This window comes from Bacillus rossius, chromosome 1 (assembly GCF_032445375.1).
Source record: "Bacillus rossius redtenbacheri isolate Brsri chromosome 1, Brsri_v3, whole genome shotgun sequence".
Taxonomy (NCBI): Eukaryota; Metazoa; Arthropoda; class Insecta; order Phasmatodea; family Bacillidae; genus Bacillus; species Bacillus rossius.
The window spans coordinates 186,478,896-186,767,253 of record NC_086330.1 but is presented as its reverse complement, the minus strand read 5'-3'; the positions used below and the strand labels follow the sequence as shown (position 1 = coordinate 186,767,253).

The 288,358-nt window shown below is 37.0% G+C and overlaps 1 protein-coding gene across 4 annotated transcripts; it reads left to right on the top strand.

Annotated features, from left to right (window-relative positions):
- The first annotated feature begins 78,664 nt into the window (after nt 1-78,664).
- Nucleotides 78,665-282,773, top strand: LOC134527148 (copine-8-like). 4 transcript variants are annotated; one of them, XM_063359538.1, is made up of 10 exons: nt 78,665-78,897; nt 89,733-89,821; nt 112,431-112,572; nt 150,339-150,464; nt 150,552-150,721; nt 153,688-153,976; nt 194,835-194,964; nt 220,398-220,628; nt 229,139-229,317; nt 273,213-282,773. In XM_063359538.1, the coding sequence occupies exons 2-10, from the start codon at nt 89,754-89,756 to the stop codon at nt 273,504-273,506; spliced, it is 1,629 nt and encodes a 542-aa protein (XP_063215608.1). In that variant the 5' UTR covers nt 78,665-78,897; nt 89,733-89,753; the 3' UTR covers nt 273,507-282,773. The 4 variants fall into 4 exon arrangements, with proteins under 4 accessions (XP_063215608.1, XP_063215609.1, XP_063215611.1 ...); XM_063359539.1 differs by having other exon boundaries at nt 78,680-78,897; nt 150,552-150,706; XM_063359541.1 differs by lacking the exon at nt 273,213-282,773 and adding an exon at nt 244,905-245,626 and having other exon boundaries at nt 78,680-78,897.
- Nucleotides 282,774-288,358: the final 5,585 nt, after the last annotated feature.

Sequence of the window (288,358 nt, the reverse complement as noted above, 5' to 3'; positions counted from 1 at the left end):
GTTTTCGTCGACTTGGGCCGAACGAAGAAATCAGTTACTCTCGGCCAACCAGTGACAATGCTATTTTTTTTTTCTGTTCTGTAGCTAGTAGCTGCAGAGGCGTGTTATGAAGATCTTGGACTTCACCTAATCCTATGGACATTTCAGGTTCCTTTCCTGATGTTTATCCTTTGTTTCCCTGACTTGTATAGTCCATTCCTTTGTTTTTCTTGGAGGCCAAGCTCCCATTTTACTTTAGCTGTGTTTGTTTCATTTTATTGACATATTTATGATCATCTTTGTTGTTGTTGTTGGAGAATAACATGCCCCTGGACTCATCCTTGGTTAGTTATGCTGTTTATGGAACTGATAAAGAGTAAATGTAGGGTGGATCTTTTTGTGTTAATCAGTCACTTTATAAAATGTGAACATTGTTTGCTAATTATTCAATAGGGTCACTTCACAGCTTTACTTAATGGAATAATTAACTTTTTTTTTTTGTTATCAACCTTGTATTAACATAATGTTTTGATATGACGTTAAGAATAACCCCCCCCCCTAATTAACTTGTTTAAATAGGCTTGACAGTGTCGTGTATGTTCTTTGGTGAGATTTTGATACTGGTGTTGAAATTTTTGTTCAGTTTCACTGGGGAGACATCCCCGATGACATGCTGCGAGGAAGGCAGGCTGAGGGCAGAACTGCTCTGAAGGCTGGATCCTGGGTGTGAGCTGCAGATCACACTTCAAGGTCTCTTCTCTCCAGCTTCAACTAGGGCTGATCTGTCCACGGTTCATGCCTCTCCTAGTTGTATGTCGTACGAGTAGTTTTACGATGTGCCAGCCACCATCGATTCTTACAGGAAAGAATTGTTTCCTGGGCTATTTTGTATTTTGTATTGGTTTAACTTTTTCAGTTTAGACTTTGAATGTAATTGTTGTGGTAAAACCTAACCTTCGTGCGCTGTCTTGGTCGAGTAGGCATTTAACTTATCAATTTTTGCCCCTTGGTCTTATTCATTGTTAGGAATTTTTATGGCTTGTGGGGCACAAGCCCTTGTAGACCGGGGTAATGTCACGGTCTGAAAATTTCATTACTTTTTTTTCTTAAATTTTATTGTAATTTTGTTTCTCGTCAGGTTTACGTGTTGGTGTACGTGCACGTTTCCAGGCTCGGCCGGTTGATTTCGACACGCGGGTATGGGAATATAGGTTGCTGCGACATTAGTTCACAGGCACCGCGGGCTTTTGCGAGGCTGCGTGGTTAGCTAATTCTCGCGGGTTGCTGGCCAGGGCCCGCTGAGAGGTTGCAACACGCCGTTCCAGAAAAACCTGCTACGCTACGCTAGTCTCTTGTTTGTCGCGCGAGGCTTTTGAGTACGCGTTTCGAGGACTCTGTCCTGATTAGTGATGCCATCTTGCGTCCGAGTTTGGAAACGTAGACGGAAAAATAACAATCGAGCAGCGCAAGAGGGAGAGGGGGAAACTCGTGCGCGCCTGCGCGGAAGGAATAGCTGACTTCACTTGTTTTTCATTTTTTTTTCCTTGTGGGAAGGGAGGGGACCGCGAGTTGCCTTGTGGATAAGTTTTCCGGTGTTCGTGTGTTTTTTTTTTTGTTTTTCCGGCATGGCCTAGTTTTGTAGTTAAAACCTCCTTCCAGGGAGGGGCCGAGGCTTTTTGCCTGGGGACCTCTCTGGAAGCCGAGTCCACGTCGGTTTGAAACAACTTTGCTTCGCCTCAAGTCAGAAGGGTAAGTGGTTGGCCATGGCTCGTTCGCCACAATCATTTCTTGGACGATCTTCGTCTTAATCTTTTAAGTAATAATGTAGTATTCCACCTCTATTATTTATTATTAGGTTTTGGGAAAAATCGACGTCTGGTTATAAGCATGCAGGTAGTGGTAACTGGGAAGTATACTATCCTTCCGCGTAGCTGTGACGACGAGAGAACCGCCATGTTGTAGAGATAATTGTTTGCCGGCTGACGTCACTTTAATGTGTATTTAATGTATTTATTTATTCGTTAATCCCATCCCATTGTAAAATGCTTTATTATTAATTTGTTAATCAAATATTTGGTTGATTATTATTATTTTTTTTATTATCCTAGTGAATAAAATCTGTGCTTGAATGAACTAATCATGTTTCTTTTCAGTACATAAATTATACCCTACACTTCCTGTATAGGGAGAAGACTTGATCTCGAGTACCATGCTTACCAACAGCTACCACCCCCCAAATGTTATAGGTTATTTATTGTTATGTGTATAGGTGTACGCGGGACGTCTGACGGAGCCCCGTCACAAGATATTTCTAAAATAATAATAAAAAATCTATAAAAAAAATTTAAAAAAAAATTAATTAAAAAATATATATATATATTTTTAGTTCTTATTTTAGTTTTCTCTTAAGCACTGCACGTCCATCCCTGATTTGGGTGTTTGCATATTTCTTAACGAAATGCCTAGTTTGTAAGTCATTTATCTTTTTTCTGTTTTAGTTTCTTAGTTTTTTTAGGTGCTGACTGGCGGCGGAGTGAGTGGTCAGTGCAACCACTCACCACCAGGGGCGCTTGCGTCCCTGGTCACTAAATCCAGTCCTGGATAAAAAGCAAAGCGGACTACTAGTCCAAGTGCCCAACCCCCGCATGGTAGACTCTTTTCTACTCTGTCCAACACTTCATCCAGACCATCCTCTGTCTCCTGTAAACTCCTACACGTAATGCATGCCAATTTGCATCCCGCATGAATGTGCCCAGGGTTTTCCCTGTGTCTATGCAGGTTTTACCTGGGCCCAACCTATCTCTAGTTATAGTCTAGATTTAAGAGTGAGGGGAGTTAGTCATGGCGCCAATCGCTGCCATGGCTGGCCAATCCCCTCCTAGCACATGATGCATGCGACCCTCTCCTTGCATGGCTAATCCCAGCATGACTAGGCGTATAGGCTTCGGCCTGAGACGCACCTAGGTCCCTCCCTAACCCGGACCCCTCCAAAATACACTTAGTTTTAGTTAGGTTAGGAAAAAAAAAAAAAATAGGGACCTCGTCGTCAATCCATGGGCACTTTCGACTTTTTCATCCATAATCCTGCACAGTGGTTTGCTAGTTGACTAGTATCGCCTGCGAAGCATATTACCGACATGGATAGACATGTATATTTATATTTTTCTCGGTATTGGCTAATTCTAATGTAAAAATTATTTTTTGTTAGGTAATTCTTATGATAGTTCCTTAAAATATTTAAATATGTAATAAACATCTCGGAGATATTCCGATTCTATCCCACGGCCATTAGATTACTAACTCAGTACTTTGATAACTTGGCTACTGGGTTGAACATATCTAAGTATAATCTAAGTATATTTTGTAAGAGTATCTATACTAGAAATAACTTCAAACCTTGGATCTGGATAGGAAAACATTCGGCCTTTACAGCATGGCCATCATGGCCATTGAAACATTTACCAGACCGAGAATTAAAATAGGTATACAAAAAATAACACACATATTAGGGCCTGTAGTTTTTTGTAATTTGAAGCATTTCCTGCGACAGGGCGTTGTCACCATCTTTATTTTTTGTTAATACTTGTTACTAAGAGTACAAGTTAACACACAATATCTGCTAGAGAGTATTGCCACCTTCTTGTTTTCAGGAATCGATGCAAAAAGTGATAGTGGTATATAGTTCATACACTATATACTAGATTGCACTGCCATCATATTAGATTAACATTTACCTGCTAGAAAGCCAAGTGGTATATAATTCATACACTATTTACTAGATTGCACTGCCATCATATTAGATTAACATTTACCTGCTAGAAAGCCAATCACCAGACCATTGTAGCGGTCGGGTCCGCTACCTCCATACATCGCGCGTCTGCGCGGGCGTCGGCGCACCACCCCCCCCCCCCCCCTCTTCATTCTCCCTCGTCGGAAATGTTATTCCTCTATTCTTCGTCTTTCCGCGAGTGCGATACCAAGTGTACTTTATCAGGGATGGACCAATAGGATCTGCTGGAACTGAAATTTGTTTTGGGTGGATGCAGGATAAAACATTTATTCATTTCCTGGAACACTTTAAGAACCATCCAAAGCTGCTCCTTCACATAAATCATACTTGTGCTTGATAGATTATAAGTAATGTGAAAGACTTGAATAATAATAAAAAATATTTGTGTTCTTCAACTGTGCCATTACGAGTCGTAAAATGTTATTAGATGATGAATAAACATGTTCATTTATTACGTTTTGTATTATTTGCATGGTTTTTTAATTGACCCCAGGCCCTGATTCAACCGACCCTGACATGGGGACAGTTGAAACAAATTACATTTTTTTTAAATTTATTTTTTACAAATAAAATACAATGCAGTGATCTCAAATAACATTGTTCATTATTAGACACATGTGGTATTTTATTTAATATATTTCCGTCATTGCTCGCTTAACTAATCCCGATGCAATGGACGATAAACGCTAAAATGTGTCAACCGTACCCAGTCAACCCTATGCTTATATCACGGAAAAATATTTTAAATATCTAATAATATTATTTAAGGTAATAATTGAAGCTGTGTCTCAAATGGAAGTAAAATATGGTGAGAGTATCTAATCAGTAACAGTATTTCAAGATTAAAAATTAGGGTAGGTGGTATCAACTATGCCACCTCAGTAATTTCCGTGAAACATTTTATGCCTGGCTCAATGATATGTATGGTAGAGGGGTATAAAGGTAAGTAGTGAAGTGAATAAAACCAAATTACATATACATATTAAGGTCACTTATTGTAGAATTATTGCATAACTAGGTTAAGAATGCACAAAGTAAGCTTAACAAGACATTCTATCAGAACATTCTATCGGGCGATGCTGTAGCGAGTTGGGCAGTGACTCGAGTGGCGTAGGGTCACGTTTTTATTCGGGTAGCAGCAGGTGGTCGGTGGTTAGTGTGGCTAAAGGTAGTGCCCTGTCGGCGGTATCATGCACGCTCAGCAGATTGAAGACCGGGTAGTGGTGTGAGAAGTAGGGCACTTAGGTCGTTCACGCGGTGTTTATGCCACAGGCGATTGTAACATTTGTGGCCGAACTCATATTTCATAAAAAAATTTATTAAGTATTCTGTGGCAAATTCCCATTCCCTAGAGCACATATCCAAATTGCTCCAGTTGAGGTGAAACAATCGGACAGTTGGGCCTAACCTGGTTACCCAGGGTGGCCATTGATGGGCTGGAGGTCTCGTCTATCTCTATTAGGGCTGCAGGTGACTCGTCTGGTTCATTTCTGGGCCGCAACAATCCGCTTGGTCCAGCAACACTAAGGTAAGGGTATGGCTATTGCATTTGCCTCAATTTGACGAGCTATCGTTGTCTTCAGGACTGTTCAGTCGAAGTGGCTGGCGATGATCAGGGTCCTCGGCCTCCTCTCTTCTCTTTTTAGCCACTTCCCACTGTTATGGCACATAATGGTACTTCTAGGAGGCGCCATAGCTGAAGTAATCTGAAATTTTCAATAAAATTAAATTTAAGTCCACTCTAACTATTAATGGGCACATATTATTAATTATATTTATATTTGACTTACTTAGATGGCTAATAATTCAAACTAGCGCTACCACTTTCTTCTTGATCTGTGCATGTACTGACGAGTAATAAGCAAACAAAAGCCTTGTAAACGTCAATTTTTAGCCCAAACTGCGATGTGTGTCATGCGGCACTGGCGTCATCTAGTTGCATGAATCAGAGGCCGTGAGCAATGGCTACTTCGCTCTACTCAGCGATATATAAATGAATAGCGCTTAGCACATGGTCACAGAGCTACAGTTATCACCGAGTCGACTTTTTTTTTGTTTAGTGCTGTTTTAGCAAACCAAACTTAAAGATGTTTTACTTCAAAATTTGACTGGCACCAGATCAAGATAGCAGCCCCATCCAGTAAGAAGAGTTTGTGGTCTGTGCGGCGAAAGTAGCAAATTGGAGAAGATACACTAATTTTTTTTTGTATTAAATTCAAAACCAAGGCAATATATTCTAACTATTTTTGTAAACATTTCACTATGGCTAGAATTTTGTTAAATTTTTGCTAGATTCACGGTCCGGACTCGCTAGCACTATAAATTATGTTCATGTTTTCTTCATTAATGATTGCTAAGATGTTTAGATACTAATTTGTTGATCTATGGTTAATCTGCCTTGATCTTTTCTGGTAAAATCTTTTAAAAGAAAGGTTATGCACTACATAAAAGAATATTAAACTAAAACCAGGAAGCCTATAGATCACATGACTTATTTTGTTGTTTTTATTTAATTGAGTACCTATATATATCTACAGATCCACTAACTCTCAAATGGATTGTGTGTAGGGAGTTTCTAAATTGTTTTGTTCCCCGCCTCGTGCCACCTCTGGTGATGTTCGAATTTTATGTCAATTTTGTAGCTTGTTGCTCAGCTGTTTCCTAGTACTTTTAAGAGGTGTTATAACACAAAAAAAAATCAAGGACACGAGGAGCGTTACAACACAATTCAAACAATTGCTATACAGAAAGATTCCCAGAAAACCCTAACCCACTCTCTATGAACACACTGCTTCCCTATTGGTATACTAGTCGATTCACAGGTCAAAAAGTAAGTACTCGAGAAGGTTTTCAATTTGGCGAAATAATACTAGCATGCATCCGATTATAGCATTTTTTATTATAGCTCATGTAAAAATAAAAAATAAATAAAAAATGATGGCGACCATAACGAAATTTGCAACGGTGACGTCATCATCCAATATGGCGGAAAACACAATGCCGGAATGTTCGAGAAAACAAAATGACGTCATACAAAATGGCGGATCCAAGATGGCGGATCCAAAATGGCCGTCGGGGTCAAGGTCAAAGGTCAAGGTCACAACCATCCAAGATGGCCACCATGACGACACAATCCAATATGGCGGACCGACAACCACAATCCACCACCTGACGCCTGATCTATACTACTCATGTCAGTTAGTTGCAAACTTTTGAAATGAGGCAAAGTGTAGTGTGTGGGTGGCTCTATATAGCAGATAGTTTCACTGCTCACTTTGGGGTATCAAATTATGTGATAATAAAAATATTTGTATCATAGGTACGTTGTTGGACACCTAGTACATGATGTACCGTTTTACCACAGTTTAAGTTACAGCGATGCTCAGGGGTGACAAATAAATTTATATTACATTGATTTAAGGCTAGAAAACTGTTTTGGCTTACAAACATACACTCTAATGATGTAACATGTACAGGAATCAAAATCATAAAATAGTGGTTTGTCATGGTAATAAAAAAATTATGTAAACAAATGCCCAAAATTTAAATAGCAATATTTATGTCCACGTTGGCTGATGTGTCAGATACTTATAGGGTTAGTTAACATGCATTACTCTTGTACACATACACTGAGTTACAAATCTCACAAAATATTATATTAGACTAAATAAAATATACCTTAGTAAGACTGTACAAGCATTAGCTTGTTAATCAATGGGAAAATTATGTAGTGCCCATTTAATACCAAAAGTTCTGTGTATAGTTAACACAATTCTCACTGACTTGAGAAATTATAGTGTTTTCATAAACATAAATGTCTATTTTGATAGATGTGTATGTCCAACCTATCTAATGTACTTTGCCAGATAGGTACTGAATGTGCATTCCTGAACACTGAATAGACACATCTGGCCACAGATTGGACATACTTTGCCACCAACTTGATGTGTCAGCTTGACCAAATGACTAAATGTGACTGTGGTGTCTGGACAACTTATCTGATGTTCCTAGACAATCAACTGGATGTTGCTGGCCATATCGATGTGCCTGACCACTAATTGTACATACCTGGTTAATCGACTGTCATTTAGAACTGCCCTGAAAAAAATACGTTAAGGTATGCAAAGGACTCGTTTCGCCTACTAAGAAGGCTATATAAATCGAGAAACGCTAGTAATTTCGGGACGACAGAATTGTATCCCCTTGGAAAGGGTACCTTTCAGACTTTTGGTGGCTGTAGTGTAGCTGGGTAGAAACTGGAAAGGTACCCTTTCCGATTTCTTAAAATGTTTCGTTTTTAATGCAAATATGCACTGGAAAGGTATCCCCTCTGAAAGGGTACCTTTCAGGATTTTCTGTACAATGACACAGCAGAAAATAAACTAGAAAGGTAACCTTTCCGATTTCTTAAAATGTTTTAGTTTTAATGCAAAAATGTACAGGAAAGGTATCCCCTCGGAAAGGGTACCTTTCAGGATTTTCTGTACAATGAATCAGCAGAAAAAAACTGGAAAGGTACCCTTTCCGATTTCTTAAAATGCATATTATTTTCTGTTTTAAAATCGTGAAAGTTATCCCCTCTAACCTAACCTAACCTAAACTAACCTAAACTAACCTAAACTAACCTAAACTAAACTAACCTAAACTAAACTAACCTAACCTAAACTATAATAACCTAACCTAACCTAACCGTTCCGAGCACAAACATGTCGCAAACTGGAAAGGTTACCTTTCCAAGGGGATAACTTTCCGGATTTTAAAGCAGAAAATAATATGCATCTTAAGAAATCGGAAAGGGTACCTTTTCAGTTTATTTTCTGTTGTGTCATTGTACAGAAAATCCTGAAAGTTACCTTTTCCGAGGGGATACATTTCCAGTACATATTTGCATTAAAACTAAAACATTTTAAGAAATCGGAAGGGTACCTTTCCAGTTTATTTTCTGCTGTGTCATTGTACAGAAAATCCTGAAAGGTAGGCCTACCCTTTCATAGGGGATACCTTTCCAGTGCATATTTGCATTAAAACCGAAACATTTTAAGAAATCGGAAAGGGTACCTTTCCAGTTCCTACCCAGCTACACTACCGCCACCATAAGTCTGAAAGGTACTCTTTCCAAGGGGATACAATTCAGCCCCCCCCCCCCCCCCCCGTAATTTCCTTGTTTGTACTTGTAGAACTCATGTTTATATGGTTTATTTATATTTTTTTCTTCTTTTTCCTTGAACCTGTTACTTCATTGCTCAACTAAAAAAAGGAAATTTAAAGTGGAAAAAAATTTTTTTTTAAATAAAATATGGTGAAAAATCCTAAAAACTGCTTCAATTCCATCCAGCAGCTGTTAGTAAGCAGCCGATGCCATATTGGCCATCATCTTGTAAATTCTGAACAACTTAGTAGTTCGAAAAAATAATAACTTTGCATCGATCAAGGATTGAATCAAGGACAGGAATAAATCGAATCAATCAGTAAATTAATTGCTGATTTTTTTTGAGGATTTTAGATGGGTTTCGAATTTCTAGGTTAATAATTACAAATTTCCAAGATGGCAGCAAATATATGGCATAAGCTGCTTACTGGCAGCTGGTGGATGAGGAATTGAAGCAGCTTTTTCGGATTTTTAGGATTTTTTACCATGTTTTAATAAAAACGCTTAAATTTTTCACTTCAATTTTCATTTTTTTTTAAATAAAGAACTTGAATTGATCGAAACAATTCTACAATAATGAGCGATTTTTTAAAATAAATTTGGTAATTTTAAACATTTTTATAGGGCAATGATTAAAGAATTTCAATATGATAGCTCAGACAACCGACAAGGAGGCGGATTTCATTATGGTGAAGACCTATAGGCGTGGATGCGAGGAGGGAAGGCCATAGCATGGCTGGGACTGCGGTAAGGTGTTTGGGAGCATGGTTAATTACTGGAAATACGATTAACGGTATTATTGCATTTAATAATGCCAAAATAATACTGACGTGTTACGTGTTAAAGAGTAAAAGACAGTAAGTATGATTGCAATTATGTTTACAAGTTTCACTTCAATAATGACATAAATGGTTAGACCATTTTAATAATGACATTAATAATTGACAAACAAAATTTACGTGGACGAGACATCTCACAAGTCCAAGAAAAATTCAAGCGACACCTGCTTAACAGTGCGTGGTCCCTAATCGGACCATCAAAAGGGACATTATATCCACATAAGACAAACGCCTCAAATACGGAAAAGTTACATCAGACTTCAAGGGCAAACAAAATACGCGAACAACATAATGCGCGCTAGGAAGTTACATGCAATTACAAAAATACTTAAATAACATTACGTACTTTACGTACGTCGACGCCTCAGGCGAGAACAATTACAACAAATTAAGTTCATTAAGTTAAATCAGTTAAGCCAAACATAATTTTCTAGGTGGCGCCGAAAGGGAATTTAAACAAGACAACCTTTTAAGTTAAGTTACATTAGGGCAAGGGCCCCCGCCTCACTCGCAAACAAGAAAGACACTTACAATATTTCCCCCGAGGTCGCTCTCGCACGTCGTTACAATATAAGGATTAACAGACTACATGCCAAAACAGACAATGTAGCCACTCAAGCTACTGGACAAGACCAGTCGAGACGAGTGAATCAGGCTAACAAGAACGAATTACACTCTAACAGCAGCTTTTATTAAATCGGCGCGGCACAGCGCGCATGCGCCACCCCAGGAGGGAAGGCGAGGAGAAATCAAACACACAATAGGAGGGAAAATGAAGGGGGGGGGGGGGGGGGTGGTGCGCTGACGCCCGCGCAGACGCGCGATGTATGGAGGTAGCGGACCCGACCGCTACAACTCCCCTGCCCTTGAACAACCGTGCCCGCCAACATCGCAATAATGAGGTTAAAAAGTCCAATTCCAAACGATTTCAAACAATTTGCACAATACTTGAAGTGTCCACGAAATGGTTTAACTGCAATTTCAAACCAATAAATTTCAAACATGTAAACCAACGTCCAAAAATACATGTGATTACATACGCCAAATACATAGGCCAAGTTTTCTTGAATGAGTACAAAGGTCAGTTACATAGACCAGGAGGCATCTTCAGCGCTGAAGACTAGTCTTGAAGTTGGCTTTTTGAATTTTTTTGAACTGGCAGCACTATGCATCAAAACAGTATTGTCTCCCAAAAATCTATTAATAACGTACGGACCATGTACGGGGGAATTAATTTAGAATTAATATTATCAGCCAAACTAGGCAACAAAAAATACTTAACCAACACAAGATCTCCAATTACAAAACCATGAGGTCTCCGGGAAGCGTTATACACATTAGCCACGGCTTGACGAGCCTTCGTGAGATTACACTCAACACTATCAAGCACGGCCTCCAGTGACTCATCATCAGAGGTGGATTCCAGTGGCGGCAGTCCCCACAGTTTAAGGAGGGGGTGAGTCAACTCTCTACCTAGGAAAGGGATCAAAGGAGGGAATCGAGTGGCCGAATTCACTGCAGAGTTAAGCCCTACATTAATGAAATCCAGATCACTATCCCATAGCGACTGATCATCCCTGTAGAAAGCTGTAAGGATACCTTTAAGCACTTTATTAACGCGCTCAGATTGATTTCCCTGGGGACAGTAAGGACTGCCGTAAATGGGCTTAATGGCCCACTGAAAACACATGTCTTTAAACTGTACTGAACGGAAATAACGTGTGTTATCACAAGTTATCATGGCAGGCGCACCAAAAAATTTCCACACCTGCTCTTGTAAGGCTCTAACAATACTAACGGCTTTCATATTTTTTAAGGGAATGAGCAACACAAATTTAGAAAAAATATCCAAAATGACCAAAATACAATTATTACCCTTTTTTGATCGTGTGAGGGGACCGAAAATGTCAATGTGAAGCACATGCCAAAGGGCGACAGGAGCATCAGCGCAATACAAGCCGACTTTGGCACACTGCGGGGGCTTCGAGACTTGACAATCTGGACATGATCGCACGTGTTTTTGAACATCAGCTCGCAATTCAGGCCAGGCTAAATGCGCGCTAATTCGACGAAAAGTTTTGTCGATGCCTAAGTGCGCACCGAACAAGGAGTCGTGAAAGTATTTCAACACCATAGGGCGAAGGGAGGCGCGAACAACAGCCTTATTTTGCCTACCGGATTTCCCGGTATAATACTACACCCAATTTTTTCTGTATTTTTATGATATCAAAGAAAACTTGTGGTGGTTTTCTCCGTGTGCTTCCGATTATTCTTGTCAATATTATGGTGGTTTTCTCCGTGTGCTTCCAATTATTATTGTTAATATTATGGTGGTTTTCTCCGTGTGCTCCTGATTATTCTTGACAATAATATGGTGGTTTTCTCCATGAGCTTCCGATTATTCTTGACAATATTATGGTGGTTTTCTCCGTGTGCTCCCGATTATTCTTGTTAATATTTTGATGGTTAATCCGTGTGATTGCGATCATTCCTGCGGTTTCGGTTAAAGTTCAAGGTCACACTCATCCATTATGACCACCGTGACGTCGCAATACAAGATGGTGGACTGTGAGAAATCTGAGAAGCACTATCAGGAAGGACGAACTTCCTTCTCCTTGGAGACTATCGTAGCTATCCTTCTTATACGATCGATAGTGAGCATCCCGCATCCTGCATAAAAGAAATAAATATTATTTACCTGCAAGCAATACGTTACGTCATCTGATGTTGAAAAGCGGAACTAGTTGCAGCAAGTACCTTTGCATAAGATAAATTAACTCTCGCTGACGAAATATTTAAAAAATTGTATTTAAGTAATGGTTATTAATTTAAAACTCTTAGTTTGCATCTGGCATTAGTCTCGGTAACTAATATGAATTCCGATTTAGGATCTGACGCTGTATCGAAAGAATATAGGTGTGAGTTTTGCAGCAAAGAGTTTATCTTGAGAAAGAATAAAAGACAACACGAGAAGAATGACTGTGTTGAAAATCCACTACGCAATATGATACGATTTGTTCGATGTAGCAAGTCGTTTACGCGGAGAGAGAGCTTAAAAAGACATGGCATAACTTGTAACGTCAAGCCTGCGTACAAGCTAGAGGACAACGATGAATCTACTAGACTAAGGAAGAGTGATCTACATTACGACAATAATTTTCCTGGCTCTTCCGATCTCGACAAAAACTTAAATTGAAGGAGGTTGATTATTTACGGAAGAATGAAGACAGTGGAAGAATCCTTAACGTGAAAAGTGAGAATATATTCCAGCCGAATTCAAGTAGATCTTTCCTACTTTGTAGAAATGATGGACTCCTAAAAAGGAAGCATGAAGACGATGAAGACACTTCAACATCATCAACATCGAATACTTACGGTAAATTGGGTGAAGACGATTCCTTCTACGGTGATTGTTACAGTGACTCTGAGGCTGTTGACAAAGACATAGACTATGATGAAGCACCTAAAGCTGACAAGATCGAAGAATGTTGTGGTGTCCTGAGACCGAAACGATTGAAACGACGTGATATATTAAATAAATCTGATCAAGCTTGTGATGATCACCGTCTCAAAAATGAAAGTTACCCTGAGGTTGGTGGTAAAACGGAAGACACCAGAGATCATAATATTTATTATAAACCTGCAAGGAAGATGGTGGTAGAAGAGATTGATTACACATCATGGAAAGATCCAAACATATTGGTTGACCGGCTAAGACTTCTACATGGTTCGCTTTGTGCAGGAAACTATTCGTGCATCAAAGAAATATCCTTCATACTCAAGGAACTGAGGAAAACTGGCTACATACAATAATGGCTTGTTTTACTTGCTTTTGTATAACGTAAAGAAATAAAATAAATAATTAAAATTATAAACTTTAATGTTTTTATTTCTTGTATTCTGATTTCTAATTAAGACTTAGATCTCGCAACTTGTGCTTCCTTTTTGCCTTTTTTGTTGATGGAGCTTCCATATGTGCTTCCTTATTCGATGGTACTTCCAAAATGTGCTTCCTTATTCGATGGTGGTGCTGCCTTTTCGTTGTCGGTGCTTCCAAATGTGCTGCCTTTTCGTTGTCGGTGCTTCCAAATCTGCTGTCTTTTCGTTGTCGGTGCTTCCAAATGTGCTGCCTTTTCGATAATGGTGCTTCCAAATGTGCTGCCTTTTCGTTGTCGGTGCTTCCAAATGTGCTGCCTTTTCGTTGTCGGTGCTTCCAAATGTGCTGCCTTTTCGTAGTCGGTGCTTCCAAATGTGCTGTCTTTTTTGTTGATGGAGCTTCCAAATGTGCTTCCTTATTCAATGGTGCTTCCAAAATGTGCTTCCTTATTCGATGGTTGTGCTGCCTTTTTGTTGTCGGTGCTTCCAAATTTTCTACCTTTTCGTTGTCGGTGCTCCCAAATGTGCTGTCTTTTCGTTGTCGGTGCTTCCAAATGTGCTGCCTTTTCGTAGTCGGTGCTTCCAAATGTGCTGCCTTTTCGTAGTCGGTGCTTCCAACTGTGCTGCCTTTTCGTTGTCGGTGCTGCCAAATGTGCTGCCTTTTCGTTGTCGGTGCTTCCGAATGTGCTGCCTTTTCGTTGACGGTGCTTCCAAATGTGCTGCCTTTTCGTAGTCGGTGCTTCCGAATGTGCTGCCTTTTCGTAGTCGGTGCTTCCGAATGTGCTGTATTTTCGTAGTCGGTGCTTCCGAATGTGCTGCCTTTTCGATGGCGGTGCTATCTTTTCGTTGTCGGTGCTTCCTATTGTTTTTCCTTTTTTGATGGTGTTTACAAATGTGCTTCCTTTTTTGTTGATGGTGCTTCTATTTTTTTAATGTTGTTTTGACTCTATTATTTTAGTAAATTGTTCTTGATTTGACTAGCGTATTATTCAAACCGGTTAATGTATATAAACGAGTCCTAGACAGCAGGACGCTCAGTTTGTTACTGACGTCGACAATGTACGGATCACCTAGTTTGTTTCTTCTGGTGCATAAGTCGTGTAATTGCCTGTTCTTGAGACTTCGATGGCATCTTTACCGACTTTAACGTCGAACTCGATGGAGGATGTACCATCGACTACGGGAACCATGACGTCAGCGCCGACGATGTTGGAGCAGATACCATTGGCAACGCCTCTGACAACACTGGAGGAGACTTCGATATGTGCTGTTCCACCATCAGCTGAAGTTTCATCAGCATTGAATACTTCAATTAATGAAGAGCATACTTCGCATCAGTGCAAATACTGTGGTGCATCATTTACTATCACCTCAAATGCTCGCAGACATGAAAGAAGCGGTTGTTCTAATAATGTTCAAAGAATACAATTTCAGTGCAATAAGTGCAATAAACTAATTTCACGTCTCGATAGCTTACATCGTCATTATAAAAAATGTTCCGAGAGGTATAATGAACATGGTTATTGATTTGACTCATGTGTTGTACCGGCTAATGAGACTATATAAGTGATATGAACTTCAGTCCGTCTCTGGCTGCGGTGATGATCGGTTCGGATAGACATTTAAAGTCATGTAAAAGGCTTAGTCCGTACAATAAGAAGACTGTTTGAATCGAGGAATCCAAAAGGCTATAGTAATTTGTCACTGTTTTTTTGTACTTGTAGTACTGTATTGAATTTATGTAATAAATTTTTTTAAAAAACTTTTTTTTTATTTTCTCGAAACTGTCACTTTTTTAGTATTTTTTTAAATTAAAGTTGTTTTGTATCGGCCAGGGATCGAACCAAGGACCTTAGTCGATCCAATCAATCATTATATGGATTACAAATTTATTTAATGAATTTTGAACTTTTCCCCGAATCTCTAGCATTACAATTACGAATTTCCAATATGGTGGCCTTGATGTCTGATAGGATGATGGTAGTAGATGATTTAAAGTCTCTTTACGAATGTTGAACATGGTTTATTGAAATTATTATTTTTTACATAAAATTAAACATTATTGCATCGATCGGGTATCGAACCGAGGACAGGAATCGATCGAATAAATATGTAACTTAATAAGTGATTTATTTAATGAATTTTGGATTTTTTCCCGAATTCCTAGCTAAATTATTACGGATTTTCAAGATGGCGGCCAAATTTCAAGATGGCGGGTGTCACAGTAATAAATGATTACTGCACTCTAGCAGATAAGAATTAAACTAACATGGCGTCAGCGCACTCTCGCCGACGATACAATGATGATGGCTTCCATCATCGAAGACAAGATGGCGGACATGGCGTCATACTAGATGACGTTATATATACTTTAAAAAAAAAGTGGTGGGAGCCAGTCTGCCTGCAGCCACCATGAGGGAAGGATCAGTCGCCATTTTTTAATTTTTTTTTGCCCTCGTCGGGTTCGAACCGAGAATTCGAACTCCGTGTCGTTAATGTTTGTTTTTTTTTAATATTTTTTATTAAATTTATATTATTTGAATTTTTTATAAATTTTAAATTTTTTTCCCATTTATATCGGATAATAAATAAAGATTTTAAAGATGGCGACCGTAACAAAATTTTCAACGGTGACGTCATAATCCAAGATGGCGGTCATGGTATCCTTATTCCTAGAAATGGCTTATAAGCGGCTAACTGTTAGGAGTTTTAAGCCAGTTTTAGGAATTTTCAGCCGCTGGGATTTTTAAGGACTAAAAACGGGAATTTTTCCCTCGAAACGGGAAATTTTTCCCTCGAAAACGGGAATTTTCAATTTATCAAATTTTTTGAAAAATTTTTTGGTGGAATTGTTTTCCACAAAAATTAAAATATTGGCGATTTTTGAAGAATTTTGGGCAATTTTTGCCCAATTTTGGCAAATTTTGAGGATCAAATTTAAGGTCAAGGTCAAAGGTCAAGGTCATCCAAGATGGCCGCCGTGACGTCACAATCCAAGATGGCGGACACCGGCTCCGGCTCCACATCCTGCATCCTGGCGCAGAAAATACTTTCCTATACTACTATTAGCTTTTTCGCCTTCGTTCCTCTTCCGCGATGATGGAGCACAGTCTTCGTTATCTTTATTCATCTTAGGTGTACAGATCTTGCAATGTCTATCCCAGTAATATCTTCTACCAAAGTATTTCTGACACTGACTGTAATAAAATGTTTTTTGACACGGACCCAAATTACATTCGCTTTTCTCATGTTTTAGCATTCTTTCTCAAGGTAACACCTTGCTACAGTATCTACAGTGATGTCGGTTTGATACAGCTACATGCAACGAATCAGGGTACATGTTAGCTTTGATACACCTTCAGACATCGTACCAGGGTACATTTTAGCTTCTACGACTAATGGCAGATGCAAACTAAGAGTTTTAAATTAATAACCATTACTTAAATAGAATTTTTTTAATATTTCGTCAGCGAGAGTTAAGTTATCTCATGCAAAGGTACTTTTTGTAAGTAGTTCTGCTTTTCATCAACAGATGTCGCTACGTGTCGCTTGCAGGTAAATAATATTTATTTCTTTTATGCGGGATGCGGGATGATCACTAACGATCACAAAAGAAGGACGGCTTTGCTGGACTCCAAGGAGAAGGAAGTTTGTTCTACCAATTATTTTTTTTGTCAGAGCTTATTATTTGACTGAGTAATGTTTTTTTTTTTTAAATTCCACCTGATAAAAATATTGCAAGTACTGATTTAGTAGCAGAAATTCACTAATTAAATGTAACCTTGAATAAAATGTCATGACTCATTAAGAGTAAATTCCATCATGGAGAGATCGGTTTCTCAGAAATAACCAGAAGCACTTGGAGAAACCACAGGAATGATCACAAGCACACGGAGAAAAAAACCCATCATAATATTGTAGAGAATATTCAAGAGCAAACGTATTTTCAAGAATAATCGGGAGCACACGGAGGAAATCACCACACGTTTTCTTTGATATAAAATTACAAAAAAAAATAAAAAAAATACAAAAAATTTTAAAACAGATTCTGCTAGCTTGTGAACTCTCTCATTGTTGAGCAAAGATAGAGTTCTATCCTGGTGGGTAATAATAAAGCTAGCATGATGGTAAGACAAGTACACACAAGATGGTGTCCTCCAGCAGACGAAAACAAGATGGTGGCAATGTCCTCTTGAAGGTGGTAGCTCCTGGTAGCATGTACTGAACATAAAATGTCGGATCCATGATGTACGTCAAGGTCAAAGTCAAATTTCAAGGTCAAGGTCAAAGTTCAAGGTCAAGGTCAAAGTTCAAGGTCAAGGTCAAAGTTCAAGGTCAATGTCAAAGTTCAAGGTCAAGGTCAAAGTTCAAGGGTAAGGACAAAGTTCAAGGTCAATAACAAAGATCAATGCCAACAGATAAGTTTAAAGGTATGGTGAACAAAAAATTATACTAACATGTCGTCAGCACACTCTAGCAGACGAAAACAAGATGATGGTCTCCAGCGGACGAAGACAAGATGGCGAACATGATGTCATACCAGCTGACGATATATACCTTGGTATTGGTGGTAGGTCAGTTTATAGGTGGCTTCTGTGGAGGAAGGATCTGTTATTTTATTATTTTGCCCTCACCAGTTTCTAACCAAGGACAGGAATCGATATAATCAATCAGAATTCTAATAAAATAATTTTTTGATGAATTTTGAACTTTTTTTTATTAAAATAGGATTATAAAAAAAGATTTTCAAGATGGTGGCTGTAACGAAAAGTGCAATGGTGTTTTTAAAGATTTTTATTATTTAATTCGGTTGATTAATTTTTTTAATGATTTTTAAATTTTTTCCCGATTTTTTAACACAAAAATTACGGATTTTCAAGATGGCGGACATGACATCATACTACCTGATGATATATAAGCATGGTAAAAAGTGGTGGGGGTCAGTCTGCCTGCAGCCACAGTGAGGGAATGAGCCTGTCACCATTTTTAATTTTTTTTTGTACTCGTCGGGTTCGAACCGAGGACTCCGAGCTCCTTATCGTAAATGTATGTTTTTTAAATTTTTTTATTAAAATTTTATTAATTGAATATTTTTATAATTTTTTTTATTAAAATCTGTTAATAAGAAAGTTAAAGATGGCGTGCATAACGATAATTGCAACCGTGATGTCATAATTCAAAATGGCGGAAAACACAATGCCGGAATGTTCGAGAAAACAAAATTACATCATCCAAGATGGCGGATCCAATATGGCGGATCCAATATGGCCGCCGGGGTCAAGGTCAATGGTCAAGGTCATTCAAGTTGGCCGCCTTTATCTACTTGTCCTGTTTCGCTGTGTCCCGTTATGCTCATCCAAGATGGCCGCCGTGATGTCACAATCCAAGATGGTGGCTCAGCACCAGGCACCACAGCCAGAAGCCAATTTCTGGACCCCCCAATATACACTAATAAGATATTATTGCATTTAATATTGCCAAAATAATACTGATGTGTTACGTGTAAAATTTAAAGACAGTAAGTATGATTGCAAATATGTTTACAAGTTTCACTTCAATAATGAAATAAATGGCTAGACCTTTTAATAGTGACAATAATAATTGACAAACAAAATTTACGTGGACGAGACATCTCTCAAGGCCAAGAAAAATGCAAGCGACACCTGCTTAACAGTGCGTGGTTCCTAATCGGACCATTAAAAGGGATGTTATATGAACATAAGAGAAACGCCTCAAATACGGAAAAGTTACATCATACTTCAAAGGCAAACAAAATACGCGAACAACAACATAATGCGCGCTAGGAAGATACATGCTATTACAAAATTACTTAAATAACATTACATACTTTACGTACGTTTTACGTACGTCGACGCCTCAGGCGAGAACAATTACAACAAATTAAGTTCATTAAGTTAAATCAGTTAAGCCAAACATAATTTTCTAGGTGGCGCCGATAGGGAATTTAAACAAGACAACCTTTTAATTTAAGTTACATTAGGGCAAGGGCCCCCGCCTCACTCGCAAACAAGAAAGACACTTACATTATTTCCCCCGAGGTCGCTCTCGCACGTCGTTACAATATAAGGATTAACAGACTACATGCCAAAACAGACAATGTAGCCACTCAAGCTACTGGACAAGACCAGTCGAGACGAGTGAATCAGGCTAACAAGAATTTAGTGCGGGGGTTAAGAGCAAAGAATCAGCTGAACCCTGCACTTTTTGATAAAAGCAAGCCACTTCGTACAATTCATAAATACACCCCCCTGAAAGTTTTCAGAAGCGGTGCCCTTCGGTACCCCTCCTGGGGGGGCCAGCACCCCCCTTAATATGTGCGAAAATCAAGTTTTTTTTCATTTATCTCAAAAACGGTGGCTCCAACGACAAAAACAGTTATATATAAACTGAAAGATATTTAAATTTTCTACAAACTTGTTCCCTTTTATTTTTTGAGTAGGACTTACTGTTTAAGAGATACGAAGACTTTTGTATAATAATCTTGTGCCAGTTATAACTGTATATCAACCACTTTATGCTATTGCCAAGCAAATACAATTTCCGAAACCAGAAACACGTGGGGAAACACATTTTGTTATTATGCTCGGAGGACTTCACATAGAACTTGCTGCGCTCAGGGCAGTCGGCCATTGGCTTGAGGACAGTGGTTGGGTAAATGTTCTTGTACAAGCTGAAATCACGACTCAAGGTAAAGCAGATGCAATGATAAAAGCAACACATATCACACGCCCATCAAGTTACTCTTTGTGCTCTGTATTCCTCGAAAAGGAAGGTATATAATGTTTACAGGGAAACATGTGATGAAGAAAGTCAGCTAGTTTTTAAAGATTGGGATGAAGAAAGGTGCAAGCTATATCCTCAACACAAATTCTGGAGCTTAGTAATGCATCTGGAGAGAATAATATTACAGTTTGTTCGTGCCATACGTCAAGCTGACTTTGACAAGTACACATTGAAGGTATGATTAGACTGTTGCCCTGGTTTTTTGCTTTAGACCACACACATTATGATCGATGGCTTTCACTTCATGTTAGAGACATGGTTAACTTGGAACATGATCATCCTGAAATCGCAAAAAAAAATTTAAATCTGGTGCATTTGTGGCAACAAAATGCAAAAGGAAATTCTCAAACATTGCCTTAGATCATGCTCATGAACAAGTTAATGCTGTATTGAAAGGCGATTGTGGCATAACTGGCCTAACAGAAAATTCTAAATCTTTTAACAAGTGGGTTTTGGCTAGTCCTGAGCTGTATTTTATAGTTCAGACATTTGGAACATGTTCAGCTGATCCTGATAATGTAGTAGTCAAACATCACCAAGACACCAATTCGGCTCAGAGTCGTTTTAAGAAAGATGTAAAATGTTTGGAAGCTGTGGTAGATAACCTTGGCAACCCATTTCTGGAAGACAGCCCCAAACTTTATAATTTATTTACAAGGGAGGTTGCAGATAGTACAGTTGCGAATTTTGTCCAGATTATTGGAAAAGAGGGAAAACAGTTATATGAGCGGTTTGTGAAGGAAAGGCTGGAAGAAGCAACTTTGGGTATAATGGAACCCATAAAACTAAATATATTTCCTACATTCAGTAAAACTAAAAACTCTACCAAGAAAGTTGGAGATGGCAAATTCGCTGGCCTGAAAAACGACTGCTCCCTTTTTGGTAGAGTATACATAGCCTGTCAAACACAATACGGTGATCTTGATGAATTCTTTAAGCATGAGAATCAGTGCTGTCCACCTTCACTGTCGGTTAGTGGTGAAATACGTGTATGTCAATCTAAATCAGATTTAATACAGTGCATACTATCAAGTTCGGAAGAGGTTACAGTTTCAACATTACCTCCAGTGAATGCAATACTTTTGGATGCAGCTGCAATTGTTCACATGCTTCAACCTAAAGGTGCACAAACATTTCAAGACTATGTGGATGATGTATACCTTCCATATATTTTTTCACTGCCAGCCAAAAGGCTGGATATAATTTGGGATTTGTATACCAAAGATAGCCTCAAGAATTTTGTACATACAAAACGAGGCAGTGGAAGAAGAATACGAGTCATGAGTTCTACCAAAATTATTCATAGTTCGCAAAGTTTTCTTAGAGATAGTGAGAATAAAACAGAGCCTTTTAAATATCTTGGAAAACACACCATCCAAGCATGTAAAACTACTGACAAAGAAGTGTATTCTACACTGCACTCAAATGTGATTACTTCTGTACAATGTGAAGATATGGACAGTCTATGCCCCTGTGCACATGAGGAGGCCGATGTCAGACTCATAGTTCATGCTGCAGATGCTGCAGCACGAGGTTGTTCCAAAATTGTGATACGAACCGTCAACACTGACGTACTTGTACTTGCTGTGTGCTTTGTGAGTCAGATTCAAAACTTGGAAGAACTGTGGGTTTCCATTGGAACGGGAAAACATCAACGTAATGTAGCAGCTCATAAAATCTCATCAGCCTTGGGCCCCGAGAGGTCAGCTGCATTACCCATATTCCATGCGTTTACTGGCTGTGACACAGTGTCGCAGTTCAGCGGAAAGGGAAATAAAACGGCATGGGAAGCCTGAAAAGCGTTTCTTGAGGCTATATCGGGATTTTTGTCCATGGCAAGAATTGAAGTTAGTGAGGCAATGCCTATAATTCAGAAATTCTTCGTAGTAATGTACGACAGAAGTAGTCAGTTGGATAGTGTCAATGAATGTAGAAAGAGTCTTTTTACCAAGAAAGGCAGGCAAATGGAAGCGATTCCTCCTACATTGGATGCCCTTTACCTACAGGCCAAGCGTGCTGCCTACCAAGGAGGTTGTGTTTGGAGTAACGCAGCAAATCCACGGCCTGAGGTGAGAATAAAATGTATTTCCCTTTATTTAAACTTTCATTTATTTTTTCGGTGTGATGTTTTGAAACTTGTTCTAAAACCTAGAATATGTGTTGACATATATCCCAAGTCCTGCAGAATATGGCTGGAGGAAAGATGTTAATGAATGGCAGCCAGTCTGAATGACTCTTCCACAAGCTTCAGAGTCTATGTCTTCATTAGTGCGTTGTGGATGCAAGTTAAGGGTGTTCATCACACTGCAAGTGTTGAAAAGTACAACTCAAGTGCACTGATTTGTCCAATTGTGGTGGCAAATGCAGTTCCGACTGCAAATGATTTTCATGTGCGTAATTACTTACTTATTTGTAGTAGTAATGCATGTTTTGGGTGGCAGGAATTTGTGTTTTATTGTTACAATGTCTTAAAGAAATGTTAAAATTTAACCAATATTTGATTTAATAGGTAATGGAAAGAGTACTAATTACAGTAATAGGCCTACATACCTGGGAACAAACTTTGCATTATATTTGCCATGTTTTAAAATACATTTTAGTTCGAATGAATATAAACATAGTTTTATTGATAAGTGATTAATTTTGTATATAAATATCGATTTGAAATTAGTTTTTTTTTTAATTTAAAACACTTTAATTACCTTTTTAACTTACTGTTATGTGAAACATCAAGCAACTACATATTGTAACTGTATGTATTTCTGTTGTTCTTCTCATCATAGTTTCCAAAACAAATAAACAAAATATGTTGTTGCAACTTTTGTAGCATTAAAATATACAATTCATTTACAAATTTATGTTTATCAAGGTATTCATAATTATAACATCTAGTCAACACGCAAAACATAGAAGTATCCGAGACATTTCAAATTGTTCTGGATTATCCATTCCAGGAGTTGGCGCAATGCGCGACTTGTCATTTCTGTAGTATAACTTTATTTTTAAGTCTCGATTACTAATTATTGTAATTAATATATGTTCCATTAAATATACAAATGATTTTGTTCTCTGTAGGTATTTAAGTTTTTATAAAAACTATTGGCCAATAATGTAGTTGAGTTTGGTTTTCTTACTTCATCAATATATTCTAAATGTTAATTATTATTTATCTACCAAACGGTATGTTCTTCTTAAAAAATAGTAAGGAACATTATTGTAGGAAATTTAAATATCTTTCATTTTGTAAATGGCTATATTTGTCGCCGGAACCGCCGTTATTCAAATAAACGAGAAAAACTTAATTTTGGCACATTATAAGGGGGGTACCGGCCCCCTATGAGGGGTACCGAGGAGCACCACTTCTAAAAATGTTGAGAAGTGTTCAATTATAAAGTATACGAAGTGGCTTGCTTTTATCAAAAAGTGCAAGGTTCATACCCTTAACCCCGCACTAAATAGTTGTGACGGCATCATCAGAATTATATATATATATATATATATATATATATATATATATATATATATATATATTGCAATCACCCGGGGTCTTGAGCTCGATACCCAGGGTGATCCTAGTAGTTGCTGGTGTCTCTGTTGAGGTGTTAATTCTCTGGGAGGGCACCAGGCTAGTCTTAAAGCGTCTTGCCATTGCTGTGGTGGGTCGTTGGCCCCAGCGTGCACTACTAAGCTCCTAGGCTATTGATTAGGGTATAGTGGCTGAACACAATAACCACACGCACGTAATTACCTGACGGTTGTTACTTTAATGGATGGGAAACACGGGGAATGGCATGTCCTAGTTGATGACCCGTTGTCGACTGACCGTTGACTGCGGCCGGCCGAGAAGGGGGGGCAGCGTCAACCTGCATAGGCTAGGCTAGGGGTGCGGTCTCGCAGCGGGGTCCGGTACTGGCGGGGTGGAGACCGGGCTTCACTGTCACAGGCGGTACGACGTCAAACGCCCCCCCCCCCCTGGAAAAGCCTGGTCTTTCCCTGCGATCGGTACCCCGCAGAATGGTTGCACCCCTAGCATTGGCAGCAGGTCCAAGCTGGAGGCGCTCGAAGTGGCAGCAGCTGGTAGGGCCCGTGCTCTACTCACAGGTCATCCCGCTGTGTGCACCCAGGGGCTGCATCAGCAAACCAGGCATCTCGGATTGTTCCCAGGGGGTAGTCTGCGATGTATCCCGGTGGCTGTCTGACCCGTTGAGGCCGTCCGGTCAGGTTGTCATTTTGGCAGAGGTCAGTTTGGGTGGCCGATGTGATCTCTTCACTTTCTGGAATGGTCTGCAATGGTTGTAGTCGGTACGGCTGTCTCTCCCTTTCGAGGAATCCCAGGCGATGCCAGACCACTCTAGTTCTGGTTGGTTCGGTCCTCCTCTGGTTCTGTTACAGGTAGGTTAGCTCGTGGTCACTGCTCCTATCTGGTGCAGTGTCTGCGCCTGTGAACAGCCTTGTTCACTTTTGTCGATGCATTTGTCACTGTGGGGTCATTGGCTCATCGAGGCCACTATCATCCAGGTAACACGGGTGCTGGGTTGGCCGGCGGGGCGGTTTGTTAGCCTCGTCAATCGGCTCGCTCACATGGACAGTGAAGTGGGCATCCTCCAGGGATGCCAGGTGGTCCCAGGTGCCCCGGGTCAATAACACAGGTGCGTCGGGGTCAGTCTCGTACGGTTTGGTCACGACTGGTGTTGTACTTGGTATCTCATCTGCATCATATGTCGTTTAATCCGCCGAGACATTAGTGATAGTTACTTGTGGTAATCGTTTGCGTCTGGGCTGCCGTTGGCATGAGGCTTGCCCACCGTTATGGTCCTCATCCCCCTCACCCTCTGGGGTGGTCGGATTGTCCATTTCTCCCCTGGGTGCTGGGTGTTTTGGTGGAGTCAGTGTTACAGGTGATTCTGGGAGCCTGTCTCCCGGGATTTTGGCAATGCGCAGGTCATCACAATGAAACTTCTTCTCCTGCTGTCCACCTAGGTGCATGAGGTATGTGGTCTGGCCCAAGCATCTCTGTACCGTGTAGGAGCCTCCCCAGTGGGGGCCAATCCTGCACAGTATTTACGTGGTGTGGCCGACAGGGGATGGACACACACAAACACTTGGTCTCCTGCTTGTACGGTGGGTGGCGTGTGGTTCGTCAGTGTTATTTCCATCGCGTAGACTTTTTGCAGTTGGCGTGCTTCTTTGTGTGTGGCTTTGCTGCGGTGATCTCACTCTTCCGGTCCTTCTGTTGAGTGTGTGGTACTCCATGCATGGCCCATTCGCCGGGCAGGGGTAGATTTTTGTCCCTGAACCATCTCGGCGGGTGTTCTACCAGTTTCTGCATTCACCTGACGGCATGTGCAGAACAAGGCATCTGAAATGTGCCTGTCACACTGCGCATGGTCCGAGCTGAGGCGTATGCGGATCTGCACCTTCAGCTACTGGTTGCGGCATTCGGTGGGGTTCGCTTGTGGGTGGTATGCGGGTGTGGTTTGGTGTTGTATTTGGTGGTCGTCGCACCAGGTCCACCACTGTATGCCCAAGAACTGGCTGCCATTGTCGGAGAAGGCCGATTGCGGGTAGCTCCAGCGCGGCAAGAACTCGTGTGCCAGGATCTTGGTGATGGTGGTGGCTTGCACATTTCGACAGGGATAGGCCTCCGTCCACCGGGTGAACCGATCAGTTACTACAAAACATTAACCTGTTCCCCTCAGTGTTCGTGGATATGGGCCCATCACATCCAGCACTATTGTCTGGAAGGCTGTGGTGGGTTCCCGTGTCTGCTGCTGCTCATCCCCATCTCGCCACCGTGCCTTCCGTGATTGACAGACTTGACATTTGTGCACATACTCGCGTACATCGCTGGTGACACCGGGCCAGTGGTAATATTGGAAAACAGCCTGCTTCGTCTGGTCAGTGCCGGGATGGCCGGCTAGGTCGTGGTCATGGTAGAACCGTAGTACAGCTTCCCAGGCTTCATGTGGTACATACATCTTCCAGTCCACTTGGTGTCCAGGTGTACGGCACCACACGGTCCCGTCTCGTACACACCAGTTGTCATGTTCTCCTATCGTCGCCTGTTGGCGCGGTCGATCGGCCTCTGGTGACATCCCTTGGGCTTCCAAAACTCAGTGGTGGACATCGGCTGATGTACTCGGTGGTATGTCGTCTTACTGGGCATCGGCTGTAATCAGCATGCATGTTGCATCTGGTTGGGCTTGCCTGTTTTGGTGGCTGGGTGTCAGCATATCCTCCCAGTCTTCATGGTCGCCTAGCTCGCTGTTCTCGTCTGGCTCGCGAGACAGAAGGTCGGACAGCTGGTTGTCTGTTCCGGAGACGTGTTCGACTTCAAAGTGAAAATATTGCAGGAACAATGCCCACCAGATCAGCTTGCCCTTCCTCCCCTGCATGGTGTGCAGCCAGGTCAGGCACATGTTGTCAGTGCGGAGCATGAATGGTTTTCCTTCCAAGTGAGGGCGGTACTTCTTCATGGCCCACACGACAGCCAGGCACTCCTGCTTGTTATTGTGGTAACGACACTCTGCAGAGCCGAACTTCGCACTCGCATAGTCGATGACTTTTCGGTCTCCATTCTGGTTCAGATGGAACAGCACAGCTCTCACCCCTAGGGCACTGGCATCAGTTTGCTGGTACAGGTGGCACTCTGGGTCCACCTGTGCCAATGTGTGGCAGTTCATGAATGCGGCCTTGATGTGGTCAAAGGCATTTTGTGCGATCGCATCCCACCTGCAGTGCAACTGTGGTGATAAAAGGTCTGTGAGTGGAACAATGATATTTGAAAATTTCGGTATATAGCTCCTTAACCAGTTACGAGTCCCACAAAACGTTGTAGCTGTTTGCGGGTCCTTGGCACCTTAGTCTCCGCGATTTTCCGCTGGTGGACTGGTTGTGGGCTGTTGCCTGCCGCATCCACCAGGTGCCCTAAGAACTCGACTTCGAGCGCCCCGACATGACACTTGGATGGGGCTGCTGTTAGGTGATGTGTCGCGAGCCGCTCTAGGACGAGGGCAAGGTGGTGGATGTCATCCTTCCATGTCTCGGAAAACATGATGACATCATCGAGGTAGGCTATGGAAATCTGTCCCACATTCCCCTCTAGCACCCACAACATCATCTCCTGGAAGTTGGCTGGTGCGCACTTTAAGCCGAATGGCATGGCCCTGAATTCGAAGTGCCGCCCATCTGGTGTTGTAAAAGCAGTTTTACCTCGGTCCCCGGGACTTATGGGCACCTGCCAATAGCCATCTTTGAGGTCAAGCATGCTGAACACTGCCTGCGATAGCGGCCTCGACACTGATCTGGGGTGGAGATGAGCTAATGGTGATGGCATTCAGGGGCCGGGAGTTCACACATAAACGTAGCGAGCAGTCCTTCGGAGCCAACACCACACATGAATTATAATGGCTATTGGAGGACTCGATGACACCATCATAGATGAATAGGTTCATCATGCATGGTTGGAATCCGATGCTCCGCCACTGTGGTGCGCTGCAGGGGGTCGGCGAGTACAAACACATCCTGCCTCTCTTGCAGCACCTTTTCCAAAGCTGCCTGATGCTGCGGGGGTACATCGTGACGCAGTTGCGCCAGTGTAAGTGGTTCGCCAGGTGGTTCGGATGCGAGGCCAATGGTATACACCATGTATCGCTCCTGGGTTCCCACGTGGACTCGTGCAGCCTTCAACTCCACCACAGCATCATGCTCTGCTAGCCAGGGCTGTCCTAATACGAGGTCCTCATGCAGGTCCTCCACTACAAGGGCAAGAACTATGGTCGAAATTTCCCGAAGGCTGACCTGGATTTCGGCTTGGCCTACTGTCATCCCTGGTCATGTAGTGGTCGCGAGGTGCAGCTAGGCACGGTGGTGTTGGAATGCTCCCAGGGGTACCAGGCTTGGGGCGACAAACATGTGGCTCACACCTGTGTCGACCAGTGCCGCTGTTGGCTGGCCATTCACCTCCACCGGGATGCGCAGCAGGTGGTCGCGTTGCCGGAACAGTTGGCCCAGGGTCAGTGAGGTACCTGGCATCATACCGATGGGTGGTGGTGCACGTGGCATCGAGGGCATTGGTACTGTGGCCAGTGATGCCGTTGGTAAGGATGGTGTCAGTGGCACTGCTGGTGGTGTGGCTGGTGGTGCCTAGAGTGAGGTTGCAGCAGGTGGTGCCATGGCTGAGGTCATGGCAGGTGGTGCCTTAAAGGAAGTTGCAGCAGGTGGTGTCGAGAAGGCTGTGGCAGGTGATGCCGAGAAGGCCATGGCAGGTGGTGCCAAGAAGGAAGTTGCGGAAGGTGGTGTCGAGAAGGTTGTGGCAGATGTTGCCAGTCTCGCTGGGGGTGGGCCCCTCAGTCCCGCACCACCGGTGGTCCATTTCCCGACTGCGGCACTGTCTGCTGCTGGCGTGGTGGTGGGGGAAGTGGGCATTCACTGTACCAGTCATATGCCCCAGTGGCACAACCCCGTTGGCACTGAGGTGGCCGCTCATGGTTGCGTGGCGACTGGTTGTCCTGGTGGCCTGGCTGCATGGTGCTCTGGCGTGACACCAGTGCATCCTCGATGGCCTGCTGCCGCCTGGGTGATGGTTGCGGCTCACTCAGCCTGGCTTGGTGGTTGGTCATTAGGGCAGGCGGTGCAGTTGGTGGTAGCCCCGCTTCGTTCTTCCCTTGCCACACAGGATTCCATTGCATTTATCATGTGGGCTTTACTGTTTCCTGCTTGATAGGGAATTTTAAGGTGTCAGGTGCGCATCGGCATGTGTTGTGCCACAGTAGTGTCCCTGTTAATAGGTCCATGCTCTTAGGTAGGTAGCAGTTTGCACAGACTGTGGTTGAAATGTGTGGTAACAATATACCGGTGAGCAATTGTGTTTGTTAACGTCACTGGTAGGTGTCAGTTGATGTTGTGTAGCTGATATAATTTAGAAGGATTAGATCGCGTAAAATTTTTACCACTATAAAAGAATTTCACACATAATGTCCAGTGATGTTTGATGTAGTCGGGGTGAGGACTCGTGCGCCCGCACAGGAGGGAGAGGTGGCGAGGTAGGTTGCTGCCCGGACGACCGCACAAAGAGTAGAGCAATAGCTCCAGCTGGTGGGAGAAGCATGTTGGGCCGTAAAGGAGTTCTCGGTGTGGGAAGCGGGGGAGGGGTGTGGGATGTTGCCCGGACGGTCGCACAAAGAGAAGAGCGTTAGATCCGGCAGGTGAATGGGGGAGGTCGGTCTCGCTCCATTGGAATGACCATAAGTGAAAGGGAGGGGACCCTTTGTCTGCTGTCCTGGTCGTGCCTGCCTGTCTAACCCCAATTCCTTCATGCGCACAAGATGGCCATTTCACATGCACTGGTTTCCTTGGTGCTGGCGGATCGCGGAAAAACACTGAAATTATTAATTTTTATCACACGCATGGGCGCCAAATGCTATCACCCGGGGTCTTGAGCAAGATAACCGGGGTGAGCCTAGTAGTTGCTGGTGTCTCTGTTGAGGTGTTAGTTCTCCGGGAGGGCACCAGGCTAGTCTTGAAGCATCTAGCCATTGCTGTGGTGGGTCGTCGGCCCCAGCTTGCACTACTAAGCTCCTAGGCTCTTGATTAGGGTATAGTGGCTGAACACCATAAACACACGCATGTAATTACCTGACGGTTGTTATTTGAATGGATGGGAAACGCGGGGAATGGCATGTCCATCCTAGTTGATGACCCGTTGTCGACTGACCGTTGACCGCGGCCGACCGAGGAGGGGGGCAGCGTCAGCCTGCATAGGCTAGGCTAGGGGTTGTACCGCCTGAGACAGTGAAGCCCGGTCTCCACCTTGCCAGTACCTGACCCCGCTGTGAGACCGCACCCCAAGCCTGGTAAATTAATAGGTACCTATTATTTCATTTCCTTTTTTTAATTTCAACATAAAAAAATACATAATTACTGTTATTATTACTAGTAACATCCGATCTTCAAAGTGCAGTCGGATGCATACCAGCAATTTATGTAAAGGGTTCTGGGTTCGAATCCCAACTAATAAGTGAGTGTTAAATTTGTACTGCTTGAAGATTCTCTTCGACGTACAGCGAATAACGAAACGGATACCCAGTAAAATTTGTCTCTGGTTTTTGATGAAAACTGTTTCTACAAAATAAATAAATAAATAATGCCAGCACGTTTAAATTTTTTGCTACTGCCAACGCTATTATCAGAAGAGTCTAGCGGCAGCAATGTTACCTTCCTGCAACTGGCAACTGGCTCGTTCCGGGGCCGGCTGCCGCATCGCTCAGGCTCGTTCCGGGGGCCGGCGGCACGATGATATATGTGATCTGAAACTTCTAAGGGCCGATATTATGACCTCCGGCTAAATCCTCAGGTTAGCTAGCCTCCAGGTAAGGCTAGCCTCCGGTTAACGAAAGAGGGGTGTATTATGACCCATACTTAGCCTGCGGTTGGCTAACCGGAACCTGACGAAGCGTGTGGTGTAATAATGGTTGTGTTGGTAATGAAATAAAACAGAATTTGGTAACTTTTGTTGCAAGACAGTTATTTTTTCTGGTAGAATGTTTGTCAGCTGTTTGTTTGTATTGTGATTCGGAATGTTTACAGCTGCAGTAAAGAAATATGCCGCGAACTTTATCTTGCAACAGATATAATTAAATCAACCAAAAATTACTTTGACGTCTAACCTGCTTTGTATTAAACCATAAAATTACAATTTACGATTCAAAACCGTGTGTTTTCAACTTTACTCTTGTATTGAAACACATGATTTTGTTAGGTTATATATTAAACCAAAACTAACGAAGTAATTCTATACCAACAAATAAATAGGGATGACAATTTTTGCTAGAGAACACTTATTTCTTTCATAAATTTATTTCATAATCAAATAATATAGACCCCGTTTCGGGAAAATACTTGTCGATTTTCATTTCACTGGTGTAGGTATCATTTTTGTACTAATAGTTTCGTATCACATATCCAAATTAATCCGATCCTGATGGAATTAGTTTGTGGTATAGGATGCTTGCTGTTTTAATTTAGTAGGTCGAGAGATCCTAGATATATTAACTGGGGAAATAATTATGATTGTAAAATGTATACGAAAGAAATATATTTTTACAAGAGCTGACATAATTTGTTTGCATCGTGATATGTTAGGTATTTTGTGTTATGTACAGGATTTTTCAACATTCTAAATTAAAACAGCAAGTATAATGTAAAACAAGACCAACATATAAAGGGTCATGCCGATAGGATCAAGGGATAAACTTGGATACGGTAAACAGAATAATTCCAGTGCTGTTTTCGTTTTGCACTTGCGTGGCAGGTAGATAATAAGTACCTAATGGTTTGTAAGATAGGGAAGGGATAATTGGGTAACATTTATTTTTACATTCAATTGTATTCATTGAATTAGAACCACGTCTGAAGTCGCATGAAGTGCATTTCATTCCCGGCATATGTCCACTGTATTACGAATAAAAATATACAGATACAACTACCACGAAAACACGCATTTTATAGGTAATAATAACCCTCGTTTTGCAATTTTAAAATTCACTTATTTACACATATTCTTAAGCAGGAACATTTAAGTTTATATACATAGCATACGTTTATGTGCTTTGTGATCAATTAAAGTCAAATAATAATACACGACTCGACGAGAATAGAAAAGCGTGACTACACTTTCATGCCATGTAATTTTTAATAAAACTTTGACGAATACGGCGAAGCATTTTACATTTAGTAATAAATTATTCCATCGCATCCTGCAAATACTCAATAGAATTCCTCAAATAGTCATCATCACTATCAATAACTAACCTCGCCTGATACATCGCCATTTTATTTTCTGTTGCTTAGCCTCCGGTTAAGCAGCTAGCGGCCGGTTCATCCACCCGCTAGGTTAGCCGGAACTTTAACTGGAAGGTAGACGTTAACAGGGAGTCATAAAACCGAAATAAGAGCTAGCCTGCGGTTAAATTTTAGCCGAAACTTTAGCCGGAGGTCATAAAACCGGCCCCAAATGTCAAATATGGCCTCGTGGCTGAGCGCTCAGCGGCACTATCATCTAATCGTAAGATTGAAGGTTCGAATCCCGGCTGGTGTGAGTTTTTTTTGTACTTGTAAAAATAAATACGAGCACGTATAATTTCAAAAGTAATAAATATATTTGAATAATGAATGCAAATAAAAGTAAATTTATTAATTAAATTGTAATTTTCAGGTAAGGACATGATAACTAATGGTCAATTAGGTTAGGTTAGCTACATTATAAATACTTTAAAACTTTGTGGACGGTTGATTTGGTTAGGATAGTTACATTAAAAATACTTGGAAATCATGTAAACGGTTTCCTAACGCTGGATAGCTACATAATAAAAAGTTATTTGCTAAGCAACCATTAAATGATTTTACAGTATTTTTAAGGTAGCTATACACCTAATATAACCAACCATCCACTAAACAGTCTATGTGGCATTTTTATACTGGAGAGAAAAAACGCGCGCGTAAAAATAAAAAACATCCAGGGGGTAGGCGCTCCCGATCGGCCAACTTCGGAGAGGATCGGCATTTGCAGCTAGTTGCAGGAAGGTAGCATTGCTGCCGCTAGACTCTTGTCTATTATCCAGTAGTAGTAGTAGCTTTGGTGCTGTCGGTCAAAAGAGCTCGGTAAAGTTCTATATTGTATATACCAACACCAACACCGGAAACAAGATGGCGCAGGGTGATGGGCAGAGAAAAATACTACCGCAACCAAAAACATCACAGCAAAATGATAAAAAAACAATAAAAAAACAATGGCAAATCATTTAATAAACACGTAGTATTATTACTAAAACCCGCAACCATTTTTTATTAAAATAATTAAGAGATAATGGTCAACCTAAATAAAAAATTTTGCAAATGAAATCTTATAAATATATTAATTCATGGGAATAAAATTACCTAAGGATTGTCCGAACATAACACATGATTCCAATGTTAGCTAAAGGTATCCTTTACAATTTGTACCATCCACAATTTTAAGCTGGGCCGTGAGATCTTCTGTATATACTTTTACCAACAAAAAAGTGCGCCGAATGACTGAACTAACCTGCGCGAAATGTGCTCGAATTAAAGATTTTTTTCCTTAATTCTGAATCTAAAAAAAAAAGTATCAAATAAGCATATGAAAGTGAAGGTTCTACCCAGAAATAAACCAGAAAATATTTAAGTTTGAAAAATAAGTACTTAAAAAACTCTAGCTAAACATGGACCATTGCATTCCAAATTTTTATTATAAATTTTAATTCATAGGGATCAAACTAAGGATTGTCCGAACATAACACATGATTATATGTAAGCTAAAGGTATCCTTTACAATTTGTACAATCCACAATTTTAAGCTGGGCCGTGAGATATTCTGTATATACTTTTACCAACAAAAAAGTGCGCCGAATGACTGAAGTAGCCTGCGCGAAATGTGCTCGAATTAAATATTTTTTTTTCTTCATTCTCAACCGAGAAAGAAATGTTTTACAATACGTTTACCAATTTGAAAGTTCTACTCAACAATAAACAAGATAATATTTTAGTTTTAAGAATAACTACTTAAAAAAAAACACTTTTTGAACATGGACCACTGCAGCGAGATTTTTATTATAAATTTTAATTCATAGGGATCAAACTAAGGATTGTCCGAACATAACACATGATTCCAATGTTAGCTAAAGGTATCCTTTACAATTTGTACCATCCACAATTTTAAGCTGGGCCGTGAGATCTTCTGTATATACTTTTACCAACAAAAAAGTGCGCCGAATGACTGAACTAACCTGCGCGAAATGTGCTCGAATTAAAGATTTTTTTCCTTAATTCTCAATCTAAAAAAAAAAAGTATCAAATAAGCATATGAAAGTGAAGGTTCTACCCAGCAATAAACCAGAAAATATTTAAGTTTGAAAAATAAGTACTTAAAAAACTCTAGCTAAACATGGACCATTGCATTCCAAATTTTTATGATAAATTTTAATTCATAGGGATCAAACTAAGGATTGTCCGAACATAACACATGATTCCAATGTAAGCTAAATGTATCCTTTACAATTTGTACAATCCACAATTTTAAGCTGGGCCGTGAGATATTCTGTATATACTTTTACCAACAAAAAAGTGCGCCGAATGACTGAAGTAGCCTGCGCGAAATGTGTTCCAAAAAAATATTTTTTTTTCTTCATTCTCAACCGAGAAAGAAATGTTTTACAATACGTTTACCAATTTGAAAGTTCTACCCAACAATAAACAAGATAATATTTTAGTTTTAAGAATAACTACTTAAAAAAAAACACTTTTTGAACATGGACCACTGCAGCGAGATTTTTATTATAAATTTTAATTCATAGGGATCAAACTAAGGATTGTCCGAACATAACACATGATTCCAATGTTAGCTAAAGGTATCCTTTACAATTTGTACCATCCACAATTTTAAGCTGGGCCGTGAGATCTTCTGTATATACTTTTACCAACAAAAAAGTGCGCCGAATGACTGAAGTAGCCTGCGCGAAATGTGTTCCAAAAAAAATATTTTTTTTTTTCTTCATTCTCAACCGAGAAAGAAATGTTTTACAATACGTTTACCAATTTGAAAGTTCTACTCAACAATAAACAAGATAATATTTTAGTTTTAAGAATAACTACTTAAAAAAAAACACTTTTTGAACATGGACCACTGCAGCGAGATTTTTATTATAAATTTTAATTCATAGGGATCAAACTAAGGATTGTCCGAACATAACACATAATTCCAATGTTAGCTAAAGGTATCCTTTACAATTTGTACCATCCACAATTTTAAGCTGGGCCGTGAGATCTTCTGTATATACTTTTACCAACAAAAAAGTGCGCCGAATGTAGAAGTAGCCTGCGCGAAATGTGCTCGAATTAAATATTTTTTTCCTTCATTTTCAATCTAAAAAAAAAAAATTTCAAATAAGCATACGAAAGTGAAGGTTCTACTCAGCAATAAACCAGAAAATATTTATGTTTGAAAAATAAGTTCTTAAAAAAACACTAGCTAAACATGGACCACGACAGCCAAATATTTATGATAAATTTTAATTCATAGGGATCAAACTAAGGATTGTCCGAACATAACACATGATTCCAATGTTAGCTAAATGTATCCTTTACAATTTGTACCATCCACAATTTTAAGCTGGGCCGTGAGATATTCTGTATATACTTTTACCAACAAAAAAGTGCGCCGAATGACTGAAGTAGCCTGTGCGAAATGTGTTCCAAAAAAATATTTTTTTTTTCTTCATTCTCAACCGAGAAAGAAATGTTTTACAATACGTTTACCAATTTGAAAGTTCTACTCAACAATAAACAAGATAATATTTTAGTTTTAAGAATAACTACTTTAAAAAAAACACTTTTTGAACATGGACCACTGCAGCGAGATTTTTATTATAAATTTTAATTCATAGGGATCAAACTAAGGATTGTCCGAACATAACACATGATTCCAATGTTAGCTAAAGGTATCCTTTACAATTTGTACCATCCACAATTTTAAGATGGGCCGTGAGATCTTCTGTATATACTTTTACCAACAAAAAAGTACGCCGAATGACTGAAGTAGACTGCGCGAAATGTGCTCGAATTAAAGATTTTTTTCCTTCATTCTCAATCTAAAAAAAAAAAAAAAATATTTCAATCAAGCATACGAAAGTGAAGGTTCTACTCAGCAATAAACCAGAAAATATTTAAGTTTGAAAAATAAGTACTTAAAAAAACTCTAGCTAAACATCGACCATTGCATTCCAAATTTTTATGATAAATTTTAATTCATAGGGATTAAACTAAGGATTGTCCGAACATAACAAAATATGGCAATGTAAGCTAAAGGTATCCTTTACAATTTGTACCATCCACAATTTTAAGCTGGGCCGTGAGATCTTCTGTATATACTTTTACCAACAAAAAAGTGTGCCGAATGACTGAAGTAGCCTGCGCGAAATGTGTTCCAAAAAAATATTTTTTTTTCTTCATTCTTTACCGAGAAAGAAATGTTTTACAATACGTTTACCAATTTGAAAGTTCTACTCAACAATAAACAAGATAATATTTTAGTTTTAAGAATAACTACTTAAAAAAAACACTTTTTGAACTTGGACCACTGCAGCGAGATTTTTATTATAAATTTTAATTCATAGGGATCAAACTAAGGATTATCCGAACATAACACATGATTCCAATGTTAGCTAAAGGTATCCTTTACAATTTGTACTATCCACAATTTTAAGCTGGGCCGTGAGATCTTCTGTATATACTTTTACCAACAAAAAAGTGCGCCGAATGACTGAAGTAGACTGCGCGAAATGTGCTCGAATTAAAGATTTTTTTCCTTCATTCTCAATCTAAAAAAAAAAAAATATTTCAATTAAGCATACGAAAGTGAAGGTTCTACTCAGCAATAAACCAGAAAATATTTAAGTTTGAAAAATAAGTACTTAAATAAACTCTAGCTAAACATCGACCATTGCATTCCAAATTTTTATGATAAATTTTAATTCATAGGGATCAAACTAAGGATTGTCCGAACATAACAAAATATTCCAATGTAAGCTAAAGGTATCCTTTACAATTTGTACAATCCACAATTTTAAGCTGGGCCGTGAGATCTTCTGTATATACTTTTACCAACAAAAAAGTGTGCCGAATGATTGAAGTAGCCTGCGCGAAATGTGTTCCAAAAAATATTTTTTTTTCTTCATTCTTAACCGAGAAAGAAATGTTTTACAATACGTTTACCAATTTGAAAGTTCTACTCAACAATAAACAAGATAATATTTTAGTTTTAAGAATAACTACTTAAAAAAAAACACTTTTTGAACATGGACCACTGCAGCGAGATTTTTATTATAAATTTTAATTCATAGGGATCAAACTATGGATTGTCCGAATATAACACATGATTCCAATGTTAGCTAAAGGTATCCTTTACAATTTGTACCATCCACAATTTTAAGCTGGGCCGTGAGATCTTCTGTATATACTTTTACCAACAAAAAAGTGCGCCGAATGACTGAAGTAGCCTGCGCGAAATGTGTTCGAAAAAAATATTTTTTTTCTTCATTTTCAACCGAGAAAGAAATGTTTTACAATACGTTAACCAATTTGAAAGTTCTACTCAACAATAAACAAGATAATATTTTAGTTTTAAAAATAAGTACTTAAAAAAACTCTAGCTAAACATGGACCTTTGCATTCCAAATTGTTATGATAAATTTTAATTCATAGGGATCAAACTAAGGATTGTCCGAACATAACACAATATTCCAATGTAAGCTAAAGGTATCCTTTACAATTTGTACCATCCACAATTTTAAGCTGGGCCGTGAGATCTTCTGTATATACTTTTACCAACAAAAAAGTGCGCCGAATGACTGAAGTAGCCAGCGCGAAATGTGTTCCAAAAAAATATTTTTTTTTCTTCATTCTCAACCGAGAAAGAAATGTTTTACAATACGTTTACCAATTTGAAAGTTCTACTCAACAATAAACAAGATAATATTTTAGTTTTAAGAATAACTACTTAAAAAAAAAAATACACTTTTTGAACATGGACCACTGCAGCGAGATTTTTATTATAAATTTTAATTCATAGGGATGAAACTAAGGATTGTCCGAACATAACACATAATTCCAATGTTAGCTAAAGGTATCCTTTACAATTTTTATTATCCACAATTTTAATCTGGGCCGTGAGATCTTCTGTATATACTTTTACCAACAAAAAAGTGCGCCGAATGTAGAAGTAGCCTGCGCGAAATGTGCTCGAATTAAATATTTTTTTTCTTCATTTTCAACCGAGAAAGAAATGTTTTACAATACGTTTACCAATTTGAAAGTTCTACTCAACAATAAACAAGATAATTTTTTAGTTTTAAAAATAAGTTCTTAAAAAAACACTAGCTAAACATGGACCACGACAGCCAAATATTTATGATAAATTTTAATTCATAGGGATCAAACTAAGGATTGTCCGAACATAACACATGATTCCAATGTTAGCTAAAGGTATTCTTTACAATTTATGCCATCCACAAATATTAGCTAGGCCGTGAGATCTTTTGTATATACTTTTACCAACAAAAAAGTGCGCCGAATGACTGAAGTAGCCTGCGCGAAATTGGCTTGAATAAAATAATTTTTTTCTTCATTCTCAATCGAGAAAGAAATGTTTTACAATAAGTATACAATATTGAAGGTTCTACTCAGCAATTAACCAGAAACTATTTAAGTTTGAAAAATAAGTACTTAAAAAAACGCTAACCAAACATGGACCACTGCAGCCAGATTTTTATTATACATTTTAATTCACAGGGATCAAACTAAGGATTGGCCACACATAACTTCTTATTCCAGCATTAGCCCAATGTTTTCTTTACAATTTGTACCATCCACATTTTTAATCTGGGCCGTGAGATCTTCTGAATAAATACCTACAGCTGTTCTTTAGTATATTTCGTCACATTATAAGCAACGACATTTGTAAGACACAAAGTGTAATATTGAAAATCATTATAGTGTTGGACTTATATGTAACTATTTTTAGGAAACAACCGAAGTCATTAATGCAAGTTAATGATTCTAAATAAATAATTGCTTTCATAATAAGTCTCTTTTTAAGCGAGTGGTTTTGAGAGTAAACTATTGTGCACAACCACTGAAAATAAACTGTAAAATAAACAGTGAATTTAACCAATTATTGTGCTATTAAATATTTTTTTTATAACTTACGTCTTCTTTCAGACCTGTAAGATGTAAACTACGGTCACATCATTACCATGGACAGTTACTTGTCGTCGGAGTGATTCACTCAGTTTCTAGTGTGAGGCTAAGTTACATTGCACGAGCGTCGGTGGGTCTGGCTACGTGAGGCTTGGTTTCATGTGACACCTAACGGCCGTGTTATAGCGACTGAGAAGACTGAGCGAGTATTGGAGATTGGAACCAGGTCTGCCAACTATCCACCTGCCTAGTGAGTCCCTACTCGCCTGAGGACCAAGGCGAGTACCACAACTTAAAGCGTCGTTTGCTGATCAGCAGTGGGTACCCTACACCCGGAGTCCAGGGAGAGGTTTGGAATTGGTACCGGGTCACCAGCGAGTAGCAGAGCCGCGAGCGAGTCGCAGTCCAGGCCGCTGGTTGTGGCTGATCCTGGGGTTGCGCCCAGGACCCAGATGAGGAGAGAGGACCAGGCACAAGCTCAGGCATTCCTGGACGAGATGAACAATCGCCTGGAGATGCGGCCATATCGCTGAGCCGCGAACCGAGAGGCAGTAGTACTGAGACGTGCAAAATACCCATTGCCCGCCCGAGTACCTATATTGGCGTCGACTGACTGGTCTCTTCGTGAACTAGCGAACTTAAAAAGGACTGAGGCTGCCTGTATTATTAGGACTGTTAGTGTTCAGAGGGCAGCCTGTCGTAATAATATATTAGTTATAAATGTAATTTTCATGTGGTTTATGTATTTTAATACTAGCTACACATTAGGTTTAATTAATAGCTCATCAAGGATGATTGCTCTTTAAGACCTGTTGTGTTTATCTTATGGCCAAGTTATGAGAGAGATTTGTCGTGGACTGGGAGCAGTGTATGGTTTTTGCCTACTCGTGCCTGAACTGAGTTTATTTTGTTACCAGAGTAGTGGCCAACGAGTCACCAGCAAACACGAGAGAAAGGGAATGCAGGCCATGTTGGAAATTATGTTTAAATTGTTTGTATTGTCATGGTTGAAATAATAACTAGCTCGAGTCCATTCTGTTGTGAGTGGCCGAAGCGCTGGCATATGCTGCACTGCGTGTGGCACCGGACGCCTGTAGTCGTCCACTCTTATGAGCCGCCTGCGAGCTCGCGTAGGGTGCGGATGCGCTCAGGATCGCAGGCCTGAGGCGCCCTCGCTCTTCTGCCTGGTCCCGCGGTTTGCCAGAAACCACAATTTATAGACAGACAGTCGTAGGGCTGTGAATTCCTCCTGGAGGAAGTCGGTCGGGGTTTGTGCAGCACGAATCCCTCTGAAGGGGGCCCGAGTGTTGGGCGCCTTGACCGCGTGGTGATACTCGGCGATGGAGCCGTGACGGCCGCGGTTTTGGCACGTGTGCTTCTTTGAGCGCATATAATCCCCGTGGGTACTGGTGCCCCTCGTCACTAGGGAGGGAGGGGGGCTGTCGGTCGTAGAGACCTCCCGACCGTGGTAACCGGCTGCTTGCTCGTGCTCAGCCCTGAAGGGGCCTGGCAGTCCGTCATAGTAGTCGCGTCACTCATTGTTCGTGCGACGGTCGCCTATTCACTCAGGGCCACCACTGACCTTCCCCCGGGGCTAGTTAACTGCTAGTTAGACTAGGCTACAGGAAAGCTATATCCCTGGAAACAAAAGTTTGTGAAAACTTTGCCCAAAGATGAATTTTTGCACAGTGGTAGAGTCAACTATGCTAAATATATACCGAATGTTTACCGCTGTAGTCATTTAGAGTATCACCGAAAACGTGCAGTTACGTCCTAGATGACAGCGACTCACAACAGTCCATTAAAATGTTTCTTATTTACGCAGTTTTTAACATAGCCTCTCCATAAATGCATCAAAATAATCTAGAAGCACTATTTCACACATTTATGTTAAAACATGTGCCAAATATTAGTATAAAAGGTATGATAGAAATCGATAAAGTAATAAAAAAAGTGTTTTTTTCTTTATCTCAGTCAATGACATAAAAATATGAATCACATTAAAATAAAGGGTCCGATGTAATAATTACCTTGAAAAATGTTCGTGCATATTTCGTAAGCTAAAATGTGACATATATCTGAAGAGGCTTGAGTAATTGATTAAATCGCTAGAACGATCCGAGTGTAGCAGTGTTGAGTACCTACGTATTGCGACAGTGCTACAGCTGCAAAGGCTGGGGTGACTTTCGCTCCCATGAAATCGAGGTTTTGTAACCTATGAAATATTCACCCCAAACTGAGATTTGGTACCGTTGTAATATCATCTTTTTCTAGTTACATGTTAAATTAACCTCCGCAAACCTTGTGCTTTACACCAAAAACGTAAAGTGAAACTTTGAATAATAGCTTCTTGAGTGCTCCACAATATTGCATTCCGTAAACGTTATTACTGTAGTGAACCAAACAAAATTTATCTAAATATATTATTCAACGTGATATAATTGAAAAATGTTTCATATTATGAAATATAATTATCAAATGAATGAAAATACAGATAACATAAACCTGAATGGACCGACTTAAAAGACGTTAGAAAAGATTGTTGCATGATTCTTAAGCATTAAAATGGTATATTGCTCTGACTCAATTGATCTGACCAGTGAAAGGTTCCGAGCGACGTAGTGTGTATTGTACTGCGGGAACCTAAAGTTGCTCGGGTTGGGGCAAATTTCGGTCTTAGGAAACTAAGGTTTTTAATGTAAGAAAATATATATATATAAAAGCTGTCTTTTTCAACAGTGGTAGAATCAACATTTTTTTGTAACATATCAAAAGTTTTCTGCTGCAAACCTTGTGCATCACACAGAAAACGTGCAGTTATGTCGTGCTTAGATGTTGCGAAGGCCCTGCGTCGCATTAAAAGTGATGCGGTTTGTAATGACAAAATATACATTAAAATGCTGGATATAATGTCACCATTTGTTGTATCTGTTATGGAGCACATTTTTAATGCAACACTTACTACAGGTCAATATCCGACTATATGTAAGTACTCGTTTATAAAACCAATTCCAAAAATTAAATCTCCAGAAGAATCCAAAGACTTCCACCCTATAAGCATCCTACCTGCTGTTTCCAAAGCTCTTGAACACCTGGTGCATCAGCAAACATGTACATACCTATGAAAAGGAAATCTTTTAGATACTTTCCAGTCAGGTTTCAGACCTGGTCACAGTACCACTACTGCCCTAATTAATGCTATGGATAATATACGTCGTGTTATTGATAAGCGGGTACTAACGATTTTAACGCTGCTTGACCTCAGTAAAGCTTTTGATTCGGCAGACCATGCCCTATTACTAAGTAAAATTTCAGTTCTCTACAACTTCTCTCATAGAGTTTGGCTTGGTTCGAATCCCATCTTAACGTTCGTTGCCGATGTGTCGTCCTTGATAGTGAATTGTCCTGCTGGCTCCTTGTAAAAGCGGGAGTTCCTCAGGGTTCGATTCTTGGTCCACTTTTATTTGCAATTTTTATTAATGACTTACCTAAATGCCTCATTACTTGCCAATATCACATGTACACAGATGATGTTAAGATGTTCAGATTTATCTTCATACCAAAGCAACTGATATTAATCAGTCGATTAGTTTTGTATATTATGATATTGCTTCTATTTTGAGATGGGTAAGTGCCAATAAACTCATGTTGAATATTGACAAAACACAGGCCATAATAATCGACTCTGCTCTCATGATATCCAAAGTAACTTCTTTTAAATGTAATAACTTGACGCTTGGAGGAATACATATTCAGTTCTCTAAGGTTGTGAGAAACCTGGGAGTTATGATAAATTCAACTTTAACCTGGAAGGATCAGGTAATGCAAATTAGCAAGAAAATCGAGATCTCCGTGCATTGCTTATGATGCTTATAAATTTTTTCTCCCCCCCCCCCCCCTCCCAGCATTAAAGCCATCCTTATTCAATTCTTAATTATGTCGCACTTTGATTACTGCGATGTTTTGTTTCCTGATTTGACTGATAAATTAGCAAAACGACTTCAGAATCTCCAGAACTCCTGTGTAAGATTAATTTTTGACGTGAAAACGTCTAATAAATCGATGAACGCCGGTTGCACGCACGAAAAAGTGTCCCGTAACGCACATTGTCCCACTACTATGTGTCCCGTTACGCTCATTGTACGCTTGCGCCGCATCTCTCTTCCACTCGATTGAAACAACCATCGATTTGACTTTTCAATCATGTTTTCGTCGTTTGAATTATTATTATTATGTAATTTAACGATCGTCCACCGATTTTCAGCACAATCGGTACGGTTATTTAAAAGTAATATTGAATTTTCAAATACGTTTTTGTACGAATAATGGTGTTTTACAGTTACAGATAATAATTCAAATCACACCCGGGATCTTTTGCACAAGGTTTAAAAAATATTGTAACACATTATAAATAAGTTTGGTGTATTTGGGATGCGTATTTGTTATAAAATCGTATTATAAAAAAGAAATTAAATTATTCCCCTACGGTGCTGTCATCTACGGTGACGGACGCGAACAGAACGAATCGCGCTATCTATCCTCTTTTGTACGAACAATGGTGTTTTACAGTTAAACATAATAATTCAAACTAAACCCGGGATATTTTGCACAATGTTTTAAAAAATATTGTGATACATTATAAATACGTTTGGTGTATTTGGGATGCGTATTTGTTATAAAATCGTATTATAAAAACGAAATAATATTATTCCCCTACGGTGCTGTCATCTACGGTGACGGACGCGAACCGAACTAATCGTGCTATCTGCCCGCTTCCGCGGTAACCAGGCACTCGTTAATACATATTTTCCTTTGTTTATCGCGAGGAGCGTTATTATTAATGAATTATAAATAAAATTTCATGCCCGGGGCCACAATTGCATATCATTTTGAGCAATGGAAGACATAAAAACGTAAAATATTCTCGACGAATTTTAATTTCGGCCCCAGCGCTCCACGAGCGTCTGGGTTGGAGATTAAAGCCGAAATTCTTTCTTAAACTTACTAATACTTATTTTATTAACTGCTAGGGCATTTTTATTAAATTTTACCTTTAATTTCATGACGAACAAACTTCGTCGTTAAATGTGTAATTGCGAAAAAGCGTAAAACATTCTAGACGATCTTGAAGTTAAATAGCAAACATCTATAAAAGTTATAGTTAAAATAATCTATTCGGTAAAGTAATAAACATATTTGAATTAATGATGAGTGAAAATAAAAGTAAATTTATCAATTAAATTGTAGATTTCATTTCACTCCTTCTTTGTATCCATACCAAAAAGTGATAATTCAATAAAAATTATTCAATTTTATTCATAAAAGTATGCAATAATTTCATCAATGTTTTTTTATGACGTTGTCACGTTAAACTATCGTCCGTAAACCGACTTTACTAACAACCAATTTTTTTAACCTAAAATCACGAGACCATATAACTCAGTACTATAAGAAGTTGAAATAGTTTAGACTCACACAGGGGCGTAATATGCACATGCTGATTCTTGCTTAAAATACACTGCGGCTGGGATACCCTCAATATCTGTCGGCCAATTTAAATTATCTCCACAGCTACCATAACCGTGAGACACGATCCCGTACATTCAACCAAATGTTTATCAGGATCTTAAATTTTTGTCGTTCAATTCTCTAAAGTTTGTTTTCGATCTGTATCAAGCCTTCATTATAAACATCAAAATCTTGACCTTGTTGTTGGGCTATGTGTCTGATATCTTGACACAAATCGTCTTTAAAAGTGTCCCATAAGTTGAGAGGTTCCGAGGGGAAACAAAATAAAAATATCACCACAAACAATTCTCTCAGCTTTAACGGACATTGAGAAATCGAAGCTTCTCTCAAAGTTATTTCCCATTGGTTATCATTTTCCAGCAAACATCTATCTTGGCAAGCGGCTTTGTAAGTTTCTTTTACAATTCCATCAACTGTTTTTAAGTCCTTAAACGATGTTGGGCTGAGATAAAAACATTCTGACTGGGAAGGATGAATGCTGTACACTCTTCCCAATGCCGCATCTTTTTTTTTATGCCGGGGTGTCCAACTACGTCTTGGCCACGTTTCCTTCTAGAAAATTTATTGTTAGCCCATGTATAGTAATGAGGGACTTCGTGATAGAGTAGTGTTTTAGCAAATCCGTCATTACTGCACAGGTCAAAAAACGCAGTGAGTGTCGTTTTTGGTGGATTTTACACTATATTTTGCATGTTTTCAATGCGGCAGTCCTTTTTTTTTTTTTTTGCCACTCTACAGTAAGCATATAACATTTGACCGGCCCAAAAATCGCGTCTTTTGTGATTATTTTTATGAGGTTTTTTTTTTTTTTTTTCATTTTTAAGTGAAACACTTGAGCGATGATGTCATGCCGTTCGAAAGATCGCTGACCGGGAAAAAGTTCATAATTGCGCACATATATGTCATAGCATCTTGCGTCTTTTCGTGGAGATACCTCGGAGACCCAGTAAATGATGACGGTAAGATGACATGCTGACCTATATTGGCGGCATTTACGCTTGCGTCTTGGTTCAAAGCATCCCTCAAATGAATATGGTCATCTGCTCTAAGCTTTTGTTGGTTTCGGCAAATAAAATTTAACCTTTCTGAAATCATCTTCGCCATCATATCCACACAATACTGATTAAACAAATCTTTGTAATAATGCAGTGTGCTAAAACAGTTGGTCCTAATCATTAAACGATAGGCATAATATTGAATACATGACACCGTCTTATTTTGTAAGGCATTCTGCTGAGGAATAGTCACATAATATATGTCGTCTCCTGATTCAAATATTAGTGGATATTGTAACGGATCGTAAGCGCGGTCCAATTCCGACACTCGTTTCAGTTGTCCGTCTCTACCATGCAGTACAATATCCCTGGGTCCTTTATCTTCGTCGACCAATAGAACGGCCACTTCATTTATGGAAGGAGCGTTATATCTGCCCTGGTATTCTGCCAGAGGTGTGCGATCAGAGTGAATGATTAATTTTGAACTTTCAGGGTTGTTAAATTCGATACTATGTTTATAACTTCGTATGTACATGTTATGGCTATTTAATACGGTCTGCAGTTCGTTAATCAAATCTATTTTTAGCATAGGGGCCATGTTTTATCGCAATGATAGTTGGTCAGCTTCTGAAATAAAATATATTTGCAGAAATTGAGGGCTTTGTCCTGCTGGTGGTAAGAGGCTACCTATAAGATGATAGACTTGCCCTTCTACCTTAAAGGTGGGCATAAAATTTCCCTCTCTAATTTCTTTCGCCCCAAACGAAGTCATCTGAAAAAGGCTATTGTATCTACGTGCATTATTTAAAAAAATGCGCGGAATATGTGTGATTATTAGTCAAAAGGCTTTTTATTGGTTCTGGTGGCTCTTTAATATTAGAAAGAATAACTTTCCCAGACGCGCAGCATATACCGCTCGCTTAATCATTCCATTTTTTAGCAAAACATTTAGGACAAACCTTATTCATTGCTCCGATTTGGATGCTGTTCTGAGAGCATAATCAATATGTGGATCGTAACTGAATGCTGATATATTAGTATGAGCTAAAATTATATTACGCATTCTAGTTGTTAACGATTGTTGTCTTTCTCACTGTGCAATAAGTCGCTGCGAGTGTTCGGCACTCGATTGTCGTTCGTATAGTTGGAACGATCTGGCATTTTGTGCTGTAAGACGAAGCGAACGTTCGGTGCTAGATTCCCTCGCGCGTGCTTGTGACATTCTGTCACTATTTTGAGCAAGGCGTTGCGAACTTTCGGCGCTAGATTCCCTTGTACGTGCTTGTGACATTCTGTCACTATTTTGTAGTGATGGGTCGTTCGTTAACGATTCGTTCAAAAAGAACGAATCTTTGAGAGAACGAAATCTTGCGATTCGTTCGCGATGTAAAGAACCGGCTCTTTGAGAGCCGGTACCTTGAAAGATTCGGAAGAACGAAAACGCGGAGAGAACGAGAGAACGAGAGAACGAGATGAGAGAACCGGTCACGCGCCCGGTCTGATTCGTTCGTAAAATGATTCATGACGTCAGGAGTCTGAAGAATTAGTAATCACAGCGTGCGCATGTTCACAAGAGCAAACGATAACTGATGAAATAAAATAGGGTAACATGAAAAGTATCTATACCTGAAAATGTCAACTGTTAAGTAGTGGTTTAAAATTGCTTTTTCACATTCACATACACAAATTTGGAAATAAAAAACAAAAAAAACCGTATGAATTAAAAAATAACAGGGAAAGTAACTACAAATGTTCACACTTACCATTTTTGGGTTAATTAATGTACTTCATTTGTTTCTCTTCATACTGAATTGCAGTAGTATTAAATTTTTGTCTTTTTTCTCTAAATGTGTTGGTCTACATGTAAACACTTTACTGTCACTAGAGTGTAAATAGCATATATATTAATATTTGTAACTTAAAAAGTAATAAAATATAAATAATCTTGTTTCATATACGCAACTGTGATTCACTGGCTACGGAAAGCAATGTTCAAATTCAAATACAAAAACACGTACGTAATACTCTAAAGGATGAACGAGTTACGACACCTGATAAAAGAGCCAGATCCCATACACAGAAAAGAACGAATTGACCGAGATGAACGAATCGTTCTGAACGAATCATCTCACGGTACTGATCCAAAAGAACCGATTCGGTCAAAAGATCCGTTCTGCCCATCACTACTATTTTGAACAAGGCGTAGCGAACGTTTGGCGCTAGATTCTGTGGCCCGCGATTGCGAAGCATACGCTCTCTGATTTGCGAGACGATCTGAATTTTCAGAAGATGATTCTCCAATACGTCTTATTTTTGCTAATCTCGTTTGGGAGCAACTTTTAGATAGTTAAGACTTTTTTTCCTAGGCATTACGTTGAATTTTTTTAATCAGATAAAATAAGAATATAACTTTTGATAAATACTTACTATTGAAAAAGTGAGAGAATACTATATAAAATAAACAATAAAGCGTGAATAAACTATTTATAATTAGTTCTGAGAAAAACTTTTTAACTTGGAAAAAAATTTGCAATTAAAATAGTCAAAAAGTGTTGAATGTCGGTTACGTCCGCTGCGTAGCGAGCCGACCGCGCGACTGAGCCGCGCGGCTACCTATTTCATAGATGTGCCCGCCCCTCTCCCGCACCCCTGCGGTGCCTGGCTAGCCGCGCCTTTTCTGTATCTGTGACTTTTTAAATTCGTAATATATTTTGAATGGAATACACGATTTGAATAATTCAAAAAGGAATCTACAGGTATTGAAACAATTTTGAATACAAAATAATTTATTTGGATAAGGAATAATAAATAGGTATTAATAACATGCACAGTGCGACAGCGTTTATTTTTTCTATTTCTATGATTTATTAATTTCGCAACATCTATTGATTGGAATAGCCGATTTTAACAATTAAAAAAGTAATTTACAGGAATTGAAACAGTCTTGAAAACAATATGATTTATTTGGATAAGGAATTTAACAGAAGAATGAATAACATGGTCTAATTTTGGTCGGCATTTATATCAACTTTTAAAATGTAATAAGTGGTTATTGTGTCATAACTATAATAGTTGGACATATAGTATCGCAAAGTTTTTTGTGGTTATTGATATGTTCTTTAATATTGTATAGGACATACTTTTGTTCTATCATCAATAGTTTCCGCAGCGCATTCGATATAAGATGTTTTATGGCATTTTTTTTACACATTGGATTACGTTACTAAAGTTTTAGTAAAGATTCCTTCCTTATCTTTTCTAGCAATAAATATAGCCTATGTTACTCAGGGTGATTGTAGCTTTCTAATAGTGAAAAAATTTTAGAAATCGGCACAGTAGTTTTTGAGTTTATTCATTACAAACCTACACACACAAAAAAATACAAATCTTTCCTGTTTATAATATTAGTGTAGATATGTAATGATGATGTAGAGAAATGTAAATGTTTAGGCGTATTCCCTTAACTTTGCCATCAACAAAGTCGATAAATAAAATAAATAAATAGCAGCTCCTTGCAGTGCTCCACAAACATGAATCCTACAAACTTGTTTTTGTTGTATCATTTAAGTTAACAAATAAAAAAATTTCACAACACATTTTCTACATGTGATAGTATAGAAGTAAAATATATATATATATATATACTATGAAAAATAAGCAAGATGAAACAACACAAATTTCGAAATAATGTTTTTACCGAATTTCTGGAATAAAATAAAAATTATATAAACTACAGAAACTTAAAAGACCATAGGTAAAAGTCTTTTAAATTTAGTTTCTGCATATTGATTAATCTTTTTAATTGTATATATTTAGGAGTCTACAGTAATCGATTTGATAGCTAGAGCATTCGGAGTGTCGCAATGTGTACTGCTCTGGGATCCATGGCAAGTCGTTTGGGTAGGAGCATTTTAATCACAGGTAACAAAGATATAAATAATCAGGTAAAATTCGCTAGTAAAAAGCTTTAATTAACTAATGTAAGTACATAGATGCAAAAGTTTAGTTTATTTTATAATATTACCTCAGAATAAAAATATTTACTTATAAGAAATACAAACCTTAATTGGCGCTCTGAAAACTATTGTATTTGTTTCTAATAGAACAAGTAGCCTGGATAAAATATAAATAGAATACTTTTTAAAGTGATAGAATAAGTCAAGAAATATAATATACTTATTTGTTGATTAGTATTGGTATTAATAATAATTTAGGTAGCTAATTTTTCTAAATCAGTTTTTTTGTCTTCACAGTGGTTATTTTTTTCTTAAAAATTTACATGCTAAAAACATGATCTCATATGATATCCTGCCTCATCTGCACTGTGACGTCATATGTCCGGTCCCTAGAGTTATGACTTTAAAGCTCATTAGTGATTCCACTTTCCCATTCCAAATTACAAGTAAAATCTCAAATCGTTATTTATGAGAAGGAAAGCCTACCCAATTTGTTTTAGGTAGTTATAAACATAGTTTTTAAACTTGGTATTTTTGGGTTTTCCTGTTGACAAGTTCCAAAAAATAATTTTATTGTAATTTTATGGAGCCATTTCACAGGGGAAAAGCGATAAAATTATTTTCTTATTTGCGTTAATTTAACTCAAATGTGTTAAATCAAATAAACGTAACATATCTGCAGCAATCCCTAAACAAAATCTTCGGAACTTTGAAACTTGGCCATCAAGGTCGCGTGCAACGCTCGTCGCGCCGGCTTGCTGCGACCGGAGCACCGCCGCAGGACGGCACACACGCCGACACTTAGGCTATTCTAGCGATTCAACTAATTGCGCTAGACTCTTTATAGTTAAATCGCCTTAAAGCTTAATGAATAAGCAATAACTTTTATACAGATGATTTTGACGTTGTTCCCTTGTTCTGTATGTAAATCATAATTTTATTTAAATGACTGGTTTAAAAAATCATTAACGTTCTCTATTTTGTTTTATCTTTAGTATTCAACATAGAAGTATTTGTTCACGTGGGTGTTTCGAATAGCGTTTCTAGATTATTGTGATGCCTATATGGAGAGTACGTTAAAAACTGTGTAAATGGAAAGCATGTTGATGGACTGCTGTAAGTCGCTGTCATCTAGGAATTAACTGCACGTTTTTGGTGATACACACTAGGTCTACAGCGGTCAACTTTCGGTATGTTATTAAGCACAAGCTGAAGTACCCGGCGTTACCCGGGCTAAAGCACCCTTGGGAGTTGAATTTATGAAAACTTCATTCTCACATGATTGTGTAATATAAGGATCATAATTTCCGAGTTTCAAGTCTGTGGGATATATACTTGATAAACATAAATTTTAAATCTATTAACACAACCGTAATATGATATAGTAATTTATGAAACTTTCAACACTCACACATTTTCTCGTGGGAGACGTGATACATAGGTTTCCAACGTGGGAATGGCTACCTTGCCCCCAGAGCGACACACTGCGATGCTACCAAATACCTACGGGTAATTTTTTTTATCCCACGAACCTTTTTATAGCTCAAACATTTTTTTATTTCTCTCTGGACCCAATTATGAAGTCCACGCAGACGAAGTCGCGGGCAGAAGCTGGTATCTTAATAATTTTAAAATTATTATTATTTTTTAGTTTGTTTTGTTGTTAAAGCGTGTTTTTTTAGTTTTTTTAATTATAATTTAGTTCTGTAACTAAAGATATAAAATAAAAAACTGGAAAGGATACCTAACAAAAATATTTAAACAAAACAAACTTTTCCTTAAAGGTTAAAAAAAGAATGAAAATAATTATGAAGAAATATGAAAAGTGAAAAAGTAGAATAAGAAGTAAAATATCTAATCTTAAAAATAATAAAAGACAAACTATCGCTTATCATCAGGATAAAACAAAAAAAAAACTAATTTTACCGGTTAAACATACACTATCCGTAGAATAAGGTACCTTTATATTGTCCTTTATCGATATAAAAATAAAAAATTATAGATGTCGATAGGATGCTGTTTTTAGAGTATCTTTTTCAAATTTTTTTATCTAATTAAAATATTACAATCTAACGCTTCTAATTTTTAGTTATACTAAAAAATTTGAACATAAATTATATTTTAAATAACTGAAACACGCTTTAACAGCAAACCAAACTGAAAACTCGTAACTATTTTTAAATGATTAAGATATTGTAAATAAGTGTGAGGTACTTTTTACTTTAATTTACACTAACTCTATTTTTACAAGTAGTTACCAATGAAATATGCACAACAATTTATATCAAGCACAATTTATATAATATCGCTAAGCGGACGAGTCTCGTCAAGAAGTAGCCTATAGGAAGTTGCCAGATCTATGGCGGCCATAGAGAAATGACACAAACCCACCGATAAATCAACCAGACGGCTAGTTTTGTTTTCTGTTATAGTGTTTATATATATATAATATACGCATTTATAATATTAGTTAGAGCAAATTATAAAACGGTAAATAAAAAAACTAACAGGGCCATATACTGTTGTGTTGGTGTACTAAGATGTGATGGTCTTGCAACTGAATGTAAACAATCGAAAACGTCTCTGAGCGTTATTAAAAATCAACTTATATTAAAAAAAATTAAGAGAACCGATTTTGATGTAATGAAGTTTATGTTTTGCCCCAGATTACCCTCAAGTTAACTTTGAAAACCACATTGATGATAAAATACAAAATGGGTAATGACAATTGTAAAGTACAAAATGGGTAGTTACAATTGAACCACACCTGTCGACGACAAACGGTCAATAAATAGCTTTAAGTATTCTTACTCTCTACCTAGTTCCTTATAAAGCGATAATTCAAAACAGTGCCATCTACTGGTGTATTGGTGTACTACGATGCAGAGCTTTAATTTTTCTTACTCTCTACTCAGTTCCTTGCAATAGAAAAACGTAATGGCTTCACGGCTATTGCTCGGCGGACATAGAGGAATGACACTAACAGTTTGTATATCTATGACACACATGACATAAAATTAAGATATATTTTTTTCACCCACTTCAAAATTATTTTGTGAGACAAAAGATAGCCTGTGTCCTTCCTTGCCAAATTTCATTACGATCCGTTAAGCCGTTTAGCCTGGAAAAGGTAACAAACAAACAGGCAGAGTTACTTTTGCATTTATATTATTAGTAAGGATAGTTGACTCTACCACTCTACGAAAATTCAGCTTTGGAAAATTTTTCGACAGGTTCGTGTCTCGTCTGGTCTTCGTTTCCTGGACTACTAGCTCACCGGGTGTTGCCGAGCTCGTCTGACGTCACTAATGTACCGTTATTTGCGCGTGGCACATCTCATGGAAGGAACGAACATAGTCTAAAAGACTACCGCTGTGCCCAAGGGGCAAGGCCATTCAAAAACAAGTCTTCCACCCTGCGCGCCGGGTAAGCTGTCCCCTATAGTACCACTACAGTCCCTTCTGGGTAGGTTTTTTTTTTTTTTTTTTTTTTTTTTCCCCATCCTCAGACTGCCCTTCAAGAGAGATAGAGAGCCAACACCTGCACGGGAAACAAAGGTTTCAACTTGTGGAAAATTTGTCAATGCTGAATTTTTGCACAGTTATAGAGTCAACTGTGCTAAATAACCAATTTACTTCTGCAGATCTTGTACGTATCACCAAAAACATGCAGTTAGGTCCTACATGACAGCGACTTACAGCAGTCCGTCAAAATGCTTTCCATAAATGCATTTTTTAACGTACGTAGATTCTCCATAAATGCATCGCAGTAATCTAGAAACGGTATTACACACATTATTATTATTCAAAAATGCCCATAAAAATTGGAGACGAAGGTCTGATAATGTAGCCGGTAGGTGGATAGTGTAACTCTTCAACTTTTATTTTATTTCTTGGAACATGATTTTAATATTTGGCATTCCGCGTGTTTAAATGCATAAAAAATCAATGCATTTGTTATTCCAATTTTTGTGAGTAACACCAAGCTACATACGAGTTAATTACATATTAGGTTAGAAGAAAATTAGTAAAATCATTAGTAGTTGGAAATGGGGGGTTCAAGCACAGGCGCAGGAGCCAGGAGCCCGCCATCTTGGATGACGTCATCGGCGGCCATCTTGGATGACGTCATCGGCGGCCATTTGGATGACGTCATCATGACCTTTGACCTTGACCTTGTCAATCTATGCTAATCTATGCTAATCTATGCCAATCTATGCCAATCCGTATGCTAATCTATGCTAATCCATGCCAATCTATGCTAATCTATGCTAATCCATGCTAATCTGTATGCCAATCCATGCTAATCCATCCGCCATTTTGTATTTCTAGAAATTTCCACCAACTTCGAATCATGACGTCACCGTTGCACTTTGTGTCACGGGCGCCATCTTGGATTTGAATTTTTTTTTTCGAACTTTGAAATTCGATGTAAACATCAACCGCCATCTTGTTTTCGTCTGCTGGTGGCCGCCATCTTGTTTCGTCTGCTGCAGGCCGCCATCTTGTTTCCGTCTGCTGGAGGCAGCCATCTTGCGACGTCATATAGTTCTGTTGGTCGCCACCAGATAGCAGCAGGGATTATTTTATTTTTTTTCTTTAACTAAAATAATTTCAGTGCCGAGGCTGGGATTCGATCCATGGGACGTGAAAACGTCCGGGATGTCGTGGTTACGAGGCGGACACCTTGACCACTAGACCACGAGACCAATTGGGATATGGTGGAATAAATAATCTATATATGCCACGTACTGACGTCAAGTTTTATGATAAAAGGGGGGAGGGTGTCTTTGCCTTCCCAAATGCATGAAATTCAAATTATTATTATACCATCGCCATCTTTAATTCCAGCACAGACTACCAGATGGCGCCAAATTCAAAAATTAGTTGCCAGAGGCGCCGCCATCTTGGTTCTCAAGTTGGCTGGTAGATGTCGCTAGTATCGCGCGCCAAATTCAAAAATTAGTTGCCAGAGGCGCCGCCATCTTGGTTCTCAAGTTGGCTGGTAGATGTCGCTAGTATCGCGCGCCAAATTCAAAAATTAGTTGCCAGAGGCGCCGCCATCTTGGTTCTCAAGTTGGCTGGTAGATGGCGCCACCGTCGCCATATTTTAGTTCATACAATCGATACCAGATGACGCCACCATCGCCATTTTTAGTTCCTAGTGTTGCTACCAGAGTGTGCCACCATCGCCATCTTTAATTCTTAAAGTTACCGCCGGAGCGCGCCACCATCGCCATCTTTAATTCATAAAGTCGCTACCGGATGGCACCACTGTCGGCCATCTTTAATTCAAGGTATTGTCGCCGGATGGTGCCAAGTTTGAATTTAAAAACCTACAAGTGTTATGCAATGTGTAACCAGTCGAGATAAGTTTGGAACCTGTAGCCATATTATTATTATTATTATTTATTAATGTATGTTTATTAAATATGATAGAGTATTTATAAAATATTGGTGTTGTGTAGAGTCTCTCTCTCTTCTTCTCGTAGTGGCAGACAGTTGTAGCAATTGTAGTCAGTTTGGAACCACTATACTACATCTCGACACTACTTAGAAATTATGCCTCCACTATTTTACCCGGACTTGGCACCGGGCAAGCATGGAACCAGAGGAGTAATGCAAGGGAATGGCTTTTCATTTGTTTGTAACAAACAAACCATCCATCCGATTACATTATCCCAAGTGCCATGCCTGGCTGTGTTACCCCCCCACGAAGCTGAAAAATGAAAACAATTCCCATAAGAACACAAGGGGAGGGTAAATATGTGCAAACATTGAGGGAAAAATAACCATCGCTGAAACATACTTCCCAGCATTAATTACAACAACAAAAGATGACAGCAAAGAGGACGGGGAAGAGAAGGCCTAAATAAAAAATGTATAAATACATGTGATAAGCCTCCATTACCCAACGTAGCCATGGGGTAGCGTATGTATACCATCATCCTGGATAACTCTTTTGTTATCTGTCCAAGTAAGTGCTAGTTTGTTGGTGCACTCGGAATAGATATCATGGTGGTAGGAGCGTATAGATCGCACTTTTACACGCAATGTAGACTCCTGGTGTAGTGTACGCAGGTAGTCCTCAAAAGTGATTCGGTTTTTAATCACAGACCTTTGCACACCTTTGGCCTTCTTGGTTACAATGTCACTGCACTTTAGGGCGTACAGCTTAGCCCTCAAGCCGATAAATTCTGTCATGGGTCGGCCACAGCACTCATCTTTGAATTTCCCGATTACTTTAGAATTGGTCGCAGAGTGCAGGACATGGTTGGTAGGGTAACCACTCATGTCAAAGTGGTCTAACAGTGCATGGTCAGACTGCAAATCAGAGTAGAAATCATGAGTATCAATCTGATAAATAAAGCTGTCTGTATCCATGTAGGCTAGCTCAAGCCTATCATTATACCTGGGTTTCATCACATCATAATGGAAGTGGTACATCAAAGTCTTGGAGAGGTCAAGAACGGCAAATCCAACATATATTGGCTTGTCGAACATTATTTTCTCGTGCTGAAGGTGCACCAGTGCCAGACTCTGATCATAGACTGTGTAGTCCTTGAAGGTGGGGCGAGCCACAAGCTTGCGGAGGCGCTCTTCACAGCACACCAGCTCCATTGCTTGCCTCTTACGTTTCGCCTCCATCAATTTCCCAAAAGTAGCATTATTAGCTAGTTTGAAAAAGTCTTTCTCAAAGTCGTTCTGTGCGGCTTGTCGTTTTCCAGTGTTCAATGCTATGTATGGCTGCAACCATGCTGACTGACGAAAATGTAGGACTCTATGGATATGAGTTAGGCGGAGACCGTGGGAAATTGCTTGTTTGAGGTTAATGTAATGGATAACGTAGTGGGATTTGTTGGAGAGAGTGGTGAGAAGTTTAGATTGGGTAGAATTGGGAGGACACTCATTCCTAGGAAGGAAGGGTAGATCCCGGTGGGACGGATGTAATTCTACTGGATACTCGACGTCACACTCCACAATGTAGCCAATATCACTATCATCAGGTATGCTGGTAAAATCAATGTTCGTATCATTGCTCCACTGAAAGTCACTGTGTGGTAGAGGGCAAGACATGGCCCAACCGTACAAATTGTTGGCATCTAGGTATGCAAGAGACGATGAAGGTTTGGTGGGGTTGTGTGTCTCAGGTGCATAGGCATTGTTTGCCACGCAGTGCCTTTTCATGCACTGTGCCACCCCACCTCGGATGCCTGACTCAACAAATAAATGCATGTCATAATCTGTGAGCAGGTCCAACCGAACTTGGGTAGTCTTGAGCATGGCATCAAAAGTAAATCCTGGTGCACTGACGTAATGCGCACAATCTAGACCATACGTGTCAAGACAAAGGCTGCGGAAGCTCTCGAAAACATCACATAAGATCAAAACATCTGACTTTAGGTATACATCGCTATACTCCCCCAATGTCGAGCAATGAAAGGCATCCCAGACGGTGTGTGCATGAACATAATCCTCATCGCTAATGGTAGAGTCGGTGAGAATGTTAAAGAAAGCCTCCTTGGGCGGTAGCTGTTGTTCGTCCAGACGTTCCCAGGAATCAATGTGATCATATGGGAATACTCCCTTCCGCATGACGAGCGACACACAGGTGGGATCGAAAAACTTCATGGTGCTGACAAACTGTGCTGGTGGTAGGTTATGTGCTAGTGTAGACAGGGAGCATGCCATGAATCTAAGTGTGTCAATGAACTGGACTGAGAACCTATCACCAAGCTTTTTCGAGAATGTTATCATTTTCTCTTCACTGTGTGGTATGATGAAGATCTCCTTAGTGTCATACCCAAGCTGCTTGACAATAAAGTGCTGGTCGTAGCCGAGATTATGGAAGAAGACTACTAGCTTCTTTGGTCTACGACGCAACATGTTACAGCCATTACAGGAAGGTCCAATGTAATTTCCTGTAAAATGATCATGATCCTTCACCCTATAGTTTGATGCAGTGAAGGGTTTGTGGCAGTAGCAGCATTGTGCTGCATGGTTGAAGGTAATGTACTGGGCCCGTGTCAGAGGTGTCATTGGGATGGAGGTAGCATATATATCCTTCACTTTGTTCCCAATTTCAACTATATCCTCCATGAACCTACTCGCAGCATCCACACCTCGGTATATAATCGGTTCCTGTGGCAGGTTTGCTGTAAGGTGTGTGGGTATACGAGCATTGTCCACCTTGATGTATATACCATAGCTATATGGCTCATGCTTCTGGTACTTCTCTGTGTATGCTATATTGGGGTCATGCTGACATGAGTCCACCTTGGTTAGCATGGCCTCGAAGTCTGCATACACAACTATAGGCAGTTTACCCATGTGGTGGAAGTTGGTGAATTCCAACCTGGGTGGGTTTCCATCCTTGTCGGGAAGTGGCATTTCAACACGCACAGGTGCATGAGGAACACAGTACCTCCTATGTTGTTCCAGGCACTGTTGTCCCGTCATTCCAGTCACTCGGAGTCGATCATCAAATGATTTGAAGCATCTCTTACATATATATATTCTTTCATTGTGATTGGTTACCTGAGACCGTATCAGCCGTGAAAAGTCCGTAATGAGGCAGTAGTGCTTGTGATCGACATCAGATATTAGCAGAAGATCGAAATGCTGCTGCTTCTCTTCATCAACAACCCGAATTGGGACCACCTTATTCTCTTCACCGAGAGTATAGACATTAACTGACACGGTTGGGTTGTGTCGCTCAAAGACATTAATCTGTTTGACTGGTGTAGGGAAATCAAGTTCGTCAAAGTTAAATTGTGTCTCCAGGTTCAGGTATCGTTGGTCAACTCGACACACATTAAATCCCCCAACAAACTTGGAGATAATGGCCCACTTGAAACATTCTTGATCTTCGTTCTGGGGATTAAGTACAGCATGTTTGATAGCAATCGATGGTGGCAGAGGCAGATAGGAAGATGCACGCAGTGGGTCGAGCTTGCTGACACGAAGTTGTATGCACTTCACTGACGTCAGCGACCAGCCAGAACCTTTGCTCATGTACTCGTCCTCCTCCTTACAGATGTTCAAAATACTATTTCGAACAGCTATAGCAACATCATCTACATTGTATAGAGGGATGTTGGGGGTCTTGAAGGCACGCAGGTCTGCACTGTCGTCGAATGGTGCTGGTTTTGCATAATTGCACTCGAGCCACATATTAAATTTTACGGGCCCAGTTGCCTCTACAATCTCAGTTAGCTGCGCAACTATTCTATCCTCCATCGTCTCAAGATATGTACAGATATCCAATGAACGGTCGAAATTGTTCCCGGCTACGAAGGTGCGCAAACTACCACTGAATGCACGAGCCACTTCAACGAAATCATTATTATTATTAATATCTTCTGGCTCAATGGTTGATGTGGCCTGGGATGTTGAGGTATTAGGCAACACCATGGGTTGAACTGCTCTAGAAGTAGAGGCTTGCTGCTCATCACTCACAAGCATTGTGCACCGAGTCGGGAGAGCTGGAGTCGTCGCCGCAGACCCACGACATACCAAGCGGTGTGCTGCTAAATTGTCGCGCCGGGCAAAAACATTTCCGCACTTATCACAAAGAGCATTAACTGCTCGAGCCTGGTTTCCAGTACAGGAATCCTCATGCCTACGAGCATCGAAGGTCCTCGTAAACTGCCTGTAGCAGTACCGACAATGCTTGCTGCGAGATGTATGTGTGCCGGTACAGATCTTCAAATGGCACTGTAGGTTACCCCAACGAGCGAATGTAGTGCCGCATTTCTCGCAGAGGTGCGTTTCTAGGTTAGGTGCGTCTGCACACTGTCGTTCATGACGTAAGGCATTTTTCCAGGCCGTAAATAACTTCTTGCAAAAGCGACAACTAGGACCCATCGCGCCTACCCCTGAACTAACTGAAATATCAGCAGACGTGGATGATGATGATGATGATGATGATGATGCTATATATCTTGCTATCAGCTCCGGATCCTGCAGAGAAGCCTCGATGCGGTTCGACGGAGAAGTAGATACCTACCAACGAAATACTAGTTAAAATACTATTTCGAAGAATAACCAGCAGTCACTTGCATAAAAACAGATGAAAGTGTATAAGCAGGACCACCAACTTGTTAAAAAAATTTTTATGTATTACTGAGAACTTGACAAAAAAAAATGTGTCAACAGTTTGAAGCTGTAATATTTCCTGTGTAAACATAAGCAGGTCACACTAGCTTTATAATAATTAATTGTACTGGTAGGAAATGTGTGTACTAGCCGACGAGACTCTAACAGACCGTCTACCGCTACGTGATACAGTGCTAGGTATCGTGCGTGAAAAAACTTTATTCATTAAGAATATATTTGTAATGAAATACGCAGCAAATGTAAATAACGAGTTAACAAAAATATAAATAATATTTATGATTTAATAAGGTATGAGACTCAGTAATATCGTGCGCGATGTAAGGAAATGGACTCGCAGTGCATATATAATTTCACGTAGCTCTGCGCTGGGTCAGAGCACTAATGGAAACCTTTCAGAAGGTATGTTGAAGCTCCCCCCCTCCCCCCACCAACACCTCTCTTACACCACTCTCTTCAGACAGGCGGCGCGCGCTTCATGACAGTCTGAGTCGTGTCCCGACATGTCTCGAGCACCCGATGCTGTCAGGGGAGCATTTACGTATAATGAAAGGAAGTAGCTCTGCTGTTTTATTGCTGGAATACTAGACATACTTACACTGATATTTAAAATAAAAACATAATCTATATAAATTAATGTATTGCTACTCATAGCATAGTGTGCTGCCAACTATGCGTCCTTTTTCTGTATGTGGCCAGACACTTTAGGATATATGATTTCAGCATAAGTACAACAAGAAAAATATTACTTCCTAATGTGGTCCCTACATTGTTCCCAGGGTATCGTAAATGGTTTCATGGCTACAACTGCATGTGACACTACATAAAATAACAATCACAAGTGTAATACTTTTTACAAGTATGTGTAGGCTTCTGACTGTGGCGGACTGAAGGCTCGTGCCTGCAGTAGGACGTTAACACAGACTACGTATTCATCAGTTGAGACGTGATAAAATTACAGGTTACATCAGCTGAGGCGAGGTCAAAGACTTGTCCGTACCCTATAGCATAGGACCGATGCCTGAGAGCAGCGGTATATATGTAAGCCGCTAGGATATTACAGTACATTATGTAGACGTCAACTACCACTCAAGTCAAAAATGTGTTTAATAAATACGAAAATAACTATTCTATGGTCAAAAATGTGTTTAATAAATACGAAAATAACTATTCTATGTGAAAATACACTAGTATGAAAAATCCATATTACTTATGCTAGAGAATAAAACTGTGTAAGGACATGCACAATAAATTATAAAACTAATAATGAGCCTACTAGTGTTACATTGGAAATAATTATTTAAAATAAATACATCTTAATTTGTGGCTTGTCAGAATAAATAAAGTCATCGGTCCCCCCGAGCATGTCTGGCATTTGGTTCAGTCAGGGAAAGAGGACTGAGCATGGTTGCTTACGAGATTATGGCTCGCAGACAATAATGCATGCGATACTAGAATTGCACTTGGACGTAACGTATACAGTAAATGTGACTATGAAAGATTTCAATATATAGACATAGTGAACAACTTTTTTTTGTAATAACATAAAACTGGACGAGATGGGTATCGAACCGCGCACTACAGACTATGGAGCGCCATGTCTACCAGATAGGAGCACAACACTGTAGCTACGAGTTGCAGAGGGGATCAATGTAAACAGTTTACAACTAACCTACAGACGTGTTAGGAATAAAGCATAAGCGTGCACGATTTGTGTTGGATTTCCCCAGTGTGCTTCTACTTATTCTTGAGACGGTAATTCTCCGTAAAGTTTTTTAGATATTAGCCACCACGACACTCTTGATTTGATGTGTGTTGGTATATATCGTAACAAAACTAGTAGATACATGGTTTTTGCAAAAAGAGGAAATTAACTCTCGCTAATGAATTATTTTAGGAAATATGTTTCAATTTTAAAATATCTGAATGCACCTGAATATATAAGCTAATATAGAATGCAGATCGATGCCTATAGTGTTATCGAAAGGTTGTAGATTTTTAGAGCCGAATAATCTGACTCATCGTAATGATTGCTAGACATTCAAAATGTTTTTAATTTTGAGTTAAATTTAAAATCTAGATGCTTGTTGACGCCACGGTACAGACGTTAACAATATAGATTATTTTTAACTACTGCTTTTGCTTCTTGTAAAATAAATAAGTAGTTGCAAACGAATTTAGTTATTACTATAAGCCGTTAATCTTCAGCCGCGAATAGTGTTACTTCACAACTAATGAAATGCACGAATGACAATACTTTAATATTAATGTGACATGGATCTGAACAATGCACTGTTATACTAATATTTCTTTTATAAACGGGGAGCGGGCATCTTACCTCAGCGGTGAACTGAAGACGTGGACTAGTGGACTGGTAGAACTCGATCATGAAGGCACGATACAAATGGTTGGAGTTGCGCTCGCTCGAGTATATAAAGGATTTCTGTGTGTGACGTCAGTGAGGTCATGGACGAGTCACTAGGGTGGGTTCACACCTGAACGTTCATTTGATGTGTTAGCTTTTAAAAAAAATCGAGTAAATTTATACTGGTTTCCAACACAGGTTCTAAAGATGATGACTGTTTATAAATATATATTTTTAAAAACATTAATTTTTTTTATATGTTTAGTGGTTTGATTTTTAGTATTAATGCATACCAGTAGTTTCATACATTATAAACTAATGGTATGCATTATTGAACTTCCTTTAGACATGCGTATTACAAAATTAATTTCGGATTTGTTGGGTCTGTTCATTACGAAGGACCTCGCATGAAACCACCTTAAGACTGACCCGTCTCCCACAGGCAGTCAACAAAATTCCTTACCCCGGAAATACTTTTTCCGTCCGGTCGCTGGCCTGGCATGCTGCTCCGAACCGTTGACCTCAACCTGCGTTTCAAAGCATGCACTATTTGCTTTAGGGATTTTTACACGAATAAATATTAATTTGAAGTTATACACTTTGGGGGTTTACTTAAATTAAAGTCGAGAAATACATTCATTATTTTTATTACAAGAAAGTCGACATATACTCGTGCAACCACAGATTGCAAATAATAATAATATATTTTTAAAAACAAGCCATTTATAAAACTTTTAAAATTAAATTTCTCGAGTTACAAACATTGTAATTTTAAAACAAAAAATATTCCACTTCATAAGTAAACTGCGTATGGCTCAGAGCATACTGGTGGTACGTGGTTCATTGTATACAGTTGGCGCATGAGTCTTATTTAATATTTTAATAATTAGTTTCACGATTATGACGGAAACAATGTCATACAGTTGTACCAACTTTATTGTTGTGCAACACTTTCGTTTTTTTTTTTTTTTTCAAAAATGGTTCTCTTGCATGTATTTCATAGATGTCACGTGGTACTAACTACCGGGTTCGTACAGAGGCTTAAAACTATGTAGGTTACATTGCAGGTAGTTGCATGAAGCCCACCATACTTGATTACTTTCTTCCTCAATGGTGTGGTGAATAAGCCCGTCACACTGTTCCGTCCAACTGATAACCGCGCCGGTGCTACGCCGCAACTCACACTTCATTGACGCTTGTCCTGGACGCACACGTAACGTTTCGGTTGCTGATGCAGCCTTAAGTATGTCTAAGCTTGTGGGAAATTTACTGTCAGGTCGTATATGATATATAACACAGTTGACCTTACTACATGCTTGATTGCGTACATATAGGTTGTCCTCGTCACAGTTCGACACCCAGTGATGACCAAAGTTGCAGACCTCCAGCTGGAACTGACCATCAGCTGTCACGAAGAACACACGACGGAATCCAGACGTTACCTCTGCATACTCAGCAGATGGATCAAAAGACATTTTGACCACAGTACACGGGTACTGGATGAGATCTATGATTCAACTAGCTTCTTCAGGATCGTTGTCCTCAAATTTATATCACAGTACAAAATTTCAATATGGCCGCTGGACATGTTATTAATTTGTCAACATTTAATTTTCAAAATATTATTTAACTGTAAAAATTAAATGCAATCATTAAATTAAAGATTTGTCTGTTATCAAAGAAACATGTACAGTATACTTAATGCTCTAAGATGTAGATGTTATATAGAATAAAATAATGTTTAGTTGGATGAAGAATATTTATAAATTGTATTTTATGATTTAATAAAATTTAAACAGTTGATATTAAGAGGTGTATCTTAATTTTTGTAACTTAGTTCTGTATCGGGTGCAGATGGAGAATGAGTGTTTAATTGAGTGTTGATTTTGAATATGAATGTCGAATTAAGTGTCGATTTTTGAAAAATGAGTGGAGAGTATTTATTTCCATACATTACAACATTTAAAGTATGATTATCGCACAGGAATTGTCTCATGTCATTTATGAAGTTGGGTAGTCTAAATATATTTGGTTATTCAATTGTTCTAGCTCCTGTAGCATACGCCTGTTTTGTCTGCTGCGGGAGTGACGTCTGTGCTTGGGAAGAGGCTTTCACAGCAGCGCGTGTTCGGGCAGGAGGAAACACGCAGAGCCACTTAGGGGTGTTTGTGTCGTCAACCATAGGCTGCGCCGGGTTTTTGGAATGTGTTGTGCAGGTTATTTCGATCGAGTTCTGGGGCCTCACAGCATCGCTCCGCTAACGTGGTAGTCTGCTTCTAACCACGCTCTCATCATCATGGCTTCATCCAGCGACAGTGAAATGGATGATAGTAGGGAGCGATCCCGCAGCCCTCTGCATCGAAGGACACTTTCTTCCCTGGACAGAGAGGCTGAAAATGATGCCGCTCGAACTGCCATTCTGCTACTCAGCAGTGGTAGTGATGATGATGATGATTATGATGTTGATGATGACAATGATGATCAAGATGATGATGATGGCGATGATGGCGATGATGACGAAGATTTTGATGATGGTGATGACGAAGATTTTGATGATGATGAAGGTGATTATGTAGACATGGATAATTATACGGAAGATGAGTGGGATGCTTATTTACAAAATTTGTTTGCGGAGATAGACGATGAACGGATGACGAGAGATTTTGAAGTGGAGGAGTAATTTATTATTATCTTCCTTCCAACCTCTTTGCTGTCATCTTTTGTTGTTGTAATTAATGCTGGGAAGTATGTTTCAGCGATGGTTATTTTTCCTTCAATGTTTGCACATATTTACCCTCCCCTTGTGTTCTTATGGGAATTGTTTTCATTTTTCAGCTTCGTGGGGGGGTAACACAGCCAGGCATGGCACTTGGGATAATGTAATCGGATGGATGGTTTGTTTGTTACAAACAAATGAAAAGCCATTCCCTTGCATTACTCCTCTGGTTCCATGCTTGCCCGGTGCCAAGTCCGGGTAAAATAGTGGAGGCATAATTTCTAAGTAGTGTCGAGATGTAGTATAGTGGTTCCAAACTGACTACAATTGCTACAACTGTCTGCCACTACGAGAAGAAGAGAGAGAGACTCTACACAACACCAATATTTTATAAATACTCTATCATATTTAATAAACATACATTAATAAATAATAATAATAATATGGCTACAGGTTCCAAACTTATCTCGACTGGTTACACATTGCATAACACTTGTAGGTTTTTAAATTCAAACTTGGCACCATCCGGCGACAATACCTTGAATTAAAGATGGCCGACAGTGGTGCCATCCGGTAGCGACTTTATGAATTAAAGATGGCGATGGTGGCGCGCTCCGGCGGTAACTTTAAGAATTAAAGATGGCGATGGTGGCACACTCTGGTAGCAACACTAGGAACTAAAGATGGCGATGGTGGCGTCATCTGGTATCGATTGTATGAACTAAAATATGGCGACGGTGGCGCCATCTACCAGCCAACTTGAGAACCAAGATGGCGGCGCCTCTGGCAACTAATTTTTGAATTTGGCGCGCGATACTAGCGACATCTACCAGCCAACTTGAGAACCAAGATGGCGGCGCCTCTGGCAACTAATTTTTGAATTTGGCGCCATCTGATAGTCTGTGCTGGAATTAAAGATGGCGATGGTATAATAATAATTTGAATTTCATGCATTTGGGAAGGCACAGACACCCTCCCCCCTTTTATCATAAAACTTGACGTCAGTACGTGACATATATAGATTATTTATTCCACCATATCCCAATTGGTCTCGTGGTCTAGTGGTCAAGGTGTCCGCCTCGTAACCACGACATCCCGGACGTTTTCACGTCCCATGGATCGAATCCCAGCCTCGGCACTGAAATTATTTTAGTTAAAGAAAAAAAATAAAATAATCCCTGCTGCTATCTGGTGGCGACCAACAGAACTATATGACGTCGAAAGATGGCTGCCTCCAGCAGACGGAAACAAGATGGCGGCCTGCAGCAGACGTAACAAGATGGCGGCCACCAGCAGACGAAAACAAGATGGCGGCCACCAGCAGACGAAAACAAGATGGCGGTTGATGTTTACATCGAATTTCAAAGTTCGAAAAAAAAAATTCAAATCCAAGATGGCGCCCGTGACACAAAGTGCAACGGTGACGTCATGATTCGAAGTTGGTGGAAATTTCTAGAAATACAAAATGGCGGATGGATTAGCATGGATTGGCATACAGATTAGCATGGATTAGCATAGATTAGCATAGATTGGCATGGATTAGCATAGATTAGCATACGGATTGGCATAGATTGGCATAGATTAGCATAGATTAGCATAGATTGACAAGGTCAAGGTCAAAGGTCATGATGACGTCATCCAAGATGGCCGCCGATGACGTCATCCAAGATGGCCGCCGATGACGTCATCCAAGATGGCGGGCTCCTGGCTCCTGCGCCTGTGCTTGAACCCCCCATTTCCAACTACTATCATTCTTAAATGCGCAGAGAATAAATAGATTTTTTAAAAGGTTTGTAAATAAGATTTTTACCTCCGACACAAATATAGGAGTGTTAGAAGTTTGAAGCATGTCTGAGTTGGCATAAGGCATGATTTGAGGACTTGCGCGTGATTTCTCACTGGGCTTCCGAGGACCAGATGTGGATCCGAGGACCTGACCCAGGTCCTCGGATTGAAAAAAACCTTATTTTCTCGTATATCCTGTCCTTTAATGCCTTCCTGCAAATTTTCAACGAAATCTGGCCGAGTCCTCGGTTACACCGTAGAGCGACAAATTCATAGTTCAGCGTTTTACCGGTAGGAAGTACTGTAGTCGAAATTATTAATACACCGAGTGTCCGTTTATACGATAGTAGACACAATTCGAGGACCTGGTTACACACTTCTCTGAACACACAGTTTGCCTACAGCCGCTGTAACCGAGGACGTAAATATTTCTGCATACCTTCAGCTTCTAAAACACTTTAGTATTAATCCTGCAAACCTACGACCTTGAATTTTTTAACTGTAAGCGAGGACTTGTTTGTTTAATGTGTTACCATGATATTAATACATCCATATGAACTGCGGAAATGGAATGTCCGATTATTTTTGTCTTCTTATAGGAATATAATAACGAGTATTAAAGCCCACAGAACATATTTGCTGTGCGTTAAATAAGCTCTTCTTTGTGATTTTTTTTCCTTCAAATTGTTTCTAATTACTTATATTTTGGTGTGACAATTTCCAATTTTTCGACTGTTCCTGAGATTAAATTCGTAAAATCGATGTTACGTAAAATTCGGGGTTCGCTAATCGGGGTTCTAGTGCAATTAGAACTGCGCAAACCTGCGAAACCTTTGCCGCACGCCACAAGCTGTTACAAGTGTATTTTTTGACCAATAATCTGCTTGTATTTGTGTTCCAGATAGTGTGAGAGAATGCTTATGTGAACTGGACAATTTGCATGATGCATCAGTCAGAAAATGTGTTGAAACAAACAACTCTGACCCAGTATTTTTCAAAAAAAGTAAACGTTACTTTTTTTTATAGTGTTTTTTTATTATTGTGCTTATTTAATTAAATTCAGTTTACATAGTTTAGTTTACTATTCTTTTTATATATACATTTATATATTTCCGGCTGTGTGTATGTGAATAAACTCCTCCTAAATGGCTGGACAGATTTCGATGAAATTTTTTGCGTGTGTTTAAGTGGGTCTCTGGATGTTTTGGATTCACAATTGGACCCGGTAGGTAACGCTGTGATCGAGTTCCAGAAAGAAAACTCTTTATTTTCGGATTTTTTATACTTATTTTTTTTTATTTTTTGCATATGAGAACCAAAATTTCACATCTCCACCACCACCCAATATTTCTTAACTACAAAATATGATAATATAAAGAATAATTGATCGTAAAAACTTCTGTAAAGTATTATACATAGTTTTCTTTCTGTCACTTGCGTCGTAGCTTGGCGTTGTTTAGACATTTCAATTTCTGTTCTCTTTGTTTCCATGTTCCATGTATCACAATTGCGTGCATATTGAGTGTATTATTCATGGACAAAACACATTAAAATTACATTTTAAATCATACATGAAGTGTACTTTAAAGCGGAACCTTAAACATTTGCACAATGTATGTTTTTAAGTGAATATCTTACATGATATTCCAAGAATTTAAATTTTATACAATTGTGCATTTAATGACAATCAATCAAACATGCAACCTTTTATTTTCAGTGCTTAATTGTGTCGATGATTCTATAAAATTTACGGAGTGTTAAACAGCGCATTGAAAATAAACATTTGAGTTAGCTCAACAAATTATAACATCCAAAAAAATTCAAATATAAGAACCTTATATTTATATGTTGTGTGTTTATTAAGCAACTGATCTGAGCCTCTTCACCGCCTTGCGTTCGAATATGTGCCGGAAATAGGCTATTCGTCACATGCCCTAATTGTCATCGACAATATAGAAAAATAATGTCAACACTGTAATGCATTTAAATACAAAGGTGAATCGGCCAGTCGTTGCTGCGCATCACCATTCGCCACCAGAACCATCGATAACTTTATTGGCTGGAGCCACATCTCAATGAAAATTGTTTTCGCGTAAAATTCGTTAATTCAATTCTTGCTTCCAAATGACATCATTTAGAGCAACATAAATCGTTCAGAATGAGGATGGTCGTAATTTTGAATCGACATTTAAGATTAAGGACTAAGTGTATCAAAAAATTGGTTATTTGTTCTCAATGCCTGATGGCCATCCAAAGGTTTCGCAAATCTACTTCAGGGCGATGAGGAGGAACAAATAAACACACGATGTCAATACAACCACATCGAGCAGATGGACGAGCGAGAAATAGTGGCGAATTTGGAAATGTTGCGTGTTCAAGGGTTGGCAACCATCAGGTTTGTTCGTTCCTCAGAGATATACTAAAAATATTGTTCATCAAATCGCATTAAGATACAAAAAACTTTATTCCTGTTAATATTATGACTTTAACACAAATTTAAATTTTTTTGGTCATTAACAAAAAAAATAAATGCCATAAAATTTATTTGAGTTTTTCTATCTTGCTATTATTTAAGACAGATTTAAGTTTGTTCTCAACTAGGGGCGTAGCCAGGGGTGTGGGGTTAAGGGGTTATAACCCCCCCCCCTTAGCCCCAATTATTTTTTTCTTAACTGAAAGCAGGTTAGCTAAAAGCCTGGGTGTCTTACTGCTATCACCGGCCACTGCACTGGAGGGGAAGAGTAAGCGAGCCCTACCGATTCTCCTTCCCTTCCCATACCCCTGGCACAGGCAGAAGCTATAAGGTTGTGACGCCGTGACGGGTCCCAAGTGTTCAAATATCTTACACCTACTGTATTTAACCAGCGTGGTAATTATAAGCAGGTGTTGACTGGGCTTCTAAAAGTGTAAGGATCGCTGTGTGTGTATAGAATTGAGACGACGACATGGTGTCATGTAACTCTTCAAGCTAAAGCTAATTGTTTCCAGGAATAGATCAGTTCTGCCGAAACCCAATCCTTTTGACGTGACGTCTAATAAATCGATGAACGCCGGCTGCACGCACGAAAGTGTCCCGTTACACTGTGTCCCGTTACGCTCATTGTACGCTTGCGCCGCATCTATCTCTCTTCCACTCGATTGGAACAACCATCGATTTGACTTTTTCGAGGCACATTTAACTTGAAACACTCTCATTCGTTTCTTACTTTTCCTATCATCGTCCTATCATTAACAGAATAACACAGATTGGAAGAAGTTAAATAGCAAATATGTATAAAAATAGTTAAAATAATCTCTTCGTTAAAGTAATAAACATATTTGAATTAATGAGTGCAAATAAAAGTACATTTATCAATTAAATTGTAGATTTAATTTCACTCCTTCTTTGTATCCATACAAAATAGTGATAATTCAATAAAAATGATTCAATTTTATTCATAAAAGTATGCAATCATTTCATCAATGTTTTGTTATGACGTTGTCACGTTAATTTATCGTCCGTAAACCGACATTACAGACAACCAATTTTTTTATTCACTTTTTTTTTGTACTGTCGAGCTTCGAGCATGATTTATGATTTTAAGTAGACGTAAACAAGACACTTGGATTGATAAAAAATATCTTTAATTAATTTCTTACTTCATCACTAAAAAATTTTTTATAAAAAAATTAATAATATTTTTACTATTTCAATATTTTATGTTAAGTACCGAAAACTGCTAAAATAGCACTATTTTACACCTTAAAATCCACATTTTTTCCGGGGGTGGGTGGACCCCCGGACTCCCTCGTTTTAATAGGGGGGGGGGGACCATGCTTCTCAACCCCCCCCCCCCCCCCCAAACACAAATCCTGGCTACGCCACTGTACTCAACACATTTATGTTTATAGTATACACGTAATTGATAGGTCAAGTTGCGATATCTGTACGCGTGGTGGTGTCAAGTATTACATTTGTGTTTACATTTTTTTCCACTAAAATACTACAAAACGATTTGTTTGTGTGTGTGTGCGCGTGTTTGTGTGTGTGTATATATATATATATATACACACACACACACACACACACTACTATTGCTTTGAGGCGCAGGTTGGTTACGGGAACAGAAGGATGGTTCAGGAAGAAGAGTTGGACAGAGTAGAAAAGCTCTTCTAAGCAAAGGTGAGGAGCTTGGACTCTTTGGTCCGCATTTATTTTGGATGGCACTGATTTTTAGGGGGCGGTTTGCGCCGTTTCCCGCCATGCTGCCAGCCAGCACACATACTTAAACTAGAAATATCAGTAAGAATTGTAAATGTGTAGGAGATTATTCTTGGGCGCTTCGCCAGTTAGGGTCTCGGGACCCCAAAAAGGGAAAAAAATCAGACTATAATTAGAGCCCCGCTGGGCCAAAGCACGACAGTATTTTTAGATGGCTGCGTCGGTGTTGGGCATTGTATGAGTCACTTAAAACTACGATTATACTTAATTAAACTTAATAGTATGAACTGCCAGCATACAACTGCAAGGACTGTGTTTTTGCGCTCCGCGTGCACGCGCGCGACTAGGCGGCTGGTGGGCAAGGAACGATTTCGGTCGCTTGTGTTTTTGTCACTCTACCATTCGGGTAATAAAACATGCGGGGAAGGTCGCAACAGTGTTGTTGGAAGGTTTGTCAGCAGGGGGCGGGGAAAGGACAAGCAAACCCGCTACTTCCGGGCAGCTGTCAAGGCAACTGACGGGCGGGTTAGATTTATTGCTCTAGGAGCAAAGAGGCTCTTGCCATAAAATCACTGTAAATTAAGAACGGCCAGTTAACAATTTTGAGCACCATAAACTTACTTCCCAAATCTTTCTCCCATTTACAAAAGAACAGCTTTTCTGCTGCTTTTGTCCTTGTAGCAGCCTGACGTGACGCCATGTCAAAAGCAGGCCAGTTTGTAAAGAAATGTTTAAACGAAAAGGTTTATTTTTACCAATAGGCCATATCTGAAAAATTGCCGATCATTACGATAACCGATAACGGGCCATCATTAGTTAGTATTTGGTGGAAATTCTATCAGAGAGGTCCTTACCAAAGTAAAGTCTTTGATGGCGATGTATTTTATTTTGTTTGTCGACTTTGTTGGTGGCGAATTTTCGGCGATGCGTCTTTTCTTACACATTAAACAACACTTAACCACATAGATGGCTACCAATAATAGCTCGTATCCATTAGGGTTCGAATCTTGTCAAACTGTTATTTTCTTTATTAATTAATGATTTATATTAATTCCAATACTACAATCAAGCTGATGTACATGTATATTTTAATACTTAATCAATTCATATTGATTACTCAATTAGTAATGTTAAAGTCTTGCTTCCATTTCTAAACGAACAAATGAAAAAAAAAACTTATGCTGTAAACAGAGAAACCCTAGGCTATATGAATTGGTTCCGCTTATATGATAAACAAAGGCTATCGCTTGAATGAGTTAAAATTAATTTATCTACAGCGTTGAGAAAAACATTAAGTTCTGATAAAAACAGTCTTCACCTGGAAGGAGCAGATATTGCAAATTAGCATAATTACAGTTCTCCCTTTATGGAAATGCAGCCCGGATCACCTTATTGTGTGTCGACAATATAAATTACCTACACAGTTATCATAGTAATTTCACACGAGCCACGAGTAACTCTATGCTAGCAATCCCCGTGTATTCTTCCAAACATATTGCAGCGACGAGAATCAGGCTCTGGTCCAGACTTCAATGCATTCGGAAAACTTAGCTATTCGCCTTAAATATATATTGTATGTATTTGTTCCCGGAAATCATATCACAAGTGCCGTCCGAACATGAAACGAAGTATGCAAAAAATGTATTATTATTTTGTGGGCTGCTTACAACGTGAATCTGTGTATGAATGTGCGTGTGATAACTAACTCTTATTAGCTTATTTAGGCAACGAGTGATTTCATACCCTTTGTTACATTTCAGTAGGTGTATGCATAACTATGATTTATTTTTTGATACATGTAAATTTGCTTCTTTAGTTAGATTTGTACATTGTCATCCATTCCATTTAAGACCGTATCCAAATTCAAGTGGGTAGTGGTGTAATTGTGTCCTCGCGTACAAAATTTGCCCATATGGAGTACTTGAATGATACGGAAGGGATTAATTTTAAGCCTCTACACTACTAGCCAGCTACAAAGGAAATAAATTTCTATATTTTCAAAACTTAATTTTTTATGTTAGCACATATATGTGTAAAGATGGTAAAATGGTACACTCAATTGCAAACACATGAATGTATAAGAAAATTCTAAGTTTCTACAATCATTTCAAAAATTACATTTTAGGCCATGCATAAAATAGTTTTCACTCAATAATATATATGATAAATTAATCATTAAGAACTTTATGGTTGTTGAAAAAAGAAGCTGCTAGTGATTAAACGTATTTTATATTGCCTTAAATCTACAGTCAGATATCGTCGTCTAGGAGCGTATGACTGCGACACATGAAATATCAATATAAATTGAGACCGTGTCAGTCATTCGGCGTACATTATTGTTGGTAAAAGTATATATAGAAGATCTCACGGCCTAGCTAAAAATTAAGGATGGTACAAATTGTAAAGATAGCCTTGGGATAGCGATAGAATAAAGAGTTATGTGTGGAAAATACTTCGTTTGATCCATACAAATTAAAATTTAAAATAAAAATTTCGCTGCAGAGGTCCTTGTTAAGATAGTGTTTATTTTTTGTACTTATATTTGAAAACCAAATATTTTCTGGTTAAATGCTGAGTATAACCTTCACTTTTGTATGCTTATTGAAAAACAATTTTTTTCTCGATTGAGAATGAATAAAAAATTATTCAATTGAAGCACTTTTCGCGTCAGCTACTTCAGTCATTTGGCGCACTTTTTTGTTGGTAAAAGTATATACAGAAGATCTCACGGCCCAGCTTAAAATTGTGGATGGTACAAAATGGAAAGAAAGCCTTGCGCTAACGCTGTAATAATAAGTAATGTGTGGACAATCCTTAGTTTGATCCCTATGAAATAAAATATATAATAAAAATCTGACTGCTGTGGTTGATGTTTACTTAGTTTTTTTATAAAGTACTTATTTTTCAAACTTAAATAATCTTTAGTTTTTTGCTGAGTAGAACATTCACTTTTGTATGCTTAATGAAAATAAACTGTTTACTTGACTGACAATAAAGAAAAAAAAATTAAATTCAAGCATATTTTGTGCAGGCTACTTCAGTCATTCGGCGCACTTTTTTGTTGGTAAAAGTATATACAGAAGATCTCACGGCCCAGCTTAAAATTGTGGATGAAACAAATTGTAAAGGATACCATTAACTAACATTGGAATCATGTGTTATGTTCGGACAATCCTTAGTTTGATCCCTATGAATTAAAATTTATAATAAAAATCTCGCTGCAATGGTCCATGTTCAATAAGTGTTTTTTTAAGTACTTATTTTTAAAACTAAAATTTTATCTTGTTTATTGTTGAGTAGAACTTTCAAATTTGTATACGTATTGTAAAACATTTCTTTCTCGGTTGAGAATGAAGAAAATAATTATTTTATTCAAACACTATTCGCGCAGGCTACTTCAGTCATTCGGCACACTTTTTTGTTGGTAAAAGTATATACAGAAGATCTCACGGCCCAGCTTAAAATTGTGGATGTTACAAATTGTAAAGGATACCTTTAGATTTCATTGGAATAATGTGTTATGTTCGGAAAATCCTTAGTTTGATCCCTATGAATTAAAATTATTAATAAAAATCTCGCTGCAATGGTCCATGTTCAATAAGTGTTTTTTTTTTAAGTACTTATTTTTAAAACTAAAATATTATCTTGTGTATTGTTGAGTAGAACTTTCAAATTTGTATACGTATTGTAAAAAATTGCTTTCTCGGTTGAGAATGAAGTAAAAAAATTATTTTATTCAAACACTATTCGCGCAGGCTACTTCAGTCATTCGGCACACTTTTTTGTTGGTAAAATTATATACAGAATATCTCACGGCCCAGCTTAAAATTGTGGATGGTACAAATTGTAAAGGATACATTTAGCTAACATTGGAATATTGTGTTATGTTCGGACAATCCTTAGTTTGATCCCTATGAATTAAAATTTATCATAAAAATTTGGAATGCAATGGTCGAGGTTTAGCTAGAGTTTTTTTAAGTACTTAATTTACAAACTTAAATATTTTCTGGTTTGTTGCTGAGTAGAACCTTCACTTTCGTATGCTTATTAAAAAAATATTTTTTTAGATTGAGAATGAATGGAAAAAATATTTAATCCGAGCACATTTCGCGCAGTCTACTTCAGTCATTCGGCGCACTTTTTTGTTGGTAAAAGTATATACAGAATATCTCACGGCCCAGCGTAAAATTGTGTTTGGTACAAATTGTAAATAATAGCTTTAGCTAACATTGGAATCATGTGTTATGTTCGGACAATCCTTAGTTTCATCCCTATGAATTAAAATTTATCATAAATATTTGGCTGTCGTGGTCCATGTTCAGCTAGTGTTTTTTTAAGAACTTATTTTTCAAACAATAATATTTTCCGGTTTATTGCTGAGTAGAACTTTCAATTTCGTATACTTATTGTAAAACATTTCTTTCTCTATTGAGAATGAAGAAAAAAATTATTTTATTCAAACCCATTTCGCGCAGGTTACTTCAGTTTTTCGGCACACTTTTTTGTTGGTAAAAGTATATACAGAAGATCTCACGGCCCAGCTTAAAATTGTGGATGGTAAAAATTGTAAAGAATACCTTTAGCTAACATTGGAATCATGTGTTATGTTCGGACAATCCTTAGTTTCATCCCTATGAATTAAAATTTATCATAAATATTTGGCTGTCGTGGTCCATGTTCAGCTAGTGTTTTTTTAAGAACTTATTTTTCAAACATAAATATTTTCTGGTTTATTGCTGAGTAGAACCTATACTTTCGTATGCTTATTTGAAATATTTTTTTTTATATTGAGAATGAAGGAAAAAAATATTTAATTCGAGCACATTTCGCGCAGGCTACTTCTGTCATTCGGCGCACTTTTTTGTTGGTAAAAGTATATACAGAAGATCTCACGGCCCAGCTTAAAATTGTGGATTGTACAAATTGTAAAGGATACCTTTAGCTAACATTGGAATCATGTGTTATGTTCGGACAATCCTTAGTTTGATCCCTATGAATTAAAATTTATAATAAAAATCTCGCTGCAGTGGTCCATGTTCAAAAAGTGTTTTTTTTAAGTACTTATTTTTAAAACTGAAATATTATCTTGTTTATTGTTGAGTATAACTTTCAAATTGGTAAACGTATTGTAAAACATTTCTTTCTCGGTTGAGAATGAAGAAAAAAAAATATTTTTTTGGAACACATTTCGCGCAGGCTACTTGTCATTCGGCACACTTTTTTGTTGGTAAAAGTATATACAGAATATCTCACGGCCCAGCTTAAAATTGTGGATGGTAAAAATTTTAAAGGATACCTTTAGCTAACATTGGAATCATGTGTTATGTTCGGACAATCCTTAGTTTGATCCCTATGAATTAAAATTTTAATAAAAAACTCGCTGCAATGGTCCATGTTCAATAAGTGTTTTTTTTAAGTACATACTTATTTTTAAAACTAAAATATTATCCTGTTTATTGTTGAGTAGAACTTTTAAATTTTTATACGTATTGTAAAACATTTCTTTCTCGGTTGAGAATGAAGAAAAAAATTATTTTATTCAAACACAATTCGCGCAGGCTACTTCAGTCATTCGGCACACTTTTTTGTTGGTAAAAGTATATACAGAAGATCTCACGGCCTAGCTTAAAATTGTGGATGGTACAAATTGTAAAGGATACATTTAGCTAACATTGGAATAATGTGTTATGTTCGGACAATCCTTAGTTTGATCCCTATGAATTAAAATTTATCATAAAAATTTGGAATGCAATGGTCGTTGTTTAGCTAGAGTTTTTTTAAGTACTTATTTTTCAAACTTAAATATTTTCTGGTTTATTACTGAGTAGAACCTTCACTTTCGTATGCTTAATTGAAATATTTTTTTTTTAGATTGAGAATGAAGAAAAAAAATCTTTAATTCGAGCACATTTCGCGCAGTCTACTTCAGTCATTCGGCGCACTTTTTTGTTGGTAAAAGTATATACAGAAGATCTCACGGCCCAGCTTAAAATTGTGGATGGTACAAATTGTAAAGGATACCTTTAGCTTTCATTGGAATAATGTGTTATGTTCGGACAATCCTTAGTTTTATCCCTATGAATTAAAATTTTAATAAAAAACTCGCTGCAATGGTCCATGTTCAATAAGTGTTTTTTTTTTAAGTACTTATTTTTAAAACTAAAATATTATCTTGTTTATTGTTGTGTAGAACTTTTAAATTGTTATACGTATTGTAAAACATTTCTTTCTCGGTTGAGAATGAAGAAAAAAATTATTTTATTCAAACACAATTCGCGCAGGCTACTTCAGTCATTCGGCACACTTTTTTGTTGGTAAAAGTATATACAGAATATCTCACGGCCCAGCTTAAAACTGTGGATGGTACAAATTGTAAAGGATACATTTAGCTAACATTGGAATAATGTGTTATGTTCGGACAATCCTTAGTTTGATCCCTATGAATTAAAATTTATCATAAAAATTTGGAATGCAATGGTCGATGTTTAGCTAGAGTTTTTTTAAGTACTTATTTTTCAAACTTAAATATTTTCTGGTTTATTGCTGAGTAGAACCTTCAATTTCGTATGCTTAATTGAAATATTTTTTTTTTAGATTGAGAATGAAGGAAAAAAATCTTTAATTAGAGCACATTTCGCGCAGTCTACTTCAGTCATTCGGCGCACTTTTTTGTTGGTAAAAGTATATACAGAAGATCTCACGGCCCAGCTTAAAATTGTGGATGGTACAAATTGTAAAGGATACCTTTAGCTTTCATTGGAATAATGTGTTATGTTCGGACAATCCTTAGTTTGATCCCTATGAATTAAAATTTTTCATAAAAATTTGGAATGCAATGGTCGATGTTTAGCTAGAGTTTTTTTAAGTACTTATTTTTCAAACTTAAATATTTTCTGGTTTATTGCTGAGTAGAACCTTCAATTTCGTATGCTTAATTGAAATATTTTTTTTTTAGATTGAGAATGAAGGAAAAAAATCTTTAATTAGAGCACATTTCGCGCAGTCTACTTCAGTCATTCGGCGCACTTTTTTGTTGGTAAAAGTATATACAGAAGATCTCACGGCCCAGCTTAAAATTGTGGATGGTACAAATTGTAAAGGATACCTTTAGCTTTCATTGGAATAATGTGTTATGTTCGGACAATCCTTAGTTTGATCCCTATGAATTAAAATTTTTAATAAAAATCTCGCTGCAATGGTCCATGTTCAATAAGTGTTTTTTTTAAGTACTTATTTTTAAAACTTAAATTTTTCTTGTTTATTGCTGAGTAGAACTTCACTTTTAAATGCTTATTGTAAAACATTTTTTTTCTTGATTGAGAATGAAGATAAAATTATTCAATTCAAGCATTTTTTGCGTCAGCTACTTCAGTCATTCGGCGCACTTTTTTGTTGGTTAAAGTATATACATAAGATCTTACGGCCTAGCTAAAAAATTATGGATTGTACTTATTGTAAATAAAACAATTAGTTAACGCTGGAATTATTTTTTAATTTCGGAAAATCCTCTTTTTTATCCCTATGAAATAATAAATACTTATTGTTTTTGTGAGGTTAATATTTAGTATATTTTTCAAGTTCGTTTATTTAAAACAAAATTATTTTCCGGTTAAACAATTTTTTGAACTTTTTTTTTTTACATATTTAAGTTATTTTTATTCATTTCTGATTTTTTTAATTAAAAAAAGTGTGTCTATTATCTTGGGTTGATGTTTTTAATTAGAGGTTTTTAGTGTAAAACCATCATGGAATCCTACAGTATGTATTTTGTTGGTGTTTGTCATATACATATGGAACTTGACCAAGTTGGTCAAAAGAGGGTGGTGACTTATTACCTGTAGAATGAATTTGTCAAGTTTGTTTTGTTTACATTATTTATTGGACCAAGTGCGAAGTTGAAAATAAGTTGTTTGTAAATAACGCCTAATAACTTTGATAATTACTAGTGTGCACATGGTTTGACAGTTCGTTGCTATGTGGTTCAGTAATTAGAATTAAGTTGGACTGATCATTTTATGAGTTTTTGAGTAAGTAATATATTTAATATTTGCCGGGTCATGCCCACTTTAACGCCTAGTATTGTGTAAAGGATATTTTATAGTGAAATAAATGTTAACATTGAATTGTATTTATTATTTATAACCTTTGGGTAATTTTTAAATTGAAGGTTGATGTTTTTTTATTTAGGTAATTTCTTGTAGACTTGTTCGAAGTATTCGCACACGAACGAACCCAATTCAGATATGACCAATATTATTTAAAATAAATTCTTGCTTGTCTCGTATGTATATTAAAATACCACACCGATTCAAATATTATAAAACAACTTGGTAAATGTTGAATACAATATACTTTACCACAAAATGTTTATAAATAATTCTAAAATGGGTAAATATGTATTGTACGGATTAGCACCAAAAAAAATCGTACAAATATAAAATAACTTTCATTATATGCTATCTTACGTCCTCTTTTCAGAACCGCCTGCGGAGATAAAAAATTCCAATTACTTTTGGAGATATCGAATTTTGAAAAGAGGACGTAAAAGAGCATATAATGAAAGTTATTTCATATTTGTACGATTTTTTTTGGCGCTAATCCGTACAATACATATATACCGTAAAAGGAATTTTATTACTTCCTAACATGATTTCAAATGATTCTGTTAAAGTGCATTGCATTTTAAATTGTGGTTTCCCCATAGTAAGAAATAAAAATATATGTTATTTTAGATTAGCTTTATGTGGAGAATGGTATTTTCAGGTAAATGGTTAGTGTAAAATTATTGCAAATATTACCTATACTAATGTGCATATAGTGACATAAATTAGTGTTGTGCTTTAATAGGCTAGCTGAGTGGTTTTCACTAAAGATTGCTGAAATTCTGTTGCAGCAGCTTTATTGTTTCTTTGATACTAGCTGCTACTTGATCCTGTGGTTTTCCAGATATCCTTAAAAATATAGCGTAGCTGAGTCTGTTTTGAAAAAGACAGGGACATTAATGTTAGTACGTTACGGCAGGGGCCAAGACTGCTTTCTACCTTGATTTGATTTCCATTTCAACCAAACCAATTGTTTACATTTTTTAAAAGTATTTTAAATGTAGCTAACCTAACCAACTGTTAACACAATTTTACAGTATTTTTTATATATTTAACCTAAGTAACCATTCTCATGAATCTGTGCTAGTTTTAACATACCTTACCTAACTTAACGTAACAATTTGTTAAAATGGTTAAGTACTGGTTAACTACTTGAAGGATCACAAAGCACTGTGGGTGAATGATTGGAAAACATGTTGGTTAGTAAATGTGAAAGCATTTTAGAATTTATATTATTTTATTTTTATAGAAAAAAAGGCTCTTCTCTAGTATAACCTCAGTAAGCTATATTAATTTCATCTCCTAACATAATGCATCATTTACTTAAATGGTAAACTACTGATAAATACTTGAAGTAGGCCTAATAAGTTTTTCAGATATTTAGAGATATTTTTATTGCTTGAAGCCCCATTTTCTGTTACAACAGAAATATGTGATGCAAATTGAATTTGATGATGATTTAAATAATTTTCCATTATTACTGATATTCATTCAATCACTAACACTTTAAACATTTTAAAATACATGATTACATTTTCTGCATTCATAAACAAAATCCAATCTTGCCCACAATTGATCATTGTGACCAACCTTCACGAGACTGAAGATACATTTAAAGAACCAGTTGTTCTAGTGCCACATTGAAATCCACACATCCAAAAGACATGAGTATTAAGAGTCGTGTCCATCAGATTCTGAATTAAAAGCTTTATATCCTTAGATAGAAATGAAGTTAGTAGAAGTGATATGAAAAATAAACGTTTAAGCTGAAAATATAATTTTTCAGTAATAAAAAAAAAATGTTGTGATTCCACAATACTGTTCAGGAAAATAAATAACAGTAGGTAAAATAGTGGTTTCCATCTTTTAAATGAGCCAATTACTTAGTACGTACAAAAGTTACCCTGCAATGTTTTTCAGCACTTGCTTGGAAAATTATTGTAAATAAAAGTGATTGATGGTAGAAATTTAATCAAAAATTTTAGGAAAAAATAGTTATCGAATTTTTAAATATTCACTTAATTATTATGATTTTTTAAAAAAATTATTAAATTTTGTAATATCTCGCACACTGCCTAGGTGGTTTTAGGACAGAGAAATAGACTAGAAATGAAATATTATTTCTTAGTTACTGGGTGCTTAAAGGGCACTAAACTAACAGTTATTCACTAATAGCATGCTAGGAGGGTGGTGTCTGAGGGCCACTCACACACTTCTGGATTCTTACAGTGTGTTCAGGGGCACCAGAGCATTTGTTTCTCGTTGTCACGCACTGTTTCATTTACTATTTTCATATAGAACTGTTTAGTTAGACTGTAGTGAATTTAAGTGGCACAGACTTTGAAATTATATTATGTTAATCTATGAATAAGTTATATTTGTAGTAATAGACTAAATATACTGAAAAATTATACAACATGCAGCTTAGTGTATAAAATGCTTTGATATGATTTGTAATATTGTAATATAACCTGTAATCAAGGATTGAGTACAGCAAGCTAAGTTTTTGAGACACTATACATAGTTTTTGTAACTATACTAAAGAAAAGGCCAGAATGGTAATAGAATTAAACTACTACAGTTACCTAGCCTATATAATATTGTCCAGGTACAAAGTTTTTTGATTATTTATAGATTTATTGGTTGCTATTTGTCTTAAACAGGTGGTTTGGCCTCATGTGTTTTTTACATATGGTTTGCTATGCATATCTTATATACTGGTTAAGTATTTGGCAATTATGTTGGAGAGGGGTGCATCTGAATGAAAGCAAATAAAATAATGCTCTTTTTATTTCATGAAATATTTTTTTAATTACAGTATTCTGTGAAACAAGTTTACCATTTGAATGTTTGGTTAGGTTAGGTTGGGGATATTAAAAATACTATCAAACATGGGAATGGTTCTGGTTAGGTTAGGTCAGCTACATTAATGACTTATCAATATCACATATTCATTATGTATTAAATACATTTTATTAATTTAGCTGACATAACCCAATAAACTTTTCTAATTTTGAAAGTAGGTATCAGCAATAGACAGGAGAATCTGAACTCTGAAATATAAATTAATAAAATCAAACATTTACCAAAGTTACAAAATATAAAAAAACAATAAATAACTCAACTTTGCACTGACTGTCAACTGCTCACAACATGCAAAAATTTTGTTTCAAGTAGATACGTATTCAACATGGTGGAAATCATGATTCAATGAAAATGCTATTGAAAAGTAATTCTTTTGGAGAATTATGAAGTATTTTATATTTTCTTTGAAAGATTTGTGCAATGGGAGGGCATGACTTGATGTAAGCTTTTGGAGATATGCCATTGCTAAGCACATGTATGTCTGTAGAAGAAAACTACAAAAAACCAAAAGAAAAAACACAAATTAAGCAAAAATTGCTGTTGTCAACAGGATATATACCTACATCACATAATATTCCATAACAGGAATATAGTCAACAAACAAAGAAAAACAATGAAAAATGGACTAAGAATGAAAAAACCCCAAAAATATTCAGCACAACAGTTGAAACGAGACAAAAACACAACAAAACGAAAAGACGAAACAAACACAATAGTTTTCCATAACAGAAACAAGCCAGCACAACAGTTGAAACGAGACAAATACACAATAATACGAAAAGACGAAACAAACACAATAGTTTTCCAAAACGGAAACAAGCGACGTTTCGGGACGTCCTCAGGCAGAGACGCACATGGTATGTAAACACAGGTGCGACTGAGTAGGGGCTGCCGCCGATCCATCATATTGCCATCTGGGGCAGTTAGTGTGTGCGAGACCAGAAACCGAAGTTTCTATAACTCGCTTAGTGCATTGTAAATCAGGTGCACCCCATACTTTTGTAGAATCACTTAGATCAACGGGCGGGGCGCGTGTCTTGTTGGATAAGTTTGGCACACGGGCCTGTGTGTGCGCTGGTAGGTTGTGTAATGCTAGAAAAGTTACGTGTACCTAATTCGGCGGGGGAGAGGAGCTCCCCACCAGCTAGATCGGCTAACTGGCGTGATGTAGTGTCGTGTTGGTGTGCAATAGAGGCTTGTCGGTGTGCTGTAATTTCAAGTGACCTAGTTAAATTCGGGTGTGGCGTGTAGTGTAAAGCTGTGCAAGCCGCTCCTACGAACCCCTGGGAACACAGAAACATGCTAGGGTAGTTAGCCCATTATTGCATGTAACAACAGGTAGTTCAGGCCGTCACTTCACACAGGCATATCATCGTGTGGTCGTGTTGGTGATACGGTAAAAGAAATTACATAGATTAGTAAACCACTGGCCGCCTGAAGGACCGAACTATTGCGTTCCAATATAGTTCGGTCAAAGTTAGGCTAAACCAGTATTGCTGTAGCTAGCCCCCAGGCTGTTGTCTTCTAAACCTGAAAAATAGAAAGTGAAATTAATAAATGAAGGTCGTCCTATTCTATTATTGTTCTAGCAGAGAGATGCCCTCGTCCAGTTTTTTTTTTAAATTTATTTTTATTATTATTATTAATTTTTTAATTATTTTTATTTTTATTTTTTTAAATCTAGACTTAAAGCTACTGAACATGCCCCCAGAGCCCTGCCCTGACAGGCATGCATGCCTCTCGGCCCGAATCCCCAGCGAGGGCTGGGGCAGCTCCCTCTACCAGTTCACCTGCATGATTCTGCCTTGACAAGGTGCTACGACGTGTATGTGGATTGTCGCGCGTGTTGTAGTGGTGTGACTAAAATGTTACGTACCCCGGGGAAGGGAAAATAAATATTTATTAGGTGATTATAGATTTACGGAACTAGCTTTGTTAATTCAAAATCCCATGCCTTCCTAAACGCGGCCGGCACTGGAGGTGAAGCCTGCCAGGCGGGTCCCGCCCTTCAGGCATAGGGAGTCAGCCCTAACAACACTGGCAGTGAACCCTACGTGGGTCATAACCTACACCTGCATGCTTTGGACCATTTTGAATTAGCTAGGAGAGAGATTTGCAGAGAAGTTAAGAGAATTAATTGGCTATTATTAAGTGGTTAGGTAGGAGTGTATTTTATTATTATGATTCAAAATCCCATGCCTTTCCGAAACGCTGCCGGCACTGGAGGTGAAACCTACCAGGTGGGTCGCGCCCTTCAGGCATAGGGAGTCAGCCCTAAACAACACAGGCAGTGAACCCGAGGGGGCTGTACATACATCTGCGTGCCTCGGACCATTTTGAATCGAAAGAGGTGCAGTTAGTTATGCTGAAGTTATTGTAACTTGTATTTATTTGTTGCTTTTATTATTATATATATAAATTATAATTATTTCACAATTCAAAATCCCATGCCTTCTGAAACACGGCCGGCACTGGAGGTGAGGCCTACCAGGCGGGTCGCGCCCTTCAGGCATAGGGAGTCAGCCCTAACAACACAGGCAGTGAACCCGAGGGGATTGTACATATACCTGCGTGCTTCGGACCATTTTGAATTGTATAGGCCGTGTAAACTTTAAACTTTAAACTGTAGGCTCCGCGCGGTGTGAACACAACCGGAGCTGGAGTGCGACTGCCTTGGGGTCGGGCGGAAAAACAGTTTTGTTTGGAAGCCCTCAGCGCCCCGACCAATCAGAGAGCTTCTGGGCCTGTGATTGGCCGGGGCCCCGCAGGCCCCCGCACGAGGTGTTCGGAGAGCTATTATATGTAATTTTAAAGTTATTGAAGACCTTTTAAAAACTGAATCCATGTCGCTTTCGTTTTTAATATTTATCGTTTTAATTTAAACGAGGTTTTTTATGTTTACGTTGCTCGGACGGGTCGTAAATCGCTATTGAATTTATCAGTGCGTTTTCGTGCTGTGGTAAATCTAGATACATTTTATTATTATTCTTTGATATTATTTCGCGGATGTACGGAATTTTAAGTGCGTTGTGAATAGTTTCGTTACTCGTAAATCTATTGAAATCTAAAATGGCCCTTAGGAAATTATTCTGTTTAACTTGTAGCCGATTTATATGGTGATTTGCAGCATAGCCCCAGACTTCGCATCCATATAGCAACTGCGGGCGTACAATTTGAGTGTAAAGTTGGAGTTTTTTCCTGCGTGGTAAATTAGGTGCTTTTAACATTGGGTACAGGCTTCTTAAGGATCCTGTTGCAATGTTTGTTGCTCGAGCGATCTGTTTTCCCCATAGTAGTGTTCTGTCTAGTGTGAGTCCTAGATATTTTGCCTGTGTAACATTAGGAATGGGTTGATGAAAAATTTCTAGCTCCCTGTCTGGTCTGCCTCTACGTTTTGATATTACAAGCGTGGTTGATTTTGCTGCATTTATTTTAATTCGCCACCGAGTGTAGAATTGCTCAAGTGCTGTCAGCTGTCGTTGGATGCAAACCATGGCATATTTTAAGTTTCAGGATTGTTTAATTATGGCTGTATCGTCCGCATACATCTGTACGTAGGCGTTTTCGTGCGGTATGTCGGCTGTGTAAATATTATAGAAGTAAGGAGAGAGAGGGGAGCCCTGCGGCACCCCAGCTGTAAGTTCGCGAGTAGTCGATTTAGCCCCGTCCAGAGCAACATAAAAATTACGACGCCATAAATAGTGGGCCACCATATGTGTAGGGGAAATTAAAGTTGATGAATTTTTGAATAAGGCCCGGAATCCAGACTTTGTCGAAAGCTTTTTCTGCGTCGAGCATTGTCATCACAGTGTAAGCTTTAGATGTGTTATTAAATCCGTCGGTAGCAGCTTCTACGATTTTTATTAAGGGGTGGATTGTTGAATGACCTTTCCTGAAACCAAACTGAATGTCTGGAATCACGTTGTGTTCCTCTGCGTGTGCTTGAAGGCGCGAGAGTAATGCTTTTTCAATAATTTTACTCATGCTGTTTAAAAGGCTTATGGGTCGCCTGTTTTCTGGAATGGCCGGGTTTTTCCCTGGTTTAGGTATTGTGATTATTTTTGCTAGTTTCCAGGAGTCGGGGTAAGTTTTATGTGTTAGTATAGCGTTGAATATCGCCAGTAAATATTTAAGTGCCTCTAGAGGGAGTTTTTTAAGTGTTTCGTAGTTTATTGCGTCCGTGCCGCCTGATTTGTTGTTCGGACTGGCTTTAATTAGCTTTAAAAGTTCCCTTAATGTTATTGATTCAGGGACAGATTGCGTGCCTGTTTGTAGAAAGTTATTTACCGCCTGTGTTGTTGTTAAAGTGAAATTTCTGTCATTTACGTCTGTGTTCGGGGAGAATTGTTTTTCTAGAAGGTCTGCGACTGCGTTGGCCTTGTCTTCTGCGATGTATTTAGCCCCGGTGGCTGTTATAATAGCGGGAGTTGAAATAAATTTTTTGTTACCGCGGAGCCTGCGAGATAGTTTCCACATTTCCTGCGGTTTTGTGGCTACTTCGTTTATTAAGTTTCCGAATTGATTTATTTTTTCCTGTTTTAATTTGCGCTGTACGAGATTATTCAGTCTGTTGTATTCGTTTCTGGCTTCTGGTGTGCGGAGTCTTTGTGCTCTGTTTCTGGCTTGCCGCCTAAGAGAAATGTAATAATCCAGATCGGGGTAGTGTGTTCGAGTGAACTGCCTATTTGTTTCAAAGCGAGAGTGTTTTTTAATGGAATTTAGACTGTGTCCGTGAAAAGTTTTACGTGTGGATTTATTTCCTCAGGTGAATTTATTTCGGGGGACTGATTTAGGGTGTCTATAAGTTCTTCCTTAAACCCGTCCCAATCTGTGATTTTTAGGTTATTATTAAAGAGTTGTATATTGGATGTAGCATTAAAAGTTATTTGTGTTAGCACCGGTAAGTGATCGGAGTTTAGTTCATCTAATGTTTCTCTATTTAGCTGAGCGTTTGGTATGTTTGTTAGGGCTATGTCTAAAATTTCTGGAGTGCCGCCACTTACTGGATAGCATGTCGGGGAGTCAGGCGCAAGAATGATGTAGTTTCCCGCTGCCGCGTGGCCGTGTAGAATGTTCCCGTTGGCGTTTGTTTGTGTGCAGCCCCAGTCAGTGTGTTTGCTGTTTAAGTCCCCTGCTATAAAAAATTGATCCTAGACTTCCATTAATTTATTGAGGTCCTGTGGTGTGAGTGGGTCTTGTGGCGTCTTGTATACCGCAGACATGCAAACATGTGAATGCTGGTGGCCTCAATGTGTTGTAATCCATTTATTGTTATTGGGTGGTGGTGAATTCCGTGTTTTATTAGTATGGCTGTACCGCCGCCGCGGAGTGCGGGGCGGTCTGTTCTGTATATTGTGTAACCGCATATGTAAGCTCGCATGTGTGGTTTTAGAAAAGTTTCAGAGATGAAAGCGACATCGATTCCGTATACAAAAAGTAACTGTTCCAGTTCATAGATTTTATTTTGGAGGCCATGTGCATTAAATATTAGAACCTGTAAAGACTTCCCCGGGTTCTGTGCCATTTTAAGGTGTAGCGAGATTCATGAGTGCAGATAATAATATAAACTGTTTTTCTTGTAGAGATGTCGCAGCTCGGATTTTGTCGAAGTGTGGTTTCAGTTGTGCTTTGAGCTGTGTAAAGTTGCAGAGTTTAAGGATTTCCGCCAGCTCGAACATGTCACTAAAGGTGTTACCTTCAATTCTGTTTTGTGCTGGGGTGTGTGTGTTTGGTGCGGGCCCAGCAAGTGTTTCCGAGAAAGTCTTCCTGGTGTGCGCGAGCTCGGTTGTTGTCTGCGGGCGCAGCTGTGGCTTGTTTGTTGTTTGTGCGCCAGGTTGCTCGTGCGCGGGGCGGGAGGGGGGGAAATCCGCCTAGCTGAGAGTGGGTGCCACCTGTCTGGGTGTCTGCGGTGCGCTGGCTTGTCTCTGTTCCCTGCTTGCCACGAGTTTCAGGAACACGGGGCATTGCTTCCATGCTGCGGTGTGGCCCTGAGTGTTGCAGTTAAAGCAGAACTTGTCTGCATGGTCGTCCCTCTTGCAATCCCCCCTCGTGTGTTTTTCCCCGCACCTAACGCATTTTGGTGGGTTATTGCAGCGGGCCTGTGTGTGGTCGAATTCACCACAGCGTTTGCATTGTGCGATGTCTTGAGGGCGGGATTTATATTTCTGTACCACTACAGTGGTATAGTACAGAGTTTTGAGTGACGTGATGTTCTCCGCGGGGGCCGCGAGTGTCACGCAGAAAGTTCCGGATCGGATTCGTTTCGGTGTTCCTGTGGCATCGGGCCGGCTGATTTCGAAGTTTCGCACATCAATTACTGTAAACCCCTTATCTGTTAATTCTTGTTTGATATCGGCTTCCTCTACTGCTGGGTACAAACCCTTAATCACCACTTTGGTGTTTCGCTCCTCCGGATGTGCGAAAGTGTGATGGTGAATGTTGCTGTCCTTTAGGAAATTTAGGGCTTTTGCGTACCCTTCCCTGTTCTCAAAACTGTGCCGGATCTCCCGCCTGCGCGTGATTGTGCTTTTGAACGGGACTCTGTGCAGGTTCAAAAACATCGCGATTTCTTTTAATTTGTGAGTTTCTCTGACCATGATAGGCAAGCATTTGTACCTATTCGGTGTTGCGGAGTGTTGTGGAGTCGTTTGCGATGGTGTTGTGTTTTCCGGCTGTGGGTTTGCCAGGGGGGCGTACCTGTTTGCCGTACTGACCGTGGCTGTGAGTGAACTGTCTGCGCTTTTGTCGTAGTGCACGCTTTCGTTGTTGTTCAGCGTGACCTTTCTGCTCCCCCTCCCCCTGTCGAGTGAGCTGCATCGCAGAGCTCGCTTCCCTCCGACCTGCCTGAAGTCGTGTTCGTCGTCGTCCGCTCGGTCGCGTTTGAGTTTCGCACTCTGCGCCTCGATTGGTGTGTGTGTCTGGTTTCCCTTACCCTGTGCGTCCGCCATTTCCCTGTCGCGAATTCGCGGGCTATCCGACCCGCCGGTCGCCTAAAAACCTAAGGGCAGTGGTGGCTGACAAACACTGATCTGAACAGCGAAGCTAGGCCTTAGAGAGGCTGTCCTCTCTGCACCACTGCCTGGTGCGAAGAGCGCTGAGTAGGGGCTGGAAAAATGAGGGTATTTATCAGAGAATGTACTACATCTTGCTCAGCCAATGGCAGATTAGCTGTCTCCCCATTGGCTGTGCACCATGGAGTTAAAGCGGATTGGTTATGGTAGGTTGAGTATTGGCTATTCAACTGTTCTGTCTATCAACTTTTGGCTATTCGTTTCAACTGTTGTGCTGAATTTTTTTGGGGTTCAATTCATCATTTGTGGTTTTTTTTTTGTTCTCTTAGTCCATTTTTCTTTGTTTTTCTTTGTTTGTTGATCATATACATGTTATGGAATATTATGTGATGTATATATCCTGTTGACAACAGTAATTTTTGCTTAATTTTTTTTTTTTTTTTGTCTTTTGGTTTTTTGTAGTTTTCTTCTACAGACATACATGTGCTTAGCAATGGCGTATGTCCAAAAGCTTACATCAAGTCGAAGTATTTTATGTTATTTCTCTTAAGGGCTTTTGTATTTTACTGGTTTAAATTCTTACCTCACTAATAACCTCATTTCTAGTACCTAATACTATCTCATACTGATCTGCACTGTTTTGGTCTAGAGGAGTGATGAACAACTTTACTCTTTTTAGGACAAGATATCATTCTTAAAATTAATCTGAGGGTGAAGTCCTGCTGTTGAAACAATAAATTTTATCTTTTAAGGTTTTTTTTGCTTTTAAATCATAACATACTAAGTACAGTGCAAAATGGCATTCTCATCTTATTTTATGAATGCTGTGATGTGCAGAATGTAAGATAATTCTTTTTCTGAAAAGTCGTGTATCTTCTGTCCTAGGTTGCGGAGACGGTTCCTACGATGGCACAGTTTGTTCCCGGCTCAGCTTCAGAGCCAACGTCAGAAGTCGAGATTACGATATCTTGCAGGTGTGTATACGCTTGAAAGTGCCAGATAAATGCCCCGTGTAAAATTAATGCCGATCATTAGTTTCTTTAGACTAGTACTTATAGGGACGTCATGAATGGTATTCACTTTACACTATTTATCTGGAACTTCAGCCATACTGAACATTTCTAGAACTTTTGTACTGGAACTGTTACCCTTACTCTGTGAACAGCTTCTGCGGCATGCCTGGCAGATACACACTCACTGTTTTCAGTGTTAGTACAGGAATGGAAAACCTTTAAAATGGGAAAGTCAGGGAAATGAAAATGGTTGGAGAATACCTGGAAAAGTCAGAGTGTTAAATATTATAAATTTTATAATTTAATTGTTTATACAATGTAAAGCAAACATGGTGTCAAACCATACTAATCAACTCACATTTTCTTTTGAACAATTGTTGTAACCCGTAACCTATATATATAATACTCTGGAAATTATTATGAATATAATTTTTAGCATTCTGTCCTTCGGTGAAAAAAAATACTGTAGCCTGACCAAAATTATAAAATATTCCTGAATTTTTGACGTGATGTCTTATAAATCGATGAACGCCGGCTGCACGCACAAAAAATTGTCACGTTCCGCCTGAGCCGAGTGTGCAAGAACCGGCCAACCACCATGCGAGAAAATCTTCTACAATATCAAACAGGTTAAGGCGGGCTTTTTAACTAATTGTTCGTGATTATATTTAAACAAATTATTTATATTAAATTTGCAAAAACTGTAAAACATATTTGAAAATTATAAAGTATGCAATTTTTCATCAGTGTTTTCTTATGACATCATGTAAAATTATCGTCCGTAAACCGACTTTACAGACAACCCCCTTTTTTCCTTGTGATAACAGAAGTGATAATAGCTAAAGAAAAAGTGTAATTATTACTGAGACATGCAGGGGAATTTTGTTTCTAGTGTTTGATCTTAAGAAAAGAAATATCATGCTAATATTTTTTATTTTGGTAGTCATATATTTTAAAATTAAATTAAATCTTAGCCCTCTACTGCATATTGTGACACATATGGCACAAAGTATTTTATCTTTTTCTCCACAAACAAAATTACTCCAGGACAGCAGCTGGATGGGGTTCCATATGCGGCACAAGCTACAGAAACCATTTCCGGCAACCCCTGCCATCTTTGGAGAAAAATGTGAACTACATCGATGTTTGAAGTGGCTATGCCATAGTAGGCCACGTTTGGCAGTTTTGTCTATGGATATTTGCTCATTGCAAATGTTTTATGTTGAATTTTTGATATGTAAAAATGTTTTTGATTGAATTACGGTATTAGCGATCAATATTCAAGGTAAGTTTGCTTGTAACAAGTTTCATGTTTAGCCAATTACATTAAATGGCTGTGTGACATTTATGGCACATTATACGTTTACTGCTGTAGCAAGTGTGTACCACTTATGGCACACCATGAAAAAAAAAATGTTTAAATTTTGTTTTTTGTCCTCTAAAAGTGTATTCGCACAAGCAAGGTGTTCTGTCTAGTGATGGGGCATGGAAATTTTCCCACCAGGTGGGAAAATATAGGGAATTTGCTCAAATTATATTTTCCCACCCAAAAACTGGGTATTTATTTTTCTTTTGTTTTAATATATGATTATTATATGTTATATTATATATTTATTATTTACCATTTGGTTGCAGTAATTATTACTTAAGAACAATAGTTTCTGTTGGCAGTTTTGAACTAATAACTTCAAACATTTTCAATGTGACTGTTGGTTAGCATGCTAGAACTGTAAATAAACCATAACCTCAAAACTGTGTGCTATTGTGATGACTGTTGTTACTTTGTGGTGAAAGTGTTTATGAAAGCCAGTTGAAATAAATGTGTTAAAAATGGGAAGAAATAAAAGTAGTGTTTGGAAAGTGTACAACGAAAGAGGTGATAAAACTGTAGACTGCCAGTAAGTATTGTGGAAAACATAAATTTGCAAATGTCACAAAAATGTCTGAGCATATTGTCAAATGCTATAAATGCCCAGTGGACTTAAAAAACAGTGTTTTAAGAGTTGGGAAGATAACATCTCCAGTCATAAATGTCACAAACAATTTAGAGACTACTTCTGTGCCTTCATCCATGCAATCAAACTCAGATGTAGGCCTAATTACTGCAACATTGCCAGCAACATCACATCTACACCTACCTGCCGTCAGTAGTAATAGTACAATACCTGTTTGGAATGCTTAAGCTAAACAAAAACAACAGGCAATGGGAATGTTTTTGGACCGCATGACTAATGAAGAGAATGCACACTTGAATACGATGCTTGCAAAAGCTATATATGTTAGTGGGGTAACCCTTTCATTAGTTGAACATCCCTTGTGGATAGATTTTTCAAAGCAGTGAAACCAGCTTATAAACTTCCCACACGAAAGTCTCTGGCCACAACACATTTAGATGAACAGTATGTTGAAATGCAGACACTACTATCTGCAGAATTACAAAATGCGAAAAATCTAAATCTGCAATGTGATGGGTGGAGCAACATTCGTAATGAAGGCATCATAAATTTGGTTTTGACTAAACCAGAACCAGTATTTGTTTATTTATCTGCACAAAAGAAAACAGACACACAAGTGAATATCTTGAAAAAGAAATTTCTTCTGTTATCGAAAAGTATGGGCCCGAAAAATTCCTTGTTGTACATAATAGGAGACAATACTGCAAATATGCAAAAAGCTTTCACATTAGTTAAACAAAAGTTTGATCACATAATTCCTTTAGGATGTTTGGCCCATACCCTGCATTTGTTATGTAATAATATTCTGAAATGTAAGTCTGCCGGAACATTTATGGCAACTGTTGTTGACATAGTCAAAAAAATAAAAAATACACAGGTTTTAAATGCTTTATTGGATAAAATTAAATCAGAAAGGAATTGTAATGTAAGTTTGAAGTTGCTGTGTAAAACTCGCTGGGGGAGTTACCTTCAGTGCCTTCAAAGTCTTCTCGACTGTAAAGTTAGTCTTCTGATCTTTTCAGTTCACGGAGAAGCAACAGCAACTCTTACAAAGGAAATGAAAACACGACTTCTTGATGAAGCTGTATTTTGGGTCAGGGTCGAAAAAATGAGAAATATTTTAAAACCAATAGTTTCATGGATTACTATACTAGAATCCAATGACTGTAACATTCACAAGGTTTACAAAGCATTCAGTGAAATTGAAAACAAGCTAGTTGACTTACTTCCACAATCCCCTTTATCAGCTTCAGAAGAGTCAAGTATTTTAGTGAAGTTAAAATCGAGGAAGGCTAACAGTATACGAACCATACATTATGCTGCTACCCTTTTGGATCCATCAACTCAAGGTCACTTTCTGACAAAAGAAGAGCAGGTAGATGGCATGGAATTCATCCACTCTCTTTGCATTAACATGAAAGCTGACGTGGTGAATGTTATGAAAGACTTAGCTAATTATCGGTCCAAGGAGGACTTGTGGGTTAAGAAATTCATATGGATAAGTGTGGAAACAATGAATCCAGTAACATGGTGGCGGGGATTATGTGGAACCACAGCGTTATCAGAAGTGGTTGTTCGAATTTGAACAGCTCCAGTAACATCTGCAGCCACCGAGAGATCCTTCAGTACATTCTCATGGATTCATAGCAAGAAAAGGAATCGCCTCACAACTTCTAGGGCAGGTAAAATTACCTACTTGTCCCACAACTGGAAGCTAATGCAAAAGCAGAACTCATCCCAGGGACAGCAAGATAACCAGAGGAAATATTCCAAAGATGTAAGCTTATCTGAAGTCCCAGCATGCTCTTCCTCTATACAAGTAGTAGATGCAGAGAATCGAAGGTACTGTCAGTTTTATTTATTAAATTAATTTATTTTGTGACATGCCCATTAGACTGATTTTTTAAATTTTTTTATTTTATTAGCTTCAAGCGAAAGTTAAGCAGTAGCAGTTCAAATGATGCAGACGAAACTGACTCCGAAGCATGTGAAGAAGTTACCTACGTTGAGTCAGATAACGAAACTTCTGAAGATGAATAAATTGCTTCGAACTATTATAGTGCACCATAATTTGACATTTTTGCAAGTTGCATAGAAATTACTACCTATATTATAATTTTTCATCTCTGTAGTAGGTAGTTTTAGTAATTAGATATAGATATTGGTCGAGATCGTAAATTCCAGAGTATTCCTTGTCTTTAATCATTTAATACTGTATTAAGGCCTATCAAGTGAAAATTAATTAAATATGCATAGTATTATGTGAAACACTTGAAGGGCCACGGGGAAGAACGATCAATGTCCATTTTTTTGCCAAAATGAGTTACCAGTGAAAACCGGTAGCTTAAAAGTGACAGAAAACATCTGTGAAATCATCTGGGCCAGAAAGATCATAGTCCCTTAGTTATAGCAATAATAAGATAGGGGCTAACGGGCAAGAATGATCACAGTCCTTGCGCCGACGGGCAAGGAGGATCAAGGTCCATTCTGCCTCCCCACTCCAGTCCAGTCCACTCCAGCACCATTCCTGCAGCTGTGTTTTGTTTACTGTTTTGTTAATGCTTTAATAACAACATTTGCATACATAACCTCATTTCTTCAACCTAACCTTTTGATATTGTGTATGGTGTTAATGTAGGCCTACTACAGTTAATTATGTCGAGTGATTTTAGTGGCACAGACAGTGAAGAAGGGACTTGTGTCCATAGTGATGTGAAGAAAAGGAAGAGCACTGGTAGATAGAAGGACATGATGAAGAAACTGCGAGCTTCAACTAATGAAATAGGAGAAGATTGCAAGTGCTTTCGCCACAAATGTTTTGAGGTTATTTCGCCTGAGGAACGGCACCAAATTATATCTAACTTTAATGCACTGGGTGATTACAATAAGCAGAATCAGTATTTGAGTGGATTGATCAGTGTTATTCCTGATCAGCGGCGTCGCAATAGAAAGGATGATGCAGAGGCAAGTAATCATATTTCTTCTTATTGTTATCGTGTACGTGCTCGGATCAATGGTAATGATACATTGCAAGACATTACTGTTTGTCACAAAGCCTTCATAGCCTTACACGGTATCACAAACCGCCGTGTACAAACTATTAAGAAACATTTGACTGAATTTGGTAATTCTAAGACAGATGGTTGAGGTAAACACCAAAACAGACCAAATCAATTAAGTGAGGAAACTAGATCTAAAGTGTTAAATTTCATTAAATCTCTGAAAGGAAGAAAATCTCACTATTCATTAAAAGACACTTCAAAGGTTTATTTACCTGCAGAGCTAAATAGGTAAAGCCAAACTACACAGAATGTTCAATGAGTTAAATAAAGAGCACACTATTGGTTTAACAACTTTCTGTGAAATTTTTGATTCCAATTTCAATATCAGTTTCGGATACCCAAGAAAAGATACGTGCAGCACCTGTGACTTATTAAAATCAGAAATATCCGTACTAGAAGGAAAAATGCTTAATCCTACTGACGAGGAAACTAGAGCATCTTTAGAAAAGGAGTTGCTGATTAAAGAAAAGGAGAAGAAAGTACACTTGGAAAGAAGTGAAAAGTTTTATTCAGTAAAGAATCCAGAAAAAAGTGAAGAACTTGAGGCATTTACTGTTGATTTCCAAAAAAATCTGCCAACCCCCAATATAACAACATCTGATGTGTACTACCGTCGGCAACTGAATTTTATTTCTTTCAATATTCATGTTCTGTCAGACTCAACCTCATTATTTTACACATACACAGGGCTAGATTTTAAGGAATATTTTAACCTGCCCAACGGACAGGTGTAATCGAAAATTTGCCTGTCCGCCATCCAATTTGCCTGTCCGCTGTTTTACCCAAATAAAAAAAATTTCAAAGTCGCTGAAAAAGTGAGAAAAAAGGATTTTTGCTATATTTTGCACCTATTTTTATCACACACTTAACATCCTTATTTAATCATCATTTTCAGATGAGTCACTGCACGAATTACTTGGCTGATTCTGTCTTGAACATCTTCGATAAGGAGGCTGAAAGGGTCGACGTTTTCTCTGAACATTACTCTGCTGCATTAGTGCATGCGAATAACCTCGGCGTCACAAGTTGCACCTGTCCACCGGACAGTTGCCTTTTTTATTTTGCCTGCCCGGACGAGATTTTACCTGTCCCGGGCAGGCGGACAGATGCTAAAATCGAGCCCTGCACATACATATAATGAAAGTGTCGCTCGAAAAGGGGCGGATGACGTATGCTCAATGCTAAAACACTTCTTTGAAAACATTTTGAGTTCAAAAGTAAAGCACATCGTTATGTTCTGCGATTCATGTGCGGGGCAGAACAAAAACTTCACAGTTATACGTTTTCTGCACTACACAGTTTATACACTTAAACAATTTGAAACCGTTAAAGTGATTTTCCCTATAAGAGGCCACTCTTATATGGAGGGGGACAAGGACATGAGCCTTATAAATCCCAAATCGTACACTGAAACACCTGATGACTGGAGGGACGTCATCAGAAATAGTAGAATCAAACCATCGCCTTTCACTGTAGTAAATTGTTCTATAGACGTAAAGTTTGAAACTTGGACTGACTTTTTATCTGGGCTTTATGTTAAAAAATGCCCTATGCCTACAAGACCGATACAAATTTTGAAAATTGAACAAAGTCAGACAAGATTTGTACTTCACAAGAAAAACTACTCCGGAAGCTATCTAAAGGCGGCTTTTGTTAAGAATCAAGGCACAGAAAACAAAAAATCAAGAAAGTCTGCGAGGCAAAGTGAGACAAAGGTACTGGGGAACCTTTACAATGGAAAACTACCAACCAAACCAGCAAAATTGAAAGATCTTCTTCATTTAAAACAGTTCTTGACAAATCCTGCATCACAAGCTTTCTACGAGTCACTGGTTCCTGACCCTGAATTGGATCAAGATTATGAGAATGACATTAAGTACGTTGACGACCCACCCATTGATGCAGAATAACAGGCAAAAACGATCAAACCGGGAAAACGGGAAAAACCGGGAATATGTCGGGAATTTGAAAGGGCCCGGGTAAAACCGGGAAACTGTCTGGAATTTTATTTCTTTCCTGGGCAAATGTTGCGGTGTAAATGCGCACAACTTATATAAGACGTACATCGCGGCGTCTGATAATCACGCGGCAAATCTGTACAGTGTCATGTTGGCAGCGACTGTAGTGTTCCCAGGCGTGTCATGTTTCTTCTTTCCTCATAGACGCAATACGTCACTAATAGGCGGAGGGGGAGGGGGAATATGAACCGCACTACGGTGTGCAACACGGGGTGTTGTTCTAATTTGTTCTGTTCAGTACAAGTCTTCGAGCGGTTTTAGTCTTACGCTGTGCAGTTTGTTAGGAAGCTATTGCGGCAATGTCTACTAGGTATTCCTGTTGTTATGAGTCTTGAGGTTCCATGGGCTACTGAGGATGCGAAAGACAACTTGTGCGAGATGCAAGATATGCAATAAAAGTTTCAAGATCGATACGATGGGTAGGGGAGCATTTACAAGCCATGCCAAATCTAAGAATTACAATAGAGTTATAAATAACCAATCAAGAAACCTGGAAGTTACAGAATTTTGTTTCCACTCAACCTACTCAGGATGAAGCCCACGCTTCCTGTAACAAAGTTTTATTAGTACTTTAATTTATACTAGTAGCTTCCAACGGTTTAGCGGTGTTATAAACTACGACGTCTTGTAATCCATCGCTTATCAATAAACTGTCAAATATGTCCAGTAACTAACGACACTGCACGTTTTTTTATGAATATTCGCAGCGTGTTGAGGCCGGCCGATAAACCTTCCGCATTAACTTACCTTTAACGTCGGTAATGCTATGTTCACTTAAAATTTGTAAAATAATAATACTAAACATATAATTATTATGTACACCAGAACCCCGATTTCACGAACACCGGATTTAACGAAGCAGTGATTTTACGAGTACATTCTCGAGAACCGTAAAAAAATTGGAAATTTTGACCAAAATGTGAAAAACAGAAAAAAATATTTAAAAAAAAAACGCAATGAAAGATCATATATACTGAATAAAAGCATGTTGGACCTCCTGCGGTCACCAGCAAAGTATAAACACGACCCAATGCGTGGTGCAACTGCTACTTCGCTTCGTTATTGCTCGCGCGAGAGGCGGGACGTGGAATGTTAGAAGAAAGGAAGGGGGAAATGCGGGGGATGACAGACAGCAGCCAGTGTTTTTCCTGCGTGGGGAATAAGTGGCGTAGCTCCTTTTTTTATGCTGTGTGAAGCGACCTTTTTCTATCAACTCACGGGAAAAGATAATTGCTTGAGCTGTCAAAATAAACATCGCTGCGACAGTTAAAACAAGACACGGGCGAGCATCCGGTAGGTCGATGTGTATATCTACTCGAAAAACATATCTCAATTCATGATACTAATAAGATTCCTTATAACTTACACGTATAGCCTGATATTTTCAGCCTGATCCATGCAAGTTCTTCAGCCACGTTTTGAATGAAAACAACCACCAGCCGGCCAGTGTTGTGCCCTGTTTAATACGCACAAAATATACCAAATATATTTGGTAAAAAAAAAAAAAAAAAAAAACCAGAAAAGAACATCAGGGAACTTAAGGCAAAAAAAGTCAAAATAATGAGTGATGCCTTAAAACAGACCGCTCTCATAGACGAAGAAATTTTAAACACAAAAAAGGTTAAAGTTATGTGGCAAATATATATTTAGTAAACTGCCACCTGTTTTTTTAGTTGGGTATGTATCACATTTTGTGCATTTTTGTTTTATATTTAGTACTATACAGTTCCGTGTTTTAAAATGTGTGCTTTGTATCATGTATTACATAAATAAAAACATGTCATTTTGTATATGTATTGCAAAACCTGGAAAATTTTGAAAATACCTGGAAAAACCTGGAAAAAACCTGGAATTTTTTATCACAAATATAGTGGCCACCCTGGATCAAGGTCCTCGTATGTTTTTGTGTTGAATTTTTTTTACAAAGTTCTTATAACTTTTAACAATTTTTTGTAATTGAGTATGAAATAAATGACATATTGTAGACTACAATGCTCAAAAATTGTTTTTTTTTTTATCAATTCTATATGGTGTTTATTCAACTTGAAACTTGAAAATTTGAATACTGAAAATTTTGTTTGCTTGGACTATGATCACTTTTCCCCATGACCCTTCACTTTTTTTTTTCTTCTCAAAATGGGAATTTTCCCAATAGCCTATTTAGTTTCCCGGTGGCAATCCCATCATTAGGTCTGTCACTTGGGACAGTGAGAATAAACAGAGTTCCTGGTTCAAATATGCCCAAAGAACAAGAAATGAAGTAACAAGGAAGAGGCACAATGAAAGAAAAGTTATCTCAGTTGATTTATTCCAGTTATCTTTAGTGTCGTGGTTTGACAACAAATTAGTTAGTTCATTGTCGACTTATGTAGGTGTTGAACCTAAAGGAGAAAAGATTTGTGAAGAAAGAAAATGCTTACGCAATGTTCCAGTGTCCACACTCGATAACAATAGGTATACAATTCATACATGGGCGGTGTGGATTTATTAGATTCTATGCTTGGCTTATACAGAATAAAGATAAGAACCAAGATGTGGTATCACAAGATAATGTTTCATTTGTTTGACTTAGTGACAGTAGTCAACAGCTGGTTTTTATGGAGAAGAAATAATGAGGCACTTCACATACCTCTGGTAGACTTCAAGGCTGCAAGGCTGGTATGCTTTGTTCTGGTAAATGATGATCATTACGGAAACAAAATAATAAGTGTTATGTGTATATTACCTATTGTTAATTAATATTATTTACTGGACGAAAATGTTCAGTTGTATAAATTTTTATATTCCATGATTTTTTTCCCGATAACTCCATAATAATTATTGTGCCATATTTGGAACAATCCGATTTTATTAAGTAAAAAATTTTACAATTTATTTTAAAATTTTAAAAATATTTTTGCTATAATCTCTGTAGCCGGGAGGCTACTGATTATTCGGGAGGGGCAGGTAGGCCATGCTAGAATAAACAATAGGACTATGTTGCACACTATTTATTTGCGCCGTCGAGGGCGCTAAGAAATTTACATGAGTCTACAGTGCACAACAGCCTACTCGTGCTAAGAGACAGACTGGAACTGTCTCTCCTTTCCTCCTCGCCAGCCTGCTAGCCCGCGCGGAGGAGGGGTGATAATCCCCTTGGCATCCGGGCTAACGGGACTCCTGGAGGGTGCGCGCTGCCCTCTGGCCCAGGGGTGTACAAACACCGACGGGACAGCTGGTGCTGATAGCCGCATGGTGGGCGTAGCGCGGTAGATGTCTTCGCGATGTACCACCACAATCTACATGCTGTAAATGATAAACATAAATTTTCTCCGTAAAGATAAAAAAAATTCATGCAGTAGAGAGTTAAAATGATGTATAACCACCCCCCCCCCCCCCTTTTTCCTTCATGCCCTCCCCAAAAAAGCTTCAACATCGAGTGTAGCTGCACGACCATTCTCATCTGGAAAGTCAAGGAAACTTGACGATTCAGGTCTGGGGAACCTGGCAAAGTAAAATAATTTGGGAATTGCAAGTTTGTTTCAACCCTTTTGGGCTAAGTTGCCAGTAAACATGCTTGTGTGGTGATCATCATGTAGCTGTGGTTAATTTGGAACTGTGTAGTTTTATATATGTTGTGATAGATTGTGACAATAGAACAAAATATTCACAAATTATTTTAAAATAGTACATAAAAATTCCACAGTGTGTGATTGTTTGTCTTATCTTGTATTTAGCTTCAGTTGTCACATGGCCGGCCACAGCAAGCCGTTGACTTTACTAAAGACAGCTGCAGCAAGTGTGGGGAAGCAAAGTGATTATTTAGAACGGCTGTCCATAGTATAACTTTCAAATCACAGCAATCTTACCTTTTTGGATTTTTTTGTCTTTTAACATCTTTTGTTTAGGTACTGGCACATGTAAAGGTATGTTTACACTGGACATTTTGGTCATGACATAAATATCATGTATCAAAGAAAAGTATCGGTCAGTTTTTAGACCTGACCCACACTTAGGGGATATATATATATATATATATATATATATATATATATATATATATATATGTGTGTGTGTGTGTGTGTGTGTGTGTGTGTGTGTGTGTGTGTATCTGCGATAAGTATCTGAAACTTACTTTTTAGCAGTTTGTTGTTAACCTGTTTATACTGGACACTGGAAAAAGTATCAGATTCAGAAATAAAGTTATAAGATAAAATGGCCAACTGATGAAATGTAATAAAATGAGGTTAAATAAGACGTGAAATACAAAATGAAACTAACAACCTTCTAAGGTGTATTATATTGTTAAAATATGATAAATTTCAATTAACGATCAAAATATTGCATGTAAAATGCATGTTGGTATTTATTTTGTACTACATTCAATCATATATTTATTTTCAGCACACACAGGTTACATTATAAATTTTATTGGGTAAAGTTTATAGACATTGAAAAAAAAAAATTCAGGGATACAACTGCATCATTTGGAAACATAATTATTACTATTTCCTTGTCCTGACTTTTTTCTTACTTTTTGAACTAATTTTACATGTGTTTCAAATATTTTTTTTGCATTGTTGTGTCATATTTCTCTGATTATTTTTTTCAAAATATCATACTTGTATCATGTACATCCCACAACATTGTCCTCGATTCATTATCCTTCACATCACTCCTTGGTCATCCTTTTCTTGTCTTTTCACTCACAAAAAATGCTCACAAAGTGCCTGGACACTTATCTCAAAAATTGAAAGGCCTTGAACTGAAGCTATAAATATCTGAGATACAAGTATGAGTTTAAATTTGACACCAAATTGCAGGCAATTAGTATCTTATATATTGTTGTATAAATGTCAGACACTCAGTATCAAAAACCATTTACACGTGAGAGTAAAAACGTTATTAAACTTACAACCCCACAATGTTGGTGACGATTTCCATAAATTTAATTTGTACCAAAGTTGAAAAGTCAAAGTCTGTAGAATCAAATACATCTAACTTATATTTGGTTGGATTAACTCAATACTTAAATGTACTCTGAATATTAGAATTTGAGTACAGGGTAATAAATTACTTCCGAATTCTAGGGCGCCATCTAACCTTCACAACCTATATATCACCTGTCCAGCCAAATCTACCATGAAAACTAAATATTAACTTTGTCAAACCTGTATTTATAACACTACTCTCTGGCCAGGTTTCATTACAAACATATAAATACTACTTCAAACATCATAATCGATCAGCAATATTTTAACACATAAACACTTATTTACATAACTTTTCAAGATTACACTAGTATAAAATTTGATATTCCGATTTCCATCGGTGGAGATTAGCCAGTTTCAGTTAGGGCCGGTCTTACCATCCCTTGGCAAGGTCCGGGTAAAATTTATCTCCTTGGCAAATGACAAAATGCGTCTTACCACCTATGAGTAGGCGTACCCGGAAGATAAATAATTGTCGATTTTACCGGGAGGTTGAAGCTCTGGGTAAATCGCTACCCGGCAGATAACAATATAATCTGTGCGCCACATTGTGGCACGTTTATTGCAATGTGTTGAATTGTGTTCATTTGCCAAAACGTGGTGCATGGACTGTAATTTTCTTCCCTCGTTTATCTAATTGGCCGAAGCAGGGTTCGTCGATGTCGTCAATAATGTTGGTGAGATTTTTGGAGACGGTGACGACGATGAAGAGATCATTGAAGTAATCAATGCTTTAGCAAGAGTTCCACGTATTTTTAGAGAAAGACCAGACCATTTGAACCAATGGAACGATAAAGAGTTTTCAGCGAGATTTAGGCTAAGTAAAGATACAGTTCTGCACTTGGAAGAGCTTGAACCACTGATTAGATCGCGAACAGACAGGTGATTGCTTTTACCAAAAAAATGCATTTGTTTTTACATTACAAATGTATGCTTATGCTATATATTCTGTAAAATTGAATGAAACTGATAGGTTTATAGGTTATATCGGACCATAACATGTGCATAATGTTTACATTGTCAACATCGCTTCAATAAAATATTCCTGCTTTTATTTTGTAATTTACATTCAGAATGTGCTTTATTTTGGCTGTTCTGAATTCTCAAAGTGCCTTTTTGTATTCCTACCCCAGTGTCCTAACCTACATGTAAACAACAGTTTGTCATCTTGTTGCTTTTATTTCCCCCAGAAATCATGCAGTCTCGCCACTGAACAAACTGTTGCTGAAACTGCAGTTTTATGCCCTGGGAACAATGCTATCCAGTGTTGGAGATTTTGTAGGTGTCAGTAAAGCAACAGCTTGTAGAATAATTAAACAAGTGACATTTGGAATTGCTTCATTGAGACCTGCATATATTAGGATGCCATCGACTGAGCAAGAAATAAGAAATGCTCAGACAAATTTCTACGAAATGGCCCAGTTTCCAAAAGTAATTGGTGCTATTGATTGCACACATGTAAGACTTAAGTCCCCAGGTGGGTATTTTTTAAAAATCATGTTTCATCACTATAATAGGGCATAAGTTTGCGTATACATGAGCTTTAGTTTTTTGCATGTTTTACTGCCCACCTTTGTTGCACTTGGTAAACAGAAACTATGGTCACAGTGTGAATTACAGCTGCAGCCTTATTTGACAAGAATTGTTTTAAAGAGAAAGGAAATTCTAATTAAAACTACCGTAACCTCTTCTCCTTGACAAGTGTTTATTTATATTCCCAAATTACCGGGCAAATTTTCTTCACAATGTAAATACACTAAGCCTTCGGTACTCTAATGTTTAGCAAGATAAAATAAAATTCTGAGGGCCAATCACAATCATCGTTTCTTCAATATCTCTGTCAAAAATATACCAACCTTACACACATCCTCGCTATCCACATGGCAAGTTCCAGTTAGCTACACGGAGGTGTAAATGGGATGGTAAGACAGGACCATCGGGTAAAGGGTCCGGGTAGCTTATCCGCAGGGTAGCTACCTGGAAGTTTGCCCAGAGGAAGGTAAGACCGGCCCTTAGTGATATTAGTGAGTAGGTTAGTATATGTATAACATATAATCAATTCAAACAATACAATTCTGACTAAGCTCAGTGTAAGTAAAACAAATGCAAGAATCTCTTTCTCTCTAGGGTATTCTAATAGGCTTGTAGTTAGTACAGAAATAAACTGAAAATTGACTACTAAATTGATCAAACAAAGCATTCAACAGAGCAATTTAAGTTAGTCCAAGAAAATAAATATTAAATAATATGGAAAGAAGCAATATCAATGTGTAGAAATGGAATTTGGAATATCAAGAAATTACATAAACACTTCCAAAGTAAACATTTACATGCACAGTACACCATGTTGAGTACATACCGTTTGTTGATACATAAACATGGACAATAAATCTATTAAAGGATATATCGACGATTTTGTACGATGCTGTTCAAGCATCACGTACGCGAAGATGCGTTGCAGTCTAAGCTGAGTTGAAACAGCTCACAGCACGAGCATGGAAGAAAGTGGACTCATCAGCAACAGTCCTCGCCGGGTGTGTTCTTTGCATTGCAGACTTGTTCTAGACGATCACTGCGACTTATCTTCGGAGATAATCGTAATACCATTTCTTGTAGAACACCGTTAAATTGGTGTAAGTCAAAGTTTATCGGCTCCTTCTCGAAGTTCCCAGTCGAATTCGAATCAATTGTCTTTGTGGCTCACTTCATTAAAACATAGTTGACTACCTTCAACACATCTTAGGCTGCAGCTAGTTTCATATATATCCCATCGTAGCAAACAATAATTGTATTTCACGATTTCTTGATGTGAATTTATATGTAATTACATAGTCAGTACTTTTGAGAAATATTTCATTTCATTACATCAATATCTTGTTAACAGTAATATATTTTCATTTACCCAAAGGCTTGAATCAATTATTAATTAAACAAAAGGACTTAAGCATATTACACTTCTGATAAAATAAAATGTTCTGACGTTAATAAATTTTTCTTACAATAAAGAATTTCAATCAACAGATTGTCTTTTTTTTACATCATAAAGTTAAAATGCTATTGCATAGAGCAATTAACACAAATGTAATTTTACAAAGAATTATTATTTATGGTCAAGAGAAAACAAAAATAAAAATATTCAATTATGAGAGATGTAATATCACAACGTCTCAACATTTATCGCAAGAGTTAAAGTTAGTTTTATATATATGTGTATATATATATATATTTTTTTTTTTGCAATACTTTTGTATGCAACATTTAACACTAGGCAGGCATACATTAATAATAATAAAGTGTCAGATATTCCTTGATATAAAAGTCCGATGTAAACATATCTTAATATTAAGCTGCTATTATATAATATATATAGCCCATTACAACAACATCACTTTTGAATGTTATGTTGAATGTATAAAAATGCTTGTTTTTCCATATTCTCAGTTGGAACAGGTGTGAACCTTGTACCGCTCTTGACAGGTATAAATTTAAGGAGGTGCTTCTGCTTCTATGTATTATCAATAAAGCCTATTTTCCATTAACAAAATTCTTTATTTTCTGGCTTAAACATTCCTGCCACATATTTGTAATGTTCAGTTATTGATTCTGTTCTCTCCTTTGAACCTTCCAAATGCCGGTGGGATGAATTTTTTTAATCTGCATACAAGCCTACTTCATTGGAACGTGATACGTCTTGGCAGTGTTGGCTTTCAGGTTGAAGTTTTGTCACGGATTTGAAGTTCACAGACATTTTGCTGCACAATGCAGTCATTATTTTCAGGTGAAACTAAATACTGAGAACTCAAAGCTAGAGAGTGGCTGTTCCTTGTAAGCATAATGAGAGAAGGCTAATTTATTTAGCTCAATTCATAGCCAAATTCTTGATATCAGTGTCCTATACAGTTTTGCTGCAGATAAACATTCTGAATATATCATTTGTTATGAAACAGGCTAGCCTTCCCCCCCCCCATTTCCCCCCCGATAACCCCCTAAACATAATAAAAATTAAAATAGAGATATTACAAATAATAATTTAATACCTGCTACCTGGCCTTTCAATTTGGCAAACCTTTTTTGTAATACGTAATTTATTATTATATATTTTTCAGTGCTATTATTCTATGTATAATTTTTTAAAACTTAAGTACATACTGTAAAAAAAATATCAGATGATATCATAGTTTTGATAATGCCTTTTCAAGACATCAGAAAAGTATTAAAATACATAAAGTATTGAAAGTTTTGAGCTCACCATTTAACTAAAGGTATTCCATGCCACTCAACCCCCTCCCCCCCCCCCCTCCCCCCATCATCCCAGAAAATGAAAGTATGTCTGCCACTGCCATTCAGGCTTATCTGAACAATTTGTTCCCCAGGGAGGTACTCTGTCACTTCTTCTCTTCAATATATTTATTAACGACATTACACAAGTACTTTCCTACTCTACTGGCATTCTTTTTGCGGATGACCTAAAAATCTATAAAATTATTTATTCCTTAGAGGATTGTGAATTATTACAAGAAGATATTATTAAAGTTAATAATTGGTGTCTAAGAAACCTGGTCAAACTCAACAAAGATAAAACCAAGGTCATATCTTTCACTAGGAAATACCATCCAATTAAATACTCATACAAATTAGCGAATTCTATTATCTCTCAAGCCCACTACACAAAGAATCTTGGTATCATTCTTGATTCAAAATTATATTTCCATAAACATGTAGATTACATATATTCCTATGCACGAAGAACTCTAGCACTTATAAAATTTATTACTTCTTATGCAACCAACTCAGACTCACTTATCTCTCTTTACATGGCACTTATAAGATCAAAATTAGAATATGGTTCTGTTATCTGGAATGGCATCAACTTAACAGATACTGAAAAAATTGAAAGTATTCAAAATAAAGTTATAGATTTAATTATTACGAGGAACCTCCCATGCCCCACTTGGACACCCCTGGTAGACCGTAGGGCCTATCATGATGCCCTTTTTGTTCATAATTGTTACATTCATAAATTCAGATGTCCTTATTTTCTTGACAATACTGCCTTAAGAATTCCTCAATTCAATTTCCGCTTACGCTCTACTCTGTGTACTCTTCATACTAATAATGATATAATTTATAGACTTATAACAAACTACAATAATCTATATTTGAATTCTAACAGTGTTTAATTATAAATTCTGATTTATGTCTGTCATATCTATATTATTTTTCCTTCAATTGTTCTCTTAACACTTAATGATATGATTTTACCTATATGTTTTATGAGTTATGTGTTATGGTTCTTTTACCTTGTTAGTGTTTTGTCTGTTTTGTTATTATCATTGCTAGTGTGTGGTACTCTTGCTCTCGTTTGCTGGCCATCTGTAGACGTTTTCCTCCTATGGTACCGACGGAGGTGGGAGTCCATACACTGGTAGTGATAACTGTGTTCTTGTTATTGCATGTAGTGCCCACCACTAAAGTCTACGACTGTTGGTGGGCATGTGACAATTTACAAATAAATAAAATAAAAAAAAAATTTAGAACCAGCCACTGCACGTAACTTCGTACAACTCAGTTGCAATCGTTGCAATGTATTGTATCCTGTTGAGCTGGTAGTAAATCCATGCAGTCCATTAAAAATGTCCGGTCACCGAACTAAAAAAAATACTATTTAGAAGTTTTTTTCAGGGTTATACTTTCAAAGTTATACTTATTAACAGGTAAAAACTTATTAAAAGGGTAAAATTGTTACAATAGGTCATGTGCTAAATTTTTAAGGTTATTATGCAGGATAAGGATATTTTCTAAAATGAGATTGTAGGGTAGATGTGCTAATAGTTGACCACACACCAGTGGTTGACCATTTCCAGTTTTAAATTAAAATATTAGATATGTAAATGAAGACAGAACAATTCCGACTGGTTCCAGATGTTTCTATGCTACCAATAAATGAACAGGAAACAAAATAACTTGACAGGAAAAAGATGCGTGTCTGCAGAGCCATCTTGAATTTTCTTACAGCACATGCTCACTTATAGGAGCCCTCATGCAATAAGCCAGGTAAGGATGCACCAGTAACATTTATCCATTACCATCTTATTTTATAATTGATGTATTTATGTATGTTTTTATTGAGTAATAAGAAAAATGTACAAAGAATCATATAATGTTTGTGTCAAAACCATTTGTAGTGACCTTAACCAAAAAACCTAAGTGGTCAATTAGTGGTTACAATAAAAGTACAGTTGACCACTGATTGACCATTTTGGTCAATTACTAGGTTTTTTGGTCTTTCACCAATATTTGATTATTTAAAGTTCATAGCTCCAAAATATTTCATACTTGATCTTACCAACAAAAAATAACACCAGAAAAACTTTTCATTCTAATGGTTGACCATGTGGTCAATTATTGGCTGTTTACTGGTCAACTAATGGCTATATACTTAATATTTTCATTTACATTTAAAAATAAATTTTAAATATGATGCTTTTATCGATGTTAAATATGAAATTCATTAGTGTGTAGGCCTATTAGTATATAAATAAATATATAGTATAAAAGGCTATGAAATTTATTTGCTAGGCAGCATGTCCAGGATGTGTTCTTTACCTACATCGTAATCCATAATAATCAATCATCTATTTCAGTATTAGCGATTAGGATGGATGTTCATTCCAGCATTTTAAATAACTGTGCTTACAAATCACAAATACTGAAAAAAAAAATTTTTTTTTCCAGTTGGCGTTCCAATGACTGTCACTGAAAATGGCTGCAAAACAAGTAAAAAAATCTTTCTTTAAGTACTTTGAAGATGATTTAAGGGAAGCTCTTCAGTTTGTAAGGGATGGTGGCAAAATAAGGGAAGCTGAAAAAAGTACAATGTACCTCACTCTACTTTAATTAACAAAATGAAAGACAAAGTTCCTGTTGCTAGGAGAATGGGGCCTCCTACAATTTTGACACCACAAGAGGAAAATATTTTATGTAGATGGATAATGGCAAATGCTAAGAAGGGTATTCCTTTAAACAAAAGAGCACTAATAGAAACCGTTGGGGAAATTATAGCAAATGATAGCAGACAACGAACCTTTAAAAACCAAGTACCTGGTGAGAAATGGTTCAACCTATTCTTAAAGAGACATCCTGATATTTGTCAACGTCATGCAGAAAGCATAAATTTAGGAAGAGCACATGTGACAGAACAGAGTATTAGACAATGGCATAATGAGTTGAATGAATACTTGATGAACGAAAATGCTTTGGATATACTACAAATGCCAGAAAGAAATTATAAATTGGATGAGTCTGGTTTCTTGACCAATCCGAAAACTGGTCTGGTACTTGGGCCTAAAGGAATGAAGGACATGTATGAAGTGAAAAGTGGCCCCGACAAAGAATGCTTAACGGTTTTGATGACCCTTAGTGCAAATGGCAGTATTTTGCCCCCAATGATAATATATCCATATGAACGCATTCCTGCTGAAGTAGTGCGGGGTCTGAATCCAGAGTGGGTATCATGTCAGGGTGGGGATCAATGTCAGGGTGGATGACTGATCAAACATTTTATGGTTATGTGTGTAATACATTTCTTCCTTTCCTCAAAAGGAAAAATATAAAATTTCCTATTTTATTCCTTATTGATGGTCACCGATCACACTTGACTTATAATGTGTCAAAATTTTGTACAGATAATGGGATTTTACACTTTTCATTGTTGCCAAATGCTACACACATTTTGCAACCAGCAGATGTGTCGGTTTTTAGGTCACTTAAAAATAACTGGAAACATGTTGTGTATAATTGGAAGAAAAACAACAATAACAGGGCACTGACAAGAGCTATGTTTGGCTCTTTATTAGAAACTGCTGTTAGCCAAGTTACAGAAGAAACTGTAAAAAATGGCTTCCGAAAATGTGGTATTTTTCCTTTTGATGCCAATGCTATCGACTATCAAAAATGTATGACACATCAAACAAGAGTTGTCGGAAGTGAAGGGAATACCATCCTAAAACCTACAGAGTTTAAAATTGAACATTTACTGTACTTCGAGTCGGTTATGAAACCTGAAAGAGCAGAAGAATTCAGAAAGAGTTTTCCTACTGGCTGGACTGGAGAAGATTCTGCCAAAGAGCTATTTGATGTATGGAAGAAATTGCGGTTGAGATGTGTTGGGTCAGAAGATTGCATAAATTCTATTAACTCCAGCTTCAGAGATGTGTCTCTTGATGTTCAACCTACGACTTCCAAAGATTCTCAATTGGAAAATATTGGAGAAACCGAGGCTTTCACAAACTGCAACACATTTTTTAGACCAGCCAAATGAGAACTTGGACACATCCGAGCCCAGTCAAAATGAGCAACGTACAACTCCAAAACGCCATTGTGTTATTAGTGACCATTCAGTGAACCCCAGTTTTCTGGACCATGTCTTATGGCCTACTGAATCCCCTCAAAAATCCACAAAACAAATAAAAAGAGAGAGGCTGCCACATGCAGCAACATCTCAGAAGTGGTTGTCATAATGGCAAGAGAAAGAAAAGCTAAAAGATGAACAAGAAGAAAATAAAAAGAAAAGGGAAATGTTACGAAAACAAAAACAAGAATTGAAGGCAAAACCCAAAAATGCAACAAAAAATAAGAAATCTAAAGTTTGCAAGGACAGTAGTTCTGAAACCGACGCAGAGGAATGGGTTGAAAGTGGGGAAAGTGAATACAACGAGACTGACACCGAAGAAGAGATGGAATACATAAGGCCTACTGCTGCAAGACGAGAACTACTTACAATGACTGTTGACTTAAAAGACTACAGTAAAGGAGACTTTGTGTTGGTGTCTTTTCCAGGGAAAAAAGTTTCTCATAAATATGTATTTATTGTTCAAAACACTCTTTGTGGGGAAATCGAGGTTATGGCTTTGAATTCATGTGATGAGATTGGGACAGTATTCAAAGTAAATGATAAAGATGTCAGTGTTGTAGAAAAAAAACAGATTCTAAAAAAACTTGAAATGCCTCAAATTATAACAGTGGGTGATCGTATCAAGTATAAATTTTCAAAGCCAATTGCCAACCTTTTTTAAGTGGTGTGTAAGCATGAGTGTAAAATCAAAATTAAAACACTCATGTTCTTCCTGTTTGTAACTGTGCAAATATTTTAATGAACCTTCACACAACACTGTGCAAAGTGTGAGAGTCAATCTAAATAGTTTTTTACTAAGATCATGTATTTTTTTTTTGTAATTCACAGGGCAATTACTAATTTTCTGTATTTATGTATGAAAAATATATATTGTAGGGAGATCTAAGTTACTTTATACTATTTTTTATTATGTTTTGTTATCATATTATGTAAGTGTATTTATGTACTTGTTACATTACAGTTTTGATTATATAAGGCCATAAAATTGCAATTAAAACAAAAATGGTCAATTACTGGGTGGGAAATGGTCATTCTCTAGACATGCCTGGTCAACCACTGGGCAAAAACTACACGTAATATTTAAAGAGATGGAGGGAACTTATACCCAGGACTTTTGTTTATTGTAAATATTTCAGTAAATGCAGAAATAAATAAAGTATTTTTCAAGCACACAAGCAATTACCTAGGTGTTTTATTTTCTTCCCCAGAAAATGCAATGCAAAACAATTCTCTTGTGTGGTCAATTATTGGGATGTGTACCCTATGTTTCTTTTCATTTTGGAACATTAGAATAACATTTGGTGTAAAAGAAACTTATATTTAGGTAACTGTAACTTCACTGTTTGACACAAATATACAAGTCAGCGAGAGTGAGTAATTGAATAATTTTTACCTTTAAGGTTTACTGTTGGTTTAAGTGCTCAAAATATAATTAAAAAGGTATATTGGTTAATTTGCCAGATGACCACACACTCAATGGGGTCTAAGGTTGCAGTGATTGCTAACGTTTGTGTGGGTCGGATTGGTTGGATCCCACCTGAGAGGACTAATTTGGAAGCACTGAGTTAATAGGTACCTAAGTATTTTGTAGTAAATTATAATCTTGCAGGTGTGCTCACTACACATAAATGTTTTCCTGAAAATTAAGCAGAATTTAGTAGTGTGTACATTTGACATTGCACGACTGTATTTGCTTACCATATCTCTTAGATTTTTTTGCAAATCAGAACTCATATTAAGACCATATATGCTTTGCCTTGTAATATACTGACATGTATTATTTTATAATGTCATAGTGAAACACATTTTAGGCAAGTGAAGCAGCGGAGTAGATGCAAGTTGGTGATAAAATTTAGCTAGCTGTGATTAATAAAGGTACTAGTTTTGATAACACATTTTAAGTATTTGTCCCAAACATCCTATAAATGGTTGTAAAAAACTACTTTAATGCAATCAAGAAATTTGTTTTATTGAAGTGATTTTGCGTATCTTGTAGTTTTTTTTCATTTCCACGTAAAATTTTTTTTAACAGTTCTAAGAATATTTTCTTTGAATCTCAGGCTATGTCAGAATAAAAATTGTAAAACTATTTTAATGGAAATTTTTGCTGAAGATAGGAATGGTTTTAATTATAATGATCTTGGTTTTTCAGAAACCTGCTCGATTGTGATGTGTTTTCAAAGTCTGACCCTATGTGTGTAACGTACCTTAAGACGTTTCATGTGACTGATTGGCAAGAAATAAGTCGCACAGAAACTATTGACAACACCCTCAACCCAGATTTTGCTACCAAGGTCAGTCATGATGCAATGCACCTCTTAGTTAGAGATTTGTATTTAGGATTGAGCTTGTATTGATACTTAAAGATGCTTTGGATTTACTTTATCAAATCATTTCAGTACTTTCCTTCATTTCCTTATTGGTACATAAATTAATCTATTAGAAAATACCCGGTTATGTTATGCGATGGATAAAATTAGATGGAATATGTTTTAAAAAGAATTTAATATTCTTAAAACTAAAATTTTCTGATGTGTGTTATTTTGTTAAAGTCTGTTGTCTCCAGTATGTAGAGTACAGGGAAAAAAGAATTGATCCATCTCAACATTTTCTCTGAAATTTTTCCCTGAGAAAATTTACGTAAGTAGTTTACAAATGTGTGGGGGGGGTCAAGAAACTCATGAAATATGTATTTTGAGGCGTAGTGTAGAGCATCCAACTCGTGGATTGCGGTTTGGAAGTAAATGGGTACTTTCTCTCTCTTTTTAACATATGCCGACTGCAGTTAGTGCTGCACTTGTCTCATCTTGTGCTGTTGCCATATATCATACCTACAAATTTAAAATTGTATTTTTTGGACAAAGCTTTTTTAATATTGTATAGCATCGAAGTACGGTTCAGGCGATATATATTTTGCATACTTAATAGCATTTTAAGGGGCCAAAAAAATTACAAAACATAACTGTCTTACTGGGAAATGTTTTGAAGTATCCCAAAATGTATCACATAAAAAGATTAACCTGCAGCTTTATTTAATTAAGATTTTATTTTATTTGTTATTTTAGGAGACCACCCAATAAATCACAAGACAAAAATACTCCATTTTTCAGTTATATAATTGTTTTTAAATCCTAAAAGGCGTTTCGTCAGAAATCCCACATAATAAAGTGGATCAGCGGCAAAGTATTTTGCTATTAAAGTTTGATAGGGGTTGAAAGCATGAAAGATGTTCACAATTAATGGAATTTGTTTTTAAAAATATCATCTCAATTGCTCCTACAGTTTTTGTGTCCAAGGCTGTGAAGACATACGTCTTATCAGTGCAAGAGTGTGCTGTAATAGAGACTTGTATGAAGAAACACAGCTGTGTGTTTGGAGAAGTGGGGTTTTGTCATGCAAAGCAAGTTCATAGATAAAGGCTTCCTTAATTCAGCATTTATTTCCATACATATTTCTGAAAACCAGCCGGCCAGTTAGTGCTGTCTCTCACAAACCAAGCGACACGTGTTTGGTGACACGTTACTGTTACATTTACATGTTTTACAGTTTTTTTATTTACATATGTGATTTTATTTTCTGCCTTTATGTGGATTACATAAGGTAAGTGCACCGGTAATTGTCATGCTAAGAAAAATTTTACAAAAAAAATTTGCCTACCTAACCTTTTTTGGTGGAATACAGCTAGTTATGTGTTTAACTTTAACCTCAAACTTTCTTAAACAATAATATTAAACACTTTTAGATAAAAAACAATTATTATAGAAGATCTCTAATTAAAAAAAAAAGTGTTATTTTGTGCCAGTAGTCGGCATGCCAATTTTCGTCTTTCCCAGTGCTCGTTATATCTTTGTGCTAGTAGTCGTCATTCGTGGTATCAGCACTTATGGATAGCAATCATGGATTCATAATTATAATTACAAACTATTTTAGTTCTAAATTTTATTTCAAAGGATTATTCAAACTTTTGAAGTTAATTTTACAATTTTTTTTATATTATAATGATATAAAATATGTAAACAATTAATTAAAATTATAAAACAATCACCTTACCTATATATTGATACCGTCACAATAAATAAAGCTGCAAGAAAGATACATTGTGGCAACTCTTGCATAGGTCATTGTCAAATATAAACATGACAATATTAATAAAACTAATAACACATGTGAAACACTAGAAAAATGGTGAGAAAAACGTTAAACATACCAAACATTTTTACGATAAATAAACATTCATGATAACTAATAATTTATGCTTATATTTAATAAAAAATTTACAATGGGTAGTAAATAACATTTAAACATTTATCTATTCTGCTTTAAAAAATACAATTATGCATGGAAAATCATTCAACATAGATACTCTTCTACAATAAGCTATAAGTTTTCTGAACATTAATTTTCATTAACATCAACTTGTCCATTAAAATTGTAGTTGACCCTGGCACCTTGCTGGCTCATAAATGGAGGTGGTAGAATGCCATTTATTTGTGACCTATTTACATAAGAAACATTCTTTTCTTTCGCCACAAACACCTTTTTACCATCATCCTGAGCTCGCATGCCCATTACTTTAATTCTTCCCCTTCAGTGTCTTGGACAATGCAGACAAATCTGTATTTCGTAGCGCCCCTTTTTCCACCCATAAATGTCACAAGTACAAACGATCCAGGTCGCAAATTTTCATCAGTCATCTCTTCCAACTCCACACTATCTTCTTCATACTGCTCAATCCATTCATCTGAAGATTCCACAGTAATATATTCTTCCTCCGATGATGTTGATGAAAATGAAGAATTTTCATTCACCTTCCTCTTTTTGGCTTTCTGTTTTTCTTTCTCCAGCCTCTTCCTCAATCTTTCTGCTGCTCGTTCTTCTTTTTGCTTCTGCAAGTCCATTTTGGTCTTCTCTTTCTTGGAAAAATAATCTTGCCAGGCACTTGAACTAGCAACAGAGGGTATTTTCTCTTTCGGTGCACGTTTCTTTAACTTGGGCTTCTGAGAAGGCCAAAACAATACTCGCTTGAAAGGAGAGGGAATAGACTTTTCTGTGGGCACAGCAGAAAGACCTTTCAATATTGATGGAATGGGATGAGGGTCAAATGATGAAACATTCCCCTCAATGACTGTGCCCACTTCATCAACAACAGTTGGAGGAGTAGATGATCTTTCAGGGATTATTTCTTGAATTTGTAGGGTGTGTGGTTCCGCATATTGGGCAGTAGAGCTGATTTCGACCTTATCACAAGATTTCACATGTCTCCAATATTCAAACATTGTCATGTCCTTTACATCTCCCTGCCATACATTTCCAGATTCCTTGAAAAGCTGCAATTTCTCTTTCCCAAGAAATTTTTCCAAATGCTCAACAATCTCAGAACTACAAACATTACTCTCTGGAGTCTTGGGTGTAGATAAGAGAACTGTTGGTGTGCATGGGATACTGGAGGGTCTAGAAATGAACTTGTCCTCATCCACTTCTGAAGGATTCCATGGGAAAATTCCACTCTTCTTAAATGAGTGCTGTAAAATTTCTGGAGTTGCAGCTTTCTCAATCGCAGTTTCCAGCAGTTTGGCAAAGTCTTCTTTTTTAGTGTGGAGTCTTCCTTGTTCGCCACACGCTGCAGTCGCCACTCATGAACTGCCTTTTTCCATCCATTTTTAAGTGGCTTGAAAACTCCTTCATCCATTGGTTGCAGTATGTGGGTGGAATTAGGTAATAATGCCACTAAAACTATCCCATGTTCTTTGTAAAATGTGCAGCTGTTTAGTGGGAGGTGTGATGAATGAATATCAATGAACAGTATTGCTGGTAAAGTTATCTCAGTCTTCACCAACCATGGGTAAAATATGTTAATCAAAAATTCGTAAATAACTTCACTGGTCATCCAACCATTTGGTGACTTGCCCATTCCCCACTCAGAAGGCATTCCTGCCATAATATCATGTGGCAGTCTTTCATATTTCAAGCACAGCAGTGGTGGGCAAAGTTCACCAGCTGCATTCCCAGTCAATAATACTATAACACATTCCTTTTCATCAGAATTGACTTGTTGAAAAATGTTTCTGTCTCCTTTTTTGGCCAGTACTTTGTTCCCCTTAGGGTTGAGGAAAAATGCTGTCTCGTCTCCATTAAAAACTCTTCTTGGATCAGAGAGAACATCTTTTAGTTTGTTTTCCTCCAAATATTTAAACACTTCCTCAAACCATGCTGAAATCTGTTTCTGCGAAACAGCAGCCCGACTAGAAGTCAAGTTCTGGGTAGTTCTCAGTGTTAAGGCTGGGTTCCTTTTAAGAAAAGCCGCCCACCATTTCCTACCTGGTCGCCCATCTTTAAAAGGAAAAGGCCTCTTCAACTCTTTTGTGAGCTGCTACACACTATTCTGTAAATCCTCCATGGTAATTGGGAATCCTGCTTTACAGAGAGAAAGGGCCCAATCAACTAGCATGCTCTCTTCCTCCTTCTTGAGCCAAGACTCGGGTCCCATTTTTCGTCCAATAGGTGTCTTCCCTTTTACTTTGTCGGAAAAAGTGTTCCTTGGAACACCATGTCTTTCCGAAGCTTGTTTTATGGACATCCCATCCTTCACAGCCTGCAAAGCCTCTTCCATCTGGTGGGGCTCATTTTTCAATATGCCTCCTCGTAGCATGGCACTGCAACACCGATTTTTTAGTGTTAATTTACAGATTTCATATGAACAAAAAAATGCTTAGTCCTAAATACCATATTTAAATTATATTACATAACGTCGGGGAGGCAAAATTAACTGACGAGGGTAAGTTTTGAAGCAGTCATAATTATGATAATTGAATGCTTTATAACAATAATATGTGTCAAATTTAATTTTCTAGTATTCGTCATTGTTCTGTACCAGTAGTCGTCACCTGTGACGACTACTGGTGTTGATGACTGGTTGGAAGTTTTACAAGCACAGTAAACTTAACATAATGTAATATACATTTTAGCAGTTGCTGATTTTCAATTTTTAAAATAACTGACATGTACCAGTGTTCGTCAGGTATGACGATAACTGGTGATTTATGAGTATTAAGTGATCCAGTGCTCGTCACCCCCCTTTCTTTGTATCGTTGAATATAATCTTAAGACTTAATGTACTAGAAATCATGCTAAACACTTCGCAGAAGCAAACAAACACAAACATTGCACTGAAAGGAACAGGAACACAATTTATTAAAAAAACTAATTACTTACCTTCTTAACAAAAACCAGCAGCAGTATATTTCGCTTCTTAGAGTATCCTACACGACTTCTTAGATATGGGAATCCCCTATCTGCAATCGTGTGCATTCAGAAATCTTCATGTAGAAAAAAAATAAACGACTCTTGTTCTGAACTTTAATATGTTCGACATGCGAGATTTTACATTCTTGCACTTGTTATGAATTTTTATGTTATAAGTGACGACTACTGGTGTGATGATGACTTCCGGTACACTTACCTTAAATGTAAACTATGATAGGTGGAACTTCGAAAGAAACTACATTGGTTGGCTATGAGAGAGAGAGCATAAGACGTGTTCAAAGTATTTGAGCATTAAAAAAAAAATATTGTGAACAATGCAATTAAAGAAGCTTTGGTCGCCGGAAGCGATAGTGATTAAAAGGTATGTGTTAGAATTAATGTCTTCATCAAGTTCACTTTACAATTTATTATTGTATGAATTTTTACCAGTGAAAGAGTGTGTATGGTTTCTTGTTGTAAGTTAATAATAAAAAAAGGTGGCAATTTATTAAAAATTTATGAATGATTCTATAAAATATTATAAATTATGATGTGAGTCCTTAAAATGTTTATTGTGCAATCAGAATTCGGGAAAAAAAAACACATCTTCTGAAATTTGTTCTGTGCTAGAGGTTTGGCAACAGTGCATGTTATAACCAGTGTACTGCAATCTTAAGAGTGAGACTGTCTATAGTTAATACAATCATCAATATACTAATAATAAAACTGTTAGAAGTAAAAAGTCCTTACATTGGATGGAATGATGAAAAACCTACTGGAAATTGCTATTTACATTATTGAAAACTCAAAAATATAGTTTTTTTTAAATTTTTTCTTGTTTCAGCATCAATCAAAAACTACTTGACCAATTTGTAGGAATTTCTTTATTAACTTTAAAACTAGGCTATATATAATTCCTGAATTCCATCTCAAATGGGTTGAAAAGGGGTAAATACCATTTTATACCATTTTGTGAAATTGACCTCTAAGGGGTGAAAAAGTAATAAATTAGGTTTTAAAATAATTAATTATTTCTCAGAATCTAATCAAGCCCATGAAAAGTTGTTTGGTAACAATAATAAAAGTACAAAAACTACCAACTACCTTTTTACCAATTTGCAAAGTTCAAACCCTAAGGGGGATAAAAGGTGTAGGTATGTTTTTAAAGTAAGAAATGAAAAAAATTATATTCAATTAGAACTATAAGTATGAAAGTAAGAAAAAATAATTTGCATTTAGAGTTAAGTATTACATATTTTATTGAACTTCATCTTTTAAGAGAGTGAAAAAGGAGTAAGTTTAATTTATTTTAAAAAATCGTATCTCCAAAACTAGTTAAGTAAACTTAAGGTATTTGGTAAAACTACTTAAATTAATACTCTACAAAATATTATTTTAGAGGCAATATTCCATCCCTAAGGGGTGTAAAAGGGTCAAGTTTGGTGTGAAGTAAAACTGCATATTTCCAAAACTACTAGATATAAGAGTAGAATTTAGAATGAATAACAAACATATAGATAATGGATTGTATTTTTTTCAATTCTTTGGATTTTGACTTTTAACTGTGTTAAAAGCAGGTAGGTTTTGTTTTAACATAAAAAAACGCACACACATACACAACACACACACACACACACACTCACATACACAACACACACACTGACCACATACACACACACACACAGACACACACATACACACACACACACGCACATTTGTAGCAAATAAAGCTGGATGTATAAAACTGAGCATGAATAACTCAAACAATCAATTATGTAGGGTGCTTTTACCAATTTTTGATATTCGCCTCCAATGGCAGTGAAACGGGAGCACGTTAGTTTTTATAGTAATAAATCATATATTAAAGCAAATTTAGGTGAAGGTAAGAAACTGAGCAAGATTAACATACATTATTATGATTTAATAGCATGTATTTTACATTTACCATTTTTCTATATCCGACCTCAAAAGAGGTGAAAAGTTGGTCAGTTTTTTTAAATATAAAAGTCATACCTGTGGGATGCATTTTATGCCGTATGATTTATAAATTTGCAAGCAATTCATTTTTATTACATGCTGCAGTGGCATTTCTTAAAGGGTGAAATATTGTTAATATAGTTTTAACATTAAAAAATATTTTGTGATCAAATAAAACTTAATTTTTAGACATTGGAAATTATTAATAAACATACCTTACGCTATTTTCTCTTATTTAACATTCTCCGAAAATCACACCCTAAGTAGTTCCAGGGGATAATATTATTTAAAGAATAAAATACAATTATGGAATTCACTAAATCTCTATTGGTAAGATAAATTTAAATTCATATGAATATAAGTTTATTATAATTATTTCACATCTGCGGTAAAAAAAAAGAACGAGTTTGGTTTTATTTGGTTAACAATTGCCATATTTACTTAGTTGAGAATTTTTTCCTAATGCAGCCCTGTGGGAAAAGAATTGAGGGGTGAAATATTTTGGAATTTTGATTAAGTAATAAGTATAACTAAGAATCAACTAACTAATATGGTTTATATATTCAAATAAAAATTGATTGGATCGAATATCTTAAAATAATGTAGATATTTGTAATAAAGGGAAATTATTTAATTATTATAAGCAAACCTAAATTAAACTTTTAAGTGTAAATGATGGAATAAACTTAATTGAAAAGAATAGGTGGATGTTTAACAAATTTTTAAATTGTCTAACTCATTAAATGAAAAGGAGGTAAGTTTGAATTCATCAAGGTAAAATACATCCTCGTAACACACTAAAACCAATGTTACAAAATCAGAAACTTAATCTATACTAAAAATTAAAAACGCTTACGTACAACCACTTAAAAAAAAATATATATATTACATAAATGGATTAAATCCTTTATGCACTTGACAATTTATTGTTCTTATTTTTTTCTTTAGTAAAAATGTTTGGAATAAATCACGACTTTTCTTTCAATGGTAAGATAGTGTTACAAACGCAAACAGGACCATGACACGGGCCAGGTTCGGAGCTGGCTGGCGGCCCTGCACGACCACTGGCGTTATGCGCCATGTTACTTGCCGTCCACTGATGTGAGGCATGCCAATCGTGCCTGGCCAGATTACAAGGGTTGTCGCTACTACCCTCCTCCTTCCGCTCCCCGTGCATCGTCCTTTCTTGGCGCTATTATCTGTTGCTGAGAGGCCTTGGGAATTCCACGGGCCGCCGTGCAGAGTGGCGTGAATAGGCACCGTCTTTCTGTACTGTTAGGGTGTCGGGTCGGCCCAGGATGACATGACTTGTCACAGCTGCTCTCGTCGGTTCTGGAAAGACGACCTCCTAGTATAAAAGAGCAACGCCAGCCTTCGCGGGAGTTCGAGTTCCGCGACAGTTTTGGAGTTTTGCGAAAGAAGGGAAGTGCAACATCGGCGAAGATGGTGAGAGCCCCCTCTTTCCCCCCCAGAGTGGCGCAACGAGGAGTTCAACTGGATCGTGAGAGTGCGGCGACTGAGTGGCGAGAGACTGTGTGTGTGTGTAGGGGCAGGCATGAGGTAAGGGGCGAAACACTATTGAGCCTATCTCCAGTAAGGAGTGTGAACTGTGGAACTTGACAGACATTGAGTGATTTGCAAATAAACATTTTGAAGTGCCAGTGTTTGGTGATCGGATATTTTTAAGTACAATTATTTATTGGTATTGTAAATATTAGTAATTAATAAAACTGTAATAAAACTTAATTGGGCTATCCGTTATGAACCCAGTTCCTCCTACATAGGTCGTAACAATATTTTCAATACCCTGGAGAAATTGCATGAACGAAGCTGCAGATTAGCTAATTTTTATATTAAAAGAAACATGGTTTTGGCATTAAAGGTTAATTATTAAAAAAGAATATTATTTAATAATGCGTATGTATTTGAAAATCAACCAATGTTTTTGAAAGTCATTGCTGATTTCCAGCGACTAACTGTCGTTTCCATTCCCGGATAGCGGTTGCGTCAGTCAGTAGCTTCATAACATGACATTTAACTTTAAAATTTACTGAACACTGCCTGACTATTTACCGGGTCTCCGACCTAAACAGTGTATGGGTCCAAAAAAAGATATGCAAAGCAATAACTGATAAATAAGTTAAAAAAGGGGAAAAAATTTATGATGCATGGTTGGTAGGAAACAGAATTTAAAGTCACTGAATAAGTGGCCAAACATTTAATAGCAATAATAAAATCTGAACATATGAGGCAACACCAACCAATGACAATAAATTAAAATAAATTGCTTTTACAATAAATTTTACAAACTATACCTACTAACATTTAATCCTGTATTTGACACTTGTGAGACTTAAAAGTAAAATAGAATTAAAAACTAACATTTAAGTAGCATTGAACTTTCAAAAAGTTTATCTTAACCTCAAATAGACACACAATAAAAAAATTTCCACAAATAGACACACTAGAAAATATTATTAATTAAAAAAAAATTTGCCTTACCTAAAAAGGTACAAAATTATATGATGATTTAACAGTATATTTAAAAGTTTACTTAAATGATTAAATCAGTTCGTGGGTGGAACCATAAACTTGCAAGCCTTAAACTTTTTATTACAAACACAAATCTTGAAAGAGTTCTAAAATTTTTAAGCCGGCTTTATCAAAATAAACAGTGCATATTGATGCATTATATTTTTACGTGTGCAAGGACTCCTTAAAATTCAATGAACTTCAATCACTTCAAAACGGGCCATGTCCGTGCATTCCTTGCGAAAATACACTTGCGGTATTGGTCAGTTTTCCAATGGCTCTCGACTCTCCAAACAGGAGGGCAGGGTCCCACTTACTTGTAAATCGTGAAGTCTAGTCTGGAACAGCATTTGCGTGAGAAAAACTACTCACGCCCCAGGTTGCAGTAGACGAAAAGCACGCAATATCACTCTTAAACACTTCAGAAGATTTCACTATGTGCTTGCCTAGATAACATCCAAACATGGTAAATCTACAATTCCTCTGGCAAATATTCTTGTCAACTTAAGGTGTGGAATCCTTGCTTGAGGAATTCGTGCAGCACTGCGATGTCACTTTGTTACAGATTTCCACTTTTGAGACCTTAACATGACTCACACCTGTACTCGTAGCCACGGTCATCTTTATTAAAGTTAAGTTTTCACCATCGTGCTGTATCCGCGTTCAACTCCTCGTAGCGCAGTTCCTGACCTGCTGCAACCGTTGGCATCGGCTAGACTGCCCGGCGTCGACGCACAAACTCTGGCCACTTCGTGCTTCTAGTTGCACGTTTGCACCAAAATGTCACTCACACTTTCTAGAGTTTATAATTGCACACACACACATACACACATACACATATATATTTTTTTTAATTTGGGGGGTAAGCTCATTTCGGAGGTAAGCGCTCGACATGTGCAGTTGCGGTAGCTTTAAGCTCTCTCTTTTTATCGAGGCAGCCATGTATCTGATTGTCAACCTGACATGTGAATGAACGTAGTTTATGCCCTCAAGTGGTAACTCATGTTCGGTTTGTGGTTATCCTATATATTTGGTCGACAAAATTTTGTCAGTTGCTCGTTTAAATGTGTTGCTAAAACTCATGAAAAATGTGTGTCATATAGTTATGCCTATACTCCTAAGGATTCATTTTGCTAATAAAAGTGTAAAAATCTCAACACAAACAAGATGATTAGATCTCCCATCAAGACTCGCAAAGTTGCAACACTGCAAATGGACAGTCAAGACGAGTCTTCGACTCACAATGATGCAGCATTGCAAACCAAAAGTCAATACAAATTATTGCAACAAAACAAATCACTTCTTGATTCACCGTTAAGTGGTTCTATCTCTCCAAAAATATCTTGGGACTCACAAAAGAGTAATGCTGCCTACAGTAAACTGGAAGAAACTGTACTCATCCTTACTAGTAAAATGAATTATCTGATTAATCAAGTATCAGAACTGAAAGAAGATAATAGTGTTGCGCCATGAAGGAAAGTGTAAAGATTGTAGTGCCTTCAGCACATTATTGTGAATCACGTCACTCGAATAAAGGTAGTATTGAAGAAAATGGGTCTCCTCAGAAAAATCTGTACAGCCATTCGGCTGGCAGTCAACAGACTAGGACAAGCGGTACATTATCCGGACAGGCAGCAACGACAGTGCTCACTCAGCAGTTGTCCAGACAGCAGCACGCGTCCTCCTCCAAAGCAAAGGGCAATCACCGGAGCTCACCACCGCCTGTGACCGGGTCAGCAAGAGTAGAAGCTGACAGCGCTCTGGCTCACTCTGGCGTACATGGATTTACTTAAGTACTTAAGTACATCTTTTCACATAGCTGTTGTGGAAAAAGATTTTGAACATATCATTAACGCAGTGTTCTGGCCATCCGGATGTCTTATCTTTTCTTTCTACGGATGACATCAGCCTGACCTAATCTACAATCACCATGCAGTTCAAATCAACCATCCAGTCACTGCAACGGAAACAAGAAAAAAACCTAACGCCTGTAATGCCGGCACCTAGCAACGAACTTCCTGTTACAGCTACCAGGGGGGCTGAAAAGACTCACGGCTAAAAATGGCTGACGGCAGGGTCGAACATAATATTTACTACCAGAATGTTCGTGGTCTGAGAACCAAATCATCCACTTTTTTAACCAACTTATGTGCAAACAGCTATCCCATTATATGCTTTACTGAAACCGGGTTAAATGAAGATTCCTTAAATTCACATTATTCTACTCCCAATTATAGAGTTTATCGCAATGATCACAACTTAGGAGCCACAGGTTTAACTAAAGGTGGTGGAGTCCTTACCGCAATAGATACAGTCAAACCTCATTATTACAAACCTGAAGGGGCCATAATTTTAGCACTTTGTAATAACGAGGGTTTGTATTAACCATACTATTGGGATATCATGACAAAAAAATTGATTGAACTTTAAATGCCTATATTTACAACCATAAAGAAAAATATATACACTGTTGGTAGTATAAGCTGGCTTCACTACATGCATAACAATTTGTAAACACTGAAGAAAACAAACACAATGCAATACTTACAGAATAAATCATAACACAAACTTCAATAAACTTGCATTCATGACAAATTTTCTATTCAAACATTTGGTTTAATAAAGCATCAATTCTGGTTTGCACTTTTTTTTTCTTATAGACATTGTTTACTACATTACAAAGCTTATCAAAGGCCAGTACTGATCAACTATTGGTTGAGCAGTCTGTATCCAATATTTAACTTTGGTCGTATCTACTGCTGCCGACTCCCCACACATAGTTTTGCCAACAAGATTGATCCTTACACCGTTGTAGCCAACCACTGCTGATCTAGTCTCAAATTCCTAACCTCAATGCTAGGTAGTCTGCCTTCTTCTGAATCATAGGTCCAGAAATAGGCAAGTTTGCTGCACACATTTCTTCAAACCACTGGAACAAGGTATCTTCCATTTCTTGATGTTTTGGGCCTCGCATTCTTTTTCTTATTGATAATTTGCACGAACTCGCAAAAGCCGATTAAATCTTTTCACGATTTTTTAGTATTGTCGACAACGACGATTGCGGGATGTTAAATTCTCTCGCAATTTCAGTTTTCGTTCTCTCTCCATTGTCTACTTCTTCGATAATTTTAACTTTAACTTGCAATGTAAGGTCGTTGCGTTTACGTTTCGCAGTCATTACAAAACAAAACACAATCAAAATTGAGGTTAAGACACACGTGGGTGAACGATGGGAAATATCAGAACTTTTTTCCATAGATTGTTTAAACTTCTAAGTATGTACACTTCCGACGACTAATATTAATAAGGTATAGAGTACTTTCCTTTTCGTTTTCCGTTTACAACATGGCATCTTTTCTAGTTTAGTTACTAACATCGCCACTAGAGTTGAACTTTTCATCTTGTTTATCGACCATTTTGCGCTGTAGGATACATACATATATATTTGGAGACACGTTTGTTTACATGATGATTATGAAGACGTGATTTACTTTAGACTTCGGCTGTGAAATTCGTATTAACCGTTTTCTTATACACGTTAACAGCTACTTGAGGGATGAAAACAACTTCGTAATTCATATTAACCGTATTTCGTATTAAAAGTACGAATAACATAGGAAAGCCTACCTTATTTTCTGGGACTGTGAAAGTACTTCGCATAGACGGGAATTTCGTACTAAGCGCAGACTTGCCAACCTTTACTAATTTTTCGTAAAATGTACGAAAATCACGTCCGTTTTACGATTGTACGAGGATGTCTGCATTTTTTACGAATTTTAAGTACGAGACGTTTATTAAAACATGTATTTACCGTCCACCTTAAATGTTTTAGTGTATGGTTTGTGAAAGCTGTTGCCATGTGTTGTTGCTGTGGAAAGGAGTGCGGTAATTGAGTTATATTATTGGTCGAAGGCGAGCGAACCACGTAATTTGTTGTTCTATTGTATATATTTCCTTATTGGCTGCCTGAGTTACATTGATGCGCTTACAACCAATCACGAACCAGTTTAAAGAGCATTTTTAGTTTGGCAAGATGGTGTCGTGCATTAGCGTATGCTATTCTTCAGTTAAAGTTGAGCCGATTTTGAATTTGTTCATTACAGGTTAGGAAACAAATTTATTGCATGTTTTTACTAAAAATGTGTTATGTGCACAATTAACGGAAGTGGAATCAAATGAAGAAAATGCCCCTGAAACGTGATACGCATTATTCTCAAGCATTTCGCGATACATACACGCGGGATGTTCCGTGTATTCTTAAATCAAGCAAGGGAACACAGTTCGCATTTTGTTCAGTGTGTAGATGCGACATAAACATTGGGCACGGCGGAAGATATGACATCAGTCTCCACGTGAACTGTTCAAAACATCTCGCAAATGTTAAAAGTGTCGCAGTCAGTTCAAAGGTTAGTGATTATTTCGCTAAAAATAACAGCACAGACAATACTGTAATACGCGCAGAATGTATGTTTACAAACTTTTTGGTTGAACATAATATTCCTTTGAATGTTTCGGATCACGCCGGCCCGTTATTCAGAAAAATGTTTCCAAATTCTGAAGAAGCAAAAAAATTTGGTTGCGCAAGAACAAAGTCGACGGCTATCGTGAAAGAAATGGCAACAGATGCAATTGATAAAATTGTTAGTAATTTACAAACTGTGGCATTTTCAGTCGCGACCGACGGCAGCAATGACTCTGAATCCAAATTATATCCACTAGTAGTAACATTTTTTGATGCAAATTTGAAAATGATAGTGTCAAGGTTGCTTTCATTACCAGTACTCCAGGGAGATTCTACTGGAAGAAATATTGGGGGGTTAGTTATTTCAGAATTGCGACGTTTGAATATTCCGTTGGAAAATCTAATTGCGTTTTCTGCTGATAATGCCCCTGCAATGTTGGGACACAAAAATGGTGTTGCAGCAGTTTTAAAAGAGTGTCTGGCAGAACTTGTTGTTGTAGGTTGTCCATGTCACCTTATCAATCTCGCCGCAGAGAAAGCAGCAGCTACTCTCCCGTGTCAAATTGAAGATGTTCTGGTTGATATCTATTATTTTCTGGAAAAAAGTGTGAAAAGAAAAGAAAAATTGCAGAAGTTCCAAGTATTGCACGGCAAAGAAGCAAGAAAGATATTGAAACACATATGTACAAGATGGTTGTCACTTGGCAAAAGCTTAGTTCGCTTACTTGAGCAATGGGAGCCACTGTTGAGTTTTTTTAATGATGAAGTATCTGTCCAGAAACAGCAGTCATCACTGATGACTTACAAAATTCCAAGTTGTGATTCAGGGAAGAGTACTATATCGACACAAATTGTTCCAGTGAAATCTAAGTGTGCAACTTCTAGTGATTCATCTGAGAGTGGAAAATCTTTATCAGGTACTCAACTGTTTTTAAAAAAACGTGAAGTGAAGCAAGCAAGCTTTGGTAGCTCACAAGCTGCTGCAAAGAAGCAGAAACTGGATGGGACTGTACAAAAAAAGTGCACTAACTTCAATAATAGTGTTTCATCAGCAAAATCAACATTAAAAAACAAATGCAGCACTCTTTCACGCGGGGAAAAAATGTTCATGTTTTTGTCTACACCATCAAATAAAACATTCTGTTTGTTTTTAGTTAATGTTACACCTACTTTCGACAAAGTTAATGTATTGTTGCAGTCAGCATCACCACAAATACATATTTTGAGAAAGTTGCTTTGCGGCCTGTTGCAGGAACTGTATTCAAAATTTGTAAAACCGGTGGCAATCAAGAATAAGCCACTACTTGAAGTTGGGTATCATCAACTTGAAAATCAGAGACAAGATTCAGAGTTAGTTATTGGTTGCTCTACTTCCAGAATTGTTGACTCACTGGCTGATACTGAGAAGCTTGAATTTTACACTGCAGTAAGGAAGTATTTCACAACTGCCTGTGATTACATCCATCACAAATTTCCATTGAAGAATGAAGTTGTTGGAAAAGCAGAAATTGCAAATATTGATGATATTGAAAATGCTGCCTTTGCTAATGTTAGGTATTTCATAGATATGTTTCCTTTTATATTGCCAGTGAAAGGGAATGAGACGGTTGATGCTGCAATGGATGAGCTGCACAAACAGTTTACTGCTCTCCAGCTTGAAGACATCTCTTCTCTTGTGAGTACAGATGAGCGTGTTGATGTGAAATGGGCCACAATAGCTGGTATTGTGGGCTTGGATACACTCCCAAAGTTTGACAGAGTAGCCAAAATAATGCTTTCAATACTGACTATCCCGCACAGCAATGCGGAGTGTGAGCGCGTGTTTAGTCTTGTGACAAAAAATAAGACAAAATTCAGGTCACAGCTTTCAGTCCAGTCCTTGGAAAGCATGCTTGTCATTAAGTGCAGCCAAACAGGAGTCTGTTATGAACAGCAGTTTTCTGAAGAATTCATAAGAAAGGCCAAAAAAGCAACTGCAGCATCTTTAAAAAAAGAATAATCTAGGCAATTGTGTGTGCAGACTTATAGTTTTTTTTTTCCATTTTTGTGTGTTTTTTATTACTTTTGTTTATTTGTACTTACTTATACTTACTCAGTCATATTTGAAGAAAACATTCCTGACTCAATTGGTGAGTGTATTTATACATATCTGTTATATCCTATATTTAATTCATTGCAAATTAGGAATTTTGTTTTCTGTATTTTAAAAAGTTAATATTTTTCTGGCAAGTAGTTCTAATCAAATCCTTTGTGTATATGGAGCATGGAAGTTAACTGATATCAGTGTATACTCTAACAAAGGTACACTCAGTTGATTTGTAGGGTACCACAAGGAACGAAGTTATTTCTTTTATGTGATACTAAGCAAAAATGTTTCCATAATGGTAAATAATGAGCATGATTGTTGGTCTGCAATGTTAATGTATGTTAAAACGATTAGATAATTTCGATTACTAGAAAAAAATGTGATATCATCAAAGTTTATTAATTTTTCAATTGCCGCGAGCAGTTTACCCGTGTTATATAATTTTTTATGTATTTTACTAATTGAGGGTTTCAAAAGTTGGCAAGTCTGTAAGCGGATTCGTATTAATGAGGTTTGACTGTAATAACAGTTTTCCAAAAATGTCACTGACTTTTGATTTTATTACTGATGAAATTGAATCAATATGGGTTTATATATTTTTACTGTCTGATAAAAAAAATTTTGAGTGACAATATTTATTTACCCCCTAACATAAACCAGATGATCTGACAGGCTCAGGACATTATATATCACTACACAAAAATAAAAGCTCAATACCTTGTAGCATCCACCAATTTTTTAAACTTGCTTCAGTTCAAGTTTACTACAAGTCTTCTTGATCTTGTGTTTACAAATGAATATATTCATCAAGTGGTTAAAAGTGATGACCCACTAGTTAAGTAAGATAGTTATCATCCTGCATTGATAAGTACTTTTCATACCAAGTATAATTCATTACAAGATAATATGAACACTTTTTCTTACTGTCATTTTGCAATGGGAGATTTTCTATCCTTGTATTCTGCAATATACGTTCTTGATTGGGAACCTATTTATGACTTGCTTGATGTCGATATTTGTCAATATCCCACTTTTTACAGTAAAACCCTGTTAAGACTTTTTCAAGGGACTGTATGATAAAAACTAATTAACAGGGAAAACTTCTTAAAGATAGTTGCGACATTAAAAAAAATCATTAAAATGACATACTTAGGTTATGCGCTGTTTGTTCAACTTTCTATTTTAAAATACAATCTTTTGTTGGGATTCCATTACCAAAAATATTTGTTGTTAGTTAAAAGCCTCACATTACTTTTAAATGTTTATTACGGAACTATAAGCGAAACCCGGCGTTGCTCGAGTTAAGATATGATTCGTATGTTTAATGGTATAAAAAATATATATAAGGATACATTTTTTAACATAGATATTATAGATTTCTATTTTCGATATTGAGAGACTTATTCGGCCATTAAACATGCGGTGTATATAGAGTATATCTAATAGAGTAAACTAATTAACGAATTAAAATTATTTTAAGAAAAAGTTTAGTAAATGAAAAATTAATGTTTTATTTACATATTATATTATTCACATATATATTACATGTTACAGTATATATTCACATATATTATACTGTTATGATGTACTGCGGGTTCGTAAAGGATAGCCCAGTTAAAGATTTTTATCACACACAGTTTTATTTATTGCCACTATTTACATCACTAGCTAATAATTTAAAAATGCCAATTAATCAATTGCACTAAAAAAAAAAATGTTGCCACCTCCAGTCACTTGCTTCTCACAATTCACAAGCCTGGTTGGGCCGCGCCACTGGCGTAACTCTCGCCGCAGCACCCCTCGTGGTCCTCCGTCGCAGGACTCCGTCGCCGCACTCTGCCGCCGCATTCGCACTTCCCCTTCGCCGAGATCCCACTCGACGCCTCGCTCGGAACTTCACTCAGAACTGAACTCTTCGCCCTGGAACCTTCGTCCAGGGACTTCGCCACTCTATCGCCCGGAAACTCCGCCGCGGGAAAACACCCGACTTCACTCTGAACTCCACTGACTCTGCCCTGACGTCCTCGGGCATATATATAGGCCCCGGCGCAATTCCAGAACTTACGAGAGCGGCCGGGGCCAGTCGCGTCGTTCTGAGACGTCCAGACTGCAGAAATCTCTCGAAAACGCGTGTCGCCGGATTGCGTAACTCCGCAGCTGGCAGGTTTCGGATGTCAAACTAACAGTGCCGTGCGGGGGGGAAGGGGAGCGGAGGGCTGGAGGGAGATAAAGCGGCGACCCAGGTGCGCACGGCACATCTCATGTTACGGCGTGCACCTGCACATGACGCGGCCTTGCTAACGTTCGTAACATTGCCCCCTCCTTAAACCTGTTCGTCCCAAACAGGTAATACACCCCTTACTGCATATTCCCTCAAGCGGTCCAAATGTACCACTTTCATACGTCCCCTCTTTCCTCTCTGGATCATGTAAACCACATTATTTAGGCGTTTTAAGACCTCATAGGGGCCTTCCCATGATGCTTGAAGTTTAGGGCACCTTCCCTTTCTTCGTTGTGGGTTATACAACCACACTAAATCACCCTTCTGGAATCCGGATGAATTGGCTTTCAGGTCATACCTAGTCTTCATTCGATTCGTTGCTAATCGAAGATTCCAGCGGGCCTCCTCGTGTACAAGTGACATTCGCTCCTCTAGATGATTTATATATTCAGTGGTGCTGGTCGGTTCCTTGCGCGGACGACCGAACCTGACATCACAGGGCAGCCTCAACTCCTGTCCAAACACAATACTCGCAGGGGTCTGCCCAGTGGAGTCATGGATGGAAGATCTATATGCCATTAGGAACAATGGGATATGTTGATCCCAATCCTGTTGATACTCAGCCACATCTTTGGCAAGATTTTCCTCCAGAGTTCTGTTGAACCTCTCCACCATGCCATCGGACTGAGGATGTAGGGCTGTAGTCCTGGTTTTATTTATTCCCAGTAACTGACACACCTCCTGAAATATTGTCGACTCAAAATTGCGGCCTTGGTCTGAGTGGAGCTCCATTGGTACCCCAAATCTGCAAATGAAGTTGTTGACTATTGCATCTGCAACAGTGGAGGCTTCTTAATTAGGAATGCATAAGCCTCTGGCCACTTGCTGAAGTAATCCATTGCTACCAGAATATACCGGTTACCATCTTTAGTCTTGGGAAATGGTCCAGCGATGTCGATGGCTATCCTATCAAAGGGGGCCCCTACATTGTATGCCCTCATTTTCCCATGACTCCGGTGTTGTGGCCCCTTTTTAGCCGAGCATGCTTCACATTGTCTACACCAAGCCTCCACATCCTGGCGACACCTCAACCAATAGAAGCGTTGACGGGTCTTGGCTAGAGTTTTGTTCACCCCTAAATGACCACCAGAGGTGCCATCATGCATTTCCGTCAACACCTCTGCCACTAGACTCTTTGGAAGGAGTAGTTGCATGGTAACTACTTTTCCATTCGGACTCTCCCATGCCCTCATTAGTAGCCCATCCACAATTCTCAAGGAATCCACTGTGCCCAGTAAGCTTTCACCGCCCTTCGGTCACTGGAGATTTCATGCCATTTTGGACGTCCAGCACCACTCTCTAACCAGCTTATGATAGGTGCCAGGTCAGGATCTTGCCGCTGCGCTGATTCAAGCTGGCACTGTCCCATTTTTCTTCCCCGTTAATTATCATTGTTTGCAGAATATCTTCGATCCCCTCATTTTTCTCTGCCCTGTTGCAATGATTACAGTCTACCTTGCAAGGCCTTCGGGAGAGGGCATCAGCATTGCTGTGAATTCGGCCTTTCCTGTGTTCTATCCGACAATCATATTACTGTATCTGTTCAATCCACCTAGCAAGTTGTCCCTCTGGATTCTTGAACTGTAGTAGCCACTTAAGTGTGGCATGGTCAGTGCGTAAAAAAAATTTTCTCCCATATAAATATTTGTGGAAATGTTGCAAAGACTTTACTACAGCCAAGAGTTCTCGTCTTGTGACACAATAGTTGCGTTCAGGCTTAGACAAAACTACAAAACTTTGCTGTAGTATGCTATTACTCGTTAATTTCCACCCTGAACTTGGGACAGGACAGCGCCCAAACCACCTCCGCTTGCATCTGTATCAAGGATATACTCTCCCTGTAGATGGGGGTAGGCAAGTATGGGGCTAGAACACAGGGATTTCTTGAGATCTTGAAATGCAGTCTCGCATGCCGAGGTCCAAATAAATTGTCTCTTCTCCTCAGTCAGCTGATGCAGTGGTTTTGCGATTGTCGAGAACCCGGGCACAAACCGTCTGTAGTAAGTACAAAGTCCCAGAAAACTTCTTACTTCGTGCTTGTTTTTAGGTTGAGGCCACTCCACAACAGAACGGATCTTCTCAGGATCTGTTCGCACTCCATCCTGTGATACTATATGCCCAAGGAATGTTACCTCATGCTGGAACAAGAAGCACTTATTAGGACTTAACTTAAGTTGGGCATGGCGGAGCCTTTCGAATACATCCTGAAGATTTTGAAAATGTTCCTTCACTGTATTACCTACTACAATAATGTCGTCCAGATATACTAGGCATGTTTTCCAAGTCAAGCCATGCAGGACAAGCTCCATCAATCTCTAAAAAGTTGCAGGAGCATTACATAACCCAAATGGTAACACAGTGAACTGTTGTAAAAGCAGTCTTCTCCTTATCCTCTGGGTGTAGCTCCACTTGCCAGTAACCACTCTTCAGGTCCAATGTAGAGAACCATCTGGTGCCAGAGAGTGTATCAAGTGTGTCATCGATACATGGGAGGGGGTAGCTGTCCTTTTTGGTGATGTCATTTAGCTTCTGGTAGTCCACACAAAACCTCAGTTGGCGATCCTTCTTCGCCACTAAAACAACTGGGGAAACCCAAGGACTTGCTGATGGTTCTATTACACCACCTTCCATCATACCCGCGATCATCTTCTCAGCCTCTTCCTGTTTTACTAGAGGCAGCCGTTGTGGTGCCTGTCGGATCGGCTCTGCATCACCTGTGTTGATGCGATGATAGACCAGGCTTGTTCTCCCAAGGTCAGTATCCCCTGAGGAAAATACATCCTGGTTGTTTACCAGAAAAGCTGCTACTTCTTCTAGTTCCCCATCTGTGAGATTATTTTGGCATCGCCTTAGTAGTTGCTCCAGATTCGGGTTCAGTGTTTGCGCATCATGTCTAACAGGTGAGGAAGACTCGCATTGGCCTACCCAAGAGACTGGTTCGCAGCTAGCTATTGGGTCCCCTGGTTTAAGGACCTTTGTTCGAGAGTCGAGGTTGGCCACTCTGACTGATACAACCTCGCTGCATCTTACAATGCTTCGAGCGACCAGGAGTGTCTTCAATCCTAACTTCATATCTGTCTCTATCAGGTAGCTCATGTTGCCCCTAGGGTCTCCTTTAATCCTAGCTGCTATTATCTTCTCATGATTTGCTGTAATTGAAACAGTTTTGCTAACTACCACTTGCATTACAGGAACTTCTATTTGTTCGGGAGTAAACAAAGCCACCCACCTCTTCATCTTTAATACACAGTACCTGTCCTTCCATTTCAATAACGAATCTGTATCGATTCATGATGTCTATTCCTAATATTACCTCATCGGTGATATCAGCAACAAGAAAGGTCTGTGATAATGTCCAAGTTCCAATCCTTAACTCCAGATCCAACTGCCCATGCACAAGTGAGGTGTCGCCGGTTGCTGTTTTGAGTCTGTATGGAATGGGTGTTCTCTTCAGTTTTTCTCTATTTTCTGTGGGAATAATAGATGCCGATGCTCCTGTGTCAACAGTAAGTAAACACTGTCTTCCATTGATCCATCTATTGAGCAACAAACTGTCATGGCCTCTACGAAATACGGATACAGGAAACACCCTAGGGGCTACCATTTCCTGTAGAGCTGGTATGCGCCCCTTCATACCAGCTATTGCTCGTTTCCTTGTTGATCTTGTTTTTCTTCCTGTTGTGTTGTCTTCCTGCTTATCGGACAGTCCCACTTGATGTGTCCTAGTTCATTGCAGATGAAGCACCGCGGGCTACGTCCTGCTCTTTTTATCTGGTTACCTGGAGTATCATTCAGCAGCTTCTTCAATGCCCTTAGAATATCTACTTCATTAGTGGTGTTTCTAGCATTTGCTGCATTGTAGGGCTCCAGTCCAGCTCTCCTTGTCCTGATGTTTGTGTTTCTTGAGGCACTGCGTGCTGCCTCGATTTCCAGGGCATGAACCAAGGCCTCGCAGCTCTTCTTGTGTCGGGCCAAACAAAGAGTTTGCTGAACCTCCGCATCTCTGAGTCCGTCTATAAAAGCACTAGTGGCTAGCTGCTGGCGGAACTCTGTTGGTGCTTCTGGGTAGGTGAGGTGCACGAGTCACTCGATGTCGGCTTCTAACTCTTGGAGGGTTTCCGAAGTTCTCTGTTGATGTGTCTTCAGGGCTGTTCTGTACACCTCACCCATGTGTCGGTCACCATACCTCAGCTCAAGGACCTCTACTAATACCCTATATTCTTTCTGGTCTGTAACTGGTATGGTCTGCAGCAGCTCTAGTGGAGATCCTCGCAGGGCCCAGACGAGTGCCGTAGCCTTTTCTTCATTGTCCCACCCATTTACTTCAGCAGCTGCCTCAAACTGTCGCCTGTAGACAGCCCATGACGATTGGCCATCAAAGGTGGGTGGCTTGAATTTTGGGTGACAGGTTGCGCCTTCCACCTTCACATCTCCAGAATAACTGCTCCTTTTCATAGCCAACGCAGCTTCCTTGATCATCCGACGGCACTCTTCAGTTACAGCTGCTACTTGCTGCTCGGTGGTCTGCTTGAGCTGTTGTGTGGTGTGCTCGAGTTGGGCCAGCGGTTGCGCCACTAGTTCTTCATGTTCTGCTACATGTTGCTCTTGTTCTGCAAGATGCTGCTCCAAACACTGCACTTTGCCTTCCAAATGGATGCTGGTTTCATCGATCTTCTTATTCATTTCTTCTTGTGCAGCAACTATTTCATTTTGCATCTCTTCTTGGTTTTTCTTGATGTCCTCTATCTCTGTCTTCATAGCATTCTTCATTTCCTCTTGGCAGTTATCAATTTTATTCTTCATCTTGTCAAGCCATTCTCCATTTTCTCCTGGCAGTTAAAATTTTATTCTTCATTTCTTCCTGGCTGTTATCAATTTTTTCTTCATTTCTTCCTGGCTGTTATCAATTTAATTCTTCATTTCTTCCTGGCCACACTTCATCTCGTCTAGCCTATTTTCCATTTTCTCCTGGCTATTCTTCATTTCTTCCCTGTTACTCTTCCTTTCATTCTTAATTTCTTCCCCGTTACTCTTCATTTCATTCTTCATTTCTTCTCTCATTTCAGACAGGAATGCCATTAAATTCTTTTGCTCGTCAGCAGCCATCTTTCTTGTCCACATGTACTTTAAGCCTAACACTACTGTCTTATTATGACAATCTAATTTTCTCTACGAGCTAACCAAAACCCCTACTAAACACTAACACTAATCTCCAAACTACTGCACTAAAAACTAACTACAGTTCCTAACACGTGTTGCAATCTCAAAAATCTAATTAAATTTTAATTCACTATAACTAATCTTAATTTCTTTAAATTAGGGCTATCCCACTTCTGACACCAAAATGTAACGATTTACTGCGGGTTCGTAAAGGATAGCCCAATTAAAGAATTTTATCACACACAGTTTTATTTATTGCCACTATTTACATCACTAGCTAATAATCTAAAAATGCCAATTAATCAATTGCACTAAAAAAAAAATGTTGCCACTTCCAGTCACTTGCTTCTCACAATTCACACGCCTCGCTTGGCCGCGCCTCTGGCGTAACTCTCGCCGCAGCACCCCTCGTGGTCCTCCGTCGCAGGACTCCGTCGCCGCACTCTGCCGCCGCATTCGCACTTCCCCTTCACCAAGATCCCACTCGACGCCTCGCTCGGAACTTCGCTGGGAACTGAACTCTTCGCCCTGGAACCTTCGTCCAGGGACTTCACCACTCTATCGCCCGGAAACTCCGCCGCGGGAAAACTCCCGTCTTCACTCTGAACTCCACTGACTCTGCCCTGACGTCCTTGGGCATATATATAGGCCCCGGCGCAATTCCAGAACTCACGAGAGCGGCCGGGGCCAGTCGCGTCGTTCTGAGACGTTCAGACGGTAGAAATCTCTCGAAAACGCGTGTCGGCGGATTGCGTAACTCCGCAGCTGGCAGGTTTCGGATGTCAAACTAACAGTGCCGTGCGGGGGGGGGGGGGGAGGGGAGCGGAGGGCTGGAGGGAGATAAAGCGGCGACCCAGGTGCGCACGGCACATCTCATGTTACGGCATGCACCTGCGCGTGACGCGGCCTTACTAACGTTCGTAATTATACATTTACATTTTTTATTTTTGTATTATTTTTTTTTTTAATTTATTTTTACAACACTTACATATACACTACATTTATAGTTTGGTTGTTCGGACTGTAAATAAAGAAATTTCGAGGTGATCCCACTCGTGAGCATGTGACATATAATTGGCCGTGTGCAAAGCATGGTTCCCTTAAGTCAACTCCACAGTACTGGAATGTTTGGCCCTGTGCTTTGTTAATATTCATGCTGTAAGCCAACTTCACTGGAACTGTAAGCGTTTAAAAGTAAAGGGTAATCCATTTGGTATTAAAGCTGTACTGCAACTATGGGTACATTTTCAGCCCAGATTAAGTTAATAATTTATTTATTTATATTTCTTCATCCTGTATATATTTTTATCATTTGAAAACTCTTTGGATTTGTTAATGTATATCTATGTAATTGAAGCTCTATGTATGAAACGAACGTTTGAGGACTAGCAATTGCAAGGACCTCTCTAGGACAATTGAACTTGTAACGGCAAATTGCTAATTTGACACCTTGTCTATTAATGTGAAAATTTATAACTAAATGTCTTTATTTTAAATGTAATGTAAGATTTTGTATTCTGCGCTATTGTTGCACGCGGAATTGATGTATTTCATTAAAAGATTTGTAACTGTCATTAGTTCTTGGTCAATCAGGAGCCATATTTTAAATCTGGCATTGTTAAACTACTTAAATTAAGAAGGTTAAAGAAGAGAATGTAATGGCCTGTCAAACAATGGACACGTATCTGATTTCGTCGAAAACTTTCTTGAAGAATAGCTATTTTAGAAATTGGCATCCGCACAAAAGGATGAAAGAAATGGATTATTTAAGTGTTAATATATATTAATAGGGCTTTATCCAAAGGGTAAAGATTCTAGGCATGCATAAATACGTGAGTAATGTATGACTGTGTTTATTACTCCATTTCGTTAATACAAAACATGTATCACACCCATAACAATTTAATTTTCCGGCCTAACTTCAAGAAAGACATTGAAAACTTAAATATAGTAATATTAACACAACTTTAATTACCGAGTGGTCTGGGAGAGAGAGCATCAAAGCTCTACCGACTTAAACTATTTTGATCTAGCCGAGGTAAAAACACATGTAAATCATAATTCTTAACTGAATCTATGTATACAATATTGGACCCGAACAAAAGAGACATTTGATTGCTAAGTAAATGTGCGCATTGTCACTCCAGACATTTTTGCATATATATGTGTGTTCTGTAAAACCAACAATTATTAAATTTTGAAAGCAATAATATTTTTCCTTTTGCTGAAAACCTTAGATAATTCTTCCTTTAATTAATAAATGATTAAAATTACCATTGTGTTTTGCAATATTATAATACATCTTATTTATCAACTGTATCCCTACCTATAAGTATATGTTCATAAATATATCTATGTGTCCATACAAGTATAGTAATTATTAACAGTTAACAACAGCAATTAATTAACGCACATAAAACTGTCAACACAACTGTGGTGCAATAGCAGTTAACTTATAGCCGCTATTTGAGCGTCTTTTATGGACGACCTTCGCGGGTTTGAAATAATCTTGGTTGGTAAGGGTTATCTTTAAAAGTTGTTTTTTAGGTTTGTGCTCTTCATTAATGTTGAATACTGGAGCAGTGACGCTCGCTAACCTTTTTTTTATTTCGTGTTATTTTCGTTAGTATTAATTGAGGGATTTCACTTAATTATTTTTGACGTGACGTCTAATAAATCGATAAACGCCAGCTGCATGCACGAAAAAGTGTCCCGTTTGCAACATTGTCCTGTTGCGCTGTGTCCCGTTATGCTCATTGTACATAATAATTCGGCGCCACAACTGTGAGACATTTAGTATTAGCTGTACAAAGGTATCCGTGGTATAAATACTATCTTTCCTTTTTCTTTACCAGTCATTATACTGGCTTCGATGACGTTATTTTGTAGCTGTTTGATTCAGAGTCTCGTAAAATTACATAGTTTCGGCAAGTTCAGATTTCGTAATAAAATAACTGGTGAACCAATTTTTAATTTAAGATAGTGTAATGGCATTCCTTGAACATTTAATGAATTTAAAAATTCAGTAGGAAAATTGATGCTTTCTAGCTCATCAATCATTGTATCAATTGACATGTAAATTTTCTCTTCCGCCGGAATTATTTCCAGGATGATATTATTAATGTCATTGACAATGTCGTTCTTCGTGGCTAGAATAATTCGGTCGTGTAACTTTTCTGAATTGGTATAATTTTCAACAATATTTGGATATACTTCATTAATAAGTTGTTCATGTGTTTCAAAAACATTACATAAATCATTAGTTAATGTTATTTGGCCAGTATTTTCATCTATTGGATAGGTGCCTTCTCCTATTTGTAAAAGTTTTTCAGAAAATTCTTGTGCCTTTTCATCTCCTGAAATCTGCGCCCTCATGTTCGTTGTTAATTTGATTTTTTTTACGTGTTCCCATATGGACGACTTGTTTAAGAGAGCATTAATTTAATCTGCCGGAGTCAATTTGGAAATGACAGGAAGCGTTTGACGAAAATCACCTGATAGTATTAACAACACACCTCCCATTATATTCGTGTTGTCACGTAAATCTTGAAAGTGTTCTATTGAGTGCTTCTAGTGATTTTCTATGGGCCATTGTGCTTTCGTCCCATATAATGGCTTTGCAATGTTTCAATATTTGTCCACGTGCTGATGATTTTGTGATGTCACATACCGGAAATTCATAGTCAGCTACATTTAATGTTAATATCAAACCAGAATGCGATTTGGTTCTTTTAGATCAATAATAACACTCGTACACATTTTGGAACTATCCAGATCTTGAATTTTTTCTGTAACTGTTTACTCTTGATTCCATTTGATATTCACTCGACTGCAAACACGATTGAACTGACGAACATTCACTGAATTTCAGTTTATATACCATCAGACACCGAAATTTCTGGTGTTAGAACACTCCAGTACATTCAAATAGTTTGTTCTTTTTCACCCAAATTTCTAGTATTAGAACAGTCTTGAACATTCAAATAATATGTTCTTTTTCACTTGTGAAAATCACTTGAATTATTTTTGTAACTGTTTACTCGTGATTCCAATTGATCTTTACTCTACTGCAATCATGATTGAACTGACATAAAGTCACTGAATTTCGGTTTATATACCATCAGAGACAGAAATTTCCAGTACCAGATCACTCTAGAATTTGTATGTACATCACTTCGATTTGGTTCTTTTAGATCAATAATAACACTCGTACACATTTTGGAACTTTCCACATCAATCCAAAAAATTTTAGAACTTTCTCTAACATTTTAAATCGCTTATAAACATTGAAACTCATTTTAAAATTTTCTAGATTATTCTAGAAATATTTAGAACTTTCTCGAACATTTTAAATTGTTAATAATAAATTGCACTCATTTTGGAACTTTCCAGATCATTCAAAAAATTTCTAGAACTTTCTCGATAATTCTAAATAGATAATAATAAATTGCACTCACCTTTGAAATAAACTTTTTATTGCAATAACACAATCATTCAAAACCAATTTTTCCCCCTTCAATCATGTGTACAATTTTCCATGACATTTTTTCTACCCAAGGCACAATTTTTCATATCCTGAGCTTTTTAAAAATTATTTTAGGTTTTTTTTCAGCAGGCTTAGATGATCGCTACCGCAAACCTTTCGCAATCATTGCAATGTCTTCTTACAGAAAAACAAAATCTCAAAGCACAATCCACGTGCAAGATGTCCGTCAATTTTTTAAGAAATGGCAAGTCAACCAACCTTGGAGCTTGAAGACCCTGTGCATTATGCGGCGTTGTCAAGTTTTGAATAAGCCTTGTTCCATGATTTTTCAACACGTTTTTACGAAAAATTGTGCGCAATTTATAGGTAAATAGGGTATAAGTCCAATCAAAAATGGAAAAAATAGCAAGACGTCCACTGTATAAAATTTCACCACAGTGCCCAAAAAACAATGAAACTGTATTAGTTCCTCATATTGCTGTACCACAATCAGGTCAACGAATGGCTAGTGGTTTGTTTTTGTTGTGTATTCGACAACATTGTCTCGAATGAGGGAAATGGTGTACATATGGAACAGTGTCACAAAGGATACGAAAGCAAGCAGATTATTGGTTGAAAAATATATCGTAACAAGTGTGCTGCATGCGGCAAAGGTTTTGACAGTAAATTTTTTATTATTTTCAGAAACAGTTGTCTAAAAGTTTAACTATAAATAAAGTTTAAGTGTAAAGATAAAATTTATTAAATTAATTTAATACTGAAATTATTAACATTATATGCTGGAAGTATGTATTAACGCAAACATTTTAAATAGGAAAAATTAACATAGGGACGTATGAAAGTGATCGAAGGAATAATTATTTATACATTATAAATGGGAAAACCAATTATACGGGAACGTCTATAGCATGTTTTACTGTACTGGTAAAACTAGTCAATATCAAATATAGTTCTCTAACTCTTTAATAAAACACATTAGAAAGAAAAATCATATCCACAAAATATACAAAAAAAAAAATCAAAACTTCTGCATCCTTCAATATATTTTCTACACAACGTAAGCTTGTTAAAAAATATTTCGAAATTTGACAGAAGATGCTGGTTGGCTAACATAAATAATATAATCAAATTAGATGCTAAATCTTTTTGGAATCATGTAAGAACTATGAGAAATAGTTATACAGAAAGCCTTATCATCCAATGAAATGATATAATTACTGTGCCTGAAACAATTGCTAATCATTTTGGTAATTACTTTTTGAATATGTTTGTTAAATTTAGAAATAACAGAAATTTCAACCAAAAGAGTTCATTATCTACCTATGCCTACAATTTCAAGTACCTAGTTTGATTCTATGCGCAATAAAAAGATTAAAATCCATCAAATCAGCTGGTTGTGATAATATACATAATTTTATTACTAAAGACTCTATTAGTTTATTAACACCTGTATTTATTACATATTTTCAGTAAGAGCCTATTTACGGAATCTTCCCTAATCTCTGAAAAGTTAAAAGTCAGTCCAATTCATAAAAAAGGAGACAAATATAAAATGTATAATTATTGACCAATCTTACCTTATGCTCCTTTTCAAAAATCTTTGAAAAATATTATTTGTAAATATATTTTATTTCATATAAAAAATATATTACCACCACTAAATCATGGTTTCTTAACCAGCAGAAATACCTGTTCAATTTTATGAATCAAATTTATCATGATGTTACTAATAGAAAACAATCTGATGTAATATATTTTGATTTCTCCAAAACTTTTGACACTTGTTGGCATTCATTAACTATTCAAGATCCTATATTAATTTACTGGTTTTAAAATTATTTATCTGATATATTTTTAATGGTAAGAATATCTTATCTAATAAATATTGTAATGTTTCTGGAGTTCCTCAAGGTGGATCTTTGTCACAGCTTCTTTTTAAAGTATTTGTAAATGTTGTTATAGATGTTTTATCGTACTCCCGGGTTTTATTGTATGTTGATGATCTTAAAATATATAAAACAATTTCAAATAATAGTGATAATTTAGAACTGCAAATTGACATCAACTCTATAAAAACAATTGTGTGAAACTAACGCTATGTTGCCAAACTATGAAAAAATTAATTCTATTACATTTACAAGAGAAACCAATTAATCTTTGTATACTTATTCACTGAATGATATTGACATACAGCGTGTAACCAAAATATATGACCTTGGAGTGCTTTTGGATTCAAAACTACTTTTTCATCACCATATAGACAGTCTAATTAATAAAACATCCCTTTCTCTGGGCTTGATTAGGTTTATAACTAAATATGCTAATGTCAGTGATTCCCTATTATGCCCTCATAAGATCAAAATTAGGTTTGGATGACATTAGCATTCAATTGATTAAATTGTGTACGCCAGACTGTGTTCCTGCTTTAACCAACATTATCAATTTTTATTTAAAAAATTCGGACTTCCCAGGCCAGTGGAAAAATTCAATGATTATACCTGTAGCTAAAAATGTGCAACCGTGAGCGCCAAAAGACTTACGCCCAATTAGCATTCTACCTGTAACATCCAAAATAATTGAAAAATTAGTCCACCAACAATTAAGCGAGTATATTGAAAGAGGTAATATTGCCTACGATAGACAATCAGGATTTCGGTCTGGCCACAGTACATATATGACACTTCTGGATATAACTGATGATGTCTATCGGGCACTGGACGACTCAAAAATAGCCATTTTATTGTTCCTAGACTTTACGAAAGCATTTGACACTTTAAATCATAAATTACTCCTTTCAAAATTAACTGAAATCAGCTTGTCTAGGGCCAGCTGGCTGTGGTTCAGAAATTATTTATCAAGGCACAGCAAGTTCATGTACGCACCAATGCAGGAGAAGTGGCGTCAAGTAAGAAGCACACGATGCTGGGAGTGCCTCAGTGCTCTATATTAGGGCCACTTCTATTTTCTATTTTTATATTAGGGATGCCACAATGCTTCAAGCACATGAAGTGCCATCAGTATGCTGATGATACCCAATTACTAATAACCGCTCCTGCTAACGAAATTTCTCAAGCTGTGCTAAAAATAAATGAAGATTAAGTATACTACATAATTGGTGCATCCAAAACGGTTTAAAATTAAACGCCTCGAATTGTGTGTACATGACAATAGGCACGAAGAAAATTATTAATAACATGTTAAACCCTATAGATATTAAAATAAATAATTGCCCTATGTCCGCTTGCCGATATTATAGGAATCTTGGGATAACATTTGATGAAAATCTCACCTGGCACAAACATATATCTACTTGCTTACAAACAGGATATTACAGACTTAGACACCTGTGCAAATTTAAACACATTTTGCCTACCGATATTAAAATTAAACTTTGTGACACCCTTGTGCTATCTCCTTTTAATTACTGTGCGGGATTATTTGTCGGCATTGACAAAACAATGAAATATAGAATTCAGAAACTGCAAAATGCCTGTTTACGGTACACCTTTAATTTAAATAAACACAATCATATAAGTCAGAAATTGGAATCAACAAATTGGCTCAACATGGATCTCAGAAGGCAGTTTCATTTTATAACCCAACTAAAAAATATACATCTTAGAGCATCACCAAGTTTCTTGTTTAATAAACTTTCTGGGCAGATTTTTAAACACGGATACTACACCAGACATAAGAAAAATATTCAAATACCAAAGCACCATAGCACCTTCTTTAAAAGATCATTTAGTTACCTGGCAAGCCATCTGTAGAATGATTTACCAGACTCGCTGTGTCAGAGCACGTCCGACGCTGGTTTCAAAACGCGTTACCACGCGCTTCTTATCAAGCAACAGTCAGATGCAACTCTGTCACAATAATGGTGACTGCACACTGGAAATGTGACCTACCCAGTAAATATTACAACAGACTATTTTTTACAGATGTGGCATATTGTATTATATAACTACGAACCCTTATATTTATGTTTTATTTTTCCAAGTGATTTTTTGGAATATTTTTTAGTGTTTTTTTTTCTTAATTTATATTATTCATTAAGCTTCCTTAAATTATTGTATTCAATAGTGTGTGTGTGGTCCCAATGTTCAGTGTAAAAGTGGTTTATTTTTATAATGTGGTGTAATAACACAAGTAAATTGCAAATCGGCCTAGTGCTGAATTTTGTTCATGTATAAAATAAAATAAATAAATAAATAATTAAATAAATATGGTTCTGTAGTTTTGAACTCTATCACAGACTCTTAAGCGTTTAGAAAAAAATACAAATTAATGTTTTTAAAATAATCTTCTAAAGATTTCATTCAAAAGTAAATCATTCATTCAGTGCTACTCTGAAAATAAAGTAACTTTGGTTTAAGTGTTAATTATGTTGATTGGTACTCCAGCTTTCTTGGGAATAGAAATCAATATGCATCCCTAAATAATCATTATTCCTCTCCATTTCTTGTGAGTTCTGGTGTTCCGTAGGGTGGTACACTTTCACCTCTCTTTTTTAACATCTTTATAAATGACGTCACCTTTGTTCTCAATCACTCAACAGGCATTATATTTTCTGACAATCTTAAAATCTACATGTAAATTACTTAACCAAATGATTGCATTCTACTACAAAAAGATATAATTCAATTTAATAACTGGTGTTCTAGAAATCTGGTTACTCTTAATACAAACAAAACTAAGAATTATATTTACTAGAAAACTTAATCCAGTCAATTTTAACTATAAAGTTATCCATCTAATAATCTCTAAAACTGATTGCATTAAAGATCTTGGAATAATTTTAGACTTTAAATTATATTTTCATAAACACATTGACCATTTATATTCTTCATCCCATAGAATTATGGCCCTAATAAAATACATTACTTTCTATGCTAATAATCCTGATTCATTACTATCACTTTATTTTACTTTAATTTGAACTAAATAATAATTATTATTAATAATAAGAACATTGCTCTGTTATTTGGAATAATTTTAATTCAACAGATTGTAATAAAATAGAAAGTATCCTAAACAAATTAATTAAACAAATTAATATAAACATGTTTCCACAACCAACTCTTACTCTTCTTTCAGATCTTAGGATTCAGCTTGTTTTATACAAAAATGTTATAACTATAAAATCAAATATGATTATGTCCTTATGAATACTGGTTTGAGAATCCCCCAATTCAACAGTCGCCTGTATCCTACACAAGAGCAATGAATTTATTTACAGATTAATTTCAAACTTTAATAAAATGAACATACAATTTAGTTAAACTTGAATATTAGAATTTACTGTCAATCTCTATAAGATATCTTACTGTACATTTAGTCTTTAATATTATCATATTTTTATTTTTCTAATAACTTTGAACTGTTATTAATTCAAAATTTTACTTTTTTTACATATATTTAATTATTCATACATAAGAATTTTTTTTTGTAGTAAATCACTATGTTGTATTGGCAAATGTTGTTGCTGCTTGAATCTTTTAGATTAATCAATATTTGTGTTTGTTTGTCATTTTTGTTTTTGTCCTTTGTATACTGTTATTTTATTTATGTCATGTCTTTGACTTTATGTTGTGCCTACCCCTAAAGTTTTAAAACTGTTGTTAGGCATATTACAAATAAATAAATAAATAAACAAACTTACTCTCTTAAAGCTAGATGTTCTGCCCTTGATGCACACATTATCATAAAGAGTTTTTTCCTTCAATGTATGACTGTAAAGAGGTAAAAAAGCATACATCCTTGAAAGTTCCAGGCTACAGTCACAGAAACAATGAGATATTTACCTCACCACATTGATATAAATTGCTTATGCATAGTGTGGCTAGTACTAATAATCACAGTAAATATTTTGATCCTTTTATGAATCCTCATGAAATTAGGTATTAATAACTTAATAATACAGTAGCATGTAACAAAATATTTTAATTTACTTGTAGTATAAATCATTAATTTCCATAGAATATATTTTATGAGTACATGTGTCTTGAATGTGAATTGAATAGTGAATTCCTTTTTGTTAATTTTTTTTAAGTAGTAGTATTTTCAAAATGTTGTTTATGATTGCTTAGAAATTCGCAGCTACACTTCACATTTAATTTTGTTCTTTTTGTTTCTTTGTTCTTTTAATCCTTTTTTTTCCATATTCATGTTTGAATTTGTATTTGTTTTGTGTTTGTATTGTGCGAGCCGATTTTAGAATATGTGAGCTGGCCGGTGCTTAATAAATTTATAAATAAATATAAATAAAATAAAGAAGAATAAATACTAAAAATGTCAATGCTCACTCAGTATATATTATATAAATATAAAACATAACCATTTGAAAGTTACATTAAAATTACCTAACTATAAACTTAAACTAAAATAAAGTTTCTCTTCATCCAAGCTTCCAGCTCCTTCAAGAGCCTTTTCAAAGTCATTTTGAACTTGATAATTTAAGAGCAAAATTTACCATAAGTAAATATAACTGAACGAATAACAAATTAAGTGAATAAACTAAATATAAACATAATGAACTAAAATAATCAGAAAATATGTGGAATAATTAAGAAATAAAATACAGTGGCAAGATCATGCCACATTTGAATAGCTGTTTGTTAAAAGGGCGGAAGTCACATTATTTTCGAAAATGAGATTATTGTTTGACAACATTATTTGACAGACCCATCGGTTTATGTAAAAAAGACAGTTGTAACACCTACAACAATGGTCGGAAATAACCTTTTAATTTTATAATTTACGTTAAAAGGGCTGAAGTCCTGGACTTATGCCCTTTTAACAAAAAATAAATTTATTGCGTTATTTTCAAAGTTGACAACCCTGCATGATATTAGCATTTAAACAGTTGGCTGTTCTGTTAAAACAAAATACAGGCTGAGACTTATGTTTAACCATCGTTGGCACTCTTTGTTTGGTAATTTGTAAAATGTGTGGTAATTCAGATGATATTCCTGAACAACATAAAGGAAAGCGGCGATAAAATCCAGCCAATTATAAGCGTAATGTAATTAAAAGATCTCGGGTGATGGGACGAGAATATGAGAACCATGCTGGATGTAAAATTCCTTCTAAATCCATTGGCATTGATTGTCGGTACTTAAGTACAGTACTAATCAATGTTAATTCTAATTCAATGTATTGTTGCTATTAAATGGTTAGTTATTATACAATGATGAAATTAATGCTCTAGAATTAAAAATATGTGGTGTAAATAACATAACCTCAATTTTCTGCCATCTATAACAAAGTTTCAAAGTTTTTATACATAGTTCTTCCTTCGATGTGTTTTAGGTGCAAAAAGAAATGTTTGAATGGTATGATATCTGTAGAGAATCAGCTGTCAGTCTTCAGCCATTTCTATAATGAATATTCTTCAAAGGATGAACAAGACATTTATTTACAAGGCCTGATGGACGTTGTAGATGTGAAGAGGAGACGACCGCGAAATGATTCAGGGAAAGAAGGTAGACAACATTAATTTGTTTACCATGTAATGGTGGGCTCAGAGAGAAAAGAGGTATGTGCAGCTGCATTTCGTTCTGTTTTTGCTGTAAGTGAGAAGCGTGTCAGACGTTTACGGGCTTTGAAAGTTGAAGGTAAAAGTCCATTTGATAAACGGGGCAAACATACTAGTTTCACTTTGCACCCTGATACCAAAATAAAGGTGCAGGAACATATCGAGTCATTTCCCGTTAACGAGAGCCATTATACAGGAAAGCCAGTTCAATATCTTAGTGCTGATTTGAATGTTAAGATCATGTACAAGTTGTTTAGAGCCAAGTATCCAAGCACTAAAATCAGCTATAGTTTCTATTTTAACTATTTTAAAGACAACTTCAACTTGAGATTTGTCCAGTCACAAGTTGACTGCTGCTGTGTCTGTGAGGAGCTTAAAGTGAAGTTGAAGTCCCCGTTTTTGAACGATGCTGCAAAACGTGTTGCGGCTGCTGAGCTAGCTATTCATGCTCGACGAAGCAGAAAATTTTACAATGCCCTGAAGAAAGAAAAAGAGTATGAAAAAAATGGTCACAACAAGAATGTTCTCTCTGTTGCTTGTGATTATATGCAGAACATAGCCATGCCAAAACTTCCTGTACCGGAACTTTTTTATTTACGGCAGCTTACTGTAAACGTCTTTTGTATCCACAACATAAAACCAAACAAGGCAGTAATTTTTCTGTACCACGAGGGCCAGGCAAGAAAAGGGCCTGATGAAGTATGCTCTTTTATCCTTCATTACTTGAGTAGCATCCCAGACCAGTACGATGAAATTCACTTGTACTCAGACAATTGTTCGGGCCAGAATAAAAATCATGCATTTTCCAAATTTCTTTTGAGTCTAACAGACTCTAAGAAATTCAAGAAAATAGAGCATTTCTTCCCAGTCAGAGGTCATAGCTTCCTAGATTGTGATAGGGACTTTGCTACTATCAAAAGGTGTCTTCGCAAGCATGATCGAATCTACACAATTCATCAACTCACTGAGTTGATAATAAGTAGCAGTAACACTTAAATTTACAGTCATAGAAGTTAGTCCAACAAGCCCTATCATAACTTCAAGAAGTGGTGGCAAGCATTTTACAAGAAAAATCCTGTATCAGTTGAAACTGCAAGTTGTAAAGATCGTGAAAAGAAAGTTTATTTTGCTATAAGCAGTTTTCATCATTTCATCTATGATCAACAGCACCCTGGGACTGTTTCCACAAGACAGTTCATTAATGGATTGGTTGAATACACATTCATTCTTCACCATAGTTCCAATACTATTATCCATCTCCCCAAGTCAAAGGCTTATTCAGAAGAAAAGGTCAAAGACTTAATGAAGATTCTGCCATACATTGATATCAACTACAGACACATGTATGAAGACATAAATTAATATTGTCATGTTTTCACAGGAAAAATCATGTTTTTGAAGGATACATTTCATGTTATGCCAGTGATTTTGATTTTGTAATCTATAGTGACAATGTGTTTGCATAGATTGTAATTTTAGGGAAGAAGCTGATGTTATGTATTATGTATTAACATGTCATTTTTTCTTGAGATATGTAGGCAGAATACCTTTACATTTATTTGTATCTTGTATATTTTATTGACGGAAACAGGGTGCATGGCTATTAATATGTGTACTGACACTCTTATTGAAGAATAAAGACTATGAATTTGAATTCAATATAATGTTGTCCACGTTTTCGAGACAAGTTGCCTGTATAAACATCTACCTATTATATTTGTTATAAGTAAACTTTTTTCGATACTAAATTTATGTTGATCAGGATACTGTGATTTAATTTGTGTGATGTACTATATGCGCTAATATTGTCAAGAATTTGCTGTAAGTATAAATGTTATTGACTTCTTAAAGAGAAGTAGGAGTGTAGTACCGCCTGTATACAATTCTTAAACGTAACTTGTATTAAATAACGAGATTAGTTGTATTTCTTTGAAATCATTATTTGTTAAAAGGGCTGAACTCCCACGTTATTTGTTAAAAGGGCTCATGTCCTAGGTGAAAATGAGGCTATATATATAATTCTATAATTAATAAATATATTTAAATGTTTGGAATATGATGCCCTACAACGAGACAAATTTTTAATACCAATAAAAACAATCACAGATGAGTTTATTAGCTACAAAAGTGTTTTTTGTCTCTCCTGAAAAATGTATGTTTCTGGACATCCGCCCTTTTAACAAACAGTTATTCATTTATTAGAAACATGTTGGCGTAAAATGATCTGTAACAAATTTTTTACCAATGTAGAAATAAAATATTTCCCATAGTTGTTATAACATGCTGTCTGTCTACAGATTCATCTTCTGTATCACTTTGAAGAGCAACAGTGGTTGAGGTTTGAGGTGTACGATGTAGACACCAGCGACCCCAGCCTGGACAAACAGGACTTTCTGGGTTGTTGCGAAACAACTCTCGGACAGGTACACTTCTATGATTCAGCACATGTGCTGTTAGTAAAAGTTGTTTAATGCTGTGAATTAATTTGTGGCATTCTTGTTGTGTATCAGATTGTTTCATCGGGCAAACTAACCCTCCCCTTGATGGGAATGCCATGTAATAAGGGGGAGTTGATTGTAAGTGTAGAGGAACTGTCTGCTTGCAAAGATGAAGTCACCCTCCAGTTTTGTGGCAGAGGCTTAGATCGCATGGATTGGTTCGGCAGGTGTGGCATTATTTGGCAAGTTGCACTTTTTTTTCCTGTAGTTCCTAAATAAGTTAAGATTAAATAACTAAACTTAGCTGCAGTAACAATTACAATTGGTTAGTTTGATAATTTTTATTTTATTTAAAGTTTTTTATGCATTTTGGCTTTGTACATCAATTGTTGTGTTTTATGGTTGTGCATGTTTACTGTCTATAATAGTACAAATTTTATATATTTTTTTTAGTATAGTGTACTTATCAGTAGTAGGTATATAGAACTATTAAATTATTTAAACAGTTTGTTTGTTTTATGTTTTGCTTTTAAGTACATAGTGTCCCAGTTTCAAATGTCTAATCTCTGGGGATCAATTATAGATTCCAGTTTTTGTTCTCATGTGGTCAACTGTCTCTCCCCCCCCCCCCCCCCCCCCATATTTCTCTTGCGCTTCTTTTTCTCTGTCTTTCTCTTTCTCTGGTTTGCTCTCTTTCACTCTCTTTGCATCTTCTTTCTCTTCCTCTTCCTCTTCCCCACAGGGTGCATTTGAAATCCTACAAATAATCGTAGGTGCACAATATACAAATTTCTGAGAAATATATTAAAATAATGAAGTCACTTTTTGAGAAAAACCTGTAAAGTCGTTCAAATAACACAGAATGATGATCTGTTAGCTAAAAGGGTGGTATATGTGATGAAGTAATGGAGTAATTAGTACTATTTTTATTTTTATATCTGGAAACATATTTCTCCAGGATACCACAGTGCGCCCCGGCACACTCGTTGAGAACTACAGATGTAGACAGTTTCTGCAAGTAAATGACTAATGCAGCAATGCTAAAGCTGGTAGAATAAAACAACCATAAAACAAAAAACTCTTTGGTTGAGCTACAGTTGAATATTTAATTTTTGATGTGTAATTTTATTTTAATTTTTGTAACAAAACTTTTTTATTGAAATGAATTAGTAATTTCATAAAATTAAAAACTAATTATCGATAGTTTAAATTAAAAATATACCTTATAATTCAGTTCCTAAAAATGGAAGTGGAAGGCTTGTTGATACCACTGACTGTTACTGCTCCCTTGTAGATTATATGCTGAGCTAAGCTAAGCTACATAATTCCTGATGTAGTATCGTTTGTGTATTCAGCTACACCTGAAGCACTTAGGCCCTACATAATTTATATTTATACATCAGCCATGCTGATGTACGACAAACTGTGTTTTCTAGTTTAAAAAACAGCAAGTTGTTAGTAGTCATTTTAAAAGTAAAGAACATTTGTTTTCTCTTGATATTTTTATTTAGGATAATGAAACAAAACTTATTTTACAAGATATATGATTCCTCAGTGGTTTTTCTACATATCTCCATAAAAATTACAAAATTGGTCATAATGGCATATCACCATTTTTTTATGGCTTTTGCATATTCATTTACCGCCAATTTTTTGAACCAGCCATTAACTTTCATTGTCATTTCCATAGTGGCTCCCGGCCAAAAACATTTTATTTTGTTGAATTTTTTCCTCAATCCTAGATTTGTGTTTGTCAGTCACAACTAAAGAGTGGTCTGAGTATTCTTCATCATGAACATTAGTTCACCCTCCATTTTCGAAATGAAGCTTCATCATCTTGGTTATCTGTCTGTAAATTTCGATAGGGCAAATTTTTTTTACGTTCAAAAAACATGTTAACACTACGAACCTCACACTTTGCGGGACTTTCAACAAGTCACACGGTAAACAATATACGACCATTGTTGCTCAGTGTTAGTGTTAGACTGGCCCGAAGGAATGGGGATGTCATGACATGGCAGTGGGGTGGTGGCAGAACTGCTCGGCTTGTCAGATCAAACTGTTCTTTACTTTTAGAATGACCTTCAGATGTTGGCCTGTTAGTTTATTTGAGGCTTGTAAATAGTAGCACATTAAATTTTAATTGTTTATGTTGTAACATTTTTGTTAATGTTTTAATTAAAATTGTTTAATGTATCATATCATTTCAAAACCATATCACATAATACAGGATTAAATTAGGTATGATTTCGAAAAATGTGTGATGTGTATGCTTTTTTCAGAATTGGAAATGTTATATTATAATAATTTTAGTCTCAGCTTTTTAAACATTTTATTTTAGAATAACTTATTATTCTACTCACTCCAAGCAGTCATCTTGCTGCTACAAATCGCTGTTACATATTTTTGGTTATGTTTGGCTTGGTTAGACCAACTGTAACCTTATTTTTTATTGGCACATGTTACTTTCTGAAATATTTGGATGCAGTTTATAGAGTCTGCCTTCTATATAAGCCAAATATGAGATGGGGGAGCATTGCCTGACCATTCCTTCAGCATATAATTCACTTAATCATCATCACATGCTCCAGTTAATTGTGATTTTAATATCTGCGCAAATAGCATCATTTAGGTCACTGAGTCATGTAAACAGTACCATGCGGAGTAATCCCAGTATAATTTATTTTACAGAATAATTAGTACAGTTATAAGTTTCACACATGCCCATGACTTCTGCTATAATCTGCATGAGTTGTTGGGAATAATGTGTTTTGCTTACTGGACTTTGTAATAAACCCTGCACGACTGATAGGTACTGTAGAAGTTAACAACTGAACATATGAATTCCTTGATTGAACTATAATTTGCAACTACAGTCAGCATTATTAATCGGGCTCTGACCAGTTGCTTTTGTTTAGATATCAAAGACTTTTTGAACTGTAATGTTGGTATTTTTTTTCTTGCCATAGGGTAGCTTATTACCAATGCTTTAAAAAAAATTTCTTTGTACACTTAATTTTTTGATACTTTTTCCTTTAAAACTATATTAACATTCAGTTAAATGGCAAAATCTCTTATTTGGCACGGTCTTGTCCACAATGTGCCAGATTAAAAAGCCTTTACAGAGATATCATCAGAAGATATTTATATTCTGTTGTTGGTTCTTGGTGCAGTATGGTAGTGTTCCTTGAAGTGTATGTTCTTTCAGGTCTGACCCGTTCCTGGAGCTGTCGAAAGTGAGCGAGGACGGGGACTACCGGGTGGTGTTCAGGTCGGAAGTGATCAAGTGGACGCTGAACCCCACCTGGAAGCCGTTCGTTCTCCCCGTCCGCTCACTGTGCGGGGGCGACATGGAGCGGTCCATCAAAGTGGCCTGCTTTGATTGGAACCGCAGCGGGAACCACAGCCTCATCGGAGAATGTTTTGTGACTCTGTCGGAGCTGAGTCGGGGAGCTGCATCTAGCACCATATACCAGCTGTGCCACCCAGAGAAACAGGTACTGGTGCTGTCAAGCATTACTGATTTATCATAATATTGTTTCTTAGTTGGATGACCAGTTACAGATGTATAGTGTGTTATTTATCTATGTATTTTCAAATCAAAGAAATTTAATAACAGGAGCGATGCATCCTTAATATCATTAAAATCGTTGTCTTTTATTGAATAAGGCCCCTTAAAATTCTTTAAATTTTACTAAGAATCCTAAAAGCTCTTTAATAAAGACTGATAGCGTGCAACTAATGGATAAATGTTTTTTTATTTTTGTTTCTTACTTGGCAGCAAACAACGCTTTGCGCCTGCGCAGTACAATTAGTGAATTTCGGGCCACGTGATTAGATTTTATGTATAAAAAACATTTCAATTTTTTTTTAATTTTGTATCTCACCATTAAACTAAAATTGTGTGTTTTGTGTTAACTTATAAAGAAAATGTTTTTAGTTATTAAATTAAATGTTAGGGCAACAAGTTTCAGATAAACACAATGTCTGGGTTAGGTATATATTCCAAAGATAATTCTGAACAAAAGGGGCTTACCTGTGAGACGTCTCCTATAGTGATTAATGGTTTCAAAGCCAACCGCCGATTACAGCTCAACAGGCATAGAGCTATAAATAAGTCAAAAGTTGGGAAACGAAAGAAATTCTCAAAATGCAAAACATAATTCAAATATGCTAAATTCTAAAAAGGTTTATACAAGTTACAAGTATGGCTTTGTAGAGGTTACACACACAGAATATCCCATAGTGATTTTTTAAGGTGGTGCACCACAACATAAAGTACTCTACTAAAAATGCTAACATCTTAGTAGAATAATTATATGAATGTTAAATTCACAATATTTAATGTAAGGCTTATGTTTAACAAAGCAAACAAATAAATTAAAAATACATTTATTAAAAGAATACATTAAAAAATGTATATATGTCTGCAAATTTTGTTTATAAATACTTTTAACAACCAGATCATGACTAAGCAAATTCAAAAGAATGTCTTATTCAAAGTTTCTCGTGCTTGAATTATATTGGGCTCTAAAAATAAGGCTAGATCACCAATAAAAATTATAGTAAAAATGAGAGTACTAAATCACAAAAAATGAGTTCCTTAAGTATAAAGGGGTAACTGGAACAAGTACTGCTGCTATACAATCCTGCATCCTAAAATTGGTGTATCAGCAGTTCATTCCAGCCAGTTGCACACAGCTGGGGCGGGATTTACAGCAATAACGATTTTTCTCGTATTGGGATGCTGCATCAAGCACAATATTATATTGTTTTTGCAGCAAATAAGTCTTTCCTACTGCTGTACTTAAATGTATGCAAAATAGCAGTCGTAACTTGTTCCAGGTCTTAGAAGCTGACGCCTCAACAAAATGTTTCGAGACTGACAAACAAGAAACATAGTTTGTATCCACACCTATTTCAGATGTACGACTTTTGATCATCTTTTTCGATGCAAAAAAAGGGTGTTGACCAATAATTCTTGTTCATGCTTTAGTACAGCTCAGGGTAATGTCTGCAATGATCCATACTCCTAAAATTTTGTTTAATTTTTACTTAAAACTTGCCATTAGCATCTTAAGCTATGAGTAGGGACAAAATAAAACTGAAATAATACTGAAAAGCATGTCAGTACACCACAAAGCACCAAAATGAAAGTAAAATCATGAAACTATCAGAACAATCTAACTTATAAAATCAAACTCATAAAACATGCCAAACTTAACTCTAATGACAAATACATAATCTTTTAAATATTAAATTCAATTAAAGTAAGTTATTGAAGTTTGTACCACATTTTATGCAAAAAAAAATTCGAAAACGTTTAAACTCTTTTTAATTTTGCAACTGTTATTAGTTACTCATTTTTACATCATGATGATTGCACTTTTTTCAAACACAAGCATAGCTAACAGATTTATTTTATTTATTCTGACTATTAGACATGCTTATTACAAATCAAAATCATTATATGTATTGCAAAAGTGCATCATGTATCAGTCAAAATGACACTGTTTTGGAGAAATTAGTATCCTGGCACATTTAAGTGTCATAATTGTTCAATAATATGCTATATGTTTTAATAAACAGATTTAATAAAAAAAATAAAACAGGTAGCACCCGACTGCTGGGGCTGATGGACGTGTTGCATGCGCGCTCTCCATTTTGCTATGTGTATGTTTTTTTATCTGTCTTAAGGGATATTGTATCTTTCACAATTAATTCTTCACTGCTTGATCTTTGAGGTTTCCAGTACCCCCGAATGATTTAACGCAAGACGCGTATCTGACAATATTTCGTTCTCCAAATAAGATGATCTCTTAAGATACAGGTAACATGGATAAATCTCCACAAGTTGCACCTAAGTCAGAATCATATAATAATGAAGAACTAATAAACTTAGTTGAATCTTTTTGTATTAAAATCAAAGATTTGAAGAATGAAAATTTGATCTTGAAAACATTATTAATTGATACTAGATCTGGAACATCTGAGATAAAGCATGAGCTGTTTATAATTAAGCGATGGCCAATGTCCAAGAGTGATAGTGATTCTTCCTATAGTCAAGCACTTAAAAAGGTTTCTACCAACAAGAGCATTAACGTTGTTGAACCACCGGGTAAGTCTGGCAACTGTGTACTGGAGCTAGGCTTAACAGTGGTTCGCCCCTTATACCTCGCGTCTGTCCACACACACAGTCTGGTGCCACTCAGTAGCCACACTCTCGCGATTCAGTCGAACTCCGCGTCATGCCACTCTCAGGGGTGGGAGGGATGTCTCAACCTCTTCGCCGATGTCACACTTCCCTTCGCTCTCAGAACACTGGAACTGTGGCGGGACTCACTCGGAACTTGCTTGGCACTCTCGCGGCATTCACACGGCACCTATTGTGGAACTCTCGTCACACTCCTCACGAATCTCACCACATAACTCTGTCATCAAACTCCCGCACAGGCCGGTGTTGCTGCTTAAGAGTGCGTGATACATGTGGTTCCGAGCAGCAAAATCAACGTTTGCGGCGGAGCAGATTCTGTAAATACCATGACATAAATTGGATTTTGGCAAAATATTATTTAAATAGTAAGGATGGATCTTAAAAATGTTATTACTCGAAATTTCGGTATGCGTCTTATTTTATTAACTAATTATTCATAAAAACGGCGAAGTTTAGTAGACGAATGCTAGTATAATTTGATTGGAAATGGAAAACAAAATAATAACATTTTACAACACATATGTGTGCATGAGTTAGAAAAAGCAGGATGCATTTAGAAGCAATACCAGCTGAAAAATCTGTTCCGCCGTAACCTTTGTAATCGGTAGATGAAGAACGATTTTTACATATCGTAGTTCACGCGTCCACACACAGATGTCGGGCACTCCACGCGCAGAGGTTCATTGCAGTAACACATCACAGATGTCGCACATGCCGGAGGTCGTCACAACTTGTTTTGTTGTATCGCGCTACCATGAAGCCACGTTTTTAAATTGAAATAGGTGGGAAACGCTGCAATGGGTGGCAATAAGACGCGTTTTAAAAATAATAGTGACAAAGTAAATCTGTTTCTTTCTGCGAGGCGGAAGAAAAGAAAAGGCAAAGCACTCTCCGAGTGGTGGAAAAATAAAAGTAACTTATTTTTAAATTGATGATATTAGTTTGTTTTTGATTCCAAAATCTTTAAAACAATTTTATAACACTTTCCATGTATCTGAATATTTCCAATAACTAAAAGAGAAGTCAGTAAACAAGCTATAGGCTTAATAAGTAATAGGAAATATGGTAGGAAATATCCACTGTGCGCTACATTTTATTTTATACCGTCTGTTCGGGTATTTTTAAAACAAGCAAATGCTGTCAAAATGATGTTTGTTGGACATCCGTTGGATATGTGTATCGCGCTGTCACCAGCAGGGCGAGCATGGTTCTCTTCACCGCCTGTCACAGGGACGACGCGTCATTGGTATGACGCTTCGCTACTAAATGCGAGCATGGATCTTATTTCGCCTTCCAGCAAGACGCCTTAGCCACGACAGACCCGTGATACGTAAGGCGCAATGGCTTGTCAGTAGTAGACCCGTCATAGCCGTCATAACCCCGTCATACAGCCGACTACGTGTGTAACTTTCATTTAATACTGGGAAATAATTATTTCAAATGAGTTAAATAATATATTTTCGTGAAATTTAAGGTTTTGCCTCAATTCTATTTACTCAGTAATTACGTATGTGAGATATACGATGTATCTAAAAAAAAAAGTTATGTTTTTCTCTGAACAAACTTCGAAACATCTTGTTTCCGATAATAATCACGCCGCATAAATAAATAGTTTCTATGTTTCGTGTGAATAACACACATTGATTATTTTTTCTCGTTATTTTTAACTGCACAATACTCAGTTTACCAAAATATATCATACTAAAAAAACTGCCAATCTGCCTACTTTTGTCATATCAATAAAAAAATAAAGGTAAGGAGGAGGACAAAATAACGTAATATTTCAACAAGATAGAAGATAACATCACATTAGTTAATTATTCTGTATAAAAGTTAAGTGTAAAACACCTATAAGCGCGTGGCTTATTAAACTTCTAAAAACAACTAATTTTCCCTTCAGCTTCCTTACGTGTAATAAAATAGACACAACATGCCTAAGTTTTATGAATGTCTACAATCTTATTTCGTGTAGGTAGTTTTCTATTGGCAGATACACCAACTGCCAAATAAAACACCTACTTTCTGTAAATTCACTGCCAACCTCTGCATATTATTGATTGCCAAGCCATCGTAGGTAAGGCGCCTTAACGATGACGGGAGAGATATGACGATGGGATCCGTGCTCGCATTTTCACGCGGCCGTCACAACTCAGCCGTCATACTGGCCCGGGGGGCGGGGGGGGGGGGGGAGGAAATGGCTGAAAAAACAACGAAATATCACCAGAGGGAAGGGGGGTTAAAAAGTTGCAAAAAAAATCACGTGATTAAAGGACGACCCCTTATACCTCTCCCGACTAATATCTGGCCAGATTATACTGATTCAGGACTAACTAACTGGCTGCGTGCACATCGCACTGTACCATTTTTTCTGTTCAGGTGAGCTGTTGGCAGCAGTAATTGTTCCACCAAGTTAACAATATAAAAATATGTGTAGAAATTATTAACATGACAACATACTTACATAATGAACTTGTAGTCACGTGTTATGAAAGTAAGCAAATGCTTGTGTTGTATGGCTTGGGTCATAGGGCCAACGTAATTTTTGTTAACAATTAACATTGGCCTTTTTACAACCAAGTCATAAAACTTCCTCGTCTTGCGTATTGACGACTGTACTGCTCATGCCGTATTTTCAGAACGCAATATGCTTGGACAGCGGACTTTTTTTGTTATAAGTTTTTTGTAAACATATCCAGCCACTTGAAGATTTTTAATTTTTGTAAAGCCATCAACGCACTTCTCTGCAACAACCCACGCCTCGCCCGGCCTGTGTCGTCTGTGCCCTCAGCGTTGTTGGGATATGCAATAGCTAGGGCTGTGCGAACCTGCAATTTTCAAGTTCGAACTGAACTCAAACAATAACAGTCAGTGTGAAAGGCGGCATAATTTCCTCATTCCACGCATGGTCAGGCTGTAACGCACAGCAGATATTTTTTAATGTTTGCTGCGAAAGAGACTGTAGCATCCGAGACCGGCCGCAGCGTGGGAAGGTATCGTGGGAGATAGTCCAGGAAACCAAGACTTAAAAAGGCACAAACCTGTGAAAAATTTGTCCAAAGCTGAATTTTTGCACAGTGGTAGATTTGACTATGCTTAATAACATACCGAAAGTTTACCGCTGTAGACCTTGTGCGTATCACCGAAAATTTGCATTTAAGTCCTAGATGACAGCGACTTACATCAGTCCATTAAAATGCTACCCATTTGTACAGTTTTTAATTTAGACTGTCCATAAAATTACCAAAATAATCTTGAGACTCTAATACAGCCATTAATGTTGTAAAAAGCATAAATTGTTAATATTAAAGATATGATATTAAGCGATTAATTCATGACATATTTTTTTTATCTTTGCCACCCAGATAAAAATACGATTTACACCAATTTGAAGAGCCCAATGCGAAAAATGTCCAATAAATGTTTTTGGTTATACCTTTAGCTTTAAGACAGTATATATTTATAAATAGTCTAACGTAATTAGTTGGCTCATTAAAGCGGCCCGAGCGTTGCAGTGTACTGCGGCCGTACTGATCTCTCACGGCCACCGCCGCGCCAGCGCGGCATTGCGACACACTGCGTACTGCGACACTCATTCAACTGGGTCTTATTTAGGGATTATTAAAACATAGCTAATTCATATGAGAGGATGTATTTATGTTACATGTAATGAGATATGCATTTTTTATATGTTTTTTGATACAATAAAATTAACATTAAACAATTTCTGCTTGGAACTTGTAAATGAAAAACTCTAGAGGACCTCTGGTTTTATATCTGCATGGGTTTATTCTGTTTCAAAAATTTTATTATGAAAAATTATTTTTTTAGCAACAAAATTTTTTAAATTTTATTTCTGATACATTGTTTTATTTTCGATCAGAACAATGCAAAATTTTAATGTAGCCTGTATTCGAAAATATTAAAAATTATATATTTACTTCTTTAAAATCAGTTTACTACATAAAAATTGAATAAAACGATTCATCGTAAATGTACTCTTGAGTTTTTTTCACTTTTATAACATAATACCTATAATAATTTTTTTTTTTTCAGAAAATAAATAAAACACGAGTTGTGTTGTAAAATGTATTACATATTCAGTTTTTTTATAAGTTAATTTATTGGAGTGCTGCGCCTAGCTGGTGTCGTTGGATTGCTAGTGGCAAAGAGCGGTGGTGGATGTTTTTGCAAGAGTTTGACTGTATTTTATGACCCTACCTGTGAGAGGGTGTTCGTACCAGAAATCCTAACGGTTAAGGAAACTATCCATTCTCTGTAGTCACGTACGGGTGTGCTACTCGCGCAATATCGTCAAATATCACAACTTTCCGGGACGTTCGGTCATTTCTCAGTTAGCTCTGGTTTCACCACAGTAAACGGAACAAAATCTTGTCTGTAGTGATTTCATATTCCTATTACCGTAGCAGTATGGCGTTTGAGAAAAAACCAAGTTTGCTGTATACTGAGAGCCTACTTAAAAAAAGTATTTATGGAGTTATTAAATTATTTACGAAACACAATTTTGTGGATCGGTTGGGAAATTATCATTTAGAACTTAACTGCTCGTTATTGGTGTGATCACAGGCGTTACATCGGTAAACTTTTGACATGTTACTAAGAAACGTTTATTCTACAACAGTACAAAGTTTCTGCTTTGGGATAATTTTCCATGTTTCTTAACAGCGAAATTCGTCCCGACCCCAAGCCTACTTCGGCAACCTCACAGTAAGTAGTACACACTACACGGCTCGGATCGCTTCAGCGGTCAAACAAACTGTATGAGACCCTTAACAAATATACCGGTTTAAAGATGAATAAATATGCAACAATGTTTACTTTAAGCGATTTCCATGTTGGGCTCTTTAAGTTTATGTAAAATGTATTTATATTTCCTTAAAATTGAATGAAAGAGAATTCGTTAACTTTAATGATTTAAACTGTCTATTTTATAGAAAGATGTTTAAACTTTGTACTTTTTATCACTATCCTCAGATAGGGAAATGTTTCTAGATTATTTTGGGTTCCATACTGTCAGTCTATTAAATAAACTGCATTTGCAATATCCATTATTGTGGATCATTGCAAAAAATTGTCATTTTGGGCTTAACTACTCGTTTTTGGTGTGACGCACAAGGTTTGCGGCAGTAAACTTTTGACATGTTACTAAGAAATGTTCATTCTACTACTGTACAAATTTTCGGCTTTGGGATAATTTTCCATGTATTAAAAACCTTTGTTTCTTTACAGCGAAATTCGTCCCGACCCAAGCCAACTTCAGCAACCTCGCAGTAGTACACACTACACGGCTCGGATCGCTTTAGCGGCTAGACACACTGTACCAGGCTCTCAACAAATAAACTAATTTAAAGTTTAAGAACTTTGCAACTACTTTTATTTAATGTTTTCACATCGGGCTCTTCGTGTTTTTGTAATACGTATTTCCATTTGTGCCTTTTTTTTCATAACACCTCTCTTCTAATATTATTGAATAAATTGCATATTTAGTCAAACGTAGTGAAAGGTTTTTAAATTTAATCATTGTGAATAATGTTTTGAATAAGTTTTGGTTTTCTATTATGAAAGTATACTATAGTAATTACGTTTGAGTACCATATTGTTGAGTGGTCAGTAAAGTATTATTTAGGACTTCACTTCTGGTTTTAGTGTTCCGCGCAAGGTTTGCGGAGGTAAACATTTAAAATGTTGCTAGAAAACTTGAATGTTACCACTGTTTTAAATTTCAGTTAGGAGCAAATTTTACAAAGAGAAAAAATCTTCGATTTCGTGGTAGTGAGAGTGGCCACAGCGCTTGCGGCTGTGGCTCTGTCGCAGTGCGTAGACGGCATTGATAAGCTCGGGAGTCTCTAGTGATCCTATAAATTAAGCTAGACTTTTGAGAGATATGTCCCTGTAAATCTTAAGAACTATACAACAACTTTTGTTTAGGAAATATTTGCGTAAGACCCTTTATTTGTAAGTGAATTGTCTTTTTATTGCCTTGACTGATGTAAAAAAACTTATTTCATTAATTAAACATTTTTTTTCTTACCTTTTACATTAAAACATAGAACTTTATTCGTTATAAATGTGTGTAGTGGTGCTTTAAGATTATTTTCATATAGCTATCGAGAGTCTACGGTAAAACGTGCGTAAATGGGAAGCATTTTAATGAACTGCTGCAAGTCGCTGTCATCTAGGACTTAACTGCAAATTTTCAGTGATACGTACAAGGTCTACAGCGGTAAACTTTCGGTATGTTATTAAGCATAGTCGACTCTACCACTGTGCAAAAATTCAGCTTTGGACAAATTTTTCACAGGTTGAAACCTTTGTTTCCTGGGCTAAGAGGGCGGGCAGACAGTCCGCGGCGCCGGGCTGGCGAGGCGGGCCAGTGCGCATTCCACGTTCACACGCTGCGGCCGGAGGTTTTTGTTTCCTCGTTGCCCCAATTTTACAAAGGCAGCGATTTTACGAATGCCATCCTTGGAACCGTGAGCCAAGGGCGTTCATACCCATGTGCAGGGTAGGGCCGTGGCCCCCCTCCTCCCAACATTTTGGAAGAGGAAAAAATGTATGGGCTTTTGAGGATTTTTGGCAAATTGTGAGTAATTTTTGACACTTTTAGTCAATTTTTGAAGGTCTGCCCCCCCCCCCTTACAAACCATCATATAGTCTGGGCCCCCCCCCTACAAACTGCCATATGGGCGCCTTTGCCGTGAGCATACGTTAAATCGTGGTTCTAGTATTATTAAAATGTAGATACTAACAAGTTCTAGTGTTATCACAAAAAACAAACTCGAACCCACATTTGTTGACACGAACTTGAACCGAACTATTTTAAAGTTCGGTTCGAGTTCGAAATTTCGAACGTTCGTACACCCTTATGCAATACTACTCTTGAAATGTCACACGTGAATGGAAACTTATCAAATAAGCCTAGCATAACCATTATATATCGCGCAGACCTGCCAACCCTCCCGCTTTAGGCGGGAGACTCCCGATTTTATACCCTTTCTCCCGCCCTCCCGATTTGTCATTCAAATCTCCCGATTTTTGGTTCTGTTTATCTTGAAGTTTCTAATGCAATAAGTTTATAGAATTAATATGTTTGTACCATTATTCCGTACAATCGTATAGTAACTACGGTTTGTACCATAACGTGTAGTTAATTTAATAACCTAAATGCCCACAATTGTCGGCTAAAACGCTTGGTTAAGCGTACATCTAAGAAAGAAATGTAGTTATTTACGATAATTATGGGAGCTGTTTTGGTACACGTTCGTCATTGGTGTTTATTAGCCAACCAGAAAAAGGTTTCATTTGTTTTCCAAGATGGCGTGTGTTGTCAACATTGTAAACTGTATTTTCGATGGTGTTGGTTTGAAATAAAGACGGAGTGGATTAATAATGAGTTTATGATACCACTGTTTGCATTCGTGCGCAAATTCGCTTCGGTTTGTCAGCCGGCTATGTGTGAATTGTTTGTTCGTCCCCGAACAAATTCGCCTTTGTTCGCATCTGTGCTCACAGACGAAGTGTAGAGGTAGCATTATAGTACAGTCTTCGAATTTATTCAACGGTGTATTCATAAAAATATTATTTTGTGGAAGTAGTTGCGTGATGAGTATTTTGTATGCGTTGTTTAGTTGTAGGCCTACTCCGCAATATGGATTTAACAGAAATGGCGCTAAGTAAGCCTACAGTGAAGTATCTTGCTATGTACAAGAAGACATTTAGTGACGAATTTCCGTGTATTTTGCAATGGAGGAAAGGTGAACATGCTGCATTTTGTTCTTTGTGTCGTGATTTTTTCGTCTCGCATGCCGAAAAGGGCGACATTGTGAAGCATATAAATACAAAGAAACATGCCGTCAATGCTATGGCATCAAATTAGAAATTAGACGTTTTTCGTGACACAAGTCGTAAAGAAGATAGTGTGACAAAAGCAGTGTGTTTGTTAAAGTATTTTATTTTAGAACACAATTTGCCCATTGCTTGTGCTAATCATGCTGGTTTACTCTTTAAAAAAAAATTCAAAATTTACAAAATAAACTTTTCCCGCCCCCGCCCCCCCCCCCCCTGTCCCCCTCCCCGCCAAAAAAAAACCTCCCGCCTTTGGACTGGCCAAAGTTGGCAGGTATGATCGCGTCTATTAAAACATGAGTTTAAAGAATTTAAAACATTTATCCAGGATTCTTTTTGGTCATTACATATTTTGGATTGCTACATCTGGACACACACTAATGTTAATTGTTGCTGACATCACCTAACACAGTATAAACAAATACTAAATGTATATATATACGGCACAACTGCATTGCCAGTTCACTATCTATAGCCCGTCCCACTCTTAGATTGCAGTACACGGCTTATGGCGCGCGCTGTTGCCAAATCTCTAACACATTACGAATTTCAGGAGATGCGTGTCTTTGTAATTCGGATCGAACAAGAAGTATTTTAAGAAATATCGTAATTTATAATATTTGATACTATTACACATATAAATTTGTAATAATGTCACTTTTTTTGTAAATTTCAAATAAAAACTACCTATTGTATACAAAAATTTCTTATAGGTTTCTTTTATGTTCTAAAAATCCCATATATATATATATGTGTGTGGGTGTGTGTATATATATATATCACATTTTCATGGGCCCGATAAATACAGAATTTTTGGACAAGTCATGTCCAAAATGATAAAATACGGTAATGGAAATTCTCGGTCGAGTAAGTTATGGGAAAAATCCAAACAATTGGTTCAAAATGGGGAAGATTTTTTGAAAAACGGAAAAATCACAACTACTCCCATAATATGAATAATATCGAATTAGTTTTTAACGTATGATAACTCGGAGTACCTAATGCTGAAAAATGTTTTCTAAATAAATTTTTTATACGACCAGCCATAACTGCATGGGTTCAAAAAAATTTTTCACCCGACAAAAAAAAACGTAACTGCCTTAGTAGACACCTTATCAAATCTGTTTAAACTGTTTGTAAATATCATAATTATTTTCCAAAACTTTGTCTAAAACAATGTTTGATAAGATGCTTGGTGTTGAGAAGGATAGAAAAATAATTCAAAATTTTGTACCATGATCACTATTGAATTCCTTCGTATTTATTTCATAAATTTTACATATTATGTTCAAGAATCGATTGAAATATTTTTGTTGACTAAGGAAGCCATGTATTTGAAATTGCTTGTAGGACAGAACCCCACTTATCTAAACACACGACCCTGTTTCCTCTTACGACGGCAGCGCGCGCTCTTGTACTGATAAGACACATCTTTAACAGCTATTTCCACGGAAACTGTAGAAGCAATTGAGATGGAGCTGCTTTTAAAAACTAATTTAATTTATTGTGAACATTTTTCACGCTTTCGTCCCCCATCTATCTTTAATAGAAAAAAAATTTTCCGCTGGTCAACTTTTTGATGTGTCAGTTTTGAGAAAATGCATTTCAATATATTAAAAAAATTATTGAAGTGAAACCTGTACAGTTTTTGTCTTAACATTTGTTTGGTGGTGTCGTAAGGCATTAATTTATTAATAAAAAAAATCAGAATGAAATACACATGTAGGTTGTTTTTTTTTATGTGAAACATATCGGAATACTTCAAAACAGTTCGCAGCGAATAAGTTATGTTTTTTAATTTTTTCGGACACTTAAAATATTGTTAAGTATTCAAAATAAGCATTGCCTGATGCGTATTTCGATGCTATACAATATGAAAAAAAGCTTGGTCCAAAAATGAAAATTTTAATTGGTTTGATATTTGGCAACAACGCACGAAGAAACAAGGACAGTTCTAACGGCAATCGGCGTGTGTTAGAGAGAGAGAGAGAATGCGCCCATTTACTTCCACACTGCAATCTAAGAGTGGGATGCTCTATAGCATTAGCGGCCGGCCGAGGTCGACGTGCGACCTGAAAGATAAGGTGTAGCGCTGTAAACAACTACCGCGTCTACCATAAAAGGCAAGTGAATGGGTGTTATGGGTTTGACAGAGGATAACATGGTTGCACGGGGGAGGAGTACAGTTTAATAGAATATTATAATTACATCGTAAAATGTTATTGGTCCCAAAATGTTTGTACCAGTACGTGGTGTAACATAGTTACACTTATTTGTAAGTGAGGAGTATTTCAAACTTTTGGGCACGGTGTAACGTGCTGCTGCGCTCAATATGAAAGTTCGTCTAAAGAACAAATATAGATTGGCAGTGGAAGCGCCAGGCAGAAACAGTACTAAACACATTACCCATAGGGGCACAGCGCACGCACAACAAAATTTATGATTAACCTCCTTAAAACTTGGTAAGGTTAATGTGGATCGTGATCAAGGATAAGAAATTAATAAGATCTGGTTTGGTTTACATTGGCATTTACTTAATGATTTCGTTGCTGTCATTTCTACTTTACAAACCTTATTCTACTGAAGATAACCCATGGCATTACAGCCGAAACAAAATACCAAGAAAATTGTTGACCTTATTTGCTATACTTAATACATTAAATATTGTTAAACAATAAACCAAATGGGAGGCCCCGGGGCGAGATATTATAATAAGTAACAATGGTTATATTTTACTGAATTTAAGGTCATTTGGTTTCTTAACTTTACAGGCCATTGAATATTGAGCGCGCAGGCTCTTCATAAGACAAATTATAAAAAAAATTACATTTACTCGTTAAATGAATAAAAGTGTCCTGAAACTGGTTGTTCAGAATTATAAATTATTTTAGGGTTTTTTCCACTCAGGGATAAATATGTTGAAAGCTGGAACTCTTGAGAAATTCTCCGATTGCAGGAGGCAATGAATTTCGGTGAACTAACTCATGAACTGCATGGGAGTTGAATTTGGAGCGGAATCTCTCTTCCTAGTTCTTGATCCCCGCCTGCAACCAGTATTCCCATCAAATTAGGTTGGTTAACAGGCGGCTGATGTTGGGCGAAGTTAAGCCCACGAGAACCGGAAAAGAAAAGGTGTGTGTGACGCCGAAATAACTTACCTAAGCTGCGGGGTGGAGTAGATCAGGTCGGTCCCTGGAGATGGCCAGGTGATGCGCGATGCGGAAGATTGCTGTCGCCATGAAGAATAATAAGTAAAGACAAAAAAAACTATTTCAAAAAATAAACTATTTCGGGCAGCAAGAAAATTAAAAATTGAGTCCTAAGGCACATGGCCTTGTCGATAACCAACTACATGCTTTAGAGAAAGCCGTTCACGACTTTTCAGAAGCGCGTTGTCTCGGGCTGCGAAGAGAGATCCGCCCTTACCGCGTGCTGCCTGCCGAATCGTCAAAAATGGCGCCGGCTTGCCTAATTAAAGCTGTCTTTGGTCGCCTGTCCAGGGGAGGGGCTTTGGAAAACCCGAAGGGAACCCGAATGGTTCCGAAAGAAAAAAAAACTCCGGCGACCTATCGACTGAGTGTGAGGTTGACTGTTTCTCCTGGTGGGGATGGAGGGTGGTCAGTAGTGCGCTCTCGCTCTCAGCTGGTTCGTCCTTTCGCCGCTAGATGGCGTGGGCATGCAGATCGGAGTCTCGCAGAGACCATCGCGGCACTTGGTGGCCGCCATTTTGCAAGTGGGGGGGACTTTGGCCTTGAGGATGGTCACTGCCACGGCTGGCCGATGACCGCTGTGGACCAGGACGGGGTGGGGGGGTATGTCCGGTGAATGACCTGCCCTGGGAGACTTCGCCGGCCAGGCGTCGGGACGTGCGGCGGAGCTTGAAAAAAGGACACCAAAACGTGTTAGAGACCGCAAACTTCAGCACACCTCCGAGAAGGGGTGGAGGTGACCATGGGAAGCTTAGGGTGGCTACTTTCGTCACGCGTAGCGCTAAACTCGTGACGAGACGCGACGGCCAGTGGATACCGTTGCTGATGATAGCCCTGTAGTCGGCTAGACCCAGCAAATTTGGTGGGAAACGGCGGTGAGAGCACTATACTGCTCAACAAGCTAACCTGCCGGTACACTCGACCGAACAAGTTTGGATGGGGGCGAAAGCAGCGGGCGAAGGAGGAAAATTGAAGTTATAAAAAAATTTAAAATTTTGTAAAACTAAGAAGAAAAAAAAATTGTGCCTAAAGTAGCACTGATTCGGCACAACGGTAAACGAATCTTACGAGCTGCTATAGCTTCAATTATTTAATGTGTACTACTTTTGGTGGTGAAGCCTTTTAGTACTCTTATTCTGTTTTGTGCGAGTACATTACAATTTTCACCGCGACTGATACTGTAGAACATTGTAAAAACTATTCCAGCTTCTTTAAGAATTAATCGTTAATTTGTGCTATCATATGTGGTTTTCTACTAAGACTATGCTTTATTTAAAAATAAATTTTGACGTACTTTATATAGTAAATTTAAAAAACTTATTGGTGGAAAATAACTTGAAAGTTTATGTATTTTATCGCTCAATGAATTGTTGGAACCTACAGCTTCGAAGCAATTGGATACCCCGAAGATCTTAATGAAATTTAAGAACAACCGTTACTAATACTTATCTTTATAACTCTATTTAACAAAGTTTCAGAACATCAAATACAGCTCCGTAGGCTCCAATACTTTAGCCACTAGCGACACTAACAATGTAACAATCGCTCACCGTTCGTTCACTATTTGTATTCAAAATGAAGCTAATGATCCGTTATCATTCAAAGCATCTGTATTATTTCATTTAATTTATTTAAAAACTGACATTATAGGTTTGAATTTATCTACAAAATTAATTTATTTCAAGTCGAATTCTCTAGTTACACAAGAAAGTAATCTTAGTAACATTTAGCATGTTTGAATGCAAGTGGAGCCAGGTGGAGTAACTTACCAAGTCACTGACCGAGGGAACGAGACCCTGGGTGACCTTGACCCTGATCTTTAACACTAGCCTCTAACCTTGACCTCGAATGAACCTGACCTCAACCCTTACTACCTTACCGAAAACCAACATGGTGGATTTTGGGCTCATTTTGGTGAAAAACCGAGACTGCCTAAAATGACTCATGCAAACTGAGTCAATAAAGGTGCTTCACCTATGCCATTACAGACATGCTGCACTACGCCAAGAGACTCTGACCCTTTGACCCCATAACACATAACATTTTTGAAATATTGTCTTTCCCCCAAATTTAATGTTACTGACAATATTTCATTTTCGTAACTTTTTATTAATACATACACAACTATGTGACCTTGATCTTTACTACATACCCAAATGAGCCAAAAATAATTCACTTTGGTTTTAGGTGCGGTGTTCGGGGTATAGGCCAGGGTAATTCGAGGTGAAGGTAAATGTAGACCAAGATAAATGTTAAAATATAGTATTATAGGTAAGGGTCAAGGTCCTCCAGGGTCAGGCACCTTCGGTAAATGACCCGGATAGTGCCTTCGTCTGGTTGTGGATGTGATTTGTAAAACTTCGATTCTTGCAAGGGCTGAACACGGAATGTCAACTTTCTAAAGTATTCTATAGGGCCTATACATTTTTAAAGTTAGTAATGTATTCTATATATTAAATGTGTGAAATTTTTACTGTATTATATATAAATATATATATGTACAATTTGTAATGTATTCTATATACAACGTGTATCTAAAACATACTGACAAATTCTGGCAGAATATTCCTGGCGAAAATACAGGACGAAAACCTGTGTACCATAATTTTCTCGCAAATGGATTCAGAGTTTTGAACCCCCAAAAATCAAATTTTCCTATTCTTGTATAACTTGCACTGCGTCTGATGATTTTGTAGAAGGCAAATTTTTCATCACTAGATACGTGGGATGTAATGAACATCCTTCAATAAATATAACTGCATTTTTGTTTTAGCAAATTTTATCACCTGAAAAGCTAATAATAAATTTAAAAAACCGGGGCTGGCCATTACAAAGCACGGTTGCAAGGTGTACAGTTTCCTTCCTATAAAATCATATGCCACAGTTTACTTACTGATGATGTTAATTCCAAGATATGGAAAATTCCATTTTTGGAGGTTCGTAACTCGATTTATGAGTAAAGTGGTTATTAGGCTTTCGTCTAGTATTCTTTCCAGAAACAGCGTGCCGAAGTTTGTACGTATGTTTTAGATACTCGTGTATATATGTATTCTATATATATAAAGAATACACACATATATATAGAATATATATATATATATTGTGCTCAATAACCAAGAGTAAACTTACTTTGGTTAAGTTGCTGAACCTATGACTAGCCTATGGAAAGAAAACGCTACATAACATGAACGAAAAAAAATCTAAAGTAATACATATTTTTTCACTCTAATTAATTCCATGTTTCAATAATAATTTTCGATGGGCTCTTTGGTGGGCATCTTTATTGAAAGGCCGCGGTGTGCTAGGGTTAATGGCTGTCGCTCATTAGCTGTTATATTCTCAGTATCATATTTAGATACACGGTAGCTTCAATTACAGAACAGCCACTGAGCGACAGGCAGCAAGCCCTCCCACACCTTAGGCCGCGGCCTTCCACCATAGACGGCCATGGCTCTTAACGACACATATAATTTAGTCTAATATTTGCCGCAATATAGATACACTACTTAAAATATAACAAGACTCGCTGGAAAAGGTTTGAAACCCAGGCCACCGCGAATTCGAGTTCAGTTATTGTACCTTCAGAGGTAGTATATAGGTGGGTAGTTACCACGACCATGTTCTACGTTATATGAGAAGAGACATACGTTTTCTTTCTGTAGCGAAAAGTTAGCTCAATTTCAACATAACACAATGATTATATAGTGAACTGTCATTCAATTTCGAAAAACTGATATGGTAATATTTGTATTCAGAAATAACTTCCATTTAGATAAAGCCCATGTTGTCCGAATTTTGATGTTCACTTTTTAAAAAGTTTCTGGCAGTCCAATAGTTTTCTGGTAAAATAAGATCTTTGCAATCCTGTTTACAGAGATCTTTCTTACATCTAAACGTCAAAATTCGGACAATGAAATAGATTATAGTAGTTCTATTTAAATTATGATTACCAGTTGTGATTGCAATAATAATTTATGTGTAATATACTGTAATGCCAGTAACATTCACGTTTAAGTTCACTTGGTTACGGAGCAAATATTATGTTGATCGATAAAAAAAGGTATACTTAATTATACACAACATACATTTATAAAAGTTAAATTAAAGTAAAATTAAAGTATGGACATTTGGATTTAAAGAAAATATAGAAACTAGTATCTAGGTCCATTGCGGGAAAAAAAAAAGACAAATTCTTGTTTGACTTTTCAATCAAAAACGTAGACTACACGGACTTCATGTTTTTTTTAAACTTAGAAACGAAATTTGGAGAAAAAATCAGCAAATGTTCATGTAGAAAATAGTACACTAGCAAACTGATTAGGATAATATTTCCTGGAGTAGTTCAGCTTCAGTTGCCTGAGCCAGTGCCTAGTAATTCGGGTCAGCCAGACAACGCCGACCAGACAGCGGAAAACTGTTCCAGCCTATCAGGACGCGCCATTGGTATGCCACCTCGCGCGATAAGAGCCGAAAAAGTTGAGGTCAAGCCGATATTTTGTAATGCGGAAAGTAGTGCAGAGATCGCCGATTTTTTAGAGTTTAATATGCTGTTATTTTCTCGAACTATTAAGAAATTATGTTGTGTTTTTTTCTCTACAGATCAACGGTACATTTGTTACAAAACACGAGTCAGAAACGTCAAGTGTATTAAAAAAGGTATAAATAAGAAGTTTTCGTTCTGCAGTTGTCAGGCAGATGACAATACTAAACTATTAGGTATGTAGGGTAGACTCATATCTAAAGTTCTATTATTTTTTTTTGTTTCGCTTGCAGTAAAATGTGAAATAAACATGAGTGATAAATTTACTTTTTAATATTTTATGTACCAGAACTGTTGTACGGTTTTTATTTAAACGAAGTGGTGTATCACATAGTAACATCCACGAAGTGTAAAGAAGGTTATAAAATGGACGCTGAAAGAGTTAAGCTTAAAATCGGCGTTCCTTTAAACGAAAAAAAATATGTTCTATCCGCTCTGTCTGGTTGTGTGAAACGGGCGTGATAGTCCAGTGTCGTGTCTCCTCTTGTGCTTCAGCACATCACAAAGCCACTGCTTCAGGTGACTCATCCCACCCCTATCAGCTGTCTCTCATTCGTCTTTCTATATCACTCCACTCCACCCACCCCCCCCCCCCCCCCTCCCGGTAGCATTCCGTTTTCCTACTAGTTCACGGGATGTCCGCATGAATACGCTACGTACGCTCGTGGCGGCAGAACGAAGCGCTATCCTACGAGGAAAGAATGAACCACTCCAACTGACCGCGCGCAAGAAAATATTATCTCCCATGCACTCTTCAGTAGTCTGTGGCGCCCTTCTTGAACTGGCGAGAGTGTCTGTGACGAATTGCGTCATCCCGGGCCGATCCGACGCCCGAAGTGTCGAGAATAGCGTTGCTTGCTCACATGGCGGCCCGCATAATTCCCAAGGCCACTCAGCAATAGATAACAGTGCTGAGGCAGGGTGACATGCGGGGTGTGAAGGGGGGTGAGGGGTAGCGACGACCCTTGTAATCCGGCCAGGCGCACGTGGCATGCCTTAAATCAGTGGGCCGCCTGTTGCATGACACGTGACACTAGTGGCTGTGCAGGGCCGCCAGCCAGCTCCGAACCTGGCATCGCGGTCTGGTCTCTCACGTTCGTAACAATACGTACATACATTAATACTTGAGAAATTCGTTGGGTTCTGAAAAAATTTAAGTTTGAAAAGGATGGCACTGCCGATGACTGATACTGAAATAACTGCCTTCAGACACAAACTGCTTTTCACTGTTTTTTATTTACAGTAAAACCTTTTTGTTGCGACCTCATTTATTGCGACCACCTCTCTATTACAACCCGATTTCGAGGAACCGTGAAAAAATTGCCGTAAATCCAAAAAAATATGACAGAAAATAAGTTTCTTGTGGTGAGTAGCGTGTTACTGCGTTTCTCTTGCCGAGTGCTTCCTGTCGACCGCTGTCAGCACTTAACAACCCCCATTCCACGTCTCTTTGCCGGCAGGGTGCAGATAAAGGTTTTTGTGGCAACGTGTTTACGTTTAGCTTTTTGCTAGTGTCTAGTGTGGTACGCAGTTAAGGCAAAGCTACCTGCTGGATTTCTCTTGATTTTGATTACTATCGGTTGGCAATACACAGCGACCGACTAGATGCACGCCCGCCTCGACTTGTTTTAACTGCCGCAGCGATGTTTATTTTGACAGCTCAAGCAATTATCTTTTCCCGTGGGTTGATAGAAAAAGGTCGCTTCACCCAGCATAAAAAAAAAAGGCTACGCCACTTATTCCCCGCGCAGGAAACACACTGGCTGCCATCTGTCTACCCCGCATTTATCTTAATTCTAACATTCCACGTCTCACCTCTCGCGCGAGCAATAACTAGGGCCACGATTATATGGTGAATTGCAAAATCGCGAAATTTTCCGCGAATTTATATGGAAAATGCGAAAAAAGCGATTTTTAAGAAAAACTGCTAAATAACACCGAAATTACACAATACAAGTCTCTTATATTTTAATGTGAAAAGCTTGATAGGCAAGACTTGCCCGGGTCCTGGTTGATAAGCTGGAAAAATTTCCTGCCTTGCATTTCTACATAATTCCTCTAATCAGCTTTAGGGCGCCGTCTGGTCAGCGTGTGTGTTAGTGAAGCGGGATGATAAGAGCGACGCTCAATGGTAGTTCTAGCACGGTAAAACCTCTAAGTGCAAGGCTCTGAACTGGCGCGCAGTCATCTCGTTCCCGTCAGATAACTGTGAAATTTGAGCGGTGACCGTAACATTATATGGCGGAAAAATAAAAATAAAGGTGTAATGCATTTCCCTATGATACTTTCAAGAAATTTGTAACGGGTTTTTTACACCTAAAACTTCGAAAACATTCCTTTAGCCATTTTATCTCAATAGAACCAGTTGGGCATTAACAAATTCTTAAATGCTTTTCGTAAACAGACTCCAGTCGGATATCTAGTGTAGTTTGGAAAACGCGTAGGTTTTTCGTGGCTGTGCGCGGCACACGACTGTAGTTTACATGCATCACGCGCCGAGAATGTTGTCCGGCAGGAAGGGCGAGTATAGTTCATTTGCTGCAAAAATGAATACTTTTACGGCCCTGCTAAATTTTTCCATTAAAGAAATTTTGAAGTTTCAGTGATTTTCCAGCAGAAATAATGTTGTTTCAAATTGTCGCGGGGACCCTTAAAAATTTTTCATTTTACCAGAAATGGACTATACAAACCTTGCTTTCGTCGCATGCAGTTTGGAGAAGGGGAGGAAGGATGTTGACAGTTTCACATGCCAAAGGACGTTGAGGGAGGAGGGGGAGAGAGACACGATGGTTTGTATGCCTGGGAGGGATGAACCTTGAAGTCTGGACAAGGGAAGGAGGTAAGCCGTATGACGTCATGCATCCGCCGCCTGTGCTGCCGCCAGCCTGTCTAGACGATATTCCCGCGCTCCCACTTACGTTGCACAAGCTACTGCTGCCGTATTTTTAAAGGAAATGTCCCATTATTTTTTTGTTATTCTTACATGAACATTATTGGAAGTTTTAAAGCCGACACAAAAATACGCTGTGTGTTAAAATTAGCAGATTTTAATGATCTTTCATTTCGTTTTTTTTTTTTCTTCTTCTGATTTTCACATTTTGGTCAAAATGTCCAATTTTTTGACGGTTCCCGAGAATGTATTCGTAAAATCACTGCTTCGTTAAATCCGGGGTTCGTGACATTGGGGTTCTAGTGTATTTAACTACGGCAAGCAGAAAACGTACATGTAAACTAACCAGTAAAAATAAACTGTATATTGACATATTTTCTTTAAAGGTGGCCTGTAGGGCGACGGACTTGTCATGAAGGTTGAAGTGGGTTTAAAGCAAAGCCGTCTAGCATTGTGAGTGACAGCATCCTGCCATTGTACGGCTGGTTTTTAGTTTTTAGCGAGTAGCGGTTTTAGGGGGGGGGGGGGGGGTTTGAAATGAACTGAAAATTTCGGAAAACATCTATTACAACCCCCTCTCTATTACGACCCTATTCCTGGGAACCGTGAGGGGTCGTTGCAGAGAGGTTTGACTGTATCCATTACGAAAATTCACATGTCACCATGGCTGGCATCTTATGACCATGAAAACTAGTACATATTCCTACAAACTGTCATGTAGAACATCTGCACTGACTCAAACAACATAAATTTACTGGAGGTTACCGAAGGTTGAAAATCATGTACTGTTCATAGGTAAATTCTGTGGTTGCTTGCAACTCACGGTACAAGCCGAAGGACTCTGTCATCGGTACAATGGCAAAGTTACTCACTCATTGTTTTGGTCTGTTACTGACAACTGTGGTCTTAACAAATTCTAATTAAAAATTTTCGTAAAGGTTTCAAGTTCGATGTAGTCCTGACCACAGCCGCAAAATTCTCTCTGCATCACATTATTATGTTAAATCTGAACCATAACAAAAAAAAGTACCAAAGAAAACCAACCAATGAAACATAGGTAAAAAGAACTTATATAACTTTTTCACAATAAAGTAAGCAAAAATCAGAAATACCTGCAAACATGAAATTATGTAAATTAAGATATTACAACATGCTCCATATACACAAATACCTCTTTAAAAGATTTAAAATCTGTTATTTTCGGGAAATCTTAACAATAGTACTGAACATGAAAAGACAACATAATATATTGTTAATGAAACACATTTAGACAATGGGGATGGAAGTATTCTGGGTTGCTACAGTAACCCCCTCCCCCAACTTTTCATAAAATAGACTTTGTATCTAATTGAAAAGTGACAACACAAAGGTAAAAACATGAGAGAAAAATATTACATAAGAAATCATTTGTTACTCTTCAAAACCTTATACATGTTCAGAAATACAAACATAATAAACATTTCAATGCACAAATTCCTTTTGTTCTTAAAAAAAAAAAAAAGTGGGTACTTCCACACATATTCTTAAATTATCTGAAAACTTTTTGTTTACATAATTTCCAACAAACAAAAGTTAACTCAAGTCCATAATCATGGTATGACAAATATTTCTTACACAAATACCAATGTACATTTCTGGTTTGCACATTATTAAGTGAACATCTAACCTTCCTTAGGCTTCAAAATACATCTCCCTAGTCAGTAGTGATGAATAATATACAATCAAGAATGATAAGGGTTGGGAGCAACAAAAAAAAATGACCTGTAGCGACACAATATTTAAAATTAAGCCTCTTGCCTCCCAGCTAGTTTTACAATTGATGACAAAAACACATATGCTACTTAGCAGGAAAATTACTATAATTCATCTAAACTGTGGCCACCCTGTGCACACAACAAATTCTGCAGTTTTGTATGTCTACAATATAGCCCTGAATGTTTCAGCATTACAATACACACCTTTAATACAAAAGTTGATAGAAATTTTATTTAATTAAAAAAAAAATCTAACTCGGTATCAATTTTCAAGTTATTTTTAAATATCAATCTCCAGTTCTATGTTCTCACACTCGTTGAATGTTATTTTATACAAACAGTGTCATTAATTAATCCTCTTATGCAAAACCTTGATACATTTTATGTTTCCCTTAATTACTTATCAATATATCCTCCCTGTACTGTAAGCAACAATAAAAACATATCTTTAACCACTCTTCGAAAATGAGAGGTGGGACTGGCTAACGAGAAGAAATCCAAACACCCTTGCAAAAAAACCATTGGCCACAAAGACAAAGTTCACTCGATCCTTGCTGTGTGCGAAATACCTGCGACTGTAATAAAAAAAAATTCTTGTTACAGTTGGAAACAATGAAAAAGGTTGATTAAATAAACCAGGTAGCACCTGGACCACAGCTGCAAAATTCTCTCTTCAAGTAATTTACAGTTAATTTTGACCCACCGCCCGACACGTGGCCTGTCAGTATCTTGTGCAGATGCTGACTGACGAACGAGGCTATGCAGCTGCATCCACCACGAAGGAAGTGGCAGGTGCGTGACCTCTCCAACCAATCACAGCACGGCCCTCACTAAACCATATCAGTATACAAATTTCCTCTCTCGTGACAAGGTTTTTTCAGTAGAGATTACAAGAAAAAGTCACAAAGTCTGGTGACATCACTTTTAACCAATCATCAAATTACATTGAAAAAATACCTGGCGCATCGCAACAGCAACCCGATGAATTCCAGTCTTTTCTCTCATGCTCCGAACTCTCTCTCTCTTGCTCTCTCTCTCTCTCTCATTCTTATGCAACCGGCCAAGCTTTATCTCCTACAAAGAATCATGGGTTAAAAAAAAAGAAAAATACATTCATATGCATCAATGAATAAAGAAAACACAAGCAAACTGGTAAAAAAATATCATCTAGGGGTTTATTATAGCATAGCTTAATTCCTACCCCCTGCTACCAATAACAATTAATTACGAATATGTTATTATACTGATGTTTTCTTCATGTTTAATAATTAATTTATATCATGTTTCTTCTATTATGAATAGTCATTTAAAGTATTTACTTTGTGCTTGAATATTAATTATTAATAATTTTGTTTAGGTTTTATGTGAAGTTTAATGTAGTTTTTATTTTAATTATTATTTTCTCTATTTTGCGTGGTCAGTAAAAATTAATATGTCTTAATTACATTTTTACAATTGGAAGCATCTTCTGGTTAGTGAGGTAGTAACATTCTAGAGGTTTTAAAAAGAAAGGAAGACACAGGCGTGTGTGTTTGGGAAAACCCAGCATGTAGGTGCTGTGCAGCAATGGACTAGAATTTACATTGGGCTCTGCCTCGCCAGCCAATCAGAACGAACCTGGATGTGGTGTGATGTATCTTTTCAGACTTTCAGAGAATAATTTTAGCAGCATATTATTCCCTATATGGTCATGTTTCTGGTTATGTATTGTGATTGGCCTTTTGACCCATTGGATTGTTTCCCTTTGATTTCACCTTTGTAAGGGAAGGCAACTTGGTTATTCAAACGAGTTGTAACTAGATTGTTGCCGTGTGCGGCCGCGTCGAAGGCAGCTTACAAAAAATTAATTAAGATTTTGTGAAGAGATAATTTCACGTCTGCTGGTTGAGGCCAAGCCGAGATTAATTTTTTTTTGTCAATGTTTGGACTTTTTTAAAATAGAAATTCAACCCCTGGTGTTGGCGTCGGCCCAGGGTGACCATCCTCACCTTCCCGGGACATATCCGCAGGAAATTGTACTTTATTTAATAGCTAAAGTAATGGGCTTATTTTTTTTTTGTAATAGAGCGATGAGTTACAGTGAATATATGCAGAAAATCATCTGAACATATGTAAGTTGTGATCCATGTGTTGTTTTGGAAAAACCATAATTAAACAAAAGACAATGCAATAAAATTACTTTATTTAAAAATTCTAGCAGAAAAAACTGATCTATTGAAAGAATTGTAGCCGACTTGCCTACAACTGACAAAGACAAAGCAGGGAGGGGGTTTTTACATTAAAACCCAACGACAGTGGGAAGCTGGTGCTTTAGCAAAAAATATAAAGCTTTGGAAAAATAGAATTTTATTCATAATAAAATGCCTCTAGAGTGAAAATGGAACATGACATAAATAATTACATTTTAAGGTAAGTGTACCGGAAGTCGTCATCACACCAGTAGTCGTCACTTATAACATAAAAATTCATAACAAGTGCAAGAATGTAAAATCTCACGTGTCGAACATATTAAAAGTTCAGAGAAAGAGTTGTTTATTTTTTGTCTACATGAAGATTTCTGAATGCACACGATTGCAGATAGGGGATTCCCGTATCTAAGAAGTCGTGTAGGATACTCTAAGAAGCGAGATATACTGCTGCTGGTTTTTGTTAAGAAGGTAAGTAATTAGTTTTTTTAATAAATTGTGTTCCTGTTCCTTTCAGTGCAATGTTTGTGTTTGTTTGCTTCTGCGAAGTGTTTAGCATGATTTCTAGTACATTAAGTCTTAAGATTATATTCAACGATACAAAGAAAGGGGGGTGACGAGCACTGGATCACTTAATACTCATAAATCACCAGTTATCGTCATACCTGACGAACACTGGTACATGTCAGTTATTTTAAAAATTGAAAATCAGCAACTGCTAAAATGTATATTACATTATGTTAAGTTTACTGTGCTTGTAAAACTTCCAACCAGTCATCAACACCAGTAGTCGTCACAGGTGACGACTACTGGTACAGAACAATGACGAATACTAGAAAATTAAATTTGACACATATTATTGTTATAAAGCATTCAATTAACATAATTATGACTGCTTCAAAACTTACCCTCGTCGGTTAATTTTGCCTCCCCGACGTTATGTAATATAATTTAAATATGGTATTTAAGACTAAGCATTTTTTCCAGATGGAAGAGGCTTTGCAGGCTGTGAAGGATGGGATGTCCATAAAACAAGCTTCGGAAAGACATGGTGTTCCAAGGAACACTCTTTCCGACAAAGTAAAAAGGAAGACACCTATTGGACGAAAAATGGGACCCGAGTCTTTGCTCAAGAAGGAGGAAGAGAGCATGCTAGTTGATTGGGCCCTTTTTCTCTGTAAAGCAGGATTCCCAATTACCATGGAGGATTTACAGAATAGTGTGTAGCAGCTCACAAAAGAGTTGAAGAGGCCTTTTCCTATTAAAGATGGGCGACCAGGTAGGAAATGGTGGGCGTCTTTTCTTAAAAGGAACCCAGCCTTTACACTGAGAACTGCCCAGAACTTGACTTCTAGTCGGGCTGCTGTCTCACAGAAACAGATTTCAGCATGGTTTGAGGAAGTGTTTAAATATTTGAGGAAAACAAACTGAAAGATGTTCTCTCTGATCCAAGAAGAGTTTTTAATGGAGACGAGTCAGCATTTTTCCTCAACCCTAAGGGGAACAAAGTACTGGCAAAAAAGGAGACGGAAACATTTTTCAACAAGTCAATTCTGATGAAAAGGAATGAGTCACAGTATTATTGACTGGGAATGCAGCTGGTGAACTTTGCCCACCACTGCTGTGCTTGAAATATGAAAGACTGCCACATGATATTATGGCAGGAATGCCTTCTGAGTGGGGAGTGGGCAAGTCACCAAATGGTTGGATGACCAGTGAAGTTATTTACGAATTTTTGATGAACATATTTTACCCATGGTTGGTGAAGAATGAGATAACTTTACCAGCAATACTGTTCATCGATATTCATTCATCACACTTCCCACTGAACAGCTGCACATTTTACAAAGAACATGGGATAGTTTTAGTGGCATTATTACCTAATTCCACCCACATACTGCAACCAATGGATGTAGGAGTTTTCAAGCCACTTAAAAGTGGATGGAGAAAGGCAGTTCATGAGTGGCGACTGCAGCATGTGGCGAACAAGGAAGACTCCACACTAAAAAAGAAGACTTTGCCAAACTGCTGGAAACTGCGATTGAGAAAGCTGCAACTCCAGAAATTTTACAGCACTCATTTAAGAAGAGTGGAATTTTCCCATGGAATCCTTCAGAAGTGGATGAGGACAAGTTCATTTCTAGACCCTCCAGTATCCCATGCACACCAACAGTTCTCTTATTTACACCCAAGACTCCAGAGAGTAATGTTTGTAGTTCTGAGATTGTTGAGCATTTGGAAAAATTTCTTGGGAAAGAGAAATTGCAGCTTTTCAAGGAATCTGGAAATGTATGGCAGGGAGATGTAAAGGACATGACAATGTTTGAATATTGGAGACATGTGAAATCTTGTGATAAGGTCGAAATCAGCTCTACTGCCCAATATGCGGAACCACACACCCTACAAATTCAAGAAATAATCCCTGAAAGATCATCTACTCCTCCAACTGTTGTTGATGAAGTGGGCACAGTCATTGAGGGCAATGTTTTATCATTTGACCCTGATCCCATTCCATCAACATCGAAAGGTCTTTCTGCTGTGCCCACAGAAAAGTCTATTCCCTCTCCTTTCAAGCGAGTATTGTTTTGGCCTTCTCAGAAGCCCAAGTTAAAGAAACGTGCACTGAAAGAGAAAATACCCTCTGTTGCTAGTTCAAGTGCCTGGCAAGATTATTTTTCCAAGAAAGAGAAGACCAAAATGGACTTGCAGAAGCAAAAAGAAGAACAAGCAGCAGAAAGATTGAGGAAGAGGCTGGAGTAAGAAAAACAGAAAGCCAAAAAGAGGAAGGTGAATGAAAATTCTTCATTTTCATCAACATCATCGGAGGAAGAATATGTTACTGTGGAATCTTCAGATGAATGGATTGAGCAGTATGAAGAAGATAGTGTGGAGTTGGAAGAGGTGACTGATGAAAATTTGCGACCTGGATCGTTTGTAGTTGTGACATTTATGGGTGGAAAAAGGGGCGCTACGAATTACAGATTTGTCTGCATTGTCCAAGACACTGAAGGGGAAGAAGTTAAAGTAATGGGCATGCGAGCTCAGGATGATGGTAAAAAGTTGTTTGTGGCGAAAGAAAAGAATGTTTCTTATGTAAATAGGTCACAAATAAATGGCATTCTACCACCTCCATTTATGAGCCAGAAAGGTGCCAGGGTCAACTACAATTTTAATGGACAAGTTTATGTTAATGAAAATTAATGTTCAGAAAACTTATAGCTTATTGTAGAAGAGTAACTATGTTGAATTATTTTCCATGCATAATTGTATTTTTTTAATCTGAATAGATAATTGTTTAAATGTTATTTACTACTCATTGTTAATATTTTTTAATAAATATAAGCATAAATTCGCAGGTGCACGGGAAAAAGAGGGTTATGTCAAAATGTCATTGTAAATGACTTATCCCCTTTTTCACGCACGAAAACTGTCAATTTGTGATGTAAATCCAAAAGTTCAGTGCCATAGAATAACACACAAGGGTGCTAGACTTAACTTATTTGGACCATTTTGTAGAGCTTGTTATCTTTTATTCCATACCATAAAAAAACAATTTTTGCCAACATTTGACTTATCCCCACGCACCCGCGAATTATCAGTTATCATATATGTTTATTTATCGTAAAAAAGTTTGATGTGTTTAATGTTTTTCTCACCATTTTTCTAGGGTTTCACATGTGTTATGTATTAGTTTTGTTAATATTGGCATGTTTATATTTGACAATGACCTATGCAAGAGTTGCCACAATGTATCTTTGTTGCAACTTTATTTATTAATGTGACAGTATCAATATATAGGTAAGTTGATTGTTTTATAATTTTAAATAATTGTTTACATATTTTATATTATTATAATATAAAAAAATTTGTAAAAATAACTTCGAAAGTTTGCTTAATCCTTTGAAATAAAAATTTAGAACTAAAATAGTTTGTAATTATAATTACGAATCCATCATTGCTATCCATAAGTGCTGATACCACGAATGACGACTACTGGCACAAAGATAAGACGAGCACTGGGAAAGACGAAAATTGACATGCCGACTACTGGCCCAAAATAACACTTTTTTTTTAAATTAGAGATCTTCTATAATAATTAGTTTTTATCTAAAAGTGTTTAATATTTTTGTTTAAGAAAGTTTGATTTTAAAGTCAAACACATAACTAGCTGTATTACACCAACAAGGTTAGGTAGGCAATTTTTTTTTGTAAAATTTTTCTTAGCATGACGACTACCGGTGCACTTACCTTATACCAGTTTATAATTATCATTGAGCAAATCCTAGCGCACTCCCGCGGGACGCGAATAAATAAAATCATTCACACAATTAAAACAGAGCAAGAGTAAAGCGGACATGGTGGTGAAGCGCTATAAGTAGCAAAACAAGTAATATGGGCTGTAGGCGAAAAAGCTGAAGACAGAATCAAGAAAGAACTTATAATGCGGCTTGACAAGAAGTGTCCAATGCCATCGTGGCATGCCCATATACAACCGCAGAAATATTACAAAATGCTACGGGCAGTACTCGGCGTGAGCAAGGGAAACCCAAGACAAATGACCTGAAGGGTCCAAACATTGTTGACAATTACATTAAATTACGTTACATTACTTGGCAGCAATAAAAAAATGAAGGCGCAGCCACAAGGCGCAAGCCAAAACAATAGCTAAATACAGACGTTAAGTTTCACAGCCGAGTACATACGGGAGCGCAGAGCCACCGCCGCAGTGACAGCCTTTGAGTCCAGAGACCGAACGACTGCGAAGAATACGCTAGGAGCCGGAAAATATATAGGCCTGAAACCACTCTATAGAAAGCGCTGGTGAGGCAGCGGGGAAGTGATCAAGAGGGGGGGTAGGAAGGGGTAGTTGGAGAGGGAGGGGAAAGGTGGAGAGGGGAGGGGGAAGGAGGTGAAGGAATGCTGTACAGTGCCGAAAAACAGAGCAACTGCTTCAGAATAATTCATCCTCAATGTTAGAAAAAAAGACGAACAAAAAAAATTAGCTTCAATATCATTGTATACAAACAAACTTTCCAGTGAATAAAATGTTTTGTTACTATTCTGGGTTGCTTAGCCGGCCAACCTGGAATGTAACAACTACGAGGGTTATTTTTTTCAACCTCCGATCGGCTGTAATAAAAAAGGGAATGAATTAGGAAATTATTTTAATGTCAAAAGAAACGTATATCTTTACTTTATTTTTCCACATAATCACCGTGCAGATTGAGGCATTTGTCGTACCGATGCACCAGCTTTCCAATACCCTCTGTATAAAATCAGGGTGTCTACTAGGTCACGAAAGTCACGAAAAAGTCACGAATGTTGTAAAAGGTCACGAAAGTCCCAAAAAAGTCACCATTTTTAAGTATATTTTGGTAAAAGTCACGAAAAAATGAATTACAAGGCTAATGTGTATTTCTTGTGCACTGATCTTGTATATACCATATTTTTTGTGCTTTTGGCAGCTTGCATTTTCAGGAACATCATCGCTTAAGATGTTCCCACACATTTTCCCGTGTTTAACTAGGCCAGTCCCGCCATTTTCGCCATAAGACGTTTACTTTAAATTCCCGTTCAAAATGTTGCTTATAGCTTCTATTCTCCTACGTGCAACGTCATAATTTTCACATAGAATGCAGAAAAAATTTTAATAATAGCGAGTTGCTCTTCTTTATTTAAAAAAAAAAGTCCATTCGAATGCTGTGAAAACGTAATTTATTCAATTCTCGTACCTTACACGCTTAAAAAAAGGATGGTATTCGTTCCGTGGCGGTCATGGCGTAGTCAGTTTCATTCTTACTCTACAGAGCGCACAATGATCGCACATAATCGATTGCAGCTGTCAAGCCGTCAATGCGCGCGACCCGCGTCCATATTGATAAGTTGTTGGCCAAATGGTGAGCGTTCATAATCGAACTATTAGCGTTGAGTTCTTTTGTTTACTGCTTGCTTGTGTGTACGAAACGTAAATTTATGTTTGGCTAGGATAAAAGAAAGCCAAAAATTTGTGCACAAAATGTGTGATGTATTTTTGTGTTTTGATTTTGTTAACGACTATGTTTACAAATTACAAAACATCAAAATCCCTAAATTGCCGCCCTATTTTATTTTCCAACTGAAATCAGTGTCGAAGAGGTTAAAGTGCAACAGAATGGAATTGTAATATTTTCTATGATATAATGTTCTGAAAATGTTTGCCAACAAATGTTGTGTTTTAGCGCTTAAAGTGCGACGAAAAATTGGCATGCGAGAAAGTAGATATAATTAATTTTATTCAATTAAGTTTAAAACTAACCTTCATTTGTAGGCTTAACTTATGTCTTTTTTTCCAGCACTTAGGCCTGTATATTTTGATAAAGAAAAGTAAACGTTCAATTTTTCATTTTATTTTTGATGTAAGGTATAGGCTACACTTAATTTGATACATTTAAAAATTATACAATTTTGACGAGCTTCGTGGTCACACTTCAGTGGAAATTGTCATGAAAAAGTCACTAATTTTTATTTTTGTAACTCAGTAGACACCCTGAAAATGATGCCTCCTGCCTATTCAGCCACGTTTTAACAATGCTCTGCAGTTCATCATTGGTGTTGAAGCGTCGTCCTCCAAGCCACTTTTTCAACGTGGGGAAAAGGTGATAGTCACTCGGTGCCAAATTGGGACTGTAAGGAGGGTGATCAAACACTTCCCATCGAAATCTTACAAGGAGTTGTTGTGTTACGGCGGCACTATGTGGTCGGGCATTATCATGAAGCAAGACAACACCAGATGTCAGCATTCCTCTCCGCGTGTTGCGTATCGACTGTCTTAGCCGTCGTAGTGTCGCGCAGTATGCAGCAGCATTGATTGTTGTCCCTGGCTCCATGAAATCAACCAGTAGCACACCTTGGTGATCCCAGAACACTGTAGCCATCTGTTTCTTGGTGCTGAATGTCCGTTTGAACTTTTTCGGCTTGTTTGGAGAATAGATGTGCATCCACTGTTGTGATTTAGGTTTTGTTTCTTCATTATCGAAATGAATCCATGTTTCATCACCTGTCACAATTTGAGTCAAAAAGTGTTCACCATCTTCTGCTTAATGCATCAAAAACGACAAGGATGATGCCATTCGCCGCTCCTTGTTGATGTCAGTCAACATCTTGGGGTACCCATCGGGCACAGATTTTCTTGTATCCGAGATTGTCTGTAACAATGGCGTATAGGGCTGACCTTGAAATGAGCGGAAATTGTTCAGACAGTTCTGAAATCGTGAATCGACGTCTCTCACGAACAACTGCATCAACTCTCTGAACTGCTTCATCTGTTGCTACCGACTTCCTTCCTTGGCCACCTTCATCATGAACATCAATACGGCCTTCGCGGAATTTCCGACACCACTCTCGCACAACGCCATCGCTCATAAAGTTTTCACCGTACACAACACTCATTCGGCGATGGATTTCTGCTGCAGTGTGCCCTTTTGCCTGTAAGAAACGGATGACTCCATGCAGCTCGCATTTCGCCGTACAGTTTATCGTTGCAGCCATGTTGACATTCCCATAACCAAGCTTCAACTGAGGGGTGAGTTGGCCGCTCCACATGGTTGGTGGAAGGGGGTAAACACTACGAGACGTGTCGATTCGTGTACGTGTGATTAGGGTATCGATTAATGGGCATGCCATGGAGAAATGAAACTGTAATCACACTGCAGGACACTGTTAAAACATGGCTGAATAGGCAGGAGGCATCATTTTATGCACAGGGTATTGGAAAGCTGGTGCATCGCTACGACAAATGCCTCAATCTGCACAGTGATCATGTGTAAAAATAGAGTAAAGATGTACGTTTCTTTTGACATTAAAATAATTTCCCAATTCATTCCCGTTTTTTTATTACAGCCGATCGGAGGTTGAAAAAAAAAACCTCGTATAAAGCAATAAAATCGTCAGAATAACTTAGAAAGCTGGAAATAATGTATATTTTATTCGTAAAACATATAAACACACAAATAGTTATTAAAAGGAATAAAAAGTTTTTTTAAAATTATATCAGAAAACCTAACCAAAGTACTGAAAATGATGAGATTCCGTGATAAAATGTTAATTAAAACATTTAACAAGTGGGAAGGGCAGAGGCCTGGGTTGATACAATCTTACTCTACGCATTTCCATCTGCATGTGGATTTCCCATACTCTTCCATACAAAACCTCTCGATACGATCGTCAGACTGTATTTGTTGTAACAATCTTTATACAGATAATTGTTATATTACCTGAGTCACCATTACAATAGTTTCCTGAATAACAACTGCTGTTAACTCCAATCTTTTACTGTTTCTACCTCAAATTTGACTTTGGTTACTTCAGTAACCAATATAACCCCTTGTTTACACTTAAATAAACTCATTTTGTTTGTCTTTTCCACCATACTTTTCTATTTCCTGAGTGAACTCATTATTATTTGTATCCATTATTTTAGCATGTAGTGAAATTTCCTAACTTTCCACCACTAACCCTTCTACCACTTGATCCAAGTTACTCTGTTACAACCCCTCAATACTACTTGCATTTGCACCAGCTGTAATTTGGTTTAATTTTACATCTAAATTTTTCAAACATTCCCTTGCCTACCTTATCCAAAACCACTCAATCTGATTCCAAATATTTACATTTTCAGAAATTATTATTTTTACATAACTTACAAAGTGTCCTGAACTCTTTGAATATTTTGTTCTGTAACATAAAAGCTTCTAATGTTTTCATTTAGTTTGAAAGGATTTTCTTCAACTTCACTCTAATTCATTGAAATTTGTGTCTGTACTTGCCTGAAATTTTCCTTTTGTTTTCTCATACATCCTAACCAACAAATTCAAAATTTTCCTTTAAATTTTTATCCCCCCTTTTACGTTTTTCGAAACAAGCTTGCACCCCTCCAATTTTTGATTCACATGCCTCGACTCTTTGTGGTCATATTCTGTTTTGATATTCTTATTTTGAGATTCTACTTTCAACTGTTAAACTTGTGTTATTAACGACCCCCCCCCCCCCCCCCCCCCCCTCTTTTCTTTACCAACATGATTTCTTGTTGAATTAAATGTTGGCTTTGTTAAAGTCTTTGTGCAAGTTCCTTTTACCTCTGCTGAAATTTTTCGCTTAGGTTGATATGTTAGTGTGTGATTTGTTTAATATCTTGAATGTGTTCTCAATTTTCTATATTCTGCACCATTTCCTTCATAAGCATCCGAAACATCTGCGTGTTGACCCCCTCCCCCCTTTACTCAACTGGATAATCCATGTTGTCCGAAATTTCTTGGACACATGAAAAATCCTGACCTCCTATCAAATCAGCATTCATATTTGACTGGACTTCCAGATTTTCTGAGCATTCAGAAAAACCCAGAAACTCTTCACCACTGCTCCCCAAACTTGCTCACATTAATAACAATTTTTTAATGTCCTTTACATCAAACAACAAGCACATAACCTCAAAATATAAAATGAAAAAATAACATTTACTCAGTTCAATTAAATTACAACCTTGTTTGACTTGCTGCATTTCTGTGTTTATCGCGCGTAGTACTGCAACGTGATGATCTCAGAAGTTCAGTTTTGTTGGCGTTGTTACTATCCCGCGAAGTCGCGATTTGTTCTCGTACAGTATATTGGACACAACTGGATCTCGCTGCCTGCCTTCACATGTTCAAATTGTAGGAATCTCATTCTCTTGTAGCTCCCATGAAACGTAGGCAATGCATTTGTTTACTCAGCTAGGCAGTAAACAGCTAAATGAATGATCCTGAGCAAACTTTACAGCAGTTCATTTTCCATGATTTTGTAGAAAAGTTCTATTACCTATTTACAAATTTTAGTCCTCAGGGTTTGTTAAAATAAGTGTCGGCCACACTTGGGCCGCCAGTTGTAACACCGCAGACCTCCAGCTAGCTCGGAATTGGTCTAGAGTATGTATACATGATTATATGAATATATGAATACATGAATACTTGAGAAATTATTTTGGTGCTGAAAAATATATTAAAAGATAGAAAAGGATGCCACTGCCGATGACTGATACTGAAATAACTGCCTTCAGACACAAACTGCTTTTCACTGTTTTTTATTTATGCATTACGAAAATTCACATGCCACCATGGCTGGCTTCTTATGACCATGTAAACAAGTACATGTTCCAACTACAAACTGGTCATGTAATCTGCACTGACTCAAACAACATAAATTTACTGTTGGAGGTTACCGAAGGTTGAAAATCATGTACTGTTCACAGTAAATTCTGTGGTTGCTTGCAACTCACGGTACTAGCTGAAGGATTCCATCCTTGGTACAGTGGTGAAGTTGTTCACTCATTGTTTTGTGCTGTTACCGACGGCTGTGGTCTTAACAAATTCGAATAAAAAAGTTCCGGAAAGGTTTTAAGTTGGGTGTAGCCAGACCACAGCAGCAAAATTCTCTCATCACATTTTTATGATCTGAGCCACCGCCCGACACATGATCTATTGGTAGAGCCAAGATTTTATGGTGTTATGAAAAAGGACTTTTCGTCATTAAGAATTGTGGATTTCGTCTTTATCGTCATAAAAAATTAAAACACATGTTATAACATGTACACACCTAGCAGAGCTGCCTTGATCAAATGCTTCAATAATTCGTGGTTAGAGACTTAAAATATGCACATTAAACAATACTATGTTGAGAGTACATAAAAAATTAACAACTAAAATATTCAGTATTCTTATGCAGGTAAGTACTGTTCCTGAGTTCAGGAGAGAGTCTAAATTAATTAAAATAGAAACTACAGTTAAACTTTTGTTCTATAAATGCAATATAATTAAGCTCAGGTAAAAGCCACCATTGTCAGCAGTTCAGCATTCTCTGGTTTTAGAGATCTTCTTCTGTCACTTACAACTACAGAATACTTATAAAAAGATTTTTCTGAGTCCACATTCGTTGCAGGTATCCATATTAACTTTAAAGCAGCAGCTGCAAATTCAGGATAATCCGCTTTCATTTTACATAGTATGTCCACCATGTCTATGTAGTTCACATGCGGTTTCTTCTGCTCTTGGGAAACCAGGTTTTGGAGTGTTATGTAGCCTGTCGCTACAGAGGTCTTCTGCACCTTGCAAAGGAAAGGTAGGTTCCCAATATGTTCCTGGAATTCTTTTTCCTCCACACGAATGTTTCCTACATTTTGAGGATTCATTAGAGCGCTGATTCCCAGAAATAGTTGACGAGATGGATCAGTGTTCACCAGATCAATCAGTTTTATAAGACTGAGTTTAGCTGTGTTCTTGAACTGCTCTTTAAGGGCTGCAGAGTTGACAGTTTTCATTTCAGCCAAAATGTCTTCAACATTTTCAGGAAATATTCCCTTAGCCAAGACATCAAGAGTAGTTTGCAGTTTACTCAATTTTGTGCACAACTGATGAGCAGTAGGACACTTTGTTCCTTCAAGAAAATTAATTAGCTCTACAAAGGTGTTACAGTTTTGAGCCACAAATGTGAGTGGCCTCAAGACATTGTAACTCTTCCTTCTGGAGTCCCTTGATATATTTAACACCAGAGTTATCTTCGCTAAGCTGCTCAAAGAATTCCCAATGTCGTGCAGATGGAGTGCGAGGTATGATACAGATTCAAACCATGTGTTCCAACGTGTAACAACTGGCATGGGGAATAACTTGACCAGAGCCTTGTTTTCTCAATGTTTCTGGAGAAGAAATTGAAGGTATGCATGCCTCCTCTTTCTGGTGTTAAGAAAGGCCATCTTTACCTTACAAACGAAGAGGTTAAGTTCTTCCAAGTTGTTTTGCCAGATCTGCCCAACAATGTTTACTTTATGGGCCCAACATTGTATGTGGTACATGTGGTCACCAAATACACCTTCAAGGGTGCCAGCAGATTTTGTCATGTACCTGGCACTATCTGTAACATACGCAATTATGTTTTCTTCCTTGACTTCATATTTGGAGCATACATAAATCACTGCCCGAGAACAACAAACAGCATTTGCTGCATCAAGGACACAAGAAGCCCCTAAGATAACATCTTGTTCAGCACCTGGTTTCAAAATTTTAAACAAGATGTTGAAAACACAATTATTACTCTTGTCAGTGGTTTCATCTGCGAGTATGACCACATCTTGCCCCAAGAGCTGCTGCTTGATTTCCACTTCTTTTTTCTCTCTAAGTAGGGGAATGTACTTTTTCCTCATCCAATCCGCTGTTGGAAGATCACCAGCACCACTTACATGCTTCTGCATCCATGCAGTCAGATTGCTGTTGTCAAGTTTCTCAAGAGGAATACCTGCAGCTACAAAGGCTTCAACAGTTTCGAGAACAAAATCTTCCTTTTGTTTTTTTGCGCATATTTGCGCCACTCCTGCTTCAGGGATTGAAAGCTGTCGTTTCAAAGTGCATGGGGATCGTTTAGCTTTTACATGTTTGTCGCTAATTATGTGCTTGTTTACCGTGTCCTTACGTTCATGCTCCAAACGGCAATTACAATATTTACAGAAAAGTATTCCGTCACTGACGTATAATCCCTCATTTTTAAACTCGTCAGCACGTGATGCCGCAGTAGCTTTATTTTTCGGCATGATTAAGAAATTTAGCTTTCATTTATGCACGTCATTTGTAAACAAAGCCCGGAGGTACCAAAAACTAGTATTTACTGAAGTTGTAGCGAAAAAATAAACCGCGGGAAGCCTACTTTTTACAGGCGAGAGAGCCATATACTCAACCCGAAGTAAAAGGTTAGGTTATGTCAGGTCAGTAAAATAAATGTTTTTATTTATTTTCCGGGAGAGTTGGGTAGGCAAGCGTTATTTAAAATATTTAATGACCGTAAAATAAATAAATCCTTGCAATATGGTGCTTTTTCATTAGCGATCGGAAAACTTCGATTATGTTACGATTTTGGCTCTCTCGCCTGTGAAGTGTGAAATGAAAATGAAGGCTTCACAGTAAACTGCTTATTCAACAAGCACACAAAATTGCATTACAGTGAAATTTCATTAAATATCAAGTGATCATTAAATATCAATGTTTGCTTTTATTTTATTTTCATACGTATTTATTTAATGAATGCAGTTTTTGTTCACGTGTATTTTTCAAAGGATACAGCAAACAAGGCGCTGAGATTTTTCACATTGTTGTGTTTGTTGACTTGTTAATTTTAGTTTACGATCGTCAGTTGTTAATATTGCGTGATCTCTAGTGGCTAGATGCGTTTAAAAACCCTAACCTAACTCCGATAACGATCTTTTTTTTGTTCGTGAAATCGTCAATTTTTGTGATATCTTGTAATTTTTTAAGATGAATAATTAACAAATTAAATAACCATCACACTGCAGTTGGATGACGACCATTTCTTCTACAAACAGATACGGAATTTTTGTCAATCAACCAATAGTCGGTAGTTAACGATTTAAATCAATATTAAGGTGTTTATTTGTGGTTAGAAAACATTTCACATTTTTCGCGGTTTGGGACGAATTTGGCGTGAAAATTCGCGATTTCGCATAAAACCATATAATCTTGGCTCTACCTATTGGTACTTTGTACAGATGCTGACGAGAAAAAAGGGTGCTCATGTGACCTTATCTCTGACCAATGTAGAAAATGCACAGAAAAATACCAGCCAAAAAATCCAGCTATTCGCATGCTTACAGAACTCAGTCTCTCTCAAATTATTATGTGACTGGCAAACCATTGAATTAGCCAGTTTTCAAACAATAACCATAGCAAAAAAAAATACAAAAGAATATTACATGAACACACACCAAACTGAACCAACCAGTAAAAAATATGTTAAAAGAACTTCCAATTACTTGTTTACAGTAACGTAAAAGTAAGCCAATAATCATAAACATGAAATAATGTTCATTAAGATCATATAACATGCTGCAAATGCATAAATACCTCTCAAAAGAATAAACAGCTGGTATTTAAATCATAACAGTAAACCTAACAATAGTACTGAATATGGTCAGAAAACATAATAAATCGTTAATAAAACATATGCAGTCGGTGTAAACTGAGTTGCTGATGGATAACTGATGCTGGATGCTATCATTCAATCTTGTCCACTTCCTTGTAATTATATGTGATTAAAAATGAAAACTATGCTTAAAAATTGTGCCCCTAACAATGATTCATAATAAATTGCTAGTTTCCTATGATGAGATCACTCATTAGAGGAACGTCAATCAACTACAGGCTATGTGTTTACCACATATGATATTTTAACTGAAAATGTCACTTTGGCATAACTCAAATTTGTGAGCACTGAGTTGTTACCCAAGAGATTTGGAGTCTACTACTATAATCTTTGAGGTCCTGTCAGTTTCAGCCTCCTGAGTGCAAAATTGTGTGATGTGAAATCCTATGAAATAAAAAGTTCTCTTTTGAACTGTGGTATTTTTTTTGTGTATTTAGTGAAATCCATGTTTGGTCCCATAAAACATAATGGAAACACATTTCAAGAACAATTGTTCATAAGATATCTATGTATTTATAATGTGAATAAAACTGTATTTTAATATTGTAATCAGAGTATTTTGTCTGTTGGTTTTTTTTAAATTTTAGACTATCATAATTAAGGAAAAGTTTTTATATCTAAAGAAAAATCAATATTTGCTTTTTTTTTCTTCAGAAAGCAATTTCTCTCTAACATGAGTACAGTACACTCCCGATTATCCGCAAAATTAAGTGGCAGGGCCACCGCGGATAGTGAAAATCGTGGATAATCCGCAAAAAATACCGAAAATGGGAAACAAAAAAGGAAACATTAATTTCAACTTAAAGATCTAAAACTTTATGTACAGTAAAAGTTACAATTAACAGTAAAAAAAATTTAATGATGCAAAAATTTTAGTATTTTACTGAATTATTAACATACAATACATTTCAGTAATGTAAACATAAAAGTGCTCAACCATACAACTAGAAACAAAGCGCAACAGAGACAAAAATAGCAACGCATGCCAGCCTACTGCTTGAGTTCCGAGAAGGCCTGTGGCATTTTACTGTATACTGCACACAATACACTCGTCAGTAGAGTTAAATTTGCTCACTTGTAATAAAATACAGATTAACATATGTGCTGTATTTTTTCGTAGCATGCGCGGATAATAGGGAGTCTACTGTAGTAACTTATATTACTTTGCTCTTTGCTGTCATGTGAAACATGCATGTAGCTTAATAATAATTACTGCTGGGAGTTAGCTACAGATTATTTTGTTTCTATCTAGTAATAATTTACAAGCACATAAGTTTTTTTTTTTTGCATTCATGAATCACATTTTTCTCTTTGCTTTAACAGCCCACTGAAAGAAGCGCGCTTAAATATTAACATGATTAGCATGGAATTATTTTCTTTGCAAAAAAAATAGCTCAACTACTAAATACTTGTTGATATATGCCATCTCTGGCTTAGCATACAAAAGGAACCACTGATGTGATAAGTAAGTGATATTTATTCTATGTATGTTTGGAACATTCTAGTTATAGGATAGTAAAAGAGATACATCTTCCTGATCTACCTAGGTACGTATATCCAAATGGGTTATTCTTTCAGCTTGTTTGGGAAATCCTGTAAAATAGGACAGTGGCAGCATAGTAGAATTGCTCATTTAACCCAAACTTGACCATTCAGTAAAATTAGTTAATTAATTCTGTGTAATGTTTATTGTTTCTGTTTGAATAGCGAAGGAGGTCGTACACAAACTCTGGAGAAATTCACTTATTGAAATATGAGATGAAAAAGATCTACTCTTTTTTGGACTACATAATGGGAGGCACACAACTTAATTGCACTGTGGCCATCGACTTCACAGGTAATACAATATTGAAGGATTTGTTGTGCATCATAAATGTGGGTTTGAATATGTTTTTGTTGTTGTTAAAACTATGTGGCAACTCCTTGAAACTTTGGTATGTCTCTCCTGCAGGACTGGAAGCTGATCTCAGTTTAATTTATTTCATTCGCACAACTGTCATGGTAAAGTATATGATAGCACATTTATCCATAGCAGAGTTTTAGCCTAGTTTAGTTGAACTGCAGCAGTAGTTTCCATCTTGCTGCTGCAACCGTCACTTGACAGCCGAATGTAATACTGCTAGTGCATGTATGCAGTCTGCCTTGCAGCCACCTTCTCAGTGGGGTGCTAGGAATATAGGTTTTGTTTTACCTACTATATTCATTAAATTATCTCAAATAGCTAAATTTACTCACTGGTACCTGGAACTAAAACTCTGAAAGGCCAGTTGCACCATTAGAGTTCAAGCGATTATGTATTGACCACATTTTCTGTTCTACCATTGTGTTTTGAGTGCTAAGCAAAGATCATTGGGAACTTGAGATGTACCGATCAAACTGGCAGTTTATAATGTGATCTCGGATCGACATAACGCAAACAGACATTTTCTGAATTTGTATGGACTTTATGCAGGTTATTATTGTAATCAAAAGTACAGGTGTGCGGAAAAAGAAATTGAGCTTTGGGAAAAATTCAGGAGGGAAAATCAGACTTCACTCAGGAAATGGGAAAAATCGGGAAAATACATTATAAGCTATAGTGCATGAGAAAAAACCTATACATTTAAAATTTTTTTACCACAACATCTCGTTCTAAAAAAAAAATACGACACTGTTGAGTCACAAATTTCATGAACTAAACCTAAAGAAACTAAACAATATACATGACATTCTTAACACTTATGAGTTGCATCATCTTTCGAGGAAATATTTGTGATCTCTTTGGAAGACAGGCTTTTAATATAATGGTCTGTTTTCATGCAAGAAAACAAGTTCTTCTATATGTTGGGTGGCTAATTTTACAGCATCATTGTGAGTATTAATACGTACTCGTTAAAACTCCCCTAATTGTAGACCTCAAAATACCTTCAGAAACAGTAACAATAATATTTAATCATATTTTCACTACATGTGTGCGAAAAAACTATAGTGCTGCCATCTCTTGTCGGCCGTAGCGTAACCCCGCCCCTTAGTGATGCACGGGCCAATTACTGCAGTCCCTGATGATTTTCGTTATTTTTTTTTTTTATTTATTAATCAAACAAGATGTTAGATATTTCAATTTAATTTAAGTAAACAATAATTAATAGAGAAATAAAATTCAAATGTCTGTTGTTATACACGGGAAATGATAAAGCGGTATACTATTATAATAATGTCTCATACTATTATAATAATATCTCATTCAGCACTGCATTTCAGGCCATTCATTGCCCGTTTGTTTTTAGTTTTGACGATAATCATAATATACATAATTTTCTGAGAATTATTTTTATTGGAAGAAGTGGAATTTTTAATTAGTTTCGGTATTAAACATGCCATTTTTCATAAACATTTGTTGTCTGTTATTTTGTTGTAGGCCAAATGGCCTGCTGTTGTTAATAGAAGCTAAAAAAAATTTTCAACGTGAGGAAATTTTTTTTTTCTGAAAATACCGGGAAAAATATTATTCCCTTCCAACGGGAAAAAAAGTAATTCCCTCCTGAAATTATTCTCGTAAGTTGGGATCTCGCACACCACTAATCAAAAGTGTATTTTAGAGAATTATCTACCAAATTTCAGATCATATATCCTACTAATATTATAAACGCGAAAGTTAGTAAGTATGGATGGATGGATGTTTGTTACTCTTTCACGTAAAAACTACTGAATGGATTTGAATGAAATTTGGCCTACAGCTAGCTTATAACCTGGATTAACACACAGACCCCATATTAATAAGAAATTCCATCCCTAAGGGAGTGAAAAAGTGATAATTTGATTTTATAACAGAAAATATCATAGGTCATAGACATACAAAAGTGAGTGAGTGTCATTTCTCTATGTCTGACACATGATCATACACATAGTAAGGTCTGACAAATTAATATTTTTCTCCTTGGTGAGACCAGTCCGCTTAGTGGAGCTCGCAGCGGCTAGCAAAATAAAGGCGCTAATAACAGTTTTGTTCTTAACTTCGTCAATAGATAGAGTTGCCTTGAATTTTAAACGCACCATCGTTTGATGCGTTTGTCATGTCTTTAATTTTCGTTTGTTTGTGCCGTATGCATTCCTATACCATTCATCCGATTGCGATGAAATTTTGGTGATTTGTTATGCGCTTGCCCATGAAGGTTACTGAGACGGTATAACTATTTTTCAATAGTTGGAGCACGAATCATGAAAAAAATGTGTTTATTTCATTTTATATAGCGGCACTTCATCTGTTTTGGTTGTATAAGTGTGCACACATGACACAATTTATTTAAATATAAAAGAGAGACAGATAGAGTGATATATATATATATATATATATATATATATATATATATATATATATATAGACACACACATATATATATATATATAGAGTGAGATAGAGACGGAGAGATAAGTTGAGGTAGAGCAAGGTATAGAGAATGAAATGGGTTAGATAAAGAGATATACCTATAGATGTATAGAGCTATATAGAGATAGTGGGAAGTATTGTAAGTATTACCTTACTCAGGTGTGTGTGTGCAAAAACAGATGAATAAATATATTGTAACGTCGCACCTAGCCGGTGCCACCACCATATGTCAAAGGGAAAAAAAAACAACAAGGAAGATGATCGTAAGTATCCAAATGTTGGGGGGGAAAGAGAATCGTAGCTCTTTACATAGAAACAACTCGCTTGCTGGCTTTAACTACTCTTAACTTCATAAAATACTTTACTGTACCTAGGATCATAGGTTCGTCATCCCGTACAGGATGTCTGGTGAGAGCTGAACTAAGGAGATTTTGCAAAATAACATAATACTAAATTAAAATGATTTTATTCTTAAAGTCAAATAAAGTAAAATCAGTCTTGACGAACATTTACACAGCGGGATTAAAATTTACAACAACAATCTCTTCATTACTTCCTTAACTACTGAACGACCTTAAAAGAGAGAAAGAGAGAAATTCACTAAACGCTTCCCTAATCCTTACGAATACATCTTAATTTATAATTAAAATTAAAACAAAGATCAAGCAATACTCACATTTTCCAATAAGCACCTCTTGATCGATTACTTTAAAAACCTTGAAACCCGAACGAACATTACATTTTAAAAACTATGACGCGTGACCCCTGACGAGGGCCATAGCCTCCGCCCGAGTGCTTGAAGACGCCTACATTATGAACTAACTTAAATTACATTACGACCTAGCAACTCGTAACCTCTGGCGACCGCCATAGCTTCCGCCAGAGTGAGCCCCGAGCTACCACTCACTTGCGCTTAAATTCGCACGCCCTGCCGCGCCTAGCAATAACAAATGCTCGTTATTGAAGCCAAATTTACTAAACAACTAACTAGAACATCTGGGAAGGCTACCCCCCTCTACCCCGACGTGCAGGCCACACCGCGCAGCTTGTTACGACAGCGCGCCCCAGTAACTGCGGCCCGTGGCTGCGCCAGGCGCGGCCGAACAAACAAACAAAAATCTGCAAGCCCGCAGCGCGCCGCGCCGGCCCCGTGCCCCAATTACATGGTCACGCCACTTGCGCTGACGAGTGAACAAAGCAGCCAGCCCAGAGTCCCGTCAGTAAAGTCCCAAAATTTGATTTCAACAACCCTGCATAATTTCGAACCGCGACATAACCCTCCTCTCACAGAGCTCGAGCCCCATCGAGCTACCTCAACATTACAAATTGTCTTTTTCCATTAAACCATAACTATAAATTCCTCATTTCACAAAAATAAGAATTTTCTTATTTCCTTACTGTCTGAACATACATCTAGATTCTGCACAAGATTTATTTAAAACAACAATTATTCATTAAACTAAAAATGTAAACCTTTTTATCTGGTTAGTTGTTCTCACAGGGACCTTCAGAGGCTCGAGTTCTCAATACTAAAAAAAATTGTTCTGTTAGTGAAGCTCTCTTTACAAATTAAATAACTGTACTTAGTTTCTCAGTATTCGTTAAACAATGAGCAAATTCTTGATAATTATTAATTTTTTTTCCAGTTTCCGTTTATCACAATACTTCCTTCTTTCTTCTAAAAAAATTAAGTGTCCTTACAAAATTATCAGTGTTTCAATTTAATTTAACTCTTATTTCGTGAAGGTTGGTGCAACTCCTCGAAGTCAGTGTTGTCGAGAAGAGTAGCTCCCTGGGCTGGCCATCAGCAAACACCACTCAACTCCAACCACTACTGGACTGGCTTCCATGGCAGCTCACATCTTCTCCCCACATCTGCTTCGGAGTTGTGCCCTCCTCATCACGATCAGATTACAATTCTGAAACATCATCAACAGGCATTACCATCACGCCTGACAAATACAGAACTAACTTATAAACTGCAATCGATGGGTAAGGATGCATACACACAAAAAAATAAAATTAATTCATTCATTTAAAATTCAACTTTTAACATAAAGTATCCCACCCTTAGCATAATCTAATCAGAAAAATAATTTCATAGGAAAAACTTAAGGAAGGGAAACATGACCTCCAATGATTTTCCCTAACTCTTGAGTCTTGATCTTCTCTAGACAGCATCAAATAGTCGCCATAAAGTAACTGGGTTCACTTCACATGACCCACCCATAACCTCTTCTACTCTTCTTTTCTTCTGGGGGCAACCACAATGCCCACCAATCTCTCTCCATGGTGCCGAACCAGCTATCCCATGAGTGTAAACAACGAAGTCAATAGAAGCTCAGAGGGGAAACGCCAATCTCTGGCTTGTCGAGCAATAAAACAGCTTTATCTTCTTCTTCTTCCAAGTAAAAATATCTGATTAACCTTGCTTCTATTCTTCCAAACAATAAAAAAAAAGTTCATCAGGTATCTTCATGAAAAAACATTCTAACTAATAATAAGTCTTCTTTTTTCTTCTTCTTTTCTGTTAGTTGTAATAGAAGGCCATGTTAGGGAGGTTATAGGGAAAAAGAGTGGCCAATTCCCACCCCATCACCCACCTAGATCATGACTATCTAAAATTTAAATTTTCTATTTCAAACAAATTAAAAAAAAAACCTATGTTTATTCAAACTTTTAAATTATAGCTACTTTTCCTTCAGAACCTCAAAAGCAAATCAATAATTCTAACTGAAACTGTGATGTACTGCATCCTTGTTCCATCCGATCAGTTTGTTTATAACCTTTCTTGTAAAGTATAAAATTTTCAAACATTACTAATTCAAAAAATATTTAAATTCTGGTATCCTTTAATTTAAAGTTAAATTTACTATTTCTTAGCTTGAAATAATTTAAGTTTTCAGAACCATTTCATTGTCTAATCCACAACACTTAAAATCAACTAAAAAAACAAATCATAAAAATCAGTAAGATCATCTGACCTACCTATCAGAACTGTGAACTCGAACTGTTAATACACATTTATACTAAGCTATTATCTTTAAATTCCAACCTAAACAAGGTTTAAAATAACTCCTAATCCCTCTGTTAATAAAGAAAATTAACTTTAACATTAAACTTAAGGTATTAGTTCTCTTTGACATTATAACCTAAAAGTTCTGTAAAGAATGTTTATCACAAAAAAACTCCAGTTACTGTCCTCCAAAAAAAATAAAATTTTTACATGACCTTATTAATCTTCACTTGTAAGTCCATGGCTGCCAGCTTTCTCTTCTCTTGAATCTTCAGTCTTGGTTCTTGTTTCAGTGATCTTGTATCTTGTCTCTCGAACTCTTGCAATCTTGTAAACTGTACTGCTGCTCAGCTCATCTTAAGGAATCTGTAACAGTTTCAAATACATGTTTATTTAAATTAAATAATTTCTATGTTATCTTTGGTCCTAAAAAACATTGTATTATTGGTCCACATTACCCTGAAACAACATTATTATTCATTGTTTATTACTTAAAAAAAATTTCTTTACCATAAAACCCTTTTTTTTCTATTTAGGCCTACTTATTTTCCTTCTTCTTAATTACATTCTGCTTCAAATGTTAATCTTAACTTAAGACCTACCATCTATTTATTATTTATTACATACATTATTTATGTTACCCTAAAATTCCCATTTAAGTTTCTAATACTTCCTATCAAAGACATTCTCTCTCAAAAAATTTTTACTTATGACTCTTAACTTAACAAAATAAACTAACTTTTACTCTAGACTTAACTTATTATTCATTCTTAGTTCATACCTGCCAACTTTTACGGATTGTCCGTAAGTTTTACGGATTTTAATACTATTTTACGGTTTTACGGACGTCTTTAATATCTTACGAATTTATTTTTGCGTGGTGGTTTATTACCGTTCACTGTAACGGCCATGTATACCTGCCAACTTTTACTGTACCGGCCATGTTACCGACGCACCGACGGGAAGGCGGAATGAAAACAAAACAAGAGATAGTTATTTGTATTTTGTATATGGTTTGAACTGAACGGCCTGCGGTTGTTTTCCACTTACCGCAACGAAAAAGTGCTTCCTTAAACGGAGGAACGGACCACAATAATTGTGACGTCAGCCTTACCTCCTTGGTCTTTTCCTTGTTCCTTATATTATGTTTAAAATGGCTGACTATTGTTCGTAGTTCCAATTTAGTGCTGCGCAACCGTTTTTTTCGTGTGTATTTGCGTGGTGGGAACCATGAGTAAGCCAGCCAACAAGAAATATGTTCAGACTTACCGTGCTGCGTATAACAACGAATTCCCGTGTATTCTGAAATCGCAAAAAGGAGAAACTTTTGTGTTTTGCACAGTGTGCCGATGTGATTTTAGTATTGCTCATGGAGGTAGGTCCGACATAACTACACACGTTAAGTGTCCTAAGCATAGGAAAAACGTGCTTTCTGAGGAAGAAAATAAGAAGATTGATAGCTTTTTCACCAATACTGCACACACGGGGTTGGAAGTGACGAAAGCAGAATGTCTCTTTGTTTCGTTTTTGAATGAACATAATATTGCATTAAACGCAGCAGACCACGCTGGTGCATTATTTAGAAAGATGTTCCCGGACTCTGAAATAGCAAAGAAATTTGCTTGCGGTCGTACTAAAGCAACGTGTATCTTAAATGAAATGGCGTGTGATGTAACATCTGAAGTTGTGAAATGTTTGCAGGTTAGTGCATTTTCCATTGCCACAGATGGAAGTAATGATACAGATGAAAAGCTGTACCCGATTGTAGTTACGTTTTTTGATAATGATGAGAGTAGAATAGTTAGTAAGGTTCTCTCAGTGCCTAAGTTAATCGGTGATTCGACTGGCAAGAACATAGGCAATATGTTGCTTTCACAGCTGAAAATGAAAAATATACCTCTAAAAAATTGTGTCTCGTTTTGTTCAGACAATGCACCGAATATGGTCGGTTCTAAGAATGGTGTTGCAGCTTTGCTGAAGGAAAATCATGAAGAAATAATAGTTATTGGGTGTTCATGTCACCTAATAAACTTGGCAGCAGAGAAGGCTGTAGCAAGTTTGCCACTAAAAGTAGAGGACATCCTGATAGACATATTTTACTTTTTAGAGAAAAGTGCGAAACGAAAAGAGAGCCTGCAGAAATTTCAACAGTTGCACAATAAAGAAACAAAAAAAATTTTGAAGCATTGCTGTACGAGATGGCTATCACTTGGCAGAAGTTTGAAAAGATTGATGGATCAGTGGGAACCATTACTTAGTTTTTTTAAACAAGAGGTGTCTGCAGCAAAGAAATCAAGTAATGCCATTTCTCTGTCGTCATACAAGATCCCTAAAATTCAGAAACCTGCAGATGATCCTGTTCCATCAAAGGGAAGTGAAAAACATGGGAAGAGATTATCCGACGTGGTTGCAGACACTGAGGCAAGTAGCAGTAAACGAATTGCATTGGATGATAGATATAGCAGTGCTCCAGTTTTGAAAAATCAGAATCTGTCTTTGAGCCGTGAGGAAAAATTATTTCTGTTTCTTTCCTTTAAACTGAATTTTACATTTTGTACGTTCCTTCTAAACACGATACCTATGTTTGACAAAGTAAATGTTTTACTTCAGTCTGCTTCACCACAAATACAAATTCTTCAAGAAATTCTCACCACATTACTGAGAGATCTATTATCAAGATTTGTAAAGCCAAAAGTTGTGAAAAGTGGTAATATTCTTCTGCTTAAGTACCATTTGATTGAAAATCAAAGAGAAGATGATGAAGTAGTTGTTGGGAGTGAAACTTCAGCTTTAGTGTCTCAACTAGAAAAAAAAGAAAAAGTATTGTTTTTTGCATCAGTGCGGAAATATTTTGTTACTGCATGCGACTATATAGTAAACAAGTTTCCCCTCAAGAGTGAAGTTCTGAAACATGCAGAAGTGGCTCGACTAAATGAGTTTGAAATTGCAAAGTTCTCCTCTGTTAAGTTTTTTGTGGAAAAGTTTCCATTTATCCTTCCTTTGAAGGACAATGAAACAATAGATTCAGCCATGGATGAAGTCCAGCAACAATTTGTGGCACTTCAAGTTGATGACATTTCATCTCTTCTAGAAAAAGAAGGCACTGTTGATGTCAAGTGGGCTGAATTATCAAGAGTTCGTGAAGTAAATGGCTTCCTGAAGTATAACAGACTGTCAAAGATAATGCTATCAATTCTGTCAATCCCCCACAGTAATTCAGAATGTGAGCGCATTTTCAGTATGGTAAAAAAAAACAGAACCCAATTTAGGTCCTCCATGTCATCTGAAACTTTGCAGTCTATTTCTGTGTTGAAATCTAGAAATTGTGTTTGTTATGAACAAAGGTTTACCTCAGATTTGTTAGGTAAAGCAAAGAAGGCAACTGCTGCACATTTAAAGTTTTAAAATTGCATCAAGGATGATAATCAGGAGATGACTGAAATATTTAACAAACATGTGATATAGCAAGGTATGTCTTTATGTAATCTTGTTAAGTGAATACTATTGCTTTTGTTTTGTACTTGATCATTTTGCTTTTCATATACATGCTGTGTAAATTGGCACATTCTGGATAGGTTTAGTTTCCCAGTACATTTACAATATTGACTGTATTAGATTTTCATTCTAGGCCATCATTATGCCCTTTATGTCATTAGCAAATTAGCAGAATCCAAATGGAATAGAAAAATAGAAAATAATTGCACATAGAGCATGTAAAAAATTGCCGCATTTGATTTACGATACATTTTCCCAATTTAAAAGTTTTCTTGATGACCAAACTAAAAAGTTGGCAGGTATGTTAGTTACTTAATTTCTATATGTAAACTTTAGTACTTACAAACAAAAACTGCCTATTTCTCTCTACCTCTTAATCTCTTTCAATTTTTACAATAATAATGTTACTTTGTATCTTTAAACTTTCTTCTTTTCAATTAAATTAGACATCTCATAATAAAAATTCTGCCTATACTCTTCTTATGGGTGTCCAACCCAACAACAACATTTCAAATTTCTCAAGTTTCCTCGTACTTAAATATGCGGTGCACATAACCTCTGTGGTGCCTGTACCCTTTAGGCCTACCACCTTCTCCTCATCATCATGACAACTCTTACTCCTCGGGGTCTGTACTCACTGTTTCAAATAAAATATCTCAAAACAAATTAAAAACTAATTTATTATTTTAAGAAAACAAAAATAACATTGAATTTATTATGGAGCCCGGAAATCTTAATGTCCCACAGCAGCTAACATGACTAAATCCCATGGAACCCCAGGTTTACATAACCTGTGCCCAAAAAAAAATTTAAGCATACCAGGCTATCTCTGCACTGGTTTTACAGCATCACACACTATTTAGGGCCCCTGATCTGCCATCAGTCCCAAGGAGTTTTCCCACAAACCCTCTCTACTCCAGCGCCTACCGCATTCCTCTGAATTGCCTATCGGTTTTACAGCATTCTTTTGGGATCCGACCATCAAGTTAGGGCTAATCGAACATTAAACCTCCAAAATTCCAAACTAATGTAAATCAATTAAACTTTCTCTGTAATTTCTTAAAATCAAAAAAAAATTATTCAAACATGCCAAAGAAACTTAAAAAAAATTCATAATCTTATCTTCAAACCATTAAAAATAAAAATAAATAGATTACTCTATTTTCTCCTTAATAACTGTAAACTGTCACCAAATATCATGTCATAAATTTAACTGGGCTTACTGACTCTTAATCATAAAATCTCATTCTTCCTAATTAATAAACAACCGATTTCCTTAAAATCTCACTGTATCTCTCACACTCAAACTCCACTGGCTGAATATCTCAATAAATTCAAAAACAATTATCTAAACTCTTATAGAAACTCCTCCCCAATTATTCAACTTACTTCACATTATTTTATTTCATTACTTAAAACGCCTTACTCAAAAAAAATTTATTCAATTAGCTATCTTCCATTATTATTTGACAGAAAAAAAAACTTTCTCCTAAATTAATTTAAAATTCAATTTGAAACTTAGGCAGGTACACTAACTCTCTTCAGCAATGTTTCTCATTTCCCTTCTTCCTAACTTTTAACCCAATCTTACTTAACCCAGGGAATTTACCTCACAAAATAACCAAAAATTTCACTGTAGTGCCTATCTGCTATAGGCCTACTACACAACAGGGGACTCTAACCCCACCAACAAAATTCATTGAAATGGTACCCTACCCCATACGGAATAGCCACTTCGGTACTACCATGGGGAACTCCTGCCCCAAACTACTCAACTCTCAGGGTTCTCCTGCCCTTAATTCAGTAGTCAGCCCATCTCCAATGGGTCTGCTCTACAATCCCTACTTCCCAGGGACACAACACCTCGCCTTAGGGTCCCTCGCCCTAATGAAAACATTAATTTTGTCTCTCTGTTCCCTTGGAGTCAATTCCCTCTACACACAAAAAACTATCCTTCCACTTTTCTCAATGCTTATCCATTTTATAGTGTACCTCCTTACTAACTGTTTACAAATCCCAAAGATTATTTTTAAAACAAATGTAGAATTTAACTAACAAAAACATAAACAACTTACAACGAAACACTTCTAGCCTAGACATTACCCTTCTTAAAATAAATTACTTACATACTGAAAGTTCCTCTTCTCCTAAAACACACTTAAATTTAACTTATTAAATAATAGTCTATTTTCTTATCGCTAAGTTACCGTACAGCTGATCAAAACAAGGTCAGGGCCTGTCCACGTCTCCGTTCTCCGTTCAAGCCCGTGACGTCACCGAATTCCGTCAGGTTCGCCAACCCTCGCTTGTTGGTTCCTCCGTTCTCTGCTAGGTCTCAGCACCTCCCCGTCACGTGTTCACTCTGCCACGTCCACTGACATGTCGTTCTGAAACAACTCTAAACATTTTTCTTATTAAAACACAACATCACAATAAATTCTATAACTCTCTTTTAAATAAACTCTCGTTTTCTCTTTAATTCCTTTCTAACGTTTATCTTTCCGCTCAACTGATTTAATTCGTACGCCTCGTCTCCTACTCGCACGACAACAAAACCAACTTCCCTTGAATGCAAAAATCCTATTTACGAAACAAACTTTATTTTAAATTATAACTCTCTTAACCTAGAATCTTAAAATTAATTTCAATTAAATTAAACCACTTGCATTATCTCTAATAAGCATTTAAATTATAACATATTCCCCTCACGTAATAATCCCTGTTAAATTCAACGACTTAAAACAACTTATCACTATAAACTTTATCCTTACAAGTATCCTCAACTAAACATCTGTTACTTCAAAAAATTCTCGCTAACTTCCTCCACTATAGACTAAAATTCGTAATCCTCTCCTCAAGTAAACTCTTACTAACCTGCTATTGGAAGCTGAAACTAACTTAATAATAAACATTAAATCTCCCTCTCTCTCCAGAAATAGAAACTAGGTACCCGGCAAACTCCACCATATGTAACGTCGCACCTAGCCGGTGCCACCACCATATGTCAAAGGGGAAAAAAAACCAAGGAAGATGATCGTAAGTATCCAAATGTTGGGGGGGAAAGAGAATCGTAGCTCTTTACATAGAAACAACTCGCTTGCTGGCTTCAACTACTCTTAACTTCATAAAATACTTTACTGTACCTAGGATCATAGGTTCGTCATCCCGTACAGGATGTCTGGTGAGAGCTGAACTAAGGAGATTTTGCAAAATAACATAATACTAAATTAAAATGATTTTATTCTTAAAGTCAAATAAAGTAAAATCAGTCTTGACGAACATTTACACAGCGGGATTAAAATTTACAACAACAATCTCTTCATTACTTCCTTAAATACTGAACGACCTTAAAAGAGAGAAAAAGAGAACTTCACTAAACGCTTCCCTAATCCTTACGAATACATCTTAATTTATAATTAAAATTAAAACAAAGATCAAGCAATACTCACATTTTCCAATAAGCACCTCTTGATCGATTACTTTAAAAACCTTGAAACCCGAACGAACATTACATTTTAAAAACTATGACGCGTGACCCCTGACGAGGGCCATAGCCTCCGCCCGAGTGCTTGAAGACGCCTACATTATGAACTAACTTAAATTACATTACGACCTAGCAACTCGTAACCTCTGGCGACCGCCATAGCTTCCGCCAGAGTGAGCCCCGAGCTACCACTCACTTGCGCTTAAATTTGCGCGCCCTGCCGCGCCTAGCAATAACAAATGCTCGTTATTGAAGCCAAATTTACTAAACAACTAACTAGAACATCTGGGAAGGCTACCCCCCTCTACCCCGACGTGCAGGCCACACTGCGCAGCTTGTTACAACAGCGCGCCCCAGTAACTGCGGCCCGTGGCTGCGCCAGGCGCGGCCGAACAAACAAACAAAAATCTGCAAGCCCGCAGCGCGCCGCGCCGGCCCCGTGCCCCAATTACATGGTCTCGCCACTTGCGCTGACGAGTGAACAAAGCAGCCAGCCCAGAGTTCCGTCAGTAAAGTCCCTAAATTTGATTTCAACAACCCTGCATAATTTCGAACCGCGACAATATATAAATATAATAATATAACATATAGTGTTATGTTGTGTTTTGGTATCTCTGCAGTTAGCTCTATGCCAAAGTATAGCTCTGCACCTAGCTCTATATCGATCAGCTGATCGGTCGCTCCACTGAAACGTCTGTATTCTTATAATTATGGGCGCCACTTTTAGGCGTATAATGTCAGATGTTTCTAAAGAATAGATAGGACAATGCACATAAGAGAAAATTTGTAAAAGTTTCAGGACAAATAGTAAAACTGTCGAAACAAGGAGAATTGGGTTATATTACCCTACATAATACAGACAATAAAGTACAAACGTGATTTCTAGGTCGTATTTAATAAAATAATAAATATTCAAATTAATAACTTGATATATGGCAACTAAATATGTGTTTTACCATGTTCAGGAATTAGGTTGTTGCACACATGAATACATATACAAAAATCAGTTTTATCCCATTTGTAAAGTTTGTTGTTTTCAGTTTAGGTGCGGCGAAAAATGAATAAATTATCGTTTATACTTTCAAAGTTCACTTCAATTTAGATGTACCGCGGCGTAGTTCATTATATGTGCCGGCAAAACACCGTGAGATCCTATCCCGTTTAACCTCTGGGTATAGGAATGGGATTGTGTATTCAGAGTAAAATTAATCAAAACACGTCTGTCTTTAGTATGTTGACGTAATTTCACGTATTAATCTAATGTTTTACATTTGTAGGGAAACAGATATGACGATTTTTGTTCGTAGACACGGTCTTTGCGATGGAGGAAATTGAGTCAGATATTACTCACGTATTTTCACTTCTAAGATCGCATCAGTTCTGATGCACCCTATAATAATTACATATAATTAATGTAAACGTCGTTTGGAAACATCCTTTTCCTTGGATGACCTAAATAGCTTCGTCGAATATCGGATTATCAAGGTATCCAAACCCCGGTGATTTTGACTGTGACGCCACAATTTTATAACTCTCCATTCTTAATTTTAGTTCGAAACTCTTAATTATTGCAACTCGGCCTCCCATTGTACGGAACGAAAACACCGTTAAGGTAAATTAACACTTTATAATAAAATCCGACTTCACCCAAAACGCCTTAAAGTGCCGAAACGTCAGAAATTTAAAATGTTATTTTCCAACAATAAGCACTCTTTTATAAAATATCTGTGTCAAAAGCTTAAATCACCATCAAAACCAATAAGGCCCTAGAGGGGTCTAGTCAAATGCTGCTTAATTGTCAGGTTGAATTATGTCAAAGATTCCGACACACGTAGACACGTTCAATTACACAAAATAAATTGTTCAAACGGAAAAATATAAACAAACAACGATAAATATAATAAAATGTTAGTAAATAAATAGTTTGTTTACTTTCTGTGCGTGAAATAGTCATAAATGTAACAGCACAGAATCGCCGCCCTTGGGAAGCATAGTGTACTGTGGCTCTCAAGTCTTAGCACACAGCACAGTATGGGTCTCAGTTACAATACACTTCGTTTGAATTTAAAAAAAACTTTGTCGCTAGGCAACGCGTAGCACGGCACAATAAGAGATAAACACACTTTCGGCGCGAGGAGGGAACTTCACCCCTCCACTTCTCCTGGATTCGCGCTTACTCCCTCCATTTGGCGGTGAGCCGACACAGGGATTAGACTTGCGATCGTTGACTGCGTGTTTTCCCGCGCTAACTGCAGTTAGGCTGAAGTTCTCGTCGTCGTCAGTTCTGGAACTGTTTCTGATGCAGTAGCACTCGGAGGACTATACTTACGGTATGTATCGGCCGCAATCTCCAGGGAAATGCAATAAAAGGTACATGTTGCATAACAATGGGACGTTCTGCAGGTCATCACGTAGCAGTGGGCCATCCTCCAACTGCGGTGCGGACAGCACCCTGAGGAAAGCGAACCCGGAATCAGCATCGTAGGGTGGCGCCTCTCGTGACCTTGGACAGCCCTGCCGGACCAAATTCGGCCCAGGACCTCAGCCGACGTCTGGGCGCGCGCGGCGCCGACGGGAGTCATCAACACCTGTTCCCGCTGGGAACTTGTCGTCTCGTAGCAGCAGATCCTGCCGCCCTGGTCCCGAAACCAGTACGTGACGCCGCGGAACACCGCGGCGACAGCACAGTTGCAGCACAAGTCATTGTTAGGTACACTCCCGAAGGAATTCGCGTCTATGTTCCCCTACTTGCCGAGTGGAATCACTGCACTCTTTTAACTTAAACACCTCAGTTCGTAATCAAAGTTTATCACTATAACATGTGTGATCGTGCACTTGTAAGCACGAGTGTCTGCAGGCCTATCAACTTCCGTTCTTAACGCAATAGAGCCACATGCCAAGTTACGGATATTAAGAATGATAATATTACTTTAACAATAAAATCTTAGCTTACTTACAATGCCATTCTCTTAATTCATAATAACAATAATTTAAATTAGTAAATATTAAGCTCATAAAGCAATAATAAACTATTAACATTGTTTGCAAATTATAATAAATTTGCATTATCTCAATTAATTGAGTAACCTCCTCAAATATATACAATGTTGTACTGTATTGGTAATATGCAGTCTTATACATTATGCTGCTTATGTGCTTCATCACATTTCTCATCTCATTTACATGCATTTTGTGCATTTACATTTCATCAACAATACATAAACATCATTTACAATTCACAATATCACTTCAAAACATATACATTACATCTAATTACATCTTGTGGGCTAATATATTTGCCTCTTTAAATACCAGTTCATTTACATTATTTAAACATAGGCTATATGTTTTTGTTGGGTGACAAGGCTGTATAACAGAAAGAACAAATCATGTCTCTTTCCTTGCCTTTCTTAACCATCCCTTTTATTGCAGCTGCAGGCGACTTCTTTTTTGTTCCCCTGTTTTTTTTTCTCCTTTTTTTTTTCCTGTCTAGTCGAGCGGGCGCATGACCTCCTTTTTTTTTTTTCTTAGCAGCTTCAGATTTCACACTGTGATTATCGGAGCCGATCAGCTGTTCAGAGTTCTTTTATTTCATTCTCATTATCATGTTTTTTTTTATCAACCTGTAGCGGGCTTCGCTGGGTTGTAATTTAATTTTCATCTCTCATGAATATTTCCTTACAGGGACTGTGTCTTGTTAAACACCTGAGGCTCCTGGCCTCGGTGTAAATAGTAGTGGGCTATCACAGCAATGGAAAAATGAAACAAAATGTGTTTCAGGATAGCTTGCAACACCTCCTGCTGAGTATTAATTTTCAGTTTTCTGTTTTCAATGTTGATTTAATATTTTAAAAATTTATGTTTTCTTGAATTTTTCTCTTTTGCTTGGAGAAGGCTGTAACTTGAAGTTTGTTTATATGAGGCCTGTGGACACTCACTGCAAGAGCGTGTCATCTCGCGAAATAGAGTGCTACACAGTGGTTTTCAGGTCAGCCTACATCAAGATTCTTCATCGACAAATACATAATAAACTAACTTCGAAAATCGTGTGCATCGTATAGTGATATTTACAAATTTTCTGTATAGGGTCCTTTTCACAAAAAAACTTCGAATAGATGTCTTCTGCAAATTTCTTGTTATCATTTCCTAGCAGATTAGCATCCCCTTTTTTTTAACCAAAAATAGGAATAAAACCTAATTAAATTCAACACCACTAATAGATTGGGTTTGAATGCGAAATGGATGCATACTTGTCTACTTGTGAGAATACAACCCCCTACAAAAATCACAACATACCAACAAAAGAATAATATTAATACAACTACAAGTGTTTTACACACACACACACACACACACACACACACACACACACACACACACACACACACACACGACTGCAATCTCAATTCTTTGATAAACACCCAAAAATTTGAAAACATGTCTATTTCTACAAAGTGTCAACAATTCTTCACAACTGGTCATCTCCCTCTCATCAGTGCAAAATACAAGTTACTTTAAAACTGGCTTCTCTACAAGCTTCAAGCAGGAACCCCCTGGTCACTGAAGAATCTTCAACAACAACAAAAAACTCTGAACAACTTACTATCACAGCCGTGGAAACCTCTACACCCGCTGTAATATCCTCCATAACTACCTCAACGATGACAAATACAAAAACTTCAGGAATTACGTCTCCATGACTACCTCAACGACGATGACAAATCTTAAACTCCAGGAATTACGTCTCCATGACCACCTTGACGACGATAAAACTTCTCAACGACGATAAAAACTTCCAACCTCAACGACGACGACAAATAACCTCCAAACAAATTATCTCCTTTAAAATCCCTTAAAAAACCGCTGTTACTCTGATTCTCTGCTGCTTCTGACAAACTCCTCAAATCCCATGAAATAACCACTTTAACCCACAAATTCACCAATATCTCCACTTTTCATATCTGCACTAACAAAAACTTGACAACACTATTACTTAAAAACTGTTGACACAAAATTTTCCTATATTCTATCCAAAAAAACAACTTCTAAAATTCTAAATATCTCCACAATACCACTATCATTAACTTCAACCTCTGGATAACACTTATTTCAAAATTAGAACTAGACTGTTCAGACTTGATAATTCATGAACTACAACTTCTACTAAATGCCTCGACTTCCTAACACACAGACTCCTAGTAAACTTTCCACCACAAATACAACTCTAAAAAACATTAAATTAAGTATGTAAAACTTAAAAAACTTTTTTATAACACACTACATCATCACTTATCATATTCAAAATTTCTTACACCTAATACACACAAACTTAATTCTGTTATCAACACACTGCATTTCCTTTTTACCTTATTTACTTACATTTCTTAGAATCATTAATCATAATATAAAAAATACACAAAAACATCATTATCACACATAAAAAATACACACAGTTCCTTTCCTTCCAACTTCCTTCTCCCTCATTCCTAGCTCCTGAGCTAGCCGAAAGGTAAGGGGTGCTCAATTACAACCCTTTTAGCTGCTAGTCAGCTCGGCTAACCTTTTACACATAACAATACACAAAGTTTTACCAACTCTCTTCTCCATTCCTTACTCCCTTCTTCCTAACTCCCGAGCTAGCCGAAAGGTAAGGGGCGCTCAATTACAACCCTTTTAGCTGCTAGTCAGCTCGGCTACCTTTTTTCCAAATTACACACAAAATACACAAATTTCTCCCAACTTCCTCTATCTTCCTTCCTAACTCCTGAGCTAGCCGAAAGGTAAGGGACGCCCAACTACAACCCTTTTAGCTGCTAGTCAGCTCGGCTAACCTATTACACAAAAAAAATATACCCACAAATTACATAAAGTTTTTCCAAACTCCTCTATCATTCCTTCCTAACTCCTGAGCTAGCCGAAAGGTAAGGGACGCTCAATTACAACCCTTTTAGCTGCTAGTCAGCTCGGCTAACCTATTGACCAAATTTAAAACAAAAAATTATACAAAGCTATACACAAATATACACTGCACTTGTCATTACACATCAAATTTTATGCTTTACATACCATAATTAAATTTCCACAAAACAACAAGTTGACAATTCTATAGTCATGGCATGACAAATACTTCATTAAGATACAGACGTATGTTTCTATTCTTCAAAAACAAATTACATGAACTAATGTCCTTCCTCAGGTTTCAAATCACACCTCCCCTTTCAGCAACAACAGCACATAAAATTAACCTTGATGAGGGGTGGGAGCAACCAAGGAGAAGGGACGCACCCTTGCAAAAAAAAAAACATCGGACTCCATGCCGGAAACACATTTAAAATTAACCTCCTGGCCCCCCAGCTGCCTCACAAACCACATTACACAAAAAAAAAAAAACATCTGCTGCTTATTTAGGACAATACCAAAATTCACCTAAACTCTGGCCATCATGAACACACAACTGATTCTGCAGCTTCAAAACTCGACGACTGTTATTCATTAACGTTTAGCATTACACTTCATACCTTTAATATATGATGTTGTCACCCTGTCATCAATCCAAAACAAACATTTAGTATTACCAATATGTGGTATTTTCATTTAAAGTCTTTAACCATTTCAAAACTATATCATTTTCAAAAAAAAAATAACTCATAATAAATTTCAGTTAACATCTTCCCATGACATAACATTAAAAAAAACATTAGCCAAGTGCAATGAAATTCTCATAATGTAAAGCATTTTTTCACATAATATTTAATAACTGTCTACTCAAAAAGAATTTATACCATTATTATTATTACAACAGAAAATATTCACATTAACTTTCATGTATTTATCTTCCTTCTCTCTAAGAATCTGGTAAAAATTTGCTATCATAAATCTTATTTGTGTATTTCTATATTATACTATAACTATTCTTCAAAAAATACAAAAACTCTACAAAATACAAAACATAATTAAAAAGTATACAATTCAAAAAATAAAAAATCTGAAAAACATTTACAAAAATTGGCAAAAAAAATGCAAAAAATTTAAAAAACTTCAAACACCACAAAACTAGATTTGACTCCACCCCTCCATCTCGGCAGTGGGCCAAACATGTCTACACACACTGTTTCCAGAGGTTGCATCACCCCTGTCCATTTACCACTCATTTCTTCTGTCTTTGCACATACCAAAAAACTGCTTACTATCTCGGCTACAGTTCTGTACACATGTTTCCACACAAACACCCTCTGAACGAGTTGCACAGTTTTTCTCACATGGATCAGTGCGAAAGTTTTAGTCTGTACACTATTCGGCATACACAACCCACATTTCGTTACATTATTGTTATGAAAAAATTTTCCTTTTGTCATTTCTCCATAATCTGCAAAACTCGATTCCCTGATTACCTCCTTAGCAAACTCATCCTTAAGTGTATCTGAGAACGTTTGCATTTAAATTTCTACTTTTTTCATCTGTTTACACAAAAACCTGTTCACATGTCCATTAACTCTACATTTACTAATTTTTTCAACCACATTGTCCAAACATTCCCTGTTTACCTCATCTAGGAATTTTTCACATTTATTCTCAATGTTTACATGCTCATGTACATCAGGCACAATAAATTCAACATTTTCTTTTGACACTATTATTTCCCTTTCACATGTTTCTACATTTGCTTTATTTGCACACTCATCTACTTTGTTTGTACACGTGGCTACCTGTTCATTAAATTTAATTTTAAAGTCATCAAGTTTGTTCTCCACCCTGCCAAATTCCTGTCGCAACTGTGTGCCTATTTCGCTCCTAAACTTCGCAATCTCTTGTGAATTTACCTCAATTTTGTTGATGATTTCCTTTTGTCCCTGAATAAGTTCCCAATATCCCCGTTTCATTTCCTGTGTCATGTCCCGCATCATTTCCTGACAGTTTTGTTTCATTTCCTGTTGTATTAACAATAGTAATTGTATAATTTGGTCTGACCCCCCCATAACCTCAACTGGGCTACTAATTGTCATAATGAGATATACAAATTACAACAATTTTACCGCAAATCTTAGTTGAATGCTCAATACAAAAGAAAAACAATGCAAACAATTAATTTAATTCCACTTTTCGACTTGCTATTTTCGGCGATTAATCCCGCGATGTCACGCGAAGTGACAATCTCGATGTCTGGCAATGAGGTCCTGAAGTCCCTCGTTGAGACAAGCCTGAAGTTCCATGGTGACTTGGGTCGATCTGTCCCTGGATGTACTGCTTTCCGCCGGCTCTGGAACTCTTCACTCGCTGCATCAGCCCGTTGTCTCTCGCCGCGGAGAAAAACTGCATTCACCGCTCAGCTGCGCCGAAAGTTCTGGGAGATCATCTTTGTTTACCACCGAAAATGTCCGTCTTGCTCTCAGGGTCGTGTCCAAATTCAAGCCGCGCGGCCGGGCGCCAAATATAACAGTTCGTTATATACAAAATAAACAGTTCAACGCTGATTGTAATTTTTGTTGTTTTTTATTTTTTTCCAAACAGAATGCCCCGACGAATCCAAACACTTACAATTGTTCATTCACTCGTTCCACATGTATATCTGACTGTCGAAAATTGCTCGTAGTTCGCGTGATGAGAAATAATGGAAAAAATAGCGTCCTTTAGTAATGTTTTACTGCAAGTACACGAAGATGGTGCGACCTGGAACAGGGCCGCACCCTGCGAAAACGAATCTCGCCCCGAGCCAAAACGCCTACGAAGGTGGCCGCAATTTCTAGTTATACCCGAAACGAAATATATAGAAAATTAGGTTGATTTAATAATAGGCCTGGCTCCGACCACCAACGTGAAATTATCCATTAGTAAATTGCATTATAATTTAGCGAGAAGCCACCGAACGCGACCTACTGGTGCAGCAGTCGGCAGACAACTGGTGAACTCATGAACTCGTCTCCTCCACGCAGGGAGTAGACGTCACATGACCTCACCGACCAATCACACGCACGCTTCATTCATGCTACATATACAAGCCAATCACAGAACAAGTTACAATACATGAAAAAACCTTTTACACACAGAACTCTGGGCTTCCCCTGATCTATGTCTTTTCAATTTCACATCGAAATCGGGGACTTCCATTCTCGTTCTCTCTCCCACACCGTGAGAGAGCAGTTATCACTCAGTTCCCACGCAGGGGGGAAATTACCGTCTTTATCTCGGTTGGCGGGGAAGCACTGTTTCTTTCTCACTCCCACTTACAGGCCTCTCATGCCTCTCTTTCTAACCATCACACCAGCCCAGACACAGTACCATGTTCTAGAATCATCCAACACGTTAATGCACATTATAAACAGCAATTATAATACAAATTACTTTACCAAATTAAAATCATTTCGAAATAACCTGAAAAAGTAGGCCTAACCAAGCAAAAATCTAAAACGGTGGCTTCTTTGTGAATAATTACATAAAAATTACTAATGATAGAAAATGTCTAATAAAATAATAAATACCTTCTTAAAAACATAGCAAGTGAAAAATATCAACCCTAAAATATATAACAAACGGTAAAATATCATTAGAAAGACTTTTTAAGAAATATTTTCATTCATGAAAATAGTTTAAAAGAATAATTATTTAATTAGGAGGGCAGGGTTCTGCAACATTACAACTTCACCACCACTTCATTCATATAATAAATATTATATATCAATTTTGAATCAGAAGGAACTAATTCTTTATCTTTTTAGGTTTCTTTCAAAGTCCCTTTAAGTTACCCACCTGTCAGTTTCCAGACTACCAACTAACAACTGTAACTGAACTATCTAAGTACAATTAGAAATTAATTGTATTTTCACAGTATCAAGGACCACCTAATTGTATTTGAGTTGAAGATATTTTAGTTTTTATGTATTTATTTATTTTCATTTCTTGTTATAATTTTTTTTCCTGAGTTTTTTTTATGGGTAAAGTGGTTATTAAGTAATACAATGTAGTTTCATTGTGATGTTTTGTGTTCAAAAAGCATGACTTCATTGTTGACAAGACAATAAGACCAAATAAAAAAATATATACATTGTTGGGTTGTGAATGATGTTGATTGTATTTTATTCCTAATATTTTTTGTAGCAATTTGTCAACTAGAAATATTAACGCCTCACACAATTTGTAGCATGGCAGTATGTGGCGATTGAAGTCCATTATATACATCTGGCATGTTCAATGCCTTGATGCAACTTTGCCCATGACATTTTTCGATAATTAGGTTTGAGGTCCTCTAAGCCTTTTGCAAGTATTCAGTGTTATAAAAAAATTGCAGTTAAAAGTTAAAAAAATATATCCTGTAGTACATGGGTTACTGAAAGAATTTTTTTTTCAAATAGTTACTACATACTTGGATTATTATGTATAGCCAGGAGTCAACACAATAATTAGAGAAATGTAGTGAGTCTTAATGAAATCTCAGAACATTTTTGGAAATAGTTCTGTGCTCATTATTGATTTTATTTCATCTTGTATGTGAAATAACTTAATATAAGCAATACTCTCTGTCATTAACAGTGCCTAAGGAAAATACTACTAGACACTCACTTAACATCATACATCAGCTACTAACAAACAGGAGCTGTGGTTTGAGGTTGGAAACTGCTGTTCCACTATTGATCATAAATTTTGATGTTTTGTAATACATGTTATTATAAATTAGTGTTGTTTTATCTAACAACAGACCTGATCCAAACATGTGCATAACCTACAACACATTTTGAAATTTTTGGGTTTTTTGTGAATGTAATATGTAACTAATTAGTCTGTGGTAAGATTTTAGAGATATTTCAATGATTGGCTTGAGTAGACAACGTAGTGCAACCAGCTGATCTATCTGGATGAGTTTTTTTATCATGAAATTAAATGCTTTGTTGAAACTACCAAAGTATGAAAACCCTTTCATTGTTCCATACACACACGTGCACGCACACACACACACACACACACACACAGTTGTGGGTGTATGATGTGTGCTGTTTAAAATTTTATAAATTAATTTACTTATACTTCTGTATACTTTCATGTACATTTTTTATTTTAATATTGTTAATATACATTCTTGAAAAGTCACTTAAATATGTGCTTAGTAAAAATTGGCAAGATGTCACCAATTATTATCCATTTTCAAATAGTTATGTTATGACATTCAAGTTTGCATCCTATTAGGCATTGTGCATAATTTATTTCACGTGGTATTATTTGCAACCATTTAAGTATATTCGTCCACTGAAGTGGACAAAGCATGCCTCAGTGATACATGGAGTTTATCAAATCTTGAATGTGTGAGTCATTGTGTTTGTACATTCTAGTTGACAAACTTTAAGACTTTGAAAAAAAAATAGTTTTTAATTTAATTATTATATTATAATAGCTGTACATTAATATTATTATAGCTTAATACTATTAGAACATAAAATAACCAAAAAATGGTATAGTTTAAACAAATTAAGAATTATATCTTAGTAATCGGCAAAGTGTGACTGAAATGATTAATGAAGGTGAGCCTTGGTATCCTATAACTATACGAGTTGTGGTAATTAAATAACCGGACTGGTGTTGCTACCAGCAAACAGCGAGGACATGTCTGTGCACATTTCTGTGCGTGTTGCTTGATGGCAATGACTACGTCTCTTAGTGTCGTTCAGACTCTAGTCCTTGTGTTACCGTCTCGTCAGAAAAATGAAAAGTTTTCAGATGGAGCAACAGTTAACCTCAAGTTATTGTACAATTAAAAAAATACCAAAACTTATTGTAGTTAAAAATGGTATACAGTATAAAATTTTCAGTGTAAATAAGCTGGGTAGTGTCAATCCAGCAACAGTGGTCGCCGTACACTCTGTACTACGGTCTAAGCATGAGACAGACTATAACCATCCACGATTGTGTCAACAAATGTATCCATCTCTTACCTGTGCTCTATACTTTTGAACCCAGCATTGCATGCCGGATTGCCAGACACACCTTGTACTAATTCCCAATTGTATTACGTATACTACTTATAGCTGAAAGTGGCCCTCCCCATTTTCAAAGATTTATCTCCCTCAGAACTCATACAAGTATGAATTGCGCTATCTAATGATTAGTAACAGCATCACAGAATGTAAAACACCTTGTGACATCTCTAGCCATATGCTTTGTCAAGCAGTTTGTAGCCCGGTACGTGTAATTACAAAAAAAAGGTTTGGTATTAACCTAACTTTTTTCAGTTCAAACAAGACGGGAAACCTCTTTATGCAGAATAGTTGTTTGGTTAAAGTGTTGTATTCAATTTAGACTCTTGGAAACTAGTAAAAAAATTACCTGGTTTTTATTTAAGTACAACCATATTTAGAGAAGTTAGTAAATTAATAGTTATTAAGTTTTAAAAAGTGAATAGCTTGGTTTAGTTGTGAATACCTGTGTGTGTATATATTTTTTTTTTTATTATTTTGTCTTGGCAGTCAGTGTAAATTCTTGATAATGAGTAAGAAAGCGCTTGTACTTATATTCTGTTCCATGACGTGCAAAAAATGTCTGTGTTTGTAATGGCGTAATGGTAGTGTTTGTTACATGTTTTACTTGTAGATGTAAAATCTTCTCAAGTTCATCCATAAAGCACAAAAGGGTTCAGACATTTATGTAATGTTACAGAAAGTTTCAGTTTGGTAGAGTTGTTTTGCAAATGGTACCAGAAACATTATGTGCTATATATGTTTAAGAATTCTCCTTGCAGTAAAATACATATTTGTTTACTTTTTTAAAATACTAAAGATGATTCAGAATTTGAGTTTCATAGGGCAATTTTTTGTGACAGTGAAACATAGTAAGTAGTGGTGATAGTTGGTCGTGGCAGGTGGCAGGGCGTAGTTAGTGTGTCAGTCTAGTGGCGGGCTGGTGGGTGAGTGCTGTGTTGTCGGCCAGCAAGCAACGGGGACCCGCAGAGCCCGGAGTCGCTGCACTTCGTGGCCGGGACGCAGCCCAACCAGTACGAACAGGCCCTGTGCGCGGTCGGCGAGATCATACAGGACTACGACTCGGACAAGCTGTTCCCCGTGCTGGGGTTTGGCGCCCGCTTGCCACCTGACGGCCAGGTCTCCCACGAGTTCTTTGTCAACATGCAGCCTGACAGTCCTTTCTGCACCGGCATACCAGGTGTGATTTTCAAGTTAAACTTAACTCTTGCAGTTCCTCCGCTTTCCAACCCCAAAATTATGCTGTTGCAGTCACACTTCAAATAGGCCTCTTCATTTTGGTCATTCGTGTTGTCTTTCCCTATTTGTAAAATAGCACATTTATGCTTTCAAATTAAAAACATTTAATTTGATACAAATAATATTGTTAAATTATAAATGTTAAGCAGACAAAATAACCTCTTACAAAATGAAATCCTTTCTATTCCCTCTATTGTGGGTTGCTGATTACGTGTAGTGTTACTCACTACAATGTCATTTTACTGCACAGTATCTCTTTAAAAAGACATTTTTTTTAAATAAATAATTTTTTTAGAGTAGAACTTAAACTAAAATTACAAGCACTGTTTAGAATTTATTGCGAAATAAAATAAAATAATTTGTTGAGATTCAAATAAATGTATTGAAGCTAGGTTTGTTACAATAACACTGTGAATTGATTCAATTTTTACTGTAGAGTACAATAAGAATATTTAGAGAAGTATTATGTAAGAGAAATTCCTTTTTATTTTTATCACTAAACAGTATGTGTAAATAAAATTTAAAATATTCTGCATGCAAAATTCTTCAACACACTTCAAATTCTTCAGATTTCGTCTATCCATCCTTTAAAAGTTAAACTTGGAAAGATTTGGATGAACGGACGATTAAATTTTTCTGGCCATCTGATTGACTACAGGTCACATGATTGATGAATGCACGGGTGACAAACGAATGAGACAGATCATTGCAGAATAACGGTAAAATTGACTTTGCTGATTTACATTTCTTTTTGCTCGTGCAGAGTGAGTTGTGCAATGCCATCTACTTCTTCTGGCGACAAGAGTGCACTATTATCACTGCTATCACTGTCAATACGGCCTAAAGTTCCAAGTACTCTTGTCTATTTCAAAGTTGAAATGCACATCTGTGTTGGGAAAGTAACTGAGATATTAATTATTAAAGGGTAAAAACAGCATTAGTGTGTCTTTCAGCCCAAGCCATAATAAACAACATTTCACCACCCCCTCCTTTCCCTCCTCCGCCCCCCCCCTCCCCTCCCCCCCACATTTCTCTTCTCCAGGATCAATCAATGCCTGTATGAAAAAATGTATACATTAGCTGTCTGGTAAACTGCTCATATCATTTTAATATCTTGTCCATTTCTCTTGATTCTTGTAATAGGATTCATTCAGAAATCAGTGAAAATTGATTCTTTAGCAGATATTACATTAAAACTCTTAAAGTGAAGAAAAGAGGATTTCATGTGTTAATGTTAATTAATTCATACCTGGTAATTGTAAGTTCTAAGTTTTACAATTTGTGTACAGTGGAATTCAAATTGAACTAGCTCATATAAGTTTTTTTTGAAAGCTATGTACATCTTACTCTTATTAATAAAGTTAAGGAGTTGTAGTTTAGATGCAAAACTTTATGAAGTCTATATGCCTCAGTTTTAGTTCTTTTTCATTTAATATGACCTTTTTGTCACTCGGTTATTTTCACAATATATTCTTGTTAGATGTGTGGATACATACTGGGCCTTCTAATACTCATTTAAACTGATTTACAAATTATACATCAGAAGTTTGGGACACAGGACACATTTAATTCTACGAAACATTATTATTTCATTTTCATGTTAATGACTTAAAAATCAGTAATGGATTGTTTTACTTATCAGGGAAAAATATGCATTGCAATGTATTATAAATGAAAGGAAAATATCATTGACATAGTATTTTTTACTTTGGCTATAAGTGAATGTACAAATATATTACTGCATTAAAAATTATGTTGACAGAATTGCATGATTAGGTGTGATGTATTTGTGTTATAAAACAACTTGGTGCATTTTAAATAACTTTGAGCTAACATAAAAAACTAATTTTTTTTTTAAATCGGAGGGCTCCATTACAAACTTATTAAAACAGAATTAATATTAGAACCATCAATTTCATTTTAATGAATTCATGACTTTTTTATTTTGATATGACAAAATAATAATATAAAACATTCTTATCTGGGTCTTCCTACAGCACTCCAGCCGTCCAAAACACTGTTTGAGTTGTAAAAAATTTGGGGGCCACTTTCATTTTCAAAACTTTGTATGGAAGCTGCAAACTAGATGAATGGAATCCAAAAAGGGCAGCAGTGCTAAGAACTTTGTTGCCCGCAGTATGGGTGGGACAGGTACTGTCTGTAGCGGTGTGGTTTGACCTACTGTGCAAAGAAACCATACAGTGTAAAAAAAATTAAAAGTTAAAGACTAAACACAAAAAAATTAAAGGACAGAATTTAGGATGATATAGTGTGAAAATGGCGTCCACTTACCGAATATTGTTGGTTGTATGACGTCAGGTCATAGCAATATCGGAAAGGAACCTAAGTATTAAAAAAATCCATAAAATTAAAATATACAATTCACTACATCAGTGGTTCCCAACCGATGGGTTGCGACCCACTAGGGGGTCGCAGAAGGGTTACAGGTGGGTCGCAACTCGATCCTAAAACTATCATAAACCATTGAATAAACCATCAAAAAAGATAAGAAAAATCTAAACAAATCGAATAGTGTTTTGATTGTTTTCTTGGTTCTTGATTTTTGGCATCTTTGATGCCTTCCCACTTCTGAACGATTTTTTGGATGTAAATGATCTTAAAGTAAATGAGGAACCTTCAAAAATGATCTTTGATCATCTCGAAGCCTTGGCTTCTAGTCTAAGATGCTACTTCCCACCATATAAGAAGGAAAGCAGTGTATTAAAAATCCATTCGATGAGGACAACCTTTTAAAGAATATTAACCTCACAACCTCCCAGGTATGCTACTACTCTTCTAAATCTTAAAATACTACTGTAACTAAACATGTATTTCTTTTTAACAATTTGAAATCTATAACTAATCACAATCATAAAATGTAAATGCATCTGTTTGAAAAATTTTTACAAAATTGAATTCTTTCTAATAATAATAATACTGTAATACTGCATTTTTTAATTTTCTATTGCAAAATAAGAAGTCAGTTTTGTGAAGTTTTATTATATTCAAATGAAATTTGAAATGTGTGGCTACTTAAGCTTTCCCTTTTATTTTTTGGATGTGTTTTTGAAAACCCAGTAATATTATTTTGTTTTATTTTGCAGGAAAATTAACTCTTTGGACCTTCTTGTGATTCAATGATATAGTCAGTCTACAAGGAGAAATATTTTAAACAACATTTTGGATTGAAACGAGGACAGAATATCCAACAATTTCCGTAACTGCCTCGAGGTTTCTGATGTTATTCACCACTACGTATTTTTTCGAACATACTTTTTCAACTTTGGCTTTCCTAAAAACCAAATACAGAAATCAACTCAATGTTGAAAGTGACTTAAGATTATAAACATCTTCATTCAATCCTGACATTGACGTGTTAGTTAAATCAAAAAAGTTCCAAAAAGCTCATTAATACAGTATTCTTACTTTAAAACAGCAATTTTACATACTGATATATTGTGATAACAATTTTCTTAACTGTAATCATAACAAAGCTATATGAATTTTTTGCCTGTAAAATTAAAATGATCTTTGTGTACTTTTATAATTGTAGTTTTTATCTTCACCTAGGAACACTTGTTAGTAAGTATGAAACCACTTGTTGCATACTATATTGCAAACATTTATCTTTTGTTAAATAAATGTTTTGCTACAAAGTGCTTATATTTTGGCAACCATTTTCAAATCGGAACACAAATTGTTGATCAATAATCAATCTGTTTCCTCAAAAAAGCACACACGCACACACACGCACATGCACACACACGCGCGCACACACACACACACACACACACAGACAGATATATATATATGCAATATTTTATGGTAAATTATATATACATAAGAAAGGGATACAATAAAAAAAATAAGGTTTATTACTCCATGGACCGATGAACTGTGGAGGTATTCCAATAAGGAAAGGTGGGTCGCCAGCTGAAAAAGGTTGGGAAACCACTGCATTACATATTAGATCTGCTGGCGAAAATGGGAATACTATTCCCTTAATACGCACGACTTCATCCTGAATGTATTGTTACGAATTATTAAAATGAAATAATTTGTTGTGGAAAAACTACTAGGTTCGTAAATGGATAGCTCAATTAAAGATTTTACTACACAGTTTTATTTATTGCCAAAATTTACATCACTAACAAATAATCTACTATAAATGCCTAATAATCAATTACGAATTACACTTAAAAATGTTTATTCCCCAGTCACTCGGTTTTTACATACCGCACACCTCGCTGGGCCGCACCTCTGGCGCAACTCTCACCGCAGCACCCCTCGTGGACCTCCGTCGCGGGACACCTTCGCCATACTCCGCCGCAGCCGTCACACTTTCCTTCGCTGAGGACCCGCTTGACACTTTGCTAGGAACTTTGCTCAGGACTCTCGCCGCACCCGCGGCACTCTTGCCGAGAAACTCGCTCGCCCAGGAACTCTTTTGCACCCGCGACACTAATGCCCAGACTCTGTCGCCCCGGAACTCTGCCGCACACGCGGCACTATCACCCGGATCAACTCCACTCTCCACTCTCGGAGGCTGGCGTCCTGGCTTATGTAGGCCCAGGTGCCACTTGTAGAAGTCGCGAGCGTGGCTGGGGCCAGTCATGTCATTCCGCGCCGAGCCGACGCCAGATTTTTCGAGAAAGACATTGGGTGCTCGCGCGATAGCTGCCAGGTGTCAGATAGCAAAGCGTCGCTAGGGGAGCGGAGGGAAGCGAGACAACCCTTGTAATCCACCAGGCACGGGCGGCACGTCTCACGTTGCAACGGCCACGTGACATCAGTGGCCGTGCGGGGCCGCCAGACAGCTCCGAGCCTGCACGCGCCGCGGCCTTTCTCACGTTCGTAGCAGTATGATTGCTTAACACAATTTTATTTTAATCGGCGCACTGATGACGTAAAGAGGTGGCCGAACAGAGAACAAGTGCCTGCCCCAAGCAGGAACAATGTGCAGTAATTTGCCTGGAAAGGCACAAACTGCGGGGGGGGGGGGGGGGGGGGGGGGGGATACTAACCAGTGGAGGGATACATCTGGGCCTTAGAAGGGGAATACTTTCGCAATGCAAACAGGACATGCGAGACGGCATTGCAAGGCACGCAAAGTGATCGAGATGAGACGCTTGGGCTGGCACAGAGCGATACACAAGGCACGCTTGTGTGGTCTCACCGCGTGTGTGGTCGAAGTTGCCTGTGGTGGCTGAGGGAGAGAGATTTAGAAATTATGGAGGTCTGAGGAAAATAAAAATTGAAGAATCTCTTAACTATTAACATTTGATCAACAAATAAAAATAATTCCCTTAAAATTAAAATACACAAATGTGTTACAGTAAGTCCTCAATTTACGTCGTACCGATTTACGTCGTTTCGGATTAACGTCGCTAATGTTTGAGTACTCATGTTTCAATTTAAGCTGTCGCCGATTCACAATAACGTCGTTTACAATGACCGTAAATATTTATTTTAACCAAAACACCGTATATAATTCGTTAATAATTCTTTGTTTCCTTCTGTAGTTAATTTATGCTATGTAGCGTAAGCTGCACGTTCACCGCCTTATCTTATCATACATCATGAGGGACGCTTCCTGCTCTCCGCTGCTCTCTGCGCGGTGATGCAATACTACCAGCCCGCCCGCTCGGCCACCCACGTGTCTCGCACGTAGAAGTGTTATCTACTTCCCGCAACGACACAGCATTTTCTCCTACCCCTTTTCGTCCAACTCCTTGGCACTTCAGTAGAGGTGTAAAAGTAACTAAAAAAAGTGTACCCGTATGTATTCGTTACTATAACAATTAGTACTCGTTACTTTCGTATCGTTTCTCTTTACTTCTGATACCGCATAACATGCTATGTTATGTAACAGCAACGAATCGAGTCGTATTTTGTATGCGTACAGTATGACGTCACGTAGATAATAATAAATCGAATATAAACAATTAAAAGTATTTGATAATTAACAGCTTTTGTTAACCAAGAAACAATAAAATCTCATTAGAGCAGCTTTATTATAATATCTCTTTTAAGATAAGAACAAAAAACGTGAAAATACGCGATAATAAAAAACAAAAACATACATATTTATAATTTGTAAAAAAATACTTTCTTACGTTGTTTCTGTTCCAATCTCAAACTTTGTCTACACACACAATACCTTTAATAAACAGTAAAAAACTTGGACGACGAATTTCCAAATTATACTTTTCTTAATAAACAAACATTGTTCTTTGTAACGAATAAGCGCGCGCATGCGTAAAACATACGAAAAATGCGAGTAACAAAATGCATTCGTGTGTAACGTTTCGTTACTCGTTACTAGATGCCAAACCCGTTACTCAGTAACGAATACATACGGTTTACTACAGCTCTACACTTCAGTCGCTATGATATCATTGAGTTGGCCGGAGTTTTAAACGTGCCGTTGTTAACTTTATCGTGATTAAATGAGTTTGTAGTAGGCCTACAGTATCAGCTCACTGCAATTTATGATTTTTTCTTCATAAGATGTCTTCCAAACGACTATATATCTGTTTTTATATTTCAATCAATAAAGGTAATAAAGCAGCTGGTTAAATAACCATTCTATAAAGCTGAGAAGTACTAGTTGGACTTGTTTCTCACGTTGTGGGTTGTAATTTGCTGATAAAATTGCCCGTTGTCACGTCTGTATGCCAGAGCTTCCGGCCGACCTTGGGCCGTGGTCGGCCGGTGGCATGAAACATGGCTCATTTTGCATCGTTTCTATTTACGTCGCGGTTTTCAGGAACGTAACCCCGACGTAAACCGAGGACTTACTGTATTTCATTCAGTTAAAAAAATATTAGTGCCTTGACAATAAATACAATTGGCACAGTTTTAGTGCTTTATTTTGTGTTAATGATATATAGTTTGTTGTTCATTCACTGCTTGCGAAACATAAAAAGTATTCATTTTTGTGATGTTTTCTTGTGTCCTATAATTATTCATTATGTACAAACTATTAACTCAGCAATTATGATAGTTATTTTAGTGTATAATTTTGTGTATTGTTACTTTCAGCTCTTATTTTCTAATGTGTGTGGTCGGGAAGAATTTTTTATGAATTTAAATTGGTTATTATGGCCAAAATGATGTAATAATATGGATTAATTGTTTTCTTTATGTACAATTTTTCGTACTTGTAAAAATGAAATGTTTGTTTGGCTGTAGCGTAGACATTGGTTCAGCTGAGTTAAAAAAAAATTTTTTCACCCGTGTTGACTGAGGTTGTCATTAAAAAATTTGTAAGACTTCTGTAAAAAAATTTATTTGTGCTGAAAAATGTTGAAGCCCTAGTACTCGAAAATGTTGCTAAGGAAGATAAGTAAAAAAAAAAAAAAAAAACTAAGTACATGAAATATTTTATTTTAATAAACATTTTAAACTGTCATTTATACTTGTATGATTTTTTTCTTAGTTTAAAGTTTGAATAAATTTTGTTCATTGAGTTTTTGTTATCGATTATTGAAGAAATTGACAAAAGTGAAAGATAAATCTTTTAATGATATAACTTTATATATTCAGTTTGGAAGATAGTATATTTTCCCACTAATATGACACTAAAATGTTTCAGAATACTTTTTCCACTAAAATAATGTAATATTTACTGTGATATATGATGAATTTTTTATAATAATACTTTTTTCATAAGCATGTGGAAGACTGAATTACTTACAAACAAAAAAAAAATCAGCACACATTTGTGTTTGCAAAATTTATCAACCTCAGTAAATTATAAATGAGTTAATAAAAGATACAAGGTCATGAAAGAAAAAAAATTTTCTTTACTTTCCATTTGGTCTATACATTTTAGTACAGACTTGTTGCTAAATAATTATTTTATTTGAATAAAATTTACTAAAAGAATAATTTCTTGTAATTTATGCTAAGTTTTGTTAAAATGTTGATTAATTCCATGATTTTAATTGTTTTCTGGTGCTATAGGGTGTATTAACTTGTATTTTGGTTCTACATGGTGTAAGGACATGTTTTTCGATGTTATATAGTTTTTATAGCAATTCAACATAAAAATCTTGTCCCTAATCAATAGTGATTATGGTCATAATTTATTCCTATATTATTTTGAAGTTTTTTATTCATGCATATAGATACAGTACCATTATCAGCTAAAGAGAAATGCTAAAAACTATTTTGAAAAATTTTTGTTTGGGCACATATAATTATTATCTGAATCATCTAGTGGTGAATAAAATATTTTTAATACGTAATATTGGGGAAATATTTGAAGCATTTCTTCATAGGTATTGTGATGGATGTCCCTGCTTGCTTGGAATTTATTTATTTTAAACTGAAATCCTAGAAATATCAGTAACTTTTTTGTCTTCATTTGGTGGACACCGCGTTCACCATATTGCTATTTGGGAAAGGTGATTAGTTAAATTAGCAAACACACTATGTTTTCCGCAGGTGTGATTGAAGCATACAAGAAGTGCATCCGCCAGATTCAGCTGTACGGCCCAACCAACTTCGCTCCTGTGATAAACCATGTAGCCAAGTTTGCAGAGACGTACACAGATGGATCGCAATACTTCATTTTGCTGATCATAACAGATGGTGCAATCACGGATATGGTTCACACGAAACAGGTTGGTCTAAACATTATCTAATTCACTTTGCCCTATTAGTACAGTGGTAAGATCCACTCTGAAGGGCTGGGAAGAGTTATGTTCTATTTTACTTTTATTTATAACATGGAAAATTAAGATAAAAAAAAGCCACATTGCATTAGCAATAGTACAAACCCTCACTTAGCACAACTAATGCATTCCTAAAAATGTTTGTGTTAATTGAAATTGCGTGTTCTGAAGCATTATTCTCAGTCTCCATAAATAGCAAAGCTTATTTATGTAATGTGCTCCAAAATGTGTAGGGCAATATTTTCACGTAATATAAATGCGTAGAATAATATTCAACTGTAAATATGTCACACCATTTATATTTATAAGCCTACCATTGAATACTTTGTATGACAAATACTACACCGCGTATTGGAGATAGGTAGGGAAGGGAATTTTTCGGTACTTTCAAGTGGCATAAAGCGGTATTTTCAAACCCAGAAAGCGGTACTTTCAGGAAGGGAAAATCGGTGTTTTCATATTAATTGTTTTAATGATTCCGCAATAGTTTTCTCATGATGTATAAACAATTTTAACCTTCTGATGCTTCCAATTGTGAATTAATAAATGGGGAAGTGTTTTTTAACTGAGGAAACGCCATAATACATATGAAAACAAAGCAAATACGGTAACATTTAATTTATTGCAAATAATTACTAAAAAAAAAAGTTTAAAAAAAACACAGACAACCCTTAGAAAATACTTGTAAAAACAATGTAATACACTGAAACACTTGGAGAATAATGTTTTCTTTTTAACATAATGTCTATGTCTGAGGAAACAGCGAAGTTTAACTTTCAAAATAAATTGCAGTGAACATTTCAACATTTTCTTGTTTCAGGCGATGACGCTTATCACTTAGAATGTTGTTGTAGTTAGAAAAAAACCTTTCACAGTCAACGTTAGCACATGGTAACCACACAGACTGCAAAGCAGCACGAGCAAAGTCAGGATGGTTCACTGAAACTGCCATAAGGAGTGAAACAATGTCAACAGTTTGGTTTTCACTCAACTTTTTTTGCACAAGAAACTGCAGTTCCTTGTACCCTTGAAGTAAAATGTCTTCACAGAGCTTGGAGAGCAAGAAGAGCTTTTTCAATTTTTTGCCGAGTTCGGGAGAGATGCTTTCGAGCACAATTTCCGAGGGATCAAATACAGCAACATGTTGATAAAATTTCTGAGAAGGATCACCTGCCTTTAATGACAGGAGTTTTGTTGATGTATGTGATGCTGCTGTCACCAAGGCAGATGTGATTTTCCCTTTGAAGACAGCTTTTTCACAAGCAATCAAGAGCTCATTTACTTTCTGCCCAAAGTTTCCGCTTGTAGCAAGCTGCAAAACCTGCTCTATTTTGCGGATTTCACCACTGAGTGTGTGACTGCAGGGATATGATGACCCTTCCAGTTTCTTGATAAGGTGTACAGTAGCCTCACACACTTCTTTAACAAAAACTGCCTGGATTTTCACACTGTAACGTTTTGGCCCTGACCCTAGCCAACACGTACAACTCCCGCGCCTCGCCACACCGTCAAAAGACTCTAATGACTCGTACCGCGAGCGCAGGAAAACAAATATTTGAATCCAAACCGATAGCAGACACAACAACACTACTAGTAAGATTTTGAACAGTGAGAGGGGACAGCAAGTTATAAAAAAAATGAGAAATTTATATGGCACCATTTAATAGTTAGATAAATATATCATAAACGGATTTCTCACAAATCGCCGCGAACCACTTCCAATACATACTGTATCATATAAAAAAAAATTGCCGTTAAACTATACACAAAATACTTCATCAATTACTACCAACGGTATACTCTGATCTTATATTTCGGAGCTCCGAAGAATTAATATAATTACCCCAAAAAAAATATTAACTATAAATATATATATATATAACATATTAAAAACAACCTCTGACGCGCCAGGCATAGTACAACTATAAATATTAAAGGATAAACTTTTGCATCTGATAAGCGTAATGTAACAACATATTAACACATATTAACATCTCACTAAATATCTTAAAAAATTTTATCTAGTTCCAAAATTTTGGCTTAAAACAAAAGGCCTTTCACAGTTTAAGTCATAGTCTAACGCTGACGGTCTTTTCACTTCAACGTCTGTCGAGTATAGTTATTTTTGCACGCGGAAGGTAACCAACTGCTGAACAATCAGGTTGCGTAGTAATTTATTTAAATTTGCAAAATCCCAGCTTTATCATTTCTTGCTGCGACTAAAAAGGGTCAATGGGGCGGTGGCATGGCTGGCACTTACTTGCGTTCCACGTCGAGAAGTCCGGTCACCTGGTTCACTCAGTTACTCACGAGTGTAAAATGATGGCGAACCATCACCATTAGACGTTGCCGTAGTTGCGATTTTCTGCTGCGACGAGTTCCCGTCATGCTGGTTCGGAGGTGTTGTCGACACACGTATTTCCTCCTTAATACATGCTCGCGATATTCACCAACCTCTTCACCGCTCACTCGCGTCCTACGTATACGGCTTCCCCAACCTTTTTTCAAAAAGGCAAGCCGTTCATAATCGCTTCGTAGTGGAAGCATCACCACGGCGAACCCGCTTTATTTCGACACGTCCGCCGCCGGCTAGGCCCACGGGCCGACTCCCGATCACTCGTCCTCTGACGTCACACCCACTCCATATGTCCGCTGACGTCAGACACACAGCTCTTCCGCCACGTGCGTTCGCCGCGGAGCGATACAATCGATGATGTTCTCGAACCTTCCAGACCAATATAATAACTAAAGTCCATTAAAATTAACAAATTAAGAAGACTAAATAAAAATTACAGTTTCATATATTTTTTACGTTAAACCAAATATAACAAACGTAAATCAAAATAACTTCTATTGCCAGGGAGGCCAAAAAAAATATAAAAAATCTACCTTTTCTGCCAACATAAATCTCATCCAGGCCAGAGCTGTTGCAGACATGCTACAAATCACCCCGCTCAAAAAAAAAATTGAAGCAATTAAAGAAAAGCTTTTACCCGAACCATTATCGTTTTAGCGGTAATCATCCTAGGACCGAATAGCCTAACAATAAAAGGTAACAATTAAAGTACAATTAATAGAGCAAGTAAGAACAAGAATAAAGATAAAAGGGAGAGAAAACTACACAAAGTCACCTAACAAAGGAACAAAGTATAGACAAGATAGCACCAACAATTAACAAAGGTACAAAGACTAACCGCTATAACCGACAGTACTTAAAAATAAATCAAATACCATAACAAAAAAAATCATTCCACTCTTAACCTACTTAACTCATTATCCACCTGGAATAATATATTTTTTTAACTGCGAAACATGCGCCTTCTTTACTTTATACACATTCTTAACATCTCGTAGCAAAACCGTGACTGGACCTAGAAATCTAGTTATTTCAAAGGGCCCCGCAAAAGCGTGCTCCTGCCGCGCATACATCACGTTTCCTATTTCTACCGACCACCTTCGCAGCCCATTCAGATCCTTCGGTCTTTCCACAAATGAACACTCTCTCCTCACATCGGGATTCATATTTTCTACAATTATATCCACCATGGCCTGCTGCGGTAAACACAAACCAAATACTTTCAATTGTAACAAAATATCATATACATAATCACCCATTCTCTCCCCCTCTCTTTGAAACCTAAACACTCTGTCCTGCACGAGTTGTAACTTACGGCGCCGCGGACACAGGGCATCCCATAAACCCTCACTTACTTCACACCAACTAAGGTTATTAACCAATCCGTCAATAACTACGGCGCGAGCTACTCCCGAACATTTAACTACAACACTCTTCAAAATATTATTATCGTCGGCCCATTCTTTAATTTCCAGCAATTTTTCCACCTCGCTGCAAAACTGGATTAAGTCCTCCGGATTTTTATATTTTAAGTAAGGAATATTTTTTATCGCCTCGAAAAACAATTTCTGATTCAAGTAATGATCACTTTTATTAACCTCTCCCCCTGAAACATTTCCGTCAGCTCAATGCAAAACGTATTCCATAAACGTCACCTGGAGGAATTCTATGTCCTCCTGCCCTTCCACTGTTATCCCCACCTTTTCCAGGTTGTTTATCAAGTCCGGGCGCTCCAAATTAAAAATCCAACTCACATTCACTGCCATACTAGCCCTTAATATTCCAAACACAATAACCCCTACAAGAAATAACATTACGCCTGCTGCCCTCCAGCCACTGCATAAAGCAGAGTGGCGCACTTTGTAACGTTTTGGCCCTGACCCTAGCCAACACGTACAACTCCCGCGCCTCGCCACACCGTCAAAAGACTCTAATGACTCGTACCGCGAGCGCAGGAAAACAAATATTTGAATCCAAACCGATAGCAGACACAACAACACTACTAGTAAGATTTTGAACAGTGAGAGGGGACAGCAAGTTATAAAAAAAATGAGAAATTTATATGGCACCATTTAATAGTTAGATAAATATATCATAAACGGATTCCTCACAAATCGCCGCGAACCACTTCCAATACATACTGTATCATATAAAAAAAAATTGCCGTTAAACTATACACAAAATACTTCATCAATTACTACCAACGGTATACTCTGATCTTATATTTCGGAGCTCCGAAGAATTAATATAATTACCCCAAAAAAAATATTAACTATAAATATATATATATATAACATATTAAAAACAACCTCTGACGCGCCAGGCATAGTACAACTATAAATATTAAAGGATAAACTTTTGCATCTGATAAGCGTAATGTAACAACATATTAACACATATTAACATCTCACTAAATATCTTAAAAAATTTTATCTAGTTCCAAAATTTTGGCTTAAAACAAAAGGCCTTTCACAGTTTAAGTCATAGTCTAACGCTGACGGTCTTTTCACTTCAACGTCTGTCGAGTATAGTTATTTTTGCACGCGGAAGGTAACCAACTGCTGAACAATCAGGTTGCGTAGTAATTTATTTAAATTTGCAAAATCCCAGCTTTATCATTTCTTGCTGCGACTAAAAAGGGTCAATGGGGCGGTGGCATGGCTGGCACTTACTTGCGTTCCACGTCGAGAAGTCCGGTCACCTGGTACACTCAGTTACTCACGAGTGTAAAATGATGGCGAACCATCACCATTAGACGTTGCCGTAGTTGCGATTTTCTGCTGCGACGAGTTCCCGTCATGCTGGTTCGGAGGTGTTGTCGACACACGTATTTCCTCCTTAATACATGCTCGCGATATTCACCAACCTCTTCACCGCTCACTCGCGTCCTACGTATACGGCTTCCCCAACCTTTTTCAAAAAGGCAAGCCGTTCATAATCGCTTCGTAGTGGAAGCATCACCACGGCGAACCCGCTTTATTTCGACACGTCCGCCGCCGGCTAGGCCCATGTGCCGACTCCCGATCACTCGTCCTCTGACGTCACACCCACTCCATATGTCCGCTGACGTCAGACACACAGCTCTTCCGCCACGTGCGTTCGCCGCGGAGCGATACAATCGATGATGTTCTCGAACCTTCCAGACCAATATAATAACTAAAGTCCATTAAAATTAACAAATTAAGAAGACTAAATAAAAATTACAGTTTCATATATTTTTTACGTTAAACCAAATATAACAAACGTAAATCAAAATAACTTCTATTGCCAGGGAGGCCAAAAAAAATATAAAAAATCTACCTTTTCTGCCAACATAAATCTCATCCAGGCCAGAGCTGTAGCAGACATGCTACAAATCATTTAACATCATCCCTTGATGCCGTAGTGAAGTACTCTACTCCAGTGTTGTTGATACAGGAAATTTCATACCTTGTCAAAAATTCGACAATGGCATCAAGATTGTCTGCGAGGTAGGAGGCGGAGTCGTACCAGGAAGACCACCTCGTCAACACTGGCATTGGAAACAGGGGAATGTCCTCACATGGGAACTTTTCATCCAGGAACTTCTTAAACAAATGTTTTCTCTTGCGTGTGTTCAAAAATGCTGACTTTACTTTGGCAAGAGCCTTCTGAAGCTCAGGGAGGTTTTTTCCAAGCTCATTTACAACTAAATTGAGCTTGTGAGCCCAGCATTGCACAATGAGCACATGGTCGGCCATGATGTCTTTTAGTGTGTCAAAACACTTTGCCATGTATCTGGCAGAGTCCGAAACAAGTGCTAACACGTTGTCAAAGTCAATATTGTACTTCTTTAGGGAATCCAAAATAGCCCTGGAGCAGTTCTTTGCATTGGCTGTTTCCAGAGTATGGACATCACCAACAACAGTATCAATTTTGTCACTGCTATCAATTACTTTAAATAGCACAACAAATACACAGCTTCCTCTTGAGTCCGTAGTTTCATCACACAGAATTACTATAAGTTTGTCTTTCACCTTTTCTCTTACTACATCCTCTCTCTCTTGCTGCATTGATGGAAGATGCTTTTCTTTTAGTACTCTTAGACAAGGAATATCACCAGCACCTTCAACAAACTCGTTCAGGAAATCTTTCAGATGCGGATTTTCAAGTTTTTTTAGCGGAATATTTGCTTTCAGAAAAGTTTCCGTCACTCGTTTGCCGAGGTATTCAGCAGTTTTTTTCTTCCTTTCCGCACTACTGAAGCATGTAGCGATCGAAGTCTGTAATTTTGATTCAGGACAACCTTTTTCTGCACTGATGTGTTTGGCAGATTTTAGGTGTTTTTCTATAGAATCTTTACGCTCCCACGCAACCTGACACTTACAAAATTTGCACATTACGGTGCGACTATCTGAGCAATAGAATCCATTTTTCTGATATTGAAATGCCCTGTCGCGAGCACTTAATTTATTGTTCGGCATTTTCAGTACCTACTCTCACTTAAAATCACCTTTAGAATCAGTGGCGAGGCGTGAGGTTTACATGAGGGGAAGCAATAACTCCGTTCACACCAAAACATGATGAGGTTGGGGGGGCGGGGGGTCTGGGGGCCCTCCGCCGGGAAAATATGGATTTCAAGGTACAAAATGGTGCTATTTAAGTAGTTTTCTTAACTGAACATTGACTATTCCACAGGTAGAAAAATTGACATTTTTTTTTAAATACATTATTTTTGAAAAATAATGATTGACTTACATTATTCTGATAGAAAAATACCTACTCTACATTACTTATATACTAAGTGGGAGTGTAGTATCATCGTACGCCCACAAATCCCCCACGCACTGCCAGCCAACAGCCCGCGGGAGAGATGCGCGCGCCCCGAGAGACGACCGCCGACTGAAACGCGACATGCCGACATCGCCACCTGCCGTGCCGAACTGTACCGGACATAGCCGAAGCAGTCGGCGGAAAAATTCCACCGTCTGCTTCGGCCATGTTCGCTCCAGTTCGGCAAGAAAGCGTTACCTTCGTAGCTTCTACCGCGTATTTTTCCAGCCAATCCCCTCCCTGAACCTTTGTACCATGCCACCCCCCTTCCGAAAGGAAACTACTGCGGCAGCCTTCCTGCTAGTGATGGGTCGAAACAGTTCGTTTTAGAGAGTCGTTCACGTGCGCTCACTCTCGACAGGGAGTCGTTCGTTTGAGTCATTCAAAAGAGTCATATCGTTCATGAGCGGATCGTCTGTCGGTAGTTGTAGATTACGCTCGCGAGCGAGTCGGAGCGCGTCACTTCATTCAGGAGCTAGTCCGGGATATTCATTTCGTTCAGTTGCGAGTCGTGAGTTGTCATTTCATTCACGAGCGAGTCGGGGTCGCAAAAAGTCGCGAGCAGCAAACAGTCTTTCTTTGTGGCCAAACATTTTGAACACGGGAGTGAGTATAAATACATAATAATAAGATTAACTTTATTTATTTGATCTTTAATATACTTAAAGTGTTTAATGTTTCCATGAATTATTTTGACGTTATTTAATCATGGCACCCAGAAATCAAAAAACTAGTCAAATTTGGGACTATTTTTCAGAAGTTAATAACAGTGATGGAAAAGCAAAATGTAATTTCTGTTCAAAAGTGATTTCGTACAAAGGTGGAAGTACATTTAATCTCACACGCCATGTGCGAACCATACATCCCACAATTTCACTGTCCTTGAAACGTCAGCTACCTGCAGATATCTCAAGATTTGAAGAGGATAAACCAAATGATCCAGAACCTTCTGTATCCAGTAGGCCTGCAGAAGAAACTTCAAATACTCAACGAAACACAGTCCCTTCTAGTGAAGCACAGTCAGTAGAAACAGTGTTACACACAGGTCGGAAAAGTGTGAGTACAATTTCTTCATACTTTCATAAGCCATTGTCAAATAGGAAAAATAGAGACATTGATAACAGTCTTACAGAATTGATTGTTAAAGATTACCTGCCTTACAGAATAGTAGAAAGCCCAGCTTTCAGAAAATATTCGCAAAATTTAAACAGTGGATACCAACTTCCTACTCGAAAGACTGTTTCCACTGTTTTAGTGCCTCAAATGTACGAACAAACGAAAGTAAAAGTTAGGCTTGCTCTAGAGGCTGCTGATGCTGTTACAATTACGACAGATGGTTGGACATCAGTAAAAAATGAAAGTTACATATCAGTAACAGCACACTATATTAACAAAGATATGGAACTACATTCCTGTCTTCTTGAATGTTTTAATTATGACGACAAGCACACTGCTGTAAATGTAGCAGAGGAATTAAGGCGAGTGACACATGAGTGGGGCATCGACAGAAAAGTTGTTGCAGTTGTTAGTGACAATGCAGCTAACATGGTGGCAGCTGTTAACCTTACCGGCTGGACACACATATCTTGTTTTGCCCACAACCTGAACTTGATTGTTCAGCATGGACTTGATGGGACTAAAACCAAGATACTACTTACCAAAGTCAAGAGTATCGTGGCATTTTTCAAACGAAGCCCTCAAGCTTGTGCAAAATTGAAATCCATGCAAGAGCAATTAGGTGAGCCATGTCTGAAGCTAAAGCAAGAGGTCGTCACTAGATGGAATTCTACTTACGACATGCTTCAAAGAATTGTTGATGTCAAAGATGCCCTAGCTTCAACTACAGCCATTAACTACCCAGACCTTCCAGTTATTACGAACGAAGATGTGAGCAATATTCAAAATGTATGTAAATTATTGAAAGTGTTTAAGGACTGCACAGAAGAAATTAGCTCTGAAAAACAAGTCACTGCTTCAAAAATAATTTTGTTTGTTAAAGCACTGAAGACATGGTGTGCTAGACGTAATTCCGAACTCGACGAAAATGTTCCCGCCAAGGAAATTGCAGAGAGATTGCTAGAAGGCATCAACAAACGCTTCAAAGCTGTTGAAGAAAACAGTGTGTTTGCAGAAGCTACGATGTTGGATCCGCGATTCAAGGCCCGTGGTTTTTCCGATGTGAATTCTTCGGAAAAAATTAAACAGACTCTAATTTCGCACTGCGTGAAATTCGGATCTAAATCTAATCCAACCATAACACATGAGGTGCAAAATGCTACTCAATACCAGGGGTCTTCGATTTGGGAAGAGTTCGATGAAAGTGTAAAAAAATTGCTGAGCAATCCCAATCGAAAAGTTGCAGGGATAGTTGAAGTCGATAAATTCCTACAGGAACCATTGTTGCCAAGAAATGGAAACCCGCTCACTTGGTGGTTTGAAAGGCGTGAAGTTTATCCAACACTATTCCAACTAGCCAAAAAACGTCTTTGTGTAGTTGCGACCTCAGTTCCATGCGAACGAGTTTTTTCTAAAGCTGGCCAAATTATCACAGATAGAAGAAGTAGGCTTTCAGGAAAATCTGTTTCACAAATATTATTTCTGAATGAAAATTTGTAAAGTACTTTGTGGACAATATTTAAAATGCGCCTTATTATAATGACTTGTTGAAATATGGATATTTAATCGGTGTTTACCAAATAATTGCAGTTATCGCAAACATTCATTATGGACCAAGAAACAATTCCCGAGTACATTATTATTTCAGTAATTTTAACTTCGAACTGTTATGCATCGATCTCAACAAAAAGGATTACTCCTATGTGTAAGAAGAATCTGAATCTTATTCAACGTGTGTCGGCTTTTGAAAGTGCAGCAGGAGTCAGTGTTAATTAGCATCTCAACTAGTACATAGGCCTAAGTGTTCCGTTTTGAAAGTCGAAATATACACTTGCTGCAGTCAACATAAGGTAATCATTTTCGCTTAAATTCATGTAGCTATTAATTTAATTTAAATGCGTAATTTACCATCTCACCTAATTTTATTTTTAAATTAATTATGTTCAAAATTTCTGTGCAGCTATAGGATATATGTAAAATTTTATATGTTTTTTTAATCCAAGATATCACAAAATTATTTCAAGACGTTACATTGCTTTTTTACCGAGTAGTCGAATCAATTTTTAAAACAATTTTCACAATTTTTAGCTAATTTTTAAGTCAATAAACCCAATATTACACAATATGTGATGTGGCATGTTGTAAGGTTTTTTCTTTACAATATTTTTCCACGATAAAAGAAACCTGCACTCTTTTCGTATTGTTTCTCTCTAGGATTTAAAAAATAGAATGCTGTGCTGTGTGATTTAAAGCAGATACCACGCTCCAACGTTATGAATCTGTTACCAAAGATGTGTCTTTGTAGAAAACACGCGATAATGAAATTCTATAAGCCTACAAACTAGCGGTCTTATCTGCTACCCGCCAACTTCTCTTGTCTCATTTTTCATCCAAACAAGCCAAGGTTATCACACCTACGAGATATCTGCTTCATTCTCACATTTCGTCGAGCGAGCCAAAGTCATTCAACCATTCCTTTCTGTGTATCATTCGTGAATATAGCCTGCCGATTCTTACCTTTAATATCGTTCGCGAATGATATGCTCTTTTTTGAAGAGCGACTCGCGAGTCGCTCACATAAACGAGTCGTTCAGTATAAACGACTCGTTCGCGAACGACCCATCACTACTTCCTGCTGAAAGCGATCCTACCAGCGCTTCTAAACCTAGCAACGCTTCTAAAACAGCATGTTTTTGTGTCAACGAGTTCTTTTTTTATAGCGCACAGCGCACAGTATTGGGTCCCAAGAAGATAGTGTAAAAAATACATACACCTAACTGCACGAGCCAAAGTAAAATACTATTCTGAATAAAATATTTATTTAAAAAATACAATGTCTGGAAACTGCCTGGGCAAGCACTGCTTGCCTTGCTTGCCCTGACGAGACGCCACTGTTTAGAATGTTTTTAATTCACCATGATCAAATTACCGATATTTGCCAGTAGTACAAGACAATTTGTTTATTTACATCTACATACATACGTGCGCTAGGCAGGTTTTACCGTGACTGCTGTCAGGTCGTTTTACTTCCCGGTTGTAGGTGCGAGGGGGGTAGTGAAGTGTGTTGAAGACGAGGGAGGCAAAGCTATTTTTAGAGTAGAGCAGCCCGAAAGATAGTCGCCTAACAACAGTGACGTCTTCCTGCTTGCATTCCAATCACCCGTCTCTCTCTTTGTCACTATTGCCCTCTTCTCTACAATTTCACGCGCCAAGCCAGTCTGCGTCATCCCCCTCTTTTCCACTTCCTTCTTCAGCCCCTCTCTGCTGCTAAGCGGGAGAGGGCCGTTATGCTGGCCGCTGGCGCCGGCGGACAATGACTCACAGTTAGCTGTCGAGAAAGAATGATTGGTTGAGGGGGAGGGGCTCTGGTGGCGGACAATATGCTCCCTTTCTCTCTGTCTCTTTCTCGCTGGGCCGTTTCAAGAAGCCCTTCCCCTCCCCCTCCATCCTGTTCATTTACTGCCGCTAGGCTGGCTTTTGGAAGAGGGGTAATTCTAAAAATAACCCAGCCCCTGTGTACGGTGTACTGGAGCCGTGTCCCCTGTGTGCATGTGTGTATACGAGACCACGTTGCGTACGTTAGCGTGTTAATGGAGGCTCGGCAGCAAAAAAAAAAAAAAAAGCACTGGTACCGGCGCTATGTTGAAATGCGCCACACAAAGAATTCACTTTAATTAATAAACCCCTCACAATAACTTATATTCGGCATGCGACACCGGGAAACGGCAACAGCATAAGGAGGGAGGAGGGCAGATGTCCTTCCCCTCTTCCCTCCCTCCTACATTTTCTTTTCTCCACTCCACTTATCTCCTTTCCCTTCCCCTCCACAAAACCTTTCCTTCGTCTAGCACGGCGCGGCGACGGTGCCAGCGGTTACTTTGCGTCGCGTAGCTCGGTCAGGAGTCAGACCATTTCATTCGCGATTAAAACAAAAACCGTTGAAGATACAAAAAAAATATACAGGCCTTTTCTATTCGAAATTTAATCTGCTTCAACTTTTATTCTATGCGTTTTTTCACTACAGTGCACCGTTTTGGAGTTATGGAGTGACTTTTAGACATTTTGGTAAGGTTCAGGATTTTAAACTAGACTTGAATTTTCTATGTTCGGTTATTACAAGTACTCGTTACGAGGATTTTTCTCGCCATTGTAAGCTCTCGTAGTAGCGAGGTTCCACTATGTTTAAAACTTTTTTTATTAACAATAATGTGCAAGTTTTGCTATATTTTGTGACTAAGCTATAATTCGCATTTTGCCTCGGAATTCGCGCGAATTCGCGAATAATTCGCGACCGCGAAAAATTCCCTTCCCTAGAGATAGGATAATATGTAGGCCTTCTTATCGTCAGTCGACTGGTTGGCTTGCGTGACCTTCAACTTATGTCGCTTACATTTCCAAGAACATTCCAAACTATCCTTTACTGATAGTGAAACTGATATTATTGTCCACATATTTCCATTGTAATTTTTCAATAATTAAAGTGCGTATTCGCATATCACCACTTGGTTTGCACCATTCCTGTCAGGCTGTGATTTTTTTTCATTGCACCATTCATTTAACAACCTTTTCCATGTGAATCATCTGTTCATTACCGTTCCGGTATGTAATGTCAAATATATTCCTGCTGGTACAACCAACAGCATCATACTTGTATAAACGTTTGAGTCAGTCCTTATGTCGTACGATTGTGCGCACAGTTGACTTGCTTAAAACTAAAGTGCGACCAACATAAGTGTGGCCTTCATGACATTCTGCATGCTAGTTTTGTCTTAAATACTTGAACATGATGCATTACACTCTCACTTGGAAGCCATGATTTCAATATGATTCCAATTGCAGGTGCTTGCGCATGTACAGTAACATGCAGACAAATAGGCAGACATTGTGTTTCAGTGTGCGAGGGGTATAGCCCAGCAGCATACACATGGACGTAAAAACATTTGGTCCTTTACACTCCATAGCTGCAACTGAACTTACTAAGCTGATGTTTGTTCATCAGCCGATAGCGTAGTCAGACTTGCACGCGCATCTCTTCCCTCCTCGTATAGCTAACACAGTTAACATTGTTTATTTTAATTTAAACATTAGTTAGGTGTACGGAATCAAAATGAAATACCTTTAAATTCATAAACTACTCATTTTTATGCAGCTACATATTTCTTACAATGTTTACAGGGGCGAAGTTTTCAAAGTTTGGTTTTTCAGTCAGGGAAACAACTTTTAAGTATCATAAATTTTCACACCAGTTAATACTCTGTAAGTTTTAAGATACATAACTTAAAAGTTAGTTCAACTAAATTATTTTTTAAATTTAAAATGTGTATATATATATATATATATATATATATATATATATATATATATATATATATATATATATATATATATATATATATACGACTGTAAAAAAGTGTAATTTTTACAATTAAACACACAACTATGACATATATAGTTATATGTATGTATATACAAAACAATAATAAATCTTATAATAACCAACTAATGACAGCAGTAATCTGCATCATCTTCTCACTAGAGCGCATTAAACAAGGCCCATAAAGTAAATTTAATTTTTGTTCCCAACTTGTAAGTCATTCATGGGAGCTGTAAATTGTTATTTTAAAATATCTTATAAATCCCTTTTTGTCGATTAGCGTTAGTTAACATGTGTGTCATGCCAGGAGCTGGTCTTACACTTAAAATTAAAATTTTTGTCATCTTCAATTGTCTTACTACCATAACATTTAGAAATCAACTTTTCAAATACACAGCCATAATCTTACTGACCGAATGGCTTTGTCTTCAGACAATTATATCTCTCCCTCATGCCGCACAAACTGCTCCCCTCCCCCTCCTGATGTTCCCTATATGATGTTTGCTGCAATAACTTGTTTTTGCAACACACTCATCTTTAACATCAGAATTATTAATAGTACACACACATTTATTGTTGGCACAAGAGAAGTGTAGTGCTGATCCAGCTGAGGGGCTGAGGGTATAATCGGAAATGTGAAAACAGCCCAGCTCTTAAGTTTCAGTTTAAGAAGCGGGCAATAGACAATGTATCACAGCATATAAGAGCTGAATGAAGAAAAAAATGTTTTTCCTTTTTTTTTTTTTTTTTTTTTTTGTTTCTAGACATTCCAATGAAATAATGAATAACAGAATCAGAATCTAATTAAAAAAGCATTTTATCCCTTCTGAAAGTAGATTCCCTTGGTTCCATGGAAATATATATATCTCTGTAAGTTTACTTTTCCTCTACATTTAATTTAAGAGTATGCCTACTTAGCAGCCGTTAACTCATCCTTAATGATATAGTTTATCAGATGTAAAGCCATCACTGAAGTCATATTTACATTGGGTGATTTAATTAATGATTGGGTCATTCCATACCAAATCCACCAAAAAAAAACTTTTTTTGACACCCACTATCTCAGATTTTGACGAAACTTGGCATGGTTGTTCAATTTATTGATGTAAGTAACCATACCAATTTGTTTTGCTCTATCTCTAGTGGTTTAGATTTTACAGCCCCTTAAAATTGATGGATTATTAGAATTTTAATCATCTGGCCGCCGTTAACTAGACGTGTTGTCCGATGGAAAAAAATTGATATTTTTTTTATTTACTGACCATTTTGTCTGGAAAAAATTTTTAAGTTTGGATCAATGTAGGAGGAATAATATAAAAAATGAACAAAACTTCTAAGTGTTTATTTGGAACCATAAAAAAATCTCAAAGTGTAATTTTTATGATTATCGAAACAAAATGTAGAGTTTTATGGAAAATGGTAAATCTCATAAAGGGAAAAGGATAATCATGAAATCTCTGTTTTGTTTCTGTTCTAAAAAATATGTTCTACCACATTAAACAGTAAGATTCGTGTTTTTTTTTTTTTTTAGTCCTTTGATAGTTTTTTTTCACTTCAAAACACAAAAATTAGTTAATTATTTAATTTTGGTTAAAAAGCTGCTTTGGCCGCTATATGCCTGCCTGCCTGTGTTTCTGAATTATATACAGATGATTAAAATACCATATTTTCCTTTTGGTATCCCACACACCTTTTTATAAAATAAATTACCTTACTTGCAGCCTCCTGTTTCCCATGCTGTCAAATCCCTGCGTTCGTGCCATGACACAATCTTGTTCCTTTTCCACTCCCAAATACGAAAACAACTGCCAGTGTAATTAACCATTTTTTTTTGTGTTTGTGCCTCGCTGCGGACTTCACACACCCCTTCCCCCATCGTCTGTGCTAACCCTCTTCCAGATCCAGATGCAAGATCTCAGGAGATGAGCATGAAGGCCAGCAACTGATACAATCCGTGCATAGAGAGAGAACAAGGCGTGCTGTGTGTGACCTTGTGCATTGTCGAACCTGCCTTCCCCTCACAGCAGCATTATTTAATATAGCTTCCATGTCAGTCCGTCACAGGCAGTTGCCATGAAAGAAGTAAGATTGGTGCTTATACATAACAGTCAATTAAGCATTTCAGTAAATAAGTGTTATTGATAGTATTTATGGGTTTTTATTAAACTAAGAGAGTACCAAAGTGCATTTGTGTTATGTTTTGTTGAACAATGGAGAAAAAGTGCAGTATTGGAGAAACTACTGAAAGTGATTGCCATCTGTTACACTATGTCAAGGACAAGTCTATACAGGTATTGAAAAACTTTCTGAAGAAGATTTGAATCTTTTGACATTAAGATGTGAATCCAACAAGTTAACAAATGTTTGCCTTCACCATGAAAGTTTGTTTTTAAAGAAGTATGAATTTTTACAAAATGTGTGTTGTGATCCTTTCAAAAGACATAAAACTGTTATTAAAAAAGCACTTTGTGTTTTAACTGTACAACAGAGTAGAATCATCTTATCAAAAGGGTACAAGGTTAAACCTGGGGCCTATTCCACCAATAAACTTTGCAACTTTGCACTTTGCACTTTTCTTTCATACTTCTGTTCCACGAAAATTAGAATTCGCAAAGCAAAAATTCAAAAGTGCAAAGACTATGCACTTTTGAACGTGTTTCTGTTCCACAATAATCTCTCTCTGCATAACTCATCTATAAATATTTGCAAAGTTTTCAGAGGTTATGCAAATATTATTTTGCTTTTGCAGTTTAACTTTTTACTGTGTTATCTTATTTAAATAATTTGTTTGAGGTAGTTAAAAGTGTTGTTTGTTATAAATTTAGCATGTAAGTAATTATTTAATTTAATTTAATGTGGTTGAGAGAAATGAAAACATAGTAACATAAACACATAACCTACAAAAGTAAAAGAAGGAAAATGATGAGGTGTATTTTATTGCATTCAAGTGATGAATCTGATGAAGATGACAGAGTTCCAGTAAGGAAAGTGTACAGATTAAGAATAAATTTTATGATTGACAATGATATTCATTTTAAAGAATGTTTTAGGTTAAGTGCACAACAAGTTGATGTTCTTTTGAGTGCTATTGGGCCACACCTCCAGAATATTACAAATAGGAGTAAATGTTTATCTCCCAAGCAGCAGATACTATTATGCCTACATTGGTTTGGCAATGGAGGACAAATGCACGGTGTGGCTTCAATGCATGGAGTAGCCAAATCTACTGTGTGCCGAACTGTAGCAAAAGTTGTGGATGTAATAATCAATATCCTGTTTAAAAATAATGTATGCTGGCCAGAGCCCACAGTGAATATTCCAAAAGATTTCTTAGTTAAAGGTGGATTTCCATTTGTATGCGGCGTAGTTGATGGAACATTGATAAACATTGATTCCCCCAATACATGAAGAAGTGTATGTTGACCGACATGGCAAACACACTTTAAATGTAATGGTTATCAGTGGCCCTAATTACAAATTGTACAGTGTGAATGCTAACTGGCCTGGAAGTGTCCATGACTCCAGAGTACTACGAAATTCTGCTATGTGCCACCATTTTGAGAATGGGTGGAGACCATTTCCAGGTGCAGTTTTGCTAGGGGATAGCGGTTATGGTTTGAAGGAGTGGCTAATTCCACCAATTAACCGAAATCCAGATCTTCCCACAGAGTAGCCCTTTAATAGGCACCATAAAAAAACTAGGCGGATTGTTGAGAATTCTATAGGTATATGGAATGAGCGTTTCCCATGCCTGAACCATTTAAGACTAGTGCCAGAACGAGCAGCTAAAGTTTTTCTAGCTACAGCAACCCTTCACAACATTGCTTGTGAAGCATATCCGCAGGATGAACACAATTTGAGCAGTGATGATGAAGATGATGTGGATTTGGTCAACATTGATGGGGATGCCGAAGTCATATCAGTTGGTGCCCAACAGCGTCTAAACTCACTACTGAATTACTTCCAGCAGTGAAATTGTGTTCAAGATTGTTGTTTAATGCTTCATAAAGACTTTATTTATATTTATTACAATTACAATACAAGGTTCCGATTTAAAAAAAAACGATTGAAGTTAATTTCACATATTTTTAGTTTCAAAAAAACTTACAGGTTTTTTCTATACCTTTTTATATTAACGTCATCACTGTAGTGATAAACTGAAAGTTGTAAATGTAGTGTTCAAAACAGATGTTAATGCACTGTCTTAAGATATTAACGTTCAGTATCCTGAGCATTGGAAATACGAATATAAGATTCGTTTACATCTAATGAAAGAAATTCTTCAGTTTCAATGGTTGCATTGTTGAAAACATCCTGTATTACCTCAGAGGTAGGCAAACCCAGTTCTCTCTCCAATTTTAGGCAATTTAATTTTCTATAATATAACTCTACTTTGAGTAGTGCGGTTTTAAGTTCATGGTCACCCCCTAATGATGAAGTTATATGCTTCCTTTTCTTAGTGTTCGTAGTAACTTTTACAGAATCTTGACTCACTGCTTCATTTGAATTTTGCAATGACGAAGAAGTTTCAATGTGTATACTTGCTACTGTCTCTTGTGTCACATATTCTTGGCTTTGTGGAAGGCCTAATCCGTCAAAAACTGCTGAAGCACTGTCCAGAATGTCATACACTGCTCTATTTACTTCAACTGGAAGTTTTTCCTTGCCTCCAGCTGAGCCTGTTTTTTTTTTGTTTTTATTTTGCATTACCTCTTTTCGCCTGAAAGACAAAATTTAACATCATTAAAATACTGGACACAGTAATTTTTTTTCCAAGCACTGCTGACATAAAAATAGTAATTTAGATAAATATCTTACCAGTGCTCGACAATTCCATAACCCCCACAACTGATCTCTGGCAAATGTCCATTTCTTATCAGTCCCCGCAAGCTGAAGCGATTGTGCTTTTAAAAGAACCTTAGTCCATTCCTTCTTCTTTTATTTCTGTGTTACTGTACTCGAGAAACTTACAAATAATTTATATTTTTTCTTTTATAAGTTCTAATACTGCTAATTTTTTATGCACAACTTCTATTTTCTTACTCATCATGCACTCTAGGCAAACTAGGCAAATGTAATGTAAACAATGAATAAAATAACGCAAAGACTTTGCAGACTGGCTGTAGGAATGCAAAGAGGTTAAAAATTTTGGTAGAACACATTTACTTTGCACTTTTCAGTTATATGCAAAGTGCAAAGTGAAAAGTTGCAAAGTTTATTGGTGGAATAGACCCCTGGTCAGAAACTTTGTGCATTTTGCAGGAATAATCTTAAAAGATAAAGAAGCTGACAAGGTTGAAAGTAATGATGAGCACGAGAATGGACAAACAAAGGATATAGGACTAACATTTAGAGATGAACTAAACCAACTTCAAAAAAATACTGTAATTGATGAGCTAAATTCTTCCTTTCATGAAATTGGATGTTCACCAATGAAATTACATGCACTTGGTCATCATAGCAAATCACGTTATGCTAAAGGAAAACTACAAAAAGTTCATAAAAAAATAAAATCAAAAATTGAAACTGTTCTTGAAGTTGATCCACCAGAAAAAAAAAACTTGTTGGAAAAAAGTATGTTGCAGAACAGTGAAAACATGGATAAACTAGTGAACATTATTAAAAAGGAAATTAAAGGTGCATCAAGAAAAAAACATATATAAATGTTGACAATACCAGCTTCTCTGTTGTGGTCAAGAAAAAAAATAAAAGAAACTTTCAACACATCTGATTATTCTGTTCGTAAGGCTCAACAAGTGTTTAAAGACAAGGGTTTTTTAGGCGAACAAGAGTTAAGGCATTGTGACAAATGTTCATCAAAAGATAACCTTGTCCATTTTTTACAGACAAAGTTTGAAGAATATGACAATGAAGACGTTATTGAGTTCAGTCAGTGGGTTTCCACAGATCGAACTGAAATGATAAGGTGTTCCAGCTCTGTTGTTGAATTTATAGAAACATTAGTTGAAAAACTAAACAAATTATTACCTCATTCTTACATTGCCAAATCACAAGCATCTACTTTTAAAATTTTAAAGGAAACAGCTCTTTCCAATGTAGCTGTAATTTCAATGTACAGTAAAACATTTTTGTTGCGACCGTAAAAAAATTGCCGAAAATCCGAAGAAAATCGGACAGAAAATAAGTTTCTTGTGGTGAGTAGTAGAATCCCGCTGCTGCGACCCCTCACGGTTTCCGGAAAAACGGACTTATAAACGGAATGGTCGCAATAGAGAATTCGGGCCAATTTTTACCCCACCCCCAAATATATCTAATTACATAAAATACTCGCGCTAGATGAATTCGTGTCACGCGAGTTCGGCTATGCTAGCCGGCTGGTGGTTATTTTCATTCAAAACGTGGCGAAGGAACTTTTGTGGATCAGGTAGAAAACATTCGGCTATAAACGAAAGATATAAGAACAATGCTATCCTGAAATGCTATGACATGTTTTTGGAGTAGATAATCACAGCGACAGACCGACAGGATGCGCTCCCGCCCTTGCCTTCAGCGATGTTTATTTTGACAGCTCAAGCAATTATCTTTTCCACGTCCCTTCGCAGCGTAAAAAAAAGAAGAAAAAAACACGTTGGAATGCAGACGGAAAAGTAACTACAGTATGCAGTAAAATAAATATATTTACGGCCCTGCTAAATTTTTCTATTCAATAAAATTCGAGGTATTAGTGATTTTTCAGCAGAAACTGCTGTGTGACTAATAAACAAATTATATCATAATAACTTAAACTTATAAAGTATTTATTAACAGCGAAGGACAGTTGTATAAGCCCATTTATTTTATTTTACCGAGATTTGACTGTACAACCTGGCTTTTGTCGCACGCGGTGTGGGACGGGAGGAGGATGCTGACAGTTTCTCATGCAGAAGGTTGAACTAAGGGAGGGAATGTTTTGAAATGTTAGTTGGTAAAAAGGGGGGGGGGGGGGTTGTTTTTACATGGTTTTTGGCTCGGGGAGGGATGAGCCTTGAAGAATTAGCAGGGGATGGGAGAGGTAAGCGTCACTTCACGTATGACGTCAAGCCGCCGCTACCGCCAGCCTGGCCGGACGAGTTTCTTAAGCTCTGCGGGTAAGATAACATGACAACTGAGACGGCTTTTCGTGCAATAGTGGACGCCTTGAGCTCGGCTAGACACTGCCGCGTGGATAGCCTAGAGGGGTGGTATCTAATTTTAGCCGTCTTTTGTATGCCTGCCTGCTTACAGTACAGCTCCCGCCAAGATAAACGTGAACACATAGCGCCCAACAAAGTGTAACAGACTTAATTTTCAGCCGATTTTACTCAAATTTTCGACTTTCTCTGCTTAAATTTTTCATGGTTTCTCAAAAAACGGTCGTATAAACGGAATGGACGCATCAGAGGGGTGTCGCATCGGCGGGATTCTACTGTAACGTGTTACTGCGTTTCTCTTGCCCAGTGCTGTACTGCCGTAGCCAGCGCATATCTAAAAATAGATACCACTTCCTGTCGACCGCTGTCAGCGCTTGACAACCCCCATTGCCCCATTCCACGTCCCTTTCCCAGCAGGGTGCAGATAAAGGTTTTTGTGGCAACGTGTTTACGTTTAGCTTTTTGCGAGTGTCTAGTGTGGTACGCAGTTAAGGCAAAGCTACCTGCTGGATTTCTCTTGATTTTGATTACTATCGGTTGACAATACACGGCGACTGACTGGATGCACGCCCGCCTCGACTTGTTTTAACTGCAGCAGCGATGTTTATTTTGACAGCTCAAGCAATTATCTTTTCCTGTGGGTTGATAGAAAAAGGTCGCTTCACCCAGCATAAAAAAAAAGGCTACGCCACTTATTCCCCACGCAGGAAACACACTGGCTGCAGTCTGTCTCCCCCGCATTTATCTTTCTTCTAACATTCCACGTCTCACCTCTCGCGCGAGCAATAACGAAGCGACCACGCATTGGACCTTGAAGAATGTTACCGAGGGATGGGAGGGGTGAGTTTATGCGTCATGAAGCTGCTGCCGCCAGCCAGCCGGGCGAGCTTCGTGTGCGCCCACTCGCGCTGCAGAACCTACAGCTGCCATATTTTTACAGGAAATGTCCCATTATTTTTTTGTTATTCTTACATGAACATTTTTGGAGGTATTAAAGCCGACACAAAAATACGCTGTGTGTTAAAATTAACAAATTTAATGATTTTTCATTTCTTTTTTTTTTTTTAATTTTTTTTTTTTTTCCGATTTTCACATTTTGGTCAAAATGTCCAATTTTTTGACGGTTCCCGAGAATGTATTCGTAAAATCACTGCTTCGTTAAATCCGGGGTTCGTGACATCGGGGTTCTAGTGTATTTAACTACGGCAAGCAGAAAACGTACATGTAAACCTACCAGTAAAAATAAACTGTGTTTTGACATATTTTCTTTAGAGGTGGCCTGTAGGGCGACGGACTTGTCATGAAGGTTGAAGTGGGTTTAAAGCAAAGCCGTCTAGCATTGTGAGTGACAGCATCCTGCAATTGTACGGCTGGTTTCTTAGTGAGTAGTGGTTTGTGTAAATGGGGGGGGGGGGGGGGGGGGGGGGGGGTTCAAATGAACTGAAAATTTCGGAAAACATCTATTACGACCCTATTTCTTGGAACCGTGAAGGGTCGTTTTAGAGAGGTTTGACTGTACTTCAGTGAAAATTATGCTTTCAAGAGGAAGCCCAAGGTTACCACTGGACCCCAGATGCATGCACTATTCATCCTGTAATCATTCACTGCAAGGATGCAACTGGCAAAAAGCTTGTTCTACCTTTTTGCATCATATCTGATGACCTCAAACATGATGTAAGTATGGTGTACGAAATCCAAAAAACTATAACTGCCTTTTTGAAAGAGAAGCACCCACACATTAAAGAGATTCATTATTTTAGTAATGGGTGTGCAGCACAATATAAAAATAAATACAACTTCGTAAACCTGTGTCTACATGAGAGAGATTTTTTTACTGAGAGCTCAGTGGTCATTTTTTGCGACCAGCTATGGCAAAACGGAATGCGGCAGAATAGGGGGTACTGTAAAACGCATAGCTCGGAGGGAAAGTCTTAAACGACCTCTGGAAAAACAAATTATAACAGTGGCTGAACTGTTTGACTTCTGCAAGACCAGAATTGAAAATATCAGTTTCCATTTTATTACTAAAGAAGCAGTTAAATTGACTTGTATTGCTATGGAAAGTCGCTTCAAAGATGTTCAAACTCTTCCAGGGACAAGATCATTTCACAACTTTCAGCCACAAAATGATTCACAAACAATTGAGGCTCGAAGAATTAGCATGGATGAAAAAGCAGCTATTGTTTTTAAGTTATTTAGCGTTCAGCAAAACTATCTCGTGAAATTAGAAGATTTGTACCTTGGTTGTTTTATTGCTTGTGTTTATGACAGCTTCTGGTACTTTGGCATGGTGAATGAAATAAATGCTGAACAAAAAGATGTCACGGTACAGTTTCTTCATCCCCGCGGACCATCACCATCCTTTTTTTGGCCCAAGAAAGAAGATACATGTGCTGTGCCCATTCCTCATATTATTGCTATGGCGGAACCGCCAAAAACAATGACTGGAAGAACCTATCAGTTTTCACAAGAATGTATGACAAATATCCAATCAAAATTTAACAATCTAGAAGAATTTTGAAGTACAATGACCTAACAGTGTTATAACCGTAAGAACTGTATGCCTTAATAACATAGGAGTATTACATGTGTAAGTAAACACACTAATGTTTTATGTAGTGTAATTTAATAATTATATTTAAATTTAACTGCAATCTCATTACAGAGGTCAGTTCTGTTCGTATTTTTGAGTGTAAAGGGAACAGATTGATGTCATGGCAGGAATGCAAGATTTGACAGCATGGGAAACAGGAAGCAGCAAGTAAGGTAATTTATTTTATAAAAAGGTGTGTGGGATACCAAAAGGAAAATATGGTATTTTAATCATCTGTATATAATTCAGAAACACAGGCAGGCAGGCAGGCAGGCAAATAGCGGCCAAAGCAGCTTTTTAACCAAAATTAAATAATTAACTCATTTTTGTGTTTTGAAGTGAAAAAAATTATTAAAGTAGTAAAAAAAACCACGAATCTTACTGTTTAATGTGGTAGAACATATCTTTTACAACAAAAACAAAACAGAGATTTCATGATTATCCTTTTCCCTTTATGAGATTTACCATTTTCCGTAAAACTCTACATTTTGTTTCATTATCATAAAAATTACACTTTGAGATTTTTTTATGGTTCCAAATAAACACTTAGAAGTTTTGTTCATTTTTAATATTATTCCTGCTACATTGATCCAAATTTAAAAAAATTTCAGACAAACTGGTTAGTAAATAAAAAAAATATCAATTTTTTTTCCATCGGACAACAAATTTAGTTAACTTCGGCCAGATGATTAAAATGACAATAATCCATAAACTTTAAGGGGCTGTAAAATCTAAACCATTAGAGATAGAGCAAAACAAATTGGTATGGTTATTTACATCAATGAATAGCAGTGGCGTCTCGTCAGGGCAAGCAAGGCAAGCAGTGCTTGCCCAGGCAGTTTCCAGACATTGTATTTTTTAAATAAATATTTTATTCAGAATAGTATTTTACTTTGGCTCGTGCAGTTAGGTGTATGTATTTTTTTACACTATCTTCTTGGGACCCAATACTGTGCGCTGTGCGCTATAAAAAAAGAACTCGTTGACACAAAAACATGCTGTTTTAGAAGCGTTGCTAGGTTTAGAAGCGCTGGTAGGATCGCTTTCAGCAGGAAGGCTGCCGCAGTAGTTTCCTTTCGGAAGGGGGGGTGGCATGGTACAAAGGTTCAGGGAGGGGATTGGCTGGAAAAATACGCGGTAGAAGCTACGAAGGTAACGCTTTCTTGCCGAACTGGAGCGAACATGGCCGAAGCAGACGGTGGAATTTTTCCGCCGACTGCTTCGGCTATGTCCGGTACAGTTCGGCACGGCAGGTGGCGATGTCGCGTTTCAGTCGGCGGTCGTCTCTCGGGGCGCGCGCATCTCTCCCGCGGGCTGTTGGCTGGCAGTGCGTGGGGGATTTGTGGGCGTACGATGATACTACACTCCCACTTAGTATATAAGTAATGTAGAGTAGGTATTTTACTATCAGAATAATGTAAGTCAATCATTATTTTTCAAAAATAATGTATTTTAAAAAAAAGTCAATTTTTCTACCTGTGGAATAGTCAATGTTCAGTTAAGAAAACTACTTAAATAGCACCATTTTGTACCTTGAAATCCATATTTTCCCGGCGGAGGGCCCCCAGACCCCCCGCCCCCCCAACCTCATCATGTTTTGGTGTGAACGGAGTTATTGCTTCCCCTCATGTAAACCTCACGCCTCGCCACTGATGAATAGAACAACCATTTTAAGTTTCGTCAAAATCTGAGACGGTGGGTGTTATGTTGTGGTTGAACTGACATGGAATGACCCAATTGTTTATCGAAAATATTTATGGGTATTTGAAATTTTCGTCACCACGGTGGTCACTAGCTCAGCTATTGTCGATTACTCAGGATAATTAATTAGAATTCACCCTTACACAAAAAGTTTTCATTAGATATAATATTTTTATTGTTGAATCTGATTCTTTCTATTTTTTTTATTTTTTTTTAAATTTTTATTAAAAAATTTATTTAAAGCAAACAACGAGTTAACAGCTCAGCAATAATGTAATTATTTTTTATGTAATTATTAGGGCTGGGCTGGTCTAATCCTCGAATCCTTGAATCCCAGTGAATCTCCAGTATTCAACAAAAGTTTACTAGGCTTATTTATGTTTATTCTTATACTTATTCTAATACCGTTCCCCAAAATTTTTTCTTTTAATATGTATGTTTAACCGTTGTATTGCCACCCTAAAAATACTCACAGCATGTGCCACCCGGGTACCCGGGTACTCCGCCTACGAAATTCTTGGATAAGGTCCATTGTTACTAAAAATAATTATATGCATTCAATCAATATTTAATTATTTTTATTCTAGGAAGTTATCTTACCTAAATATAACAAATTATGTACAGTGACCTTGTGAGTTCTAAAGCAGGTATAACACGTGCGCAGCTGCACCGTACATTTCTCGTTTCTGGGAAGGCCAGGTATGTTTAACATGAAAGGGAAACAGAAGGCTCTTTTTTTTTGTTCTTTTATACCTGAAAAATATTCGAGGACTCTTTTGAAACACCTAGACACAAACATGCCTATAATTTGGAGCAGTAAAGCCATATAGCTCAGTTTTTATCGTTTGCTCGAAGAAGCAAGACGTGCAGTCACTGCTGAGAGAGTATGGATAGTTTGGTAATATGTATGCGTGTTATATCCGCTGTTTTTATTTTTTGTCTTACTCCAATATAATTGAGTGAAGTGTGCATAGAACTTGTGCATTATATTTGTGGAAAACAGAAGCAGAAAGATGGAGGAATTGTCGAGAGCTGAGTTTTTGAGGTAACTTAAATATAATAAATACAATATTTGTATTATATATTTTATATTATTATAAGTGTAATATTACTGTAAAACATGAATTTATTTATTATTTTTTAGATTGAGTTACGCGGAAAAAGATGAGTACTTGAAGAGATTACGCGGTGAAGAAGATGATAAAAGTGATGACCCTTCGGACAGTGAAGACGAGGATTGGTTTCCCAACGATAACTCTCCGAATTCTGCCAATGCTGAAGCATCGGATAATGAAGATTGCATTGATGATGAAGCCGAAAATGATGGCAGAATTCAAGAAGAAGAAAAATATGATGACGAAAGAGATGCTGAGGAGGAGAGTGACAACGAAGTGGCTTCAGATGTTTCGGCCAGCACTAATACAACTTTTGTGGCAAAAAACATAACGGCTTGGAACAAAACTCCGCCTCAAAACTATCAAACTCCAGCTAGAAATATTTTTAGGCAGAGAGCTGGACCGCATAAAAGTACGGAAATGTTATCGATCTTTGGCACATACAAAAAATTTATCACATTGGGAATAGTTGACATCTTTTGGTGCACAAATAAAAAAGCGGAAGCTGAGTATCAAGATTACAATAGTTAGCATCCAGAGAACGAGCCGCGTGTATGGAAGAAAGTTAGGGTAACTGAAATGTACTCTTTTTTTGGAATCTTGATAGGTGCTTGTGCAAATAACTCAAACACAGACTACATAGATGAAATGTGGAAGAAAAACTCATATCCGTTATATCGTGCAACAAGGGGACGAAAGCGATTTTAGTCGCTTTTACGTTTTATACGTTTTGATGATTACACTACCCGCCAGGAATGAGCAGTCAATGATAAAGCTGCACCTATTTATGATATTTGGAACATGCTGAATGCAAACCTAGCGGCGGTGTATAAGCCAACGGAGCATTTAACTATCGACGAACAGCTCTATCCTTTTCGAGGGAGAACGAAGTTTACCCAGTACATGCCATCGAAACCTGCTGAATACGGTCTAATAGTATTTTGGTTGTGCGACGCAAGTAATGCTTATACACTCAAAGGGATTTTCTATACAGGTAAACAACAAAATATTCGAGAAGTCAGTCAAGGTGGACAGATTTTTCATGACCTTACCGTTGGCAGAGAGTCTTTTGTCATGGAAACTTACTATCATTGGTACTTTGAAAAAAAAAAATAAAACATGCTTTCCTCAAGAATTGAAACCGTCAAACTCTAGTCCTTCATTGTCAACACTTTTTGGATTTCAAGATAAGGTTACCATCTGTTCATATGTTCCGAAGAAAATTAAAGCAGTGATTCTTCTCAGTATGATGCACAATAATGCTACGATCTCTAATGCATCTTACTAAAAACCAGAAATGATTTTGTTTTACAACAAAACCAAAGCTGGCGTTGATAATATGGATCAAATGTGCATGAGATATTCCACCCAACGGCGATGGTGCAAATGGTCCGCTAGCGTTTTTTTTTTACAATATTTTGGATATCACCGGTGTTTCTGCGTACATTATTTACTATGAAAATAATGATATGCTTGCAAAAAAAAAAACTAACAGACGCAGACTTCTTCAACGCCAGCTCTCAGAAGAACTAGCCATGCCAATGGTAGAAGAGCGATTTTCTAACCAGCAAGTCATGCAAAGTTATGCAATGAAAATCGCAATCCAAAGTTACTATGAAAAGCCAGTAACTGAAGTGGTAACTGATAAAATCAATCAACGAGATGCTAGTGTTAAAAATTTGTAGTTGGATCATGCTAAATTTGCAATGAGCAGCCTATTCGAAAGAGAAGAAAGACGAGGAAGTCTTGGTTTGGCTGTAATAAGCCCATTTGTGATCAGCACACAGCAAAAATCACTAAATGTTTGGATTGTAATCATTGATTTCTAATATATATGTGTAAAATATTGAAATTTAATTTTTTTTTTTTTTTTTTTGTAATTTTCATACAGTATTTGTATATTACTGTGCAAAAAAAGAAATCTCAATGATTTTGGTTCAACAAGCACTTGCAAAATGTGATAGTTATTATTATTATTATAAACATTACATTCAATAAATAAACAATTTTAAATAAATATATATTATTATTTATATATTAATCCATATTTACTTATTATATTTTTCCAACAAACTTTTTTTTATGATATACTGTACGAAAATCATGCTTGTTCTATCAGGGTACTCGGGTACCCGGGTGTCTCATACGTGTTTTTTTTTTCAAATGCAAAATATTCTAAGTTAAAAATTTAAAAAAAAAATATGTAGAATGCAAATTTTGATAGGGAATCTGTCAAGTCATGGGGATTCTAGAAGGTTTTCGCCATTTTTTTTGGAACTCGGGTACCCAGGTGGCAACACAGAGTTAAGTACTTTAAATACATAATATGTACTGTTTACAAGAAAAGACTCAACACTTTTTATTTTTGTGCTTGGTTTTCCGTATATTTCTTTTATTACTTAATGTGAATAAAAATTTCGTTTTTCAAATGGATGAAAACGTCTTTCCTGGTAAAAGCCCGAACAAGATTGAAAAATAATATAGTATTAACCTATCTTCTCTTTTTTTACACTTAACGTTTTAAAACTGTTATAGGTTAGGCCAAGAAATAGGTATGTGAAGACATGTTACAGTGAGTTTAACTTACGTTTAGCCCCGTCCCCATGTTTTCATTTACTTTAGTTATTACAGCATCTAGAAATGTACACTATGTGTAGGTTCAGCCCTTTTATGCCAAAAGATAGAGTTGGTGTACTGCTTCATTTAGTACCGCTCACATGTTTTAATGATACAACAGTAGTTACTTTAATTCGCGGGTGCGCGGGAATAAGGGGATAAGTCAAATATTGGCAAAAATGGGTTTTTTATGGCATGAAATAAAGAAGAAAAAGCTCTACAAAATGGTCCAAATGGGTTAAGTCTAGCACCCTTGTGTACTATTTTATGGCACTGAACTTTTGGAGTTACATCACAAACTGACAGTTTTCGTGCGTGAAAAAGGGGATAATGACTTAACCCCTTTTAAACACCAGATCTTCGATGATATGTAAAGTGTGTGAAAAAGGGGATATGTCATTTACCATAATAAGTCCTTATTTAATCGCAAAATATTTTTGGTGAATGAAATGATATATCACAAAAATCTGATACAGCACATGACCACTATTAGGTGCTTATTATTCTGACTGTTTCATGCTTCCTTTTTGTCAGGTAGTTTTCACCAATAAAATTTTTCTCACTTTGCTCTGTTTTTATTGTTGGAAATTCTGGGAATTTAGCAAGAATAATATTAATAGGATTTTCAGTTCTAGACAGGGAAATCTTATAGTTCGGTGACATGTTGGCACACCTTAAACAGGCTGCTATTGTTGTTAGGTTATTTAGATTCAACGCCACGATATTGAGACAGTGAAACATGTAATAAAATGAGAGTAAAGTATTAATATTCTTGAAGGCGTGGCAAAATGAACTCCAAAGGGAAGAAGCTCGTGTCGTTAGTATTAGAAAGTGTAAATAAAGGTAAGAATCATGCGTAATATCAGCCTTTAATTTTATTCTGTAGTCTTGTGCATGTTGTATTTGATTTAAACCTGACACAAATGTCACAGAAGTACATTTATGAATAAAGTGATCAATGGATACCTATCAATGCAATAATTTTGCTGTTTTAATGATAATATGTGCTGTATAGTTTATTATCTACAGACACAAACACGTTTTTAGGTTATGTATAAATATATATACAAACAATCGGTACTGTATAGTTCGTTCTGCTGGAGATACAATAATGTTTGTACATCAAAGCTAAAATTTTAACCTTACTTTTAAAATTAAATTGCAGGGAATAATGTTAAAAAATAAACAATTTGATAATGGTAGTAACAAAGTCGTTCTATATAGCACATGCCATTCTATATAAATTTAAGTTGATGGAGCATTTGAACATATCTAATTTGTACTTATTTTTCAATAATAATGTATGTGATTCTTATAATGTAAACATGTGTATTGCCTATGCAAATACAGAATGTAATGAGTGTATTACATTCATATTTACAGGACCCTGCAAAGATGTTGCTCTGTCTTCTAAGCCAAATGAATCTACTGTCCCTCCAGCATGTTGTGAACTTATTGAAGCATATGTTAATGATTCTGATGACAGTGATCACGACGCAAATTTTCAGCCTGGGTCATCTTCAGATTCCTCAATCGAGTGTTCATCTAAGGTTTATACTCTATGTTCAAAGCATAAAGATCAATATAAAAAGAGATGAAACAGTGAGCATAGGACTGACAGCAGTGAAAAAACAAAACCAAACTCTATAAAGCCAACAGGATGTACAAAAGTGTATCAGCATATGACTGAACTGCCACAAGAGAAAGGAAACCTAACCTTAATTTCTGAACAATGGGAAGACTGTGCTGACACATTAGAAAGTACAACAGAAGAATCGCCAAGTCGTTCAAATAAACGTTTACGCCAACATAGAGGGAAAAAACGTAAATTTAAATCTACTAGACAAGAAAAGGAAGAACGGAAAACAAAAAGATATAAGGGAGAAGAATATGTAACCGCTAAAGGAAAAATAATACATCCAAGAAGAATGATGCCACTAAACCAGTGCAGAATGAAATGCAATGAACGTATGACGGAAGATCAGCGAAAGTCAATTTTTGGATGTTACTGGGGCTTAGGTAATTATGAAAAAAGAGTTGCCTATGTTGCAAGTTTACTACAAATATGTCCAAAGAAGACATCAAGACCAAGATCTAAAGATGCAGACAAATCTCATTATCGACAAATTACAATTCAGTACCATTTAATAGTGGATGGCACTAATGTTACAGTGTGCAAAGGATGTTTCCTTAAAACATTGGGAGAAACAAACAAGTTTGTGTAAATTGTGGTAAATAAGAAAGGTGCGGACCAACCCGGATTACCTGCAGAGGATTGTCGTGGAAAGCAAAGTCCCAAAAATAAAATAACTGAAGAAGTGAAACAAGTGGTTACCAATCATCTGCTATCCATACCAAGTTATGAGAGCCATTACACACGACGGGATTCTAGGAAAAAATATCTGCCGCAACACTGGACCTTGGCTGCACTTTATGAAGACTACAAGAAAAAAAAAATCCAGACAAACAAGTCAACAGAAAGTACTACGAATCACAGTTTTACAATTTAAATCTGTCGATAAAGAGGCCAAATAAAGATACTTGTCAGTAGTGTGATCGACTGAACACATTAATACAATGTTCAGAAGACAAAACTATCCTCAAGCAAGAACTTGAAGAACATCACATTGAAGCTGATGCAGCTTACAATGCCAAAGACAGAGATAAGCAAATATCAAAAGGTAATCCTACACTGAAAACAATAACATTTGATATGCAGCAATGTCTTCCGACACCCTTTGTGAGCACTTCCATTGCATTCTATAAGCGTCTGTTGTGGACCTTTAATTTCACTGTTCATGATTGCGATGAACACCAAGCTCACTGTTTTGTATGGGATGAATCGATTGCGGGAAGAGGTGCCAATGAAGTAAGTTCTTGTCTCTACAAATATCTTCTCAGTTTGGATCCATGCATCACTCACATAACCATGTACTCTAATACATGTGGGGGTCAGAACAAGAACAGTCATATGTCTGCAATGTGTTTGGTGGCCTTGCAGAACTCCACAACATTAAAGACCATTGACCACAAATTTCTCACTCCAGGACATACCCACATGGAAAGTGACACTGACCACAGTATCATCGAGAAAAAAAGGGCCAAATTTGCCGTTCCCATTCAGCATCCACATGTTTGGGCTCAACTCATTCGTCAGTGTGGAAATAAAAAGCCAATGATTGTTTCAGAGCTCACTTCGGAAGAGTTTCTCGACTATGCTGGACTGTTGAAAACTACACTCCAGCTGCGAAAAGAAGATACCGAAGGAAATAAAATGAATTGGCGTCATGTTAAGTGGCTTCATTATGAGAAGAACATAACACGACTTTTTTTCAAGACTACTTTGGATGAGGATGCCACATTTCGAGAAGTTTTTTTAGTACGAAGAGGGAAAGCAAGACCTAACCTGACACCACACAAGCGATATGATGGGCCACAGAGTATTTCAGCTGCAAAGAAGAAAGACCTTCTTGACCTGTTGCCCTTTATCAATCCAGCTTTTCATCATTTCTATCAATTGTTAAAAACGAACAACAACCCCGATATCTTTCCGGATTCAATTGAGGAGGATCATGATGTGTGAGATTGTGCAAATATGAAGGAGAGAATTACCTCACTGACACTTTTATTAACATTTTGACAGCTAATGTCCATTCATTATCAATTTTTATTGTGTGTTTTTTTTATACAACAGGTAGATGTGGAAACTGTCATGCGATGATAGAATATTGTATGTGGTATTCTAAATAATGATTATATGGTTAAATTTCTTAGATAAATAATTATTATTATACAGTGAATACTCAATGTACTTTAACCTAAAAAAGGGGTAAGTCAAATTATCAACTGCCCCAAAAGGGATATGTCGAGTGTGTTCACACATTAGCTACATTAATGATGCATTAGAAATGTTAGAATTAATATTGTACAGTTCATGTATGTTGTACGTTTCCTTACAATTCTAATCAAATAGTAAATTCAATCAAAAACCCCAAATGATTATTTAATGATCTTGCATACTTGGAAGAACTTTAAATGTTTAATATCTTAATTTAAGTAATTTTGACTTATCCCCTTTTTCCCGCGCACCCGCGAATTTTTTGGTTGAATTTAAGAAAGTATGGCGATAATCTTATGTATATTTTTTGAAATGGTTCCTGAAACCCAAAACTGTTTTTATTTTGTTAAGACACTTAGTAACTCTGAAGAAAAGTCTTGTTTCATGTGGGTACGTTTTGGAGGGGGGGGGGGTGGGGGGGGGAACTTTAAAAAAAAAAATTCTTGATTTCCTGGCATTTTTTCAAATCATTCTACAAAATTGCATTGTTATACCAGTAGTTTTTCATTTCATTAAATGGTTACATTAGGTATAAATATAATAACATAATATTCAGGGTTCGTACGGTCCTTGAAAGTCCTTGAATTTAGGTAAGGGGATTTCAAGGCCTTGAAAAGTCCTTGATATTACTTGGGTCTTGAAAAGTACTTGAATTTAGACGTTTGAGTTAACGTGACATAAAATCGTGGGTACTACAAATATCTGGCTACCGGCGTACGACTCTAAACGGAATGACGAAGCAATAAATGTGTGGTACTATGGTACGAATAAACTATTACTATAGTTAAAGTGTAACCATACTTTAATTGTACGATAATATGTGTAAATATACGTTTAATATCGTATGGCTGCCGGAGCGTGTGTTCCAAGCGTTATCGAACATCTCCGAAGGTTGAAAAATAGCTCGTTTCGCCATCTTTACGGTGTAAAATATTCCGCCGAAGTGCTTTATTCAGTAACTGCCACCTAAATGGCTCATTAAATATTAGAGGTGTAAGAGTAACGAAAAAAAGCGTACACGTATGTATTCGTTACTATAACAATTAGTACTCGTTACTATTGTATCGTTACGTTACTCGTTACTCGTTACTTCTGATACCGCATAACATGCTATGTTATTTTGCAGCAACGAATCGAGTCGTATTGCGTACGCGTACAGTATGACGACGCGTAAATAATAATAAATAGAATATAAACAATTAACAATATTTGATAATTAACAGTTTTTGTTAACCAAGAAATAATTAAATCTCATTAGAGCGGTTTTATTATATTATCTCTTTTAAGATAAAAACAATAAAAAATACGTGAAAATAGCAATATACGCGATAATAAAAAACAAAAACATACATATTTCTAATTTGTAAAAAATACTTTCTTATAAACAGTAAAAAAACTTGGACGACGAATTTCTAAATTATACTTTACTTAATAAACAAACATCGTTCTTTGTAACGTAAATTCATCGAATATGCACGCGCATGCGTAAAACATACGAAAAATGTGAGTAACGAAATCCAGCCGTGTGTAACGTTTCGTTACTCGTCACTAGATGTCGCACCCGTTACTCAGTACCGAATACATACGGTTTGCTACAGCTCTATTAAATATTGTACATTAACTCTGATAATATTTACATAACCAGTAAACTACTACATCATCGTCACCAATGTATTAATTCGTTTTTCGTGTTGGTCCGTTTCTTTGCGGGCTTCAGTTGGCGTGTGCTGGCTTAAGAAGAAAATGACACTGTTTTCGTTCGGACTCAGCTGTGATTGTAACTTTAGTGTCTGCAATAACTACTTCGCACTATGCAGTTTTGTGTAGTTTAATTTCGTGGTAGTGGAGTTCGTTTTTTCGGTGTGTAATTTGTGTAGACCATAACTAGGGTTAATTTAGGTCTACTAAGTTTAATGTTTGTATCAAAATGCCCGGCAATTGTGTTTTCAATGATTTATGGCTCCAGAATCCCAGTTTTAATAAGTGGCTGGGAAAAGCTGGAAACAAAAATAAAGCTAGGTGTAATGTGTGTGAAACTGAGTTTGATGTTAGCAAAATGGGTGTGTCTGCTTTAACAAGCCACATGAATGGGAAAAAACACTCCAATCGTGCAAGTGACAAAAAGTCTTGTTTAGGAATCCAGTACTTTTATGGTAGATCCAAGTCCCAACAAGGTTCATCTTCCATGGTGGCTGATACTGAAGTGAACATTAGGCCTACACCTCAAGAAAACCAGAAACTTACTCCCTTCTTCTCGAGCCATGATACATTGAAAGCTGAAGTTATGTGGGCCCTGAAAGTATGCTGTAGCCACTATTCGTATAAGTCATGTGAAGATATTTCACAAATTTTTAAACTTATGTTTAGTGACAGTAACATTGCCCAGAGCTTTTCACTAGGAGAAACTAAGTGTGCTTATCTTTGTTGTTTTGGCATTGCTCCATATTTTCAATCTCTACTTATGGAAACCCTTCGGAAACAAGAAACTTATGTTTTGCTTTTTGATGAAAGTATGAACAGGAAACTGCAGAAGAAACAAATGGATTACCATGTTCGTTACTGGGAAGGTGATAAGGTCAGATCGTCTTACATACATTCCGAATTTTTAGAACACTCTACTGCTCAAGATATGTTCACCTCCTATGAAAAGATGTATTCAGATGTTGGTATACCAAGCAGTTCTTTGTTACAGCTGTCCATGGATGGCCCAAACGTAAATTGGAAATTTTATGACCTTGTGTGTGATCAGCTGAAGAGAGATTCCAATGTTTCAGTGATTCATACAGGCAGCTGCGGGTTACACATAATTCATGGGGCATTCAAGCATGGTTCTACATCATCCACATGGGATCTAGATAAGGTTTTATCTAGCTTGTATTATCTTTTCAAGGACTCACCAGCTAGAAGGGCAGATTATGTCAAAGTGACAGAATCAAATGTATTTCCCTTGAAGTTTTGTACAGTAAGATGGGTTGAAAATGTGATTGTGGTTACTTGTGCTCTTGAGATTTGGCCTCATATTGTAATGTATGTACAGGCAGTTGCAGGAAAAAAGATTCCAAACCCGAACACAAAATCTTTCTCAGTTATTAAAGAAGCAGCAAATGATACATTGTGTCCAGTGAAGCTTTTAGCATTCCAATCAATTGCAAAACAAGTTGAAGTTTTTTTGAAAGTGTACCAAACTGATAAACCCATGCTGCCCTTTTTGGCTAAGGACATGGAGAAATTGATCCGAAGCTTGATGGAAAGGTTCATCAAGGATAGTGAGCTGAAGAGTGCTGCTACAGGCATCAAGCTTATGAAAATTGATGTAAGTATGAAAGAGAATCATTTGCCTGTGGCAAAAGTTCAGTTAGGATTTGCTGCTGAGAACAGGATCAAAGATTTGATTCAGAGGAATGTTGTCAAGGAATATGATGTTTTGCAGTTGCGTATGCAATGCCGTGATTTTCTAGTTGAAACTGTAAAGAAAATTTTGAAGAAATGTCCTTTACAGTATTCAGTTGTGAGAAGCCTCAAATGTTTAGACCCAAGGGAAATGAATATTTCAACAGATTGTACAAAAAAGTTTACTTTGACATTGAAGACGTTAGTGGAGGCTAAACGAGTTCAAGAAACTGATTGTGATGACTTAATTTCATCATACAAAGAATTCATTGCTGAATTTGGTTTCTCCTCAGAATTTGAGAAGTTCAGACCAGTGGTAGATAGTTTGGATTCGCTATTATATGCCTGTGCAATGTCAAAATCTGACTATGAAAAGCTGTGGTCAGTAATGAAGATGCTACTTATTCTTTCCCATGGTCAAGCAGCAGTTGAGAGAGGGTTTTCCTTGAACAGGAAAATTGAAGTGGAGAACATGCAAGAGCGTACACTTATTGCACAGCGAATAATTTGTGAGCACATTACATCTGCTGGTGGTGTTACTAATGTTCACATTACAAAAGACATGATCATCTCAGCATCTGCAGCACGGCAAAAGTGGCAAGGTTATTTGGAAGAAAAAAAAAGAGCAAAAGAAACAGAGCAGAAATCCTTAAAAAGGAAATGTGTTACTGATGAGTTAGATGAACTGAAGGAAAAAAAGTGTAGACTTCAAGTGGATATAGACACACTGAGTGCATCAGCTGATAAACTCTCAGAGCAAGCAGAAAAAACAGGAAAGTTAACGTTTGTTTCAAGGTCTAACAGTTACAGGAGGACAGCAAAAGAAAAAGTGGCAGAACTTGCAAAACTTGATGAGCTTTTGTGTAGCAAGTTGAATGATTATAAACAAATTTAACTTAAATTTTATTGTCTGTTGTCTGCTTAGGACTTTTCTTCTTTTGATCTTGAATATACAGAAATGGGTCTTCATATTTTTAAATTCACAATTATTTTATTAGCCACATTAGTGTAAATATTTGTTTAGATTTGTTAATGGGTATCAGTGTCTGCAGTACAGCATACTACTCGTGACAAGACAGAAACACGAACTGTGAAACATGATTAAAATGATTTCACTGAAGCACAGGTTAATAATGTATAATTCTGAAAATTGAGGGACAGTGACCAGCAGAGAAGGTTTATGAAATACTGGTAAGTGATGAAATTGATTTATTAGAATTTTAGCAATAATATTTCATTCTACAATCAATTCTACAATTGTATTTAGATTTTCTGATATTATTTTTTTCCTGATGTGTCCCTTAAAAATGTGATAAAAAAGAAATAGGTTAAAAATGTACGTGAAAACCATTCAGTCTTGTGAGGATCAGATTTTTCACGTATTTGATACATATACGTATTTGATAATTTATCACAGCCAATGATGGTCCTTAAAATTCGGCTTTATTGTCCTTGAAAAGTCCTTGAAAGTCCTTGAATTTTTATCTGCAATATCTGTAAGAACCCTGAATATTGTAAAATGGGTTGGTTGGTATAAGTAAGCAACATTTAAAATACTGTAAAATCATTCGGAATTGCCAATTTAAAATGTAGCCAACATCTCAGAAACAAACAAGCGCTCTGAAGAAGTATTGTATGTTTGTTAAAATTTTTATCTCTTGTACGTTATTTCATTTTTGACTCTTGAAACTTAGATTCAGATTTGAGGGGGGGATTCGAGGCACTTTTAAAATTTGGATTCAAGAAAATTGTTATTGGACCAATCACTAGTAATTATACATTAAGCAAGTTGGTTCGCAATGAGTGGATTCACAGGACAATTGCTAGTAAACTCGCTCAAATGACTTAAGCAGCCATAAGTTTCATTAGCTTGCGTGGCACACATTTCAAATCATGAATTTGCAAAATAATATTAGGTGGAGTATTTTTAAATTTTAATCTAATGTTAATAATCAAATGTACCATACACTACTTTATAAACTTCAGAAATTAGTGCAGCTGTGTGGAACACAAGAAAATCCACATTTCGTCACCGGCAGACACTCGGCAGGTCACATAACCTAAGTGTTGCACAGCTGGATTGGCTATTGTCCTCTCTCTGTTCCTCTGCCACCACTGTTTGTTTGGCCACAATACTGCTTCCCCCCTATTACCATAGCCTCTCCAGATGTCTATTCTTTCAGTCTCATGTGCGAGAATTACCTGTTTCTATTATGATTGAAACAGCAAATGAAATAAGTTTACAAAAAAGAAAAAAAATCAATAAATACTACAATGTGTTAAGTTAACATTTCACAAATTTTATGAATGTGTCAAATGTCATCTTAAAGTTTTTGTGGATTTTCAGAAAGTTCTTAAAATGACTTCTAACTGATGGACAATAAATATTTGATGACATGCATTATGCACATACCATTCAAAGATCTTGTGAAACATCTTTTAGTATTTAAAAAAAATAGCAGTATTTATAACCTTCTATTTACACTGCTTTAACTCTTTAATGATTTGCCTTCTAGAAAGGAAAATAATACTGTAGATTACTAGTATATGGGTTGTACATTCTATGACGATTTTTATTTTTAAAAAAATGTAGTGTGAACCTTATGTGAGTTATTGACTTTGGATGTAAATAGAAATAATATTACACTGTGAGGTTGAATATGTGCGTAAATAACTAACATATGTTGGTTTTTAATAAATATAACTCCACGGGTATGTGCAATTTGTTTAATCAAAATATCTCAGCAGTCATGTGAAGCTCCGTGAACAGCGTAGTTATTGTGCGTGTGCATCTGCCGTGCGCCAGGGCGGCGCTGGCAAGTAACGTGCTGCACAGTGAAGGTCAGGAGAAGAGGGGACAAACTAAAAATATACCAGCCAGAGAGAGAATTAGAGAGTGTGTATGTGCAAGGAGTATAGATGTAAACGGAGATTTCACTCCCAGGTTAAATATAATTACTTTTTTTTCTCTGAAATTGTTCACTAATGATTTTCATAACCAACAGCATGAAACAAAAGAAATTTAGTTTTGCCCTGAATTATATTAGAATCTAAGTTAGTATTAAAATTCGTGGGGTTCAGGATTTTGGTCTTTAATACATTTATACATTTTAATTAAATATAATTTTATTATTATTTTATTGTCTTGATATTATTATGTAAACATTAAAGATTTTTATATGATTTTATTAAATATGGAAGGTGGTGTTCGTTGGTGGTCTAGAAGAATGTTAGGTTAAAAGAGTTGTTTCACGATACATAAACATCTTTGGCTCATAAATTCGTGGTATGAATTTACATAATTTCCATTCTAATGTAGTATACACAAATTGGCTTTATTTGAAGAAATAGCTACAAACACGCAAAGACGCAATAGGAATATACCATTTACTATTACCTTCAAGAATCATCTGATACATTCAGACACATACGGTCACACAAAAATTAACATAAATGTTGGTATTTAAACATAAATGTTTATCGAGGTCTCCCAATTCTTTTACATTTAGGTGTTGCACATTAATTAATAGTTATGCAGCCTATTTATTATTTTTAATATTTGTATTAGACACACATATACAAAAAAAGAACAATCTTTTAACAAGTGTGATTTTAAAATCAAGGACTTTAACCTGAAGGTGTAATATTTGCTGGTTCACACCTTTATTTAAAAAAATATAATATTAGTTAAGTGGTTTCCTCAATGCTAAAATGTTGTACAAGTCAAAATAATTATATTAAGAAAGTAAGATCACAGTTTTTTAACAAGTCATATTATTAAAAATTATTTATAATTCAGCTTTGAATGTAAATGACATTCTTATGTTGGTATCGACAGAATCCTTAGTGTACAACAAGGACATTGTAGGTCGTATCTAGTGACAGCTTCCTGCGTGTGTGTGTGAGGCCATGTGGTAGTGTTGACGGTTCTCCTTCCCTCATTCTTGTGAACCAATGTCCCGTGAACCCACAAAATTAACATGTCTATCTTGACAGGTGTTTATGATGCAACTGTGCCCAATCATTATTGTTTTTGCACAAGATATCCCTCGTTTTCAACTTAACATTCAATGACAAAACTGCAGCCATTGTTGGTGTTTATAAGTACACCTTTTATATTTCTCCAGCCCCACACAAGTTTGCCTGTACCATAGTGTTAGTTTTTATAGAAGTTAAGGATCTCATTAAGAGTAGCTTGCCGCCTCTTCTCTCTCTGCGGCAAAAGAATGGGTAAAAAAATAAAATACAATATACAGAAGTGAAACAAGGAAATAAAAAATAGCAGCCTTTTTCTTCATAATTTATTAAATAATTTGGGAATTGGAGGGGTGGTAAATGTAGTGCTCTTGGGGGGGGGGGGGGGGGTTGGGGGGGAGAAGAGTGTCGCAATTTAAAATTTTTTTTGCACAGATATTTCAGTCTTTAATTTAATTAGTGAACTTTAATTTTACAGTGATTCTTTGATATTAATTTAAATTTCTTCTCATTATACACTTCTTATTTAATCTTCCCCACTGGTTCACCGAGGCGTTTCGAGTGCCAGAATAGATATTTTGATTACCCTTTGTAAACACTGCATGTAGCCTCATTTTTCTCCCATCTCGCTGCACAAAGACTCCCTGAAATTTCTGCCGGCCTGCATTACACCGGGTGCTTCACTCAGCTGCACCCGAGTTCACCCTCCTTCTCAGAGCTTGTCTGAGGTGAGCAATTTCAGTCAGGCTCCAGATTCAGATTCCCTACCATCCCAGCACATCTGCAGGCCTTGTTGAGCCCAATTCCCACTGTGGCTGCATTTCCACTTACCGCACCCACCATTCTCCTTTCCCGAACTTGACCAAGAGCACTGACCGGCCATAACCCCAGTGGTCTATGGCCCTGACCAAGGCCAGTCCTGTAGCTTTCCAAGGTACTGCAAACACCATCTATCAGGGAACTCTGCTACCAAAACTGAGCTATTCCTCATCATGCCTGTTGGTGCACTTGCCCATATGCTCCAGGCTTAGCAGAGGCAATCTGAGCACCCTCTCGTGGTTGTCTCAAGACCACAGCTAAGCCCAGTTGCCCCTGAAGGTAGGCTTATTGTTAGGCAGCCAAAGTTTTTAAAAAAATTTTTTTAGAGCTGCCTCCTGCTCGCTTCACCTAGAAAATCAGGAGCCACCTTCCTCTCCCACCGCCTTTCTGTTCCCTGAGGGCTGTTTAATTTCACTAGCGACTGGTCTTTCAAGAGAGTCACACTTTTGCCATTGGCCTGATTGTCTTTGGCTCGCGAAGCACCCGTGTGTGTTTCCCGCTCGATTTTGAGTTGTCCCGATATCGTATATAGAAAATGTAGTCTTGGTGGTTGAGGGAAGCTTTCCTTAAGAGAAACTCCTATTCCTTTGATTGTTAAAGTCTAGTTCGGGCTGGACATGCTTGTTCCGCGCTTCTCGTGAGTGTATCCACGTTTCGTGATGTTTTGACCTCTGGAATAACCCCACCTAAAGGGTGAGTGAGACTATATATTCTTTGCTTCCTCTTTGCGACCCTTGTTATTGTCACTTTTTTTTTTTTCTTTATTGGCTTGCCTTTACTGAGCACTGTCGACCGTTTGTTTACTGTGGGTTCTTGAAATGACCTCTCCAAAGTCTTCATGTTCCTCCTTCAAAATTCTGCTCAATGAGATTACTGGCTGTTACTGAAACCTTCAGCCCACTCCCAGAAGAACATCTTCACGGCGGAGGACTGGTTAAGTCCGTTTATTCTGCCACCAGCTGGCGACAAATAAGAATAGAAAATGTACTTTATATACTTTACTAGCTGCCTGACCCGGCTTCGCACGGCTATACTAATGGAAAAAAATTAAGCCACATCTCCCATTTACAGTAATGGTAAATAAAAATTCAGTGAAAATTTATTACAATGCTGTATAATGTACCGGAGAGAAAATGAATAGCACCGATGGTTTCCCGACTCGTGCACGCAACGTACAACTAATGTACCCGTACTTCGCTACGGCAGTCTAGAGGCAGATCACTCTTGCGCCGCTCATTATACATGCCCCTCCTTGTGGGTACATCACTGCAGCGCGATGCCTATTGCCATGGAGACGCAGAAGGCATGAACAATGCAAAATCCTGTTCTCATGCAGACAAAGTACCCACTTTTCATACAAAGTATTCGATGGTAGGCTTAACAAAGATAAATTGTGTGACATATTTATCATTGTGTGTTATTCTCTGTATTTATATTACGTGAAGAATATTTCCCTACACATTTTGGAAAACATTAAGTAAATTAGCCTTATCATTTATGGAGACCAGTGCTTCAGAATACGTGATTTTGGATATCATGAACATTTTTAGGAACGCATTGGTCATGCTAAGTGAGGGATTGGTGTACACGGAACACAAAGACTTCTTTTGGGTCCATGGCACTCTAGTGAAGTCAGATATATGGTGTGACCCTTATTTGAGTAAGACCCTTATGGTGAAAATGTTAAAATTATTTCCCCAGAATTATAGGTGTGCCCCATATGCAGGGGCGATCCTTCTATGCGTAAATATGGTACTCATAAATTTTTTAATCCTCACTCCACAGTTTGAATTAAATTTTCAGGAAGATGAACATAAAATTCATAGTTTTTGATCTCTAAATAGTTAACTGTAGGCCAGCATGACTTGAAGGGCAAGGATGACTGCAAGGTGACATGACTGTGACATGGGCCGGTGGGTTTTCTCTAGGTGTAGTCGTTTACCCCACCCATTCATTCCATCAATACTCCATTCTCATCTCTTCAACTTCCATTATCTCTATCAAGGTTGATATTGATTAGATGTTGAGCTTCATCCATTCCATTCACTCTGTGGCAGTGGAATCTCAAATGAAAATTTCCACAACAGAAAAAGGTCATGTGGTTTCAGTTTTCTTAGACAAAGCTTATATTTTTCTGCCAAATTCTTTGAGAGTATAAAAAAATATACATAAAAAAAATTTAGGGATGTTAAGTATTAAAACTACCTTTGTGACCTTAGCAGCATTACAATTTTTCCCTGAAAAAAAAAATGATTGTTATAAGCAAGCTATAGAAGTGTGTTAACAAAGCTGAAAAAAATTTGGAATCTCTGTTCATTGGCATAAATCACCATTCTTTTTTAGAACTTTGTCAAATTAAATGAAGCTTTAGTTAAATACTAGAGCCAAAATTGAAATTTTAACATCTACAAATACACCAAAGTTGTATTCTTCTGAACAGTATGTTAAATGAAATTATGTTTGTAACCCCAATATTTGCCAACCATAAAAGCTTAATAAGAAAATTTTACTTCAGACAAAAGTTTTAATATTTAGATGGCTCAGAGTAAGTTTAGATGAACTGACTTCAAAATATGTTATTTACTTGTAAACATTTGGTTTGAGTCTGTGTTGCCTCAGAAACCTGCAAAAGTTTTGATGTAAATAAATCAAAGGGGGTGTGTAATTTTCTCATTTTGAAACCAAGATTAGATTTTTAAGTTGTTTTGGGTGTGAAGAAACTTATGCTTCTGTATCAAGAAGGATAGGCATAAATGATTCTACTTTATTTTTATGTGTTACTTTCAGGTGATAATTTTTTTTTTTTGTTACAGTATAAAGTTTAATAAATGCTGGATATATTCATCGCGACTCATCAGTAAAAAAAATTATGTAATTCATCAATAAATAATAACCATATACCTACATAGCCCAGATACAGACACTGCGGCTGCAAGTGAACTTGTATTCCATAATATAGCTGTGTCTCAATGGTTACTGTGAAAGTGTGTTCCATTTGTCACTGTACATTTGATTTTGCTGTTCTTTCAGGCTATCATACGAGCATCAAACCTTCCAATGTCGATAATAATAGTGGGTGTTGGCAATGCTGATTTTATGGCAATGAATGAACTTGATGGTGACACGATCCCTCTGTCCCACAACAAGGTCGTGGCTGCTCGGGACATTGTGCAGTTCGTCCCTTTCAGGAATTTCCAGAGAATAACTGACCTAAAAATTGCTAAAGCATACCTGGCGAAAGAAGTGTTGGCTGAAATTCCAGACCAGATAGTGGGCTACATGAAGAGCAAAAACATAGTTCCCAAGTCAATGACATCCGGCTGACACACAAGTTAGTTCATATTGACTTTTTCGATGTGAAGCATAAGTGATCAGTGTTCACCTACTACTGATTCAGCTAATAACTACTGTGTCAGTTAATAACTGCAGTTCTATAATAATTTTGAAAATACTGAACGTACACACACACACACACACACATATATATATATATATATATATATATATATATATATATATATATATATATATATATATAGTCAAAAATTTAAATGTTTACATGTTTTTCACGAGTTGTATTGTTTTAAATCTAAATTTTTAATTACAATGTTTCTAAATAAAATATCTGTATTTCACTAAATATTCAAATAAGTGGAAATATTGATGCAATTTAAATCCAAATATGTAATAAGATATTTACAGTGTCTGTTTTCCCTATATACCTTTGTGGTATTGTCTGCAATAATTATTGATTTTGTTGTGGTGAATATTTTTTGCCTAGAAACATATTAGGTTTGTTTTACTTGCCATCTATTTTTTCTCCGTAGGATTTGTAAGAGTTTTTAGGAAAAGGAGTCACAAAGACTTGTAACTATAATTTGAAAGAAACTGCTTTGATAATATCTAATGTGTCACAAATAATGTCAGCTTAATGAACTAGGTTGTATTATGTGTTTTTACACATACTGTGAGTAAGGATATGTTTCATATAACCTAAAGTAATTAATTTAAATAAATAAAATGTATAGTATTTTATTCAAAAAACAGTATCTATACAAATATGATTGTAATTTTTACATGTAAGGTGATAAAGTAAGCAATCCATTTTCCTAAAATTAAAATATGCTAAACATCGTAAACAGCTCAGACGTGAATGATAGCTTGAAGCGCCGTGCTGATGACTTGCTCCCCGCAACGTTTCCTTGAGGGGAGGAGCCTCAGGAGCATGGCCTACTTCGTGAGTAAAACAACTAGTGGCCATATGGTTTTCGGCAGGTAAAGTGCAAAAGAACGCCCTAAGATTTGAGAAAGGTGAAAAGAAAGGGGGAGTATAACAAACTTATTGTGTTGTTATAAATGTCGAGGTTGTATTGCTGTTGTTTGTTGTGGCATGACATGACCTGAATTCACAAGTGAGTGCCTACTTTGGAAAATAATGAGAGATTGTGCTGCATTGAAAAATGAGTTATTAATTTTTATTATTCAGTTTGATGTCTTGTTTTTCCATTATTAGCTTACCATCAGCCAGTGATTTTTATTATTGTAGTACGTATCCATATTTTTTTTAGAAAACACTCAAGGGTAAATATATATTTTTTACTAAATGGGTTTTAATACAATCTTTTTTATTACTTGTTATGGCCTTTGCAGTTATGTGTTTTGATGAAGATTTATCTATTGTGGGTGCTGTTAAAAAAAAATTGTTCTTTCAGTGAAAACTCTGAACATTTTATTTTTTTGAAATAACCAATGCTATTAGGTGCAAATGGAATCAAAAGAATAACTAATAGCACATTGTCTATGGTGCAGAATATAATTATTTCATTAATTTTCAAGTAGCAGATTATAGTTATATGTTTTTCATTTCAGCTTTCTGTCAAAGCAAGCTTTTTTTTTCTCTATAATATTCTAATAATACTGCTGGAATAAGACTGAAGTAAATGTGTACTCTTTAAACACAATCTTTACATTACATATAAGAAGTTAAGTGAAACTTCAGAAATATAACAAGGAAATGTTTCTCTGGATAATTTAGTGCTAAGTTAAGAAGTTTAAGTATTGGAACCAAACTTTGCTAATCAATCAAAGTATTATTAGCATTAGTTTGATTGTTTTTACGTGTAGTAAATTATGAAAACAGGATGGTTAAGGAAATGTTCACTACCAGTGTAGAAATATTATTTAAAATTTGAATCAGTGAAGGTTGGAAAGTTAATTTTATTTGTTCACCTGAAAATATTTGTTGAATGGAGATGCCAGTGTCCAGTGTGGATGAAGTTATAGCACTAATGGTACATTGGAAACGTAAGTTGTGTCTGGCTGGTACCCGGTACCGTGCGCCAGTTGACTGTGCCAAATTATGTTTATAAAATTCTGTTAATGCAGCTTAATGTATAAACATTAATAAGAGAAGAATCTTCAAATTACACCAATCCCTCACTTAACGCGACTAATGCGTTCCTAAAAATGTTTGTGTTATTAAAAATCACATAGAGTGTTAACTCTATATAACGGCACTTAACGGACTGAGCATTTTTCGGCGTTATAGAGAGTGGTCGTTAAATGAAGTGAAATAAAAGATATAATTTTACCATTCTATAATAATATGTATTTACTAATATAGTACACATTTTACATGTCTATAAAACCATGATAGCATCGCATGATCAAGATCTTCATATGTATTGAGGTTTCTTTAATTTCTTAGCAGATTTTCCATCCTCCTCTGCTTGCAGAATTTTTTCTTTGTTTTTCCATATTGTAGACACGGTAGAGCGGCTAAATCCATAGCGTCTTCCAACTTCTTTGATCTTTTCTCCTGCCTCTATTGAGCGTATTAATAAAACTTTTTCGTTTATTCACCATACAGTTCGAAAGTCTGTAAGCAACTGCGATAATGATAACGTGTAAAAACTTGACAAAAGTCTAGTGACCGAGGTAAATATGTGCCAGTTCATCATATAAAAACAAAAGACAAAATTTCTTAGAATCTCCGGTACGTTTGTCTAAGTAAACACGTGCTAGATAATACAACGAAACAGCAAACAAAAGAACGTACACAGCTGCAGTTCTAATCAACTTCGGCAACTTAGAAACTACTGCTTAATGATTTATAATGCCGTATTGTTGTTGTTAAATAGAGTGAGCGTGACGCTATATAGAGTGTATTATTATATAGAAAACAAGGTAAACCAACCAAAGTCAAGTAATTTCCACGTTTTAAGGAGTTTGTCATTAAATCGAGTGACGTTATAAAGAGTTTACACTGTATTCTGAAGCATTATTCTCCATAAATAGCAAGGCTAATTTACTTAATGTTTCCAAAATGTGTAGAGAAATATTCTTTATGTAATATAAATGCGTAGAATAACACTCAATGATAAATGTGTCACACCCTTATCTTTATAAGCCTACCATAGAATACTTTGTATGACAAATATGACACCACTTAATGGGATATAGTTGGTTATGTACTTATATCAGTTGGCTAGTTGACTTGCCCGCCCGGGCGTGACTTTCAACTCAACTTCGCATACCTTTCCAAGAACATTCCAAACCATCCTTTACTGGCAGTGAAACTGATATTACTGACCACATATATACATTTTAATTATTCAGAAAGTAAAGTGTCTATTCATGTATCACTGCTTGGTTCACACCAACTGTCAGGCCCATGATTTTATTTTTTCATTGCACCATTCATGTAACAACCTTTTCCATGAGAATCATCTGTTCATTTATGTTCGAGTATCTAATGTCAAATATAATCCTTATGGTACAACCAACAGTGTCAGACTTATATAAACATTTGATAGAGTCCTTATTTCGTACGATTGTGCACACAGTTTACTAGCTTAAAACTAAAGTGCGACCTACATAAGTGTGGCTTTCGTGACATTCTGCATGCGGTAATGCTTCTAGTTTTGTCTCAAATACTTGAACACGATGCATTACACTCTCACTTGGAAGCAATGATTCCAAAATTATCCCAACTGCAGATGCTTGCGCACATACAGTAACCGGCATACGAACGGGCCAACGTGCTTGGTGTTTGTGTGTGCGAGTTCCCTGCCACTGACTAGACAGAAGTTCATCATGACCCGATCTGTTGCCGGGTGACAACGGTACTGCTGGGCGCCATACGCGTTGTAGTAAAAACATTTGGTCATATACACTCCATAGACGCAACTGAACTTGCCTTAGCTGATGTTTGTACAACAGCCGATAGCGTAGTCAGACCTGCGTGCGTATCTCTTCCCCCCTCGTATAGCTAATTGTATGCCACTGTACATTTGTTGTTTACCAAGTCGAAGGAGACATTGTGTTGTTGCGCCCGACCTTTATTTTTTTTTTTTGCCTGTGGCAATTTCGTGCTGACTGAAATTTACAGACGTGCTATTCAAGACTAGGGCAGTAAAATTAACATTGCACTAAATGAATTCGCGCAATTTGAAGTTGTGCTAAGTGTGGGATTGGTGTATTTACTACATACACACCAATAGTATAAAATAATAGTAATAATATTGGGTTCATGTCATCTTTTGTAAAACTTTTTGAAAATGTTATTGAGATCACATTTGTTTGTATGTAACACTTAAATTTATAATAGAAACATTTTTAATAACAGACTAAAGTTAGTTTATGCTACATAAGGCTTTTACAGAAAGTGATCAGTAGAGAGTAATCAGGTTAATACAATCACTGTTGGTTTTCCTGGTTGTTTTCAAACACTTGGGTAATATTCAAGTTTGTTACTTATTGATACTATTAAAAATTAAGTAAGAACTTGGAAGCATATGTTTAATAAATTACCAGATGGTTATGATGATGATTAACAATTATTTATAAAACTAGCTTATTTAAAATTAAGCAATGCTCTATGAAGTTGTAAAGCACCTAAAATAAATTTGAGCTTTTCTGATGGTTGGTTTTTCTCAATAGAAATGATGTTGGTGATAATGGAAACAGTGAACTTTCCTTGATCTTGTAATGAAAGAAAAAATACATGGTTTAAAAATAAATGCTGCATTAGGCTCTATATTAACAGTACAATATCAGCACCATTATATAATTATATAATACCACCATTTGCTACAAAAAATATTTGTTGCATTGGCATTTGTAATTTTTTTTTCCGCGGAAATTTTACGTATATTGTCTGTTACAACCAACTCACCCAACTGCGATACAGGGTTAGCTCAAAGTTCATAGAGTAGGGAATCGAGTCAACCTGGTTACAACCCAGTAGACTTTCTGAACGGGAGTAATTAATTACTGATAAATCTTTTTTAACAAACAGAGTAAAGGTTCTTTCTTAACCCGAATAACCTGGTTTTTTTTCGTGAATGCTACAGAAGGTCTGAATTGTAATGTTTTCATAAACATTTGTGATTGTGGTTCTGTTTGAAATTTTTTTGTGTCATGTATCTGAGCAAAACTTATTAAATGTGTGTTAAAATTGTAAAAGTTGATTTAACAAAAATATAATTTTTTGTCAGTTTTATTGTTTTTGTGAGAGCATTTGGGAAAGTGTAGGTAAACTAACTACGACTCAATTCTGATAGGAAAAATATTCCCGACTAAAGTGGGAAAAAGTGTGCCTTTTTTTAATTTTAATTCATACTGCAATTTTCTTTGAATTGTAATCTATTTATCATACAAAGCAAATGAGTTACAGTGATCTATCAAACCATATATTTTGTTTGATACATAATCTTACCTTGGTTCCTTTGAAAGCATATTTTTTGGTTGGTTATATAATTAACATGTGTGTATTTTGTATTTTTGTGTGTCCATTACTGTTTATGAAAAATACTAGGATTCAGTGATACAGTTTATCATAAAAATAATAGATACCATCGTAAAACTAGGTTTTCAAATAGTTCATGACTAGTGTACATTAGTCAAGTATACTTATCTGCATTCACTGAACAGATCTGTATTCTTGTAATTTTTCAAGTTATAGTGTGTAAAGATATAGTATTTGGCAATTTTATATCATATAGGGCCAAATTATACCACCAAACTTTCATTTGTGGGCTGGTGTTCCATATTCTGTATTCAGTTGTGATGCAGGCATTCTTTAAAAGCTTTTTATGGCCACTTGTAATGTAATGTGGGTGCAGGTAATATGTATTTAAGTAGTTATATATCCTAATATTGGACTTATTTATTAACTGTGATTTTTTTTAATTGCACGTGTGCCATATTTTTCATAGTACAGTACAGGGTTGATGTGTCTATGGAATGTCTCACAACAGCTGGACTGGTGTGTTGACAGTTCACATTGTGTGTTCACATTATCACTGTAAATGTGTTAGTTGAAAATTTTTAAATGTAATTATATTTTTTCAGTAATAGTATGGTACATTATAGAACATTTCTTTTTCATATGTGTGAGATAATGTTTTAAATTGTGGATCTTTGCTGATTCATCATTAAGTTATTGCCTTATTGTTTGAATTTAAATATTGATCTGGTGTGAGCACTGGAAATTTTTGTAGCATCACAAGTTAATTTTCTGGTTTTTGTAAGCATTCTTTACTTGATTTCTCCTGTTCTCAGTAAAAAACAATTTCCAGCGAGTCTGAACACAGTTGCACAATGTTTGATGTGTTAGCATTCCTATTATATGTGTTAAACTGTCTATATATATATATATTTTCTACATTTGCTTTTTTTTAATTTGGTTGTAATTGTAAGTTTTAGGAATTAGTGTCCATGCAAGTATGTTTTTTTTTCCATTGTGATTTGGGTATGTTCATTTGCTTCAGTGTACACTTTGTCTTTTCGTAGGGCCCTTTGTAAGCATTGTTCCCTTGCAACCTTCCCTGTTTATTTGCATCTTTGGAAAAATGCACTCATTTGTTCGTTCTTATTTTAATTTATGTTCCAATGACACACATAACCTGATATTAAATAATTTCTTCTTATGATATAAAAAGTCTAATTTTTTAGTGCTGTTTAGAAGTTAATGTTTTAATTGTTTGTCTTATTGAACTTCTAAATAATTTTAATGCAGTGGTAACAGCGGAAAAATGATAAATTATAAAGACTGTACCGAGATTTATAAAGTAATTTTTTTTTCCTCTAGTTGTTCAGCCACGACATTTATTATGTTGGAGCAAACAGTTCAGTTGAAAATCACCAAGAAAAATTTGGTAACAATGCAACATGGCGCATTGGCAAGACACTGGACTCAAGTTCCGAGGACCTGGGTTCGGATTCCGATGTGGTCACCTTGTTTCTAGGGTTTCCCAGAGTCTCTCCAAGCAACATCTGAGATGGGTACTTACTGTAGGTTGTGTTTGACACTTCCGTACATCCCTGCTTTCATGCGTAGTGTTGCTGTACATAAGTGTCTCTAATGAAATTTGTATTCACGAGGAAAGGAAAAAAGTTCAATTTAATAAAGCATAAGTATTGATATCAATCAAGAGCAAAGAAGGGGACTGTGTGTTTTATCGCATGAGCATCGCACATTTTATGCTGAAATCGAGTTTGAAAAGTAGGGGTGCAACTTTTATGCGAGAAAAACATTTTGGTTGAGGTTAAGTTATTCATAAAAACAAAACCTATTCATGGAAAAGAAGTTTTTTTTAAAATGTAGGGTATGCAAAAGCATGCCAAAGAATTTAAATTATTAAGTCATCCAACTTAAATGTATTATGTTAAACTTTAAATAGATAAACAAAAACAGTGACCAAAACATGAGCCGGAACTAAGATATAAATATTGTCGTAGTACACACTAACCACGAAAGAGTGTGGGCTATCAAATGTAGTTTACTCGGCACTGGACAGATTGCATACTTTGCTTGCAATTGGCGAGCTATCAATATCAATATCAATATTCGACTAACTATACAGTCATCAATGTAACCAAGCATGAATGATGCCAACTAGAGTGTGCTACATTTTTATAATCAATACACAGTGGCAATGAAAACAAACATATAAAGACTATAATGTTTTAAAACGTCTTTAAAAGAAAATTCACACATCAGACAAGTTTGCATTGCTGTTATTAAAATGATAAGCTGTAATATCCAAACAAAAATATATTTAAATTTCAAAATACATTTTTTTATAGGAAAAGAAGTTTATGGATAACATCTTACTTGGAAAAAAATAACGTATATCTTATTGAGGAAATGGCGGGACTGAAACATTTCACCATATTGGACGCGAAATTTTATTTTGCGGGTAAATATAAACGAGTTTTACTGTAATGTAATTACTGTATTTTCCCATTATAAGTACCAAACTGCCTGACAGCAACTTTAAAACTGATTGCTGTTTCACGGTGCTTCATCATGTCATATTTACTACCTACACAAAATGCTCGGAATCTTAAAAGTGGGATTAAAAACATCATGCAACATTTATGCGAGAAACATTTTTTTCCAAATTTTGATGCCCTTAAATAACGGTGCCAGGACTATGTGAGTGTGAAGAATATGCAATGAAACGTGGTGGTTTGTCCGTTAGTCCAAGGGCACTAAGCAGGAGCTCTCGAACACGACCATAGCTACGTCATTAATTTGTTTGTTCATGATTTTTGTCTTAACACTGCTAGATCCATTTATTTATAACATTTTCATGTAAATTTTTATTTTTGTTTTGTTATACATATTTGTTTACAAATTGATTTGTTATGTTTTGTGAGATGTTATATTTTTATGTCATATAGAGTTTATATTACTTGTTGTAGTAGCCATTTATTAAATAGGTTGAAATAAATTTTAAGTAAACACTGATTATTTTCCTACTTAGTGACAAAGAGATTTTAGAATGTAGTCATGTGGTTTTGTTAGAATAGCCAGTGGGGAAAAAAAAAGGTTTTTAAAGTATAATTATGTATTGTTTTATCTTTCTTGGCTATGTACATACATCAAAGCAAATAACTTTTCAAATGTGATTAAATAGAGTAGTTTTATATATATATATATATATATATTTGTGTGTGTGTGTGTGTGTGTGTGTGTGTGTGTGTGAAAGTTTCAGGTAAATTTTGGATTAAAAATTTGTTGCATTGGATCAGTTAGCTATGTTCAAGCATGCTTTTGTTAAAATCACTAATGTCATACATATGTATAGTGTTGTATATATTGCGTGCATAGTGGTTGATACAATTAGGCAGTTGGTACTGCGGGTGGCGGGCAGTGTGTATGTAATGGCGCCGTGAGTGATAGATTCGTAAACACTACATGGTGTCAGGTGTAAAATAATGGGTTATACGTCACATATCGCGATTTATTCTTTCCATTTACGGTTCTTTATGGGTACGAGATAAGTGCAATCAGCGGTTCAGAGTGGTGCTACGGTAATAGTGATATATTGCTGTCTTGTAAACGTGGACGAACTGGTCGTGAACACAATGGCGAGCGCGGCGCAGTTTCAAATTGTACCACCGGACAAGTTCGACTTTTGCACGCCGTTCGAGTGGCCGAAGTGGATAAAATGATTCAAAAGGTTTCGTTTGGCGTCCGACTTGCAAGCAAAGTCACAGGAAGCTCAAGTCAACATGTTATTGTACTGTATGGGTCCAGAAGCTGATGACATGATGGAAACATTCGCACTTCAGTAGGACCAGGCGGCCAATTATGATATAGTGAAAGGCCGACTCCACAGTTTCTTCTCGGTAAACAAAAATCTCGTTTACGAACGAGCCAAATTTTTCAAATGCAGACAAGAAGACAGTGAACCAGCTGACGTATTTATAAATGATGTGTTTAAACTTGCGGAAACGTGTGAATTACAGACCTTGAAAAATGAACTTATCACCACAGTGTTGGTCATCGGTGTAGCAGACGATAAGCTGTCCGAAACACTACAAATGGATAGCACACTAACCGCAGAACAGGCTGTTAAGCGAATAAGACAGGCAGAGACAGTGCGCCAGCAACAACAAACAGTGAGACCAACGGAGATGTCTATTGATGCCATACGGAGTACCAGAAAGTACCAACACCAGCCAAGGAAGCAGCTAGCAGTAGCACAGCCGGTACAGCAGAGGACGCAGACAAGTGATAGCCATCAACACAACAAAGAAGCCGCTTCAAACAGATGTTCGAAATGTGGTACCATCCCTTCACATCCATGGTTTAAGTGTCCGGCCGATAAAATCAAATGCCATAAATGCACAAAGAAAGGGCACTATGCACGGTGTTGCAGAAGTGTGGACATACAAGAGTTAGGCACAGCAGACATAGGCCTAAGTGAAACAGAGGGTGATTATTATTACATGGGGGAAATATCGGCCATGGAAATATGCTCAGATGCGTGGTTTATTCACGCAAAGGTGGGAAACACTGTGGTGAAGTTCAAGGTAGATACAGGGGCAGATGTAACGGTCATCGGACAAGAGTTAAGTGAAAAGTTAGGCCTAGTCGTCACAGGCATCAGCAAGAAGCTGTTTGGTGCTGGTAACCGGGCTATCGAAGTTGTTGGGGTAACTCAAACGGCTATGTGTATAGGCAAACAGTGCATTAAGCAGGAGATATTTGTGGTAGCAGGTCAGCAAGTACCGCTGCTAGGTAGACCAGCCTTACGATCCTTTAACATTGTCAAAGTTGGTGATGGTAGGATGCTAGAAGAAGTGCAGGGGAAACTTGGCTCACATAATACCAATGTTTTTATTAACAAGTTTCCAGAGATTTTCAGGGGGTTAGGGAGACTAAAAGAAGAGTATGACATTGTGCTAGAAAAATACTACAAACCATATGCAATTTCAGCCCCAAGAAGAGTAGCTTTGCCTCTTAAAGAGGTGGTCAGAAGTGAACTACAGAAAATGGTCCAAGAAGGTGTAATTTCACCAATCAGTTCCCCAACAGAATGGTGTGCACCGATGGTGGTAGTGCCTAAGAAGAACGGTGTGGTAATAATCTGCGTTGATTACACAGAACTTAACAGGTATGTTTGTCAGGAACGTCTCCAGTTACCTTCTGTGGATGAGTCATTGTCACAGCTAGGAGGAGCAAAGGTATTCACAAAACTTTATGCATCAAACGGGTTTTGGCAAGTGCCACTGAGTAAACACAGTGCAACCCTAACCACATTTTTGACACCATTTGGACGCTTCTATTTTAAGCGCTTACTATTTGGTATCAACTCGGGTCCAGAACATTACCAATGAAGGATGCAGGAAATACTAGAAGGGATGACGGGAGTTGTGAATCAAGCGGATGACATCCTCATCTATGGGGCCACGGTGGAGGAACATGATAAACGGGTAGACCTAGTGTTGGCAAAGTTGAAAGAGGAGGGTGTCACACTCAACAAAACAAAGTGTCAGTTCCGAGTGCTCACAGTGAAGTTCTTAAATCACATAATAGGCAATGGTGTTGTACAACCTGATGTGGAGAAAACCAAAGCGATAAGGAACATGCCAGAACCTACAAATGTCCATAAATTGCGTCGGTTCCTCGGCATGGCCAACTATCTGATGAAGTTTATCCCACATCTATCGAGCAAAATACAGCCACTAAAAGCATTACTCATTAAAGGCAATGTGTGGTTTTGGGGCCTAGCACAGAAGGAGGCATGGCAGACTGTCAGAGAAGAGCTAATGCAGCATCCTACACTCGCACTGTATAAGAGAGGTGCAGATGTTAGAATCCTGGCAGATGCCTCATTGTATGGGTTAGGAGCAGTCCTAGAGCAGCAGCAAGAGAACAACATCTGGAAACCGGTTGTTTATGCGTCCAGGAGCCTGAGTGAGACCGAAACCAGATACGTATATTGCGTGCATAGTGGTTGATACAATTAGGTAGTTGGTACCGCGGGTGGCGGGCAGTGTGTATGTAATGGCGGCGCGAGTGATAGATTCGTAAACACTACAATATGTACATGTGTGGAGTGTAGTCAATATGGTGCTATATGCACTTATGTTAACTGAGTTTAGTATGCATGAAAGAGCTTCAGGGAAAAAGAGCTTCCTACCAAAGCCATTTAAAAAAATTTATTTTCAGACAGTTGAAACAAGGAAGTGTTGAAGGACATTAATTTTTAGCACCATTATTATCTTTGCTACCAGCAGAGTTGATAAAATCGGGAGATATTGAAAACTATTAAGATTGCCATTTTCTCTGGCTGGAATTTTCGCAATTATAATTTGCATTCGTTTAGTTAAACACTAATGCATAATTTCTGTCCTGTCATATTCTCTTTGGTGTAATGATAATAGTGTTACTTAAAAAAAAAAAAAGCATGTAGGTGCAGTAAATTTATAAAATCTATTTTATATACCTGTACATCGCTAAATAACTTCTTTGATATGTATGTGAAAGTTTGTGTATTTCATTTTTCTTGTGGTTTACAGCATGAAATTGCATGTGGGGTTTTGTATGTCAATAAGTAAGCTTGAATAAATTAATTTGTCATCACAGTTTTAAATGCCATTTCAGTCGTTTGCATATAATACATATGAGAACCATCCACATTGATGACTAATGAAGTTCCAATAAATTGGTAAATGTGCCCTGTGGTAAATAAAAGTATTATAAAAACAGGCAAAACTGCTTGTGTCAGCTTGTATAGGTTGTCCTGTAGGTTAACAGCCTATGCCTTAAGTGCAACAAACTTGCAGAAACAAGAGCATGTATAAAAACTATTGTAGAGGCATTTCTTTCATCATGCATTGCTTCACTTAATTACATCTTGAAAACGTCCTTGCGGAAAATGTGTCAAAGGAAGCAATCGTAAAATAGCTTTTTAAAGGTGTTACTCTTAATACTATCAATAAAGCTAACTGCTTATATTGCATCATATGATAAAAAAAAATTGCTGTTCTGATACCCAATATTGGTATGGAATGTCAGCCAATATTTAGCTCTTAGTCAGTCACTACTCACTAAGTATCGACACAGGTATCCTAAAAATACCTTTCTCAGATTTATTTTTCAAATATTTGCTTGGTTTCTTTGTTGATTGTGACAGCTCACAGATCCTCTTTGCTGCCTAAATATATTTATATATCAACTTTAATTTTTAAAAACAATTTTTAATAATTATTGAGAGTCTACTGATTAATGATGAGTTAACAAGAAAATGTTTACCTAACAAATACGTAAAGTACAGTGTTTCAATGAGCTTGCTTTATTTTAGATTATTATTTTTATATTTAATCATTAAATTATTGTAATCACAAACAGTTTTATAAAAAAAGGGGTTGTCTGTAAAGTCGGTTTACGGACGATAATTTTACGTGATAATGTCATAAGAAAACATTGATAAAAAATTGCATACTTTTTAATTGTCAAAATTATTTACAGTTTTTGCAAATTGAATTAAAATAATTTGTTTAAATATAATCACAAACAATTAGTTAAAAAGCCCGCCTTAACCTGTTTGATATTTCTCACATGGTGGTTGGCCGGTTCTTGCACGCTCGGCTCAGGCGGAATGTGACAATTTTTCGTGCGTGCCGCCGGCGTTCATCGATTTATAAGACGTTATCACATCAAAATATTCTTTAACTACATCAAAATATTCTTTAACTACTTATTAAGTATGGCCATTAATCATAAATATTGGTTGTAAAATGAGGTTTTGGTGATGGTATCAGTATTGTAACAGCCCTAATAAAAGAACCTATTTGTTCTAAATAAAGATTTTGATGGTTTAAATACTCTACCATAGCAGTAACATTTATCTAAAAAAAACAGAAAAAATGGTCCATTTTTACTTGAGCAAATTGGGAAGCCACCAAACTTCATGTTTTAATTCTAAACCATTAAATAATTTCTTATCATGTTTCCATTCTTTTATTAAAAATCATCACCACTTTTGTAATAGTTAAATCACACAAGTTATATTATGTTACAATAGTTACATGTTACACACGGCATCCAACACAAGACGTTCTCGCATGAACGAGTTAATCTGAAAATTGTTGGCATATCTTCAAAGGAACACATGTGGGAAAAATAATTTACTTTAGAATGATATTTTACTATATAACATTCATGCTTTTTAAATAAATGTTTTAAAATAATTTCATTTTTGTATTCATATAATATTATATGTAATTATGGTAATACGTTTGCTATTCAATACCATTTTTCTGCTTCAACATATACAAAAACATTTTCTGGTAAATTTAAAAAAAAGTTTACCAATGAGCATTTTATATGTAAATAGTTGTGTATGATATAACTGTTGATAATATTAACTGTTAGAACTACTCAGTATTGTGTAATACACATATAGCTGGAAAATAACTTACTATTCATTTGTTTTATAATCAACCTGCCATTTCATAGCAAATTAATCTAATATGTACTTCTAGTTTGTGTGTGTGAATGATTAGGCAACATAGTTGTTGGTTTTGTAACATTGAAAATACAACATCGCATGAACTCCAATCTCTTTACAATTGGAATTCATTTGCTCTCATATTGATACTCGTATTTTTTAAAATGTATGCTGTTTTTATGAACTGTACAATTTTTATACTTTAATTAAGTTAAGCTATAAATGGTCTCCCTCTTTGTAATTTTCTATCTTGAAATGAAATACTAAAGGGTAAAATACTAAAATGAATTTGTGGAGCTGAATGGCTAACTACATTAAAATATTGTCTTTTTTTTTCTCAAACGACCTTGTAAACAAACAGAATAATATGTAAATGGTGTTTTTTTTTAAAGTAGATTTGTGGGTTTGCTGTCCATGAGACTTAAGTGCATATATAGCTAAACACTAATAATTGTTTGAATCTAAGGGTTGCTAATATTTACACTACATGTGATTTTTAATGCTGATGTTTGGAAATTAATGATAGCAGGCTTTTTTTAATCTGTAGTCATTTAGAGGTGATGAACAAATCCAGTGAGTTAATAGATCCATTTCCTTTGGGGTGGTTGAACTAGGCGGATTTTCGGATTGGTCATTTTGTGATATTTGCATTTTTTTTGGGAGGTTAAAATTTTGATTATAACTTTATATATGGACAGACAACAACAACTGAAAATTTTGTTTGCTGTATTCAATTGTACTACCATTTACATGTTCAACATTTCTTTGTTTCAGTATATATTGTGATATTACTGCTTTTATTCAGATTTACATGATCAAAACATTTAGTAACAATGTGACTTTTTCTTACCAATATTTACTCTGACTAGATTTCTTTTTGCAGTATGTTGTAATAGATTACTATGACATAATGTTTTGTGT

What these genes read in the sequence shown, in the direction of transcription:
- LOC134527148 (XM_063359538.1), top strand. Translation starts at nt 89,754, where the DNA reads ATGGCACAGTTTGTTCCCGGCTCAGCTTCAGAGCCAACGTCAGAAGTC. An exon ending in GGCAGGTGTGGCATTATTTG is followed by an intron (nt 150,722 to 153,687) that starts GCAAGTTGCACT and finishes ATGTTCTTTCAG; the next exon opens with GTCTGACCCGTTCCTGGAGC. An exon ending in TGTGCCACCCAGAGAAACAG is followed by an intron (nt 153,977 to 194,834) that starts GTACTGGTGCTG and finishes CTGTTTGAATAG; the next exon opens with CGAAGGAGGTCGTACACAAA.